This window comes from Dermacentor variabilis, chromosome 8, assembly GCF_050947875.1.
Source record: "Dermacentor variabilis isolate Ectoservices chromosome 8, ASM5094787v1, whole genome shotgun sequence".
NCBI lineage: Eukaryota > Metazoa > Arthropoda > Arachnida > Ixodida > Ixodidae > Dermacentor > Dermacentor variabilis.
The window spans coordinates 103,218,128-103,442,234 of record NC_134575.1 but is presented as its reverse complement, the minus strand read 5'-3'; the positions used below and the strand labels follow the sequence as shown (position 1 = coordinate 103,442,234).

Sequence of the window (224,107 nt, the reverse complement as noted above, 5' to 3'; positions counted from 1 at the left end):
GCCGTACTCAGGGTACCCTCGAGCGAGGTACAAAACTGTACCGAATTTTGCTGCGTCAACTTGTTCGCGTAATTCCTGGCTTCGTCTGTTATTTTCTCGATTCGCCTACGTAGCTTCCGGTTTAACCGCTGTCGCTTCCACCGTTTGAGGACACCCTCACGAGGTTTTCACAGTTGTAAGAACCGGCGGTCGACTTCGGGCGTCTCGACCGTGCGATGGATGATTTTAGTGGTTTGAATGTGGGCGTCCCGGAGGTGCTGTATCCATTCCGCTATGTTCGTTATACCGTTTTCGGGTAGGCGGTACTGCCTGAATGCCTCCCAGTTCGTGAGCGTAATGTCGTCAATTGTTCTCTTGAGTTTTGTAGCGGATACCGAGATGCTTAGGATGTAATGAGCGCTGCCCAGGGTTTTGCCCAGGTGCATCCATGAGTATTCCCTCACGTTTTTGACAAATGACAGGTCCGGAAACGTGCCTAGACTTACACTTTTGTTTACTCTGGTTGGTTGGAGGAGGTTGGTTATCAATTCGAGGCCCGTTTGGTCAACCGGATCAAGGAGTGACCTCCCCTTTTGCGTGTCTTGTTGGTGGCCCCATGTCATGTGTCCAGCGTTCATGTCTCGCACCACTACCACCTGGTTGCAGCCAGTGGCTCTCGCGTTGTCGCAAATGATATTTGCGAAAGTCGTCCTTCTGAGCCCTCGGCAGACTACAAATTCAGGATGAGAGTGCTACGTCTACCTCTCTTCTGTGGGAGGACTTCCACTAGCACGTGATTAATGTCACGTTGTTTACAATCTAGTCCCACGGCATTCACCGTTTTGTGAACTAAAACCCCGACCTTCGGCGATCCCGCGTGTTTAATTACGTAGTAACTCCGTAGCTTGATCGTCTGGTTTCCGACCTCTTGAAGGCAGATGACGTCGGGGGGGGGGCAGGTATGGGTGATTTGCGATGAAGAGCTGGAGTGAACTGGCCGTCTTGTTGAAAGAGCGACAATTCCACTGCCAGATCCTGAGGTGTTCGGGCGTGCTGCGTGTGGTGTTATCCATTGCTGACATTCATGCCACCGCCGTCGCAGTTGTCGGCATCCCTGACGTCACCCGTATTACTTATGCGCCTTTACGCCTTGATGCGTGGGTTGCTGCTCTCGTCGTCGACCCGCTTGCGCGAGCCAACCTCAACCTTGCCTATTCTTCTTTCCTGGTCTTCATGGCTTAGTGTGTTCTCCTTGACTTGATTGTTTAATTCACCCATCTGTTAAAGCCTTTGTTGCATCGTAGCATAAATGCTTTCGAGGGTGACTAGACTTGATTGGCCGGCCGCTGTCGAGACCGCACTGGGGAGCGAGGAGGGCGGGATGGTTCTTTAGGGGGGAGGAATGGAGAAGGCGGGCTGGTAGCCTATTGTTCCGCTTTGCTTCCCTGCCTGTGTGTTGTTGTTTGTTTTGCTCAGCAATGCTTCTAATCGTTCTATGCGTTGATTTGGGTCATTAACCTGAGCTTGGAGTGCTTATATTTTATTCCCTGGTGCGCGTACACTCTGGGGAGCATTTACTATTGCCACTGGTATATTCAGCGGAGAAGGTACGAGACTGATTCCGGCTCACCTTGTTGTTGTCGGCTGGGTTCTACTTGCCCGATTGGTTATTCTACTTCCACGTGTATGTCGAGGTAGAAACTGCCGCTGCGCTTGCTTCTCTCCTGGCTTTGGCCACTTCGAGTGGAATCAGTGCCTGGATCTGGACTGGGACCGGGATTACGACGGGGACCTTGTCCTGGATTTGACCTGGACTGGGCCCGAGGCATTGAGCGGCTCGCCGAGCACTCCAGGCTGAACCACCGCAGGCTGCTTCGCCTTCGCCTTCTTCCATCATTGTCGTCGTCTTCTTCCTCCTTCCGGGCGGAGGGAGCTTTTTCGAGGTAGTGCTGTTATTTTTGAGCTTTTGCTTGCACTCGCGAGATCCCGTGGCGTGGGCTTCGGCGCAGACGGCGCACTAGAGCGAGCACTCATGGTCGTCCGTCGGGTTGTGCGTCCCGCAAGCGAGGCAGATTTTGAGGTTCGGGGTAGGACAAACGTCCGATCGGTGTCCCATGCGCTGGCGCACGAAGTAGATTTGTTTTGTGGGCTTGTAGTGGTGCCACTCGGTCTCGCCTCCGCAGTAGTAGACGCATCGTGGAACTACGTGATGGTCGAACTACATCGTGAGACTACATCGTGGAACTACGTGAACTACAGCCGTCTAGGTCATTCCCAGCATGCGGGCCTGCGCGATTTCCAAGCTTTGGGTTCTCATCCTTAGGTGAGTCATCAGCTCCTCGCGTGGGGTATCCGGGTCAATTCCATGAATGACGCCCCCGGCCACTCCGTCCGGTGCCGCAACGTAAGAGTTGATTTCCTAAACATTGCCGCCCAACACAATCCGCGTGACCTTGGGCGCAATATTCACGACCTCCTTATCTGGGGTACTAACAATGATTATGTCGGAACCGGGCCTCAAGCGCACGAGGAAATGCGAATCGGGAACTTTCCCTCCGCAGACGGCCGAGACGGGTTGCGAGATTTGGTTGTTGGTGAAACTCTTCACCTGAAGCCCTTTCTTGGGTCTAATGATGATTTTGAAGTCACTACGTGGTAGGGGGGGGAGTCGTCGCCTCTTCTTAAAGGAAGGCTTCTTTGATGCCCAAGCGCCTGCTGCTGCGTAGGATGTTGGTGATAACGCGGTGGCGAAGGAGGGTGCTAGCGGCGAGATCACCTTGCCTGCCACGCACGCTTGCTCGCCTCTGCCGAGTTTTTTCTTCGTTGTTCACTTCAGGAGTAAATACCAATTGGAATGAGGACATTGCGATGGCGTCCCTTGCGAAAGGTCTTCGTCCACAATGTCAGAGTCGTCATGGCGATCTTCCGAGATGTTTTGGAAGTTAATGGCTATGGTTTCTTGCGACGAAGACCTGGCGGCAGTTGAACAATAGCACTGGGGGGTGGGTGGCACTGCAATAACAACTCCATCTTCACTCCCTCTGGTAGAAGTAGAAGCCGCCGGTTACGATCCAGCGATCTGCGCCATAGTGAGCGTCGAGAAACCGTAGCACGCGAGCGAGTGGTGGCAAAGGCGGTGGAGCGCCAAGCCTACCTCCGCGCTGCGACGTACGGCGGCGCCAGGCTTAACACGGCAGCGCCAACCCGGAGAACTTCAAAGTCCAAAAGCGCAAAAGAATGTGCACTCACGGTCTTCAAACTACTCATGGGGGCTCCGGATGACTTCGCGAAGGTCTTCCAACAAAGACACCGGTCCTCCGATGTGAATTTCTTACAGGAATAATGAAAATCTACAGGACCCATGCGAATCATGTCTACTCCGCTCGGCTTTTCTTCTTCTTCCGGTCTCTATGTTAGGAGGAGTACAAATACTATGTGTGAGGTAGTGGAAACATTCGGTTTGGAGGAGCAGAAGCACTCGGCTTGGGGGAGTAGAAATACTGTTCAGGGGAGTACTACTACTCTTGTGGGGAGAGAGTGTTAGTACTCGGCGGAATAGCGCAAACTGTCACGTGGTTTACCGACATTTAAGCTTCGAAGAACGACGACGAACGTCCATGGCGAGCGTTAACAAAAGGCGGGCGTCAGGCGACCAAAAATCAGGGAAGCTCAAGCTTGGGCCACGTGGTTACCACCAAAACTGTGGCTTGTTAGCTTGGCTGTTTCGTCGTCGTCTTCCCCCCTTCATTAACTGACCCCCAGAGAGCCGAGGAGCCCAAGGAGCCCAGGAGAAAAGCCCAGTATCCCTAGGAGGAATCCAAAGTCAAGCGAGGGTAGTGTTTGCTAACGTAGGCAGAGGTCGGTCGGTGTCGTGCCTTAGCTGCTGGTGACCGTGGTCCTCGGTTGTGAATGAACGGGCCAATTGTCGTCAATCTTCGGCATACCTGGCAACATAGAAAATGGAGTGATTTCAGAGGAGTCAGGTGTGTAGGGAAGCATAGTGTCCAGCCTGCATGATGGCTCGTATCCGCACAAGAGAAAGAACGGCGAGAAACCTGTGTTCGCGTGCGTACTAGTGTTGTGCGCAAATCTGACAAACAGAAGGACGGTGTCTAAATCGGTTTCGTCTGATGCGGTGTAGACTGTCAGCATATCATTGAGAGTGCGATTGAATTACTCAGCTAGCCCATTCGCTTGAGGATGGTATGCAGATGTCATGCGAGGAACGACCTTGCACTGAATGAGCAAGGCTTGGGTAGCAGCACTCAGGAAAACACGTCCTGTGTGGCTCAATAGTTCAAGGGGAGCACCATGGCGCAGGGCGAAGGTGCGTAAGATGAAAAACGCAACATTTCTCGTTCTGGCAGTGGATAAAGCTGCGGTCTCTGCGTAACGCGTGGGGTGGTCCACGTCGACAAATAATCACTCATTCCCAGAGGTGGTCGAGGAAAGCGGGCCGTATAAGATGATACTGACGCGGTCAAATGGACGGGCCGGGCAAGGGAGAGGTTGAAGTGTACTGGGAAGGCGTTAATTTGGAGCCTTGCGCACCTGACAGACAGTGCAAGCAACTATGTAATTGCGCACAAATGTATACAGTCCGCGCAAGTAGTATCGCTGACACAGCTGGTTGTAGGTCATGAGAAAGGCGGTGTGAGCGCTTTGCGGGTCCGTGTGGAAAGCAGCACAGATTTTCTTTCGCATGTGGCTGGGTACCACTAGCTGCCAGATCCGGCCATCAGACGCTAAATTTCACCGAGAGAGGAGATCGTCGCAAAAATTCAAATGGGCGGCTTGGCGACGGAGAGTTCTTCATGCTGCCTAAGCTGATAGAGCAATTAGAAAGTTAACGAGTTGACAAATCCATGCATCCTTGCGTTGCTCTGACGACATGTATGCGAGGTTAATAGGCGACAAGGAAGCCGAAGAAGCTGACGGACAAGCAGTATCAGAGGCTAGCGGCGAGCGGGACAGCGCATCAGCGTCCGAGTGCTTTTCGTCAGATCGGTTCACAACGTGAATGTCGTATTCTTGCAAGCGAAGCGCCGAACGAGAGATGCATCCCCAGAAATTTTTCAGCGATAGGAGCCAGCACAGAGCATGATGGTCCGGGGCGACGTCGAAAGAGTGGCCATAAAGGGGCGGACAAACCTTAGCCAAAGCCATATGATGGCGACGCACTCTTTCTCAGTGACGGCATAATCACACTCGGCTTTCTTGAAGGTTTGACTGGCGTACGCAACGACGTATTCTTGGTATCCTGATTTTCTCAGAGGCAATACTGCACCAAGGCCGACACGGCTAGCGTCAGTATGGGCCTCCGTAAGCGCGTTGAAGTCAATGTTACAAAGGGTTGGTGGCGACGTTAGCAAGCGCTATAGCGTCAGAAAAGATTCGTCGCGCGCTCGTGACGAAATAGGCAGGCCGCTAGAGCTTGTGAAAAGGTTGGTAAGATGCGCAATGATCGAAGCAAAGTCGCGCATAGATCGACGACAATACGAGCAGAACCCAATGAAAGTTCGCAGCGTTTTCATGGAATCGGGCTTGCGATATGCTTCGCAAGGAACGCCCTCCTTGCAGACGTCGTGACCTAGTATCGTTAGCTGGCGTGTAGCAAAATGGAACTCATTTATGCTGAGTTGAAGGCCAGCTGAGGTGAGGCATGTGAGAACCGCGCGAAGACGAACAGGGTGAGTTGGGAAATAATGAAAGCATCATCTTTGCGCGGCCACGGGTATATATGCTTGCGAGTTATCTTATTGAGGCGGCAAAAGCCTACAAAATATCTGATAAATTCATTCTTTTTCCGCAAAAGCACAGCAGGAGAAGAGAACACCAGGGGCTCTGGGACAGCTGAATGACGCCATGCTCAAGCATATCATCGACTTGTTTCTTGGTATCAAGTTCCAGCGCCATTCTGCCGCTGGAACTTGATATGGTCGTTGGCGTAAGGGCGCATGACGACCGGTGTCAATGGGGTGTGTGACGCTGGTTGTACGACCCAAATATGGCTGAGCGCAATGGAAGGACGAGCGGAAGGACCGAACAAGGGCCAGTAGTTCGCTGCGATGTGTTGACGATAGATCGGCGGCAATGGAAGGCTGGAAGCAGTCTGGAGCTGAAGGTTTGGGAACAGGCGCCTTCATGGCATTGGGTTGAAGATTGGTTGGTCCTCAGCAAACTCCAGGAAGCGCAGGATATCAGCTTCTTGTGTGTGGCCTAAAGAATCCCCACGATGTAAAGCAACGGAGGATGTCAGCCAGTTGGAAACGAACATGGTTGTAGCACCCGATTCAATGGAAAGTACGGGAAACGACATTGGTAGGCCGCGGTGGCGGAGATGCACTTCCGACGGGGTAAAAAGTACAGTTCCCTCTGGGACAGCCGTACAGGACAGGGGTCCAAGGGTTGATATTTTTGTCGCGACATCTGTGTGCGCAGCAATGACAAGTTTGTGAGCGTCGGAATGATGAGCCACAAGAAGAGAGCTTTGCTGTGGCGCACGGGCGCAGTCTATCATGGCGCTATGACGTGAAAGGAAGTCCCATTCGAGAATAACATTGTGGGAGCATGACGGCAAAACTAAAGCTCTGGGAGGTAAAGGTCACCTTCAATAACAACACGCGTGGGGCACCCAGCTGTAGGTGCAATATACTGTAGGCTAGCAGTGCGATACATTTGACCTGAGAGCAACGTGGTCACGTTTATTTAGGTTGCGGCATAGATTCTCGCAGATTACGTAAGCGACAGCCCCAGTGTCAATGAGTGCTTGTGCTGCGGTTCCTTCAACAGCGACGTCGATAACGCTTTGCGATGAAACAGATGGAGGCCTTGGGCAGTTCAAATCACATGCAGCTCTCGCCTCCGGAACTGGTGCAATCAGTTTCCCTCTTCTGTAATAGGTCGGCGAGGCATGGGTGACAGTGAGCTTCGTGGCCGAGACGGTGACCGGCGGTTGGCATTGGGTGGTTCATCGTCAGGGGTGTACCTTGGTGGCGTCCACGACGACGAAGGAACATGCCTACCAACGACGTCAAAGGGAGAAGGTGGATCGGCGTCAAAAGAAGGCGACATGTCCAGCGACACCACAGGTGAAGCAGATGAGCCTATTGTGCGGCGTTCGCTACGCGTATGGGTGGCGGAAAAACACAGTCGGAGGTCCCGTGAAAGGGGAGCGACGCCGGATGCGCAGTTGTTGGCAAGGCATGGGGCGGCATCGCAGGTTGAGAATATGGCACAGGCTGTTGAGGGGGCCGAACCGCAACGGACGCGTAGGAAACAAAGTAGTGAGGGATGGATGTGGAGGTATCGGTGGAAGGGCCTCAGCAACCTGGGTCCTAATGACGTGTTGAATGTGCGGAGCCAAAGACTGTCAGGTTCGTGGGTGAGAGGTAGTAATCAAAGCTGACGCGCTACCTATTCACGGATAAAGTCCTTAATTGTGGAGAGTAGCGGCTGTTGATTGGCAGGACGGGCAGCTAGCTGCAAGCTGGATAGCGTGTCGGGGGTCACGTGGGAGTACTCAGCGATCGTGCGCTGCCTACGCAACTCGTAAAAGCTCTGACGCAATGAGAGGAGCGCTGCGACCGTAGTGGATTTTCCGGCGAGCAGCAGCTGAAAAGGGTTTCCTCGATGCGCTTGATGATGCGCCTGATTTTCATCTCCTCAATCACGGTGGCGTTTTCGCGGTTAAAGAGCTTGAGGACATCATCGATGTAGACCGTGAAATTCTATGCGGAAGGCTGAGCACGTTGAAGCAAGCGCTGCTCAGCGCGAAGATGGAGGGCCATAGGCCAACCAAAGACGTCCGTAATGGAAGTCTTAAAAACTGACCAAGTGGGAATGTCAGTCTCTTGGCTGTGATGCCACAGCTGCGCGATGTGCGTAAAATCAAAGCATGCCGTGAGTCCATTTTGTTGGGTCGTCGTATTTGTTATTGGCGTTGACGCGTTCGTACGTCGACAATCAATCTTCAATTTCTGAATCACCTGAGCGGTTGGAAATTGGCGGATCCCGCTGATGGTAAACGGTGCCGCAGGTGGCATGGGCCGCCGAAGCATCAGTTTGAGTCGCGGTGTCCTTAGCCATAATGGGAACAGGAAAATAAGGGAGGGTCCTGGAACAAAGTTCGATGGTGGTCAGGAAACCCACACAATCTCCACCAAATGTCACCTAATTTATGAACATCCAGACGTCAAGGAACGCCGAGGGTCGTCAATGACGCGCGTGAAGAAACGGCGGGCGTCATGTGGCCAAAATTGGTTAGGTGAGATTGGGTAGGTGCTGCTCTTCAATGAACCTTTTTGATGCAACCTTGGGTTACATGGTAGACATAGAGAAAATTCATTCGAAGAAAGACAGAGATGTCGTCCTAAATTATATCATTCTGGCCTGTTACTCTGCACAGGGGAAAGGAAAAGGGGACAAAAAGAATTGCATCAGAACACATCTTATGATGGCTGTCGATGACATTGCGTTGAAAATGAAAACAATATAGCACCGCAACGTATTGCCAACGGCGAAACGAGTTATGTATGGGCATGTACCAGAGCGAGATTCCTTATTTGCTCTTTCTGAAGGAAAATTTGATGCACTATTGCGCTACCACCACGTAGCCGGCGCGTGGCCTCGGCAATCTAAGACGCGCTAGTGCGTCAGAACGCCGAGAAATGCGTCATTCGGCCTTCTGGCTTCTCTCTCGCGCTCCTTTCTAGACACTCTGCATCATCTAGTGGCACCGCAGAGAAGTCCGCGCGTGTCTTCGTGAGAAGAACGTGGTGCGCCGGTGTCTGCGAACACTGAGAATTGTTCCCTCGCTACCCGCACAGTCACTGGGACAAACTCAATTAGCCACGTTGGCTGGAGGTTCATGGAAGATGCCACCCATACCTAGTGCATGCACAGCGCAGCTCATTGAAGCGTCGGCATGAGAGGCGTGCATTGAAAAGCAGCCCATTCTCAGGTCATCGAAATCATGATGAAGACGGTATGATGACGATTGAACGACGACAGTCCAGCATGGAGACTGCATGACGAGCTGGCGTAACCTTAACAGAACAGCGATTGCGTCCGGACGATAGATTCACGACGAAGCAAAGATAGCCGAGGGAGTGAGGACGAGAAAGTGGCAGTGATGGAACGGTGACGAAAGCACAACAATCACGAGAGTAGAATTGAGGCAAAAAATACGGATTGTGTTATGAAGACGTCTAATGTAGGAGACGATCTGATGAAGATGGCGTGTTTTGGTCGGGCAGACGCGTGCGCTTAGTTTCATCAGCCGCCACCCGAGGGGCGCCTCGATTGGCATTATCTCCGCTACAGATTTGCCCATTGTACAGGAGAGTCAACAAAAAGTTAAAGAAGCAAATCAGCGTTCTTTTAGTAATTTTACCACTTATGAGTGATGTTTATGGCACTCTATATTTTCGAGCCATCTCGGCTACTTTCTCAAGGGTATAATGGCGGACCGAAACAATGCCATATCATATACATGTTAATTGTAGTACAGTCCATGTCACTGTGGCTGGTAAGCTCGTTTTCCGAAAAGGGTTGATGAACGCGGACTACGAACGAAACAGCAGAGCTTGTGCAATGCGGGTGAGCGTGAGGACTCAGCAGAGGTGCCTTGTCGTCCTCCATTGTCACAGCGCTCCTGTTTTGGAGCGCGGGCGGTTCGGTGCCGATTGATCATTGAATCTAGTGCAACATTCTTACCATCCTAGACTCTCCTCCTGTTATAGAGATATATAATGCCGCACACAACTACCAGCGCTTATTGAAACCAAGAAGGAAGATGCTTTTTGGCCTTTCATTGTTGGGCGCCAAAAATTCAAGTTTGATTTTAGCGGTTAGGACATGTGTAATGATTTAATTACAAGACCCATGCAGACCGGTAATTCTGAAAATGTTTCTAAAGCACTGTACAGCTACAAGGGCGTGCAAGTATCAAGATTCTCACTTTGTTTTTGTTTTTAAGCCTAAAAACATATCACAGAGTCTTTGCAATTATGTCGCCAAATTAGAGCTCTGCTGTTTTTGCGCATTCGGCGTAAGGTTGCGTGAATGATTGTTGCCGTACCTCCGAACGGTAAAATTTCTCTCCGATTGCGTCGAGTTTCTTTGTTTGGCCTACATTGTCAGGGGAAATTGATTTTTTTGACTTATGTACGTCCATTTAACGCAGCATCGTCGCAGCGCACTTTTTTCTCGCAAACGAAAAAAACAGGTTCACTGAACAAAAAGGTGACCTGAGTTGTGTCCTACTCCCAAAGGAAAGGTCAGTATGGATTGACGTGAACATATGATGGCATGAATGACTTGCCGTGGCACCACTGCTTTGTTAATGGTGCTCGCACTTTAACAGTATTTGTGTTTTTAATAACCTTACAATTAGGCATGATCTATTAGTCTTCAAGTTAAGATTTTTTCGAACAAATGAGAAATACGAGTATATATTTGTGAACTTTGCATGATGTCATACTTACGCCTTTAATTTGAACATCGCATTGACAACAGCGTTTTCCTTCATGCAATTGAGGATGCACAAGGGTTTCCTGTTTGAAGATGTAAACCTGTATACTCCAACGGACCATTCATTGTAACGCAAGATGTCTGAAATTATCTTTCGTTGCTCTTCTTCAGAAATAATTGATCGACTTTTACACTACACAAGGACAAGAGGCGACACAACTAGCTTAAGCATGATAGCAAGATGAGCAAGTTGGTTAGGATTCATTGTACGTTTGGTAACAGTGCAAAGGAACACTGACAAAAGCAAGAAGCAGGACAGTGCAGACGCTGACTCACAACTGATATTTTATTCATGAAGCAGTTCACACTCATATATCGGGACCTAAGCGCAAAAAAAAACCGGTACATGTTCTGTAGATTTGCGGTTTTCTGCGAAAAGGTAAGGTTGGATACATCTGTTCTAGAGCTGACAAAATGCAAACAAATAATCAGCAAAAGAGCAGATGTACAGTGAATCATGTGGAAAAATACACTGCATGGTCAATAGAAGTTGTGTGCTTCAATCCGCTGAAGTGCGGTAAGAAATGTGCAGTTTTGAGGAAATGTGTACCACCATGAAAGATATTCAGAAAGAAAACGCTGAAATCAAGGCTGAGAACGCTTGCCTCACTTCAGAGTGCACACTACTGAAGAAGCGTGTACGGGACGCTGAGCTCAGAATTGTACAACTAGACCAATATTCCAGAAATAAGAATCTGGAAATCAAAGGTGCTCCTATTTCGCAGGGCGGGAACCTTTCTGCCATTCTGAAAAAAGTCGGAGAAGTTGTAGGTGAGCCTATTAGTGAAAATGATGTTGAGATCTGTCACTCAGTTCCAACGAGGGATTTTGGGCAGTCTAACATTGTGGTACAGGTCCGCAGCCGATCAAAACGCGACGCTGCAGCGTCGCGTACATGTACGCTGCACAACATGTATTCAACAAAACTCGACAGAAGCGACTATCAGCCACTGATCTTGGCCCCACACAGTCTTGTGCTGTGTTTGTCAATGAACACCTGTGCTCTGAATTGAAAAACCTTTTGGGCATGACGATCACACGAAAAAGGGAAAAGAATTGGCGTTTCACTTGGACGCGGGACGGCAAGATTTTCGCTAGGAAAAGTGAATCCTCCCGGTCACTGCAAATAATGCATGTCTCTGATCTAGAAAAAATTGACTAACCTAGGTTTCATGGCTACTAATGATGACGTCATGTCTGGAGGCGCTACGCACGTATCATATTTTGCGCCGCATGAAGTTGGCAGGCTGTATACCGAAAATAAGAACTGCCTATCTTTTATCCATCTTAATGCGCAGTCTGCCCGAAATAAAGAGGAACAGATTCTTGCACTTATCGCTACGTTTGGTTTTGCTCCTGACATATTATTGGTGACAGAAACATGGTATCAATGTGAATCGGAAGTTCTAAAGTTGCCCGGCTACACAACATATTTTATGAATCGATCATGTCGAAGACGAGGTGGCGTTCTGTTAATGGCAAAAAGCACACTCCGTTGCGACATTGTGGCATCTTTTCCTCTTGTTACGTTGGATTATGAAGTGCTTACTGTTCAGTACAATGATAATGTTTTGTGCGTCCTATATCAACCACCAGGATCGAGCACGCAGAACTTTCGGTCTTTTATGGAAAAATGCTTCTGCTGGGTGACTGATAATGGTTACAAGTTAATTCTGGCAGGTGACCTAAACATTGATTTCTTAAAGGCTTCTACTTTTTGAGAAGAACTAAGCAAGACAATCGAATCAAATGGTTTTGAAAATGTTATAAATAGTCCGACTCGTATTTCAACAGATACATCGACATTAATTGACGTCTTCATAGCCAGCATCCACCATTCTAACATTTTATCTGGTGTTGTGAGTGCTCATATAAGTGATCACCTTCTAATACCGTATTTATTCGCGTATAACCCGCACCAAAATGTGAAAAACGCGTTTAAAAAGTGGGGGTGCGGGTTATCTGCGAATTTTTTCCTTGGGAGGGGGGGGGGGTCGGCTTCACCGCAATGTGCGGCGGCCTCCTCGTGTAGTCCGCCATCCCCATCGTCATCGACGCTTGTCAAGCCGATGAAGAGCCAACGAAAGGCCAGCATTGTTGAGCCTCGCGTTAGGCGCTGTTTAGTGTACTTACCCCAGTTTGCACTGTTTGCCTGCTTTGTTTTGGCATCATGAGTGCGACTCGACGGCAGTGTTTCACAGCGAAAGAGAAGCTAAAGATTATAGCCGCTGCCGAAGAAATCGGCAACAGAGCTGCTGCAAGACAGCATGACGTCGACGAGTCGTGCATTCGCGACTGGAGGAAGAAAAAAGAGAGTCTCGAAGCAACGAACCGGAACAGGCGAGCGTTTCGGGGTCCGAAGACTGGCGCGTACCCCCACCTCGAGACACAGCTTGCGAAGTTCATTGAGGAGCAGAGAAGCCGTGGCCACGCTGTTTCGACTGAGATGGCGCAAATGGAAGCCCTGAAGTTGGCCCGGGAATTGAACATTCCACGTGAGTTTCGTGCAAGCCGTGGATGGCTTCAGCGCTTCATGCGAAGACATGGATTTTCTATGCGGCGGCGAACAACCATGTGCCAGCGGCTTCCTGAAGCCTACGAGGAAAAGTTGAACTTTCAACGATATGTGATCGCACTTCGGAAGGAGCACAGCTATTTGCTGTCTCAGGTGGGAAATGCTGATCAAACACCTGTGTACTTTGAGATGCCGATGGACACGACCATGGAAAAAAAGGGCTCCAAATCAGTCAGCGTGCTGACCGGCGGAAATGCCAAGCTGCGCTGCACAGTCATGCTATGCGCTTTGGCTGACGGCACGAAACTGCGCCCGTATGTGATTTTCAAACGCAAGACGCTGCCTGGCATTCCACTGCCCCCAGGAATCGTTGTGCGTGCGGAAGAAAATTCGTGGATGAACAGTGGCCTAGTCGGTGACTGGCTTCGAGTAATCTGGGAGCGAAGACCAGGTGCCTTGCTGGCACGCCGGTCGATGCTCGTACTAGATTCCTTCAGAGGCCACTGCACTGATGCGGTGAAGACTCGCCTTCGCACACCGACGGGACGCGTGCGAAGGCCTGATATTCCATTGCTGTGCCAGTGGATCGTGGATGCGTGGAAAGCGATACCGGCCGATTTGGTGCGCAAAAGCTTTAAAAAATGTGCGATCAGTAATAGTCTGGATGGTTCCGAGGACGACTACGTCTTTGAGAGTGGCGATGAAGCCTCGGATGGCAGTAGTGAGAGCGGCGACGATTAAAATTCGGATAACCAGTGACGTGGTGGCGGTCGTTTGAATAAATGTTCTGAAAACGAAATGATCACTGAGTGTGAGTTGCATCTTTCTAGCGCTCATTTTTTTTTTTTTCAGGTAAACGTGCGGGTTATACGCGAGTTTTTTTTTTTTTTCCGCCGAGTTCAAAGTTAGGGGTGCGGGTTATACGCAGGGGCGGGTTATACGCGGGTAAATACGGTATTTCTTTTGATGACCCAGTGTTCACCTTCAACATCCAAACACCGTTTACCACAAATGCTTCGTGATATCAATATGCAAAGCTTGAAGTATTTTCGTGAGGCAATATCGCTAATAGATTGGTCAGAACTAATGCGTGCCAGTGATCCAGAAACTGCTTATGAATACTTTTGCGCTAGGTTTAAGGATACCTATGATAAATGCTTCAAATACAAAGTAGTTAAACCAGCACGTAAAGCCAAAAAGCCATGGATAAATAAAAACTGTATCCGTGAAATTCGTGCCAAAAACCGCCTCTACGAGTCTTTTATTCACACCCAGACTGAAAAAGCTTTGCATGAATTTAAGGTACAAAGGAACAAAGCAAATAGTCTTTTGCGTAGAGAGAAGAGGCAGTATTTGAATAGCTTGTTCAATAATGACGTAATGAAGAAATATAATGTTATCTCGACGCGTATTAATGGTTTTCCTGGGCGAGGAGATAAGAACAAGACTATAACAGAAATTACACTAGGTGATAAATTTTGAGGCGCTTGCAAATACATTTAATAACTATTTGACAACCTTAGTAAACAGAACTCATGATCCTAATTCTTTGAGTTATCTTCGCTGCAGAACTAAACAATCTGCATTTTTAGCGCCTACTACGGAAAATGAGGTATTTACTACATTTATGTCTATCAAAAACAGCCGATGTTGTGACGTCGAAGGATTCGAGATCATGCCAATGCAGCATGTCCTGGACTTGATTCTACCTGCATAAGTACACATAATCAACTTGATATTTTCCAGGGGCTCGTTCCCGAAAAGGCTTCAGGTTGCGAAGGTAGTAATTTTGTACAAAGGTGGTGATAAAAACGAGCTGACAAACTACCGTCCAATATCTGTGTTGCCCATTTTTGCTAAAGGTATAGAAAAACTAGTACATGCCCGCATGACATCGTTTCTGATCAAACACGGCCTTATAACTAGTATGCAGTATGGCTTTGTGAAAGGGCAGTCGACAGAAACTGGCTTACTTACTCAAAAGGAAATTATATTGCAGTCGTTTGAACAGCAATTATGTACTCTGGGCATCGTTGTTGATTATTCGAAGGCGTTTGATTGTATAAATCATTCCATTATGGATTTCGTGGCGTATTTCTTGAATTAGTACAGTCGTATCTGCAATACCGTATGCAACAAGTGATCATAGAACGATATGTGCCTAGCTTAAAGCCAGTTCACGCGAAGTGCCACAAGGAAGTATTCTGGGGCCCCTGCTTTTCTGCATTTATGTCAATGACTTAGTTACTATAGATAATAATGTGAAATTTATTATGTATGTGGACGACACAACTATTCTGGTTACCGCACCGAATTCCACAGAGGCTATCGGTATCGCAAATGAAGCACTAACAAAACTGTCCTCGTGGTCTACCGCAAATTCACTTAGTATAAATACTAAGAAAACAACAGCTGTTCTGTTCAGACCGAGAAATCGTAATGTCGCTACAGAGCTAACATTACAACTTAATAACTCTATTATTCCGATTGTGCCTACTGTTAAATGTCTCGGGGTTGTATTCGAACAACAAATGTCGTGGAATTTGCATGTGGATTTAGTCGCTGCGAAAATATCCCGTGTGAGTGGAATGTTATGCACGTTAAGATATTTTCTCCCTAAAAGCATCAAACTTCTCCTATACAAATCGTTGCTTTTCAGCCAAATTCAGTATTTCCATCTTGTTACTACGACACTTTCTAATATCACCACGTTACACAGAATACAAAAAAGGCCGTCCGTAGTATTCTGGACGTTCCCCACGACACACATACGCGCCCACTTTTCAAAAAACTGAATTTACTTCCTATGCCTGATATTTATGAGCAAACACTAATTCACCGATATAAGAAAGGTATTAAAAGAAATAATAACACGTTAAATACTGTATCGAACTTAAAACGTAGAGATGGGAAGCTAAATACGCGCAGTTGCGAACTCTGGGTGATGCCACGGGTAAGGACTAATTACACATACCAAATGTTGCGCTTTACATTACCATCTTGTCTAAATAAAATAAACACTGTATAAGTTTCATTATTGTGCTTTTTTTCTTGTCTTTTTTTTCTGCAAAAATTGAAGAAATTGTTTTTGTAACAGTGTATTTGGCGAATTCTGCATTGCAGCATGTTTTGTGTGACGCATTTGTTGATTTCATATATGTATGATGTGCATTAGTAATTAGCGTTCATTCTTTCTGTTTCAGTTGTACGTGAGTGCTATATGTACTACATATACACTCTGTTTCACTTGAATTCATTTTACACATATATGTATGTATATATTATATATATGCATTATGTCTGTCACTCGTATTATTGGGACTTAGGTATTCATAGCTTAATATGTAACACCTAACCCTATCCTCTGTCACTGCTTGTTAGAAGGGCCTGCAAACCTTGTTCAAGACATAAAAGGCTTTTGGTTCGCGGTCCTCAACATTGTGGTGCTGAAAAAAAAAGTGAATTGAAAATTGAAATATGCTGGACAAATGAAACGCTGCATTAATGTTCATCTTAGAGAGCATGAATTATCATTCCAAAAAAGTGCGTCGTTACGTCTACCTGTGGACTACGAATCATGTGGTTGTGTCCCTATCTTTAAAGAGACTTGAATTATATTCACACATACAAGTCATACGGCAAGAGAAATAGCAGAAGCATACGACTTAAAAATGAGGGAGGGGGCGGGGCCCTTGTATAAGTGAACCCTCGGTCATACTTCACGAGAAAGAGTTACGTTATTTTATCAGTAATGAAAATTACAACCAAGCGTACCAATTTCCTGCGCATGTACCAGTTTTTGTACTTCAGTTCCTATATACGTGTGCGAACTTCCTGATAAAATATCAGTTGTGATTCGGCGCTCATATCGTCGTACTGTGAGATTAAATTTTCTGACGACGGGAACGGCGGTGTCCGTTGTTTAAGGAACAGATATAATTTGCGAAAGCTTGTGCGAAAAAAATGTTCCACCCAGTCCTACGCGAATGTAGAGATTCACGAGCTCCTACGGAATCTGCTCTCCACTTCACTTGCTTACAAATTTGTACCCGCCACCAACGCCTAGTGGCTGTGCTGCAGCAGTGCTGAGCTCGAGGTCATGGGTTCCATCCCGTCGGCGATGGCCGCGTTTCGATGGGGACGAAGCACCGAAACGTTGGTGTTCGTGCAGGTATCGTGCAGGCTGCTGTGCTGAGCTTTTGGGACGGCCGGTAGTCAAAATTATTCCTGAGTTCCCCAACGACTTCACGGCTCAAAATACGACCTTTGCTTTGGCAAATAAAGTTCCTGTTCTGTTTTGTTGTTGATGACGAAATTTGTTAAAGTGTAGAAGACTAACGTCGGTGTCGTAAGGCCTTAGTTGCGTGGTAAAATGCAGATACGCAGGATTATCTTGAAATAAAAGGTTCATGGGCATGACGCGCATCGGCTAAATTTTAGGATGTTCAATTATGAATTCACAAAAGATCCTTTCTCTTCTGTGTAATGTAGAAAGAAAGGCGACGACCAACATTTTTAAAGTTTTGTTAGCAGAACTTGGGACGAAAAGTATAGATGCAGTCTCTGCCATATTTTTTTTTCTTAGTTTAAAAAGCGCAAAATATGTCCTTATTTTCGGTAACACTGAAAGAACGCTGAAAAAACATTCTGCTAAAGAATGTTATACTTGTATGAGAAATCCCATAACTAAATTTTTTACTATTTCATTATTTCGATTTTCCTGGGTTTCTTCTTATGTATTAGTAATTTTAATAAGTCACTAGTTTTTTCAAGCATCGAAACAACGATTTGAGCCTTTCTATTGTTCAAGTGCACAGCTAATTTGTCGTAGTTCGCTGTTTTTTTTCATTTCACAATGACATATTACCAGCTGCTGCAAGCATTTCTAAGTGCGCGGCTAGTGTCTGTCGATATCACAGGTTTCATTCTGGACCGAGGCAAGCTCTATTACGTCCCGTGGTTTTCAATAATGATACGTGTGACTACCCAGTAAGAGTTCTTGGACGACATCTCCTTTCTGACTGTCCGCAAGCCTTACGAATCCGTTTCAGCACCTGTCTCTCCACCGTGCGGGAATCAGAGCATTCTTGAATATCCGCTACTTTCATGACGTTGTTTCTAACAGGTTTTATTCTTACGATGATTTCGTAGCGGCGCTTCAAACCCTTTAGTTCTCAGCCTTGTTTTCTTTACAACATCTGCGCATGGATTGTCAGCATAGAGCGGTGCCCTCCCTGTAGAATTTATTTTACTTCAGTGCATGCGCACACGGTAACGTCATCAATATTCTTTAGCCAGCTGGCATTAGTGTCAAGCGTGGCGAGATCTGCTATGTTATCTGTTCTAGTAAGCAGTTTGTCATAACGACCATCGTGAAACACTTGAGTGCCAGAGAAAAGTGAGCATAAGTTCCGCTATGCAGAGTTTAACAATACAAGAATGTAATCTTGTTAACGGAGAATACTGTATCTGGCTCTAGCAAATGATTGTCGGTGATAATATGTTCTGCTAGTTTCTCTCAGTGTTGAATTTGTGCAGCGGCTCAGCAGACGTAGCAGCCCGTACAGCACATCCAAACAATTTTTCTAGCTCAATCTGGATGCGATCTGCTACCAGCAACGTATGCCTGCATGAACACTCATGACGGCAGTACCATATTCCTTTGTACAGTGAATAATAACAGCGACAATATGTGCTTCGATCGTAAGGCCCGAACATTTCCGAGCTATTTCAATTGTCCGAGTCGTCTCCAATGGAAATAGCCTCGCGGCATCCGAATGCATGCGATGGCCAATGGATGGTAGTCTTCTGATATGACTTCTACAACCCTCAGCACTTTTCCTAAAAATCGGGTCCCTCGTAATGCTCTAGTAGGCCACCGATTATTTTTTTTATGCAGTACATCCGTTCCAGAATCATATTTATTTATCTGATCTAGATTATTAAATGGCAGTGCTTCCTCGCTGATCTATATCTCTGTCTCGCAATCTCCTGAAGGGTAGCTACTCATATTTAGTTCTATCACTTCATGAACCATCCCCCAGTTTTCTTTTTTTTTACGTTCGCGCCATGTTGCAAGTGCTCGTTTGTATGGTTAAACGCATCCCGATCATCTAATAACAGTGCGTAGGACATGAACGCAGAAAAGACACACACATCTCTATGGTATGTTTGTGCTTCGTTTTGGGCGTTAGTATTAGATAATTATAAATAGGCAATAACGGGCCAAACTTCTCCCTCTTGTGGCAATATCATTACCTTAGCTTTCTTAAAAAGTACCACAACTATAGACTATTCGTTATCTCCTACCAGTGCCTCCGAACGTCGGCGTTCGTTTCTCTGCTACCAGCTCATTTCAAACGTATTCAGTCGTTTGCCGACGCCACCAAAAACGCCGTAGATGAACGCCAGCTTTGCCCGCCGCCCATCCAATGGCGACGACACGAACAGGTGACCCGAGCAAGCTTCTACAGGATTCCACTGCACTTATGCTTCTGCTTCCCGCTACGTCGCCTGTTTTTAGGATCCATTCATGTCTCCACTGTGCCCCATTTGCTACGGCTAACGCGGGCTCGAATGCCCACGCGTCTCTTCTACACGTCGCCCATAGTAGCTCAGCTTGTCTTTTCCGTTAACTGCTGAACAGCCTCGTACTCCCGACGCACGAGGAATCGCTATTGCCACATTGGCAATAGAAACCGCTCTCGAAAACTACAGTGCGCCACCCGGAGGAGTTCTGACGCCTTTGAGACCAACGCCTTTTCGCGTGAACGGACAGCAAGTCGTTCCGCCAATTTTCGCACCACCGCTGGTTATTACAGGTAGTGTACTTGAATTCCATCACTGAGATAACTGGAGCTGCTGTCGGTTTGATGTTTCAAGTGGGATCACGTGACTACGGTCGGCCCTTCCCCCTTCCGGTTGAACCGTACTAAACAAATACCCTGTCCTGAAGGCGCTATCGTGTTTGTCTTCCTTTGCGTTGCTAATAAAGATGATTTCTTTCTTTACACGTTTGCAGTACTACATTACCCAGTTGCATGTGACTAGATCCGCAATGCTACACTGAGATAATCGCTCATAGTCGAGTCTAGTCTAGACGCTTTCTCGGAGATCTGACTCTGATATGACTTACAGGTTCAAACAATCATCCTGCGTCGTATTTATTTTTGTGGCGCATCAGCTAGAGCACACAGCTGTATGTCGGTCTATTATGTGTGTACAGCGTGAAACATTTTCTGGTGTACTAAATAGTTAGGGCTAATAAACGCCCTATTACAGAGCCCATAAATGCCACAGAAATCCCATATACAATACTAGGATACTTACCGAAAAATACGTGATATGTATAGAGTCCCCAGAGTTTATATGAAATCATTTGAAGCAATTTGTTTTTCACTACAGCCTACGTCCATTTTCTTGATTATTTTCCTCCTAAGCATCCAACACAACGTTCTCCGGACAATCTGACGCTGCCTCGACGCTCATTCGGACGCCGAAGTGCTTTCATGAATATTCAATTGGAACACCTTACGATAGCGCACCTTCGTTTCTGATGTAAGAACACTAGTGCTGCGTGTATCACTACTGCTGCTTCTTCCCTCCGGCACTTCCGCTCCTATGCCCTTTATTCCGTGCACAAAAAAAAGCAACCACGTTGTCTATGTTGCCAAGTGTATTTACTTTTCTGTGCAAGATAGCAGTAAATACTTATGCTGTTCTGATAATAAAATGAAGAAGCCACGGAACGAAAATACATTTCGGAGCATTACATGCGCGACGGTCCGGTGAATTTTCCGGGCTGCTTCTCGCCTGTCATAACCCATCATGGTGGCTTTCCATCACGGTACGCCACCTCAATCTCGTGTCATGCCGCACGAGCGTTGCGATTTTTCTCGTTCAATGTTTTCAGAAGTATATGTTTCTGTTAATGTCACTGCTGGCAATAATTCTCTATGAGTCTTGGCGTTTTACGGAGAATTGAATTGCAGCTTGAAACTGGAACGATCCTGCACTGGCAACTTGGCTCAAATTATCCGCAGCTCAGGAGAGTAATGGTGGACTCGGAGGGATCCTATATTTGTTTTTCTCTCCATGATTGCGCTGTTAAATTCACAGAAATGCCTCCCCTGCCACCTGTGTTCGACAACGTGAATTACCGAAGCCTGCTATGCCCGACACCCTGACGTCATCCTGCTAGCCGGATATTGTATTGTATTGGGTATAAAAGACTACCGCTCCAGGGCAGCTCTTTCACAATTTACGCGCGCTTTATACAGCTAAGAACCGCAACAAGCTAAGCCGGAAGCTAAGTAATTGCGCACCAGTTTGCCGTCAACTAGAACAAGATCAGCGTTCGTTAGGGGTGTGATTACACTCGTTACATCTGGAGCTGCAGTTCTCTGAATGTGGACAAGCAATTGACAACTTCATCCAGGTAATTGGCTTTTCACCGAGGAAGCCGTCTTAGAGCAGCCTGATCACTGTGGAAATTGAAGAGGGACAGGGCAAATATCATGGTTCGTCCATTTCCGCGGAATGTGCACCCCGTGCACAATGTAGGGAGGCGGGTCGCGAGAGCTAGGGCTTTGTTGCGAGAGGCAAAGGATCAGGAGGAGGAGTCTGCGTTTGTTGACGCCACATGGATTAATGGTAAAAATGCTTATTCGGTGGTGGTAGTAGATGGCAAAGGGAGCGTTAGAAATGCTGCTTCCATTTATACCAATGACCCGGGGGTTGCTGAACAGGTGGCTATTGCTCTAGCACTAATTTATTCTAGAAGAGTTTTGGTGTTTAGCGACTCGCGATCTGCGATTACAGCCTTCTCGAGAGGACTTGTTGCGGAACCGGCTAACAGACTGCTGCAGTGTAGGGATATCACTTCGCATACCGTTACTTGGTTCCCGGCGCACATGGGGACAGTGGAGGGAGCCCCGCGTAACCTCAACGAGGTGGCGCACAGGGAGGCACGAGGATTAGTGTGCCGTGTACTCCCTGAAGGGGCTGGATCTCCTGCTCCTGAGTACAGGGACCAACTGTTAACCTACAACGAAATCGCCAAGCACTATTACTTAGGGCGCAGGGCATTCCCGTTGCCACATCCTAAATTAAGTAGGCCGCAGGCGGTTACATTAAGGCTTCTGCAGACACGGACGTACCCTAACCCGGTCATCATAAATAAAATTAATCCGGACTGCGGGGTTTCAGTCTATTGTAGTCAGTGTGGGGGTTTGCTCGATTTACAACACATGCTGTGGCGCTGCTTGGCGTTGGCCGGTGATGGTTCTCGAGGTGAACAGTGGTGGCAGCGAATGCTGCACAGTGAAGTGCTGGCGGACCAACTCAGGGCTGTCCAGAGGGCCCGTGTGCTGGCAGAGGGGCTCGGCCTCTCTGTACCGACGTGGGAGCGGCCCGCATCAGTCGCAGACTGATCCCTCAGGACCTAAATAAAGTTCTTCATACCATACCATACTGTAACAACTTAAGAAGTACTCAACCGCGTGGCCTATGTTGCTGATAGAAATTTTTTTAGCAAGCTTATTCATATTCTCGCAATATAGCTTGCAAGAAATTTATTTTCGCTGAATATAAGCTTTCATTGCTGAGCCTTGGGTCATGATTGGTGGCTATGTCTAGTGTATTCAGAGTGAAAGCGATCATGATTACTAAAGGCTTTGGTAATAGTTCAGAACCATACATATGCCTACGGACAATAGGCAAGAAAAGCATCGCCGATGTGAAAATTTTTTTGTATTGAAGTCCTTAATGAATACAAATGAAAATTAAATTTCTGGCCAAGTTGATACGCCTAATAGATAATAAATTGTATTTGGAGTATGTGTGATATCCTGTCTTTAGTGCACAATCTACTCACACTTCACGCGATTTCGTACTGTGGCGCGGAGGGTTAATTTCGCAATTTTGATGAATGTTTATTTCGCATACACAAGCGATACTCGTTGAGCTTAATTGTAAACGCAAAAGAATCCCACCGAATACATTCGTTCACTTTCCTTGAAGCCGGCTTCGCAGCAGAGCACGGATCACGATGTGCTTTCAGCTGACAGCGTGAATGATCTACGCACGCCCTATACCATCCTGAGCGGAGCGCATAGCAAAGGTCGAGTTAAGATTAAGCATAAATGCTCGCACCAGATTGTGCGATTGAGGTTTCTCTTGTATATTATATATGTTAACCTTAATAGAACGCCGCTGCTATTCTTACACCTTCAAACAATAAAGTCGAGGTGGTGCTTACAACTTCATCGAAAACCATGGCGGGATCTCAGGGTGACTCCCCTGTGTGGGGTGAATCCATTGCCCGAAGCTGAACTTCAGCATTTGTGATGTTGCATTGCTTTTACCTGAGGTGCAGCAGAATTAGGAGATGCTGTTGCAGCAGACTAAGCAGGCGAACTACATCCAGGAAAGTTCGCCCTGCCGGAAAGAAACCAAACGTTTTCTATTCAATGTGCAGAAAGCAATGTAGTTGAAACTTCAAAATGCTCTCCAGACCCTCCGAAATATCTAATGCTCCAGCACACTGAGCAAACACCTCTTTTATTTCCCGCCCTCTTCCCCTACCATCACTTCTCTATTCGTGTAATATGAGAAAAAGAAACAGCAGATCGAACCAATTGAAAACTACCTACAGCAAACATTTTGTTAGCGCAGAAATAGTCGAAACACGACTTTGTGTTTATTGACTTGCCGCGCAAAGTGACAGCCAAGTCTTCATTGAGGCACTGCAGAGAGTCTAACGCAATGTCTTGTAAGCGAAACACACCCGGACAATAGATCGCGGGGAGTCCTGGCTTTTTCTGTTTTTTTTTTATTTTCAAGCGAAGTTTCATTTCTTTTTTCGCCCGCTCCGCCGCGGCCTCTGCGGAATTGATATAATGAAGATAATGATAATTTGTTGGTATCCCCATTGAAACGGTACAGGTACTATCATCCCCTAGCCTGCTTGAGTTACACATGTAAGCTGTCATTGGTTTTCCTTCTAGCATTCTTGCACACATCTCTTCAAATTTCTCTATCTACCTTGTGCAGCTGTCTGTGTCTGCAATGAAGCCGGTCGTATCAGCCTCTTTCCTGCTTTTTTACCACCTGTATTCTAAACGTGTCCTGCTTATCTTTACTTATCTCGACTGCTGGCCGGTTGATACTTTCGCCTACATTAAGTTCGAGCGCTTCTGGAAGTTGCAGTTTACGTACCGCTCTCGCTGGGTGAACCTCTTCGCATTCCATTAAGATGTGCTGAGTTGCATCCGGATTTTCGCTCAAGCATACATATGTCTCATTTACTTGGGAATATTTGCTCCGGTACATTTTTGCCCTTAGGCAACCACCTCGAGCCTCAAATAGTAAGCCACTTCCTCTCGTGTTATTGTACACATCTTCTGTTCTAAATTCCTTTCTTTTTGTCATTCTTTTGAATCTCCGCCGTCTTTTTCGTTTACATTCTTTGCATACAATTCGCTGTCTCTGTTTCTCTCACTTTCTTTATGATCTTGGTTCTCTTCTTACACTTTCAATTACCCTGTACTCGGTTGCCAACATCCTTGACCTCTTCCTCCCTTCTGTGCGCATGCTTTTTAGGCACAGATATTTACACACTTTATCAGTTCATTTATTTTGATATATGTTCCCATGCCTTTCTCCAAAAGTATTGTTACTCTGTGCTTCTACGCCTTCTAACTTGTTGTTGAACCGATGCCACATATTTACTCGTCTCTTCACGAAAGGCCATAATTCCAGTCGTGCACGACCTCGGTAGGGATCGGGTGGCCTATTCAGCAAGAGAAAAGGTACCCCTCAGCACTCACGGTTGCGATAACCCGAAAAAGTTCACGAAAAATATGATTCGCTTTTAACACGGCCTGGAATTCCAAAGCCATTCAGACCGCTAAAGTTGGCATGCTAGGTAATCGTGGATGCAGCCACTTCGTTGTTTCTGCGGTTTCGAACAAAGAAATCAAACCATAGCACGTTGTCAGCAAAAAAAGTTTAGTTCAGCGGTAATGAAAAGTGCCATTTGTTATACGGCTAGAACAGGCACCAATTGTTGATCCGTACACCGAGGCAGTTAATGTTAACTGCAGCCTCCCTACGCCAGTCAGTATCCCACAAAATCGGAATACTTCTTTTTTTTATTTTTGGCGGGCGGAGTAGAGGCACCGCGAAGGGCTGTAGCATCTCCAGGTAAGCGTTTTATGCGGTCGTAAGAGCTGAACCGCACGAGCTGAGAGCGCTTCTCTGGTGATGAGGGACAACCGTAGGGGCTAGGGTCGCGGACAACGTAATAAAAATGGACTCCCTATCTGGAAACTAAGTCCACGAGTAGCGAACTCGCATGTCGAACTTCTCTATCCTGAACCTTCCCAAAGAGGTCGTAATCTCGCTCGATGGTTTTGCTCCTGGCCTCGTTCACATAAATGGATTTTGAATAGTTTACGCGTATGGTGGATATGACCAGTTAGGCTTGATAAAACGTGTCTCGGTGGGCAGGTAAGAACCCTTTGTTCCGTTTTGTATCAGTGGACCTGTCTTACACTATCGTTTATCACAGTTCGACATGAACAAACAGTGGAAACTTCATAGGGATAAATGGAGGAGCACTGTAAAAATAACAAGCGCGGGGAAACCTGCCATAATAAGTTGTTCAGAAAAAAAAAACTAATTAAATCCATGCATACATTGATCTCTCCGTCCATTAGTCCGTCCTTTCCTATTTGCTGTTACTTCGCTATAACGAAGAAGTACCTGATTGTATTTTTGGAGACCATGCTGACCCAGCCAAAACATTTAGTCTATTGGAAATCCGAATCATGACCCAATGTCTATGCACCATTTCGGATACAAGTAAGACATCAGCTGGATGCCAGTCTCGGGTATCCTATTACAAGTGTCCACAAGGGCCTTATACTGTTTTACATGCACGTGAATAGTTGTCCTCGAATTGAAGCTATGTCTCATGAGTGTCCTCGTAACAGAATTATGTTTTCTCGCATGTATTAATTACAATACGAAGCTATCATGCCTGCAGATCGTGTTCTCGTCGTACTATGAATTTTCCGACGCAATTTCCTTTCGCAACTGCGGTTGGTGCAAGGCCTAGAAGAATGAGGAGTATGCTGCTCTTAAGCACACGTGCGCGCGCCCTTATCGTGTGTACACAATCTATTTAATCTTGATGCGTGGGCACTCTGCCCATTCATCTATCATCGTGCGCTGCGAACGTAATTTGCATCATGGCGAACAGTATCCAAAAGGCCCTGGCATACGTCTGTAAAATGTACGCAGCATGTCCAAATATTGTCGCTCGTGGACATGCAACGGATGTCCGCAGGACGTGCAAAGTGTGACCAAATGATCATGTGGGGGATATTCGCAGGACGTATTCGATATACCACTAGGATATCAGTGTCCTAGCAGTGGATGCCGATAGAATATCCACAGGACGAAATTCTTGTAAGTGGTGATGTGGGTACAGCATTTCACAAATGACACACAATTCCATAGTGTGTGTAATCTGTATGCTCGCTATAAAGGCATCACAGAGTATCGGGAAACACACCACAGCCGGTAAGGCACCAAAGAATTACATCCGGAATAGTTTTGCACTCTAGTGCAATGGCAGCATTAACTGGTATGATAATGATCACAAGAACAAATAAACCGCATTACGAAAGTCCCACTGCTTGCTTTGCTTCAGCAAATCCTAGTCCCGGCAGTAACAATGAAAGTCTACTTGAAGCAGTTACGTTGTATGATTGTTTTCTCCTTGCCACACATTTCAACAACACATAAAATCACACCCTCTAAATAAGTACTGGAAAAACGCATAATGTCGCACAGTATCAAACGCCGGCCTCCTTGCTGTTGATGCGAGCTGTAATGGTCACGGATTTAAATGTAGCAGACATTCAAACAAAGCGGGCGAATCACTACTTATCAAGGGCTTTCGAAACACACAACAGGCACCGCATGCAAGAGTGAGCGATTGCAGCGCCGCCGTCCCTTTCGTCGCTGGCGGCGTCAGGTGTCCCTACGCGTCGCTGCTTCCGCGTGCTGCACGGCCATTTCTTATTAATTGTAGCGTAGGGGGCGTAGGGGTATAGTAGGGGCGCATTGCTGGCGCCAGCTTGTCTTGAAAGTGATCTGCGGCGTGGCCAAAGCGAGCGTCCGCGCCGGTCTCATCTTCAAAACAATGTGCGATGTTTGCAGAGTGCGCGTAGGGCCGGTAGCTTCGTATGCGCTATGCTTTCGACGTTTGTTTTGCTTTGAAGCGAGAGATGCACGAAAATCAATTCGATCGCTGCTGCCGTGATTTGCCTCCCCAGAAAAGTGACAGCGAGTTCGCACGCTCATCGAGCGATATGTTCTCATGCTTAACTGTGCGCGCGTGACGCCGTGCTTGTTAATTTAGTCAAAACACGTTGGCGGGCTACTTGGCTTGAATCCATAAAAGAGTGTGTAAGCGCGACTGAACAAGGCCATAGACAGAAGCAGACACACAAAGACAGCGTTGTCTCTGTATGTCTGTTTACTTCTACGTCCTCTTTCAGTCAAGCTTACACATTCTATTAATAATTAAGGGTAAATGAGACGTCTGCCCAATTGTAGCAATTGCTACAAAGGAAAACCACATGGGAAAGAAAGACCTCGCAGTCATGGTCGGGGACTCAAACCAGGGACCACCGGTTTTCAGGGACAGCCGCTCTACCACCTGAGCTAACCAGGCGGCTAGCAGATTTCAGGGCGAACTCAAACTTGTCCTCTCGAAGCAAAAGCAAGAGGTTGACTTCCTTTGCAGCATTTGCTGCGATTGGCGGCATGTCTCAGTTTCTGCTAATTGCTTCTCTCCACCTTGCGGGTTTCTGCAGAACTATTTCGTCACATTCTATCATTGTCAGTTAATAAGCGAATGTTTACAAGCGTATACGGCCGATAAAACTACTATCCTTAATTCGCACAGCTATCTACTAATTCGCTATCGCAATCTGTGCTTCGACATTCAGGCGGAACTGCGACTATTTATGCTTTTTGTTTGCTTCTTCTATAAAGTAGTGTCGCTTTATAAGCTGTGCCTTGGCATATCTCACTGTCTAATTTTTTGCGTTGTATTTCACACGGTAATAAGAAACACCGCCTAAAATATTGTCTATCATTCGCGAAATTCAACGCAGCTTTCAGTTGCATGTTCAAGACTTTTTCAAGCAAAAAAAAAAAAACATCTCGTTGGTTCCGTGTCAATAGGAATTTCGATTCAACCACTTTAAAACACGCTAGCAGGAATATTGAGTGTCGACATACGAAGTTCTTAAGGAAAACTTGTTCGCAGCTCAGAATGCGTATGTTGCAAGCTTCAAAGTTTGTATTGTAGAATTAGCCTTCATGACTTAACCAATACTTTTCGACATTTTTGGTGCTCTGATAAGGGAATGAAAAAGTGAATCACATTCGGAGGTGTGTAGTGTAACTGTGTTTCTCTCTCTCTTAGTTTTTCTTCCACGGCTACCATGGAGGGCGATGACATCGTTATCACCGGCTTCTCGGCCTACTTTCCCCAAGCGGATCACCTCGTCGAATTCAAGGAGAAGCTGTACGCAGGTGTCTGTATGGTCACCGAGGATGACTCGCGCTGGCCTCCAGGTGTGTGTGAGAAGTTCTTTCATATTAAATGAGCATAACGCGATAAGGAAAACCAGGGACTAGAGCGCCACGACAACTTCAAGACAAGCTTTCTTTTTTGAAAATAACTGTAATAATACATAGTGTTGTCTAAGCTTCATTTATCGAAAAAAATTCCGGAAGTACATATCGCAAGTATTTAAGTGTCTTCCCGCATACTTACTAGCTCTCCAAATAAAACTATTAATTGCATGACAGAATTCATTTCAGACGTTCTGCGTAACGCATCAATGTCCACTATTACGACACTAAGCATTTACTTTTCAGCTTTCCTCTGCGGTTTAATTCTCAACTATGTGGCCATCTGAAGAGATTCCAGTGTTATCGATTAGAATTTGCTGCTATATGTTAAAGACGCGTGATGTTGCATAATGTACGTCTACGCAAGATATGCCATTTCGAATGCACTGTGGGAATGGTGCGGTCCCTCAGTCCACGCCAGTAGGCACCAGTCCTGGCCGGCCGCGTCCCAAGAGCGCCCCAGCCGGGCCTCGATACTACGCTAGCGCTACGAGTCAGTTCGTCCTCTACTTCCTTGACTGCTGGCTTCAGCGCCGATGGTTCCAACAATGATGATGATGGTAGAGTTTCCATAGGACTTATGTTCTTTTTGTGCTGTTCATTTGACTTACTAGACCATGCACTTAGAGAGAGAGCAATGATTCTCACTCTGATCTCACCATGCTGGCGGAATACGAAAACTTACGAATACGAATACGAAAATTCATAATTTATTTGTCCATCTGCGTGCTTTAGAAGTTGGAGCTCTCATTGGTCACTTTGATAATAAAAAAAACTGCGAAAGAACTCATCTCACGATGACTCTCGAGAGTAATGTGATTAGAAGTCGAACAATATGTTGCGACACTGCTTATTTCTGAAGTCGCGTTCATTTAACATCTGCAGTGGACATTAGATTCTGACGTTGCTTCCTCTTATGTGGCCGACTTCGGTATCGTTAAACTTTGCTTTGGCACATGCTTGCCAAATCGCCTATGGGCATCGCGGCAGGACAACGATGGCATGAAGCCAACGCAGTAACGGCTAAGAGAAGACAATGAGTGAACGGCGTCGATGGAACAACAATGGCGGTATACTGCAGAACGGCATGACGACCATTAGATGACGATTCTTAAATGATGACGATGCTGTACCTACGATAGCTTGGCGACGGCGACTGGACGACACTGGGATGACCGCGAGTGACTGAGCATGGTGGCATGATGGAATGACATGATGAAATGACGACATTGGTACGACCACGATGACATCACGTTCGCGGTTTATCAACTGTGTGACGACGAGGCGATAACAATGGCATGGAAGTGACGGCATAATAACGAATGAATGATAGTAGCATGGTTACCACAGCATTAGGAAATAGGAATGTTGTCGTCAGATCGGACGAATGCGTTGTGATGACGACGGCATGCTGACAGTCGCATGACGTTGCTAACAACGGTATGTGGGCTGCGTACGTGAGGACGTAATGAAGACTATGGTGCAATGACGAGTGTGGGACGACAAGAGCGTCACGGCAAAGACCTGACAAGTGTCGGATGTTGGAGACAAAGCGATGACGATCTGACCAAGAAGCTGCAGTGACCAAAATGCCATTACCCGATGGCACTGCGACGATCATGCTGGTTTAATAAAGGACGCATGTTAGCGATTCAGTGAAAATGACACAATTTCGACGATGCCACGACACGATCACGATTGCATGGTGACAGCATATAACAAAAGAGTAACAAAGGATTCAAGTGGGTGGAAAGATGTAGGCGGAGTGACGACGACATCAGGGCGATACTGGAATGATGGTACTGAAGTGACGACAACGGTAAAACAACAGCGTGACGGCGAGGGCATGACGACAATTGCGTTACGAGAGTCGAATGATCAAGTAAGAATGACGACGATATGGAATGACGACGACAGTATGTATATATTTTTTTACATACCCTCAATCGCCGAGGCATTTCAGAAGGAAAAGATTAGAGTGAGAGGTGCAGCATTATACAATATTAGCGACAAATTTATAAATGTGAAATGAAATATAACACAGTGATACAAAAGAAAACTGAACTGAACAGAAATAAACACAGCCCGTTATATAATATTCGCGGCATAATATCAACGTAAACGAAATATTGGCAAGGGAGAAAAAGAAGAGAAAGAGGCTGCAAGCATCGCCAGAAATGTAAATAAGGAAATGAAAGGGATGGGGAGGAGAAATATATAAGATGATTAAGCAGGTTCGCCACAATGTAGGTGCGCAGATAGACAATGAAAGAAAGAGAATGATGGGAAATGGAACAATATCGTCAGCCAGGTAGTTCCAATCTTTGTATGGGTGCGGTATGAAGGAAAAATAAAATATGTTTGTTTTACCGAAAAATCTTTTCAACTTTGCGTTTATGGTCGATCCGCGATGAGCGATAAGTTGGTGGCGTGATACACTGGGTTTGTAAACAAAATAAATTACAGAGTTTTACGTGCCAAAACCACGACCTGATTATGAGGCACACCGTAGTTGGAGACTCCAGAAGTTTGGACCAGCTGGGTTTCTTTAACGTGGGCCTAATTGTAAGTTATTGTAATTGTAAGTAATTAAGGGTTACGGACTGGATCTCAAGGGAAGGGAAGCGTAGCAGGGGGCGGCAGAAAGTTAGGTGGGCGTATGAGATTAAGAAGTTTGCAGGCATGGCATGGCAACAATTAGTACATGACCGGCGTTGTTGGAGAAGTGTGGGAGAGGCATTTGCCCTGCAGTGGGCGTAACCAGGCTGATGGTGATGATGAATTGTAAGCACACGGGTCTTTTCGCCGCCGTCAAAATACGGCCGCCGTGGCCGGGATTCGACCCCGCGAACTCGTGCTTCGCAGCCCAACACCACAGCGACTAAGCAAACGCCGTTGGTTAGCGCGGTTTGTAGTGATGATTGATGGAAGACCTTATAAAAGAGGCCACGGCGGAAATACGACACAGTCCTAGAAATGGCATTGATAGAGTTTGCGTCATTCCTGTTATACTTGATGTACGATGGTAATTAGAAAGAAGGAAACGGGATCCCTAATTTACATTAATTCTACAGACAAAATAAATTTGCGTGTTGAGGGTTTCACGTTGCAGCGGCGTGTTCTAACTTCGAGCGCAAAAAGAGTTTTGTATCGAAGCACTTTGACGAATCCTTGATGACGGCGATACCTCAACGATGGCATATTAGGACAATGGTACGGCGAGTAAGAAAATGACAAAACGACGAATGTGTAATGAAACCTGTATGGAGATGACAGCAAGAGAGAAGTCGGACCGTGTAGGTAGAATTAGGACAATGCAACGACCACGACCGAACCACGAGGAGGAGCACGTAGCTAGTCGCTCAAGCTATTGGCAACTTGCGCCACTAGTTCGGCGTAAGGGAATTAGATTAGATAGATAGATAGATAGATAGATAGATAGATAGATAGATAGATAGATAGATAGATAGATAGATAGATAGATAGATAGATAGATAGATAGACAGACAGACAGACAGACAGACAGACAGACAGACAGACAGACAGACAGACAGACAGACAGACAGACAGACAGACAGACAGACAGACAGACAGACAGACAGACAGACAGACAGACAGACAGATAGATAGATAGAAATGTAGCCTTCTAAACACTCACACGACACCCAGCCTAGCGCGGCCGATTGATCAGCGTTCCGTGGTGGAATAGATTCTATGACTACGTTTGCGTTATGTCTACCTAATGGTCACGACACGCATTTATATGTATTATGCGTTTCCTCAATTATATAAATGCTAGGTAAGGGGAACCTTACAGCGCGTTTTGGTTTGAGCATCCTTTACCATTAGTGTGCTGCCACAGTGTTATTCACATTCATTCTAACTGCCCTGAAATCAACTTAATCTCCATGGTGGAGGCTTTCGTCCCAACCAATCATCGTAATAACACATCTGCATTTATGGACCATATCACCGTTGTAATATTTTCTTTTTTGTGATAGCTTATATGGACACTCCAAGCACATTTTGCGATCGCCGTTGCGCTGACGTGTCGATAAATTCCAAAGGCGACAACACAAACGCTGCGCATCGTATGCTCTATGTACGAGCGAAAGCACGCGAGACGAGCCAACAATGGCGGCTCAGTCTGGCGCGCGCGATCGAAGAAAGCGGAGAGCAAACGTGCCATTTTCTGTCGGAGAAAGGCTGTAAAGAGGGGATGGACCACCTCGCGCTCCGGTCTCAACTGCGCATTTCCCGACCAGCCACAAGTTGAACTGATTATCGCGGCTTAATCTCTCGAGTGGGGAGGCACGCGAGAGGCACGTGACAGGGGCTTCGGCTCGGTCACGGGCGTTTTGCCCGGCCGCATGCAGTCGCGCACGCCGTATCATGGCCATATCTTGAACATTATCTGCAGACAGCTCATACCTTTTTTTCATTTCATTTCATTTATTAATACTGTCAGCCCAACTTTGGGCTATTACAGGAGTGGTAGGTGACACTACAAGAAGCAATATATTTACAGGATAAAGAAAATAAAAGTACATTTTGGGGAATGCACTGATATTAATATTGTTACGTAGGAAGACACCGACGAAAAGCTATTTACAAGTATATTTACAAGGCTACAAGGCAATACGCTGCGCTTGGCCAAGAGGCAACAGCCCGCGCTAGCTTCTAATCGTCGTCGTCGTCTTCACACTGCTCGCCTTTCGTGATCGCACATATTGTGCCGTAGCACTACCCCCGGCTGCAAAAGCGCCGTCCCGGAGCGACTAAAGATCGGACTCGGAAGCAGTGTAGTAGGCCTTGAGCCTACTGACGTGTACGACATCACTAGATGCCAGAGGAGAGGACGAGGTTGAACCCACAGGAGCAATTTCGTAAGTCACAGGCGTCACCTGGCGCAGCACGCGGTAGGGCCCAGTGTATCGCGAAAGGAGCTTCTCGGAAAGTCCGACGTGACGAGTGGGCGACCACAGAAGCACGAGCGCCCCAGGCGAAAACTGTACGTCACGATGGCGGGCGTTGTACTGGCACTGCTGAGCGGTTTGTGAGGCCGTCAGTCGAGCACGGGCAAGCTGGCGTGCATGGTCGGCGAGGGCGATGGCGTCGCGCGCATACTCGCTTGTTGAGACCGCAGTAGGAGGAAGTGCCGTGTCTAAGGGCAAGGTAGGTTCGCGACCGTACAGTAGATAAAAGGGAGAAAATCCAGCGGTGTCGTGCCGGGAAGAATTGTACGCAAATGTTACGCAAGGAAGGGCAATGTCCCAGTCGTGGTGGTCCGTGGAAACGTACTTGGCCAGCATATCGGTAAGAGTACGGTTTAACCGCTCTGTCAGGCCACTGGTTTGAGGATGGTATGAGTAGTCAGTTTGTGTTGAATGGAGCAGGAACGCACAATGTCAGCGATAACTTTTGAGAGAAAGTTTCGACCACAGTCAGTAAGGAGCTGTCGCTGGGCGCCATGAAGCAAGATAATGTCACGCAAGAGAGAGTCCGCGACGTCAGTGGCGCAACTGGTAGGGAGAGCCCGAGTGATAGCGTATCGGGTGGCGTAATCAGTCGCGACGGCTACCCATTTGTTCCCAGAGGATGACGTGGGAAAGGGACCGAGGAGGTCTAATCCAACACGAAAGAACGGTTCCACGGGGATGGTGATCGGCTGGAGATGACCGGCAGGTGTCTGCAGCCTGAGGTGTTTTCCGACGCTGGCAGGGATCAATGGCAGCAACATAGCGTCGAACGGAGCGAGCGAGACCAGGCCAATAGAAGCGGCGGCGGACGCGGTCGTACGTGCGGGTTACCCCAAGATGTCCTGCAGTGGGTGCGTCATGCATCTCAAAGAGCACAGTCTGTCGTAGCTGTTTTGGCACGACAAGAAGAAGGTCAGAGCCGTCAGGGAGGAAGTTCCTTCGATACAGAATGCCGCCCTGGAGGACATATCGGCGAACGGATGCGTCGGTAGGTGTAGAGCGCAGACGCTCGATAAGTGCTCGCAGCGATAGGTCTCGGTACTGCTCATCGGCGATGTTAGCGAAGGCAGACACAGAGAAAATGCCGTTGGCGCTACTACTGTCGGCGTCGTCAGGCTCGTCGACCGGGTAGCGAGACAGGCAGTCAGCGTCCTTGTGTAGTCGGCCAGATTTATAGGTGACAGTATACGAATATTCTTGGAGGCGTAAGGCCCAGCGACCAAGTCTTCCTGTAGGATCTTTCAGTGAGCATAACCAGCAAAGCGCGTGAAGGTCGGTGACAACGGTGAAGGATCGGCCATATAAGTATGGGCGGAATTTCGCAACCGCCCAAACTAGGGCCAGACACTCACGCTCAGTGATGGAATAGTTGCGCTCCGCGGGTGAGAGGTGCCTGCTGGCGTAAGCGATAACCCGGTCGTGGCCACGCTGGCGTTGTGCCAGTACCGCGCCAATTCCGTGACCGCTGGCATCAGTACGGACTTCGGTAGGCGCAGAAGGATCGAAATGGGCCAGAACCGGAGGCGTTGTGAGAATGTCGATTAGATGTGAGAATGCAGAGGCCTCGTTATCGCCCCACTGGAAAGGGGCGTCCTTTTTCAAAAGCTCGGTTAGTGGTCGTGCTATGGCGGCGAAATTTCTCACGAAACGGCGGAAGTACGAGCAAAGGCCGATGAAGCTGCGCACATCCTTGACACACTTCGGAACAGGGAAGTGCGCAACAGCATGGATCTTGCCTGGGTCCGGTTGCACTCCGTTCGCGTCAACGAGATGTCCAAGGACGGTAATCTGGCGACGGCCGAATTGGCACTTGGATGCGTTGAGTTGCAGACCGGCTCGACGAAAAGCGTCCAGGACTGCTGAGAGGCGCTCGAGGTGCGTAGCGAACGTTGGGGAGAACACGATGACGTCGTCCAGGTAGCACAGGCACGTGGACCATTTGAATCCGTGAAGAAGGGAGTCCATCATGCGTTCAAAAGTGGCAGGGGCGTTACATAGACCGAACGGCATCACTTTGAATTGATAAAGACCGTCGGGTGTGACAAAAGCAGTCTTCTCGCGGTCGAGATCGTCCACAGGAATCTGCCAGTAGCCGGAGCGAAGGTCAATAGAGGAGAAATAGCGAGCACCGTGGAGGCAGTCAAGGGCGTCATCAGTCCGAGGTAGGGGATACACGTCCTTTTTGGTAACCCGATTAAGGTGCCGATAATCCACGCAAAAGCGCCATGAGCCATCCTTCTTTTTGACCAGTACTACAGGTGACGCCCATGGACTATATGATGGTTCAATAATGTTCTTGGCAAGCATTTTGCGAACTTCTGCGTGAATAACTTGACGCTCAGCTGGTGACACTCGATACGGGCGGCGATGAATAGGAGGGGCATCGCCGGTATTAATGCGATGTTTGACAGCTGTAGTTTGGGCCAAAGGACGATCGTTAAAGTCAAAAATATCGTGGTAGGAAACCAGAACGCGGTAGAGTTCACGAGCGTGCTCGGACGGCAAGTCGGGGGCAATCATTTTCTGGAAGTCGGCGATGGTACAATTTGCCGACTGCGATGGTAGAGGAGTATCGGATGAAGTGTCGTCAACTGCAATGGATGCTACTGAGTGATCTTCGAAGGAGCAAAGGTGGGCCAGAGACATCCCACGTGGCAGCACTTGTGTCGTCAAGCCAAAGTTGAGCACTGGCAGGCAGACGCAATTCTCCGTAACAGACAAAACTGTATGTGGTACTGTGATCCCGTGTGTAAGGAGGACGTCTTGCATAGGAGCCGCGATGTAGTGACCGTCGGGGACTGGTGGGGATGACACTAGGTCAACGTAGGTCAGTGCCGAAGGTGGCAAGCGAACGAAGTCGGCGGAACTGAGGCGACTGGGTTGAGGTTCAGCAGGATCGAGAACAGGCAGGTCAAGGCGGAGAGTACTGGCGGAACAATCGATGAGAGCAGAATGTGCGGAGAGGAAGTCTAAGCCGAGGATGATGTCGTGGGGACAGTGGGCGATGACTGTGAATAGCACGATTGTTGAGCGATCGGCGAAGGAGACGCGGGCGGTACACATACCAATAACGGGGGCTGTTCCGCCATCGGCGACACGGACAACAGGCGTCGTGGCGGGCGTGATAAGTTTCTTGAGCCGGTTACGAAGGTCAGCGCTCATTACGGACAAATGCGCCCCAGTGTCTATGAGTGCAGACACAGAAACACCGTCGACTCGCACGTCAAGAAGGTTCAGATGAGTGGGCAACGTCAGGAGAGGATTTGGCGGCGTAGGGAGCAATGCAGCGTCACCTCGAGGCGCTGCATCGTCTAGTTTTCCGGCTGGGAGCGGCGTCCGAAGGGAGTCGGCGAATAGGAGCGACGGGGCTGGGGAGAGCGAGATTGTCGTCGTTGGGGTGAAGGCGAACGAGAATAGGGGCGGCTCGTTGCAGGAGAATCAGTGGCGGCATTATCGGAGCGTGCGGCATAGGGACGAGAAGGGCCACCTGGGGAGCGAGAGTAGGCAGTGTAAGTAGACCGGATCGGGGAACTCCAGCGACTGCGACAGTGCCGAGAAATGTGCCCGATTCGATGGCAGTAGAAACAAATGGTCTTGTCGTCAGCAGTGCGCCACTCAGATGGGTTGCGGAAACGTGGTGGGTAAGAAGACGCGGGACGGGGCGGAATGGAAGAAGCCGGGCGGGTATCAGGGCGATGGGCCGAGCAGATGGTGTGAAGACCCATGTTTTCGAACTCCTGGCGGACAACTGCCTGGATCAGTGAGACCGTGACTGCAGATGTGTTAGTGGGACTGGAGTCGAAGGCAGCCGGATAGGCGGCCTCGATCTCACGCCGGACGATCCTGGTAACATCAGCAGTGTTGTTGGGACGGGGAGCGTCGGCACAGGAAGATGTCGCTGGGGTGTTGGGCAGACGGGCAAACTTCTGGTCAATACGTCGGCTTTTGGCGAGTTCCAGGCGGCGGCACTCTTTTATAACAGCATCCACCGTCGCTACGTTGTTGCACACGAGCAACTTGAAGGCGTCATCGGCAATGCCTTTGAGGATGTGGGAAACCTTGTCTGACTCAGTCATGTGGGTGTCAACTTTGCGGCACAGAGCCAAGACGTCCTGAATGTACGTGACATAGGGCTCTGTGGACGTCTGCACACGGCCGGAAAGCGCCTTCTGCGCGGCAAGTTGGTGACCGTAGGGGTTGCCGAACAAGTCGCGAAGCTGTGTCTTAAGGGAATCCCAACTGGTGAGCTCATCTTCGTGCGTGCGATACCAAACTCTAGGTGTGCCACCGAGGTAAAAGACTACGTTGGCGAGCATAATAGTAGGGTCCCACCGGTTATTGCGGCTGACGTGTTCATACAGGCTGATCCAGTCATCGACGTCTTCCCCATCTTTGCCTGAGAATACGCCAGGATCACGGGGAGCGGGGAGAGTGATGTAAGTCGTCGAAGTGGCAGCAGGTGTCGGAGCCGCCGGAGTCGGGTTGTCGTCGCCGGGAGCCATGAAGGAAGGCTCGACGTACCGTCCACTGCGAAGCTCCGTGACGAGGTACAGGGAACGTCCACCTCCACCAGATATGTTACGTAGGAAGACACCGACGAAAAGCTATTTACAAGTATATTTACAAAGCTACAAGGCAATACGCTGTGCTTGGCCAAGAGGCAACAGCCCGCGCTAGCTTCTAATCGTCGTCGTCGTCTTCACACTGCTCGCCTTTCGTGATCGATACACCACTTTCTTCTATCTTGTCGCCGCTTTACTGCGCTTAGAAAAAGATGGTTGGAAATACCTTTTCGAAGAATTGGCCTGGACTTGACAGAACCTGCAATTCTTTCGTTCGGAGCGTCCACTTTGGGATTCAGCCACACGGATGCATGCTTCGCTGTCCGAACATTCCTTATGGAATCTAAACGAATGCCCTGCTAATTTCCTTTATTTTTGTTTTTACTTTTAAGTTAATTATTACCAATTCAATATTACCTTCCTGATGTTATTTAACAGGCAATTATGCGCTATTCAATGCTATTTCAATAACTATTAGGAAATTTATGCTTCATAATAATTTCGAATAATCCACCCATCTCTTGGCCAATCCCCCATCGTGGGTAGGAGCCACACGCATCACAGGCCACAACAACAACAACAACGATCGCACATATTGTGCCGTAGCAATATCATGGAAAATACAGCATGTATTACAATACCAAGGTTATTACAGTATTAACATTTGGCCGAGTTATGGTATGCGTACACATGTGCTTTTGACATTTTCAAGAAAGTCGCGTATAGATGACATCGTTACGATTGTGTCTGCAATAGATTCTATTGTTCCACTGTGCGCGCCGTGCGTGCTTCGCTCTAGCGTTGAAGGAGTAGAGCGCACTAAAGGCTTGCTCGCTTACTGCTGCTGCCACGTTGCTCACACCAGCGTTTTGACAACCAGTGTCCGCGCTCATCTAGTATGACGTTTCCATGTTTGCTCGCGCGCGCTGGCACCATATGGATGTTAATTAAGTTAGTAAGCGAATTTTCCCTAGACTATACGCCCGATAAAGCTACTATCCTTACATTGCATGTCTGTGCGCTAATTTGCTATCCCAATTGATGCTTCACCTTCAGAACGTAGCTACAAGTCTTTTTCTCGTATAACTCACGCGGGAACGATCATCAACGCAGCCTCAGTCGAATGCGCCTCCTCAGCTGGGCCTAGCAAGTTGCCATAGCCATCGCCTTGCTTGACGGCAACGTCCAAACGTTTTTCAAGCTGCCGTTCGAGCTTTTGCCATCGGCTGCATCACCAAGGAAGTCCACTGTATTTCCAAAGGGAAAGTGATCACACCACATATGCTAACGTGGTTTTCAGCACACATGGGGTCCCTTGAAGACGGGCTCACCAACCTAAAGAAGCCGGCCCACCCCAAGGCAAGAAGTCCCACGTTCCGTGCCCATGAAGAATTCCCCCAGTCCACTACACCTTAGAATTCAGATTCTCCCATCACGTAGAACGAGGTCGAGCAACGTTTTTACCTTAGTAGGAGTGTCTATCCGCTCCCACACCAGGAACTTACCAAAGCGGAGACAATCACCCTCAGACTTTTGCAGATGGGTATATAGCCCAACCCATCTTATTACACTCGATTTATCCAGACACCTATACTAGCAATACCTCTCTTTAGTGCGGCAATTCATCTAAGTTAGAACATATGCTCTGGCGATTCCCCTCATTACAAGGCACAGATCAAGCAGACCAGTCAAGATGAAATACCTCACTATGAAACCCCGACCACGGGGACCAAATTTGGGCTGTCCAGAGAGCCCACGATGCGGCAGCCAGGGCCGCCCTGTGCGTCTCAACGTGGGAGCGGCGCGCTGCGCGATAGTAGTATATCTCAGGACTGTCAATAAAGCGTTTCCATTCGTCCGTAACACAGAGGGAACATCAAGGGTACACACAGATAACATTTTCATTGGCATAGGGATAACGACTATAGAAGACTGAACTGGTGCGGTAACAGGCCACTGTGAGTGTCAGGCGCTTCAAAGGTTCCTTTACAATTTGATCGCTAGAAGAAAGCTGGCCCTAATTAGAGAGACATCGCATTTAGGGGGGGGGGGGTATTGAACTTGTTATATAAGGTTAACATGCATTCTTGTGCAAATCGGTAATATGTTAACTGGAATTGAAATTATCGCGCCGCATAGACGGTGAATGCGCTTCCGAAAAATCAGCACGCACCGAATTCTTAGAAAATAACTGCCCTTCGTTTCCCTGAGACAGCCTTGTATAAATCCCCAACTAGCCCGAAACTCATGGCTTCTCCGCTTTATGAGACGGGCCTCTGCCAGAGGCAGTGTGGCCGGATTATCGGGCCATATGAACCACTAATGCGTAATGTTAAACCCGCAGGCGTATCTTATGTAATCAAGGTGTTGATGCTACCACTTAATACAAGCCCTCGCAGCGAAGTTCTAAGCATCCACGGTGAAAGGTCTAAAGGTTAAGGGTCGGAAAGTGGGAATGGTGGCGGTCGGGGAAATGGCCACCCCTCGGCCGACGGAGCATCCCTGTGCCGTGTAGGTGGCAGGATGCTGGACCTTGCTGAGTAATACAAGAGTGACTTTAATTCGACATGTTTAAGAATCCTTTAGGTTGTTCATCTTTTACGAGTAATTTACCTCCACCTCCCATACTAAGATGAAGCCTGGAAACAAGAATTCATCGAAGTAGTAAATATGTAAGCGCCAATCCGAAACCTCCAATCGTTGCCGTTTAACATTCAACAGGAGAGAAAAGTCACTATCCGAGAGATCATATTATTTGAAGAAATGCCTCGAGAGTGCCAAAGCTTGCGATTATTATGTGAAGAAGTTATCTTCGGATTACGTTGTCGTTAGTAGATACTGATGGCACAGTTGATGAGCCATCGTATTGATGAAGTTACGCAATTGAAATAGACAGTTTAATGCACGCATAAGAAAGGACATACAAAGCCGCCTCTGTATATTCTTTGTCATGTCAGCCTGACGTGTCTTTTTCAAGCTCACTGCTTTGCCACTATCGTGTGCTTCTCATTGATATCCGAAAAAAAGCCCAGAATGAAATTCTGCTGAAGGAAAACAAACTTGCAGGCACAAGCTTAACGACGATCTCTCACCATAGATTGATTAGTTTACAAAAACTTGCATCGGAGCTCATGAAAGAAATAGATTCCAATCTCCTGGATGGCTTGAAGAAACAAGGCGTAACAGCTTGGAGTCGCATCAGCAGTCGTCGAGGAAACATGGAAATAAAGGCCAGACACGTAATCTCCTCATTTAACTCAACACTTCCTCATTCTGCTGAAGGTGATTGTCACGAATGTCATGTCCACTCTAGCCTTCCTAGCGCGAGTGGCTGATTCAAATGCGAAAAGAATAGATAAGGCACACAGTCTTGTCGTGGCAAAGGCAGGTGTGCGGATTGTGCTGAATGTTATCCTTCGTCAGAACAGAGGAGGAATGACGACAACAAATGATGAAAGTGTCTTGAGTTACATGCATCATTTTTCAGCTTACGCAATACCGTTCAGAAGGAAAAGGAAAGTATTAAATTGATACTTGAAAAAATATCAGCTTTCCAGAAGCATGCATGAAAGAGGCTATGTTTATAGGAGCATCGTATGCCGTCGCACCCCGCAGCGTGGCGCAGCAGCATGTGGCTACTTGTTGCCAGTACATGTTGGCTAGTCTGGGAGAGTCCCTGCCCCTGACAAGCAGCGACGAGATGTTCTCACGGTCATCGCTGTTGAAGCGCGGCTTGAAGGCAAACAAATAGCAGAGACATTGATCGACAAGGGTCAAGAATTCTCTTGTCAGGTCATTGTGGCACCGTAGGCCATAGAGATTGTTCCATGTTCTGTCCAGCTGCCAGCATTGAAGGATCAGTTCGGCTCTCTTGGACGTTGCGTGCAGTAATGTAAAAACTTTCATGTGGTACCGCTCCTAATAGAGATGCGCTAACCTTAACTACATTTACATAGACATGAATTTAGGTTTACTATGACTAAACAAAATTTTGCTACGGAGTGATAAAAGAAGAGAGAGGAAGAAGAAGATCAATTGACATTCTTATTCTTCTGCTGATCTTCAGTGATCTTCGGTCTCGCCACTGGCAGGTAGGTATAAGTTGATGAAGTCGACCGTCAGAAGACGGCCTTTATCATGTCGGAGGGCTTATGTAAGTTCGAAGTCATGCCCTTTGGCCTATGTAATGCTCTCGAGACATCTGAGCGTATAATGAACTCAGTTCCCTGTCTTTTTTGTCCTTACGACGTTATTGTTTTTTCTCCCACGTTCGACGGCCACCTTACCCTACTCGCTGCAATTCTTGGGGTCTTCCGAAAAGCCGGCCTCCAATTGAACCCCACGAAATATCAATTCGGGCGCCTTCAGATTACCGTGTTGGGACACCTCGTTCCGGACACCACCTCCGGACACCACCTGATCCGGAAAAAGTTCGCGACGTTCGAAGTTTCCATGTGCCACGCTGTGCTTGTTACGTGCGCTGCTTCGTCGACCTATGTTCTTACTTTCGCCGTTTCGTAAAAAGCTTCGCCGACGTTGCTCGGCCTTTGACAGATCTTCTTAAGAATAACATACCGTTCGCATGGAGCCCTAGGCAAGCTCACGCGTTCGCAACTCTCATCAGGTTTCGGACCACCCCTCCTACAATTGTCCACTTTGATCCACCAGCACCGACCGAAGTCCACACTGACGGAAGCGGCCACGGCTTCGGCGCTGTTCTAGCCCAACAGCCGAATGGTACCGAATGCGTGATAGCTTACGCCAGCCGCTTGCTATCACCTCTCGAGAAAAATTAATCCATCACAGAGCGGAAGTGCTTGGCTTTAGTTTGGGCTGCCCCAAAGTTCCGGCCATATTTGTACGGCCGCGCATTTTCGGTTGTTACAGACCATCACTCCCTCTGCTGGCTGTCTTCCCTCCGGTACACCACAGGACGGCTTGGTCACTGGGCTTTGCGGCTCCATGAATTTTCCTTTGTTGTCAACTATAAGGCTGGACGTCTGCACAATGACGCTGACTGCCTCTCTCGTCACCCCGTAGATCCTTCCGATCCTGCTGCGCATGATGTGGGGACCTGCGTGGTGGCATTGACTGACATGACCGACATGCGCGCTTAACAACAACGCGTACCTCACTACAGTTCATCATCACCGGAGTCCAATCTGGCAGCATCGACAGCACGTGCCGCATGTGCGTTCTGCACGGCGGCATCTTCTACCGCCGCAATATCAACCCTGAGAGCCCTGAGTTGCTCCTTGTCGTTCCTCGTCATCTGCAATCCATCGTTCTCGAACAACTTCACGATGCACTGACGGCGGGACACCTTGGAGTTTTGCGTACATACGACCGCGTACGACGCTGTTCTTCTGGTCGGGTCTCTACCGATCTGTGCGTCGTAATGTCACAATTTGCGAATTGTGTCGCGACAGCAAGAAACCTCCTCTGCCACCTGTCAGAGAACTCCATCGTAATAAAGTTCCCTCTCAACCTTGTGTTCTTGCGTAGACCTTGACCTGCTTGGCGTTTTTCCGAGAACGACTAGAGGGAATAAGTGGATCGCGGCGCTACTGATTACGCGACACGCTACGTGATAACAAACACGTTGCCGACTAGATGCGCAACAGACGTCGCCGATTTTCTCCTCCACGACGTCATTCTGCACCACGGTGCACCTTGAGAGTTACTTACAGACCATGGCCGCTCGTTCTTGTCTCGAGTTGTCAACAAGCTGTCCACCGCCTACCACCCACAAAGAAACGTTCTTACGAAATGTTTCAACCGAACACTCATAGAGGTGCTGTCGATTTAGGTTTCCAACGATCAGCGCGACTGGGACGCCACGCTGGCTTACGTGACATTCGCGTACAACTCGTCCTAACATGACTGCGCAGGAGATTCGCCCTTTTATCTTTTGCAAGGTCGCGACCCCATTCTGCCCTTTGACTTCATCCTACCTTTTGTGCCACGTGGTACCTGTGAGTACACTCGTGAACTCATCGATCCCGCTCACATGGCCCGTCAAGTTGCCTATTCTCGTTTATTATCCTCGAAGCATATGGAAAAAGCGTTACGACTGGTGCGATCGCAATGTTCAGCTCGTCCCAGCTGCCCAGGTGCTCCTTTTGTCACATGTCGTTGGCTCGGCCTCTCCCAGAAACTCGGCCTCTCCCAGAGATCGCCCCGTTACAGTTTCATTCATCATCAAGTCCGCCGCCTATTGACATCATGCACGTTTCGCGGCTGAAGCCATACTTCGCTCACAGTTTTTGGCCTACCATGCACTGAGACGGCGCTTCAGGACCTGGGCGTCCTGTTAAGTAGGGATAAAAAAAGAGAGAGGAAGAATAAGATCTCGAGACGCTGGCTGCTGCGCGTTGTTGCTAGTCCGCCATCTGACCCTCATTGACTTAACGCCCATATTCATTGTAAATACAGCCTTTCTATACTCCCAACATCCCCGTAACAATGTACAGTGGCCTGATACATCAATATCACAGAGCACACACGACACAAATGAACTTCCTCTCGTATTTCAACCACAGTGTACTTGGAGCCCAGGAAACAAACTTAAACCCAGAAAACACGAACATTTTTCATAACTTCTCATTTCTCAAAACTCGCCTTAAGGTGGACACATACTAGCTGACGGTGTTGCTATTATTGCGCACGGATTTCTTCTCAGCCAGACGTTGCAACTTCAGGCCTATGTGGAGGTAGTGCTATTCGCTGTTAACTGCCTAAGAAACTGATAGCTATGCTTCCTATGCACTTCATTAGATAAAAATTTTGTTGCCACTGACTTAGAAAACCTATCTGACCAATTTTCGGGGCCCTAGATATCAATAGGTGCCACCAACGTTCACAACCCACCAGGGGCGACTCGCGTTGTGACGCGAGAGGCCGCCTCATTGAAAAATGTGACTTGACATGAGCTGCACGGGCATGTAATATGCACCCGACTGTTTATGCATATTTAGCCTATTTTTATGCCCACTGCAGAACGAAGGCCTGTTCCCCGCGATCTCCAATTACACTCCCATCCTGCGTTAGCTGATTCCAATTTGCGACTGCGAATTTCGAAATTTTCATCACCCCACCTAATATTCTGCCGCTTTCGACTACGCTTCATCTCCCTTGGTACACATTCTGTAATCCTAATGGTCCAGCTGTTACACACCCTACGCATTATAAGGCCTGCCCAACTTAATGTCCTCTTAATGTCACCTGGAATACCCGCGATCCTGTTTGCTCTCTGATCGACACAGCTCTCTTGCTACTTCTTTAGGTTACGCCTAACATTTTTCGTTCCATCGCTGTTTGCACGTTCCTTAACTTGTTCTCAGACTTGTTTGTTAACCTCCAGGATTTTGCTCCATATGTTAGCAGCGCTAGAATGCAATGAACTGCACTTTTCAACGACATTAGTAAGGCTCCCACTGAGGATTTGGTAATGCATGCCATATGCAATCAAATCTATGTTTATTCTTGTATTTCCTTTTCATGGTGAAGGTACCCTTTGTGTAATATGCTTAGATAAACTTACTCGTGTGCGGAATGTATAGGCTGACTGGTGATCATAAGTTATGATTTCCTTGCCAGGCATGTGAGCGTTACCTTTGTCTTCCTTAAATCAATCTTCGACCCCACACTTGCCCTTTCTCGGTTAAAGTACTCAACTATTTGTTGCAACTCATCTCCAGTGTTACTGAACAGGACGATGTCATCTGCAAACCGAAGTTTTTGTGAGATATTTATTTACTTATTTATATTTTGAAAATACCTCAAGGGCCCTCTAGACAGGGTTTTACATGAAGGGCGGTCGGACTGATGGTTGCAAAGTTTGTGTTCAGGAGAGACTAAACGGTGGCTTTTAACTGAACAGGGCTAACGCGAGGGACGATGTCAAAGGGAAGATTCTCCCAGTCGATGGCTTTTTTCATAAAAAGCGAATGAAGGCTCGTGAAGGGGCTGCCACGTGGAAGGGTGGGGCATGTATACAGCTTTAACATGACTGATGCGTTGACAGATGTGCTGAGCTGGATTGATGGAAGAGCAATGAGGCAAAGCATGGAAAACTTGTGGTACAGTAAGAACCTTGCGATTTATGGCGAACTTGAAGACTTGGTAGACGTGCTTTTTTATGTTACTTACGCTGGTAGTGTAAGAGTATTCAGAACATACAAACCTAATGGCGCAGTTTTGCATTGATTCAATTGGATTGGTTAGAGTGCGTTCGTGAGGACACCAAACAGAGCAAGCATACTCTAATTCCGGTCAAATTAGTGTTTTGTGAGCTAGTAAGACTACGGAAGGAGAAGCATGTGTTCGATTTCTAGTGAGATAACCTAAGGTACGGTTAGCGTCATTAGTAACCTTGGTTAAATGTGGCGCCCGAGTTAGGTCGTTAGAGAGAGCAATGCCTAGTTATTTGGCATAAGATTGTGAAGAAGTGTTGCCGTTAAGGAAGTGTTTAAATTCTGAGTACCCATGCCCCCTGTGAAAGAAAGACAAAGACGTTTTATTATTCACATGCATTAAACTATCATTGCACCATTTATCTAATTTTAGTAAGTCACTTTGGGGTGCCTGGTTATCGGTTATATCAAGGATCGGGCGATAAACGATGCAATTATCTGTGAAGAGGCTTATCTGTGAGGAAATGTTATAGGACAGGTCGTTAAAGTAAATGAGAAAAAGTAGTAGATCCAAAACAGTGCTCTGTGGCAAGCCACATAAAAGAAGAGGGAAATTTTATGGAGTATTATTTGCATGCACGAATTGTGGTCGGTTAGTAAGAAAATCTTCAATTCAGTCTAGGACGAGGAGATGTAGATTAAGTCGGCTGAGTTTTCATAGCAAATGCTTATGTAGGACTTCGTCAAATGCCTCTTCCAAATTAATGAAGAGGGCGTCAACGAATGTGTCTTGATTGATGTTAGTATGAATGTCGTGAAGACAAAGTGGCGATTGAGTTTCACACAACAAACGTTTTTGAAACCCATCGTGACTTGGATTAAAATTATGGAACGGAATTTAGAAAGTTTTGTAGTACGGGTGTAAATGACGTATTCCACAATTTTCGAGCAGACACTAGTAGAGAAATTACGCCGTAGTTAGAGAGAGGCGCCTTTCTTGGGAACTCTAACGATCTCACCCGACTTACAATCACGAGGCAGTGTGAGACAATATAACACTTGTTATACATTTCGTATTTTTCAAGGCTTTCGAATTGATAGCGTCCGCACCTCCAGATAAGGTCAGCTGAATCAATTATTTTTGCAATGCCTTCGGGGGAAAATGTAGTACCTGGCATAACTGGGTTACCAGAATGGAAAGTCAGAGAGGTCACTGTAAGGTTCTTTGGCAAAAACAGAAGAGACCATAGCATTTAGTGTTTCTGGTACTGCGATATCGGGAATGGTTTCACCAGTATCGCCTTTGAGATGCACGGACGCTTTACTTTTCTTCCTAGTGTTAACAGCGCAAAACGGAGACGGAACACAGCACGAGAAGACCGCACCACAGGAGCCGACTTTCAACAACGTTAATTTGAAAGAAAAATGGCTTCTTTGCCTTTGCCCACACGTGTCACGGACACGTAATTGCACATCATGTGAAACACGCAATTTATTTCACTCAAGATAATGATTGTACGTGCAAAAGCTCAAGTTATTTTTTGTTAGTAACAAAGACGGTATGTTAACACATCGGTCACGATGTCTGGCAACCTCGGCTGCCTCAATCATCTCCCGAACAATCTGGTCATTGTGTTTTTTCAGCCCTTCACAGCGTCTGAATTCCGCGGCATAAGCTTCAGACGGGCAATTCCTGACGTGGATACCTAGATTCCTGTTCGCCTGCTCGACGCTAAGTTTATGTTCCTTTAGTCTTTCGCTTGTGAATCTTGAAGTTTGCCCTATATACTTTTTTCCACATTTTAAAGGTATAGAATACACCGCGGCTTTTGTGCAATCCACAAAACGGCTCTGGTGATTTATCGTGCACCCTTGCTGCTTTATTGGCTCTTCTGCTTGACGCGTCGGCAGTCTTTGCGGTTTTCGGGGGAGTGAGCAAAACATAAACTCCAGTTTTGCGCCCTATATTTTTGAAGCGGTGAGATAAGTTATACACATATGGTAGGGCCACGGTCCTTCGCATTTCTTTCATTTTTGTGTCGTCGCCACCTAGCAATCTTGTAGCAATCTTGTCTATATTGCTCTTCTCAAGTCTTTGCGAAATGTCATTTAATGTGCCGGCATTTCTGGCCTGCTTTACTCGAATAAGTTTAACCTCCGAAAGAAGCTGCCCTTGACCAACCTTGGCATATTCTTGGCCTGTTAATAAATCAGACTCGGTAGGCTGATCGCCTGCTGGAGAGCGTTTAGGAGGTGCGGGATTTTGTTCGATATCAGCCGATTCATGTAACAATGGCGATAGGACCGAATGCAACCATAAAACGATTGCCGTTCCGTATGCGAAGTACGTGTATGCTTTCATCTTTTCTTTCACGCAAGCTTTCTTTGAGGCGTGAATAAATTGTACTAGTACATGTACCGCACGAAGCCAGCCAAAATTGCTCTTTGTCTTGCATTCCCAGAAAAGCGGATCATGCGGAGCCTTGAGCAGCGGGACCTGAATGTGTGTGTTGAACCATGTGTACCACCTTCCAATGAAAAAAATATTTTTAATGAGTATTGAATATTTAGCTGCGAACTTCCTAACCGGGGTATGCTAGACCGTTTTGCTCCTCTTCCATTGGAAGCTGAACCCTATAGGTTGAATAAGTCATCTTGACTAATTATGCTATTACGCAGAATACAGAACTACGACGGGCGGCGTAGTAGAGTGCACTAGTATAGTTATATTCGTGTAGTCTACTGGGGGTCCATTATTGTATTAAATTACAATCGTATGGTAAAAATTATGGAATACGGTGCCTACTACTACACTGTAATGAAGCATCTTTATAGCTCCGGTTTCTTTAGCTGCGATACGCCGCATACGCTTTGCATTCACTCACGCGAATAAACTGTAATAACGTACGCTAATGTATAAGGCTGTTGCAGTTTAATCTCCCACATTAAGATGACCTGATTGCGGCTGCCCAACGCTATAGTGAATTACACTTAGCATGGGCAAACGAGAGGGCGTGCCGAAGTGGTATTCATTCTGGGAATTCACAGGAAAATATAATTGAATACAACGATAGAAGGTGTGCTATTTACAAAGCCAACATCGCAGTTAATTTGTTCCAATTACGCAGGATTCAACGGTATGCCAAGGCTCCACGGGAAGATCCGAGACCTGACCCGCTTCGACGCGCAGTTCTTCAACACGCACCCGAAGCAGGCCCACGTGATGGACCCACAGTTGCGATTGTTGTTGGAAACGTCGTACGAGGCAATCGTGGACGCCGGCTACGACCCGGAGAAGCTGCGGAAGCGCAAGATCGGTGTCTTCATTGGCAATTCGGCCTCGGAGTCAAACGAGGCGTTCAAGATGAACCCGGCGAAAATGGATGGCTACGTCATACTGGGGTGCCATAGGGCCATGTTTTCCAACCGAATTTCATACTCGCTTGACCTACAGGGTAAGTAGACCTGGCCGTGAATGCTACGTGGTGATAAACTCTAAAAACAAAATATTCTTAAGTACACAGTAGGCAAGCCTAATACTGTTCCGAGAGCTGTGCAACTTAATGTTGCAGAAGAAATGATCTATCGTAGCGTAACTTGATGATGAAATTATACCAGGTTTGCACGTAACTCTAATTTTCTACTACCTATGGTTCGTTCCAACTATCGAAAAATGACATCATCATTCGATGTTATAAAACTGTGGAATGGTTTACCCGTTAGCATTAAATCTTCATCCTTTCCTACATTTAGTCATTCTCTTAAGCTGTTTTATATGTGTAACTAAGTTTACATCATTCATTACACTATATTTGTCATTTGTATGTACTCACAGTTTCTTTATGCACTACAGGCTTATATAAATACAATTTGCTTTCATTTACATTATATTTCTATGTTGTATTTTCGCGATTGTGTTCGTTTGTTTTAGTTAGTCTGCTCTTCAGTAATACATCTCTACATTGTTATAATTAACCGAGTGTCCTGTTGCAGTCTTGCACTTTGGGACCCTCGTCTGTATATTGCATCTTTCCAATGCATTGTATTTAACGAATAAATAACTGAAACTGAAAAAACAGACTTGCTTATCAAGACATTGGGCATCGATTCAGCTTTCTCAGGTTCGGCCATATTTTTAGCATTAAGGTGAGGAGAGATCATCTAAAAAGAAACAAAGGTAACCAGGGGATGCCTATCGAATAGTTCACCAGTTCCAATAGATCGATGAAAATGATGAATATCATTGAGAACGCCAGCTGTGAGAGCGTCACACGGAACTACACAAGAAAAAACTCGGGCATAATGAAGACAACCAAGTAGTGCTAGTGTTACAAGGCATCGTGTCCTATAGCCTTGCCGTAATCTTATCAGCTGTAAGCATTTTCTTCTTCGAGCACAAACTGAATTCAAAAGGCTTGTGGTATACCAGACAGTGAAAGATTGCTGAGCCTCGTTCACGACCCTAGTTCAAGTGTAGATTTTTTTAAAAAGTCAGAGACGTCCCACCAAGTCTTCCATCGATGATAACAGGGGCGCTATCATGGTCACCCTAAATTAAGTGCTTACCTACTTACCTAGACACTGAGGCGCAAAAAGCGGTAGCGTCTGTACTTTTTATAAAACATTGGCCCCTTCCACAGCATTGGACGAAGAAACATAAAAACGTATACGGTCACTTCTTGTGAACCGAGAGTTTTTCTCCGCACTTGCTTGTGCGGACAGAAAAGTGGCGCAGCCGACGAGAGAGACCGTTTCACTGAAGCCTCTCGCTTTAAGCGATGTTCATCAAACGGCAAAAGGCTAGTTCTTCCGACAATAAAAGTTTTGTACATTTGCGATAATTCTTGTTACGGAGAATCTCAGCAGCTACCTTTTTAATAATTATTCAATAGTATTACCTCGTCACACTTAAGTGCCTAGCTTAAAGTCAAACACTGCAATTGTGGACTGAAGCCTGGTTAATGAACAATCCTTGCCTATTCATCAGCAATCCTTAGAATTCCGGACGTTTGATGGTATAGATATCAAAAATATATATTTTAATACGTTCTCATTTCACACATTGCTTGGCAACGAAGGTTGAGAGCCGAAAACAGCTCTGAACGACTGGACGAAGAGAAGAACGCAGACCACAGCGTTGTGTTCTGCCCCGGTCTTCGTCTTCTTTAGCGCTGTTTTCTGCTCGCCATCATAAACCAACCAGCCCAAATGCACCCCCTTCTGCAACGACTATCAAATTAGGCGACAACGACAACTTATTGTAGCACACAGCTAGACGAGGCATAAAAAATGGTGCTAGCCTAGGGCTTTCATGGCAAACAACAAAGGCTCAAGAGTGATAAAACTAAATACTTTCAGTTTTGATCCAACTTTTACTAATATTTGCCGTTACTAACAACGCAGTTTCCAGAAAGGTGATTTCTACTTTGCTAACTTCATAAGAGTTAAAATTTTCGTTACAGGCTCACGCGTTAGCTAGAGTAAAGAACATGACAGTGCCGAAACGAGCCAGCAGTGCAACTCTTGAATGGTCAATGGGAAATAAGACATTTCGCTGGGTGAAACACGCCCAGAAAAAGTGCTGCAAAAGAATGGCCACTGAAAATCCTACGAATTGCCTGATTCATTATTTTCGACGCCGCAGGGCCGAGCATGACCATTGACACAGCCTGCTCGTCAACGTTGGTAGCCTTGAATGAAGCTGTGATGTCTATTCGTGCGGGACGCTGCGAGGCGGCCATCGTAGGAGGAGCAAGCATCACCCTCGATCCTCACGTCATGACGAACTTCAAGATGCTCGGAGTCCTGTCGGAAGACGGAAAATGCAGGCCCTTCGACTCAAGGGGTGAGATAAATATTAAATACAACGGTAGCGAGAAAAAATAAAAGCAGATGAAGAAGGATATTTGAATAAACGGCCGGTTGGCTGGTGAGCTCGTGATATTTTTTTTTAAATTGATACTTTTGGCAACTATTGTGCCACCAACTTCTCTACAAACAATAACTTGGCAACAATCCTTTATAGACGATTGCCAAGGTTAAGGCAATTCAAATGCATGTCATGCTAAATACCTAATTTAATCATAGGATATATATATATATATATATATATATATATATATGACTGATTATGTCTGTGGTATATAATGATGTAGTGTAGGTTGTCTTGTCCATTCTGGCACAAAAGCAGTGGCGCACGTTACCTGTACGACTAGACAGCAGTTAGTCAGTACCTATTGCACCAAGCAAGTAGAAAACGTGGACAGCTAGGAAGAGCGGCATAACGTGCACAGATAGATAGATAGATAGATAGATAGATAGATAGATAGATAGATAGATAGATAGATAGATAGATAGATAGATAGATAGATAGATAGATAGATAGATAGATAGATAGATAGATAGATAGATAGATAGATAGATAGATAGATTCCTGTTGCAGGGGGAATAGTCAGGAGAGGCACATGCAGAGAAGACAACGACCCATTTGGATTGGAATATACCAGTTCTTTTGTCTCAGTAAAGGTAATTTCGCTAAGTCACCACTGCAACTTCTACACGACGAAGCTCTGCATGCTTTATTTATAGAAATTGTGCCACATAACTTAAGCCAGAGTTTTAAAAACGAAAGACACTCCGGACGCAAGTTGAACTGAATGCGCAATATTTGCAGTGGCCTAGAGTTACTCAGGCTATATTTTTATATTTCCCCAATCAACTTTTTAAGTATTAGCTGCAGGCCCCAAGTGTGATACGCAAAGTTGTAGAGCACCGTAGAAACCTCTCGATAAATTGTTGCCAACACAATATATCCTACGTGCTCCTCTTTTTATACGTCCCAAAGAAAGCCCGCGAAATATGAAATATTAAAAGGGGACGGGGCGCTTCCGCATTCTTATTCGGCTGATTTCAAGCGTGTGATGGATAAGCAAGGTCGGCTGCAGCGAGACTAGCCCGCGATAGGGCCTTATGCCTGTTGTAGGTATCTCGGAATGCGGCTAGGATAGAATGACGTTGCGAATGCATGCTGCTAGCCGAGCATTGCCGAAGCGGTAAAACGTCTAAAGGAAGGAAAAAGAAGACGAAAACAGCATCGTGCTTCTGGTTGAAGAAAGAAAACGGCGAAGCGTGTCGGAACGATGAAAGGCGATGACGGCTTCTACAATTTTGCCTTTGTACAGAAATTATCTTGTAGTAGTTTTCGAATTGAACGATGATGCTACAACTTTAAACCTTAGAGCTCGAATAACAGCGGATAAGTCACGCGAGGACAAAACTAATGGTAAAAATAATCTTGGCTATATTCAAGGAAGATTACGCATGTCTTCTTCAGACGTTAACTTCTTTCGCACTGGCGCAGTTTTCTTTCTTTCTAACTCTTACGGTCTAGCAGACGTTCTTTTTTAATCTCGCACCCCGCACTTGCGCATCGCTTCGTGGTTGCGGTATCGGCTGGTCGCATCTGGCTGCACATTTGTGCACTGTGACCGGCGCGTCAGTCTCTCAGAGAGTGCACTGGCAGGCTGTTCCAGTTTACGCGATGTGGATCATATCTCATGTACCACGTTTGAACCAATCCCAGCGAACTTAAATATATCCAGTGCTCCTCAGGCACCCGTATTCCTGCGTGTTCTCCACAGAAACGATATTTGCTTGTGAACAACATTGAGCATCAGATATAGCTTACTCCAAGAAGAAACAGCGGATATGGTTTTGGCTCTAGGTGCGTCAAGTGGACATAGAAAGAACGCAGTTGAGCTATTTGAACGCTGGCATCCAGCTGCGCGTACGAGCTCAATGACGATTGTGCATGCATATGAAACAATGAGACAGACTGGGACGTTTACGAAGAAACGAAACAAATCTTCAATCCTGGGCGAGAACGTGGAGACAGATATTCTGTCAAGATTTTCTTCTGAACCACATGGAAGTGCTCGCAGTGTGGGTGCTGAAGCTTGAGTCTCAGTCTTCAGTGTAGAGAGTACTTAAAAAGAGGCAACATCGTCTGTACCACGTGCAGCTGCACCAGATGTTGGAGCCGGGCCATTTCCAAAATTGAAAGGACCTTGCAGACTGGATTATAATCAAGACGGAAGAGGACCCAGGTTTTGTCAACAAAAATACTGTGGACCGCTGAAGCTGCCTTATCACGCAATGCCCAAGTGAACATCCACAACGCTCACTATTTGAGCAACAAAAACCCTCACTAGGTTTTGAAGACACATCAGCAATATCAGGTTTCGGTTAATGTGCAGTTTACGGTGGCATTATCATTTGGTCACGTGTTTTTTGATAACAGGCTCATAGGGGAAAGATACGTACACGACGTTCTTGATGGGCCGCTTGAGGATATTCTTTGAGAAGTTCCATTGGCAAGGATCAAGGAAATTTGGTATTAGGATGAAGGTGCTGCTGCGCACGGCATCTGCAAAGCTTGCAAATGGCTGCAATGGATTGGACGGCATGTGCCCATTGGTTGGCCGGCACTGTCGCAAGATTTAACTTCCCTCGATTTCTTTCTCTGGGACTACGTCAAGGATCAAGTACACCGGACACCAACCGCAACATCAGAGAACCTAAAAGAAAAAAGTCTGCAACTCCATCCCTGATATCATGATCAAGATCGCCTCAGAAAATGTGCCTATGAGGTGCCAAATGTGCATTGCAGCAGATTGTGACCTCTTCGAACACGCATTATGATCAAAGGGCGCTTTTTGGATTGAAGGTTACTGGAAAATCATTCCGCCCCTCCCCCATAACGCCTTCTCCCAATCCAACCTCATTACACTCCGTCAACAGCTCTTGCCTATTTCAAGCATCAAAAAACAAAGCTATGTTCTGATTCTCTCTCGTCTCAGACGCTTTATCGCTTCGGCACTGCTCAGCCAGCCCCACGTATTTGCGCCGTGATGCGACAAAAGCGGCATGCCCGGATACCTACGCCAGAAATAACGCCCTGTCGTGGACCAGTATCAGTGCGCTCAACCTTGTTCATTCATCGACCGCTTGAGAGCAACACAGTAACACTGCACAATCACCTCCCCCATCACGTTTTTTATACATATTTCGCGGGCTTTCTTTGGAACACGGAAGATATACCAAGTCAGATATATCATGTTGGAAACAAATTATTGACAGATTTCTCAAGCTGCTATACAACTTTGCCTATTACACTTAGGGTCTGCAGTCAACACTTCAAAAGCTGAATAATTAAACATAACTAATCCTTTAATGAAGCGGAAAATAAAAAAAATTGCCTGAGTAACTCTAGACAAGTGCCAACATTATGCACTCGGTTCAATTCGCGTATGGAGTGCGTTTCAATTTTAAAGTACTTTGGCGGAAGGTATGTGGAACAACCTGTATAAACAACAAGGCTGCATGACTAGCTTTGTGAATTGAAGTATATTTAAGACTTCTATGTACCTGAATTCGCAGAGGCACGTAGTTATTGCGGAAGCAGGGGTCAGGAATGGGCACATCGGCTGTGCGCGAAATTACAGGTAGGTAAACATAAAAACTGTAAAAAAAAGGAACTGTTGAGCGTCATGCACTATTCCATGAAGGAATCTGTGTGCATTACAGATGCCTATAAAGCGACAGTATACATAGACATGTCTTATGTCGTCACTTACTGGTTACAAGGGAGTCGAACAGCGCTACAAAGAGGACGAAGTGGAAACTACAGATACAGTACTGGCTTACCAACCAGAGTTTCTTTCATAGCAGCTACATTGTATGGGAAGGAGGCGCTGCACGGTCAACATAAATACACCACATCAACAAAAGCTACTACTGCCGGCTGGCTGTCAAGCATTCGATAAATAGTGTGTTTCGCTACAGTGCAGACATGTACAGGGCACTTAAACAAAATAACCGTTGCGCTGGTATTTCACACAAGCTTCGCTATTCTCATGGACATGTTCCTTTCTAGTGCGTACTAAAAACTTGACGTTTTCAAGGATTGATTAAAATCACAATTTTTACAGTGTTCAGATAAATTACTTGCCCCTGAGTCCTTGAGCGACTACGCTGTCTGTATGGCTGTTCTATTCCTTTGTAAACATGCACCATCCGAAGCAGTTCATCACACTCTGCAGAATTATTGCTTGATTGACACAACAAGCATCCACTCATTGCCACTATGTTGAAGGTCGAGCTGCCATGCTTATTTAGACCGTATGGCTGGAGATTGTATCAAGTTCGGTGATGACGTTTATATACCACATATCTACACATATCTGCACAAAGCGCCCGTGTTGTCTTTACGTGTCTTCCTTTTGTATGTGTTCAATTGCGGCAAAAACCTGTCTTTTTGCAAGCACGAACTAGGCCAACAACCAGTTCTGTTTCTACACATATGTCGTGCGGGATACTGATCGGCCGGCGGACCTACCGACGGCCATGCTATTGTGGTGAACTAGACAAGGGAAGCACAGTCTTAATAATTGAGCCTTGTTCATTCGGGTACATGCTCACATGCGCACTTGTATTTTTGAATGCAGGCGTTGGCTACGTTCGCAGTGAAAGTGTCGGCGTGTTCTTTCTTCAACGGTTTTCTGACGCCCGACGTGTGTACGCGAAGGTCATCAACGTCAACGCGAATGCAGATGGTTTCAAAGAACAAGGTGAGCTGGTTTGAGCGAATTTGTCTTGACATCGTGTTGTATTCGCACACAAGCGCTGCTGGGAGACGCGTGCTCATAGTTGATAGGGAAACTCGCCTGTTTCGCTCTTAAAAAGGCTTCCCCGTTTATTTGTGAAAAAATATTACTGCGCGAGTTGTTTGAGCGAATTTAGTCAGCAATTTATGCTACAAACTAGCGCCTCCTCTCGTACATGGAAAGGTTTCACGCAGATGTATACCGATAACGGAAATGCTAGCTATCCCTGTCCTCCTTTTTAAGCGCCACACCGCACTGTAAGCAGCCGCAGACGCGAGTTCACCTCACATTTATGCAAAACTTTTTATTCCGGGAGCATCCGTTAGGAAATAATCATAGTTGCCGTAATAATAGGTACGTTCACACAACTTCTAATAGGTTACGAAGAAGTGTGCAGTCACATGTCCCCTGCGTAACCAGTGCTACTGCGTTAGCTAGTGAACTGCGGGCGTCGACACAATGCTTAGGATTTTGGCTGCGTTCGTGAACAGTGCCGGCAGTAAATTCCAAAGGAGGCCGTTCAGATTATAGAATATTCAAAACGAGCTCTTTCACAATTGCAATGACTGAACACGAGAGTCAAGTGGCGTGCGTGATTAGACAGTATTCGATGATTTTACGTGCAAATATCGCAACAGAGTTATGAGGCAGGCCGTAGTGGGTGACTAAAGATTAATTTTGAACACCTTGGGGTTCTTTATCGTGCACTCAATGCACGGCACACGGGCTTTTTTTTTCGTTTTGTCCCCACTGGAATGCGGCAGCCGCAGCCGTGATTTCATTCCGCACAGGACTCAGCAGCGCAACGCAAAGTCTACTGCGCTAATACGGCGTTCGTGTGCCATACAGCCAGCTCCATGGTCGGTGGGTGTAAATGGCAGTGTGCAGAACAAAATAATCGCGTAATCGCACAGTATTTTCTAGTATGCAATCATCACATCATTTCAGAAGCCATTGCTTCTGGATTATAAGAACGTGATGACAACATATTGTTTCACCAAGTCCCTTTCCAGATGGTGGCACTACACAGAAAGCAATAGTGGTGTCAAAACCGGCACGAAAAGAGGTGTTGAATGCGAGGTCAGAGACGCGGGTACGGTGTACTGGACAGGAGCCATAAAGACAAATCGCACTGTAAAAGCATGTCAAATAGTAAAGAACGACGAAATCGGAACGAACAGCATTCAAGAAATGACATGGTTGGTGGTTTCATAATGATAAAACGATATCAGGGTATCCCAGGACGCTATAAATAAAGCATTTCAGATAAAGACGACTGCTCGAACATTCAAAACGCTTTTGTGGAGACAAGTAGAAGATGACTTGTGTATCGGCGGCTGCATAAAAGCGATAACACGCAATAAATTGAGCCTTTCTGCACTGATTTGCATAGCCTTCAGCATAACGATAAGTTAAATGCTAAATGAAACAGCTTGCTGGAAAGCACTATTTCAAAGAGAACGACATCAAATCAACATCATTTTTAATCGTCATCATCGTCTCAGACACATAGTTTGTCGCTTTGGAGCGTCCGAAAAGCAAGGGTGGGGCTACAATGTACAAGAATGTCTTCACACGGCAGCATGTGATCGCCATACTGAACGAGTAAACCGTAGAGCTCGGAATGCGCACTTTAATGTACTGAGAAGAGAAGGGTAAATGTTAACGAAGCAGGGATGGGGACCGCGCCCAAGATCAGCGAGAGAATAACTGCACACGAAGCGCGAATGCAAATGCAACGGTGATTAAATAAAAGGTGCGTACGTATCTCACTTGATCATGTTATTCGCAGGTGTCCCATTTCCGTCGGCCGACGCGCAGGCGAAGCTTCTTCGGGATGCATACGCCGAAGTCAACGTAGACCCTAAGAAAGTGGTTTACGTCGAGGCACATGGAACCGGAACCAAGGCTGGCGGCATTAGTGAGCTGGAGGCCATCAGCAATGTGCTTTGTTCAGCAGCGCGCGAGAAGCCACTCAAGATTGGATCTGTCAAGAGCAACATGGGACACTCAGAAAGCGCATCAGGTGAGGAAGTGTGACTACGAAAATATGTGACTCTAGCAGCTCGTCAAACATTGTTAGCCGCCACTTTTGTCCATAAAAAGTATCCTCATAGGTAAGTTCAGTCATCTCTGATGATATTAGATCGTTACTTATAAGCTTCAAACTCCAGAGCTAACTCGTGACGTCACACGATGTGAACATCACCTAGATACTACATCATGAAGGAACAAATATCGCATTGCAAAACAGTCCAAAGAAACGAGACCAAGAAAGAAAGGAAATGATATTTTTGACGACGGGCAATTGAAATTGCCCGGCGTCAGCAGTGGCACTGCGTTTCGGCTGGCACAATTAAGAAGAGTTGTCTGCTCTCTACTGCGTTATTAAGCTTCTATTCAGCAGCTGAATGTATTTCTAGCCTTCAAATTTACTTCCACAAAACTGAATTGCCCTAATTGAGATTTTCAGCTGAAGTCAATGACGCCCAGGTTAGTGTCTATGCTGAGGCTGCTTTTTGGGCAAGAATGTGCGACTTCTGTTCACTGTCTGACTAAAACATATTCACTGAAATATCCAGACTGTCTAAAAGTTTGATTTCAGATTTTTTTATTTGTTTCTGCGTGCCTACCGTTTGATGTGCTGAGGGACTGTGTAGAGTGTCTTCAGCCACACAGTCGATATATATTGATGAGTCTGGGGCCCTATAACGTAAAACTATTCCAATATGTTTTCATTATAACCTTCTGACGTCAAATTTGCTCAAGCGCCGACGCAAGTATCGGGCAGTCACCCGAAGGGTTGTCTGAACAGACAAATGAAAAGCTCTCCTCGTTCGTAGGAGGTCAATTTTTTTGCTTGAAAAAGGAATAACCTTGCCTACACTGACCGGCTTGTCTTATCTAATTGGCCCACAAGAGGGGAGGAGCACGCTCAAGTGGTGAGTGATTTGATGGGGCCGACTCACTGCACTGAAAATCGATAACCCGATCAAGAGGTTGGTGCAGGAGTCTGTTATTGGTCCGCTTTCCCTTACTTCGCTTGCAGCGGGTTGTCGACAATTGCGGCGGCATGCAACGGAAGCTTAAGAATGACGCTAAAACCGATCCTCAGCAAAGAATGTTTGGTAGAACGAGGTCGTAAACGTGCCGAAAATGCTCGAAAGCTTTACAGGGCCAGGCAAAATGTCTTATTACACGGAAATAAACCCACGCTCTCCGGCAGATGAGAGTAGCCTGTGCCTGAGCGATCGGCGGCAGCCATCTTTCGGAAAGGGGCAGTCTGCGGCTATTCAGAAGAAAATTCAGTTTCGTTAGCATATCATAGCAAGCATATCAATGCATCCTGAAGGCGTACACGTCAGTTTGACGCGTAGAGATCTTGCGGTATTCTGACGTGGCGTGAGAGGCGGGTGAACTGGGTGCAGCTCGAAAACGTCTGACCAATAGCAGAGGGCTAATGGCGAAGAGACGTCGAATCAGAAATAACTTTTTCTTTTGTTCAGTCAAATCATGCCTAATGAGTGTGTACACGTGATATCAGATGGGAAGCTGTCGCGGTTTTTGTGACGTCGCGTGACACACAGGTGAAGTGAGGGTGGTCCAAAAAAGTTTTTGACTGATCGCGGAGGGCTGATTGTAAACTCGGAATAGAAAAGTTTGGAATAGCTTTACGTTATAGCGCCCCTGGTCTTGCAGTATATTGCCATGAGAGAATCAAACTATGATCAGAAATTTAAGTTTCATGCTCGGGTTATCGTAAAAAAAAGGGCATTAGCCTACTTTTACTGAAGTGCATTACCTCGGACTGAACGCGGGTGAATGTGGGTAGCTTTTTATGGTTTTGCTTGTTTTTCTCTTGCAAACAATCTTTTGCTGAGTATGTTCATGTGTTTGTGACATGTGTGTGCGCAACTATCAACTGAGTAATTGCGACAGCCGGTACTTATGCATCCTACCTTCCCTACGGCGCGCAGTTACAACATAACGAAACAGATTTTATTTTATATGTTCATCGCACACTTTTCGTTCATCTTCCGTTGCATAACCCGCACTTGGCAACATTGACTCGAAGCCAGTTTTACTTGCTCCATTTCGGCAACGTCGCTGCACTTATGAACACGTGGTTCTCGTTTGAATGCTCAGAAGAGCATGCACACAACATGCCGATTCTAAATTAGAAAAAAAAATCGAACTTTGACAGGATATGTCATTAAACATACTGGACAGCATTGAGAAAGTTAAACACAGGTTTAAGAAAATTATGATAATGCAAAACCCAACTCACATTGAAGTTTAAGTAGGTACACCGGAAGAAAGTCGCATTTTCAACACATTCCAATTAATTATTGTGCTTTCTGGTCTCTGTCAGTTTGAATGTTCTCGCGCTTTGCTTTAGCGCCTTTCACATTTCAAACCCTCTATCATGACCAGTGTCCTGGTTGCGAGCGGCGCGCATGAACTTGTGTCCTTGGTTTAAATCAAAGTGCGTGGTATGGGAAATAAAAGTGGCACCTCTACGAAGTTCTTAAACGCCGTATTTTCTTTTGCCGTATTGATAGGTTCAGCGAAGCTAATAATGAGGAAATAACTTCGCGATGGAAGAAAAAGGTCGCAGTTCCGCCGGAGAGGCGTAGCATCGATCGCGATAGCAAATTCGTGGACAGCCAGCAATATAATGTAAGGACAGCAGTTTGATCGGCCGTATAACCTTGTAAACATAGTCATGTTAAGTAAATTAACAAGCATGTTGTCACGCACGCAACAGCAGGCATAAACACAGGTCACTCGATGACCGCGGAAACTATCTGTCAACTTGCTAATGATGTGCGTCAACGACACGGCCAGTCATTATCGGCGCATTAAATTGGCGCACGCAACACGATTATCGAGAATTAGCTCGTGTGTGGAAAGCAGATCAGCAGCACAAGTGGCGCCTGCCAGGTTCATCCCACAAGCACTGCACATGCCCTGCCATCGTGCACTTGGTGGCTGGTTTCCCGGCCAATCGAATATATTTAGAGTGTGTCTACCTGTATTGAGTTTATTGGCTCGTTTACGATTAGCTGTAGTGTGCGTGCAAAAAAAAACATATTGCTCAAAAAGCGCAAAGCTGTCGTACAGCGCATCGTAGGGGCGCCACGGAGCAGAGTGGATAAGTGATAATTTTGTATTTTTTCACCCATGTCGCTATATTTGTGTAGGGCATGTGGGAAAAGCTAGAGGGCTGCGCTGGGCGCAAGCTTTCTTCGCATGCGCCTATTCTCTCCGATCGCGCCGCTTTGGGTGGTTATAAGGCTTTGACAAGCTGGCTTGTCCATGATGGCATGTACTGTAATATAATTGGAAGGTGCTACAATGTACAACTATCCAAGAAAGAAGTTTTACCAAAATCTAGATTTGCCTCCGAATACGGCAAAAATCTTTGGCTATGTTGAAGGTTTCCACACCAGCGTGCGATATAACTGAAAGACTTCACATGTGATTTCGTTTCATGCATTTGCGGAACTGTGAATTCTAATAGAAAGGGGTTTCTGGCTTATTCTTGCTGGCATTCCTTTTTTTACACTTGGGATACACTTTCCTCCAGGGGTCCCCGCTGTGGCGAAAGTGATCCTCGCCATGGAGACGGGAACCATAGCGCCCACTCTACACTTTGAGAGTCCCGACCCGGACATGCCCTCGTTGCACGATGGGCGCGTGGAGGTGGTTCACAGACCGACGCCGTTCGATGGCGGCATGGTAGGCCTGAGCTCCCAGGGCATTGGCGGTGCAAACGCGCACGCAATCTTAGAATCCAATCCAAGTCCACATGTGGACTCCCTTCCGCGCTTGAAGCCGGAGCTTCCGAGGCTTGTTCTTATGGCTGGAAGGAGCAACGACTCGTTAAAGGTGAGTTTTTTGACGGTGCGCCCTCTCTTTTCTCTAGAATGCGCATAGCTGTCCCGGGATCTTTAAAATACAGAGAAACGTTTTCACCCGTCTTATATGAAAGGGGGCGAGGGGCAGTGCACTGTTATGTCAATGAACTGGTTATTTGAATGCACATATGGTAGCTTACATAGTACTCTTCTGTTTTAGTCTATGACTTGTAAAATTTTAGTAACCGGATGTTTGGATTCAGTAACATACTCTGAGCAGTCTTGTTACTTTGTCTAGATTGCTCTCTATTTCAGATCAGTTGCGGGATCGCATACGTCTTCCACAGTATGTTTCCATTCCTACGTCTTTGTCATCCACGCTCTGCGCGTGTAAGTTCGCAATTTTCGGGGGGCAAGCTGCTCCCTGTCCTGTCACGAGGCCTACAGAGCCTTTCACAGAATCGTATGAACAGGCTACTGCAGCAGCGAGTTCTCCGATTAAACACTGCATCTCTCCTAAGAGTGGCGAGCTCCTTAGTGAAGCTGTTTGCTTTATGACATGGAGGCATGCAGTTCTGCAATGCTGTGTGATCAGATGACATCTCTGACAATGACCTCGAGGAAAAGGGGCACCTCGTACAGCAGCAGCGAGGACACAAGCTGTGCTCTGTCACACACAGTGATTTCTGAAAATCTGTCATGAGCACTTAGCTCAAAAGATCTATCGTCAAGGCGTGATTAGCAATTACAACGTCAACATTAAAGAAAAAAACTTGCAGGATACTTAAGCTTCACCTTTAACAGTGGAACGCACCAGCATTCAAAAGTTCCTGATGGCTTTTCAAGCTTCCCGGCAACTGCGGCTTACGTACTCTAATGTTTACCAGGAAACGCTGGCGGCTAAAACTATCCACGAAGGCCAACTCTCTGGTAGAAACGCGGCCTCTTGCGTGGGCTGATCACGGAGGTTGTGCACAGCTGTGCCACAAAAACTACATCATTTTCAAGTTTCTGTTATTGTTTCGCGCTTCTAATATTTAAGTCTGACAAGGCTTAACACGAAAAGTAATAATAATAATATTTGGGGTTTTACTTGCCAAAAGCACTTTCTGAATATGAGGCACGCCGTAGTGGAGGACTCCGGAAATTTTGACCACCTGTGGTTCTTTAACGTGCACCTAAATCTAAGCACACGGGTGTTTTCGCATTTCGCCCCCATCGAAATGCGGCCGCCGTGGCCGGGATTCGATCCCGCGACCTCTTGCTCAGCAGCCCAACACCAAACACGAAAAGTACGCGCTGTCGATGTTTTCTTTCATGGCAATTAGTTGTGTGCCGTCATTCGCAAAATTACGAGCAGTAATTTCGTCAAGAATGTAAGACAACGTATGGGAAGCTTTATTGATAGAATGGCGTGCCAATATAACCGGCATAATATGCCTGTGATATAGCAAGGCATGGCATATAGGAATACCGATATACATATATATATATATATATATATATATATATATATATATATATATATATATATATATATATATATATATATATATATTCCGAAATTGTCGCTCACTAACGACTCCGCGGACGCCGACACTGGGTTTTCTACCACATAGTGTCCTTAACGGTATCGCGCTAATATGTGTTTCCGCCTCTTCTACAGGTAATGTCCGCCTCACTGAAAAGTCCGTATAGCTCAGGACAAGAATTTTGCAATCTTCCGCCGGCGACATTTAAAATTGCCGTAAATCTCAAGAATGATCACCCTGTATATGTAGTGGGGAAAGGAACATAAAAATCATAGGGCCAAAAATTCACTTCTATAAGTCCTAGACACACGAATAGGCATAAATGACGAAGTCGCACAGCAATAATTTCCGAAACAGTGCCGCACACGCAAGCGGACACGATGCAGTCTGCGATGAGAAAGTTAACAGATGAGGAATACACACTTATAAAGTAATGCACGCACAGGAATAAGACAATGAAAAGTGAACTGAAAGTTACATAAGATGGTTAGGGTTTATCGTCAAATATTTTTCCCCACTTGAAATGACACGGACGAAGTTCGTATTTGCTTCTCTCTTAGCTTTGCTTTATTTGCGCTGAAAAAAAAATATTCGAATGTGAGCTTGCTCGACTCAATTGACTTAGGCAAATAACGTTAACACCGACGATTTCGTTAATTTTTTAGGTGTTTGTGCTTTCTTTCAGAGTTTTCTTTTTCACTTCTTGTCTTTTCTTTGCCTTCTCCACATGTGCAGTTAAAAAGGAGATGCTACTTTTCCTGTTATCCTACGTTCCTTTCTCATTTCATTCGCCTCTCTCAACATCGTTCAGGGCTCTGTGATCCTTGCTGCTCTTTCCATGGTATTGCCTCTGTGCAGCGTAGATCACTGCCCTCAGCTGGGACACAATGGTAATAGCTTTTACGCGATGGTTAAAGTGCTGAAATGCCTCGGCGATATGCATCGTACTTAAGTATAAACACGCCAGTTCCGAACGCCAAACATTGTGCCGGAACCGTTATAAACCAATCCCTGTGTGGCTATACGTGAATTACAAAGGCTGTCTTATGTTTTGTTGTAGCGCAAGCTTAACGACAGGGAGAAGTGAAAGGCGCATTTCACACACAGACACACAGCGCTGTGTGTGTGTGTATGTGTGCGTGCGTGCGTGCGTGCGTGTGTGTCTGTGTGTGGGTGTGTGCGTGCGTGCGTGCGTGTGTGTGTGTGTTTGTGTGTGTGTGTGTAAAATGTGGCTTTCTGTTGTCCCTATCATTCAGCTTGCGCTACAACGAAATAGAAGATGCCACGCCAACAAACACATATAGCTACCCTCATTTACAAAGCTTGTCCTCCGCGATGTCTGCCGTTGGGCCCGCTGCAGCCCCCATCTTGAGCTTCCTGATAGTTTTTTACATTGCATCACGCAGTCCGCGGATTGCAACTGCTAGTTATTGTCCGTGCAGTCTTGAAGAGTTCCCTAGATAAAGTTTGCGGCCCTGCTTATGAGACCGTATCCACAATGTTGGTTCACCGTTCTTCTTTTTTGATTTTTGTAGATTCGAGTGCAGGCCGCAGTGACGCGTGGTGCATGCAACAGCGCATAGTCGTTATGCAGCCACAAACTGCATGTTTCCGCAACAGGAGAATAACAAGAACACGAATGGTGGCGAAGAGATAACATATACCAACCTCGCTTCATGCAAATGGTAGTCACTAGAATTCCTGCTATAATATTTAAATATTGTAGTGCACATTTTTTAAATATCGCTTTTAAATTGACAAACTATTTCGATGATTTTTTACAAATGGGATGAGTCGTTAGGATAGTTCCTGCTGATCATTAACATTTAGGTACTCCGCGTAAAGTGTGTAACGTATTTTAAGGATTTAAAAATGCGCATCGCTACCGCTCGCAGTGCCACTGGTCCCCTGACCTTTCAGCCGCATCATCCAAATTGGCGCGTTTGGCCTAACCGACGTCACTTTGACAAGCTACCCGATTGGCTACCCAGGTCGCGTTATCAATGATTTTTTCCAACTTTATGATGAACATGTCTTTTTCGTAATAGCTGGAATCTTGGTTCACTTCTTTCTATATTTAACCAACAGGAAGAAAATACACAATGAGAATTTAATACCACAGTCGAGTACTTCCGGTACACGGCATGTGTCGTCTGCTTGTGCTTACAACGCACTCCGCGTTAGCGCGAGTGGCACGGTCAGTGTCGGTAAGTAAAGTAAGCACTCAAAGTCGGAGCGAAATGCTTTGCTGATGGAAATAGTACGTTTCTGGCACTTGCACGGATGAAGTGCAAAAAAATGGTGCGTGGAAGGCCGATCTGTTTCACCGCACATTTTGAATCTCTATTTCTCGAAATCTGTATTACGCACCTACATTCCACCCAAGGGTTACACCTTGATTACGGGCTAACTTTCTTCGTGCAGTTTAAACATGCACCTGAAGGTAAAAGAAATATGAAAGATTATTTAATAAATTTTGTGACAATTGCCCGTAGTAAATATTAGAAGACAATGCTCAAGAAAGGCGCAGTAAAAAGCTTGATAAGATTAAAGCATTACTTTATATCTAATCCGATTTATAAAACATCACAGTGCTGTCGCCGAAACACGCGGCTTACTTCAATGTCCTTTTCCCAACTATCAAAAGAAGCACCTATGAGCGGGATGACACGAAATAATTGTGTTATTAGGTAGTAATTGTGTTAAAGAGTAGAAATGTGTTTCGTAATCGTAGACGATTGCCGCACCCAGCCTCAAACATAGAAGGCTTAGGAAGAACATCTATTTGAATTTACATAATGAAATATTGTGTAGCGTATAGCTCATCTCATTAGAAAAACGGTTCAACGTACCCAAGTGCATGCAATTTGAAGGAATGAATGTGGCCGATTGTAGGAATCTAAATTTTGAAATAGAGCCTTCATTTCTGAGGAATGTCTCCAGAGATTGCCAGCTTTTTTAATAAAAAACCTAATCAAATTAAATCAAATCATTTTCATTTTCCAGAAAGAATAGATTCTGGAGAAGTTCAATTGGTTAAAAAATATGGACAGCGCGACTGGTCCAATGGAGTATTTGCGACGCAGTTGGCACTACAACAAATGATTTGTTGGACTACAACAAGTGAGACGAGGGTCCCGTTGCAGTCTTGTTGCATTCTGAATCTTCGGGCCCTCGTCTGTAAATTGCATCTTTACAATGCATTGTATTTGAAGAATAATAAACTGAAACTGAAGCATAATGCATAATATTGTCAATATGAAGTAATATTATTATGCATACACTTAAACAAATGAACTAATGAGTTACCTATGTAATTAGATCAGATGAAATTATATTTATATTGAAAAGCGCATGAAAACAAGAAAGTAAGCAATAAAATAAGAGATACAGCCATAAAAAGCCATAAAAACAACATTGAAAAGAATGAAATATCACAGCTGTAACATACAATGTCAATTTATCATATTTTCTATGATACCACGTAGAAGAAAAGGTAAAGTTAGAAGAGCACACAATAAGTCCAGTGTCATGACATTGACTCAAAGTTGGAAACTAATCCGAAAAGAGATATTGCATGAGTTAACTGCATCTGTTATTCATAAACGGCCATTTATGATCGCTGAGTTTGTGCTATACGTGAATATTTTCGATGGTTGTGCAAGTCATATTAAAGTGGTGTAAAATACATAAATTTTAGTTGGATATCTCTATAAGCGCTTTTCAAAAATTGTGGTGGCACTTTAGTTTTTTGATTCCGTAGTTAGAGTTGCCAAGGTTATACTTCCATGTACAAAAATTCTGCGCTCTTCTATTTTTTGCCATGGCCAATGACTTACAATATAAATCTACTTACTACGGTCGATGGAACGTTTATTTGAAATTCAAGAAAAATTGACCAAATGGGGTGCAGTGGATTCCGCGTAGAACTATTTCTCATTTCTGGTTGATTTATACATGAGCCACTCAGAAAAACATTCCTCTTAACAAAACATTTAGCTCGAGGCCAACGTCAATGGCACCTATTCAAATCCATGTCATCATCATCATCATCGTCATCGTCAGCCTGGTTACGCCCACTGCAAGGCAAAGGCCTCTCCCATACTTCTCCAACTACCCCGGTCATGTATTAATTGTTGTCATGTTGTCCGTGCAAACTGCATGTAAAACGTAAATAAGACACCCTTGAGCGATTGAAATCGAATTTCCTCCATTAGACACAGAACGTAAGTGCTAATAACCGTAGTCAGCAGTTTTAATATTCAATGGTTGAATGTTTTACTTACATTTCTTAAAGTCGGGAAGTTTCAAAATCGACGAACGAAGTTTACGGATGAGTGACTCTACGCTAAAAATAAATATCGAAGTTGTTTAGATGCTACCCCTTAAAGCATCCAAGGCGGAAAAATTCGATATAGGAATATTCAGTTTACGTGACTTTGTTACAGCGATTATGAGAAATTTCGCCGAAGTTTCGCTGAAATATTGTGGTGTGCTTCGGCGTGATGTATCGTGTATTAGTTTGGCCGGTTTGAATATATTTTATGTGTAGTGTAGAGAAGTGCGAAATCTGCGTTGTTGCTCAGTTACCGGGCGGTTAACTCGATGGTATCGTGTTTCAAGTTTTCGCAATTTTAGGATTCTTTATGGAAACATTGACTAACTAAATCAGAAGGTCTGCTGGCTACGCTGACTATATTTTATATATTTTTTTTTATTTTCAACCCAAAATAACCTTATCGAATTCTGTGCAGTGGTTGGCGAAATTTATGTTTTCTCCATTTTCATGCATTTAATAGGAGCGCCTCAACTAAGACTTCCTCGTAAGGTGATGCACAAAGGTGATTTAAACGTATGCTATAATACATATCTCAAGAAGCGTCTTTAGAACCTAAAGCTTGTATTTCAAGTTCTTTGGCTCTGTGGCACAGATTCAGTTACAGAAGTTGGCATCAAACATTTTTATTGAAGGGTGGCACATATATGCCCATTGGCACATACTCTGTGACCCAACTTGGCAACAAACATGTTCATTGAACAGTGTAGCGCATACACGAATTCATGATACCTTGTGTTCCAAGTTGGCATAAAGGAGATTTATTGCCGAGCAGCATATGCCCATTGTCACATAATGTGGTGACAAGTTGGTGTAAAATGTATTCATTCAAGATAGACGCATATATCTAGTGTTCCATAATCAGTGACCCATGATGGCCTGATGCTTCCCTTGGCACCCACGTGATCATAGGCTACCTGTTGACACAGGTTGGTGTGAAAGAGGATAGGCGCTGATCACATACCTCAAACACGCCAGTGCTAAAGAATGCTAGCCACATTTAAAAATCATATAAATTTTTTTCGTTGCTGGGCGAAATGAAAGCCGTGTCATAGATATTTAGGCAATATTGTGTGAGTCTGTATTCAGACATACGCCATGCGCAGACTTCGCGGGGGCACCGCCAGATGACACAGTCTCTCCAGAGAAAGGCACGAGAGAACCACAACTGCTGTGCACACGTTATACATGACGCATTGCGCCTCTAGCAACACAGTGTCTCAGTACATTTCTTTAATGGTAATTGCAATGACGCTGCACTGATTTTAAAACGGTTTCCGCCGCAGTTTTCCCTTTTTTTTTGAGTGATATGAGTATGTGGGATATCTCACTTATGCGGAGTTCTATGAAATCGTTCACACTCCTCCCCTCTAACATACGAAAACTGTATCGGCAGAGCCAGGTGGCACATTAGGGCAACAAGGACCCTGCAGGGAAGCGCAGTACGATTTTTTTGCATTGTGGTATAAAAGAATGGTAAAGTTTTTTTCATTCCCGCCGTCTTCGCAGCGCACACTGGATCGAGTCGAAGCCGAATCACCGTACCCAGACTCCGGGTATGCCCTCCTGAACCGTGTCGGGCAGCCAAGCGTGAAGCTGTTCCCGTATCGAGGCTTTGCAATTGTACCCGCGGACAACTCGGATAAGACGGTCGTTAAGGTAGCCGAGCGGGCTCCGTCCAAAAAGCGACCCCTCTGGTTTGTCTTCACTGGCGTTGGCTGCCAGTGGAAGGGTATGGCGCGCCAGATGATGCAGTTCGAAGTCTTTGCTGACTCTGTACGCAAGTCCCACGCATTACTGCAAGAGCAATACGGAGTCGACCTGATTGATCTGCTGACCGCTGATGAGCCCCGATGCAAGGCAATTGGGGGATCTTTTGCGTCAATTGTTTCAAGTCAGGTGAGTACAATAATTCGTATTAAAGTTCCTATAGGTCAATCTGAGTGATTGAGGGCCATGCAATCTCGCTATTCTCTTTGTTGCTTATGCTTTGTCGTATCAGTTGCTTCTAAAAGGTGCGGGAAACACATATACATACATACATACATACATACATAAATACATACATACATACATACATACATACATACATACATACATACATACATACATACATACATACATACATACATACATACATACATACATACATACATACATACATACATACATACATACATACATACATACATACATACATACATACATACATACATACATACATACATACATACATACATACATACAGCCAGCCAGCCAGCCAGCCAGCCAGCCCCGGTGATCAGAGGAAATGCACATGGCTAGAATATCTGTGAATGTTTGGTTTGGAAGTTCAGTATGGCAATTCGACTGCGTGCGGTGAGCAGTTACAAACTTATGTTTGTGTTAACACGAACAGAAGATGCCACCCACTATATGCGAAAATAATCAGCCGCGATTTGTCAGAAGCCGCCGCGGAGCTCTCTTATGCACCGACCTGTTCAATACGAAATAAATATTGTCACTTTCTACAGTTTTTATCCATAGAGAAGTAGTTCATCATCTCGTTGAACGTTCAAGTTGCATTAACAACGCCAAACGGCATGTCCTTCACTGCTAGCTACCATCTGGCATGAAGGCAATCTTCTCACTGTCGCCCTTATGCGCTGTAATCTCTCAACGGTGCCGTAAAGCAATGGGCGAGATTTGCACTTCCCGTCGTTTGTACATACCAAGGCATGTTGGGTTCGGCGCAAAAAAATAGATGTCTTTATGCTTGACCTTCCTCGGATTCCGGTAGTCCACGCAGAAATATAGGCTGCTATTATGTTGTTATCAACAATAACAGAGGAAGACGGCGGGCAGGAAAAGAGTTCTAAGCTGTACTTATTGAGTATTTTGGCCCTTTCGGTATGAATAATTCACACTATCAGTGTGAACCGTGACATGGTTATCACCGTACAGGGCTCGAGTCCCCGGCGTTGATACGGTGTGCATTCATGTGTGCGACAGAAGCAAAAGGACAATGGACAGTTTTCAGATTGCAAAACCCAAGACTTTGGGTACGCAAGCCGAGTTGGGTAGGTTGCTTTTGGGTTTAGTGGAGCAGCACAGATTGAGACAGGGTTCAAATTCAGACAGCGTAGTGTCGAACGCTCGACATGCCACAGTGGGGGAAATGAGATGGTGCTTGAAAGCAAAGGAGAAGAAAAGTTTTTGTAACAAGTGAAAACGAAGAAAATGCATTTTTGAGCAAAAATGGCGAATAATTAAATGTAATAAACGTAATCAAAGTGTTAGAGCTACTAATTAATTATGCCGTTTTAAGACCCACGACGGCTAGGGGACACACGCTAGTTTTGGATTTTTGGGTCTCGGGTAAAGGCGAACGTGATAATCCAAGACTGGCTTGGGTTTTGTGCATACGCATTTGCGGCCCGCAATTTCCTTCGATTCGTAAGCCGCTCGCGTCCCCATTTTCAAAACTAACTGGTTTCAAAAATAGCGCGGATGGAGGCAAGAACACGGGCGAACACTGCAGCTTCAGCCTGAGAAATGAGGTTGGATGTCATCTGCAGGCTAACTATTGTATTTTTACACAGTAGAAGTGAAACAGATGTTAGTAGCAAAGTCCACCGGTTGCATTCTTTGCAAGCGAACATCACGCCCAAAGGCCTGTGCTATGCGTTAACTTTAGTCAACATTCTCCGTTAAGAAACTCAACGAAGGCTACAGTGGCAGTTGCATACCTGCAATCTAGCGGATAGGAGGAGGTCAGATGGCACGTCTATGGTTTGCGCAACTGTCGTCCACGCTGCAGCTGTGCAAGAATTGTGCTGACAATCGCGGATCGTTCCCAGTTCTCCATTGAGCAGGGTCAAAACAACGTGGCGGATACAGTTGGTAGCAAATGAAGACAGGATATCACACATTTTGCAAAGGCCTTTCATGACAGCAAACAAAATTAATTCGCCATGGATGCAGGGTCGGCGCTTGTGTAAGACAAATCACACGCAGGCTCCATAGAGGCTGTATTCCAGCTGGCGGTAATTGAAATGAAATTGGAGGTGGCTAATGTCACCGGTGAGCGCAGTAATGGATAACGTAGCCAATGCAGCAGCAGTTGACAGAAATTGCAGTGTCATTGCAGTTATCTCTTGAGTTGGGCCAAGGTAACGCGACAGAGACAGATGGTAGGAATCAAACACAGCATATGCCACAGGTTTCTAGGACTTTCAGGGTAGCAAAGAATATGAATTCGAAAGTATGCCGCCCGGTGTATACGAATAAGAATGTGATACGTACGTGAGCAAGATTTTTTAAATAATTTAAACCTAGCGATGACATGTGAGGTGGCCCTTGTAACGAGGGAGCAGCCCGTACCGGAGGGCAGCCCGGCAAAACGCTGGCTGTGCTCAGGTACCTCGGACGCACTTGCGATAGTTCCGGACATTATCGCAGCTACTGTAACGGTTACTGCAATAATGAAGTTGGCGGAAAACCGGCATGATATGGCACGCTACTGCTGCGGCCCGATGTCCGACGCGGACGCCACCCATGTGCAGCTTTGTCAAAATCTCCGAAGGCTGTTCTCAGTGTTTGACTTCGCAAGATCCTGGTGTACAGTGAGCTATATTTGAAATGTTGCACTGGAGGCACAGGTTCTCTTTCGTAGCATCTGAAAAGCGCGGGACCTGTATGCGCCGCGCCAAGTCACAAAGCAAAGCTCAAAAAGCGTTCACCTAGGATATCAGAAAACGTAAGTCCTCCAAAACAATCCTTGAGCATCGAACTCGCGCCGCTGCAGCAATACCCAACTAGAAATCGAACACATTGTCTCCTAAGTGATCGCGCAACTTGCGCTCCTTAATGATTAACCAGATTGTGGACGCGGTCGCGGAGAGTGAATGATTTTGGGCGTATATTCCAAAAGAAAGCGCAGGCAATACATGCGCTGACATGCGAGCTGTCTAACAGTTGTGAATTCGATGGGACTGGTTCGATATGCAGCGGATGACCGGCGTTATGTAGTGGAAGAGATCGACGGCGGAGAAGCAAGGACGACCTAGAGCAAACGAATAGAACATGGCTGTCAATCAGATATACTCGTAAGTCTATAACATGCTTAACTATAACACGGCTGCAGTCATCGAGCGAAGATATGCCCTTCACTTTGCAGATATCATGCCATGAGTCAAAAATCTGGTGAACTTCCTTTTTTGAAAGAATAAAACCCGCCCATTATCTTGCTGATAACCTTGCCATGAAAACAAACGTATACGCAAGAATACAATACTCTTTGAGCCAGCTTTCCGGAACACACTGTAATATGCAGAATTATATTTCCATGGCGCCGGCAAGGCCACCTTGATATATGATGACTCAGCCGATGTGCATTTTCACACTCGGGATTAGTGCTTGTGAGGGCTGCTTATGAGAGATAATGCTGCGTATGACAGACGCTGATAATGAGCTGTTCTATCAAACGTTTAAATACTATCTTCTTTCGCCAATCAGGCAAAAATACCTCTACAAAACCATGGCAAACAGGACGAGCAGATCCATGAAGCACTTTTCTGTGCCTGTATGTCTTTACTTATTACCACAGTTTATCGGCATGGATTCACCACGGAGCAGAAAACTGGTTTTTATCCTTCGGTGGTTGTTTTTATTCGATGTTGTAAATCACACAACTGTAACTAAAATCTCCTTCATTGCGATTTCGGCGACGAATAATTGTACATATCAAACTAGAGCGCACGTCTCCCACAATTTTTATTCAATGACAGCATCTGTGTGCAGATGAACCAAACAGAATATCTCCTACTGAAAAGTGAACCGCAAACACTGTTTTGACTGTTCGCTTAACAAGAGAACTTTGAAGATTGAATTTGCGAAAACCAACCCTGATGTATTGAATCCAATTTTCAGGCATGGAAGTAGGACCCGGCCGGCCTATAATACACCAGACCTTTAGCTTGGGCCCTCCTAGCGGCGGCGAAGGTCAGCTGATTGTACGCGCTGGTACTCGCCTTTACGTTTAGCCACTCCAGTGTGTCGTCTGTATACTGGGTTTCTGCCTTCCTTTGGTATTATTTCCTGAAAAACATGCATGAAGCCCTTATCTTTGCCTAAATCTTTGCTGTTGGTAAATAAATTCTGTAATTTCCCATAAGCATTTTGAATTCAAAAGTCCAAGCTAAAAAGAAAAACAAACGAGCAGATGGCCGACCAAAGGAAGCGTGCGCAATGTAAATGAACAAGAACAGAAGGTGTTACGAAGCCCTTTCCTGAACATTTAAACTAATTCAGAAACACTAATGACCAGAAAAAACTCCTTCTTTACATACCTGTTATCTCCCAAATCCAGATTTGTCAAAGCGATACCCAGGTACATCAATCTTGTCGGTAACTTGTATGTTCATTTCCGTTTCAAATCGTCACGCAAGTGTTGGGAAAATCACCAAGTTTTGAACGGGCTAAAATAGAAATATAATTGTTTCTGCTGAGGAATTGTTACCAGAGACGCACTTTCAAAACTTGAAAGAAATATATAATGGCTACATTGAATTATCCCTTCAAATGAAGTCATATACCCTAATTGCTAATTTCTAATTTCATTGCATAATTCGTTTATATTGTCATGTAGTAGCAGCAAAAATTACGAGGAAGCAGCAAAACTATGATTAACAAAACTGGCGTTTTATTGGGCGCACTTGTACCCTCAAAAACAGGCTACACTCAAAGAACAATGATTGCGGCGAACACAGTCGGCGATCGTCAAAAATCTGATCAGCGAGTCAAGCGCGTCGGCTTTTATACATCAGTCGTCGAAGGTTCCATATTAATCGCTGGGACCTGCATGTCTTCCAGGAAGTTCTACATCATTCGCGATGAAAGTCATCAGTGCGATGAAATCAGATTACACAAGATTCGGTGAAAACATACAGTGGATAGAACCATCGATAACGTTCGATAACCTTCCGATACATGCAAGCGCGTCCTGCGCTATGCGATAACGTTTGCTAGGCGTTGAAAGGTGGTAACCCGATGAAGATCTCAAGCACACGTGTCAATACCCCCTCCTCAAAAGCATCGTGCTGATGCCAAAACATAAGAAAGCGAAACACAAGAGGACCATGAGTAAATAAAAGTAACAGAACAACGAAAAGAAACAAAGTCCAATGTAACACAGTCCAAAAAAAAGGAAGTGCAAAGGTCAGCTACGCAAACTAGGAAAGCGCATTAGCGCTGGTAAAACGGCTTAGGTCGCACAAAGTGGATTATTTCAGGTCGTGAGTGGGGCGCCGCTGTGACACCGAAATGCCATCTGGTAAGACCTCATAGTCCAGTGCAGGAATGCGTCGGATGACGTTGTAGGGTCGAAAATAGCGGCGTAAAAACTTCTTGCTAGGTCCTCGTCGGGGTATTGGGGTCCAAACACAAACGCGGTCGCCGGGCTGCTAATCGACGAAGAGCAGTCAATGGTGGTAGTATCGGCTGTCGGTCCTCTGCTGGTTTTTGATCCGCAGGCGGGCGAGCTGTCGGGCGTCTTCGGCCCGCTGGAAATAGGTGGAGACATGAATGTTCCCTTCGTCGGTGATGTGCGGCAGCATGGCCTCGAGAGTCGTTGTCAGGTTCTTGCCGTAAACCAGCTTGAACGGCGTGATCTGTGTTGTCCCTTGCACCGCCGTGCTGTAAGCGAAGGTTACGTACAGCAGGGCAGCATCGCAGGTCTTGTGTTCGACGTCGACGTACATTGCTAGCATGTCGGCGAGGGTCTTATTCAGGCGCTTCGCAAGACCATTCGTCTGCAGGTGGTAGCCCGTTGTCCTCCTGTGGCTTGTCTCGCTGTATTGCAGAATGGCACAGGTGAGATCCGCTGTAAAAGCCGTTCCTCTGTCGGTGATGAGGATTTCAAGGGCGCCATGTTGGAGCAGGATGATCTCGACGAAGAAATGCACCACTTTGGCTGCGCTGCCTTTCTACGGAGCTTTTGTTTCAGCGAAGTGGGTGAGGTAGTCTGTCACCACGACAATCTATTTATTTACGGTTGCTGACGTCGGAAAAGGCCCCAACAAGTCCATCCCGACCTGATTAAATTGTCTGCAAGCAGGCTCGATCGGTCGTAGTAATACCGCTGGCCTAGTTGGTGGTGTCTTGCGTGGCTGAGAGTCTCGGCATGTCTTGACGTAACGGGTGAAGTCGGCGGTCAGGCGCGGCGAGTAATACTTTTCCTGTATGCTTGGTAGCGTCCGAGAGAATCCGAGGTGCCCAGTGGTCGGATTGTCATGTAGGGTGTGCAATATTTCTGGACGCAGAGCTGAGGGAACAACAAGAAAGTATAGTCGGCGCGGGCAGGTTAAAAGTTCTTCTTTACGGGTGGGTTGTTTTAAAGGGAGGACGAAAACAATTTTCGCTTAAATGTGAAAGTGACAACGTCGGTGTGCCCTTCCAAATATTCGAAGAGACCTTTTAACTTCGGGTATGCTCGTCGCTGTTTAGCGAAGTCTTCCGAGTTTATTATTCAAGGAAGGCGTCGCCATCCTTGTCATCTCGGAGTGGCGGGTCAATGGCGGCGCGTGAAAAGCAGTCGGCATCAGCGTGTTTTCGTCCAGACTTGTAGGTTATAGTGACGTCGTATTCTTGTATGCTCAGGCTCCAGCGCGCCGGCCGTCCTTAAGGGTCATTTAAGTTCGCTAGCCAACACAACGCGTGATGGTCGCTAATGACTTTGGATGGCCTGCCATATAGGTAATGGCGGAATTTCGCTGTAGCCCAAATGATGGCGAGGTATTCTTTTACGGCCATAGAATAATTACCTTCCGCTTTTGACAGCGACCGGCTACCGTATGATATTACCCAATCAAGTCCGTCTTCTGGACTAGGACGGCACCGAGGCCTAGGCTACTGGCGTCAGTGTAGATTTCTATATCGGCGTCCTCGTCGAAGTGCGCAAGTACTGGAGGCGACTGCATGAGTCGTTTGAGTTCTTGAAATGAGTCGACCTGCGGCGTTTCTCACTTGAACTCCACATCGCATTCAGATGCGTCAGCGGCTCAGTGATGCTTGAGAAGCCATTGACAAAGCGCCTGTAGTAGGCACACATGCCACGGAATCGACGCACTGCCTTCTTGTCGATAGGCTGCGGGAACTTTGCGACGGCGTCTGTTTTCTGCGGGACAGGGCGGACTCCAGATTTGCTGATGACGTGGCCCAGGAACAGAAGCTCATTGTAAGGGAAGCGGCACTTTTCAGACTTCAGAGTGAGCCCTGATGACTTCATGTCCTCTAGTACTGTAGTAAGCCGCCTAAGGGGATAGTCGAAATTTCCGACGAAGACGGCAACGTCATCCAACTAAACAAGATAGGAGTGAGACTTCAATCTTGATAACACCGTGTCCATGAAGCGCTGGAAGGTTGCAGGCGCCGAGCATAGTAGGAATGCCATGATCTTCAACTCGTAGAGGCCGTCTGGCGTGTTGAAGGTGGTCTTGTTTTAATGCCTCTCGTCGAATTCTACTTGCCAGTAGCCAGTCTTGAGATCCATAGACGAGGAGTATTTAGCTTTGCAGAGCCGATCCAATGTATTGTCTATCTGCGGCAGGGCGTATACGTCCTTCTTCGTGATCTTGTTCAGTCGACGGTAATCGACGCTAAAACGCAGGCTTCTGTCCGTCCTTTTTCTTCAGCAAAGCTACAGGAGATGCCCACGAGCTTTTCGACGGCTGGATAATGGTCGCGCAGCGTTTCTTCGACTAGTTACCTTATATCTTCGCGTTCTCGCGTCGAAATTTGGGAAAGGCTCTGGTGGAGTGGTCGAGCGCGCTCTTCTGTTATTATGCGATGCTTTGCAACTGGCGTTCATCGACTCCTCGATGACGTCGGAGAGCAGTGCTTATATCGTTGGTGAAGACTTATCAGCTGTTTCTGCTCACTCATGGAGAGACTTAGATTCATGTCGAAGTCTGATTCGTTAACTGTGGTAGTCAGGGCAGATACGGTAGAATCCGACAGGACAAACGCATTGCCTGCTTCTTCAACTTCATCAATGTATGGGATGGTCGTGAGCTTGTTGATGTGCTTGAATTCCTGGCTGAAGTTTGTCAGCATCACTTTCTGTTTCCCTCCGTGCAGCAGAGCGATCACTCTTGCGATGAAAATTTCACGGTTAAGCACTAGGCGCTGGTCGCCTTCGATGACGCCTTCTACATCTGGAGGTGTTTCGGTAACGACGGAAATAACAATGCTAGAGCGATGCGGGATGCTCACTTGATGCTTCAGCACACTCAAGGCGTGGTGATTACGTCAGCTGTCTGGTGGTATCGCTTGATCTTCCGACAGCATTATCGACCTTGACTTTAGCTAAATGACTGCGCCATGTTGTTTCAGTAAGTGCATGCCGAGAATGACATCTCGTGAACACTGTTCAAGGATAACAAAAGTGGCAGGCTACGTCCGATCATGAACCGTAACTTTAGCCTTGCAGCTTCCAGTTGGCGTTATTAGGTGTCCTCCAGCGGTCCTGATTTGGGAGCCTTCCCACACAGTCTTAACTTTCTTGAACTGAACGACGAAGCGTCTACTCATGACGGAGTAGTCGGCTCTTGTGTATACAAATGCGATGACTGCGTGGCCATCGAGAAGAAGATCGAGGTCGGTGGTTATTTTTCTTGCATTGCAGTTAGCTCTCCCCGTCGAATGGCGGTGGCGTCGCGTTGATGTTTGGTTGGCACGTCGCGGCATCAGGTCCTTGGTCGGTGCATTCTTTGCTTCAGGCTTCGTTTTGATGGCGGTGTGTCGTTGTTATGTTGTCGAAGTAGTCTCTCCGGTGGCTTCGTCGGCGGTGGAGGATCTTCGTCATTTTGACTAACAGCAAACGCACACACATCAGTTGCTGCTTTTAGTTTTCCTCATGTGGGCTTGCAGAGCGGCCCCGGGCTTGGCCAGTGTATGGTCGGCTTTGCAGGGACAGGTAACGGCCAGGTGACGGTGAACGGGATGGTCGTCGAGGGCTCCACTGTATGGCAGCGAGATCGTCAGCGATGTCACGTGGGCATTCACCTTGCTTCGTCCGCGGTGCTTTGATGGCGAATCTTCGCAGTCCCATCCAGCGGTAAGGGCTTTGGCGATAGTTGTGCCCTGCTTCTCCACAGTGATAGGAAAGCGGACGGTGGTGAGGGGTGCACCAAACATCAGTCATCCTTTGAATGCTGCGCGAGGCGATGCGTTGGCGTGCTGGCGGCGACGGTGTTGGAAGACGGAATTGTGGCGTCAATGGGCCTTGCCGCGGGCGCGGAGAGGGCACGTGACTGCGGGCTATACAGAGGCGTACGTCATCACTTGCAGCTCACTCTGCAGCGATTCAGGGGCTGCTCCGAGTGATTGCTGGAGCATCTCGCCTACAACGTCGGCAATCGAAGCCACTTGAGTCTAGTCTACGACGAACGGAACAGCTTCGGAAGCTCCGCCCGCATGACCGCTCTGAGACTGTTGCGCAGACAGGTCGTCGGTGGCCAGCGATTGAACTCGGGCGTAGTTTGGTGAGCTCGTGTGGTGGCTGAATTTCTGGTTCCGCATTTCCGGTGTCTTCTGGATGCCGGTGACTTTTCGAAGAAACTCGTCGATGGTCTTCGGTGGGCTTCGTATCATTCCGCCGAAAACTTGTTCCTTCGCACCACGAATGAGCAGACGGGCTCTCTTATCCTCGGCCATGCCGGAGTGGCGGAACAGACGGCTCATTTCTTCCATAAAGAGGACAACGTTCTCATTAGGTAGCTGCACTCGGGTGTCTAGTTCATCTTGGGCTCGTTCTCTGCGTACGACGCTTGTGAATGTCTGCAGGAAGCCGCATCTGAGCAGGTACCGCGTCGTTATGGCGGCTTCCCTATTCTCGAACCACGTCCTGGCGGCTTTCTTATATGCCAAAAAGACATATCGCAGCTTGTAGTCCTAGTCCCAGTTGTCGAAAGCTGTGCTTCGTTCATAGGTCTCCAGCCAGGTGTCTTGGTCTTCAGATGAGGATCCATGGAAGATTGGTGGGTCCCGAGGTTGTTGCAGCAGAATGGGGTACGCTGGAACAGCCATTGGGGTTGCCGACTTGTGCTTGATCCCTCTGGTCTTCTCGGGAAGAGGTCCGTATTCCGGTAGCTGTCCTTGCTGCCTGCAGTTAGCTCGCTGGTTCTTGGCAACGTCTGTGTTGTCCCCGGGCTTCGGGCTTTGATCGCGGCTTTGCGAGGGCGCCCGATACATGAACGCACAAGCGCCTCCACCAGACGCAATGTAGTAGGGACGGTGTAGAAAGCAGCAAAACTATGATTACCGAAACTGGTGTTTTATTGGCAGAACGTGTGCCCTAAAAGCAGGCTACGCTCAAAGAACAACCATAGCGGCGAACACCTCTGGCGATCGTCGAAAATCTCATCAGCGTGTCAAGCGGGTCTGCTTTTGCACATCAGTCATCGAAGGTTCCAGAGTAATCCGCGTGCCTTCCAGAAAGTCCTACATGATTCGCGTCGCGCGATGAAATTAGTACACAAGGTTCGGTGAGAACAGACACCGAATAGAAGCATCGATAACTTTCGAAAACCTTCCTATACATGCAAGCGCGTCCTCCGCTGTGCGATAACATATGTTAGGCAGTGAAACGCAGTCACCCGGTAAATATAAACAAGTACACGTGTCAATATCAATCGTATAAACGAGTAAAGTGCTGCGGTGTTCCCTCCTTTGCTTCTGTCGCCTTAGCTTTCAGAAATAGTAATCACTTTAGCCAATCACGCACCCTTGCTTTAATTTTCTGCAATACAACGACAGTTATTCCATACTAGGGTGACTGTGGTTATTCAAATAAAGAATGTAGTTCTTCTTACGGGCCTCTGTTTTTTTTGCTAATGACTGTTGATGGGTCTTTAATTCGCAGGTAGCACTAGTGGACATGCTCCAAGCTTTGGGCATCCAACCGGACGGCATGGTGGGGCATTCTGCTGGTGAGGTTGGGTGTGCATATGCCGACGGAGGCCTTACCGCCAAGCAAGCTGTTCTTTCGGCCTACTGGCGGGGCCGCTGCATAGAACTGGGCTATGCGTTCGATGGGGCCATGGCTGCAGTAGGCAAGTATTGTCATGTTACTTGGCTCTCAAAGTTGTTACAGATGCTACAGGCGTGCATGGCGCCTCCTCTCTCCTTGCGGGTTGCGAAACGACAAAGCCACTGACCTATCACGGCGGCCCTCGGCACATTCCATTTCAGGAATTATGGCTGTGTCAACATGTTGCTTATATTGTGCATTTTATCTTCTTGTCATGGTCTCAATGAGCGTGGCGTTGGTCAGGAGTTGGATTGCCCACCGCAGCGATAGCATCCCCTTAAGCTGCAATTCAATGAACCCGCGTAGTTAGATTTCGGTGCAAATTAAAGCTGGACAAATGTGTTCGAAGCGATAGGCATAGTAACATGCCCTATTATGTACTGACCGCTGTATCGGCGGAGAGAAAAAGACGAAAGGTCATACTACGAGCATACGAAGTATTTCATAGACTATTTAGGAGTATCACGATGAGCCGACACAACTGTTCATGCAGCCTGCACAAAACAATGCTGAAGCCCGACGTTACATACTGTCGATGCCCTTGACAAGCGATGCAGTCTATCCTTGGGAATGATATAAGTATCGTGTGTGAAGCTGAGACCCAGGTGGAGTTCCTCTCCCGTGGGAAAATAGCGGATTTTGTAGCTACTTAAGATCCAATTTGAGTTGCTTCTCGGGCATTTTCGCAGGCAAGAGGTATGTCCATAGGCCCAAACACGTGCCCTTGAAAGAATGAGGTAAGTGGGTAGTGTGCTTTTACCTGGGGGTCACGCATGAATGGTCTAAATATGGCTTGATTCTGGTTGCGGGAAGAGAGAATAATTTTCAGTCTCCGTGCCCATACTCATTCAACGCAGTTTTGCGTGAGGAATTTCATCGTTTACTTTAAGCCTTGAACTCAGTTCTCGCAACAAGGTGGAGGGCGATATGGGAACACCAACAATTTAAACTTTTGGTCACCACAAAGAAAACTTCACCCAACACGGTGTCCAAAGAACAGCCACTTTATCCTCAACCAAGCAGCAAAAGTGAGCTTTGCAGATATGCTTGTACGAAGAGAGCAAGTGCATTATTTTCAACAAGATACAAGAATAAAACATTCAGTGTTAATTAACATTACCAAACATTTTGGCAGCTGTGTCTGCGGTGGTTATTGTGTTTTAAATAAATGAAAATGTAAATGCCAGCAACGTTATTGAAAAAAGTAAATTTTCAGGCTACTTATAAAAGTCGGCGAGTGGCAGGATTATAGCAGGTTTGGTACTAGCAAACGGGGTGCAGTTCTTCAAAAGTTTGAGAAAACTAGGCCAGCGGATAGAACGGCGTTGTATTTTATTTCCAACCATACACCTATTACGTGTTCATAACTTTTCACTTTGACTTGGTGGGCAGTTGCCTAGAAGAAACTGCAGTGAAGACCATGTAAAAGTAAGGCTTTCATTTTTCAGAACACCTATCGATACCTAACGATATTGTCACTTGGAAACTCTCAGAAGAATACTCAAGACTTGTTCGTTTTGCACGCCCATGTTGCCACACGTCTTATTTTAATTGTCTTCACTTTCTATTTGGGACTTTCCGGCATAGCGAACATATACAGATCAACGCACCTTCATTCGTTTAAACGACATTCGGATAACGTGCAAGAGTGCAAAAACACACGTATCTTTGTTTCATAAAAACTGACCTGAGATGTAATTTTAGCATTCGTGCTAATGGAAGATTCATGTGCGAAAACTTCTTAACGAAGCAACGAATCATTCATTACGGAAAGTTTTCTTTTAGGACTCACGTGGGAAGAGGCGAAAAGACGTTGCCCCCCTGGTGTGTCCCCAGCTTGCCACAACGCGGATGATTCTGTGACAGTGTCTGGTACCATCGAAGCCGTGGAGACGATGGTCGCACAACTCCAAGCCGAGAACATCTTTGCCCGCAAGATCGACAGCATGGGCGTGGCTTTCCACAGCAAACACGTCGAAAGCATCGGTCCTGCCTTCCGGGAAGTGCTAAACAAGGTAACGTAAGCTGGCAAGAGACGTGTTAGCGCTAAGGCTGCCAAATTTAGGGAGGATAGACATGGGACTGGTGAGCAGGAGGGGGAATTGTGACGAATGACTACGACAGAGCCAGGAGCCACCAGATTGTAGTTTCAACAACGTTAAGTATTTTTAGTCCTACCCGGTCGCGATTTACAAGAAATGTCCACTAAAGTCGCCTGGCCAGGGCCTGCGGGAAAACTGCAACTATGACGAAAGCGAAATCGACTTATAACACTGCAACAGAAGATCAAAGAGGAGACCTTGTTGCTGGTCTAGTTGACAAATGATTTGAATGAATTTTTTTCATTTGTTCTTCACTGAAAAAAGTCCAGTAAGAACATTGGGCCGTCACGAGAGGGTCAGTTCATAGTAAAATATTTTTGCGGGCACAATTCACAAGGACACAGTGAAGGGGCGACACACGAGCGCTTACGCTTGTGTGTCCCCCCTTTACTATTTTAATATGAATTCGTACCAACTCACCCAACTATCAGTTCTGCTGCGAGATGGTCAGTGATGGGCTCGGGAGTTACTCGAAGCTCAGGACTGTCTCGTAAAATTCCGGCTGGCTCGCCACACTTCCTTCTTGGCTTCGTATCGAGCCTGGAAAATCGTGAATTCACTATTATTTGATGGGCGCTGGAAAGTACGCTGCGCATTTGAAAATCAGGTGAACCTCTATAACGGGAAATTTAAGCGAGGTACCTTTTATTCTCGTCAAAATCAGGCTTCGCTTCTTCACTCTGCACCGCAAACGTGTTCGCTTCATATATTCGAAATGATGATGATACTTTGCTGGAGCTGGGCTCACACTCCTTTCTTCTTCAGCAGCACTTTCATTTTTATTTTTATGAGATCAGGTCGTCGTAATGTTCATGTGGTGCTAAGAACTACTCGCAATAGCTGGTCCATACCTGCTTGAAACATAGGCGGAGCACTTGACACGGCGTGTATCCACCCTTAGTTAACAGGAGCACCGGAGTGAGTTCACTGTTGAGAGCTTTTAGGCTTGCGTGTCAAGCCGATGTAGAGATGTAGATGTAGAGTAGGCCTATCCTACTATCCTGCCGTAGATTAGGCGCGTAATATTCCCCCTTTATTTACGGAATAACAGTAAATTTGAGATCCCCCGTGACTCTAACACAATCCCTTTTCTTTGTCTGCATTACCAGACGTGTTGCCTACTCACTGTACATCACTCGCTACTCGATGTCAGCCCTCTCCACGTGGTGTCATTTCTTTCCGACATACTCTAGAACAGAGAATAAAACTGATCTAGGCTTAGAAATGACAGACGACATTTTCACCCTCAGGACAATTCTTCCACTGAAGTCCGAGGTTGCCCCTACCATTCCTTAAAGCACTTCGTGTTGTTAGTTTCCTTTGTGTAGGAGTAATTTTAAGGTGACTTGAAGATTCCACAACATGTTTTACAAAGTATTTCAGTGCATTCAGCTTCAGATAGAGAATCATTAGCATCATTGCAAAACAATATTTTTAATAACTAGTAGCCAATTCCATCCTGAAATACGTTTCTCAATAAATATGTCTATCGAGCAGGCCATACCCCAGCCTAAGCCACGCAGCAAGCGGTGGATCAGCACATCGGTGCCAGAGAGTCGTTGGCATGAACCTGGCTCGCAGCTATGCTCGGCGGAGTACCACGCCAACAATTTCTTAAACCCCGTGCTTTTCCGAGATGCCCTCAAACATGTACCTGAGGACGCCATCTTGCTGGAGATTGGACCACACTGTCTTTTGCAGGTGAGTGGGATGCTCAAATGATTGCCGCTTTCATCGCGGTTTGTCGTTACGCCCAAACTGGGGGAGCGTACTTTGGTGAAACGGTCATGAGCTAGATCGTGCTATGCTACCTTCGAGGGTATCTATCTACAGTTTCGTACTTGCCACTTCGAATTTTCTTTCCGGTTTTTTATTGTGTGATTTTCCAGCGAGAACACTGGTGTCGGAGTGCATCCTGCCTTTTCATCAACCAGTCATCAGCACCTTGCCTTAGTCACGTTAATGTACAGGTAATGAAGTCCCGCTTGAATACGAGCAAAAATCCAACAGCTTTAATGCTACAGTGAAAAAAATAGAGAACCATTTTTGCGCTGCTAGTTTTCCGAAACGTTATCGTGCCGGGTAGACTACAACCAATCGAGGTTGATGAAGCGGCATCCTTGATAAACGACTGCTCCCTGCTTAGACATCTGCAACGGCGATGCGAGCAAAGTTTGCATCGAAAAGTAGTTTTGTGAATTAACCCCTCGGAGTACCGCTTTGCGGGCATTCTGAAGGTTAAAGCTATATAGCGGTCCACGCCGTAGGCGTAAGCAAGGGCTAATCTACTGGCAACAAACACGATGGACACTGGACAGTCATATATGTATGTGCCTGCCTGGGAAACAGCAGCATTCTTTTTTATAGGTGCAAAAACTTCCCACAGAATCAAGGCGTTTTTAATACTGCACTGGTATTTTTTTTAATGAGAATGAATGTAAAAGAGAGTTCGATGAAAAGAATGAGGATGCATCTCGGTGAGCAGCAAAACCCAAAAACCAAATACAGTTCACCACCTAGCCGGTGCTTTATCGTGGTCGTTTATTGTGAACTTTTGTTGTTGGAGCTAATTCTGTGTGTTGGCCTATTTCTATGAAATCCATTAGGGTTTTTAATCCGCCTTAAAGACTGTTAAAGCGCCCAAGTAGGGACCATTCCTATTCGAATGCGACGCCTCCTGCAAGACGTACATTCAATATAACAGTCTTTATCTTCAGATGCAGCTGCTGTTCGGCGAATTCTTATCTAAAGAGAATATCAGTGAAATAGACATTATTATTTGTTAGATATTCGATACGGGAATTCAGCATTGCAAATGATCATGTATTCGTTCGTGCTCAAGTAATATTTATGGACTATTTATCAGTCTCTAGTTTGCAGTGATTCTACTGCAGGAAAGACGCGGTTTGTCCACAGCGGCGCTATATATATATATATATATATATATATATATATATATATATATATATATATATATATATATATATATATATATATAGATATATATATATATATATATATAATAAATGAAATTAAGACCATATGTGATACCCCTCGCTGCTGACTCACTGAGGGAACGTATGGACCTTAGAACTTCTAAACCACCTTCCAATAATTCAACAACAATGTCTAAATTTTGGGAGCCCAGCGAATTGATTTGGTGTATTCATTTAGAACAGGATATTTTTATTTCGCTAGTTACTCGAATCATGTTTGCCCCCATCGCGCGATATTACATAACATCACACTCCATCGCCTTCAGTGAGCTCTACACTCAAGGTGGATATGGTGGCACATTTTCTTGTTTGACTGCTGTGATTTTTGAGGACCACAAAAATAATAAAGGGTAGTCATTTTGTATGGATAAACTCGTGACTTATGAATAGCATTACATATATATAGAATATTACAAAGCCAAATCAACTTGCCGTGACCTTTATGTTTCGCTTTGTTAAGGCCTGAGGGAATATCTGGTTTTCGAGTGTGCATTTGAGGCTCATAACTTTTAACATTCACAATCATTATCATTTAGAAATTTATCATTCAAACAACCGCTGTTTAAAAAGCATGCTGTGCGAAAATTCTTCTGTAATGCATCCTGCTGGACTTTCAGCGCCCTTCGTGGACCGTCAACCTCAGTGATAGATAATAATTAAATGAAAGCAGAGGTCATTTAAGACGTTTGATAACAATCGTTACTTTCGGCACTCATCGATATGCTGTTAGTTTCTTGTGTGTATTTCTTGTTAATAAAATAACTCTTTCCTAATAGTTTTCATATCTTCGAAATTCTAAGGACTAAGAGGCATTAAATTGTGGATTCCACAATCAACCTTCTTCGTACTGTTTATTAAAGACACCTTTTTGTATGCAGGTTCTAAAGTGCTGCCGATACTGCTTGCCAGAGGCTAACGAGTAGCAAACATTTATTACGCGTAAATACCCTTCAACTCACCACAGGCGATCCTCCGACGTGCTGTAGGCCCCGACGCTACTTGCCTGGGCCTCATGAAACGCCATGCTGACAATCTGCAGTATTTTCTGAACTCGCTGGGCCAACTTCACACTCTTGGGGTCGAGATGGACCTGTCCGTACTCTATCCTCCAGTGCCATGGCCCCTGCCCCGTGGTACGCCTAACATCGGCCACTTGGTCAGCTGGGACCACTCCCAAAGCTGGGATGTCGCTCATTGGAAAGATTTTCCTTCTCCAGAAAAGGTATTTGACTATTTCGCGCATTGGGACAGAGTGTCAGCTACAGGTTGTTGAATCCGCCTTGTTCCTGCCGCTTTCTTTCAGTTAAAAAATTGCCAGCTTTGTTAGTTTTTGTGACATATCATGGAGCTATCCAAATTTGATCGATTACACACCAGTTAGATGAATATCGGTATTCTTGGCAATGAAAATTACGATACATCATTAGTGAAAGCTAGCACTATTATTAAAATCAACGGCGTATCTTTCGCGAGGACTAAAAAAATTATGCAGCCGCCTGTCAGGCCATGGGCTGCCCAGCAGGGTATTAAGCGGGGCATGAATTATGTCCCTGATGTCGGTAGGTTTCAAAGGATGCCATGGCGACAGATCATCTGAATAAAAAAAATGCCGCCAATCATTCTAACGAGGCAGACAAGGAAACGTATAAAATAATCTTGGCTAGCGAGTTACTAACCTGCGAAGGCTTCTTTATCAATTTCGCTTAGAAACAACAGATGTTTGAAGAGAACGCATCGCGAGTGCCATCAATTTTTATGTCGATATCTCTCGCGTTGTTAGCTTTCAATGCAGCTTTGACCATGTTGACGCGATATTTGTTTGAGATAGTGATTATATGGGCGTCCAAGCGAATGCCCACCGTAGGCGTCCGCAACGCCGTGGGCCTCGGCAAATATTTAAGTATAATTACATTATATGCTTGTCCATCATGCATATGTGGGTGTATTCAGTCACTAAATTTGCGTTCTTGATTAAATTATTTCTCAGGATTTAGACAATGGCAGCACACATAAATATGTCATGAAATGTCGCATTCCCCGCGCCTGCATTTGATCTTAACTCTTCTCAGAATATACAATGTTAAAAGTCTAAAACGATACGAGTGCTCAAACAGAAAAACAAATTAGGTAATTTTACTGGCGGGGATCTTTGCGAAAAGCGTAATGGCACCCGTGCGATGTCACCAGAAGCCCTACAAGCATGCTAAATCAATTTAGGGTGCCATGAATTTTGGTGCACACGCGTGTGCCGTGACCGCGTTCTTCAGGCGCGCTTGAGGTTAGAACAAGGTCCGAGAATTTCAAGCGCAACGCTAAAACTTTGATCTGCCAATTTTAGTCTATGAGCCATCTTAACCCCGCTCACTTCAGTCCCACACATAGAGCTGGGCGAATATTACCTTTTCCGTAGAGAAGTCAATGACAATTGTGGGTGCAAAATATCCAAACGAATATTGAATAGTCAAACGCAGACACATATAACGCAGGAATGTTCATTTTATTGTAATGTAAAAACGCTGTCAGGAGAAAATGACTGTTTTTTACATAAAAGTGGCCATTTGCAATTAGCTAAACTGCATGGAAAGCCTGTCAAAAAGGTTCGAGCGTGGAAGCAAGCAAGCTCTCCGAGAAAGAATGGCTGCTCTATGATTGGCTTATATGAGAAGCTGTGGCAAATAAATAAGCTTCTAAAGGACAGACATATATCTGTCTTGTGCACATTTAAAAGACCTTGTTGCGAAGAAAACATCCGTGGTTGTAGCAAAACGTAAAACTGGTACATAGCTGGTGCTGTCAAAAACATGAAATCACAGCCTATAATAAAAATCACAGGTTGCCATGTAGGCTTCCATTTTATTTTTGTCTTTTTTTCACAAACTTTTGTGGTTGTCAAAGCTAAGATAAGAAACAATACTTTCTTTGGTAGACTGAGAACAGTAACCCCACTGGGAAAGGTTCGTGGGCCCAGAGGCTCAGCACCCAGCAAGAGATGCATTAGGAACGAAAATTGCCTCTATCTCTTTCGTGTATGATCTCATCACATTTAGGCACACAATGAAATCAAGAACATGAAGGGCACGCTACGTTCCTCTATCCTTACCGTCCATGAATACGCGGTGTAGTTCTCTATGCTACGTGTGTACGTTTTCACCTGGTAGCCGAGCATCCCAAGCGCAGTCTCGTGGCAGTGCACTCACGGTAGGCAGATTGTGTGCATATGCGTCGGCTTATGGAGCTGTTCGAGCAATGACACCGGAGAAGAAAGGCTGTCGGTCTGCGGCTGTAGGAGTCCGATGGGCCTGTTGTTGAAAAGCTCCGCTGGCTTCTGCCAGACTAACTGTGCTGGTAGCACTGCTGGCGGCCATGCAAACCGTGGCAGCGCTCGGTCTCGTCATCAGATGGGAGGAGGGGCCGCATGCACTTACGCCAAAGCGGACCCTCAGCCACCCGGCGTCGTCCCCTGCTCCCGAGTGCTCGAGGCGGGTGCCCGAGCGGACCGGTAGCGGATCGTGTGTTGGCTGGTCCTGCTGCGCTCCAGGAACAGGCGCCTAAGTGGACTGTTAGCCGCCTTAGTCGCCACCGGTACACGTCACTCCAGATTTTGCCGGCCGGCGGCTGTTCTTTGGACACGTCCAAGTAGAATCGTAGCGCGCGCCCTCCTCGTGTGCCACGCTGCCACGTACCACCGCCCACACTTAATCGTCTTTCACTCCGTCCGTCAAGAACAATTGTTTTGCACTCGTCACACCCACCTACACGGGCGGTTCTTGCAAAATATTTCTTGTAGTTTCAAATGGTTAAAATTATCGGACTGTTCCTGTTTAAATAGGGATAAAATACTACTCACTAAGTATTCGTATTCATATTCTAAACTTGTAATATTCGCCCACACCTAGAAGTTATACAAATATAAAAACGAATTTTGTATCACATACCCTTGTCCTACATTGTTATGGTAGGAGCAGGAAAAATGCTAATCCTAGATAATTGCGCGTTTAGTTGGTAGCCCTTTGAATGAGCAATTGGACGACTTAGTGTCCCTGTTAAGGTGGCTGCTCATCGCTCCTGTGAAAAATCTCGTCGTTCGCGCAAATACATTCTATACTTCAAGGGATTAGACCTCAAGCCATCCGAGGGCGCTCCGGACGCTCATGCGCAGTCTTGTTTCCAGCTAGTGTCGCTCCATGGGCCTTGCAGCTGAATTGTGCACCGGGAGTAAGTCCAGTGCCTCCGCTGACGAGCTGCGGCGGCAGATTCGTCGGCACCGCTCGTCACGACGGCATTACGGGCCGCACAATTGTCACCTGAGCCTGAATAGCAGCTCCTGGTTCCTGCTCCACATGCTTCGGCTAGAGTCCGCCCGCCGTCTTCCCAAACTGAACATCAGGGGCCCTCTAACGTAGAACTATTCCAATACATTTCTATTCCAATCTCCTGACGTAAAATTTGCGTAACCGCCGACGCAAGCAACGGGCGGTGACCTGAAGTGTTGTCTGAACCGAAATCAAATGCTCTCCTAGTTCATAGCAGGTTACTTTTATTTTAGTTAAAAACGGGTAACATTGCCTACACTGAGCGGCTTGTCTTATCTAACGAGCTGACAAGAGGCTTGAGGAGCACACTCAGGTGGAGAGGAACTCGATGTGGCCGAGCCAGTGCATTTATAATCGATAACCGAATGAAGAGGGTGGTGCCGGCGTCTACGATTGGTCTGCTTTACGTTACTTAGCTTGCGGTAGCTGGTTGAAAATAGTGGTGGCATGCAACGGATCGTTAAAAATGCATGTTGCTAAAACGCATTCTCGGGAAAGAAGAGTTGGCCGAGCGAGGTTGTAAGCGCGCCGAAAGTGCTCGGAAACGTTACACGGCCATGCGAAAATTTTTATTATACGCAAATAAACCAATGCTCTCCGGCAGGTTCGAGTAGCCACTGTCTGAGCGACCGGCGGCAGCCATCTTTTATTCCCTTCGGAACGGGGCAGTCTGCTGGTATTCATAAAAAAAATTCAGTTTTTTTCGGCATAATAATAAATCTTTAACGCGTAGACCTCACGTTGATGCGTGAGTTCTCGCGGTTTTGGGACATCGCGTGATAGGTAGGTCAAGTGGGCGCAGTCCAAAAATATCTCACCAATAGCCGAGGTGTAATCGTGAAAAGCCGTCGAATCGGAAATAAGTATTTTTCTTTTGTTCGGTCTAATAATGCGTAAACAGTGCGTAGAAGTCATATCAGATGGGCAGCTATCGCGGTTTTTCTGACACCGCTTGTCAGACAGATAAGGTGGGGCTGGTCCAAAACAGTTTTTGACTAAGCGCGGAGGGCTCATTGCAGAACTGGTATAGAAAAGTTTGGAATCGCTTTATGTTTTAGCGCCCCAGACTGCCCTCAGGGCGGAGCCCGGCGATGGCTTCCCAGTCATTATTTTGAATAGGAATGGGGCTCCATTGGTTGTGCACGACGAACCGAGTACCCCTATGGAGTTGCCTTCGTCACTACCATCTGTGCCGTTGGCGCCCCGTGGTTCTCAGAAGCGTCGTTCGGAACAATCTGTACCACATTCGTCTTCGACTAACAGCGGGTCCCATGGCAAGGGTTCCTGCCTAACGACTGACCACCCAGTTCTGTCGACACCGGGCTCGATTTGCTAGAAAGCAGCCATTAAAACTCTGGCCCCCACAAGCCTCACGGGGATTCCGAGCAGGATCATTCAGGCGAATCTAGACGCTTGTATTGGCAACACAGGCTTCCGCGCCCTCACGGCCAAGAAGAAGTCAAATGCCATCGCTGTGTGGCTCCCACCATTGGCTGCTATCGAGCGTTTGTAAACGCTTCAGCATCTCTAGATCATAAGAGAAGTCATGGTGTCGGTCCTCGTGTACCTGGTAGAGGGCTCGGACTTGGAGCGTTGTGTCGTTTACAACGATCACGTTGACGAGGACCAGACTTCTTTCCAGCGTGAACCCTACTATCCTACTCACCGTGTCATTCAAGCGCATTACATGGGGAGGGGCGGTCTTGCATCGTCACCTTGCAGGGTCCACCTAGTCCCCCAGCCCGCCTGTACTACTATGGCTGCATTTTACGACCTCGTCAATATGAACCCAGTGTCGTCTATTGTTACAACTGCTTCCGACCTTGCCACACGCGCGGATCCTGTCCAACTACAGCGCAAGATGATGTACTAGCTGGCACAGAGTCTTATCTATGTGCACTTTGCATATCTGACGACCACGAGATCACATCTCCAGCTTGTCCCATAAAGCAAAAGGCCACTCAGAAGGTTCGTCGCGGGATTCATAAGCAATGGCCTTAGCATGCTGCCACACAATAATTGCCGACATCTAACAGGTTTCCGGCGCTCCACTGCGGTGATGACGACTGGCCAGAGCATTCCGAGCCGAACATGCCTGCACCGCATTCCGAATAGACTTACGGTGACAAAGTTCGCAAAGAACGCCGTCACCCGCTGGCTACAATAAAGCAGAGAGTGCCGGAACATCCGCGTGGTGATATGGCAGCAGTTAGCAACCAGATTGCCGACTTTTTACTGGAGGTTTCCAAGCTCCGACAACACCGGAAACGATTTGCGCGCCGCCGACGTTCAGTGGAATCTCACACCACTACAAATATCAATTCCGCTGCATCATCGTCTATGTCACGCCCTGCTGTATTGTTCGGTGATTCTACCAGGCTTCCTGCTCCGCTGCCGGATAACTCTACAACATCCCTTCTGCGGCTCATGGTCAGCCAGTTATCCAGCCTGACGTCTGTAATTTTAAAACGCCTGGATTCGTGATAAAAATGGCGCCCACAGGTTTTTGCGATATGCTGCAGTGGAATTGTAGAAGCCTCTCCACGAAAGTAGCGAGCTGAAATCTCGTCTTCGCATGAACAAGCTACACGTGTGGGCCCTGTTACTGCAGGAGATCAATGCCTTGCCCGCCATTCCAAGCTTCAGTAGATACGTGTCTCCTGTCGCGTGCACACAGCTGCCCTTCCAGGAAAGGCGGGAGTGTATGTTGATACGAGCTATCCTCAGGTCTGCCTTTCTCTTCAAGACTGGTGTGACTCATATCAGGAGGCAGTGGCAGTGCTGTGTAGTTACCCAAGGCAACAGTTGTGGTAGTGTCATGCTACGTAAGACCAACCGGTGGCTCTTCTCCGCGCATGAATCTGAGCTGGTTATTGAATATCTGTCAACAATACCCAGCGTGTCCTATTTTAGTTGGGGGTCATTTCAGCGCCCCTCACTCAGATTGGGGGTACCCCACTACTAGCCCCCGAGGTAGGTGTGAGCGGGACGCCTTCGCGGATGCGTTTGTACTAGTGAACCATCCAGATTCAGCAATGCGGGCTGTGCCTCAAGCTCTACGTACAACATACGCACCACATCTGACGTGGCAGTCGGGTACCAGCACTCCCACTTGGCGCCTGGAATCCGACTGCTGGGGTAGTGACCACCACTCTTTATCCGTCACAGGCCTGCCGATTGCGCCGCAAAAGTACTGTGGTGAACTGCGACACCTTTCGCTCCATTCTCCAAGGCACCTCTTTGGATTCGGCACCACTACTTCGCGGCCGCATACAAAGGGCGCTCAATGAAACTGCAACTATGAGCTGGGTAGACGTCGATAAACCGGCACCGGATATCGGCCTGCTCAACTTCTGGACAGCTCGCAGACAAGCTCTACTGGCAGCATCCCGAGATCCCGCTTCTGCACAAGCACGTACAAGACTGAATTTCCTGATTGCTAAGGCCCGAAGATATGAACGCGACCTCTCGCGGTGGCACTGGCATACGTGGTGTGAGCGGTTTTCATCCAAGACGTCCAATGTTTCTTTCTGGCGAACGTTACGTGTCATGGAACACCGTTGCCGCCATCCAGACACGGCGAGCACAGCCTGCTTCGCTGCTAGTTTGCCGGCTGATGATTTCGCCAGAGAAGCAGCCCGGAAGTTTTTCTCCTAGTACGTTTTGCCTGAAAACACCAATGGTGCTTCCTTGGCCGGCCTTCCGGCACATATCGAGAAGTTACCATTTGCAGCAGATTCCGAGGGAATTGCAAGCTCTTTTAGCATGCCTGAATTGTTTGCAGCGATAGATGGTACGAGTCGCAAGACAGCACCCGGTCCAGACTTTATTACTTATGAGGCTTGGAGGAACCTGAGTTGATATGTGCTGCCTCAACTCCTCGGCACTATTAACAAGGTAGGGCTAGATGACTTTGTCCTTCCGGGCTGGAAATCGGCTGTTGTGATCCCGATTCCGAAACAAGGCAAGCCGTCGACCGACCTTAGGAACTTCTGACCCATTTCCCTAATGTCCACATTGTGCAAGCTTGCTGAGAAAATGCTAGCTAGGCGACTGCCGTGGTGGCTAGAACACTACGGTTGCTACAACCTTGCTCAACTTGGCTTCCGTCCATCCATAGGTACTGAAGATGGGCTGGCTGTCTTTACATCCTCAGTTTTATCGCCAACTCGCAGCCACACTTCCCGTACTGTCACCGCTATGGACGTCGAGAAGACGCATGATAACGTCCGTCATGCTGCCATCTTGGCTTGAATTTACATGCTGCATTTTCTCCCTAGAGTACGGAATTTTGTCAAATCTTTCGTTGAAGACCGACACTTTGCGATTTGTCTTACTGGTGAAGGCGTCGGCTCATTTGTTCCTTTTCGCGGCGTACCACAGGGATCAGTACTGGCACCCACATTATTCAATATTGCCTTCATCCCGCTTGCATGACGCTTACACGATGTACCCTTACATAAAGTTCTTGTTCTAGGCTGATGACATAACGGTGTGGAGCACTCATCGTGACCTGCAGACTCAAGCCGCAGCCCTTCAATCAGCTTTAGATATTACGTCGACTTAGGCTGCTTGGGCCGGACTTAAGGTTTCCATCAGCAAACCTGCTTACATGTCAGTCGCCAATCACTGGCGCCGGCGTAAGCTCTCTTCAACGCCCATTCGTCTTCATCTATCCGGAACCCAACTTCAACAATGTTCTGGGTCAGATCGTCCACGAGTCGCGAACCGTAACTGCTTGGCTCTCCAGCGCTAAACAGCAGGTGATTCAGACGTTGGGTCTGATTGGGCGCATTGCTCCTAAAACGGGCGGCGCCGCTCATATGTTACGTGACAGTTAGTGAAGCCTCTAGTGCAACAACGCCTTGTTTATCAAGCCCGATTCCTGCATTAGACGAGCGCACAATGGGATCGCCTTGAAGTTGGCTATCAGGAAGCAATCGGGGTCATCACGTGCCTTCCCCGCATCACTCCGATCGTGACTCTCCAAGAGAATGCGCAGCGTAACACACTAGATGAGCTAGTGCAGCAGCGACGTGGTGCTCGCAGGCTCAAAATCAGCGTTTCACACGCAACGTGGGCTCTCAGGGCTTACGCTTTCTCGTACTCCCTTCCACGACCACCATCGCCGGTTCTTCCTCCCTGGAGTTTTGCACAGCTTAGCGATAACAAGCCAACGGATATACATTGCCCGATATCAACTAACGCGGCGTCGCCGCTTTGCGACCAAATTATAGCTCAAGACGCCCACCTGTTTACGTTGATGCAATCATTCTGGACTGTGAAACGACCACTGCATCATAGAGAAAAAAAATTCAACAAGAGCGGACACTCCCATAGAGCCCAGCGGCCGAATTCACTATAGCACATCAAGCGGATGGTATGAACCCCTTCCGGTTTCTGTTTTGGACACGCGCATTTTGAACACCAATTGGTGCACGCCGCGCTGGCTCCGCTGATCGGCGCGGCATTTTTTTTCGCTTCTGCTGAACCGTGCGTGGCTTTGGTGTGGAATCGTTTCGTTATTAGTAAAAATGATTGCGAGCGACCTTTACAAGACTCCGCCGAATCCCTCAGGTGCAATTTCATAAAGAAAACGCACGACGTCTTCTGAAATGATGAAATGTTTATTTTGCTCTATATATATGCTCGTTACGGGCTTCTGCATTCATCCAAAGTTGTGGCACCAGGTAAGCAGCAGTCGTTGCCGTACGAACCTCCACCGGATGCCATCAGCTGAAAGAAAGTAAATCACATGCATGAATCATTTTGGTATATTGACCTAACAGGAGTATTGCGTGTAGAGGCGAAACGTGCGTAAGTGATGAATGAGCGGCATTACAGATAAACTAACTTTTACGTACATTTCGCAGCAAAAAATTCTTCCAAACAATGCCATAAAATCTGAAGAAAACATCCGATTTTCAAGCATCCCTCCCTTCCTGGGGATTATAAGAGCTCAAATACACGTGTGTCAGCGCGTTTCCAAAACAACTTTGCCTCAGTCGACGCGATGGTACGCCAAATACACAGAGGGAGCTACAACACAGGCTCAGCCAGACCATGTTACACGCTCGCAGAAAGTGTTCTAGTCGTACTCAAGACAGGTTCGTGGGTGCAAAGCCTGTTTTCAGTCGCTGAGAATACATAAATGTCAAGTTCTTGAGCTCCTCCGTGTTATCTTTTACTCGTCCTGCCGGCGCAAGCAGCACTCCCGTGTTATCACTCTCGACAATCGCTCGTCGCGTTTTCGACAAGCATGAGTACTTAAATAAGGTATATGTTGTTGCACGGCTATAAGATTCGTCAGAAACTTGTCCAACTAAAATTCAGTACACGCAAAACTAACTCACTATGGCCGGCTTGCTTCTTTTCTAACAGCTTCACAACCCCAGGCGCGGCGAGCATGCCTCAAATATCCCAAAAAGTGACCAAATGAATTAAAATACTTTTTCGGGTCAGAGAATGCGTCACGAACTTCTACCAGTAAGATTAAATACACGCGAAATTTACTGCGGCGCACAGCCGAGCTGCTTTTTGCTAACTGCGCCACTACGCCGAGCGCGGCCTCTGTGCTTGATAAGTACCCCAAAAAGTAGCGAAATTAGTTGCAAAAATGTCTGGGGTCAGAGAAAGTGTCAAAATTTCTCCCGGTAAGATTCAGTACACGCGAAGCTGCGTCACACGGCCAAGGTGCTTTTCGTCACAAAGCCAGGTCCGGCGAGCGTGCCCAAAAACTACCAAAATAAGTTATAATTATGCTTGGGCTCATAGAAAGCGTTGCAAACATCTCCTAGTACCAGTAATTAACTCAAGTTAACTAGGCTTCGGCGGCGGAGCTGTTTTTCCATAACTGCGTCACTAGGTTCATATGGGTTCACTTTTGTGCAGTAAGCCTAAATTTGCTTGAAGTGCGTCGCAGACTGCCAAACAAAATTCCTCACCTTGCTGTAGTACAGTAGTGCCGCAGTGCCGTGTCGAAATGCAGAGGGAACATAAAAGAACGCCGGGAGCCCAAAAAAACAGGCTACATCCGAAAGAGACGGGTCGCCGAGCACGCGAGCTTCACATGCGCAGCCGGCCCCGCTCACTCCTGCGGCTTGTCTGGCTCATGACGATGCGCGCGCGTCTGGCGTGCCGCTAGCTTGTTGCTAGGCAACGCAATAAAAATAAGTCCCAAAGTATAAGTTCATTTACACGCAATACTTTGTCACTTTTAGTGGGAAAGAATAAAAAAGAAACATTGTAAGTTTATTTCACATTCTTTTTTTCTGATGCTCGCGTCAACTAACGGATGAAGTTGAAACTAGGCGTGACGTGTTTCCTGTTGCCACTTTTTGAAGAGTGTCCCCTCTTGTTGAATTTCTTTCTCTATGACTGCACTTTTAGCTCTTGCGCACCTGCTCATCAAAGACGTCCCGATTTCAACTCCAAGAGCCTTCTTCCTCCTTTTGTGCTGAACTCCTTGCTGTTCGAGAAGCGTTGTGCTCAGTGAGCGCGGCCCGCATCGCCATACGCACTGATGCCCTCCGGGTGACGCGGCTCCTGCGACGCGTCAGTCTCAGCCCTGAAATATGTCAACACATCCATTTCTGGCGGCACGCATCCTGCTGCCTATATCTATCGATTGGATCCCACGCGACCTTCTGAGCTTCCAAAGCCGTGCGGATTCTGCGACCCGTCTAGCGACCTATACATCGGCACTGCCTCAGATCCTATAGCAAGCATGTGATGCCCCTTCAGGCATACTGTTTGTTCGCAGCTAGCCTCGGTGGCCTGCTAAGCTCGACAGACAACATTGGTCACCGCACCGCAATAAACACCGACGAGCACGGCTGCTCGGCGGTCAGTCATCGTTCAGCCCCACCACGCTGCGGAGCGTCCGTCTAACGGAGGGTGCCTCGAGCCCTCCCTTGTTTACGAACCCGGGTGGATCGTGACACTGGCGACGAAGATGGGATACTCGTGACACTGGCGATGAAGATGGGATACCCGTGACACTGGCGACGAGTACCCACGGATCGTCCCACGCCGACGCGAGCGGCGAAACACCACCCCCCCCGTTGCTGCCGCCATGCCGCTGTACGGAAGGCTCGAGCCGTTCGAGGGAGATGGGTCCGCTGGGCAAATTTACGAGGAGCAAGTCCACGTGTTCTTCCGGGCAAACCACACACCCGAGGCCGAACAACGGGACATTTTCCTGGCCAGCTGCGGGACCCGCGGCTCGGCCCTGTCAAGCCAGCCACGCCGCACGTTAAGACGCTGGGTGAGCTGCTCGCCATATTACGCCCGCATTTCAACCCAGCACCGTCCACAATAATGGAGCGTTTCCGCTTCAACAACCGGAGCCGCCGGGAAGGAGAGACCCTCGGGCAGTTTATTCGAGGGTTAGCGAGGGCCTGCGTTTTCGGGGACCAGCTGGACTCGCTGCTCTGGGACCGTTTCGTCTGCGGCATAAATAACCCCGCCATGCAGACTCGACTCCTGGAGCTTCCCGACCCCTCGCTGGACGACGCCGTGAAGACAGTGCTGGCAATTGAAGCTGCCGCCATGGATGCCGGCGAGATTTCCCGTGCGACTGGCTCACCGTCGGCGGAAGCGGAGGTCAATGAGTTGGCGACAAAGGGCAGTACCTGCGGTCACTGTGGTGGTGCCCACTCCCCCTCACAGTGCCAGTTCTCTCAAGCACAATGCTTTACGTGCGGGAAAACTGGGCACTCGGCACGTGGATGACGAAGGGAGAGGACGATCAGCAAACAGCAGCAGCAGCAGCCTGATCAAGCCCAGGTACCACACAAGCCCACGGCCACGGTAGCCGTCGCATGGCTATGCGGCGGGGGCGTGCGCTAGCAGGCTTAAGTTCTTCCGCGGCCAGGCTCCACGTCGTGGCCGAGGAGCCGCCGATTTTCGACATGTGGCACACAGGCTTTGTGCCGTCGTCTGTGCCGCCATACACGCTGACCGTCGAATTCTGCGGGCACCCCATTTCCATGGAGCTGGACAAAGGTGCCCACGTGTCCGTAATGGCCGGGGAACTTTCAAGCGTACGTTCCCCGGCGTGTCCGTCGAGGCTCCGGGTGTGATGCTGCGCAGCTACTCCGGGCAACTCTCCCAGGTAGAGGATCAGGCACAGGCCAGCGTTCGCTTGGGCGGCAGGGAGGCAACCCTTCCTCTTTACCTAACGAAGGGGTCGTCGCTGGCGCTGCTGGGCCGAAAGTGAATTCATGCACTGGGCGTTCGTCTGCCAGAGTACCCAGAAGCCAGCCTGCATGTTGTGCAGAGCTGGCAAATCTGCCAGGAGCATCAGCGAACCTTGCGTCATGTGGAAAGCACCCCCTTGCCGTTCCCACAGAGAACCTGGTCCCGCCTACATCTGTATGTTGGGGGACCCTTCAAGGGCCATTACTTCCTGGTGGTGGTGGACGCCTTTTCGAAGTGGAAGGAGGTTCTACCTGTCACCACTCCACCAGCAGGCGCAACCTATGCAGCGCTACGACAGGTCTTCGCCGCCCAAGGGCTGCCGGATGTCATCGTGTCCGACAATGGTCCTGCTTTCGCCAGCACAAAGTACCCGGCGTGGCTGACGAAGAACGAAATCCGGCGGATGATGGTTCCACCGTACCAACCTGCTGCAAATGGTGCAGCCGAGCGGGTGGCGTGAACCATCAAAGACAAGCTCAAGAAGAGCCAGACTGGGGATTTCCGGTCGCAGATTGCTCGGATACTATTTCAGTACCGGACCACGCCCCACGATGTCACTGGCCGTGCCCCCTGTCAGCTCCTGCTGGGTCGGATGGTCAAGACCCCCTTGGACGTCTTGCATCCGGACCTCCGATCCACAGTGCTTTTGAAGCAGTTGAAGCAGAAGCTGGCTGCTGACCAACGGTGCCGTTCCGGGCCTTTGCCGGAATATGGAGCTCCAGAACTCGCCAGGAACCTCCGTCCTGGCCTACCCTGGTCAACCGGACCTGTTGTGTTTCCTGCGAGCGCCTCAGCGCTGCTCGTCTGCATGCCAGTTGGGGCCATGTGGCACAGACACGCCGGCCATGCGAGGCCTCGCTTCGGGTCCTGGCTAGCACCCTCGACTGCCACTTCAGAGTTACAGCCCGCAGGAGGACTAGCGGCAACACCAGTCACTTCCAGCGGAGGACCAACCACCTCGGAGGCGGCAACCGTAGCCAGTGGTGCGGCACCCGTTGGACCGGTGTCGAGCCCGGCGCAACTACGGACCCTCCGGATGGATCGAGGCTGGCTCAGGCAGCACCCGGCGTTGCCACACCCAACCCATCAACACCGGTGCCCAGGCGGCGTACACGACGGCGGAGGCCACCGGACCGCTACTCGCCTGGATAGCAGGCAGCGTCCACCCAGCTAGGGAGGAGGCAGAGCCTCATATTTCGAACATGGACGTTTGTTTTTTATTTAATAAGCTGGGTGTAAGGGGTGTAAGAAGCATGTGACGCCCCTTCAGGCATAATGTTCGTTCGACGCTAGGCTCGGTGGCCTGCTAAGCTTGACTGGCAAGATTGGTCACCGCACCGCAATAAACACCGACGAGCACGGCTGCTTGGAGGTCAGTCATCGTTCAGCACCACCACGCTGCGGAGCATCCGTCTAACGGAGGGTGCCTCGAGCCCTTCCTTGTTCACGAACCCGTGTGGATCGTGGCAATCCTTATCCTAGATGACCTTTTAACAAGGAAGGAGCACCTTCGGCGCCGCAAACGTGCTCTCATACCTCCGTGGGCGGTAACCCTCCCCCGTGGTCTTACCCGTGAACAATAGGTTGCGCATCGGAGGATCCGGGTCGGGGTTGCCCTCACTCTTGCCATGATTCGGAAGTGGCCTTACTTTCGCCAGTTGTATCCTCTACGCGGGTGTCCTGTCTGCAAGTCACGAAATGCTGAAGCTGACATCTAGAACCTACTGTGGGTTTGCCCTGCATTGGAACCGACGAGGCTCTTTCTTTTACTCTGTCTATGAGAAGGTGCTGGAGGGCTTACTGCACGGTGTCCCTTAACCGCCTCCGCATGTCCCGTGCCAGCTTTGCAAAATATTTAACTGTGCAAAGTGGCCATTCTAGGTAATTGTCCGGAGGGGAGCACAACTTTATTCTCTAGCTAACTTCACGAGGCTGCAGCTCGTCGAACTGTTTACTACAGTTGGAGTATCGAAAGCAAGGTCTGGTATTGTTCAGTCCCAAGTCTTGTGCCGCAATTTGTGCGACGAGCAATGGTTTCACACTGCAATGCACGGTGCAATAAGGCTTGCTCTATGATGATACGTTAGCGTGCTTATGTGGCAAATTCTAATAACGTTACCGCTGTATGTGAACAATTTTGCTAATAGATGTGTGTTCATCATGAGGAGCGCCAGAAGCTAAACCTAGTGGACGTTCCAGCAAAGCACTCCGGGTGCTTCGGTTATGTCAACTTAAGTGAAATAGTTCAAACTAGATTGCCTTTATACACACAAATGCACGGGCCCTAAACAGGACGTAAGAGTTGCTAGAATTCTCCCTACCTCAAGGCTTCCGTTACCGGCAGGGATAACTTATTTAGGCGCAAAGTGAGATAAAGATAGAATGATGTCAGCGGCTCCAATCTGCTTTCGTAATGCGATTTCGATAGCCAGCATCGTTGCTGACAGCAATCCCCTTCTCAGTAGCAATGCGCAGACGGCCATAGCGCAGCGTGTCACACTCCCCTCAACGTCACTATTCAACACAGCATTTTAAGTTTTCTGTCCTGAGAAAAGGGCCGCTACAGCGCTATCCTGGTAGCACTTCATGAACGGCTACGTATATTCCATAATACTACCACGCAAAATGGGCTTCGATCTATGCTTCCAGCCTGGGCAGTACCGTGGAGACCAATATTTTTCTTCTGAGGTCATACCAGTCGGAGGCCCCATTGCTTGCCGTGTCTAATAATAAAAGGCATCGGCACTGAAAACACCTTGTTACAAATGTCATCACCATGTTGGGCGCTAAATAGCTTTTCTTAGTGACGGACGTAAATAAGTCGCACCTAAATGCGCTGTCGAAACTACATCAATCAACTCGGGTGCTACGTGGCTTTTAAAGAAAGTGGCGCGGGAGTTAGGAACGCCTACAGGTCTCGTTGCTCTCACTCTTATAAAAATACAGTCGCACCACTGCAGCGTATGTACCAATATTGCTATGTGCCTGTTAACACGGTACCTCGGAACGTTAAACAGAGAAAATGGCTGGAGATCAAATTAAACCACATCGTTGATGCCACGCAGAAACTTGTGAAACATCTAAACCACAAACAATATCCCCGTGCACATCTTAGGTTACGAAACAATTGCGTTTAAGACTCGTGAGTGCATGCCTCGCGAATGCTACCGAGAGCAGGAGAGATGAATATTTCCGCAAGGTGCATCTACAAGTCCCAAATCGCTGCAATCGGTCTGCTGTACGAATGGTTTACTAAGATGGGGAGGCTCAACAGCTGACTTAAATAAGGCGCCAAAATCACTGCTCACTTTGCCAGCACTTTTTTGGCCTTAACGAAGTAGATGGAGCTGCCCGTTTAAGGTGCGTGCAGTGTGGGATACATTATCATGTGAAAAGCAACCATAAGGCGAAAGCACCGCAAACCTTTCGCGTTTGGAGACGGGTGCGGAAGAGCGACAAACGCTTTTCCTGGTTCTCACTTTAGCGTGTCGTTCTACGCAACAAAACTCAAGAGACAGACTTTGCGGGTCTGAAGCAGCATGCTTTTCAGGGTGAACCGATAAGCCTGCGCTACGCATTTCCTCCAATACGATATACAAATCCTCAAGATATTATTCAAACAGGCTGTAAAAGGCTATAAATCTGGTGATACTGAAACTTGACGTAGATTAGCATAATGCTCATAAAACTGTGGCATTCACATGGGCTATGGGCGAGGCTAAAGGTGCGTTAAGAAGCCGGTAGTTGATGGTACCTTCGCTGGGTTAGGTTAGCCAGTCATTGTAGACTTAGCTTTATTATACGGAGGGTTTGATTCATATGCTAAATCTTATCGTAACACATCGCATGCTCACGGCACTTGCAGACGTTCGAAGATGTTATGGATGTAGACATCGAAGCACACAGCGAAGACAAGTATTTGGTCGGTCACCAGCCGGATGGACGCATCCTATTCCCTGGCACTGGCTACCTGGTTTTTGTTTGGAAGTTCCTGTCCAGCCGCTATGGAAGACCTATGAACGAGACGCCTGTAATCATCGAGGACGTGAGAATGCAGCGTTTCACGATCCTGCCTTTAACAGGTAAGCAAAAAATATTCTTGCTCACAGTCGGCGACTGTCTTAAATCTGATCAGCGGGCAGAGCGCGCCGGCTGTTACACATGAGTCGTCGAAGGTTCCAGCGTAATCGCTAGTGCTCGCATGTCTTCCAGAAACTGCTGCACAATTCTCGTGCCGCAAACAATCAGATTACACAAGGTTTCGTGACCTCAAACCATGGATAAAACCATCGTAACATTTGATAATCTTCCGATACATGCAGGCGCGTTCTATGCTGAACAATAACTTTTACCATTTGTTAACCGGTGAAAAGGGGAAATAAGGGAATGGTAAACAGGTACTCGTGTCAATGTGACCAGAAAACTTCAGGCACATCCAGCATTGTTACTTTTGCAGTTTGTCCATGATGCGGTGTTCGCATCTCAAGAACAGTTTACAGGACCTTCTTGGCTGATTTCGTTTAGTTCATCAGTGTCTCGGAGGCGATTCCTTCACTAAAGCGTATTTTCGATGGTTTCAAGACGTCACGCAGCAACTAGAAAGCTTTATTTTTTTTAGGGCAATGTCACGTCACATTTGTTTTTTTTTCACATTTGAGACTTCCGCTCCGTAGAAAGCTAACGCTGAGTAAGGTTTATACAGGCAATTAGGCTTTCTGAGCGATGAAAGTCAAGCCACGAAAATTCGTTTGGGGTATCCCCTAACATGCTCTTGCACGTCCAGGTCGTGTGCGCTTCCAGATCAGCATGATGCCTACATCTGGCGAGTTTGAAGTTTCCGAGGGCAGAGCCGTGGTTTGCAAAGGCCGCATCCGCATGGTCGAAGAAGGCGAGACGGTTCTCCTCAAGGACCCTCCGGGAGCGCCTGCAGAGACCGTTTCGTACGACATGGACTGTGCGGACGTTTACAAGGAGCTGAGACTGCGTGGATACCAGTACTACGGTGCCTTCCAGGGTACCCTCAAGGCTTCCTCACAGAGTAAGCCCGAACTAGGCTTTAAAGCGCAGCGTTGAAGCTAGATGTATGGTTATGGCAAGACCCCTTCCCATGTCGGTATACGTCGCGCAACTAATATGAGGCGTTTTCATATATATTTTATTGCAAAACCAGAGCATTCTGGAAAAGTGTGGTGTAATGTTAAACATAGGAACAGTATGTTTGCTGTTGTAGCAGTTTACACAGGCCTTCTGCTGCGACTGAACTTGCGGAACGTTTGAACATGTTTCTATGTGCTCATGTAAATGAAAATACTAGACTAATAATGCCTGGCGACTTCAACTACGCTCATAATAATTGGAAAGATGTTTCAATCGTTCGGTGATAAAAAGACTGCTAGGGACAAGAGGCCAATAGAAGGCAAGCTTTCGCAAAACTTGAGATAAATTGTAAAAGATTACGAAAGAGTTAGTGCTGCGTGACACACATTGTTGGACTTCGTTTTCATATCAAATAATATTTCTAATTGTGCCATATTATTCGGAGATGGCACATCTGGCCACCATGTGAGTTCTCTGGATGTGACCTGTCGCACCAGTGTACAAACCAAACTTTATATCTATGCTTATGCTAAGGACATATACCACGCAGCTGATACATCTAATCTCTGTTATGTAGGAATATAACCTGATACAGAGGGTTTGCCTGAACCAGAATCTGTTGAAGAACTGTGGGAATGTTTTAACGAAATTGTTCAACAATCCGTAGATTATGTGGTACCTAAACATTCTAGACGAAAAAAATGAAGCAACCGGTGGAGAAAGAAAACCATTAGTCACTCGAAACGTAAAGTAAAAAGATTTCTTTAAAATAATTACTCCGGCAACTGAAATTTCAAGTGCGAAAGGAAACCTTAAGGCACAGTTAACACAATTTAAGAAAACAACTTTCATAAAACCATCACCCGCGTTCTCAAGTGTTCACCAAGAAAATTTTGGCTTTTCTTTAAAGATCAGGATGTGGAACTTGAGGTGATGTTCGATGGAAGAGAAATCACAAGGGACGAGAGTGATATTGCAGTCAGGTGCAGTCAGCAGTATGAATCAGTGTTCACTAGTGACGCTGCTGATATAGAAGAATAACCGATTGCTTCTTATCGCAATGCTCAAGAGGGAATATTCGCATTGCCCAAGGAGGAATATTTAATAAACAATGGTTGTTAGACTCAAAATAAGTCGTCTGGACCAGATGGTACACCAACTGTATCCTTACGGCGGTATGCGAAATTATGTTATTATCTCCCTGCATTGCGTCAAAAAGTCTGAAGCTATTTGTTGTTGTCCCAGGGTTGGCGCAACGCATTTGGGGTTCAGATGTTCAGATGATGATGTTCATTTGGGGTTCAACTGTTCAGATGATGAACAGTTGCAGCCAAGTATTGCTGAATAACTTCAGAACAGTCCTGTATCTCCTACATCTGTGTGCTGTTAGATTTTTGGACACGTATTGGCAAAGCATACGCGTCCGTTTCTAGACAAAATGTTTGATTATACCCTTTTCAGCATGTAATCCGATCCAGTATTTGCACTACTACGCAATAGATTGTAACTGGTCATGATTTTCGTAATGCTCTGGATGTAACTCTAAACTGACAATTTATGTATTGTGTTCGAAAAGTCATTCGACAGTCTCCTACCAAAAATTGCTTTGTAAACATCCCTAGGCATGAATAAGTACAAATGTGCTTGGTTAAAGCAAATTTGTCGCATTGTAAACAAACATTTCGAGTAAAATATAGTGTTTAGCGCAATAGAGAAGTCTATTCAGGGGTACCGCAAGGATCCTTATGATTCCTATGCTTTTGCTATAGATCGATGACATTTCTTCATTTGTCCAAAAATCTGCTAAAATTAAGCTTCCTACCAACGATTTTATTTTATTGTCCTGCAACGGGGGTGTAGAGAAGACCAGAAAAAATCTCAGTGCCATTCCACTCTGCGAAGAAGGATGACCAGTGAAGCTGTGTATGTGGGCCCATGAATAGCGAACTGCACCTCCGCCGCGGGTCGGCCCAGCATTGCCCTATCTTTGGGATCAGCCCACGTGTGAGCAGTGCTTCACGCCTGCTCCACCTCGCCGCGGGTTGGCCCGCCCTTGCACTAGCTAAGCGATCGGCCCACGTATGGGGAGTGCTTAACGCCTGTTTCACCTCGCCGCGGGTGGGCCCGGCATTGCACTATCATCGAGATCAGCCCACGTATGGGGAGTGCTTGACGCCCGCTTCATCTCGCCGCCGGTCGGCCCGGCATTGCACAACTTTGGGATCGGCCCACGTGTGGGGAGTGCGTAACGCCTGCTTCACCTACACCGCGGGTCGGGCCTGTATTGCGCTATCTTCGGTATCGGCCCACGTATGGGGAGTGCTTAACGCCTTCTTCACCTCCGCCGTGGGTCGGCCCGGCATTGCACAACTTCGGGCTCGGCCCACGTGTAGGGCGTGCTTAACGCCTGCTTCGCCTTCTCCGCGGGCCGGGCCGGTATTGCATTTGCTTCGGGATCGGCCCAGGCATGAGGAGTGCTTAACGCTAGATTCACCTCCGCCGCGGGCCGCGCCCGTATTGCACTTTCTTCGGGATGAGCCCACGTAAGGGGAGTGCATAACGCTTGCTTCACCTCCGCCGCGGTTCGGCCTGGCATTGCACTATCTTCGGGATCGACCCACGTATGTGGTGTGCTTAGTGCCTGCTTCAATTCCGCCGTGGGTCGGGCCGGCATTGCACTGCCTTCGGGATCAGCCCACGTATGGGCAGTGCTTAACGCCTGCTTCACCTCCGCTGCAGGTCGGCCCGGCATTGCACTATCTTCGGTATCTGGCCACGTATGAGGAGTTTTATCTTACTACGCCAACAATGAGACGAAAATTTGCTTGGACAGTAGAGCTGTACAGCTTCGCCGTAATAAAATACCCAGTGCTTTCTGTCATTGAGACCATGGCGTAGCCAATGGGAGATGGAAATAAACTTAAAAAGATCTATTTACACTCGTATAACAAAAAAATGTGTTTTTTCTTAAATATATATTTCGGAAAAAAATGTTGCTTAAGGACACTTGTTTCAAGTGCTCACGCATAATGATGGATAAACTACCGTGGCGTCAGCACCAAGTAAATATTTGGAGGGCGCCTTAAGCTTCGCCTTTAAGAGAGGAACACAATAACATTCACATATTCCTGACTGCTTCTAACACTAATGTTTACCAGAAAACGCTGGCGGCGATCTCTATGCACGATGGCAGGCTTTCTGGTGGAAAGGCAGCCTCTTCAGTGGGCCGCGAAGCGGCGTATGCGAACGCCATCTTGGTGTGTTGCAAGGAACCGGGCGCTCCACTCTGTGGGCTCCAAGACTTTCACGCGCTGCCGCGCGCAAATGGCCGACGCCGTGGCCGGTCTATGTATGATAGAAACGCTTGAAAAGCTGTTTATGTTCTTGCGTAGCAGAATTACGTTTTCTCGTACATTCAAATTACAAGCCGACGCTATCACGTCTGTGGGTTATGCGTATGTCGTACTTTACGCGTTTTTCTGCGTATTCTAGCTTCAGAACTTCAATTAGTTCAGTAACTTACTTGCGCCACATGGTGGGCCTGGGCATGTGTTCGATAATATTTTGGCAAGACGTCCGACGCAGGGCGCCGACGCCAGATTTGCTGCGACACGGGACCCATAATGCTATCGCGTCGATATCTGTCAGCGTATGAGTAATTTTGTTTACAACTGGAAATTAGCCACATGATTAAAGAATTGGTTACAGGGTTACAGGAATTCGTCCGGTCCTAGAAGGCACTAGTGCCGTTTGGACTCCGCATCTGAAAGTTATGAAGGCGAAGTTGGAACATATAAAGCGAATCTCAGTATGTCCTGTATGCGCGAAATATAGGTGAATAAGAGCTTGTGATTTATAGGTGCTAGAATAAAGAAGGCCGAAGTGTACACTGAAGCCGTTTATTTTTTTTTCAATCATCGCAAGGAAAGTTAAAAATAATGAGAGATACATAAAGCAGCAGCTTCACAAAAGATGCCTGCGGACAACCGGCTCTCTTCTAGAGCAATCAATGCGAGGCCGCGCTGTTTTGTTTTGTCTTTCTCTTTTCTTGTGATTTCAAAACTATGGAATAGTTTACAGAATGATATTCTGTACAAATATGTATGGGATTTTCGACGCTGCCTAGGTAACCATTTCGACAAATGTGTTTTTTCTTGCTAGTTTATCATCATTAAAATATGCGTATTTATGTAAATTCTATTTATTGTGCCTTTCCTCTAACGACCCTATTCAGCGGGTTAACATTAAAGCAAAATAGAAATGAATTTGACAGGAAATTTGTGGTATTTGATTGAATTCGTGAAAGTAAAAAAATATGAAGGCCCAATCGACTCTGTAAAGAAGGACTGCCTGCGAAGCTGTCACCATCCGCTTAACCTATTACTGTCTATCAATGAAATGAGTACGCCGTAAAATGCAGTGTATTACCATTTATTGCACAACGACATTCACGACGGCTTCATGATCGCTGTGGTACAGACTCATGCTACATGTGTTCTTTTCGCTAAATCATCGATTTCCAGAAAGCCGGGTTTTCTGTAGACCGCCACTAAAGAATAGCTGCTTCGTAGAGGTAAACAGTTTCGCTGTAATATATAGCAAAAGCATGCAGCACGTTTGGGGCTTGACGACAATTGGATCCTTGAATTTCCTTAGGTACTTCTGGTAAGGATCACCTTCAGATGATGGTAATAAATAATGTCATTGTGATTCGTTCCTAGGCTGAATATTTGATTGGTCGTATTCATGGTCTACCTAGTAACTACACATACCCGTGCTTGGCTGTGGGCTTCATTTTAGAGCGCAGCTCTTTGGCGTCCGTTCCTGGGTTTCGCGTCGTCGTCGGCGTCGTCGTCGGCGTCGTCGTCGGCCTCGTAACCAGCTCCGCCCCCCTTTCATCCCCCCAGCGCTAGCAGCGACCGACTGATACCGCTGGATGCCGCTGACGCCGCTAGAGAGTCAAGATAACGTGACTGCATAGAACACCGTCGCCGCCATGCAGAAAGAGGAGGAAAGGGTCCCCCCCCCTGTTCTTGTGTGGCGGATAGCTGGGGTTGACTCACTATCGCCGTCAGCGGCATCAGTCAGTCGCTGCTATCTCTTCCCTCCTCCCTTTATCGTGTTGTCCGCTTGCTGCGCGCGCTTCTGCCCCCATCGTTTGCCGCTGGGTGTACACGCCGCCCCCCTCCGCTTCCGCTTACTGCTGGTTGCTCTCGACGGCGGCGATGAGCCTCCGCTTCGGCGGCGCGAACTGCAGGGTCTTCTCGGCGGCGGCGATGAGCTTCTGCTTCAGCCTCGCTTACTGCTGGTTGCTCTCGACGGCGGCGATGAGCCTCCGCTTCGGCGGCGCGAACGGCAGGGTCTTCTCGGCGGCGGCGCTTAGCCTCTGTTTCCCCCACGGCTGTGACAACCTCGCGAGGCACTTGTATAGATCTCGTCTTTGAGAATCAAGCATTGGTGTACCAAGTCGAACATATATCAGTCTATTTCTCCGACCACAAAGCTTCCTTCATGACTGTCAAGAACTGTTAGTGGAGTCTTTGTTAAAGGAATACGTGTGAAAAAAAAATTATGTGATAGCGCATACATGTGTTGCTCGATTTCTTTGCCTCAATCTATCCAAAAGGTGAAACAGCTTATTTGCTGCGCTCAAATTTCGCATTAGGAAGTAACGTAATCGTCGGTAATTTTTTTTCTGAACGCAGTAAAATAAGCGGGTTCTTCAGCTGATCATATATTTTGCAGAACCATACGCAAAGTTAAAATGGGAGGACAACTGGGTGGCCTTCCTCGATACGGCAGTGCACATGACCTTCATCTGGAAGCCGAAAAGAGGATTTGTCTTGCCTGTCAGGATACAGTCGATCCGCATCGACCCCAAGCTACACGCAAGGATCACCGAAACGGTCAGGGACGCAGGTGAGCGAGCTTCTTCTTACACTTATTTCTAAAATCATTCAAATACACACTTTCACGCGGAAGTGAATAGGGTGACTGGTTCGCTCATTGAAGGCTATTATATGCGAAGGAGTTAATGGCGTTAAACCCGAGTTGTTTCTTTGCTGGTCAGCACAGATGGCGTAGGCGGCATTTTACCGTAGGCAGTAATTGTGAGTTTAGGAATGCCTACATTGTGTCCTTTGATCGCGCTTTCAGTCAGACACAGCGTGGCGTAGCGTCACAAGGAATAGCGCCAGGCAGGTATACCTTGGAAATAACCAAACACTATACTGCTTCAAGCCTAGATTTTTCAATCCCGACACCATGAAAACTTTCACAAAGGAAGTAGTGTATGCTTGCGTCGGTAAAGCGCCTTTTCAAAACTTACAAAATAATCAAGAAGCAACATTTACAATCGCGCGCAGATCATACAGTATGAAAAATAGAGAGGCCCATGTTCGCAGCACTTTAATTGAGACACTTAAAGAAGCCATCTTCTCCACAGCTATCTCCGAAATTATTGCGCACAAGAGCCAGATTACCCAATATGCCATCATTTTTTTAGTGGGAAGAAGACATTGCCTTGCACCTGTATCGAGAAATGCGCCGTGTAATGCAGTGCTTCTTGAGAGGATATTCTCTATTGTGCACTTTAACAAGCGAAAACGTCAAGAGTAGCCGCGCATGTCACAGTGTGCATATGGCCAATAATTATCAAACCAGGTGGAAAATATAGACTTTATGACGTATTATCAAGTTCTAAATACTTGTAGAATTCGAATTTTTAATTGCAACAACCTCAAAATGCCAAAATGTGACTAGTTAATAACACAAATTCTGAAACGATAACCACTGTTTGCAATTACAACGCAAACTGCAATCAACTTCATTGCTGTCAAGGTTTCATGGAGATAGTTTGAACGTTGTGACTAGAACACCCTACCTATTCATATGCCAGTGCTTTCCTCGTCTTGGCTGATGAAATTTAAGCTTTCTTTGCCTCGGCTCTTCGCTATGGCATAGATGTTGGCTGCTTCTGTGTCAATCGGTATTTCGCTGAATATATTCGTGGATGTAGGGGTATATACGAAGGAGCTGTCTTGCACGATTGTCTGGTACAGTTATGGTGTGCACTCGCACCGCCTCTAGTATGAGCCAAGGTGGCGAGAACGTTAGCTCGAAGACAAACATGCCTTTGTCTTCGTGCCGTCGCTATCCTTTTGGCGTCGTCATTTCATCGCCATCATTTGGTTGTGATAAACCCTTCGCTCTCATGCCGTCGTCATCGTTCTACCGTCATCATTATCTTGTCATTGTTGCCGTGATCACGCCGCTGCTGACTCACCTCGATCGGTGCTTCATGGCCCTCAATCCATCATCGTTATTCCATGGCTATCATACGGCCTTCATCACGCTACCGTTTTCAAACCGTTGTTAGTCTGTCCGGTCCACGCCCTCACTGTGATTGCGTTATCATCATTGCGTCGTTGATTCGTATTCTTCTCATTAATATTCATGGTCTTACCCTCATTGTGCTGAAGTTGTGGTCATTTTGTTCTCGTTAATCAAGCTTCGTGAGCCGATTGTCGTCACCCTGCCATCGCCACGCTATTGTCTTCACACAGTCGTTGTCATGCCGTCGTCATCACTTCAGAATTGTCAGCCGAGTGCCGTCTTACCGCTGTTGCCTTTCTCTCGTCTTCATTTCTTCGTTAGTGCATTTATCGCGGATGCACCGTCGTCATTCTGTGATCGTCAAGCTCCTTGTAGTTGTTCAGTCATTCTCATTCATTCTTTTGTAGTCATTGCATCGTTGTGAAGCCGTCGCCGTCATATCATTTTGGTTATAGTGTCGTCGTGTTACAGTCGCCCCCGTAAATTCGTGCTTATATTGTCGTCATGCTGCCATCGTTAAGCCAAAGCCATCACACAGTTCTCGCAATCGCATCATCGTCACACTGTCGTAATAATTCGAGAATATTTATCCGATATGCCGTCACCTCGTGGTCGCTCCGTCGTTGCCATTCCTGTTATGTTGTTCAATCTTCATTGTAGCTTCGTCGTCATGACGTTGTCCTCCTATTGTCATCATTCTAGTGCCTTCGCCCTATATCATTTGTGATGCCATTCTATCGTCATTACTTCATCGCTACGCGTGGTTGAGCAAGCTAAGCAAGGCGTTTCCCGGTAAAAGTATGTCATAGTTGGTCGCATGTTCTATGCTTCCAATTGGTCATCAATAAGCATGTGGAATTATTCGAAATTCTGAATTCAAATACGAATTGTTAGTGTATTGTACTTCATTTGTATCTTCAAAGGAACTGTTGAGTATTTGGAATATATAAAACTAATCGCATATTTCGCCACCGCCGAATTGAGCGTGTTTTCTGCTCTGTCAGCTAAACAAAGTAATGCTAATTGTCAGAAGTTTGACAACGTCAAATATTCCCAAACCAGTGTATAAACACAATGCGCGGTTAAAACGTTGTTATAGGTTTGGGTTTTGGGGTTTGGACAACATGTGATTTTTCCTTGTAGTCTTTCATTTAGTATTTTTGGAAGCAAAGCTAAATAGTAGTTCTGCCTCTGCGCTGCAACCATGTCATGTTCCCCTCCATCGGGCCCTTTGACACGCGTCTACGGCAGCGAAATTTTTAGCAAGATTTTTGCGTTCGCAGCTTATCATTTTTCGTGGGCAACGATTTATCTAGCGCTTTTGTAAAGCTAGTCATAGAGCAGTGATTCTTTCTCGGAAAGCTTGCTTACAGCCAGGCTTGGATCTTGTTGACAGGCTGGTAATGCACTTTTTCTATTAACTTCTGTTCTTGTGTTTCAATGGTATCATATCTCCCTGAGAGGCAGTTGCTTTCCTTTTACTAGTCTGTATTGCGTGGTACCTAAGTATGCTTAAGTAAGCATACTCTTTACGCCTACCTAATTACTCATGTTCACTCTTTATTCTAATATTTGATATTCCCCATCTTTCGTCGGAGAACCAGAACATCGTTCCTAATAAACACTAATTTTACATCAACTTCTACGGATTGTGAGGTCTGCATTTTTTCCGCTTTCTTACTCACAGCTGGCATTCTCCTGCAAAAATCATTGTACTAACTCGCCACACTGGCCACTTTTATCAAGTAAGGGTGGTACTGCATTTTTCTCTTCTTTAACGAAGTATTCCGCAAAGCCCTAAATAGATAAAGCGGTGAATTTCTTCTAATGGTATGTTTTTATTCTTCATCTCTATTTTAATTAATTTCGATTCTTCAATCTTGTCTTATATTGGTTCAAAATCTTGAATCTACTAGTTTAGAATTGAAGCAGCTCCCCAAGGTGCAGCTATGGTGTTGAGCGGCGTATTCAATTTATTTGAAAAGGAGCGTGATATTAGGCTAGCCTCAGGTGAATGTGAAGAGCCGGAACCACGAAATCGTAAACGCCTTTCTTTTCCACGCTGCCACAGTGCTGGTGCCAAAAATATACCATGCAGGCCCAATTGACGGAACGCGAGTGTGCTATTGGTTGCCACATTTCTAGGCTTCTACATAGTTATTAGGCACAAGGCGCGTAGTTCCTCGTGATGCGTAGACTCGCTGGGACATGGCTGAAGTGAGGGCGTAAAGTGTGGGCCCTCGTAAATATATTCACCCAAAAACTGAGCCAGAATCAGCGATCCCATTGGCCCCACGTTGCTGTAAATCTGCTCCAACTGCGAACAGTTTGTCTGGAAATTTTTACTGTGTGTACAGTGTATTTTATAAAAGTTCTTTATGGTATCCATTAAAAGTATAATACTGCTAGTGTAATGCTCTGCTCACTGCTTGAGCAGCTATCTCTCCTAATCATGCTAGATAATATATGCCAATATCTACCTGACATCGTAAAATATAGAATTCATTTGATACGGCCGGTCTTGATCTCAACGGGTCGTGAGCACGTTTATCACGCTTTTATTCAAGACGCGACTAATAATTAATGCTTGAACAACCATGAGTTGACATCAAACGTTGGTCTCTGGCAAATATTAATGCGTTAAAATTATGTATGAAAGTAGTTATTCTTAAAGACGAGCCATTTTACAATGCTCCTACAGGATGTATATTTAATTCAAGACGTTTTTATGTATTTTAGCTTCCTGACTAATCAGTTTCCTAATTGATCAGATGAGGAACTTCGATTGTTGTACCTAAGTGATACACGAAATTGTTCTTCTGTGCAAATGTTGGTGGCAAATCAAACGTGTACATAGCGGAGTGTGGGTGTAAGGCACACTCTGTTGATTCGTGATTTTGGGAAATTACCCCAAAGAACACACGAGACTTCAAGAAAGGGACAACAGCAAGCAGTTCATGATGTACCTTTCTTGAAGCCTCGTTTGCTCATCGCAGTAACTTCCCGAAATCCTGCACGTAGCATTTGGAGCATGTTAGGGAACGTTGGGGCTCACATTCAAAACACGTGATTATTGATCAAATTCTTCATAGTAGCCGGCGCTACCCAACGTTTTATCGCCTTTATTTTAGCGAATACTATCGGTCAATAGCAAATATCACTTACTACAGTTTTCGCTAAGCTTGTGGCATCGGTAGGTTTAGAATATTCCCACGACCGAAGTACAGAATCTATTGCTGCCCTTGAGTTTCTTTGAGGCATTAAATGTCGTAAATCAATGACAGTAAACATGTTGTTTTTCTCAACCACGTTTTTTCATGTCCCTATATGCAGGAGTGGATCTCGTCTACAACTCTTACCAGAACATCCGCCGTGCTGGTGGCGTCGAAGTAAGAGGCGTGAAAGTCAACAGCATACAGCGCCGCCCAATGCTCCAGACGCCAGTCATAGAACAATACCGCTTTGTTCGTTACCTGGATAATGAGGTCATCAGTAGCGATCGTGAGAAATTTTTGCGAGAGTATGTTGACGTGTGTTCCTGCATGAGCCGACGCGTCATGGAGAAGATCGATGACAAGAAAAGTCACTCTAACAAAGCTTTGATGAACTTCATCGACGTACCAGAAGAAGTCCTCGACCGGTACATCGAGAACATTGCTCCAAATCAAGGCTTACTCCAGCTACTTGTTACCACCCACAAAGAAGCCAACGGGATTGCATCACTCGCTTCCGCAGTGAAATCGGCACTACTCTCCTCCAAGAAAGCCATCGAAGATGATATTCTAAACACCAGCATCCTAACAGAGGACCCACTCAGATATGTCCTTGATGTAGTGCTCGAAAATACAAGCTCCAAAAAACTACGTGTGCTAGAATTAGCAGACAAAGAGAGTGTCACAGCCATAGGTCCGTGGGTGTCTGCTCTTTTATGTCTGTACGATGTGCACCTCAAGAGTGAATATACTTTCGCACACCTCAACCCAGACAGACCCGCACCAGAAGAAATCCCCGAAGGCAAAGTAGTGATCACACGGGACCATCTTTCGGTCCCAGCCTCAGAAACCTTGCCTGATGCTGATTTGGTGATTGTTTTCTGCGGTGTCATGAGTATCTCTGTTGACCTGGACACTTTGGCTGAAAAAGCGCACTCGCAGTGCAAGGAACACGGATTCGTTCTTCTCTGCCATCGCAAAGCGCTGACCCCGGCAGAGGCGCTCCTGTCGCGAGTGAGCGGTGTCCCCTTTACAGTGTACTCCGAGAATGCAACGACTGCCGCTCTTGCGGCTTCTGGATTTCGGTTGGTGGCGCAAAAGTCGAATAACCTATCGACGCTTCTGCTGTTTAGGAAAGTTAGCGTGACCGTCGACGCTACCAAGCAGGTGGTTGTTGGCGTGCAGAATGCAAGCTTCGGATGGGTCGAGTCACTGAAGGAAAAAGCTGTGGAGCACGGCAGGAAGCCAACAGGAGAAAACATCTGGCTACTGGCAGAAGACTCCGGTAAAAGTGGCATCCTAGGTTTAACGAACTGCCTTAGAAAGGAGACCATTGGACGTCACATTCGGTATGTATAAATAACGACATCTCATACTATGCACTTTATTGCTTCTTTGATAAAAGGTCTGAGGAGTAAAAAAATGTTTCCCCTTGATATCGCAGTTTCTGCAGTCAGAGCGATAATGCCAGGAAGAGCCTCCGTGTATGAAATGTTTTGTGTATCTTGCAGATGCCTCGCATTCTGTGTAGATAAATGAACAAAAAGAGCAAGAATTCCTTTTGAAACTCTTCTGGAGAGGACGCTGCTAGAACAAACCAACCGGGCTTTTTGTAAAGGATGATTAATATGTTGTTGCCACATTTTTTACCACATTGACGCAGTAAAATAAACTCTCGCCTCAGCTACGAGGCTCACGTCCATTAGAAAAGCATCGCTCCTTTCCGAAAGGGCGTCCACATTTCAGCTCTTAAGCTTTACTGCACAACAGAATTATTCTAATGTCGTTTGTCCTAAGCGTAACGATAACAAAAACTTGAACAAGCAGGCAGCTCAAAAAGCAACCGTTGATGTTCTATTCGAAAGGAACTTCCATAAAAATTTATGGATAACATCTTTCTCCACATGCTCGTTCTGCATGTAGCAATATCCCCATTTTTTTCTGATCGCAAGCGAACCGTTTCTTGGAGGCAGGTTCACCTTCTACTTTGGCTCAACTATTTGGGAAACCAGACCGCGGTCTTTATTCATCTTGAATTTGAACTTGTACACATTCGCGTTTTTGTTTTGCGGTAAGAAGGCACATGCCTGCCACTGGAAAGCTGTCGCGAATAATAATGTAACTGTCAGTGTGATAAAGAGACATAAAAGCTTGAATGCACATGTCTAGGTGACGGGAATCGAAAATAACTTAAAAAGAAGCTTGAGAAATTAAGGAAACAAGAGAAAGTGGCGTTAGAAGAACTCAGCTCCATGATTCGTCAAACCCCTGCTAGCAGCCGTTCCCATTTACATTGAAGTTTTGTTTTCAACATCATTTTTACTCTAATTGTAGGAAAACGAAAACCATGGCACTGGCATTGAACTATTGAACTTTTAACTGAGAGTAAAGGGGCAATTGTTATTGTTGAACATAGAAACAGTGAGCTCTCAGCGCACGTATCGCCTTATATTGATTTGAAATCGATGCCTCTTACGAGGAAGCCTTAGATCGGAGGTCCTATCTAAATACATGGTAAAGGAGAAATATTTTTTTCGCGCAACCACTGCACCTGTTTTGTTAAGGTTTGCTGCTATTAAAAGTAAAAAAATTAAATCTAGTAACGTTTTGTAAGAAATTTCTCAATTTACGTAGGAATTTTTTATGAACATTGCTGAAAAATCGCAAATTTTCTGGAAATGAAACTATGAAGTTTACAACTGTATAACTCAGCAATGGATAGCGATAATACAATGCTATCAATTCCTTCCAATAGTTGGTCTAAGGCGTACAATATTGATGCATTATATATGGGTCTCTACAAAACCACTAATATCTGAGTAGGACTTTTGTAAAACCATTGAAACAATGTAAATAAATCATAAAAGTCAACAAATGACATAACGGGTTTGCCTGCTTTGAATACTCTAATGTGTGCAGTTTACAGAAGTTGGATAAATTTTCAAGGTGCAGGGCTACACATTTGTAAACTTAGTGCTTCAGTTTTTTTCAACCTTACGCATCTTTAAATGTTCCTTAAAGAGTCATGCCCTAAATGGGAATTCCGCTTCTAGCAGCCACTAGAATTTAAGTTTCCCTCGCCAATACAACAAGCTTCATTAAAACGGCCACGTCGTTATCTCAAACAAGCGTTTCTGTGTTTTACGTGTATTTGAATAAGTGGCATGGGAGTTGGTCCCGAGCAATACCTTTATCTTAATCCTGTCCAAGCAAAAGCGGCCGCCATTCCGGCATGCACTGTGTGCCTTCAGAAAGTGCGGGGCGACCGCTTTGTCGTGTACTCCAGAACGTCAGGCATCAGGCTCCGCACGCTCCGGCAAGCAGCCGCGCAGCGTAAATTTCGACGTTGAATTCTCGTAATTCTTTCACTCGCGCGATAAAAACAGCGCGCTCCCAGAAACCATCACAATGCGTTGGCGGGCTAGTTGGTGCGAATCCATGAATACTTTGTTAAGCGCAAAAAGACAGACACAAGAAAGACGACAGGACAAGGCGCTACTCTCAACTTGAGTTGAGAGTAGCGACTTGTCCTGTCGTCTTTCTTGTGTCTGTCTTTTTGCGCTTAACAAAGTATTCCCAGAAACCATCTTTATACTGCACATACTGTCTGGCGATGACCTCAGAAAGCCGCATCCGAAAACGAAAAGACACATGGCGGACGTAACGTCTTCAGTGCTCCTTCAATCTCTCTGGGCTCTTGCAGTGCAACTTGACACTCGGGACTGTCTTCCGTTACTCCGGGGGAGCCGTTGCTTTAGAAGCGATCTCCTTTCGCCACTGCTTGTGTAGTCAGACCGCTGTACGGTTAAACAAAGATACAAGCAAGTTCAGACACAAATTTTCAGGCGCACCGAGTGTGCTTCATTTTCGCCAGCTTGGTGTGGGACGCCTATGGCTTAAACTGCAAAATTTCTTTGAACATCAAACTTTGGCCTCATGGCCCCTTTGGGTTGTTCTCTCCTGCCACACTATGGTGGTCGCCAAGAAGTACAGCAAGCTTCAGACAAAACATGAAATTCAAATCCATTCAATGGCTTTCTAGCGTGAAAGTCGTGCGCCTATGGCACCTAACGTTTTTTTAAGCTGCAATATTCACACTACACGCTCACTAGCGACAATTGAATGTACTTATAATATAATTACATATAACTAATATATTATATATAAGTTATAATATCCAATTGAACAGTATTGCACGAGGCACATTAGTTTGGTACTCAGTGATATGAGCGATGAGAGTGAACGCTGACCTGACCCAGCGGCCACTTTAATTATTACAGCAATTTAGTTTCCTGTGTGGCATAGACCATGAGGCTTCAGTCGCTTCTGCCCATTATTAAGGTACCATCGTTGTTTAGATTCATTTAGGCGGGCTGGAATAGTTGATGAAAAACAAAATAGCAGACAGCCACCTCTTGTTTTACTAGACGGCGACTCAATATTGATTGAACAGACACTCGGACGGCGCAAGCCCAAATCTTCACTCATCTGAATCTGCAGGCGCCGACGCTGCACCTCTCAGCCATTACGCACTCAGGCTTGGGCAAGGAGCTTGTGCCAACCATTACGAGCGTTACTTTCATGCGTCTGGCTGTTTTCCACGGCCTCTGCTTTCACCTGCGGGTGGGCTTATCCTCACGCAATCCCTGCTCATCTCCTGGCCTTGCCATCAATCCGACAACTACGTACTACCGCGCCCTCCTCGCTCTCTACGGGCTGCGGAAGTGATTTCTGGTCACAGGCCTCGCCCAAGTCCGACTACTTTCAACCTTAATGATATTCAAACAAAAAATAAAAATAGCCCTAGTTATCCTCTACTACAATGACCGAGGCGTCGCTCGCGCGTTTTTCTCTGCGATACGATGGCCAAAGCATCGAGTAAGAACATACTGCGAAGTCTAGTGGCAGGCCGCGCAGTCAAACACTCCGGCTATCTAAATTCAAGAAGCTCCAGTGAAACCTAAATGGTAGCAACGCGCTGCAAGCACTAATTTGCTACTATTATCTTAATAAGCACGTAAAATTGCGTACACCAGCATTCCACTGGACATGTTATCGACAGTGAACGTTTGTTCACGTATATCATAGCCTTACCGCTCACGACCTGATTTCGCCTTCATGGTGGAGTGGACAGACGGTAGAATAGACCTTCAAACAATTTGAACTACTATTCTGAACTCTGCTTACAACCGCTGTGTTAGCGGTTTGATGTGCCTTGTTTCCATATGTGGAAAGAGCCAAAACATGCCTTATTCACATTTATCTCAGTAAGGAAGCACGAAATTAATAAATACCTACATTTTACGGACGTATTCATTGTATTTCGCACAGGTGCGTGTTTGACGCCAACGTGAAAGGTTCCAACAGCGCAGCGCACTTCAATCCCGCCAACCCTGCCTATAAGGACATAATAGAGAAGGACCTGGTCATGAACGTCTACCGCGACGGACAGTGGGGTTCCTACAGGCACCATGCTGTCCAGTGGTGTGAGTTGCTCTTTGTTGTTTGGCGTCCTGGTTCTTTTTTTATTGCCAAAGCCTTACGTGCCTATGTTAGCGGTTCATCTTCGCGAAACTGCGCCGTGAGGAAAAATGGCCGACACGGCAAAGAGTAAAACACCTCTAAAAATGCCCCTATTCAAGTAGGACTTCACAGGAAGGTTCCTGTAAACAAAGTAAATTAGTGGCTTTGGAACTTTAGTACATTTCCGTCTGGGTGAGAACCAATCAAAGCCTCCGGGGTGCGAAACAAGCACGCATCCCAGAAGCCGCGGCTGCGGAACGGTTCTGCCTTTCCGAAGGTGCGCCTAGCGCGTGCGCGATTGCACGCGTCATGTCGCAGCCATCTCGCTGACTAAAGGTGCGGCCCGGTGCGCGAGTCATTGTGCGGGCCACGGGACCATGCGGAGGCGGTGGCGCCATTTTGTAGTATAAAATGACCGCGTTGACGAAGTTCCAATGTCTAGAAACTGCATAATGCTTTCTCAATTCCCAAGTTTGAAATGTTTGCCGAATTTCAAGTTTAGTAATTGCTGACGAGCCAGGTTTAGTGGCGCAGAAATACGGGCGCGCGCGCTTTGTGCAGTAAAGTCACAGTCGGAGCTGCGGCGGTTGTAGGTGGCCAGTGCTGGCGACCTACAACTTTTCTTTTATCTAAAGAAATGAACATCATAATGGGACAAATGGGGGCGAAATCCAAACTGTGTGTGGGAGACGAAATTTTGCATCGCCAAGAAAGGTTAAAGCCGTTTTTACTCAAGCAGCTTTCCAATGCACGATGGGAGGCAAATTGGCCGTATATTTTCGATCGACAGGAGTTTTCCGGGCTTGAGCATGAAAGTGATCTCGGAACGTCACCATTCCAGAGGGAGAGTGCCGGCGTGCCAGTTCTGATTGAACAAAGCACAGAGCGTTTCCAGGTCCTCATACGGGAGATTTCGTAGTAGAGCATACCGTATCCCGTCCTCACCGGGTGCCGTGTTCCTATGAATGTCTGCGAGTGCGGCTTTGATTTCGTGGACAGTTATTTTAGTGCCTAGTGGGTCACGTTCTTCTCTATACAGATAGTCCGGATAGCTTGGCTTCGAGCCACGGGAGAGATACCTTTCTTCAAGGTCCTTCAGGAGCTGATCTCCGTCTCCTCCGTAATGGTGGAGCAATATTTGAAGCTGCCAATTTTTATGGAATTTCGTGTTTCTCGGATCTATTAGCGACCGAAGGATTGCCCAAATTCTCACGGTGCCCAGCGTACAATTTAGCTTACCACAAAACGTTTGCCAGTTAGCACTGGTTAGCTGGTCAGCGCATTCCTGGGTTGCTCTCGTGATTTGGGATATTCTGTAGCGCAATTTTCGATCGAACTTTTGCCGCTTCCATCTCTTCGTGATATATCGGCGCGGCTCCCACAGATGTAGGAGATGCGGGTCAACCTCGGGGGTCTCTGTCGTCATGGTTAAGCGGCTAGTCGTTTTGTTTAGATCGTTGAATAAATGACTCAGCCAACTGGCATAATTTTTGGGGCTTTGATCTCCTGTGGCTCGATCCCTACAGTTTTCGTGCAGCTTGGTCCAATTTGTAATGCAAGTTTTTTTTCAGAGCGTTTCTAACTGGTGCGATTGATGCGGATGATGAGATCGTGGCGATCGCCACCCAGCGTCTCGCCAGTGTTCAGCCACTCGCCCAGAACCCCTCTCGAAAAAGTGAGATCCGGGCAAGTGTCTCTCTTGACCCTATTTCCCTGGCGACTAGGCTCGACGATCTGCTATGAGGGTGAATCGATGATTATGTGTGAGGTCCCAAAGTGGGGTGCGCTTCGGTGTGTTGCTGCGATAGCCCCATGCCACGTGTGTGGCATTGAAGTCACCGAACACTACACACACTGGGCCCAACTTGACGAGTTCCAAGAGTAGGTGCTAAAAATCGTCTCACCAAGCACGAGGTGCACTATATAAATTTAAGATATACAGGCTAATTTGTCGCGTGTCCGCGACGACAATCTCAATGATTTGATGAGAGATGTCGGATGTGAGATTAGTATGGGTATAGGTGAGTTTCCTGGACACGAGCGTGCACACTTTCGCCTCATCGGAGCCCCTAACGGTCTCGTAGCCACTGATAGGAACAAGTGTGGTGCCTGGCTCTTGGAGAAGTATGATGTCCGGCGGTTCTGATGCGGTGGCAACGTACTGTTGCAGCGACCCCCGTTTAGATCGGCCCCCCAGCAATTCCATTGCCACAGCATCGGTCCCGCCGTTCTATTTTGCATTTGCATTGCAGGAGCCGTCATTCTGTAGCTGGGCTAGGCGAACGTACGGGTGAGCGTGCTCTCTTGTAGCTAGTGACGGCGCTGAGGTGCGACTAGTGAGGATCAGGAGAATGATGATTTAGGGGTAAGGGGTTGTGCCCGTGAGCTCTCTCAAGCTCTGCTTGAGTTCGTTGGTAATTTCATGTGGCATTGGTTTGAGCAGTGTGGTTTGGAAGTCTACAAAGGCGGTTCGGATCATTTCCTTGACCTCTGTGAGAATGCTTTCTCGCATCTTCGGCAGAGCTCGGTGCAATCCTCGACGAAGCTCATGCTGGAGGTCGCGGCACAATGCCGTTGTGAACTGGGGAGGGATCTTGGCACGAGGAGCCTGTGATTGGGATTGCGTTTGTGGTAGGGACTGAGGTTCGGATGAGTGTGAGGGAGATTTGCACAGTGGAGGTGGTGGTCCCTCCGCCCAGCTTACCCCTTTAGGTCCGGCTAGCCCTTCGGGCACTGCTAATGGTAGCTGTTGCGGTAGTGACGGCAGCTTCTTCATGGCCGGTGGTGGTGCCACTGGTGGTGTTGAAGACGGTAGTGATGAAGATGATGATGAAGATGATGGTGGTGCCCGCTCGCATTTCCTAAAACAGTCGCCAGAGCCTCGGCTCCGAGATCGGGACCGGAATCGGGACCGTAATCGGGACCGAGATCGGGACCGAGATCGGGGCTAAGATCGGGACCGCGATCGGCTTCGTCGCTCTCTAGATTGGGCCGGAGGACGATGCTTTGGTCGCTTTTCTTTCTCGAGTTCCTGGCACACTCGTTGCTTGTTGGGTGGCTTTCGTGCCCGGCCCGGATAGCTGGGATCGGTTGTCGGGTGATCCCCTTTGCACGTCAGGCACTGGGGCTGGCACGGGTGAGGTTCGGTGGTGGATGGGTTTTCAGTCCTACATGTGGTGCAGCGCTTGATGCTTGGCCTGGGGCAGACGTCCGCACAGTGAACAATTGTAAGGCGTATGCTGCACACCTGGGCCCTCGGGGTGTGTAATACCTCACGTTGCGCGGTACCTTGAGGCCAGCAAATATAATGATGGCCGTGTTTGTTTGCCCCATCATGCGAACATGGAGGATTGACACCCCAGGTGTAACAGCTGGTCTAAAAGTTTGGTTGGTGTAGTGCCATGTCGGGACCCGTGATAATCATTTTGCATGAATTATCGGGGGAGGCGATGTATGTTGAGATGGGGTAGCGATGCAGGCCGAGTGTAAGCGATGTCATCTTGTTAAGGCTGGTCGTCATTCTTTCGCTTGGCGTGTGATGAGGGCGAAGTTTTGAGCACGTTGAACACGTAGGTGAAGTTCGTCGACCTCTTCTTCCTTGAGACTCGCCTCGATGCTGAGGGCGCGAGTCAGAAAGTGGCGAGCCCACTCACTAAACGTGATACCGTTTCTCGGGCGCAGGATGACAATAAAGTCATCAATCGGCAGAGGTGGGAGCCTCTGGGGTCATCGTGGTACAGTTTGGTTCGAATGCTGCGTCTCTTGGTGGCGGACTGTATGGTCAGACTTAGCGTCTGCGCGGCCACCCCGCCGGCCACGAGCGATGAGCCATGATCCATCCGATGGATCTTCTGGATATCCTTCTGTTGCTGGATCGTCGCTGTTGGTAGCTTTCACATCCATGATCGCGTTCGATGGGCGTTGGCGGTGTTGGACAAGGTCAGTAGTCCCTGGACGCCGATCCTGACCACGCTGAGGCTTAGCTAGAGCACGGCCTACACGATGGCTCAGAGACGCCGCGAGCGTCCCTGCTGTATCGGTGCTGAGCTTGACGTCGCCGTGCAAGGTCGCAGGAAGCGTCCGTTGTCGTGATCAGAATCATATAGTTTCCTACAAAAATTACTAGAGGGAACTCTGGCGCTAGTGTCTACGGGAGCTGCAATGGGAGCGGTTGTCCCCGCATGGGAATTATGGGAAGTACATGGATTTGCCTAAACTTCATCTTTTTGGCTTCAAACGGCTTTGTGACTTTGTAAACTCGTCATTTTCAACAGTATATTGCGCAATAAATAATTAAATAAACATCATTAAAATTGCCCGATGGCAGGATTCGAACACAGGGACTCTAGTAAAGAAGCCTGATATTGAAACCATTAAGCCACGGACGCATGTATCGACAAGCGAATGAAACGCCCTTATGAATTTATCGCGGGCATGTCAGTGCCTTGAGACGGTTGGCCCGTTTCAATTTGGCCACCTGGACAAGCTCAATCGTTGCCAGTAATAGCAACTGTACGCGTTCCCGGCGTCTTCTGCACTTCGAATAATATAGATTGCGCTGAAATATACAATAAGATTTATATAGCGTAATATACAAAGCCACAAGAACGTTTGAATCCACAAACCCGAAGATCAGACAAATACATGTACTTCCCATCATTCCCATGGTAGGACGACTGCAGCGCCAGAGTTCCCTCTAGTAATTTTTGTAGGAATCTCTATGATCACCATAGGGCGAGGAAGAGCACGTGAGACGCTGTAGCGTCTGCTGCTGACGCAAGAGCTCCAAACCCCACGTCCGCACACGGTGGTAGCATAGGTGGTAGCTCCGAGTGGACTCCCAGAGTGGAGAGAACCACAGCGTCTATTACCGCGTTAGCCAAACAAATCGTGGACGCAGTAGTAGACACCTTTTGTGGACGCCATACGGTCACGTTGCCGGCCCTCGTGTGTCTTGAAAGCCAAAGTGCGCGACCGCGCGGTCCCCATCTTCAAAGCCTTCTGAAATGTTTCCACAGTGCGAGTAGCACCGCTAGCTTCATATGCGCTGTGCTTTAGACGTTTCGTTCGCGTTGAAGCGACAGATGTACGGAGGTCAATTGGCCCAGTGGCTGTGGCCGAGATTCCTAAATCGCGTTTTCACAGAGAGTTTCCGCTGTCATCGAGCGAGATGTATTCATGTTTACCTGTGCACGCATGACACCGTGCTGGTTGATTTAATTAAAACACGTTCAGGGGCTAGTTGGTTTTAATCCATCACAGAATGTGTAATCGTGACTGAACAAGGACGTAGAAAGAAGCAAACACACAAGGACAGCACTGTCTGTGTGTGTCTGTTTCTTTATACGTCCTCGTTGAGTCATGCTTACATATTATATGACTGTTAACTAAGCAAGTAAGCGAAAGTTTACAATTTTATACGGCCGATAAATCTATTATCCTTGCTTCGTACAGCTATCTACTAATTTGCTATCGTAATCAGTGCTTCGCATTTCAGGCGGAACTGCGAATTTTTATTTTTTTTCCACAATAGGGCAAGTTTTTGGTCTAATGGTCCGTCATTGACAGAAACGGCATAATCAGTAATCCTGCTTCCTCTAAACACAAGCTGGTGCACGGACTGAGTAGTTGATTGAATACTAGTTGCTTGATTATCAACATGGGTCAGTTCTCCCCTAAATACCATGTCAAATAAAGCATCGCAGTGTTTGAAGTCCTCTGAGCTAATCTCCAAACGCATTCCAAGGAACGTCTGCCAGGTTGAAATCACCAGCTATAATTATAAGCATGTTATAAGGCAAACTATAAGCTAAAAAGTCTTGAATTGGCTTTAGAAAGGCAAGACGGGCATTAGCAGGTCTATAAACTGCACCAATTACGCAAGGAGAGTCACCCAGGATAGACCTACACAAAATACTAACATCACAAGCTCAATATCCTCTTTACAAACAATCGCTACGCCACCACCACGAGTTGCAAGATCCTTAGGAATAATTTGATAAGAGGGGGTATTATTTCGCTGTTGGCTAGGTCCGAACGCAACCAGGTTTGTATGACAATGACAATAACAGACTTATAAAGAAAGAGAAGGTGCTCAAACTCAGTGGTTCGTTCGCTAGGCTGCATGCGTTAATATATTTAATATTATTATAAAAGTTAACACGCCTACCGCAGTTTCGTGGGACTGCGAGTAAATACACAGACCGCTAAGATAGCGAGTGAACGGCTATAAGAGAGTGTTAAGCCGAAACAACCAGTGCTGTACTTGAGGTTGCTTGCCTTCGAGAACTCGCGCAAAGATTACAGGAGTAAGCAATTGTGAGTAGAGTTTGTAACTCTGCATTTCGCGGCAATAGCAATTCCCTTTACTACAGTTTAGACCTAATATAAATTTGGAACACGAACGCTGTGCCTCTGGGAAAGTACCGGAAAAGAGCGTGTTGGTTGCGTTGCTCTGCTGCTCTCCAAAGTTTTTTGCGTGTCGTACATCGATAAGAGGGTCTATGGGGGTTACGGTTCGGTAAACCAATTACCTCACTCACCCCTCTCCTTCAATGTTTGGCAGGCGGACAGGCCAAGAAGACCACGCAGTACGCTTACCTCAACGTCCAGACACGCGGAGACCTGTCGAGCCTCCAGTGGTACGAGTCTACGCTGAACTACCTCTCCCCTTGCCAGCAAACCGGCTCCGAGGGACTGTTCGTCGACGTATACTACGCGGCTGTCAACTTCCGTGACGTCATGCTTGCCAGTGGAAAGGTAAACATGGACACGGCTCGCGGTGAGTGTTTCCTTTACCTTGACTGTGTTCACCCTCCTGCGGTGCGACGCGGATCACATAGGCAAACCCTTTCGCCTCAATGCCACTGCGCACTTCAGTGCTTTATAAAATTTCAAAACAACCTTACGGCAAATAGTAATCGCGTTTCATGCGGCACCGTTATGCACCGACTCCGCCAATCATGGGCGTCCATCCAATGAAATTTTACTACCATTGTCCTCCCGCAGTGCATGGAAATGCATCTAATAAGGAATAAATTTAGAAACGGGTGGACTGGATGACTGCTACCTCAATGAGCTTATATTCTGAGTGAAGGTAACGCTGACAAAATAGCAAAACATGTTACCGTCATGTAAACCAGCTTCCACTTTAATATGCACGCAGAGCACAGCATGAGTGCCACTGAACCGTTTCGTCTAAACATTGTAGCATGCAAAAGAAACAGCGACACATCGGCACTGTAAATATCAGAGCTTTATTTTAGAAAAGCATGAGTGACGCACCAATAAGTAGACATGGCGATAAACAGGACTTCGCTTCTTTCACAACTAAAATCTGTACTACAGCCGGAATCCGTACGCACCGGCCATTGCAGTGAATATAATTATAGACGCAACGACAATCTCTTCCGGCCGATTTTTGCAGCTGGGGGGCACGAAAAAAAATCCTTTATTGTTGATTTAGCAACACGAATAACTGAGGCCTAACCTTCCAAGGCAAAGCCAGAACAAGCCGGCAGCTGCTAAGTGTTTTTCTTTCTCTGGGTGAACGAGGCACTGATTTTGCGAGGTAGTGCTGGTCTGCCTCACTCCATTATGTGCGATCATGACAAGCCAACAGACCAAACAACCAATGACACTGAGGAAATATATTGGGTAAATTAGATGTTTTAATTCCCAACAGTATAAACTATAAAAAATAAATTGGACGGAAAAACAAATGGTACGCAGGTGGTATCCTAACTTCGGATAACGCGTGCGATTCTTCTACCAAGTGTGCTGCCGTGGCGCTTGCTTCCCATCTATTTTGGAGGGAATTATATGCGCGCCAGATTAAGCCGTGGGTGCATTATCCAAAGTCATCACTCACGGGTATCCACCGCGATGGGAAGCGAATTCTTAAAAGCATGCAATTTTAGCTCGCTGCACTCATTTGCACTGGCGCCGCCGTCAGCAGCGGTGCGCAAATCCGGGAGGTCCTCAAATAATGAGTCCATTGACGTCATTACTTGTTTGTCGTTCCATTGTAATCATGCTGTCATCATTCAATCGTGATTATGATGCCGTCGTCATGCCATCGTCATGATACAGTCAGCGTGATAAATTTGTTGTCATGTGGTGGGCGTGATACTGTCGCTGTTTTGCGCCTCCGTCATTAGAGCTCTCATTTGGGCTTCATCATGTGGTCGTCGCCATACATACATTTCTTCCTTGTCACATGGTCGTTGTCATACCAGCTTAGTCGCTCATTTTACTCACACCGTCGTCGTGACGCGATCTTTACCATATAGGATTCGCTATTACATCGTCGCCAGGCATTTGTCATTATAACCTCATCGTTTGTGAATGGCCATGGCACGTTCATCATGCTTCCATATTTATGCCGTCGTTGTGATGCAGTCGCTGTCGTTCCATCATCGTCATCTGACTATTGTCGTAGCGTCGTAGTCAAGCCTCGTCGTCTTGAATTCTTTACAAGGCATCGTCGTTATCCCATCATCACGCTGCCGTCATCGTGAGGCAGTCGTCGTTAGATCATCATTTCCGAGTTTTCATTTATTTGCAGTCATGCCATGGTCATCATAGCACCTTCGGATGCACGTGCGAAAACTCAAGCTCCGGAATGCACAAGTTAAGTGATGCGGGGCTAATGCAACCTTCTCCATTTTCATGCAGAATGCCTCAAATAATCCTCTCTCTTTTCAAGCCTTCAAACATCACCGTATACAAGTCTTTTTGCACAATGGGTTACACGGGTACACTTTGCGATGGTCAACCAAATGACCCTCCGCTAAAAAAGCCTGCAAATATGCCCGATGCTAAGACATTTGTATACTTGGAAGTTTCAAGGCTCAAAAAGACAGAATTGTTTGAGGCATTCTGCATAGAAAAGGTAGGAGAAAGTTGCATCAGTACCGCGTTACTTCATTTGTAAAGAACAGACGAGCTCTGTTTACAGAATAAGTTTCGAAGTTCAGTGTAATAAAGAGCTTAGAGTCATGTTACAACGTGGTTTCTGAACTTGTCTTCGATCATGCGCAGTTCAGGGCATTCAGTAGTGTTGTCGGATATGACAATCTGCAGGTGTGGTCCCGCTGGCAACCTGCGCGGTGGCAATGTTGTTTCCAATGTTTTTGCGCAGCAACTACTGCTCGTGTAATTTTTTTTTCCGCAGTAAAGCTCAGTTCAAGTTCGGCGATTGTCCTCTGTGCGTTTTTTCTGTGTCTCGTGCTCAAAACGCACCGTTATAACCAACTTCCTTCAAGCCAGCAAACAACACGGCCATCTATGTCTCCTAAAGGTTTTACTAATTCATTATGTCGTTATTTATTTGACCAACATGCCCCAATCGGGGAATTGAAGCAGAACTGTAATGCTTATTTATTCGTCTTTTAACAGAAATCCCTCGCTTAGTACCAGGATCTAAACATGCGTGCACAGAATCTGGGGCGAAACGCATTCATGTTCGACTTAATTTCTATAGAGATTGATAATTTCTATAGAGTCAAGGAAAGCTCGTATTTAGGAGAACGGAGCGCTGACACTAACGCACGGCAAAGTGTTGGTCGAAACAACACACTGTTATATTTTTCGCCATCGGTTTTGTTGCCACGAAAATGAAATTCTCGCGTATGTCTCGAAGTGGAAGGGCGAAGCTTCCACTTTGCAATCCGGATGTTTCGTTCAGGTGACAACGTCGCCCAGGAGGCCTTCCTCGGCATGGAGTATTCAGGCCGCGACTGGAATGGACGGCGTGTCATGGGAATGGTCAGCGGCAAGGGCATAGCAACCGCACTCGCGGCCGACCCAGTCATGATGTGGACTATTCCCGACAGCTGGACTATGGAAGAGGCTGCTACGGTCCCCGTGGTGTACTCCACTGCCTACTACGCTCTGGTGATACGCGCCGACATTCAACCTGGGCAGTCGCTCCTAGTCCACAGTGGCAGCGGAGGCGTCGGACAAGCCGCAATCGCAATTGCTCTTTCCATGGGATGCACTGTCTTTACCACTGTGGGTGAGTTGAATGCGCCAAGGGAAAAAAGAATTGCGAGTTTGCCATCGACTTGCTTAATGACCGATGCTAGAATTTGTAACACAAATAGACTCGAAAATGGTTGAATTCAATAGATAATAAGCTTGCCTCTGTTCCTCAGTCTACAGAAACTTAGTTGAAATATCATTGACCTAAATTTAATATTGTTGGTAATTATTGGGAAGTGGCCGCCGTAGAACCATTGTAACTTTATATAACAGATGTGTGGAGTTCATCTTGAATTTCCATGTAAAAACTATTCTATTTTAGTGAAATGTGAAGTAGAATGCAACATGAAAACTATGAATTTTAAAAGGAACTGCAACGTTAAATCAATGGATGTAGATACTTCACACTGACGCACTGGCAGGCGTTGGACACCATTAAGCTACCTTTTGCAGTTTTCTATTCTAAGGCTCCTTTTACTGCGTCGGGATGTGAAATAAACTGTCAACTAAGCAATAAAAAGTCGCAGTTTCGCCCGAGAAGAGAATCATCGATAGCGATAGCAAATTAGCAGACAGCTGTAGGAAGTAAGCGTATTAGTTTTATCGGCCGTATAGACATGCAAACATACGCTTACTAACTAAATAGCATGCACGGTGTCACGCGTGCAAAGTGAAACATGAGCACATCTCGCTCGATGACCACGGATAGTCGGTGTCAAAGCGCTGCAGTTAGTAAGCGTGGCAGCTGCAGCAGCGAGTGAACTTACCTTCCTGATCTATCTTGCTGCAGCACGAACTAAAGGCACGTTCACACCGAAGGCGGAGCGGACAAGCGGACAAGCGGATCCGGCCAAGCGGCCGCGGATTTTCCGCTTTGCGGAAAATATGCGGCCGCTTGGCCGGATCGCGCCCGGACCGATTTTTTCCGCGCGGATAAGTTGGCCGCTTTGGCCGCAGCCAATCAGAACCCGACACTGCGGAAGCGCTGGTGAAGGAATGTAAACGAATGTCTTTCTCTGGGCTTTTCGCTTCTGTTATTCAAAAGCGTCAAAATGACAAGTTGGGCCAGTTGGTTGGGATTCATAGTAAGGTTTGTTACAGCGCAACAAAATACAAGGGAAAAAGAAGAAACGACGACACGGCGCCGTGTCGTCGCTTTATACCTTCTTTTGTCCTTGTCTTGTGTTGCGCTGTAACAAATCTTGCAAATCGACTAGACAAGTGGCGAGTAAAATGCCAACGATCTCGTCTTCTTCGTTTGAGCCCATATAGCGGACGGGAGCGCGCCGACCCACGAAGAAAAAAATATCTAAAGTGCGCGCACAAACCCAAAGTGCCGCGAGATGGCGGCACGTCCCTGAAATTGCTAAAGAAATTGCGATATGCCCCGCCTTCCCGGCGGCGCGGATAGCCAGACAACGCAGCCGGTCTGAACAGGCGCGGGCACTGGCCGCCTCGCCGCTTTGAAAATCCGCTTGTCCGCTTAGACGCTCCGCTTTCGGTGTGAATGTGCCTTAAACGTCGAAAGGTCTGCGCACACGAGGCTACCGCCACCCCGCGTGCGCTTTGTCCACGTAGCAGATGGCTTGCAAGATACGGCGGCCGCGGCCGCGTCGTAAGCAGCACGAGTAGAACGAACCCCCCTCCCCGACCGCTCCCTCGGCTCGTCGCGTGGCTCGCGCGCGACAAAAGACGGCGCGCTTGCGCTACGCTTTCCTCCCTGGCGCGCGCGGGATTGAGCCGCAATCGTGCGCTGACATTCACAAGGTTTCACACGCATATGCAGCGTACAGCGCGAGGTGATGTTATTCTCTTTGCAGTTAACATAGAACATTACGGCGACGGCGGAAATGCACTTGTAGTGTCCATATAATTTCTATCGCAATAAGGAAAAAGAACATTTTAATAGTTTTTTGATCAAGGTCTTGATAACTGCATTTCTCCTTCATTTCGATGACGAGCATCGATAGCAGCCTTCTGGTAAGGCTGATACAGACAGCTCGATGGGATATTGTTACACAGCTGCTCTGGTAGGAAACACAAAATGCCATTACTCAAGCGTGTACAATTTTAAAAAGTGTATTGTTTATGACAGCGAACCCGCCGTGGTTGCTCAGTGGCTATGGTGTTGGGCTGCTGAGCACGAGGTCGCGGGATCGAATCCCGGCCACGGCGGCCGCATTTCGATGGGGTCGAAATGCGAAAACACCCGTGTACTTATATTTAGGTGCACGGTAAAGAACCCCAGGTGGTCGAAATTTCCGGAGTCCTCCACTACGGCGTGCCTCATAATCAGAAAGTGGTTTTGGCACGTAAAACCCCATAATTTATGACAGCGACTCCTTCAAAAGAATATCACCTTCAGCTCCTACGCATTGATAATTTTTACGTTTTCATTAGAATGTACTGAACTTGCGCGTCAGATATGTAGGTATGCGTACCTCCTTTACATTCACTAGCAAAAGGAGATGAAAATTAAAAGCAGTGAAGGGGATTATGAAGGGGATTATGTTGGGAAAAAAAACAGAATTATTCGGGGTGTTGCGAGCCAGTGATGTTGGGTTAGCGTGATGTTGGCGCGCAATAGTGGGAGGCTCTGGAATAATTTTAAGTACCCGAGGTTCTTGAACGTGAACCCAAATGCACGATACAAGAGCGTTTATGTATTCCACCGTCACAGGAACGCGACCGCCTCGATCGGGATCCAACCCAGTACGTCAAGCTCACCAGCGCATTGCTATAGGCACTGGGCTACCTTGGCCGGGCGGGAATTAAATGCTACTTTACTTGCTGTAATGCCAATTCTATGATGAAATGTCTTCTGTCACAAACACTACATTGGCAGAACTAAAAAAAACTTTGAAGGTTAAACTCGACATCATAAGAACTATGGAAAATATAAAACAGTAACAAAGCATTATGACCAAGGTTACAGCATGAAAGAAGCCAAACAGCATCTTCTGGAAACAGGTATACATATATATATATATATATATATATATATATATATATATATATATATATATATATATGTACGAAGCTTTAGCTCGGGGCGTCCTGTATAAATACATGGGGAACGAGACGTTGTTTTTCTCAGTAGCATCTGCACCAAAGGCGATGAAGCTTTTTGCATATGCAACACAAAAATTTAAATCGAGTGATTGTTGCTTGCGAATTTTTGATAACGGTCTTCAATTTTTTGTTATAAATTGGCGCAAATCACAAATTTTCAGAAAGTGAAACCATCATGTTTGCAACTCTGTTCCTCATAAATAAAACGTGATATCTCAATTCTGTAAATTCTTCTCACTAGTAAATCTAAAGCACAGAAAATTGATACCTTATGCATGGCTTTCTAGTGTGACATAAAATTATAAGTAGAAGTTTTGCAGAACTCTTGCAAACAATGTAACAAATTCGCGTAAGATATAAACTGACACGTCAAAATTGTCTTCTTTGGATGCTCTAATGGATGGAGTTTATCGAACTGCCATATCTGTTCTAGGTGCAGAGGTATGAATTTGTGAACTTTGTGCTTTTATTTTTTATAATATTAGCAATATTTGAAAATGTGCATAAATAATTGCGTCCCTAAATCAAAATGCGGCGTCCAACAGTCACTACAATTTAAATTTCTCTCTCAAGTGCAATATATTTCTTTGAAATCGACCCCATCCCTATCCCAGAGAAGGGTATCTCCGTTTTACATGTATTTCAGTAGGAGGCATTCAAGTTGGGCCCGAGGTAAAGTTTCCAGTACGATTAAGTTAGGATTACGCATGGCTAGACTAGAGCGAATCGTATGGCCCGTCTCATTTTGTTATTTATTTTTTTACCTTAGTCAAGATGCTTTGAAGTAACACATTGGCCTTTAACATATCAAGATGGCACACGTAATTTTGCAGAAATATTATGAAAATAACAATTATACGGACGGTTCAGGTGCATTTCTGCTGTCAGCGTTATGTTCCGTATAAATCGCAGGGCGATAACATCGTCGCCGAGCCCCGTACGCTGCACGTTAGAGTTAAAGCATGCGAGGGTGCGCCTACGACGCCGGGTTAATCTCGAGCACGCAATGGAAGAAAGTGGAGAGGAAGCACGCCATCAGTCTTCCGACACAGCCCCCCTACCTTGAAAGCTATCTACGATGGGTACAGAGTGCACAGAGGGCTGATACCTTCGCATGCACTGAGTTTTCGCCTCTTAGCGTACGTTGAAGCGAGAGACAGCACCAACGTACATTCGCTGGCTGCTACTGCGACCCTTGCTCACTGTAGTATTTTGACAACCGATTACCGCGCTCACAGAGCGAGGTGTTCACGTTTGCTCGTGGCACCATACTTGGTAATTTAGTTATTAAGCAAGTGTTGACAAGTTTATACGGCCGATGAAACTACTAACTTTACTTCGTATAGCTTTCTACTTATTGGAGCGATAGCTCTGCTACTCTAGGTACAAATCCCGAAAACGCCTCTTTCCTTAAACAAAGCCTTCAAGCTTAGTCAAGACCAAACTGGGACATAACCGACCACTACGGATTGCACCATACGCCACGTGGGCGCCCATACCTCGAAAGCAAACTGCGATGGACAAAGCGCACCGAGCGCTGGTAGCTTCGCATGTGCTGTGCTTTCGACGCTTAGTTCGCGCTGAAGAGAGACGCAGCATGAAGGTCAATTCGCTCGCTGCTGCTGCCACGTTGAGCAGCGTCTGTGTGTTGTGTTGTGGTACAATTGTAGATGCGGAAGTTACTGTTGGCGCCGAGCAGCGTATGTGTACTTTGCCAAAATCAGCGAAACCGTGCTATCGCTCGACAAACTTGGTTTAGCCACGTTCAACCACGGCAATCTTGTTTGCTATCGCAATCGATCCTTCGCCTTGCCGGCCAAACTGCGACCATTTTCTGCAACGTGAAAATGTATTCAAAGAAATTGAATTATGGTGTTTACGTGCCAAACCACGATCCGATTAGGTGGCACGCCGTAGTGGGGGACTCCGGAAATTTGGACCTACAGTATCTCTTTAAGCAGCATCTGCATCTAAGTACACGGGTGTTTTCGCATTTCGCCCCCATCGAAATGCGGCCGCGTAGCCGGGATTTGATCCCGCGACCTCGTGCTTTAGCAGCCCAAGACGAAACAATTGTTAGAGATAGGACAAAAAATCCTCGCACCGCTTACGGGCGGGAATGTGAAAGCATTATATTCCCTTTGGGGAAATGTTTTGGATTGATGTTTAAGGCATAAATTATATTTATATTCTGCTGATTCGATTAGTGTGTTTGCGCGTACATTCCAACAGCTTCGTGAGCTGCCGCTGAGGAAGATGCTTCACAGTCCATCGCATTATATACAACACCGGTGAGATCCGAACCGCTAGTGACACACGGGAAGCAGCGCACTTATTTTGTGCGATCATTACGTGGTCTCGAGATCTACCGCAGTAGACACAACAACGATGAAATCCAAAGAGCAAGTGATGCGCGGGAGACGGCGCGATCATTTGATACGCTCATGATGGGGCGCCATTTCCTCCCCATTGGCTCAGCCGTCACGTGGCCGATGACGCACGCACTAAGTCAGCCGGATGGCTGCGACGTGACGCGTTGAATGACGCGCGCACTAGGTGCGCCTTTCGTCAGCCAGAAGTGTGGAGCTGCCGCGGCGTTAGGGAAGCGTGCTCGTCTTAAAATGCAGGTTCGATTGCCCACAGACCGAAATACACATAATTCTCTTTTCAAAGAAATTAATTTACTTTGATTACAACAGTCTTCCTAAAAAATGTGGTGTAAATCTGAGCATTTTTTACATGTTCTTACTTTTGCGCCATCGGCCGTTTTCGGTACCATCGCTCGGTAACGCCGGCGACGACGACACGGGATTTTCGCGCAATGGAGAATATAATGCTTTAGCATTAGAAGTTGTGGCATCGATCCCATTCGCTATTAGCACCTATTTTTTACGCTTGTAAGAGGTGGGTGACGTTACAGCTGCATTTGGTTCACTACGTATATGCCGGCCTCTTTTGTTCCACGATCCGCACTTAACACACCGCCGGTGTTACATGTGTACTTTCGATGGTGATCGAATTTCTCGACCACGATTGACTCAATTTCGTGCCTCGCGCTGATTCACCAGTCACCAGCAAGCAATTTGATCATGAGTCTTCATGTCGCTTCTGCATGAAAATCTTATGCGATGCAACAAACGGACGGACGGGCCCTTTATGGTTATTAGAAAACGCTGTGGCAAGAGCTATGCGGCAACCACGCCACTTAAGAAGCATTAATTTTAAAAATAAATCTTGCAGTATTACGTGCAAAAATCGCAATCTAATTGCAGGAGACGCCGCAGTTGGGGACAGCTGCAATAATTTTCCTCACATGGGATTGAATCGATGGAATACCTTCCTCATAAAAGTGCACAAGCGTTTTTGCGTTTGGCACCCATCGAATGCGGCTGCCGCGGCGGCATTTGAAGCCGCGACATTGAGCTGTACCACGGAGGGTTGGCATGAGCATGAGAGTACAACAGCCGTCCCTATTTCAAGTGGTTTATTGCAGTTAAATGTATGTGGTTCAATAGTGATCAGCATGTCCGATTTGCTATCCTGATGATATTGGCTAGGTCGCTAACTGTTCAGCTTAAATCAACATGTACCTTACAATGGCGCTCGACTGATATAATGTGCAAGGCCTTACACATGCAGTCTGGGCCGCACCGGCGCAAGCAGTGGCACCGCACAAATTATTTTGGCTCTGGCGCCTTGCATCCACGTTTAAAATAAACGTTCAGCTGCGAGAGCCGTATGAAAACAAGGCGCTATGATGATGCTCACCGAAGACATGAACTATTGTCAGGACCACTGCCGTGGCGTTCTTTCTTTCGTGCACGCTTCCGTGCAATAGTCGGTCACAAACCTCCAAGTCAGCCAAGATTATTGTTATACGGAATGACTGAGGCGCTGACGGGACATAAGTACTTCGCACTTTGCGTCTTCTATCTTCTTGAAGAAAATGATTGTCATTATCGCACCATAGTAATCCCACACAAATACTTAAAAAAAAACACACGGCCAGTGCGCACGCGGAGGCGACAAAAATATACAAAATGCCGACGTAGCAAATGCCGAGAAAAACTGATGCCATTGTTAGCTGTTCCTCTCTAGACAAGTGTGCACTAAAACGTTAAAAAAAGGTTCCTTATATAGACCTCGCTAATTTGTTTTTTCAAAGCTGTAAGCTATGTGGAAAGGTTCGTACAACTAATTACACTTGCGCGAATGACTGTTTGCTGCAATGACGCAATGCTTTAGTATCTAAGGGAATGTAGAAGCTTTGCATCCGAGATTGCCACAGGTTGTTGGCGCACCTTAATCAGAGGCCCCTTAACAGTGACCTGTGGCGGAGCTCAATTCATTAATCTTGCATGTTACTAAAAAAAAGGCAAAAGAAAAGCAAACATGCAGCCCCTGACTTGCATTTTTCTTTTTTCTTTGTATTTCTGTTCTATTTTTTTCTGCGAGCCACAGCACGTACTTGTAATCACTATGATGACTGAATGAGCTTATTCTCGCCCACGTCGTCACAGCGAGTGAGAGAGAGAGAATGCAGTGGTCCCTGACAAGCACACCCTTCCTTCTTGCCCTTACTTTCAGCTCCTCGCATGCTTCCAATCTTGACCGGAACGTCCTCGCATTTGTTCAGTCGAGGGTGTATTTTCGACTCGTACTAACCAAGGCTTTCCTACCCCATGTGGATGCGTCACCCAAGATCCCCTTCGCACCAATAGCCGCGTCCTCTATTTAGGGGCATATACACGACGAGACCAAAGAAGTCGTTGAGCGCTTTGCAGCACTCGTATAAGTTGTACCACGCAACACAACAGTATAACTTATACTGAGTGATGGCCTTGCACTGACCCGGGCAGAGAGAGCAGGGGGGCACGAGGCTAGTGTGCAACATCCGTTTCCTGGCTACGCCTCTGAGGACAGCGGCCTGCAAAATGAAATATGTGAAACTTTCGTCTCTGACGAGCAAACACAAAACCTGATTTTCCCAGTAAGGCACGATGCCTTAACTTCATGTTGTAAAAAACTTGATGTAAAACCTTAACCTGATGTAAAAGAAAATAAAGGAGAAATTATCATAACGTCATCAACAGCACTAAGCAATGCACAACGGGAGTTATTTTCGTCATGCTGGCTCAAGGAGTTTTGAAATTCCATTTAATTTGACTTGAATCAATGATAGTACAACATAAGCACAACGAAAAGTCAATGCGCATTTCCTAAGGGAAAACAGTATTCACGCATTCACGCATCAGGTTTAAGGGACCTAACCACAATTTCGCCTACAGACGCCAGTGCCAGTCTTTCCACTGGCCGGACCTGCTGTGGTGGCATAATAGCTTTGGCTTTACGCTGCTCTACACGAGGTTGAGGGATCAAATCCCGTTCACAGTGGCCGCACATGCATGGGAGGCAAATTCAAGAACTGTGTACTACCCTGCACGTTAGAGAACCCCAGGTGGCCAAATATAATCATTAGTCTCCCATTACGGCGTTCGTCATGATCAAGTCGTCATTTTAGCACATAAAACTCAATAAATTCATTTCCCTCAGCGGAAAGCAGCGCCACCGTCTATCAGCTAGTCGGCACTGCCAGGTGATTCCGATGCTCGCAATCTTTGCAAACTTGCTATTTTTCTCGTTGTTGAGTCACGATGGCTCGATCGCCGGGTAGCTCAGAAGCCCGGTACTTTTACGTCATGAAGTGCCACAGCAGTGACAATAACACCTTGCACACGCAACTATGCGACAAGTTCTAGTTACCCAGGTACATTCTATAAACAGAAACACAAGTAGGCGTGGATAAACGCCGTCCGCAGAATCAAGCTAGTGAGAATTTGAAACGTTGATGTTTTCATCAGTGCTTGATATTATTCGCGGTAGCCTTCTTGCTTCGCGTTGTAGCACAGTCATAAAAGTATACTCTGGGGACGAGACTATCTCTGTAGCTCTAATTCGACGTGCTTACGCATAGAGCGCCGGCTGATTCGCACATGTGACGTACAATGTGTTTTCTTGTGTTAGCCTGACATCGTGCAAGGGTTGTATGGACATGCGAATTTATACGTAAAATTTCTGTAGCAGCAAGCTGGAGACAGTAGACAGCTTTATTGTAGGTGTATGACTCGGTAGCCTAATTGTCCAAATAATGTGGAGACAGTGCTATGTGGCCTATTGACTCTTCCAGTTGTGTTGGCTCGGCGAGGTGGAGACGTCGGTATAAACGAAGGTATGCTGCGTGCTTCAAGCAGACGGAATCTCCGAGGTCAGCAGCTGAAACCTTAACATCTGGGCGCCGAAAGATTCGGAAACCATAGAATTGGCTATACATTTCTCCACTCTCCGCTTCATGCGTAACATATTTTAGCCCAGCAGGTAGACACTGTTGTTGTGCTTGACACGCATTAAACATGCCTGCCTCATGAGCTATGGATTGCGCCCACCCGGCATGGGAAATCGACGAAGAACCGAACGATGGGGATTTCAATCACGAAAGAAATGCCTATTTCGTTATCTATATTCAGGGATACTTGGTAGCGATTTGCCATGCGCATTTAATTTGGCGGCTAGACAATTAGATCCACGTACTTACAGACTGCATAGGTTAGAAGTGGCGATTTAATAATAATTTGGTCACCTCTTAGCATGAGTACCGTGGCATCATATGACTTCTATTGACAACTAAGTAGACAGACCGGCCGATTTACTCATTTGTAAGCAATGTTCTTCAGATAGAATCGAACTCTTGAATTTAGCAACAGCTGGTTTATTTTCTTGGAAAACATGACTGTTACCATGGCTTCCGAATCTTTTTCAACCGTATTTTTCACTCTGCAGGGTCTGAGGAGAAGAAAGAATTTCTCAAGCGGCGCTTTCCAGTGTTAAATGATCGAAACTTTGCAAACTCTCGAGACCTGTCCTTCGAAGAACACATCATGTGCGAAACTAAAGGCCGGGGTAAGTACATTTCACGGTGAGGCGAAAGCCAATATTCGGCGCTCGCGGCATAACATAAAGACTCAACAGACCGTGTGTATGAGTAACTTCTATTCATATCGAGCCTTAAGGATGTAGATATCGGCCGACTAGATCAAGCGTTCCCTTTAGCAATTGCGGAATTCATTATTAGAGCGACTAATCAAACAGCGGGTTTAACTGTACTTCTATAAGATAATAAAGCGCCTGACGTTTACACATCAGCATCATTATTAAAATCGTCATAATTTCATTATATAGACTAACTGCATATTTCTTATAAGAACATATGAATGAAAGGAAAAATATATCACGTTTTCGTAAATCGGAGAACCGCTCGTCTGTGAACGAGACACAGGGTACAGGATGTCACTGAGAAAGCTAAAGCGCTAGATAAATCTGAGAAAGCCGGTAGAAGCGAGAAATTAGGAGCAAGGCCACAGAATGCAGTGGTCATATTCTCTTTAAAAGTGCTCTTGGCCACAAACCTAGAGAAGGGCAGAATGCCAGGAGAGCGCGTTTCTGCATACTACAGTTATATGCCGAAGCCTCCACCAAGGGATCTCACTTTTGCAGCCTGGTACTTAATGTTTTTGATACCGTGTTACAACCAATAATCACTCGTCGAAGAAGCCTGCATTCGCAGTTCGTACCTAAATAATAAAGCAGACCTTTTAGCTTGCCTGCAAAGCGCTGCGGCTCAGCAGCCTCTTGCCAACACGTTGGACACCAACTTCATTTCTGGAAAAGGATGTGGTAAAGAGGAATTTTAGTAGCTTCAGTAGCGGACTGTCGGTGCTACAATAACTTGCCTGCAAAATAGAGGTAGAAATTTTCAAAATTTGTGTATGCGTGGCGCACACAGTCTTTTTCTCTAGGATCGCTGATAGGCCGAAAAAAAAACTTTTCTGGGTGAGAAAGAGGATTCTGTACATGAAGCAAGCAAAATAAAAACATCTCCATTGAATTTGATCGTCTGAAGGAATCACCAAAATCTCGCTCATTCGAACTAATAAGCATGAAAAAATTTGGTACCATTGAACCGAATCCTGAAGGTAACATACAGAACTTAGCGGTACATTAAGGCAATCAATAGGTAATTTGCATAATGTGCTGAAAACGAACGAATGTGCTGCACATTGGGCAGATTAACAAGAAATTATTAATGTAGTGCAATTTGGAGTCCGCCCATGAGATAACGGAAGCAGTCAAAAAGCTCTTTGAAAACTAAAGGTGTTCTACAGTGAATCACTTCAAGAATACGGAAGATGATAGAGAAGGATTTTTTAAATCTATCTAAAGTCCCATAGAGCGTTTGTTTTAGCTAGCTTTTTTTATGGCCTACATAGCTGTTGATGTACACGTGTTCCTGAAATCAGCGACAGGTAAAAAAGAATACCTCTTTTTAGGAGGTGCAAAGTTCTAGAATCGTCGTGGTTTGAGCAGTGTGTATAGCAAAAGCATGCCGTACCATTGCAAAAAGGTAGGGAACTTGGGACGCTCATTTAGTCACCCGCTTGTCTGATTATTCCAATGAAATGATGACATGCGTCTTTGGTCATTTTTGCTGTATGCACGTGCTCGCATGCACAGAGCTCTAGAAGATAAGCTGACAGGTCTCTAGCATACATCGGCATTATCCTCACTCTTTCAGCAGTGGACGGCGCTAGAAGAAAGCTGCTTGTGAATTTCAACGCGCAAAAGCTCTAGTTTCGAATAGTTAGGATAATGTGGTCCTTTCTGAAGGACACTAAGTCCTTGCTTATCAGTGTCTGTCATTCTGCAGGAAATGCGCGGTGAAATGCATCGAAGAAGCATTTACAGAAATAGCAACTTAAGCCGTCCATTCAACATTGCGCACTTTACGTACTCCCCCTGCCCGTACGCAGAGAACCTTCACGTCATTTGCGACACCGTTATTAAAACGTTAGGTTGCCAGCTTTAATATAATCGTAAACATGGGTAACGTTTTCCCACGATTGCGTGTCTACTTTGGTGACACTAGAACTTCGCCACAGTGTTTTTCTATCTGATAGAAAAAGGCCATTGTCGCATAGCGATTTTATAAGCACTCCTTTTACCCTTCAGAATTTTCTCGCCGTACAAATGATTCTGAATAAGCTTGTCAAGTGTTCAAGGGATGTCGAGTGCCTGCAAACACGTTCGCTTTTCTCGATGCATCCGTTGGGTGTTGAAATGCAGTCATCACCTTCTCTATATCACCATTGATTTCCAGCTCCTTCCACCTGGCTGTATTCGTAGATGCACTGCCACAAACATTATTGATGGCATCGCCGGCCATAATAAATGCACAGTGCACTGAATCGGCAGTTGAGCTCTAGCGTCCCCTTTGCTGGTACATTCCAGTCAAATACCCATAGTGTCTCAAAGTATTTACCCCGAAAAACTGAAAAAGCAAGGATAAGATTGTCATCTGCTATTGCGTTGCTCCAACAAAGCTGTTTCGCGTGATGAAACAGACCAGAACATCAAATCGTTCTCGAGTTTACAGTTGTCAGATGTGAGACTAACCCAGTTGGTCGAACCAAGGTATCAGAATAATTCGCCTTCTTTCTATTCGTGCACTTATTAATAGAGACGCATTTTTCGAAGAAAAGCATCTATGTTGGGAGAACGGCAAGCCTGTACAGCTTGCCTTAAACCCCTTCGTCCTGCAGCTTCATTATTTTCTTTCTGCTGTCCTGGAGTTGTTTCGCACTTAGATTTTTTTTGCACTTTAACAGTCATGTGCCTGACTGCTAAGGCGTTTCCCTAGCTTGACACAAAGTAGCAACCTCTTGTTGCTCAGATGGCCGTACGGAGACTCTTATTAACTTCAGATGTTGCCTCTTCCTAGGTCTTGAAATTTACTGGTCCCAATAGACCCTCAAAGTGTCTGCTAATCCACTGCATGACCGACAAATGGCTCCTACAGATGACAACAATGCCCATTTGATGTGCCTCTACATCGCTTCACAGTAAGCGTAGTCCAATGCGGGGCGTCATAGCAAAGTACTCCTTCAAACCTTGTCCTACATAAAAAAAAGATCAAAATTGGTGACTGTTTGAATCATGTCCAGTTTTTCGGCTAATCGCGATGCAAGCGAAGTGATTCCGACAGCCCCAGAAGCCAGTTCGTTTTTTACATGCAAGTATTTCCTATTGAACAGTACACGGTGTTTGTCGGGGCTGCTATGAAGGACACAAGTGTCATGAAACGTAATCACCCTAAGCCCAGACTTGAGGTCCTTCGACGAGATATTTAGCGTTGCAGAGCCGATCCAATGCGTCGTCTATCCATGGGAGGGGGTATACGTCCTGTGTGATATTGTTAAGTCGGCGGTAATCGACGCAGAAACGTAACGTTCTGTCCTTTTTCTTCACCAAGACAACAGGAGTTGCCCATGGGCTTGTCGACGGTTGACTGATGTCGTCGTGCAGCATTTAGTCGACTTGCTCCGGAATAGCTTCACTTTCTCGCGTCGAAGCTCACTAAGCGCTCCGGCGCAGTGGTCGAGCGCACTCTTCGGTCATTACGCGATGCTTTGAGACTGGTGTTTGTCGAATCATCGATGACGTCGAAAAGCAGTCTTTGTATGATCGAAGCAGACTTCTGTGCTGTTGCTTCTTAATCATGCGGAGACTTGGATTTATGTCGATGTCTGGTTCGGGAACTATGGTTGTCGGGGTAGGTGCGGCAGAATCCAGGAGGACAAACGCATTGGCGGTTTCCCAAATTTTTTCGATGTGTGCGATCGTCGTGCCCTTGTTGATGTGCTTGAACTCCTGGCTGAAGTTTGTGAGCAACACTTTCCTTTTTCCTCCGTGCATTCGAGCGATCCTTCTTTCGACGCAAATTTCAAGGCACAGTAGTAGACGTTGGTCACCCTCGATGACGCCTTCTACGTCAGCGGGCGCTTTGGTGCTGACGGAAATGATAGTGCTGGAGCGCGGCGGGTTGCTCACTTGATCTTCGAGCACACTTAAGGCGTTGTGACTACAAGAGCTCTCCTGCGGTATCGCTTGATCTTCCGACTGTGTTATCGATTTCGTCTTCAGATCGATGATTGCGCCTTGTTGGTTCAGGAAGTCCATGCCGAGAATGACGTCTCGTGAACACTTTTGCAGGATAACGAAGTTGGCAGGGTAAGTCCGGTCACGAACGGTTATTCTTTCCGTACAGATTCCAGTCAGCGTATTGAGGTGTCCTCCAGCGGTACGAATTTAAGGGCCTTCCCATGCAGTTTTAACTTTCTTCAACTGGGCGGCGATGTGCCCACTCATGATGGAGTAATCGGCCCCTCTGTCGACTAAGGCAGTGAATGCGTGGCCGTCGAGAAACACGTCGTGATCGGTGGTTCTTTGTCTTGCGTTACAGTTAGGTCTTGGCATTGGATCACGGCTGCGTCTCGTTGACCTGTGGCTGGTACGTGGCATCGTCAGGTCGTCTTTCATCGGCGTATTGTTTGTTTCCAGACTTCGTCGGGACGGCGCTGTGTCGCTGTTATGTCGTCGAGAGTCTCATCGGCGTCTTCGTCGGCAGCGGACAACCTTCGTCAGTTCGACGAACAGCAACCGCACCTCCATCGGCTGCTGGTTTAAGATTTGCACATATGGGCTCGCAGAGCGGCCCCAGGCTGGGCTAGTGTATGGACGGCGCTGTGGCGAGAGGTAGCGGCCTGGTGACGGCGAACGGGACGGTCGTCGAGAGCTCCACTGAGTAGCGGCGAGGTCGCGAGGTCGTTCACCAAGCTGATGCGGCGCGTTAACGGCGAACCCTCACCGTCCCTTCTACCGGTAAGGGCATCGTCGGTAAACGTGACATGCTTCTCCGCAGTGGTAGCAGAGCGGGCGGTGGTCAGGAGCGCGCCAGACGTCTCTCTTCCTCGGCTAGCTGCGCTGGCGGACGGAAGGGCGTGCTGGTGGCGGCGGGGGACGACGGAATTGCGGCGTTACAGGGCCCTGGGTCGGTGGTAGAGGGGGACCTTGACGGTGGGTGACAGCGGCATAGGTTATCGCTTCCGGCTGGGGCTGCGTTGATTGCGGTTGCACCTCGGGAACTCCAAGCGATAGCTGGACCTCTTCTTTAAAGATTTCGGTGATTGAGGCCACTTGGGGCTCCGATGAAGGGAAGAGATTCTGAAGCTCCTCTCGTACGACTGCCCTGATAGTCTCGCGCTGGTCATTGGTGGCCAGTCATTGAACTCCGCCGTAGTTCGTTGAGTTGGTGCGGTGGTCGAATTGCAGGTTCTGCATGTCGAGTGTCTTCTCGAGGCTCGTGGCCTCGCGAAGAAACTCGTCCACGGTATTCCGTGGGCTTCATAGCATTACGGCGAAAAGTTCCTCTTTCACACTACTCATGAGTGCGTGGACTTTCTTCTCTTCAGACATTTCTGGGTCGGCGTGGCAGAATAGACGGGCCATCTCCGCCGTGAAGATCGCGATCGTCTGATTGGGCAGCTGCGCTCTGGTTTCTAGTAGAGCTTGGGCTCGCTCTTTTCGCACGACGCTTGTAAATGTTTGCAGGAAGCCGCTTCGGAACAGGTCCTACTTCGGTAATATGGCTTCTCGATTCTGAAACCACATCCTGGCCGCGTCTTCCGATGCGCAATAGACATGTCGCAGCTTGTGGTCGCTGTCCGAGCTGTTAAACATATCGACCCTCTCATACGTCTCCAGCCAGCTTTCCGGGTCTTCGAATGTGGAACCGCGGAACGTCGGTGACCCTCTGGGCTGCTGCAAAACTATTGGGGCCGCTGCGGCTGCCATTGGGGCTGTCTTGGCCACGACCTTCTTGGTCGTCTCTGATAGAAGTTCGTGTTCCGGGGCAGCTGATTTAACCGGCGGCTTGCTCGATGTTGCGGGACGATGTTAGTGTTGTCTTTGTGGTGCGGGCTTCGATCTCGCCTTGTCAGGGGCGTCCGGTACATGAGCGTAAAGCACTTCTACCACATGTCACGTGGTAGTCGCTTATAAAAAAACACAGTAGCAATACTGTGAAAGAAGAAACTAACGTTTATTGGCCGAACCTGTGCCCAGAAAAACAGGCTGCACTTAAAGCACGGCGACAACAGCGAACACAATCGGCGAGCGTCGAAATCTGATCAGCGGGTCAAGCGCGTCGGCTTTTATTGATCAGTCGTCGAATGTTCCAGAGCAATCGCTGGCACCCGTGTGTCTTCCACAAAATTCTAGACTATTCGAGCCTTGCATACATGCAATCAGATTACGCAAGGTTTGGTGACATACTGCGAATAACACCATCGACAACATTACAGAAACTTCTGACACATGCGGGCACGTCCTTTGACCTGCGATAACATTTGTGGGGCGGTGAAACATGGTATTCGTACAATACACGCCATTCGTATCATGTCACGCGCATTACAATAGCAGCGGATGAGCCCCGGGGAAGCAGTTTGGATCCCTGGGGCTCGTTGGTTCATTTGTCGCCTATTTAGACCACGCATTGGCGCACGAGGAGTATCGGCATGGCATATAATCATCACACGCCGCGTCATTCATTCCACGCATGTATGTATTGTCATGTTTGTAAGCCATGACCTGAATATGATTTCATGTGGGCAGATTTTGTCTGGATGTCATGTTTTGCATCTAATGTCATTCTTTTTATCCCAAGCGTGTCAGGTGATGCTACTACGTTATATGTGATGAATGCCATTCATGATATCATGTCAATCGTGTCATGTCCTTTATGTCATGATATGTTATGCGTTGATATTTTTTACGTCACATCATGCTATTCATACATTACCTTAATTCGTATCATGCTATTCGCGTTACAACAGTAGATGATTGAATTAATTTTGGCATTGAAGGTAGTGAGGTATCCGCGTGGTGTCCGTGAAGTATGCCTCTGTGCGGCTCAGTGATCGATTTGGCGTTTTAGAACAAGTTATGGCACACTGGAATCATGAGCGCTAGCATCGGAAGAAAAAGACGCAGTTTTTTCGAAAAGGCGAAGCATCGATTGTTATATAAAATTAGTAGACAGTTATACAAAGTACGAAAAATTGTTTTATCGGCCGCACAAAATTGATCAACATTCGCTTACACAAGCTGACATGAACACACCTCACTCCATGACCACACACACTCGCTGTCGCAATGTTGGTGGGGGAAAGCGCGGCATCAGCTGCAAGCGAAATTACCCGCGGCTGCTTCACGGTTCAGCACGAAGTGAACGACAAGACCACCGCACACACGAAGCTATCGGCACTCCGCGTGGTCTGTTCCCATCGCAGATCGCTTTCAAGATAGGATCACGTGGCCTCGCTATACGCAGTGCCGCCGGAGCAGAATTCCACCCTCCTCCCCTCGCCTGGGTGCCTTGCGCGCATCCTCCCCGCTTTCATTCCTTGCGCGCGCGACATTGAGCCACCATCATCGGCCCAGCCTCGCACGGTTTCATTATTATATTCAGGATATGGCAAGCAGCGACGGAACACCACGGCTACTAGAATCGCTGTGATGTTCCATGAACAGCGTCATCAATGCACCAATAGCGTCCATACAATTGCTGTAGGCGAAACTCTGCGCACTTGGTTACGATATACAGGGACACTAGCGCTTTTAAATTGCACGCGCCATCATATGGCGTGCTTCTTAAAATGAAGTGCAGCCGCATATGCCGGCAGAGCGCCTCGTCAGCGTCATTTACTCACCCCCACCTATTCTTACTTCGTTGCTTGGCTGGAGTAACTACAGTATCTACAATCTCATACGCATCGCCGAGCCACCACTTCAATCCCGGAGGCCACGGGATCTTGGAAGACAAGAATACAATTCAAAGCCGGGCGCCACAATAGTGCAGCGCATCCAAAGGGAAGCGCGAGACAGCAGTGCGGCTGCAGGTTACGCCTATCACTCTAAGAACAGTTTACACCCTTTGGCGTGCCCCTTCTGCCACACAACGATAATCGTCACCTGCCTTGATGCGTTTCCTTTCTTTAACGCTGCGAGCCCGGAACTTTCCAGTAACCAACGGCACGCGCGTCATCAGAAGGGGCACTCCAAAGGGTGTAAAGTGTTCTATGCTGATAACGCGAGTGCCATTCGGTACTGGAAAGTTCCGAGCTCGAAGCGTTAAAGAAAGGAAACGCATCAAGGCAGATGACGATTATCGTTGTGTGGCAGAAGGGGCACGCCAAAGGGTGTAAACTGTTCTTAGAGAGCATAACATTACGCGTTGCGGCGGTGGCAACAAGGTGTTGTCACATTCCTTCACTTCTGTCGCTTTAATATCGGCATCGATCGTGAGAAAAATTCGGCCTTAATGTTTTCTACGCGTTCCACCTTGTCTCTGAGCATGCGCACTGCAAAATCTGCTAGGTGATATATTTGGAGGCGAAGGACGCATCAAGCTCTGATTGCATATAGGTACGTCCTGACTTGCGAAAATAAGCGCGCAAGGCAGCGCGCTTAAAAACGCGCGCCGCGAAAGGAGCTTTCGCGGCAAGAATTCTCTAGAATAGCAGCTTGGGCTTGCTTGTTTTCCATCCCGGTGTTAACAACGAAAAATGTAGACGGCACACGAGACGACAAGGCGACAGCACAAGCGCTGCCGAAATAATCGCGCCGCCTTGCGCGCGCTTATTTTCGCAAGTGAGGACGTACATTATCGGTGTTCGTGCTGTCCAAGTAAATTTAGAAATTTGTTTGGCGTGTGTTTCAATCTTGTTCTTTTGTATGTTTGGTCGATATTTTGTCTTTGTTTTCTTGAATGACGGGCTTCGTATGCATGAATTTTTATTTAGATACGGTCAGAGCAACAAAACATTGCAATTCGTACTCAGCACTCCGTCCATGTCGTCCTTCTTTGTCCCGTTCCTTCTGCGCTATCTTATGAATTATGTTCTATCAAAGCTCAACGTAGCAACATGTCATCCGACGATCGCTCATAGGTAGCGCTCTCTCTAGACGTGATACCAATGCGCGCATCAAAACTAATGTGACAAAGTTCTTATCGAAGCCTTTGTATATTTATCGTCTTCAACTTAGGTGTGGACTTGGTGCTCAACTCGTTGTCTGAAGAGAAGCTGCAGTCCAGCGTGCGCTGCTTGGCAACTCACGGCCGCTTCGTGGAGATCGGCAAGTTCGACCTATTCGAGAACAATAATTTGGGCATGTCCGTGTTCCTCCAAGACACCAACTTCCACGGGGTCATGTTGGACAGCTTGCTGCTCCCTGATACGACTGCTCTGGCTCAGAAGCACCGTGTCGGAGAGCTTCTCGACGAGGGAATAAAATCCGGCGTCGTGCAGCCACTGGATGTCACCGTGTTCGCCCGAGAAGACAGCGAGCAGGCGTTCCGTTATATGGCCTCTGGAAAACAAATTGGCAAGGTCTTGATCCAGGTGCGTTATGCACTAAGGGAAGCTTGTTTTCACTTAACGAAGGGTGTGGTGGTGTAAGTAGATTAAGTTACCACCGACACAAACATATATAGTAGCGTGACTGCGTGATTCCCACAGGGATGAAACTTGCATGTTTTATGCCGCCCTATATAGAACCCGAACCCTACTTGTCAAAGGTGGGGGAGTCACAGTTTCAAATTGAATCCTACATTTTTCTTTGCAGTTTCGAAAAAGGCATGTGGCTGCGACTCGCCAGTGATCGCAACTATTTAGTTCTGATACTGTTGGCGTGAACGTAAATTTCTAATCGAACAATAGTTAGAATATTGGAGACATCCGTAAAGGCAAAGTCTTGAAAGCACCAGTTGTAGCTAAAAGACGCGAATTCGGGTCTAGCACTCGTTTCTGCGAAGGCATATAAGGATTTCAGAAAATTACATTGCTGAACAAAGCAGCTTTTTCTTTGTTCGCGGCCTAACCGCCCCGTCGCCTCTGGTTTTTCGCGACCATCTGCTCTTGGCCAGAACACTTCATTGAGACGACACTGATGCAGAGTGCTTACAGATGCGGACTGAAGAGAGCGAGCACACGACTCGCGCGCCTCCGCTGACAGTGGAAGCAGTGGCGCGTCCCAGCTTCTACCGGCACAAGTCTTACGTCATTGTCGGTGGCCTTGGTGGCTTCGGCCTGGAGCTCGCCGAGTGGATGGTGTCACGTGGCTGCCGCAAGCTGCTTCTGGTCTCAAGGAGCGGTGTGCGTACGGGCTACCAGAGGCTGTGTCTTCAGCGGTGGAGCGACCTGGGGGCCACAGTGCTCGTAAGCAACGAGGATGTCTGTACGGTGGAAGGTGCTCGCAAAATTGTCGACAACGCAGCAACCATGGGTCCTGTGGGCGGAATTTTCAACTTGGCCATGGTAAGTCAGCCGAGCGGCGCATCAGCATCATTATCTAACTTTCCTTAAGGATAACATTCCTCCTGCGTCTTTATCAGCGCCGCCATCATGCTCATGACATACTTCTGGTAAAATGCGTTCCTTGACATCATGTAGTCCCAGAGTATCCAGTTTAATTCGAAATAAATTTATATTCGAATAAAATAGGTTGGCATGTGGTGGGGAACTCAGCAATTCTTTAAAAAAGATCAAGCAATCTTTCAACGCATTCTGCGAAATGCTGACCTATCAGTCAGAATTACGACTTTGAGTGAATACATGTTAGAAGAGTATTATAAGAAAAAATTCTTATCGTTCCTTGAAATGTCGACAGAATGGTGGTATATGGAGTGATCTCCTGAAAATTTCACAGGATTTCTAAATATTGTACGCAGCACCTAACATATCTCCAGTCCATGAGTTGGATTATGAAGATATTTGGCATTACTTGCGCAAGAAATTGAACTACATATAATACAGTAAGAAAATCAATAATTTCCTTCTTTTTCTTACGGCACCAAAATTTTTGGGCTCAAAGACATTCAGGAGGCATACGTGCTATTTCCATATTGTTGCATTTTAGCCCCATGATCACTTATCATGCGTACTATACCGGTAGCCCGCTACACGTCTCACTGTCATAATTTTATACTATATGTTATTTTACGCTTCTACGATAGTGGTTCATTTTAGGCCACTTTACAGCCATGTTGCATCCCAACATCGCAAATCAGCAATCAGCGTTTAACACAACATTATCAGTCATGGCGCTCATGGACATACGTGGCCCCTTGCGCCACTAAACAACACACATTCGTTCATTTTGATGTGGTGGAATCATACGTGAGCTCTACCGAGTTGGGACTCGTGAATTTCTATCGAACTTCTACTGCTGATACGGTCCGCTACCATTAGCTTCTTGTCTTTGATGTCTCTATATTTCTTAGTAATGCTCACGCAAAAGCATTATGGGAAGTCACTGAAATCTGTAGCAATGAGTAGTTTATGAAAAACTTTGGGAATAGCGGTGCACTTTTACTCATGTGCTTGAAAGTTCGGCTTCTTCATTTTATATTTACAGGTTCTTCGCGACGCCTTAATTGAGAACCAGTCGCCCGGGATGTACGTTGATGTGTGCAAGCCAAAGGTTCTGGGAACTCAGTGTCTCGACGAAGTGTCGCGAAAAGCTTGTCCTGAGCTCGACCACTTCGTCGTCTTCTCCTCCTTGGCTTGTGGTCGCGGAAACATTGGCCAGACAAGCTACGGCTTCGCAAACTCCGTCATGGAACGCCTTTGCGAGCTTCGGGTTGCGGACGTACTGCCTGGTGAGTTGAATTGCTTTAGTGTCCAGTGCCCTGTTCAAAGCAGCGTTAGTTATGATGGTTCGAAGGTAAAAAGGCAACATCACTGCGTCACCTTTTCAGGGACTTCCTGGCCCAGAATCCCTAGAAGGAAAATTTCGCCGGTCCAATGAACTTCTGCAGTACGCACAGATAACTGAACTGCATTATAATTCTGATTTTCGCCGTTCCAATGAACTTCTGCAGTACGCACAGATAACTGAACTGCATTATAATTCTGATCGCATTTACTGGTGCATTTGATATGGTTGGAGAAACTGTAGGTTTTGTTATGCCACTGCAAAAACACACAATTCGAGGCTCATATTTCTGCTGCAAGCGTAGGAAACAAAGAAATTATCAAAGTATGTCACTTGTCACCAGGGGGTAACAACTGACTCGTAGTAACTGGTTGAGAAATAAGACAAGTCGAATAACTATTTTATAATTTTTTTAGCGTGCTCGTCGCAATGGGAATATTGAAGCAAGCTCCTCATACTGGCCCACTTAACTATTGTATATTGAAAATTGCGATTACCCGCGGAACATTTACACGATAAATTTCGGCTATCAGCGTTCGGAAACGACACCGCGATACGGCGGCGAGCTCAGTGGGGCGGCCCACGAGGCGACGTTCTGCTTACGTCACACCACAGGGCGCAGCCAGCGCTCTGCAACGGCGAGGAGACCAGCGCCACCGCGCGAAAGCAGACTTATGTATGAAAGTGTGAAACTTAAAAGAGATGAGATATAATTCGTCGAACTGCCAAAACTTCGCATCAAGAAGAAAGTAAGGGATGTTCGATATTATAACGTAGGAAAGATTCAGCAAGCACTAAAATATGGCCACAGAATGCAATCAGGCAATAGGCAATAGGCACAGAAGGCAATCAGGCTCACCCTGTTTTCCGCTCCCTTTGATTACCCCTACCTCTTTCCTTTTTTGCTCGTCCTGAGCTGCGCTAATAGCCTTAAACAGTTATGACATACCAACTCGCCCAAACTGCCACGCTTTTGACCAGGCAATAGAGGACTTCGAATACAAGATATGCGCACTAGAAAATAAGCAGGGTAATGTCATCAGCAATGTCAGCGATATAACAACAGTAACACAATATTTTTACACTGACCTGCTCAGTACGCAGAGCAGCTACTTCCATTCGAAGGAGTAATGAACACGATGTTGCGGATCCTTTTGTAACTAGCAATGAACTTAGGAGGGCTTTGCACAGCGTAACCCGGGGAAAACCGGCAGTTGAATCTGGAATAACAACCGATTTAATCAAAGATGGAAGAGATATCATGCTTGAAGAAACAGGAGACAGCTGATAAAGATGTTGATTAAATGCTAAAAGTCTGCGTCACATACGCTTGTCACGTATGCCTGGTCTTCCCCTCAAAGGAAGCTTGGCTATCATTTTCGATCACCTACTGCGTTGCCAGGATGTGTGGTACATAGCTAGACTAAGAAAATCGATATGCGTCGAAGCGCCACAGAATAGCTACTAATAAAAATTGTGCTTTCAACACCTTATTCGGTGTCTGACGCTCGCTTCAGCTATAACACCACAAGTAGTAGACCTCAATTTTTTTCAACTAGAAAGCACCGTTGTACAGCTGTTGCCCTCAGCAACCATCTGTCGGGGGGCTGGCCTATTGAAGAACATGCTACTTATAAATGTTCCGTGATAACTGAGTGGCACATTGTATCCCAACATGACCTTGATTTACTATAAGTGCTTATTGTTACCGCGAACTGCATACGCGCTCGTGAATCGCGCTGTACCACAGCGTTAGCACCCATGTCCGGTTTCTCGCACTGTTGTTACTTGTTTATCCAGCCTGCTTCACTGCTGTTACCGCTTCACGATTTAGGGAGACTAAACTCTGAGTAACATCGTGCCCTTCACCAATCATTAAAAATAAATACAATATTTTTTAACCTTTACAATAACAGAGGAAGCGAACGTGCTTCTACGGCACTAAGCGTGACGTATTTGACTGAATCGTGACATTTTAGCTGCGATAACGTAATACAGCGAAGGGTTTTGGCGAACCTATCGGACTTTTCCAGGCTGCAGCCGCTGGTTATTTGGGGTTCTCTGGGGACTTGCCGAATGCTTCACACTTATAAAAGATTGAATTCGTGCCCAATGCAGGGCTCAAACGCCGACCCGCAGCAAAGCAGCCCAACGCTCAAACCCTTAGGCCACAATCGCACAAACACTTCAATCGTGACAGAGCCAACCAGCTCTTTGAAATCAGTGTGGCGTGCTGACACTGATGCTGATTTCCATACTACGGCACATATCCAAACTGGGGAACTGACCGAGAAGCGGGCGTTACATTTAAAATGACTGAGAGAAAAAACTGTTCAATACTGCCTAGTGTAAGTGTTGTCACATTCCGTGACATGGGTGCTCGCATACGCATAGCGTTTGCGCCAAAGGCGCAGGAATGAAATTCGCAGCATTAAAGCATGTTATTAACGCGAGTTGTGAATCAACGGTTATTGTCTCAAATAAATGCATATGTGGGAGGCATTGATGTGCTCGAAAAGCTTGCGACTGACACATGGTAATAACTATCGCCGTAGTTTTTACGCGAATGTCGGTTAGCATAATTAAATGTAGTGTAAGGAAGAAGAAGTGCGCCGTGCCGAGCTCCGCAGCCGGATCGCCAGCGCTACTGAAGTGGGGCTCGGGCTAGACGCTGTTCCTGGTTTTGACTGGCTAAGCCTGCGCTGTTGCGTCTTCCGTGTCCGTGTCCGCGTCCTTCGTCAGAACTTTCTGTTGGATCGTCAGAGGTCAACACCCTCTACTGTAGTCCCGTTCCTGCCATATCGCCTGACGACGTTTTCAGCCACGTCATCGACAACGCCTTAAGCCCCACGCAACGCCATCACCTTCTCCGTCTCCTCGAGAAATTTCGCCCTGCTTTTGACAGCCATAGCACTTCTCTGGGCCGAACGACGACTGTATGTCACCGTATTGACTCCGGTTCTCACCCACCGCTACGGCAGCGACCCTACCGCGTCTCGTCGACAGAACGACGCGTCATTGATGAGCAAGTAGGTGACATGCTAAAGCGTGGTGTCATTGAACCGTCCGACAGCCCATGGGCATCGCCAGTTGTTTTAGTTAAAAAGAAGGATGGCTCGATCCGCTTTTGCGTGGATTACCGTCGCCTAAACAAAATAACCAGAAAGGATGTTTATCCATTGCCGCGGATCGACGACGCCCTCGACAGCTTACAAGGTGCAGAGTTCTTTTCCTCCCTCGATCTACGCTCTGGTTATTGGCAGGTGCCTATGGCTGCAGAAGATAAGCCTAAAACTGCTTTCATCACACCAGATGGCTTATAAGAATTTCGTGTGATGCCATTCGGACTTTGCAACGCGCCCGCGACTTTTCAGCGCATGATGGACACTATTCTTCGAGGTCTCAAATGGAACACGTGCTTGTGTTATTTGGATGATGTAGTAGTGTTCGCGCCAGATTTTTCTACTCACCTGCATCGCTTGGAGCAGGTTTTACGCTGCCTCAGTGACGCTGGCCTCCAACTGAATCTGAAAAAATGTCACTTTGGGGCACGCAAGCTGACAATTCTCGGACATGTCGTGTCGAAGGACGGCGTTCTCCCTGATGCCGCTAAGCTCCGTGCTGTTAAAGAATTCCCGAAGCCAACGTCTCTAAAAGACTTGCGCAGTTTCATTGGCCTCTGCTCGTACTTCCGCCGCTTTATTCGCAATTTCGCTTCGATTATGGCACCTCTGACAGAGCTTCTTCGGGGAGACCCCAATCTTTCTGCGTGGTCCCCGACTTGCGATGATGCCTTCGCGACGCTACGTCACCTGCTCACAACACCACCGATACTGCGCCATTTCGATCCAACTGCTCCCACGGAAATCCATACGGATGCTAGTGGTGTTGGTCTTGGCGCTGTGCTCGCGCAGCGCAAGCCCGGCTGCCAAGAATATGTTGTTGCTTACGCAAGCCGTACTCTGACGAAAGCTGAAGCGAACTATTCCGTCACGGAAAAAGAATGTCTCGCGATCATCTGGGCCATCACAAAATTTCGCCCATACCTGTACGGCCGGTCCTTCGATGTCGTTACCGATCACCACGCACTTTGCTGGTTGTCGTCTCTCAAGGATCCCTGCGGCCGCCTAGCCCGGTGGGCACTGAGGCTCCAAGAGTACGATATCCGGGTTGTCTACCGCTCAGGCAAGCAGCACGCCGATGCCGATGCTCTTTCGCGCTCGCCTGTCCACGCCGACATTGTCAGTGTGTCTGTCCTAGACGACCCACTTCTCCCATTCGCTTCTGTCGACATGGCTTTGGAGCAGCGCAAGGACTCCTGGATTTCATCTTTGATAGATTCCATCTCTAATTCACCTGCACGCCCACCATCCCGAGCGTTGCGCCGACAAGCTTCGCACTTCGCCATCCGCGACGGAATTGTCTATCGCCGTAACTACGGTTCCGACGGCCGCAAATGGCTGCTTGTAATACCTCGGCAGCTCCGCACTGATGTATGCGCCGCTTTCCACGCCGACCCTCAGTGCGCACACGCTGGTCTCTTCAAGACCTACACCAGACTACGCCACAGGTTTTATTGGCGTGGTATGTACACATTTGTGCAAAAGTATATTCGCTCTTGCACAGAATGTCAACGCCGCAAGCCTGATCCTTGCCGCCCTTCTGGACCAATGCAACCTCTGCCATGCCCTTCGCGGCCCTTTGACCGGGTTGGGATCGACTTATACGGACCTCTGCCATACACAGCTGCTGGTAATCGCTGGGTCATTGTAGCTGTAGACCACCTCACGATGTATGCAGAAACGGCCGCTCTACCAGCCGCGACGGCTCGTGACGTTGCTTCCTTCCTGCTTCACCGCTTCGTTCTACGTCACGGCGCTCCCCGTGAACTCCTGAGCGACCGAGGTCGCGTCGTTCTCGCCGACGTGATTCAAGAACTTCTCGCTGAATGCTGCGTCATTCATCACTGTACCACCGCATATCACCCGCAAACAAACGGATTGACAGAGCGCTTTAACCGAACTCTTGGCGACATGCTTTCGATGTATGTCGCCTCCAACCACACCAAATGGGACCTCATCCTTCCCTATGTCACGTACGCCTACAACACGGCACCCCAGTCAACGACGGGTTTTTCTCCCTTCTTTCTTCTATATGGCCGCGAACCATCATTTCCCATTGACACTATTCTCCCTTACCGTCCCGACTTATCAGAGGGTACACCGGCTTCCGAAGCCGCCCGGTATGCAGAGGAATGTCGGCAACTAGCTCGCGCCCTTACAACGCAAGAACAAGCGCTACAGAAATTTCGTCATGACGACGGGCACCCCCACCACCAGTTTTCGCCTGACGCTCTTGTTTGGTTGTGGGTGCCTCCTACTTCGACACAAGGTGTCTCCTCCAAGTTTGTATCCCGATATCATGGACCTTACCGGGTTCTACGCCAAACTTCTCCGGTGAACTACGTTATCGAACCTCTGACGCCCCCTACGGACCTGCGCCGCCGAGGCAGGGAAATTGTGCGCGTAGATCGGCTCAAGCTGTATCACGAGCCCTTCGTCCTCACGACACCTTAGGCCTCCTGTGCGGCTTCGTCTTCAGCGAGGGGGGAAGTTGTAAGGAAGAAGAAGTGCGGCGTGCCGAGCTCCGCAGCCGGATCGCCAGCGCTACTGAAGTGGGGCTCGGGCTAGACGCTGTTCCTGGTTTTGACTGGCTAAGCCTACGCTGTTGCGTCTTTCGTGTCCGTGTCCGCGTCCTTCGTGTCGTCCACAACCGTGTCGGACTTCTTTACCATAGTAGGATTACCTTTGCTTTATCCCCCTCAGTGGGCAGTCGATTAGTTACAAAGACTGCTGAGAAATATGGTACTATATTTCGCGGGACAAAGCAGACGTGTTTTTAATATTTCAGAATTATTGTTATCAATACCCGATGATATAAACAACTTTAAATCTTGTATACGTTTTCATGCCCTTCAAACGCCCACATCCATAGAGACAAAGGGACAGTCGAGGTCGGAAACACAGGGAACAGTAGAACAGCCTTTTCACTCCTAAGGGTACAATCCAGAGAGTTCATTAGCCTAGGTTAATTGTTTGGCGGAATTGTCCTGTACATTTTCTTGCTAGTAATTTTTGCACAGCTGCATAGCCAGTCAGGAGAAATGGCAGAGGTGATATACAAGCCTTTTCTAAAGCGTTCTGCTTAAAGCGAAACACCTGGTATATTCTTATGTGGAACCGAAAACGCGCTGCGCAATTTTCTATGCTACGAACGAAAAAGACACCTGCTAAAATCTGTTGCGAAGTATTTCAATTATATTGAGGATTAAAAGATTTCAAAATCCATATCACGCTGTATGGCTGTTTTGAAAACGTGCAAGCATGTTCATGTACACATATTCGCCTAGGCTATGTGGGCGAGAGAAAAAGTAGGTCGCCGCTAGTTCTCTCACAGATACCAAGGCAGCTTGCACGCAGCTTCGCCTACGCTGGGCTAATAGTTAGTAAAGCTGCTTAGAAGCATCCATCCCGCTCCGTTTGACAATGACTAGCAATTGCAAAACGCCCTTTTTCTTGTATAATATAACAAAACTGCTTTATGAAATGTAGGCATGGTTTTGTTCGAAATCCGTGATTCTGTCTTCAATGGAAGAGCTCTGTAGTGTAAACATTCTTATGCAAGCGATAACGTGTCAATAGTACACAGCTACAGCGTATAGAAAAATGGTTATGAAAATTTCAATGCTTGAAAAATGAATGAAATTTTATTATTGCTTGTATTTTTAGGCTTGGCCATACAGTGGGGCCCTATCGGAGACGTTGGCGTAGTCCACGATGTCTTCGGCGATGACGCGACAGTTGCTGGACTTTTGCCACAGCCAGTAAATTCTTGTTTGGAGGTGTTGGACTACTTCCTGAGCCAAAGTCACCCCGTCGTGTCGTGCTTTGTCAAGAAAAGCCAGTCTTCAGCTTCAGACAGCGTGGACAAGCGAGATCTCGTTCAGAGCGTGGTTCATATACTTGGTGAGTGCTGATGGCTTTCTACCTAAATATATGGTAATTGTAGTTCTTTTTTTTTAGCGCATTTTCAAATTCCTAACACACCTGAGAAAGTATTATGTAAGAGGTGAGTTTGTATACAAGAAAGCATAATTGTCGCAATGATTCCACGAGAAAGCACACATCTTACGCTCAGCATGAAGCTTAAACAGCACGTGATAGTAGCGATGTTGTGGAAAAGGCCGCCCCAGTCTTGCTGCTCTGGGGAAAAGAATCAAGCACTATGTTTTTAAGCGCACACACGAGCGAGTAAATTTTAATGCATTGCCAGTGTGATTAGATATTTCGAATTGTAGAGATAATGTAAGGCGGGTGATGAAGAACGAAATAACTTATGAAAGACAGAGTTCCAATGCGCCAGCTAAAATACGGTTACCGAAGAATAAAAGAAGAGAGTGAAAGAGAAGATCACGAGACCTGGCTTTTGCGTGTTCCTACTAGTCAGCCATTTTGACCCCATTGACTATAATTGTATGTACATTCCAAATACAGTTTTATACTCCCAACATCCCCGTAACATATTGGTGGAGGTGTGGGGTACCACGGCTGGAAGGCCAGCTCCGCAGTGGACGTCGCATCAACATCGCCACCATGAGTGACGGTGAGCACTCGGGATCAACGTCGTTGCCGCCTCCAACGTCACGATCCCCCTCTACGTCGCTCTACCCTTCGGCTGTGGCTGCGCAACCCTAGGATACCGGAACTTTCTGTGGGACTGATGGCGCCGACGTTGAAGAGTGGGTGGCTATGCACGAACGTGTGAGTAAAATCAACAGATGGGACCCTACCTTTATGGTAGCTAACCTGTTGCTCTACTTAAGAGGCACGGTAAAGGTGCGGTTCGAAAACCATGAAGAGGATCTGACCAGCCGGTACCAATGCAAAGAGAAGTTAACAGAGTTTGGTAAACCAGCCGGCCGTAAAATTCAGCAGGAACAGGCCTCTTGTGCCCTATGTTTTATGTTTCGTATATCCAGGAGATGCTGGCGCTTTCTCGTAAAGCCGATCACGACAAGACAGAAGCTGAGAAGGTAGGGCGTGTGCTCAAGGGATCTGCTGACGACGCCTTTATTATTCATATGTAAAAACTGCTCTACAGCTAATGCTATCATTAAACAGTGCCGACAATTCGAGCAGGCCAAAAGCCGACGCGTCCTGCACCCATTCACCAGACTACCCGATACTGCCGCGACGTTGACGTGTGAAGATCAGCCCGCACAGCAGCATGCGTCGCCACCAGAGGACGTGGTGCGAATCGTTCGACGCGAACTGGACGCGATGACGCCCGCAGCTTTCTGTTCGCGTAGCCTTGATGCTACCCTTTTTCAGTTCCTCTCGTGCAAGCCATAGTTCGACAGGAACATGAAAACTTTCGCCTACATTGTGTCTGTGCTGTAACGAACCCCAGAGCCAACGAACGCCCTTCTACTACTTTCGCTCCACCCTGACGCTTCTCTCCGCGTTATCGCGGAGAGCAGAGAGATCCGCTCTCCGCGATAACGGGGATATCGGCTGGTCGTCCGCGGATAACCGTGGACGACCAGCCAATATGTTTCACCTGTCGCCGCATTAGTCATATCGCCCGATACTGTCGCAACTCGTGGCCCTCAACACCTCGCAGGGAGACCAACCTTAGCTGTTTTAATGGAAATGCCCGCAATTTTTCGCCCACCACCGTTTCTAACATCGCCGACGACTCTGCTAGGAACACGTGGTACAGTCGCTCGCCATCGCCGCGTGGAAACCAGTCTCCCTCATCGCAAACACCTCGCCCATCTTCCCGTTCGCCGCAACCACGTCGCCTTTCGTCCCTTGTGGCTTTTGGCCGCAGCCTTGTGGAAACATAAGAAATACAGCCCCCGAAGGTGGTGCTGCATTGCCCACTACTGCAGCCAATCCTCTGTCTGTGCCCACAAAAAGAAGTGTAATTGACATTAAAATAGACGGCTTACCTGTACATGCACTCATCGACAGAGGAGGCCACATATCTGTGAGGAGTGCTAGCCTACGTAGACGTCTAAAGAAGGTCCTCACCCCAGCAGCTGCCCGAGGGCTTCGTGTGGCCGACGGCGGCGTGCTCGTTGTACTTGGAATGTGTAGTAGGCGTATAAGTATAGCCGGCCACCCTACTTCTGTTTTTTAGCTGTGATTGACAACTGCCTTCACGACATTATCCTTGGATTGGACTTTTTATCCACCCATTCCGCTATCATCACTTGCGCAACCGGCGTTCTTCAGTTGGAACTGCCTCAAGTCGCCGATGCTCCGAGCACCGCTCCACCACACTTGTGTTCGCTTCAAGATGTGCGTCTGTCAACTGAGGCAGTCGCTTACGTCGCTTTGACCGCACAGCCACAGATTCCCGACAGTGAATAGGTCCTTCGCCCCATCATCGATGTGCTTTATCACCGGAATGTCGTTCATCCGCTTCTGAATTTTCACCTGTGCCCTCAAGTGCTTCCAGCCGGCATGTTCTTGGCCAGCGTTTCTAAAAGTTCCGAATTTGACATTGAAACTCTGAATGCCGAGAGCGGTTTCTAAGCACCAATCGCAGCTCACAGCTCTTGATTCATAACGGATGACTTGGCAAAAATGATTGCACCTGACCTCACCTCTGCACAGGCCACCGATATAATTCTCATCCTCGAATCGTACCTTGACATCTTTTTATTTCGGCGACAAGCCTTTGGGACAAACATCTGTTGTTCACCACCGTATCAACACTGGAGACACGAATCCTATTCGTCGGCCTCAATACCAGGTATCGCATGCTGAACGTCGAGTCAACCAATCAGAAGTGGACAAAATGCTCCGTAAAGGGGTCATCGAACCATCAGCCAGCCCTTGGGCTTCACCTGTCGTCCTTGTGAAAAAAAAGGTACCTGGCATTTTTGCGTCGTTTATCACTATTTAAACAAGATCACTCGAGAAGACGCCTACCCACTACCATGCTTCGATGACGCCTTGGACTGCTTGCATGGAGCTAGATACTCCTCGTCCATCGATCTTCGATCCAGCCACTGGCCGATTTCATTTGATGAAATGGACCGCGAGAAGACGGCCTTCATCATGCCGGATGTCTTATATCAGTTCAAAGTCATGCCCTTTGGCCTATGCAATGCTCCCGCGATAATTGAACGTATGATGGACTCTCTTCTACGAGGCTGCAAATGAAACACCTGTCTCTGTTACCTTGACGTCGTTATTGTTTTCTTCCACGTTCGGCAGCCACCTTACCCGACTCGCTGCCATTCTTGCGGTCTTCCGGAAAGCCGGTCTCCAACTTAACTCCACGACATGTCAATTCAGGCATCTTCATATTACCGTGTTGGGACACCTCGTTGACACATCGGGTGTCCAAGCAGATCCAGAATAAATCCGCGCGGCACGCAGTTTTCCTGTGCCACGTTCTGCTTCTGATGTGCGCTGCTTCATCGGCTGTGTTCTTCAACGGGTTTCTGACCACCCCTCCTATACTTGCCCACTTTGATCCATCGGCACCGACTCAAGACCACACTGAAGCAATCGGCCACGGTATCGGCGCTGTTCTCGCCCAACATCAGAATGGTACCGAGGCGTACTAGCTTACGCGAGCCGCCTGCTGTCACACGCTGAGAGCAATTATTCAATCACCGAGCTAGAGTACTTGGCTTGAGTTGGGCTGTCGCCAAGGTCCGGTCATATTTGTAGGGCCACACGTTTTCGGTCGTTACAGACCACCACGCCCTCTGCTGGCTGTCCTCTCTCCGGGACCCCACATGCCGGCTTGGTTGCTGGGCTTTGCAACTACAGGAATTTTCATTTGTTTTCAACTATAAGTCTGGACGCCTGCACATGGCCGCTGTGTGCCGCTCACGTCCCCCCGTGGATCCTCCCGATCCTGGTGCGCATTATCCGGTAACGTGCGTGATGGCTTTGACTGGCATGACCGACATGCGCGCTGAACAACGCGACCTTCATCCTTACTGTATATCATCGCCGCAGTGCAATCTCGCAGCACCAACGGCTCGTACGGCATGTACGTGCTGCAATGCGGCATCCTCTACTGCCGCAGTATCAATCCGGACGGCCCTGAGGTGCTCCTTGTCCTTCCTCGTCATCTGCGACCCGTCGTTCTCGAACAACTTCACGATGAAGCGATGGCGGGACACCTTGGAGTTTTGCGTACACACGACCACGTACGACGCCGGTTCTTCTGGCCGGGTCTCTACCACTCTGTGCGTCGTTTTGTCGCAATTGCGAATTGTGCCAGCCCCGGAAGAGACCTCCCTTGACACCTGTCGGCCGACTCCCTCCAATTGAAGTTCCCTCTGAACCATTCTTTCGCGTAGGCCTTGGCCTGCTTGGCGCTTTTCCGACGACGACTAGAGGGAATAAGTGGATCGCTGTCGCTACTCATTAGGCGACACGCTACGCGATAAGAAAGGTGTTGCCGAATCATCTGACGTGGCCGATTTTCTCCTTCACGACGTCATTCTCCAGCACGGTGCACCTCGACAGTTACTTGCTGCCCGCGGCCGCTCGTTCTTGTGTCGAGTTGTGGACGACCTCCTCCGCTCTTGTGACACTGAGCACAAGCTGTCCACCGCCTACCACCCACAAACGAATGGTCTCACGGAACGTCTCAACCGAACACTCACAGAGAGGCTGTCTATGTACGTTTCCAACGATCACCGTGACTGAGACGCCACACTGGCCTACGTGACATTCGCGTATAACTCATCCCGATATGACACCGCAGGATATTCACCCTTTTATCTTTTGTGTGGTCACGACCCCACTTCGCCCTTTGACACCATCCTACCTTCCGTGCCCTGCGTTGCCTCTGAGTACGCGCGTGAAGTCATTGATCGCGCTCACACGGCTCGTCAAGTAGCCCGATCTCGCTTATTAGCCTCACAGCATCTGGAAAAAGAGCGTTACAACCGATGCCATCGCGATGTTAATTTCGCCCCAGGTGCTTAGGTGCTGCTTTGGTCACCATGTCGTCGGGTTGGCCTCTCCCAGAAGCTTCTCTCTCGCTACACACATTCTTACGCAAAGTTACACCCTTTGTGGTGTATCTTTCCCACACAACAACAATCGTCATTTGCCTTGCTTGTGTTTCCTTTCCTGAAAACGCTACGCCCGCTACTTTCCTGTCGGGAATGCTATGTCATGCTGATAACGCGCATGCCGTTCGGTACTGGGAAGTACCCGGCTCGACGCGTTAAGGAAATGAAATGCTGACAGGACAGATGACGATTATCGTTGTGTGGCAAAAGGGTGTAATTTTGCTTAAGAGTGCAGCACTTTATGGAGTCCTACGTCAAGTTAACAACGTTAATAACGAGATCGCGCCGTTACAATGTCATCCATCCTCAAGCCCGCTGCCTGCCGACGTCGTGCACGTTTCGCGGCTGGAGCCATACTTCGCTCGCAGTTCTTCGCCTACCATGCGCCGAGAGACGGCGCTTCACCACCCGGGGTCGTGTTACCAAAGAATGAAAGAAGAGAGAGAAGAAGAAGGAGATCGCGAGAAGCTTGCAGCTGCGTGTTGTCACAAGTCGCCCATTCTAACCCCATTGTATCTGCTTGTATATACATTGTAAATACAGTCTTATACTCCCAACATACCCGTATCAATACAAAGGTGATTAGTTACACTCGGCTTTGGGAGATGGAATGATGATGCCACATGAATATGAAGCAGTAATTGTTGTGGCGGCACGAAGTTAAAATGGATTCAAGGATTTTTGTGAGGCTTCGGTTGTGTTCCAGATGGGAGTTGCATACTTCAATATATACCTGAGTAATGATTTGTAAGGTAGATTTAATTGTTTCGGGACGTTACCAAAATGGCGCTTTAGAAAGCCCAATGTTTTGTTCGTTGATGACGCGAGGTTATTAAGGCCCTAATCAATCTTCCTAGGCTGCTGTCTACAAAAGCTATTCTTAATCAAGACCAAATGTTCGCCAGTGTCGACATGGGCCATTCTACTTTTCTATATCTTAATCCAACAGGTATAACTGAATAAAATGTTTCTAACTTGAAGTCAGATGCATGCAGAAACAATGTTCGACGTTAGAATAAAGTTTTAATGTCAAGAGTGTAGGAAAACGGATATTATATTTAGCGATACTTTCTATGACCTTTCACGACAAAAAACGCGGCCAAAGTAAGGCACTTCTCAAGCAATGACACTGCTCTGTTATCCAGAAGGAACAACTGTCACATTGAACGAGAATGGGACTACCTTACGTATACGTTTAGTAAACATAGTAGACTTAACTTGAACAAACTTAAGACGTGCTTATTAGTCGATATGCACGGAAATGCTATTGTAAGCATGCACGCGTTCCATTTTACCGAACAGTGTATTTCTAGGTTTCGTGACAGGCCACTAGCCGGTAATAATAATGTAGAAGATTTCTCGCTCAACTGTACTTTTTTAGGGGACTTAGAAGGCTGACCATTTAAAAGAGGTAAAATTACAGAATAGACTAAGCTGCAGAATGCTTGCAAATAAAGACTTCCGAAAAAGTCATATTACCACTATCTAAGTGCAGCTTACGACACCGATAGGTGAGTAGGAGCTCCCCCTATAGGGGAGGTAAGGAGAAATACTGGACGCTGATTCACAGACGAAAGCACTGAAGCTGCGCTCTATGGACACTTCAAAACTTTTCTTGCTACATCTCGAGCAGGGATCAAAGACCCATCGAAGATGAGCCCGACCGTGAGCCTCGGTGAGCTGGGCATCGACTCCTTGATGGGCATCGAGGTGAAACAGCTGCTGGAGCGAGACTACGACGTTGCCCTGACTGCGCAAGAAATCCGGCAGCTTACAGTCAATCAGTTAAAAGAGATCGGCAAAGCCTGCAGCGACAATTCACCAGTGCCTGATACTTAGTTTGCGGCGGAAGGACAAGGTACGCCGCCCTCGACAGGATATACATTTAGCTGGGCACGCTGGCGTTCCGCTTTGGTTATGTGTTACGTAATCACGCACTGCACAGCGTCGCCCCGATGTCCCGGAGCCAATGTTGCATGCGCAGCCCGTGAACTGAGGGTTCCATATGATCTGATCCTCTGTAAACGATAGGGAGGGCAAGTACCTATGTGGAAATGAGAGAGATAGTTGGTACGTGTTCGTTCAATATGATACGGTGCGAGAAATGCCAGGACGTACAGCCGTTCTGCACAATGCACACAAGCGTTCGTGTTGCGTAGCACCAGAACAGACACTAAACGTTAGGCTGCCGCTATCTGTACATTTACTGCGCGCTGACAAACAGGGCCGGTTTCCTCTAGGTTTTCTGTATTTAGATCATCGATCTTCATCGCCGGCAGGGCAAGCCACGTGAGAATTTTTAGACGCCTGGTATATGCCAGGCCGCTGTTTTCGGTACACATCAGTAGTTACCTCGCATGCTGCGCCGAGCCAAAATGCTGCCTCTGCGTATTGAACTGTTAAGATGATGGTCCGAGGAGCTCGCTCGCCACGGTCAACCTTCCTTTTAATGCAAGGTCGGGAGAAACTATCCTTCGGGAGAAACTAACAATTTTTTGAGATACCAAGTACATGTGCGAAGAACTAAACGTTGAGCTAGTCGGTATATATGCGTTGTGGCCGAAGATTGCAACGAAACAACTATACTGGAAAGAAGAGAGAAGACGCGGCGCTAACTTTCAACTATATCTTTGGCACGTGCACGAATAAATAGGTAGAATGTCACAATGTCCCAGAAAAACATGACAAGAAAATAAAAACGCTTGTTTTGTCCCTTCTTCCCTGTGTCCGTGTTTCCTTTAACTCTTTATCCACAGTATATCTGCGCGTATGTATTAAGACGACATAAATATGTCGTTAGTGAGACCGTCGTTTGTTGCAGAGCCAGCGCGCTGAAAAGCTAGTGGGATTTCGAGTAGCTTACCTCAAGCAACGCAGTGGAAGATATGCACAGGATATGAGTTTTACGTATGGTGAATTATGTGAATACTACCTTTACAGTTATAAGGAAGATGTCCGGACCACGAACAGAGTGGTTTAATATATATTGATGTTTCGGCTCCCCCAAGGGAGCCTCGTTCACAATCTCCCGCGGGGTTCCCGTGTGGAGCCAAAGGTAAATGTACATTTTAAACCATTTTGGTCGGTGTCAGGACCTCTTCCTTTTAAATATCCGTCACACGCCTAGAACGGCCTTCCGTCGTACTCTCGACTTAATACTGCCTATAGTTTGTTCATTGAAAAAATATGTGCACTTTCTTTGACTGCGTAGACTAAGCTAAGGAGCCAAATATTTTTTTTTTTGCTGCGCATGTTCACGTAGCCCGTGAATTTAGTTAAGTGGAAACTACGTAGCGTAAAAATAAGTTCAGGTTACTGTACTTATTCTATTGCGATAACAATTACATCGACAATCTAGGCACAATCCTGCCGTCACTTTCGCCTTCGCCGTGAGGTTCCGCATAGATTCCAAGGGTGATGAAAGCGTCGTCGCGCGCCGTACCGTGTTTGTGTCAGTGAAAGCGGGCGAGGGTGAGCCGGCGATCGCGGGTCATGCTCGCGGACGCAACGGCGGAAAGCGGGGAAGAAGCGCGCCGCCTTCCGTCGCAAGCCAGGCTTCGGGGGATGGGTAGGGACGGGGTGGGGGGCCCGTTCTACTCCGGGCGGCCCGGGTGGCTCCGCGCTCCCGGCCGGGCAGCTATTTCTCGAAAGTGACCTGCGGCGGGTACAGGATGCGCCCTGCGGTTTCTTTTGGCGGCGTACTTTGCTTTCGCTACGGCTGGCGCATTTCGTCACTGCAGCATTTTCACAGCAAGTTTCCGCGCTCATCGAGTGAGATGGGTTCTGGTTGGCTTGTCACACCATGCTTGTAAGTTTAGTTAGAGTGCCTAGTGTTACAAGTTTATACTACCGACAAAACTACTATCCATACTTTGTGTAGCTGTCCACTAATTTGCAACCGCAGTCAATGCTTCGCCTTTCAGACGATACTGAAACTTTTTTGGGTTCAAAATTTATTTCATAGCAAAAAGGAGAAAGCTTGCTTAGGAAAGGATTGCGGTTGCAAGTTCCTCCTTCTGTTTGGGCTTTCTGGTGTCCATCTCCGCGTTTCGTGGCCCTGTAAGCTAAGAGTTCATCGCTGGATTGTAGCAAGTGTGAGTGGCTCTAAAAAAAGCTGATATGAACTCATCGAAGCAAATGAAAACTGTGCGGTGTTGGTTAGTGTTTTGTTTTCTGCATGCGATTACGAAGAAAGGACCTGCGTTTTGAGATGCTGGCACCGCTAGGACAAGTGTGTCGCTTGTCTGATGAGCAGATGCTGTCTCGACACCAGAAACCAATCCCAGTAGGCGATTCCGTCAGATGCGAAAGTAAAACTGGCGAATCAGAAGCAGTGTGTAAGGTAAACGGGCATTTCTTTAATTCCATGGCACACTTGATCGGTATTCTAGGTGGTTCGCTGGTGCCGATATTTCGCTAGGGTAGATTTCGCGAGTAGCATTGTAGCACCGGAGGGGTCAGCGTCTATGGTTGAAAGCGCGCTCCTCTCATGACGCGATGACAGCTTTCAACTACGTGGATATATGTACCCTCGCGAATTTCCACCTGTAGCAACAGGCATGCCCACGTCTGTTTTACGCTCGACAGCGTTCCTTCCAGTTAGCGAAAGCAGTGCTCTAGGCAGGCTCCAGACGCTCACGTGTTTCCTGCCCGTCGTGTGAAATCTCCTAAATAAACAACAGAGAACACAAATGTAGTAATATGGCATGGAATTTGTTAAATGCATTGTTTCCTCTACGTAGGCTTTTTTGGCCCAGTTCCCGAATTGTCTTGATATTTCTGCGGTAAAAAATTTGGAGGACGCTTAAGCTTCGCCTTGAAGAGCGGAACGCCATAGCATCCAGAGGTCCCTGCCGAAAGTAGTCGAATTTAATACGGAGTTCCCCACTACGGCGTGTTTCATAATGATATCGTGGTTTCGGTGCGTAAAAGTCCACAATTTAATTTAAACGTAAAGAAGCTTTACTGCATTTAACGCTTCCCGGCAACTGCAGCTTGTGTAACTGAATGTTTACTGGGAAATGCTGGCGTTGAACGCTTTCTGGTAGAAACGCGGCTTCTTGCCAGGGCCGATCCTTGAAGCAGGGCACAGCACCACCAAAAACATTTTCAGGTTTCTGTTATTTTTTGGCACTTTAATATTTACTTCTGAGAGCATTTATCCTAAGAGGCCTGTATTATTAGTGTTTTCTTTCATGACATTTGTTTCTGGGCTGTCATTCTCCAAATTCCTAGAAATAACATTGTCAAGAATGTAAGCCAAGGTATGACCAACTTTACTTATGGAATGATTTAGCAATATAACTGGCATATAATGTATGTGACTATGCCTAAGTCTATATGGAAATTTTCGCTCACGGGCCACTATGCCGGGACCCACACCGAATTTTTCGGCGACGTATACAGGGGACCTGACAATAAAAAATGATTTGCTCAATAAAAGTTCTAACCATGCTCTTTCAGAATACTCAGTATTGCATCCCCTGCCGTTTAACTTTATCACAGTGCATTTCGCGTGTATGGAGATGTAGCAGAAGTGTCCGCGGCGTAACTTTAATAATAGCCAACCTAGAGGTAATGTGTTTTTAGAAAACGCCTCAGCTATTTCTGCCTTCGGTGCAGCACTCACCAGAGACAAGCAGAGCTGGACGAAGCCCAGCAAAGTTGTACTAAGTGTGCGGTTTGACACTACCATGACTGGCCTTCTCCCAAGTCTGCTGGTCTCTGGTGTTTGCGACAGCACAGTCACGCATAATTTTTTCATCTTTGGCTGTGCTCATTCGCTCGGTTACGCCAACGCTTGCCGCAGGAAAGAGCGTCTAAAGCTGCGCTCTAATAAATGATTGTATTCGGAACACACTGGTAAACCTGAAACTGGAAGCGCCAGAAAAACGACTGGCCCTATTTGGCATAGTAGCATGTAATGAGAAGTTGCGCATGTGCGTAGGCGTAGCTTTGGCTGGGGTGCTAACGAAAGTTGTTGACGGGTAGAGTACAAGGTATTTTTTCGCCGTTTATGTAATTGAAGGTGTATGTTCCCGCGTTCTTGCTGAAGTCATTGTCTGTTTAGTTTTTTTCTAGTGTGCTGCCACGATTACTAAGTTTCACTTGGAAAGGAAAAAAGGCAGAAAGCAAAGGTAGGGGGGTCAACCAGACGCACGACCTGTTGGCTACCCTTCACAGGGCAAGAGGTTTAAGGGAAGAAAAGAAAGAACTTCTCCCGTATTTCTACCATATTCAATGAGGATGATAATGTTAGCTGAATGCGAATATAACCTTGCGACATTGAGCCGAACGAACTTGGTATTTCAGCGTTGCTTTTGTAGAGTAATACGATCACAATTACGCGTCTTAATGCATTGGTTACGTTGTTGCGCCAGAAAGCTGATATCTGGCCCTTTATTAATCTCAATTGTATTTTCCTTATGTGATGCCAGATCTAGAACCGAAAGATTGGACTCAAGGGAGTTGATGGCTTTTACGAAGACCCACACAGTAAGTGTGAGCACCAACGTGCAGATACCATTACTCGCCCAGTACATAAACAGAGGGCAGGTGGGGTGCATCGATTAGGTTCAATAAATTAATTATTGAAATATTGTTGACGTAATTTTTTTCTAGAAGGCAAGAAGAAATACACCAAATTATACTGGCCGCCATCATTTCCAAAAACTTGGGCAATTTCGTTTACTAAAGCAAGTCCTCAAGCAGCGCGGCCCTTCGGCTTTCCTCCTGAAAGAAGGCAACACATGGAATGCAGTGCGGATATGCAATGTATGCGAGCCTGGCACGACGCGCTTTTGACTTTAGCCTTGGGCAATCAGGCGGCCTGCTGGTCTTGGTGTGAGTCGCTTTTACCTTGCCAGCCCATTGTTCCTGCGCAGCCACTCGATGTAGGCATGAATGTTGCATTCAGGCACCAATGAACAACTACGACTGGTTCGGTTCTGCTAGAGTAAGACTACTTTTGAGTCTTTTCTTGGCATTTACATTTATTTTAGGCATGAATTTAGCTATCTTTTCCCTAGTCATCAGGGTTTTCTATATATTGTAACGAAAGTCCTGCGCCTTGAATGTGCTCCAAGAGAAACACGTCAAGCCCAAATCTCAGTCGTTCCCATAACCAACTAATCCCTTGACCCACTACTACTTTATCCTTCTGCTTACCCCTCTATTCCTCTTCTTTCACTTGCGCAGTTTTTTGTTACCGTTATACTCGCCGGCACCTCTACCCTTCAGTACGCGCAGGAGTAAGACAGTTTAGTACCAGTTTTACGGTGAATGTTAAGCTTCATCTCGCTGGCATGAGTACGAAAAGTTTGTTTGCGACGGTTGTCATGAATTTCGGGAATCGCAGCTAAACGAAGCATCGAATGACCAAAGCTTCCACTACAAGGCTGGGGCAAGAGAAACGAGGTGAGAATTTTGTGCAGCACCGAGATAAACGCAGTGCTCGTGGAACTATGGCTAAATCGTCTAGTCGGAAAGAGTCAGCAGGACGTTGCTTAGAAGGCGAACTTTTGTTGCTCTCGATGCTGCAATATAGCTAGCCGAGCTCGGAGGCGAGGCTCGCGCAGGGCCTCGCCAGAGTCCACTTATGAGGGGCGTTCTTACAGACACGTGTAGAAGCCAATAAAATGTTCCTACGGTAACTATGGCGTCCTCCTGTAGAGCTGTTGAAACGGTGTGCAAGAGTGACATCCTCATGGGCCGTGTTTAGAGCGAAAACCGCAGCAGCGACGTAGTCATCTCAGTCTTCGTGTGTGGGCAAGACGTGGGAAGAAATAATGTATTTTAAGGTTGCAGTTGGTCCGCTCGCCTGTCCACTCGTTTTTGGATATTGAGAGGGCGCTACAGCGTGTCGTATTGCGTGTTCAGACAAAAAGTTTTCAAGACACGCGACATAAATGCCGCGCCACGGTCGGAAATGAGCAACTTTCGTGTGTCATAAGGAAATATGAGGCCCGCGTTAAAAAAGTTCATGGCAAGAGCAGCTGCAGATTAAGGGACGGCTGGAATTGCTACCCACTCAGCAAGGTAATGTGTGGTCACAACAAAAAATTTGTTACCATGCTTGCTACAAGCAAATGGGCCATTTAATCAATGTACAGGATATCGAAGGGATCGTTAGGATGATCGATTGGTTGTAAATGCGCAAGTTGTAGGTGTGTGACGACTCCAGGAGCTTGACAAATAGTGCAGGATGGCACGTACAGGCACACATCAGCGCGCATACTCGACAATCAGAACCGTTCCACAGCGCGAGCCAGAGCCTTCTGCTGCCCCAAGTGGTCAGCACAGCGGGTGTCGTGACACATTGAAAATAAGGGTGGTCGCATGGCCAACCCCTGGAATGTGAGTGCCAGATTTGGTTTGAAGGAATATGCGCGCTTCTAGCGGTTGCCGGACATCCTCATTTTTCACTTCTCTTTTACTAAGCTTTAAATCGGGCGAAGTTCGGGAAATGGTTCTCTTCTTGAGCATCCGCTGAGCCTACCTATTAGTCCATGAATATCCTCTGGACATCCCGATTAGGTCCGAACTTCCGAATCCCGCTTAGGACGTCCAGTGGGTAACATGAGGAGACTAACTGCAGCATGTCCTATATGAGACATCCTTGGGACATCCACACCATTGAACTTCTTGGGTGTACAAAAAATCGCGACTATTTGTTATGGATATCCGAAGAATTTTTTCAGCGGGACGTCCCATACCGATCATATACGGCCAACAGGCACATTCCAAGACGTACTATGTGATCATATCGCGGAATGTTAAGTGTCTTCTATGGCTGGCTTCAGCGCATGCTCTTCCGAAAAGACATATCAGCCAGTAACGGGAAGCTACTGCCCTCAGGATAAAATTTCTAATACAGACGATAAGTGTAGAAGTTGCAATGAGTGACCGAAACTGCAGAAGCATATCGGGATAAAATGTCACAAAGCGGTAAGCACACCGCCAGAACAGCTGCTCATTTCCACCTACCGCAAGGTGTAACCGAATCATTCGTGTCCTACGGTCGCTCTCTGGACATCTCGAGGAACCCAAGTACTGCAACCTCTGCGACGGCTGCAACCACTGCTATAGAACGCTACTGCCTTTACCTAGTCGAATCGCCACTGTCTATTGCAAGCACGGTTTGCGCTGATTTGCTTGTAGTCGGTCACATGACCTTACGCCGCCCTTTTATTCGATCTCTTCGACCTTCTTTGTAGGCTCAGAATGCCTGAAGGTGTTGGATTGGTGCGCATATATAGGTGTTCTAAGGACGCGCATGGGTGCGCTCCGCGCTCTCACAAGCTGAGTTCGTCCGTTTTATCTGAACGTGGTGGTTGTTTGATGTGCTTATGAGATCCAGCGAGAATGTTTGTCAGTTCCAGGTGAACGCTTTCGTCGTGCGCTTTGGAGTTCCATTTCTGCGGCACCTGTACGTCATACTCCTATCACGAGGTGATTGAAAGTTCATGAAGCCAGTGTTTTTCTATCAGTAGCCCTACAATCTTTTCGACTAAAATGTCGCCGTTTCCGCGCGCAAGCGAATGGCGGGCATTGTACATCCCCATGGTTTGCGGCGACGGCAGCATCAATCGGCGATTGACCATCCGTTGTGCTGCGTTTGGTCGCATAGTACTGCATTTCTGTAAATTTGTGAGCTTACTCTGTCCTATACTACTGCGCCGCGCTGAGATTCACCAAAAAGAAATTTCTGAATGTGAAACTTTAGAGCTGCTAACTCCTCCCATGTACTACAGCACACAGGATGGCTCCGCGAGAGTTATCGTTGTATCTTTCTTGAACAGCGGCAAATAACAACAAAATGAAAATTATTTAGAGTAACTATTTCCAACACAGTGTCTGGAATAGCCTCGCGTCAGCTTCGTTTAAATTTTCTTTGCGTAACCACGATTGCGAGAACAATCGTTACAACTGCGTAAGGTTGAAATAGCTGAAAGTTTTTACGCATTCATGTCACTGTCGGGACACTGGCTGCACATTCTGGCCGGCAACGCCGCTGAATTTTAACACGCCTGCTTTAGGGCTACTATACTGTATCAACGTTGAGTCATGATCATCACCATCATAATTATTATTATCATCAGAAGTAGCCCGTTTTATGTCCCCTGCAGGACGAAATCCTCTCCCTGCAATCTCCAATTACCCCTGTCCTGTGTCAACCGATTCCAACTAGCGCCCGCGAATTTCCTAATTTCATCGCTCCACCTAGTCTTCTGGCGTCCTCGACTGCGTTTCCCTTCTCTTGGTACCCATTCTGTAACCCTCATGGTCCAGCGGTTATCTAACCGGTGAATTACATGACCTGCCCAGCTCCATTTTTTTTCGCCTTAATGTCAATTAGAATATCCGCTATACCCGTTTGTTCTGTGATCCAAACCGTTATCTTTCTGTCTCTCAACGTTATAGCTAGCATTCTTTGTTCAATCGCACTTTGTGTGGTCCTTAACTTGTTCTCAAGCTTCTTTGTCAATCTCCAAGTCTTTGCCCCATATGTCAGCACCGGTAAAATGCATTGTTAGTAGACCTTCCTTTTCAATGATAATGTTAAGATTCCAGTCCTGAGTTGACAATGTCTGCCGTATGCGATCCAAGCCATTTTTATTTATCCATGAATTTGCTTCTCATGATGAGGGTTTCCTGTGATTAAGATTAGTTGACCTAGGTAAACTTACTGCTTCACAGACACTAGAGGCTGACTGGCGATCCTGAATTCGTGTTGCCTTGCCCCCGTGCTATTCATCATGATCTTTTTCTTCTGCATATTAATCGTCAACCTCACTCTTACACTCTTTCTGTTAAGGTCCTCAATCATTTGTTGGAGCTCGTCTGCAGTGTCACTGAACAGAACAATGTCATCGGCAAACCGAAGTTTGCTGAGATATTCACCGTCGATGCTTAATCCTAAGCCTTCCCAGTTTATTAGCTTGAACACTTCTTCCAAGCGCGAAGTGAATTAGAAAGATTGGAAATTGAAAAGATTGTGTCTCTCTGTGTGACCCATTTCTTTCTAGGTATCTTCCTGCTTTTCTTACGTAGAACTAAGGTAGCTGTGGAATTTTTGTAGATATTTTCTAAGGTGTTTAAGTAAGCGGTCTGTACTCTGTAGTATGTATTACATGATTATGTAATACCTCTATGAGTGCTGGTAACTCTACTAAATCAAATGCCTTTTCGCAATATGTGAAAGCCACACAGAGAGGCTCATTGTACTCTGCGGATTTATCGATTACCTGATTAATGACATGAATGTGGTGCATTGAAGGGTATCCCTTCCTGAGCCAGTAAGCCAGCCTGTTCCTTGGTTGACTAAAGTCCAGTGTTTCCCTTATTCTATTGGAGATAATTTTGGCGAGTATTTTATATAATAGCTCTGTGCATTCATCCACAGCTCTGTGCATTCATTCAGCACCCATAGCATGCAATGCGAACCAACACATCGTTCTGTGGGCAGTTCATATGTACAGCATCCATGCACCATCAAACGGCTTGCAAGTTGAGCAAATAACAGAAACGCGGATCGCGGATAAGGCGAGCACAACTGCATCCTCGGAAACACAAAACACACTTTCTTGGCCGGGCGAGTCTTCAAAGACCACGGTTGTAACACTCTCGCTCACACTGAATGCGCCAGTTCGGCAGTCAAAATTGGCACCACAGAATTTCAAAAAGACGATACCTGAAAAGACATCGTGAGTGGTACGAGGAAGAACAGTAAACTCAGTGTTAAAAACTCGGCCGCTCAAGGACACATCCACATTGCAAATGCCAACCGGGTATAACGAGTCACCGCTCACTCCATGAAAACTAGTGCTCTGGTTCCAGCGAAACAACATTGCGTCCCAAAAGGCTGTTAAACAGCAGACTCATGACGGGCACAGTTGCGCCAGCGTCGACTAAAGCCATGGTGGAGACACCGTCAATAAGTACAAGAACTCTATTCTTCAGCATAAAAATGGTTGAAGGCATGTAAGTCGGCAGCAAAGGTTGGGAGGTTTGCAGCAATATTGACGTGATGCACCGCCGGGAGATGGTGATTGGTACGCTCGGAATGCTGGTGGTGTAGAGAGAGTGCGATCAGAAGTAGGTGAACGGCGCTGGTTCTTTCTTCTCCCAAGTAGCTTCCTAGAGTGGAATTACGTGGCCTGTCGTCTTCGAATTGGCCTCCTAGAGCGCAGTTCCCTGGCCGCTCGTTGTCCAAGTTGCGACCACTGTACCACGTAGACGGCATCGATTGCCCATAGCCCCATGGCCGGCATTGGTTACAGTATCTGGCTATGTGACCTGGTTTGCCACAGCTGTAGCACACTGGCATGAGGCGAACTTCGGAATGCTGATGACAATGTTCTGCAGCAGCCGCGCACGGAGGGTATCGAATATTCTCGCCTTGCAAATCACAGGCAGGAGCTGGTCATCGCGAACAAACGTAGCTTGGGCACTGATCAAGGCTTCTGTCGAAAGAATCGTTATAAGATGGTTCGCTCCGGTCACAATGCGGGCCGTCTCTATATAGCTGCCGAAATCCGGAGTGTTTATTGAGAGCTGCCAAGGAGTCGAAGGGTTGCACCAACAGCGTCCAGGAAAGCTCAGGAGTTGTAATATGGCGCCACACAACCTGCTATTTCGTCGTGTCGAAGGAGCTCCTCACGGGCAATTTGACGAATGCTGGACGATAGGTCTGCGGAGAACTCGTGTCCACACTGACCACAGTCGTCACGTTAGCTAGCCGCCAAATTTCGGTGTAATTCGACGAGTGTTGACTGTTTAGAATGTACGGCAGTGCCGCATCATGTCTTATACGGTTTCAAAGATGTATATTCAAATGAGAAAGTTATATACGTATTCCGCGATTCCCTTTAAAAGGGGCCCGACCTCATATTCTCCTGACATTCGACGGTTTACGGTCTTGCACAGTTTCAGAACTTCCTCGATGAATGTGGTGCATATCCCTCCGAGGACCTGAGCCCTCTGTGCTAACGATAATTCCGCTCGTTTCTTCTTAGCATGCGACTAGCCAAAACACTTCTCGATCTCCTCAACGAAACAGTCCCAGGTAGATAGTGCGTCCGCATGGTTATCATACCAAACCATCGCTGTGTGAGTCAAAAAGAAAACAACGTTGCTCAGTTCGGAAGCAGCGTCCCAGTGACTGTACTAGTTTACCGGCTAATAATGGGTGGCCCACGCATCTGCATCTTTCCCTGCCTTCGCGCAGAGCGTACGTGGCTCACGGTAGTGCTGATTCGGAGCTGGTCCTGCCGATGCATTACTGGGAGCATCTTCGTCTCGAGGCATGATGGTAGCCGAGGGCAAATGTCCGCCAATGTGGCGGCTTCTACCGACGTCTTGTACTGTTGGCTCGGTTTTTGGTAGTGCGAGTTACCCAGCACAGCTCCACCAAATTTACGCTCGAACCGTTTACTTAAAATTGCAGGGTAGGTCAACGGAAAGGGTTAGCATTTTCCCGGAGCGATACAAAGGTAGCCCGCCGAACGTCGTCGTTCTCTTTCTCCACCCTCCATCCTTGTTTGTCATTCGCGCTCCTTGTGCCCTTTATTTCGAGAGCTCGTGAGAATATTGATGGATAATCATTAAGACGGGTTAAATCGTACTTAGGTATCCACTTGACTTCTGACTTGTCCTGGGATACTTATATCAATTATATCGTAAAGAATACTAAGAAAATTCTGGGTTACATAAAAGGGAACTTCTCTAGGGAACCGTGACCACTAAAACTGCTGCTATAAGAAACGTTTAAGTGGCGCAAATTTGAATATGGGTCCAGTGTATGTATTGCAATCCTCGAATATCTTGTTAACAGGTTAGATTAAGTATAAAATAATAGCTTACGGTTTCTTCAAAGGAATTGTATTCGTACCTCCAGTGTGCGACACATGAAGGTAAACCTAGGCCTCCCATAGCTATGAACTAGGCGAAAGGTAGCGCGACTGATTCTTTTTCATAAAATTACCATCCTAATGAGCATCTCAGACGTAACTTTTTCTCAGGACCATCTTTCATTTTGTTATAATGAGGTGCGTTTATTTAAGGACGAATTGATGAAAAGGGGAGAAGGGTTGCCGTGGCGACATCGTAAAAGGATACGATATCCTTTTACGATGGCGCGTACGTAGTGCGGGAGATCGGCGAAGATTTTGATGGTATTAGTACAATGCTGTTATTACAAAAATTCGCTAACCTTCCACGTGGAAATGGATAAAAAGAATGTTTGATGAATTTAGGAGTATTGCCTTCAAACAACTGATGAATCTTCCACCGCTGAGCAAACATACATATGGTAGTTTCCAAGACGCAAACCTCCTAGAGAAAGAATAAGCCTAATGGAAAAAATTAAACCAAGTTGCCTGCATGTTAGTTTTATATTATTCTTCCTTAAAAAGAAAAGCGCCGACAACTTAAGAAAAAAAAATGATCTGTGGCTTAACCTTCTCCACAGATTGGTCACAGAGGGGAGGGTGGCAGAGCAGCCCTGTAAAGATGAAGCTTAATGTTGGTGTTCGACAGCGTAATCGGGTAAAAATTCAGTTTTTCTTGTGTGAAATAAGTTCTTGGGTCAAGAGAACAGGAGCTGTCGACATTCTGAAAAAGTTGCTGTAGCTGGGTTCAAAAAGACTCCTGAATCTAGCTGTAGTTACGTAAGCTAATGTAGGAATTAGTGATAGTACATGGTCATTGAGGGCCGCTCTTGCAAGACTGTGATCTATTTCGTTTATATATAATCTCCCATTCCCAGGCGCCCAAAGTAATTTATATAAATTTACATAGGTAGGCACTAGAAAATGAAATGCACGTAAAAGGTTAGTTCCAATACTTGTTTATAGGGAGTATTTAAATATAAAGAACCGATTATTATGACTACCGTCTATATTGATAAATTAAGCTTACCAAGGCTAATTTAACAGCTATACTCACGCACAACTTTCTTTAGCAACAAGGAATAGCTACGGGCGCGCGGCTGCTCCACGTGTATTACGGCGCCAAGTAGTTCGCCAGCGTTTGAAAGCGCTTTTGGTTGCTCGGAACAGACTGAATCGACGTAGCTTCACCTGCGGGGGTTTCGCGTTTGTCCACACGCGCAAGGGAAAAGCTGCAAGATAAGAAAACTTCTACATTCAGTGGTGTCTTCTATCTTAATTACCTGTTGCTAATAAGATGCATACGTTTTCTTTTCCCCAGCCTAAACTGGCATGGGTGAAAACATGGGACTCTTTTCAGAAGCTCTCTAAGTTGTGCGCGCTTTTCCTCCGTAGCTATCCCTTCATTGTCAAAGAAAGTTGCCAGCGAGTACAGAAATTCAGCCAGAAATATGCATAAGTAGTCTGGAATCCTCATTGAGAATGAGCAGTGTAGACCAGGAGTGAAAATACCGTTTTCAGATTTTTCTGCAGAGTGTGAGGCGTCTGTTACAATGACCGTATTCAACCTCGTGGGCTCGGTTGCTGTACCACAATGCAGACAACTAAACCGTTGCTCCTCGCGAAACACGTGCTCGCAGCTATCGTCACCCACGAGCAGCTGTCATCACGGATAACTCCGGTTATCAAGACGCCAGTGGAATGTGCGCTGCTTCCCCTCATCAATGAGACCAGCACGTGGTCACCTTGTACGCCATCTGGCGTCTACGCCATTGGAATCGACTGCGCAACCTCATCTGTGTCAACGCCACCATGCGACATCTGGATGCTGGATTCCCTGTGGAAGGCCCCATCGGCGCCGACGCTTGGGCTCCCGCCAAGTATAAAGCTGCCGCGATTGTCGACACCGCTCTGTGGGCTCGGTTGCTGTACCACAATGCAGACAACTAACCCGTTGCTCTTCGCTACGCAGGTTGGTAACAAGTATTCTCTTTTTGCAAAGAAGTCTAGCAATTACCTTCTGGTGCAGCTGCCGAGCCTCCGGCGCTGTGTCGCTATTGCTGTTGAGAGTGTTTGGGCCATTCGGTCCTTGCTTCTCTTGCCAGGAGACATCGAGTTAAAGTTGAAGTTGAAGTTTATTTACATCGCCAAAAAATCAACGATGCGGGTAGGCCCGGGCAAAAAGTGAACACAATCACTTGAGGGACGCCCGAGCCCCCCTGTACAAGGCAAACAGCGAAAACGCAAAGTGTAAAAGTCATAGTAACACTCTGGCTATTTAGCAAGGGCAAAAATATCTCGTATATGCATGAGTTCGTGAACAAAGCATAAACAGAAAAAACACAGCATAATAGTAAAAAAACACAGAAATGCATAGCAGCAAGATAAAATTACACAGGATACATCGCAGCAAGATACGAAAAAAATACATGAACGCGGCTTTCAAAAAGAAGATAGTAGTGAATTAATGCACTTCTCATGTCAACAAGTCAACATGTGTCAGGAATTATACCCCTTGACAATAATTTATTCAAAACAGTGGGCAGGTTATGTCGGAGCATCTGTTACCCGTACATTGTACGGGAAAAGGGAATGTGCCAAATTTCTTTTTTGCGAAAGGAGTATTCTGAAAGATTTTGTCTGAGACAGGGTAATTCAAGAAAACTAAGCTGGTTATTTTGGATACAACGCTTATATTTTAATGCTAAGTAATATTCGTACACGGTATTAATCGGCAAAATTTGGCAACGAGCAAACAGTTCCTGAGTGTGAGCAAGGTAGTCTACGTTTGCAATGTAGCGTACAGCTTTCTTTTGAAGCATGTATATTTTATTAATATTTGTTTTATTGGTAGTACCCCAAACCAAGAAACAATAATTTAGGCGGGATACAAACAGCGCATCGTGAGCAATTAATTTTATGCCTTCGGGCAGAAAATGCCGAAATTTTGCGAGAATTCCGATGCACGTTGCCAGTTTACTCATATCGAACTGAACTTCAGTGTCCCAGCTCATGGTCTTGCTAAAAATTACCCCTATAATCTTGACAGTGTCTACAAACTGGACACGTGAATCGCCTATGTATATATGTATATCGGTTTGAGTGGGAAACTGTCTTGCAATGAATAGAACCGCATTAGTTTCTTTCGTGTTTATGAGTAAAGAGTTTGCTTCAGACCATTCCTTAAGTTTATCAAGAGCATTGTTAGTAACAGAAACCAGAGATCGTATGGAACCACCTGTGAAAAATAAACTTGCATCGTCAGCATAAATTACAAATTTCGGCTGGCTAACAGTCAAAACAAGGTCATTTATATATAAAATGAAAAGTAGAGGTCCTAAAATACTGCCCTGTCGGACACCAGCAGTGATAGTTTGAAATGCAGATATATGTGGCCCTATTTTACGCATTGTAGACGATGACGCAAGTACGATTTCAGTAGTTCAAGTGGAGTGCCACGTATGCCATAAAGGTCTAATTTTTTAAGTAAGGTATTATGATTAAGGCGATCGAAAGCCTTTGAGAAATCTATGAAGATGCCGATGCACAATTCTTTATTTTGAAAAGCGTTAAGAATAATTTCTTTTGGAGACAATAAAGCTGATTCGGTAGATTTACCTCGGCAAAAAGCCATGTTGTGCTCTTGATAACAATTTAAACCTATTGCAAAATGTCATTAACCGTTTTTCAATACTTTTCTCCAACCCTTTCGAAAAAAGCGGTAAAATGGAAATCGGTCGGTAACTTCACATGCTATTTTTATCACCGCTTTTATATAATACTATTGCTTAAGATTTCTGCATCTGCTTCTAACCTTCTAAGTCTAACCCGGGTCCCGATAGTGCTGACCTTCTAGTAAAAGAGTTGCAAAAACCATCAGCCGGCAAAAAAGAAATAATCACAGAAATGAAAGACATTAAGAACCAACTACTGGCAACGAATAAGATGGTGTCCGATTTGACTTCCCGAGTGACATTAGTCGAAAAGCTTTGCCAAAGTATAATCCCGTTGCGAAATGAAATTGAAGCCGTAAAAGCAGAAGCTGCTAAAATTACTGACCTGGCCGCTTGCTTGAACGGCGTATGGATGATGCCGAAAACCAATCACGTTGAAAGAACCTAATCTTTTATGGTGTTCCTGATGCTAATCCCTCGGAAACATTAGCCTAGTCTGAAGAAGCCGTAACCCAGCTATGCTCTCAGCACCTTAACATTATAATAGATACAAAGGAGATTTAACGAGCACATCGTCTCTGTCGGTATACCACTGGGTGCCGTCGCCCTATAATAGCTAAATTTGCGTACTTTAAGACAAAAGAGACTGTGCTATCAAATGGCCGTAAGTTCAAAGGCACTGAGCACAGCGTCGACGAAGATTTTTCTGAGGCTGTGCAGAACGCCCGCAGGCACCTTGTTACTTTTGCGAAAGCAAATATGCTCGCTTTTCGTTGCGTTACAAAATATTTCACAATGCTACTAAACGCTACATATTTGACGAGACATCACAGACCGACAAAGAAACAGCATAACAATCGCATTATCCCACGAATGTAAGACCTCGCCCTCCCATCCCACGTAATAATCTCTTCTTCAGTAGTTTTCACGAACATACGCAGCTTTCTGCCGAAGCGTGAACACGTATGAAATCTTATGACATTATCCGCCAGTAACTTACTGATACCAACAGAAACATGGCTTACAAAAGAAATCAGTGACGCAGAAGTACTGGCCCATCTTCCCAACTTCGACGTTTATCGATGCGATCGGAGAGATGCACCGGGGTGGAGGTGTTCTGATTGCCGTGAACCTACGATTGCCGCGCACACGAGTTAACATTGACAGCCACTTGGAAACACTGTGGTTAAAATGTCAATGTTCCCCACAAACAGTACTGCTAGGTGTTTGTTATCGCCTCCCTCACCATCAACCGAACTTTTCTAATCTCCTAAATAACATATTAAATTAAATTACTTCAAAGTATCCGAATGCTATTATTCTCCTTATTGGAGACTTTAATTTTCCCGACATTAACTGGCACAATAGCACTGCTTTACTAACAAATCAAACTCAAGCGAGCGACTTTATAGAAATATGTTTAAATTACAATTTAACACAGCTAGTACTGGAGCCAACCCGTGTGTCGGGGACATCTGCCAATATTTTAGATCTAATACTAACCAGTCACCCTTAAAGCTTAACATCCCTTACATATCTTCGTCAGATTAGAGATCACAAAGTCATTCATGCTGCTTTCACTTTCGCTCCCCCACCCCGCGACATGCACGAGAAGACAATTTGTTTATTTGAGAAAGGTAACTATGGGGCTATAAATACTGAATTAAACGCATTATTTTCTAACTTTGCAGATGAATATAACAACCGTGCGATTTATGATACCTGGCTGTTGTTTAAAAACAAACTATGTGAACTAAAGAACCAATTTATTCCCAGGATAACCATTCGATCCAATCGAGAAAAACCATGGTTTACGAGATCCTTAACACGACAAGAAACAAGAAGAAGTGCTTTATCGCCACGCTAAAGTTGCCTGGGAGATATATTATGCTGCTGAAGCTGTGTACATAATCAGAATTCGCGATGCCAAGCGAGCCTTTTTTCACTATGACCTGCCAAACATTTGACTTAGTAATCCAAGAAAATTCTGACAGGTGATAAATCCCCAAAGAAGCGCGTATCAATAATCTTACTAACGAGCTGGGTGAATCGGTGACAGATTTAACCTGCGCTAATATATATGTTCAACAACGCGTTTTCTTCAGGCTTCACTAATGAAATGGACATACTTCCTCCCCCGCCAACCAGAAATATACAACGCAACATGTGAGCCATCATATTCACAAAACGCGTGCTCTTATCTGTGATAGAAAATATTAAGTTGTCTTCATCATCTGGCATCGATGACATTAACTCTAAACTACTAAAAACAACAAAGACATTTCTGCAGAGTTTCTTCATTTATTATTTTCGCAGTCGCTTCCCGCAGGCACCATGCCAGACGAGTGGAAGATGGGGAAGGTTACTCCAGTCTGCAAATCGGGCAACGAAAATTCTCCCCTAAATTACCGCTCCATCTCATTGACAAGTGTTCCCTGTAAGATCATGGAGCATGTAATCTACTCTCATATTATGAACTTTCTAGACGCTAACAACTTCTTTCATCCTTCACAGCACGCGTTCCGCAGGGGCCATTGTTGCGAGACCCAGCTTGCACCATTTCTTCATGACGTTCACGCTAATCTTGACCGTAACATACAAACAGACGCCATATTTTTGGACTACGCGAAAGCGTTTGACAAAATAGCTCATCAATGCATATTACTAAAACTTTCTGATATGCATTTGCATTCTGCTATCCTAAAATGGCTTGAGTAATTTTTCTCTAACCGCTCACAGTATGTTTCATTTAATAACCACGCTTCAAACATTACACTCGTCACATCAGGCGTACCACAGGCGTCCGTCCTTGGCCCCCTTCTTTTCTTAATTTACATTAACTACTTACTCTTGCATGTGTCCTGCCATATCCATATGTTTGCCGATGACTGCGTTATTTACCGCGCAGTCAATGCCATCACTGACTAAATAACTCTTCAATCAGACCTTAACATGGTAGAAGAATTGTGTGATGTTTGGCTGGTGACACTCAACTCTAATAAATGCAAACTTGTCTAATTTACCCGTCGTCATCACCCTCTTCACTTTTCTTATCGGATTGGTGAGGTCACCGTGGAATCAGCGGAATACTACAAGTACCTAGGTATCACCTTGACTAATGATCTAACCTGGAATGCGCATGTTACTAATGTTGTTTCATCGGCTAACAAAACATCAGGATTTCTAAAACGTTGCCTTCACCTCGCTCCATTGTATGTAAAACTGTTACCCTATAGGCAATTGGTAAGAACGAAACTCGACTACGCATCTGCCATCTGGGATTCGCATCAAGCATACCTCGCCAATGCCCTCGAGGCAGTTCAAAATCGCGCCACCAGGTATATTCATTCCACATATTCCTACCAAAGTCAGCTTATCATCTTTAAAAAAAGAATCTTCCTTATTGCTTCAACCCCTTCGTCGCCGCATCGCCACCCTATCCCTCCTCCACTGGTTCTACTCTTCGACGCTCATTCGATCACCGTACATTGTTCTTCCAACGCAACCGTCACGACGCATTTTCCATCCCCAGCAGTAGCACAACCACAATGACGCACAAATACATATTCAGCCTCATTTTTCTACCGAGCATGTGCAGACTGCAATGGCCTTCCTCATCAAATCGCTGCCATCACCTGGTCTTCACAATTTTTTCAAGATGTAACTACTTTTATCTACAGAATTAAATGCATTATAACACTACTTTGTATATGATATATTCTCACCCCTTATGTAATACCTCTACTACGGGGTCTTAATGGAAATAAAATGAAATTAAATGAAATTAAGAATATATGGTCTTCTAGTGTTCCATTTAGTATATTATGAGACAGAAGTTTTCATTTATTTGGGTAGATGTCATCAGAGATTATTTGTAGACTCTCTTGCAGATCAAAAACAGGTGGCACGTCGCGAATAAGTACATGTATGGTTTAATCAATATTTGTACAAAGACCACCTGTGGTGTATGAAACCGGGGCTAGTCTACTGCGAAGAATAATGCGGGCTGCGAATTGACTATGTTTTCCAATCTCCAAATAGCGGTTCTGTACATATTGTCGCGAGAGGAAAAGGCAAGCAGTCAGTTCCAAGCGAACGGACGTCTACTGATCGGTGCTGTAGCAGCTACCACGCACACCTCTTCATCCTCGGCTTCTAGCATAACTAGCGCGTTCCATTACCCCTTCCTCCAAAAAAGAACAAAAAGAAGAGAGAGAGAAAGAGAGAGAGAGACAACTTTATTTATCCCATCTTAAAGGGAAAGGAAGTGCGGGAAGAAGGCGAGGGAGGTTATGCTACTCGCGGTAGGCCTCCTCTACCACCTCAGCACACCTCAGGATAGCTTCCTGAAGTTCGGGGTTGTAGCTGCGCATGGCAGCCTCCCACAGCTCCCTACTACTTAAAGCTCTACAAAGGTTAGGGGGAGGGGAGTGGTTCTTGCATTGCCACATAATGTGGTTAAGGTCCGCTCTGCTGGCAGGACAAAACTTGCAGGCTGAAGTAGGGTATATTCCCGGGTGAATTTTGTGACGTAAGGCAGGAGATAGAAAAGTGCGAGTCTGTAGTTTACGCCATAGTACCTCGTGTATGCGTGACGACCGAATCATTAAAGGAGGGAGGGTTAGGCGACCTAGGCGGTAATGCCCGCAAATGTCGTGGTAAGTAAGTAATCTGTCTTTGGTGGTGAATGCTGGAGGGAGATTATTGGCGTCTGAAGCGTCCCCTGCTTGTACTCGGTTCCTGAAAGCTCGAGCACTTAGGTGGGCCGCTTCATTGCCGATTAGGCCTGCGTGAGCAGGTGTCCAGATTAAACTCAGAAGTTGGGCTGGCGGATTGTGAGATAGAATTGCCAGGGCTGTCCTGCAAACCCTACCCGCCCCAAAGTTGTGTATGGCAGTTTTGGAGTCACTTACTATGACAGAGTAATTGGGTATTGTCGCGGCGAGTGCCACCGCCGCCTCCTCTGCCTCCTCCGAGGAAGAGGCTATAATGGATGCTCCCGTCGCAATACTGCCAGTGGAGTCAACAACTGATATGGCGAATTTATGTCCACACGGATACTCTGCGGCATCGACATCGAGCACGTCTTTGTAGTTAAATAACTTTTTGTGCAGGGCTTTAGCTCGTTGTTGCCTTCTATGTTCGTGATGAACAGGGTGCATATTCTTAGGTAGAGGAGGGATATGAAAGTGCTCATGTATCGAGTGGGGAATATTGAATTTCTCATTGGTCATAGGTGCTGGGGCAATACTTAGGGAGTTTAGGATGTGCCTACCAGTGTGGGTGTTCGATAAGCGCCGGTATTGAGCGGACAGGTGGGCTTCTGCGAGCTCACTAAAAGTATTCAAGGTACCTGTAGCCAAAAGTGTCTCAGTAGAAGCTCTACTTGGCACTCCAAGACAAATTTGTAGAGTGTGCGTATCAATGAGTTAACTTTATCTTCCTCGGCCCTAGTTAAGGGGAGATAGGGTAGGGAGAATGTGATTTTACTGACAGAAAACGCCTGTACCAGTCTTAGCAATTCTGCCTCGCGGACACCTCCGTGCTTATTGCACACCCTTCCTATTAGCCGTGTGGTATAGACCTACGCTGGCAGCAACCGTTTGAAGTGTATACGTATTGAGTCTGTTAGATTGATGTGCATGCCAAGTACACGGATTTTGTCTACTACGGGAACTTCTTAATGTTAATCTGAATGTTCGGCGTAACACGTTTATTTGCGGATAGAATTAACAGCTCAGATTTGGTGGGCGAGCACTCGAGGTTCATGAACCCGGCACTCGTAGCCACTGCGTCTGCAGCCTCTCGTAAGGTATCTTGAATGTAGCCATCCGAGCCACCCTTAATCCATAGGGTAATGTCGTCTGCATATAAGGAATATTGGAGATCCGGTATTTGTGCTAGCTTCCCAGCAATAGACCTCATAGCTAGGTTAAATAGAAACGGCGAGAGCACAGATCCCTGAGGAGTGCCAAAGCTACCTAGGGTGATTGGGGGCGAAGTTTGATCATTGAGACTTATGATAGCTGTGCGATTGGTAAGAAATTCGCGGATGTAGTCATGCATTTTTCTACCGCAGTTAATAACATTCAACTCACGTAAGATAGATCCATGATCTATGTTGTTGAATGCACCGCGAAGGTCGATTCCTAAGATGGGTTGGGTGTCTTTACTAAGCGTAGGAGTGAGAAGGTCATGCTTGAGCCTTAGCATGGCGTCCTGGCAAGAAAGCGACTGGCGAAAGCCAATCATCTCCGGCGGGAATAACTGATTGTCTTCCGCGTATTTATTGACGCGATTAAGCATGACATGTTCGAGCGTTTTGCCCAAGCATGACGTGAGGGAAATAGGTCTAAGATTAGCTATGTCAGAGGGTTTATTGGGTTTGGGAATAAAGATTACTTTAGCAGTTTTCCATGAGCTCGGAAGAGAGCTGTTATCGAAGCGATGGTTATAGTATTCTGTGAGGGCAGATATTGATTTGTCGTCCAGATATCGGAGTAATTTATTATTTACATTATCTATACCGGGAGCAGATGTAGTTTTAAGGGAAGCTAAGGCATGTCGCACTTCTGCCTCCGTTATTGGGGCTTCGAGAAGTTCGTTAACATCGCCTGTATAATCTGAATTCTCATGAGTTGTGGTAGGAGGGAGGTGTAATCGTGCAAGCTCCTGAAAAAGATGGGGAATATTATCCTTGTGTTTGTGCAATAATTGAATGATGTAGTGACTGTATTGCGCGCGCGAGGTCGAGGGATCAAGCAAATGTCTCAGCAGTTGCCAAGTCTTTTTACTACTGAGATTACCATGCATGCTCTCACATACTTGGCTCCATTGTTGATTAACTAGTTGGGTCGCATATGCTTGTATGTCATCGTCAAGTCTAGCTACACGTATGCGAAGCCTGCGGTTATGGCGGCGTCTTTTCCACCGCTTTAGTAGTGATTCCTTCGCTTGCCACATGTGTAATAGTTTGGCATCAGCTGTTTGAAAAGGAGCGTCAGGTGGCATAGTTGTAGTATGATTGTCAACGTCCGTTTGGAGTTAACTAATCCATTGCTGTAGATCAAGAATGGAATTGGGAGCATTATTTGCGCGAGTTTTCCGAAATTTGTCCCAATCCGTAAGTTTGGGAGGCAGAGTGTGAAAGGGCTTGTGAGAGAAGGTAGCAGAAATATGTATGACGTAGTGATCGCTACCAAAATTGATTTGAAGGTTTTCCCATTTAGTGAAGTTAACCCGAGAGGTGCGGGTAAGATATGGTGATGTATCTATGGAGACACTATTTCCTAAGCGAGTGGGTGTGTCGAAGTCATTGTGGAGGGTGAGTTGATGATCCTGAAAGTGGGTCGATAAAGCTCGACCTTTAGGTGTGGAAGTGCTGTGACCCCATAGTTGATTTGCAGAGTTAAAATCGCCAACAATGAGGAGCGGGTTTCTTCGAGCTTCCTGTTTAGCACGCGCAAAAACGGCAGTAAAACGGTGGTGTTTAGAGCTGGGAGTGCTGTAAACGTTAAGGATGTAAATAGGAGCTGACCTGGTCTTTTTAGAAAGTATTTCTACGAAGTCGTGATCAATGTCGATATTCTCAAAATGAGAGCAAGTAACAGTCAAATGTTTTTGTGCTAGGATCGCGGTATTGGGACGTTCGCATCTTTTGCATTGGAATGTGTTGTATCCGGGGAATTTAGCGTAACCGTTCGTTTCTTGTAAAGCAATGACTGCGGGTGGTTGCGTGAGATTGGCTATGTATTGTTGCAGACTTGCCTTCTTTTTCGAAAAGCCCCTACAATTCCACTGCCAAACAACTAGGTTGGAGCGCTTAGGGGATGCGGCCATGCAGTCGATCGAGTCTTTCGATAATTTGATTGAATCGCTCATCAATCTGGCTAAGTCGCGCGTCATCCTGGTTAAATTTAGCATTCATATGGGCACAGAGGCTATGAACGTTAGTAGTGAGGGACTCAAGCTTGGCTTCTACGGCATCCACGCGTTTTTCAAGGGCCTCAAAGCGATTGTTAGAGTTTCTAATGTGTGCGGTGAGTTTACGACTTAGCTTATCGTGTTCCTCCCAAGTATCTCTCCCATCATCAATAGATTTGCGCTTTGTGGCGTTTATGGTAGTGGGAGGAGGAGAAGTGTTCATGGTTAGAGATTGATCGCCATTCTCACTGACAGGGGGAGGAGTCACAGTGGTTTGCTCATGAGTGGAGGGTTGAGATCGAGTGGTAGTAGTCGTACATGGAGAAGGGGTTTGGAGGTCGAGAATTTGTTTACGCAGAAGACGATTTTCGTCCTGATAGTGCTGTAGGAGGGCATAGATTGGGGCATCAGGTTGCTTAGGTTTAGGTAAGCCGTGGGAAGCTACCGATGCCCAGCTTACCTGAGGAGAGCTTGATTTGTTCTTAGATGGAGCAGCGGATAGAAAAGGCCAATCTTCGTCTTGTTTTTTCTTAGGAAGAGGTCTCTGCTTCTTGGGCAAAGGAGAAGACTTGGTCTTGGATTGAGGAGGAGTCTTGTCAGCCTTGAGGAGTGAGATTTTGGGCTTATATCGTAGTGGACACTGAATGGATCCAGTCTCATGACTTCCACTACATAGTACACACTTAGGAATGCACACATGATCAGTCGGAGGATGCACAGTTCCGCATTTATGGCAAGTATCCTCAGTATGCGTAGGGCACAAGTCCGGTCGATGTCCAACTTTCCAACAGTGTGTGCAGGCCTCCATTTTTTGCCGAAAAGGCTTGCACCGGAGCATCGCCATTTCATATTTGACCCAAAAAGGAACTTTCGTTCCCAAGAAAGTCACGAGGACTGCATCGGAAGTTTTTCCCATTCGTCTGGTTTCTAAAAAGTGCATTTGTGGGTTGCACTCACGAAGCAAGGGTAGAATGTCTTTTTCATAGATAACTTCTCCCAGGCATACTCTGTCGATGTAGATAATGCCTTTGCACGTCTCGGAGTTTGGAACGCTGTAGGAGGTGACTTCGTGCTCTTGGCCGTCGGCTGTGAGCGACTTGATGGCGAGGTATTTCTTCAAGCGATCGCAGCTTTCCGTGCTGAGGGTAACTGTGTTGGTGGTGGGGTTGATGGTAACGATGTCTTGGCGCAGCTCCGCAGTGGCTGGAAAGCCGGCTGCCGTAGAGAGAATCTTGGTGAGTTGGAAGTGGCTGAAGCGGGAGGCGTCGAAGCCTCCGCTAATGCGAAAAAGGGCCTTGTATGAGCCTTCGGGTAACTTGGGAGGCCTCACTTTGTTATTCCTTGAGATCATCTGTTTCCATACAGCAGCCTTGGCCGAGGCAGTGATGGTGTCCTTGCGGAGTGAGTCTTGATATGCGGCGTCGTATATGTGCATTTGTCGCCACTTGAGCATCTCCTCCGGGGAAAGATCTTCCCCTTCTACTACCTCAACCGGGTTCATGACGCCCGCACGAGGCGTGTCAACGCCTACGGCGTCGGAGAGCCACGAAGCTCTCGTAGGCGAGGAACCACAAAAGTCACAATAACAAGCGTTATAATGCACAGACCTCTTCAAAAATAGTCTCAAAACGTCGCGGAAATCTTCACACATGTCGGGTGAAAGAGCCACTAGGATATAGCAAAAAGAACGGGCGCTACACCCAAAAACTCACGGAGCCGATGAGACACGTTCACACGCGGCGACGCCACCTCGCGTCTCGACGAAGAGAGACTATTTCTACGTGCGAGTAGACGAAAGTTAGCCCCTCCCCCCAAAAAGGAAAAAAAGTTCGGGAGATGTGAAATGCCACAAGGAGAAAATAAAGGAAATGAGAAAGACAACGGACGTGACGACAGGGGCCGCACCTCAAAGTTCGTAGATGGCAGTGAGCGCGAGTGGTAAGACTTCATCCTGGTAACGGGAACAATGTCAGAAGAACGTGGTCTTTGGGAGTGGTGCGAAGTTTCGGCCGAAATAACTTTGTAGTTGACAGGACTTAGACTATGCAAAACTATGTTGGGTCCGAAGTATCGGCGCAATAATTTTTCTGAGCGGCCTCGTTCACGTATAGGGGCCCAAACCCATACGAGACCTCCCGGGTTGTATGTGACGTCTTGATGACGTATGCTGTATCGACAAGCATCTTGACTTTGTCGGGATTGAATTCGCTGCCGTGCAAGGTGCCGCACTGCTCCGGCACGCTGTACAACGGCGTCTTTATCTGGTGTGGTTGAGACGAAGTTGGTAGCAGCATCCCGTCGAGCATATTGGTGATGTCGCGTCCGTAGACCAGGAGACAAGGAGGAAACCCGGTGGTTTCTTGAAGCGCAGTGTTATACGCGAATCTCACATGCGCAAGCCGTTCGTCCCAATTTTTATTATCCGTGGCGACCTACATAGAAAGCATATCCGCAATAGTTTTGTTCAGACGCTCAGTTAACCCGTTAGTCTGCGGGTGATACGCAGTTGCCGTGCGGTGCATTATTTCACTCAGCTGCAGAATATCGTGGACGAACTGGATGGTGAAAGACGTACCATGGTCTGCGATGACGAATGCGGGAGCACCATGTTGAAGGACCATATTTTTGACAAAGATGTTGGCTATATCTGAAGCAGTAGCTCGCTGTAACGGCTTGTGTTTCGCAGTATCGAGTGAGATAATTGGTGGCGACAACGACCCAGCGCTTATGAACCAAAGACTTGGGAAATGGGCTAAGTAAATCCATCCCGACTTGTTCAAAAGGTGCACAAGGAGGTCGTAAAGGTTGAAGCAGACCGGTTGGTCCCAGTGTTGCAACTTTGCGGCGCTGGCAATCTTTACAAATTCTGACGTACTGCTTCATGGTTTTTGTGAGTTCTCGCCAGTAGTACTTCTGCTTGATCCTTGCCAGAGTACGCGTAAAACCAAGATGCCCGGACGTCGGTTCATCTTGGCATGCACGTAGGACGTCGTCGCGAAGAGGAGCAGGAACAAGCAGGAAAATGATTGCCGTAGGGTGAAAGTTCTGCTCGTATAGGGCGTCGCCGCGTAGACAGAAAGAGGACAAGTGACGCGCGAACTGCCGCGGAGGTTGTGGGCGGCGTCCATCAAAGTATTCTATCAAACTTCTAGAACTCGTTATCTTGGCGTTGCTGTTGAGCTAGGTTTAACGACTGATGAATACAAAGAAACCGGGAGTCATCATCATTATCTAGGGGGGCGGATTCGACGGGGGAGTCGGGAGAGACAGTCGGCATCCGTGTGTTTGTGGCCAGACTTATAGACGATTGTCACATCAAATTCCTGCAACCGAAGGCTCCATCTTGCGAGACGGCCTGAAGGATCCTTGCGATTAGCCAGCCAGCAGGGAGAGTTGTGGTCGCTGACGACGCGGAAGGGGCGTCCGTATAAGTATGGCCGGAACTTTTCGAGAGCGCATACGACTGCCAGACATTACTTTTCAGCTGCTGAGTAGTTTTTTTCAGCAGCAGACAACATTCGGCTGGCATGCACAATAACGCGTCCAATACCAGCTTAAAACGGTACGAGTGTCGCTCCGAGACTAACGTTACTAGCATCAGTATGGACTTCTGTATCGACCTCGGTGTCAAAGTGACCAAGGATCGGTGGTGTCTGTAGGCGTCACTGAAAGTCGTGGAAGAAGTCGGATTGTGCCGGTCTCCAAACGAATATGATGTCGTTATTGATGAATCGTTGCGAAAGTTCAGCAATCTCACAAACACTGAGCACAAGAGGCGGTAATACGCACAAAGCCCTAAAAATCGGCGGACTTCGTGCTTCGTCTTCGATATCGGGAACAGAGTAACTGCCATGGCTTTGTCAGGGTCAGGGCGCACACCAGTGCGGCTGAAAATATGACTTAGAAATTTAAACTTCTCGTAGCCAAAGTGACATTTTTAGGGCTTCAGAGACAGGCCGGCGGTGCGGATGGCTTGAAGAACCGCCTCAAGCGCTAGATATGTTGCTCAAACGTGGTGTAAAAACAACTACATTGTCTAAGTAAACTAAACACGAGTGCCACTTGAGGTCACATAAAACTGTTTCCATCCTGCTCTGAAATATGGCCAGAGCGGAACACAATTCAAAAGGGAGGACCTTAAATTGATAGAGAACATCGGGTGTTAAAAACGCTGTTTGTTCCTGGTCCCGTTCGCCAACTTCAATCTGTCGGTACCTACTACGCAGATCCATTGAAGAAAAGTAACGGGTATGTCGTAGGCGATCCAAAGAGTCGTCAATCCGAGGAAGGGGGTAAACGTCTTTTTTCGTGATCTTCAGTTTGCGATAATCGACACAGAATCGTAGTGAACCGTCTTTCTTCTCAACTAATTCAACACGTGAAGCCCGAGGACTTGTCGATAGTTGAATGACATCGTCTAGCATTTGTTTAACTTGATGACGAATAGCATCCTGTTCTCTCTGCGACACGCGATAAGCGTGATGGCGAACAGGTTGGACGGTCGGTTCAGTCATGAATCTGTTTGGTTAAAGGAGTCTGCTTGACCTTCGAAGTGGTGGCGAAACGGTCGCTAAATGACGAGAGCAGAGTGAGGAGCTTTTCCTTTTCGGGTTGGTCTAGCTGTGGGTTGACGTTGGTGTGACAGGTCAAGTCCAGATCGTTTGGTTCCGGAATCGAGATTGTCGTTACCGAAGCACAGGCATTGGACATGGTCACTGTGTCAAAGTATGCCATGGTGGTATGCCTCGCAAAGTGCTTGTATTCACCACTGAAGTTATTAACTAGGATCGAGGTGTGCCAATTTTGATGCTCTACGAGACCTCGTGCGACGCCGACTTCTCGATCCAGCAAAATGGTGAAGTTAACTTCGGTGATACCTATTCCTAGTTGGTCTTGTGGGCATTCATCGAGGACAAGAACAAGTCAAGAATAAGTCACGCATGTTAATGATCGCCCCATATTCCTGAAGAAAATCCATGCCCAGTATAACCAGGTGAGAACACTTGGGCAGCACAAGGAAACAGACTACGAAAGTCGAAGTACAAACTGCAAGTCCGGCGGTGCATTGTCTGATGGGTGACACGAAGTTTCCTCCAACCGTAATCAGATGTGGGCTGTCCTACGCTGTCACAACACTCAACCGAGTAATCAGATCCCATATCGAGAAGTGCAGTTACCGGATAACCGTCGACGGAAACAGTAATAGCAACGGAAGTTCTTTTCGTAGGTTCGAATGAAGGCGTCAGTGGTACGTCGTGAGAGGATGGCGTCGGCGGAGGATGTTTGACGGTTCGCATGACAGCGGCCTCACCCCCGGAGGTCGCCGTTTTCAGTTTCCCTGGCGCAGGCTTCCACCGTTGACTCCAGCGGAAGCAAAGGTGGCTCGAGCGCGGGTTGGTGACGCGTACTGACGAGGTGATGGCGACCGTGACTGTCTTCGCGGCGGGGCAGGAAAAAGCCGGTTACTTTCCAAGTATTCCTCGATCTCATGCCTGCGTTCGCCATAGCGCAGGCAACGACCGTCCAGGTGGTATTCCCGCAGACCAGTCCGTCAGTACTGGCAGTCGCGATACAAGCGACCAGCCTCCCCACAGTGGTAGCACAACAGACTGTTGTCCGGAGCGCGCCATACTGTAGACTTGCGCGAACCAGCATGAAAGGCTACTTGGAGATTCCTGCGGGGGATTTAACTTGGGAATCGTCAACGAATCCCAGCCGGTGGCTGCGAGAAACGGCCCGTCGACGGCGCGCAAACCCGAAGAGCATCCGGGTACAAGAACAACGGGGGTTCAGTACGTGTATGTTGCGAAAGGTAAACCACTTTGCAGATTTCCTCGCGAATGACGTCCGTAAGAGCCGCGGCACTCTGAAGTGCCGGAGCTAATGCATAAGACTTCTGCAGATCTCGAACAATCTGCCGTATTACTTCGGTAAGGAACTGTCTGTCATCCTTCGCAGGTACAAGAGAGCTTGCAGCAGCCATGGTGGTCTGGCGTTCATACTGCGAGGCCCGCTGCCGAAGTATACGTTTCATGAATGTTGCCTCACGAACGAACTGAGGCGCTATTGCAGGAGGATTGCGCACAAGGCCCGCGAAAAGCTGTTCTTTTACACCTCGCATTAACAGACGCACCTTCATGTCGTCTGGCATTAGTGGGTCGGCCTGACGGAACAATCGCGTCATGTCTTCGACGAAAATGGCAAAGCTTTCGTTCGGCATATGGAAACTAGAAGACAGTGCCTATTCGGCTTTTTCTTTCCTTTCCGGGGTGCTGAAGGTGTCGCGAGGGAGTCAATAAAACTCCTGCCAGCTGGTAAATGACGCTTCGTGGTTCTCGTGCCATACTCTTGCCGCGTCTAAAAGAGAGAAGTAGACGTTCTTCAACTTACGGCAATCATCCCAGTCGTTAAAGGCAGCGACCGGGTCGAAATGGTCAAACCAGTCTTCAACGTCCTCAAAGGCGTCGCCGTGGAACGGGTTAGCTGTGCGAGGCGCATTGGCAATGCATACTGTATTGCGGCAAAAGACCTTGGAGGCGACGGCTGCTTCGATGGATGTCTGCCGTTCCCGAGGTACTGACGTCGGTAGCTTCTGGTTCAGGACGGGTAGGCATAGGGTGGATGCGCAACCGGCGTCTTCACCAGTGTGTCGTGAGAAGAAAAGGCAAGCAGACAGTTCCAAGCGAATGGCCGTTTACTGATCGTTCCTGCAGCAGCTACCACGCACACTTCTTCATCCTCGGCTTCTAGCGTGACTAGTGCGTGCAAATATTTAAGAACGTTTTTACAGTCTGCATGCGAAATTCGGACCTGGATTTTTGATGTCACACGTAATTAGCAACAAATTGCGGTAATCCGTAGCACAATCGCTGGGATTCCCGCTTAAGCAGAAGGAGGTGCAATTTATAAGCTGGACCATCAGAAAATTACACACATCCAAATTATAAAATGGGCCACACATACATTTTATAGACCAATATTAGTGGCTCTCTCCGCATCTCCGACCGACTGTTGCATAGCTGACGCAGCATGCCAACTGCTCTCACTCCTTTTTAACAATATGGCCAATATGGCCAAGCAAATTGAGGTAACCGTCATAGACTACACCGAAGTAATTCATCGACTGAACTTGAGGTATGGTCTCGAGACGGTATGATAGCGATACATTAAAGGGATCATTAAGACGAGAAAAAAAACAATATTGAGCACTTTCTCATGTTCAGTGAAAGGCGAATCTTTCTTAACCAGGTTTTTATGGCGTAGAGGTACTTCTGTAGTCGATAATATAGGGGGTGAATATCACTGTCTGATGCACAGAATGCAATACAGTCTGCATATAGATAGGTTTGTACATCTGGACGCCGAAGAATGGAACTCATCGGAGCGTTAAATAATAATGGCGACAGCTCCTTTTGCCCCACCTCGTGAATAATGATGCACAATCAAAAAAAAGCCTCTTAGCTAGCAGTAGAATTCCTTCCCAGTTAAAAATTCACATATCCAGTTTGCAAGATGCTTCGGAAACTCTATACGTTCTAATATATATAATAGGATTGCGTAAGCTACACTATCATAGGCGTTGGAGATGTCTAGTGTCACACCAGCACCTATCTACCTTTGGCACCGTGCTAATTTTATTCTACTTTCTAAGTCCACGTTAGCATCCCAGATTAAACATGATGGTCGGAATCCAATTTGGCTGGGATTGAGCTTCTTTATTCTTTACAAATTTAAGCATACAAGCATATAGGACTGGTTCAATTAATTTACCAAACGTGAGCTTAGCGCGATTGGTCTAATGTTATCTATTATATATCCTTCCCCATGATTTTAAGAAGACAAGCGCACCTCGTTTTCTTCTTATTTCGTGTTTGCTGCCGCTTTAGCGTAACACTCCTCATTCACAAAACCCGCTGGCTAATAACTGTTACGTGCACTCTGAGTGACGGGGATGACTGCGCTTCAGGCGGGTGACGTGAACACGCCGTGTCTTCTTAGAACGGTAGCCATGAGAAGGGATATGAACGATGGAGTAGGTCTCGTAACTTAGGCGATAGGTGATGGCGAAAGGCCCGGTGTAACGAGCCAGAAAGTTCTGACACAGGCCGGGCTTGCGAAGTTGTGACCAAAGTCATACCACGTCTCCCTTTGTCCTACCTCGCATTCTTACGCCGTGAATAGTAGCTGATCGAGGAGCGGTCCTGGGACACCAGCGTACGGAGTTTGGCTATGTGACGTGCTACCTCAGCGTGGCAGGTCGTCTGGGCGATAGAAGAGTCCACATGAGGAGTAAAAGGCAGAGTGGTGTAAAGGAAGCTGTTGGGTCGTCTTACATAAAGGATGATAGAAAGGGCTGAAGTCGGAGGTTTTATGCTTTGCAGCATTGTAGGCGTATGTCATAAAAAGCAACATGGCATTCCAATTGTTGAGCCTGGAATTGACAAACACCAAATGCAGGTTGGTCAAAGTTCTCTTGGCGCGCTAGACGAGGCGATTTTCAACGGTTGATACGGGGCCACGTGGCGAAACCGGCAACAGCTCTTCGACTACATCGGCCACGAACTGACGCCCACGATCGCTCACAATAATATGAGGGGTTCCATGACGCAGTAAAACGGAGGACAGGAGGGAGCTCGAAACATATATAGCCGTTGGCATCGCTGCAGTTACAGCATAATGCGTCAGATGGTCGACGCAGACTATATTCGAACGGTTGTCGTTTGTTGAACGCGGGAACGGGCCAATAAGATCTGCTCTTATTCGAAAGCAGATGATTGTGGTGCTACAGGGTGAACGAGTCCTACCAGTGCAGTATTAGGGCGCTTGAATTGCTAGCACTTTTCACCACTGACCACATACTTTCCTATATTCCGTGCAGTGGCTTTCAATGGTCCCATTAGGTTTTTGCTGAGACGGTTCGTATTTATTAGCACAGGCGTTACAATTTTCAGGCATATTTTCGTATTATTGAAATCACGCGTGCATCAACACCCTTGAGCCCATACATTCGCGGTGCATAAATAAATCTCACACACGCATGCAACGAAATCAGCCAACCTGCAATCGTTTTAGCTCTTTCCATGCTTGTAAACTCTGGAATATCACTAGTTGTTCAGTAAGAATACTGGTAGATACTGAAAAAGAATTGTTTGTGAGCAATCAATGACAAAGAGCACCGTCTAAATTAAAGACAAGCACCTTCTTCGCGCACAGTCTCACTGGACGAAGTTGCTTCGAAACAGCGGGGTGGCGTCATTACAAGAGGCAATGCGCCAGAAAATTGCTTAATGATGCTGAGGCAGAATTCTGATCAGCGCGACCTTGCACCTTTCTCCAAACTTCTATGAGTGGGGTATTTTCCTCCTCCAAAGCTTGGTTTAGCGAAGGGTATAGACAAAGATACGGTGAGATATCTGAATTGTATCCCAGAAGACAGCTCCGACATGTTCAGAGAAATTTCGCCTGTACATGTACATTCCTATTTTCTCTCTTTTACCGCATGTACGAGTACCGGTGGTTGCGTTTAACCTTTACCCGAAGGGCAGTCATATTTTCGATCTGGAGAGAACGAGCTCCGAGCATCCTCGCTATTCTGCCGGCGTCGACCATGAACCCATCGTGACCAGCGAAGGTCTCTTTCATGTCAACAAGTGCAGACTAACGTCAGTAGCCGCAAAGCGTAGGTGTACCGAACATTCCCCGCCAGCCATGTGCATAATGCATGCGCCGAATGCGCTGCACGTGGCCATACGGGTTCTTGCTGCACCTGTGCGCTAGGAATTTCGCCCTCTCGCAGCAATACAATCCGCATACTCCGGTTTTTAATTAACATGTAACTCTGTAAACGCTACTAAAGAAGCACGGTCGTACAAGCCTCACTCTGCACGTACCGCAGTACAGTTGTTTTTGATCTGCGATGCTTTCAGGGAATAAAAAAAGTTAATATCGTAGGACTACAACATGTGGGAGTAAGGTTACGTCAGATTACGCATTGCTTGCGCACCCTCGTGCTTTGAACAGGCAAGCGAGTATATATTGGTCACGAGCGCTTGCGATAGTCGCATAATTGTGCGCCTCCGCTCATTAGGTGCTAAATACGCTCATACGTGCGACACCTACCATATTGTCACCAAGTACGCTGTAAGAAAAATCCCGGGAAAAACGTGATTAACTGGGCAGTTAGTCCTAGAAAGGGCGCTTTCGTCCCTCAAGTGACTAGCTGCATGGATGGGCTTGCCGTGTGCAAATTTGGTAGAGTAAGGGTTTAGTCCCTGGTCGGAAAGAGAGCAACGGGAGGACGAACGACAACAGTTACTCCTCATGCGCTCCGCTGTTTTCGTCCGTGTCTGGAGTGATGCGGCAAAAACGGTATTGTTTATAAATCGTGTATAGTTCGATGTTCGTGCACTGTCTATTGAAGTACATGCGAAGCAGCACTATGCCTCTTCGCGAGAAGAATGCGTGAAATTTAAAAGCTGGAATGTGAAGAGCCATGCCCTTCGTGCGCACACCATAAGTGAGCGATACACACTACAGGCTCAAGTAATTGATAGACTGCCAGATTTTGCTGGTCAATAGTGCCTAAGTCCCTGCCGTTCCAAGAAGATTACGAACTTTACTGAAGCGATGTGTTTCTCAAACGGGACACGCTAACCGACAGAGAAATTGTCCTTCTCCGTCGTGTTGGGTGCCCCGTTTCAGCTCGCTACACGTATACATTGGGTATTCCCTCAGTTTAAGTCACCCTAAGAATACGCGGGCAAATTTTTTTCGCACTCTCTTATGGTTGCAACTACACTCAACGCTGCACTCTCCCCGCACAGCATACACAAAATGCTAAGCCACTTTCATATTGCCGCACCTGCGTTCCGATGCTTAACCTGTCTCAATATCCTGACCCGTCCACTGAACTGCAGTGGTGCAGAGGGGGGGGGGGGGGAGTCAAAAGTCCCAAAACTCAAAAAACACTTGCCTGTCACATATTATGGTATCCGGTTCCTTCCTTTCAAAAAGACCGCTAGTAATGCACCATATGATTTGTTTATGTTATTAGGACTTTATTCGTTATGGAGAAGTCGAGTGATCGACACACATGCCGAGCCACCTCACTCGACAAGGTCTATCTTCCGAGAAGAGACTGCGCAAGTGCGTGGTGTGGTTGCTACCTTTGATCCCGTACCTGAATGGATTTCGCGTCTGGACGCTTGTGATTGTTTGGCAGAATTTTCAACTTTCATTGGACTGCATACCACGTCAGCATTTGTTTCTCAAATATGTTGAAATGTAACAATACTGGTGTGACATTTCTTTTTTGTATGGAATTACGAGCAAAAAAAAAATCTGCCGTGGTGTAGTGGTTAGACAACCTGACTTGAGAGCGCGGGGACGTGAGTTCAAATCCTACTTACGGACACCTTTCTTTCCTATTCTTCACCTCAGTTATTTTGTTATCAGGGTATAAATGCCTAATTTCGTGAATTCCACCCTTGCGGAGCATCGGAAATAATGACTGTTACTCTCTTGAGGAGCATCGGAAAAGACAAACTGTTAGTCTTTGAAGGAGTAACAGCTTGGGGAGTAACAGTTCATCAACTCGCACTTGCCCCCTAAAGGGAGGAATGGTTGCGGCAGATCAGTTCCTCCCCTAAAGGAGTGCCCTAAATACCCCATTTCCTCCTTTTCTTCTTAGAGTGTAGTGACGGTGAATAATACCGCGGCAGATCTGTCAATGACAAAACTAACTTTTTGTTGGGCAAACTTGCGCACACAAAAGCAAGTTACACGATAGTGGCAAACACGGTCGGCGACGATCAAAATCTCATCTGCCGGTCAAGCGCGTCGGCTTTTATATATGAGCCATTCAAAAGTCCAGAGTAATCGCTGAGGCCAGCGTGTCATCCATAATGTTCTACATAATTCGCGCTGGGCATGCAATCAGATTACACAAGGTTCAGGGACATTCGACAGCAGAGAGAACCATCGGCAACATTCGATAAACTTCCTATACAAGCGGGTGCATCCCGCGCTGAGTGATAACATTCGTGAGGCGGTGAAAAGCGGCCACCCGGAAAAGATAAACAAGTACACGTGTAAATGCCCCCCTCTAGAAAAGTAATGTGCCATTTCTACAAGCATAACAGGAGAGTGAAAAAGGAAAGGACACCTAATAAGCAGAAGTATTAAAACGACAAGAAACGACTTCAACAGTGGCACAGTACTAAAACAAAAGAAAGCCCGAAGTTCAGCTATTGAAAGTCCCTGAGTTCGTTAGCGCTGCTAAAACGGCTTAAGTCGCACATTGACTATTTCAGGTCGTGAGCGGCGCTGCGGTGATAGCGAAATGCCGTCTGAATGGACCTCACACTCGAGTCCTGCAATGCGTCCGATGATCTTGTAGAGTCAGAAATTGCGGCGTAAAAGGTTCTAGATAAAGGCACTAGATTAACTCGAAAAATAACGCCATTGCATCCGCGAATAATACGAATGAAAAATTCTGCCTGCGTCTATGCGGCATAGTTGCAGACGTATCGATTTGTTATGGATGATGTATGGGGTTTTGCGGCGCACGAGCCAATGATGGCTAAAGAGGTCCTTCATATGGTAGATTTACCTATGATACGGTGATTGCCAAATGGTATAATGTAATTGAGTTATTACTGGTTAGAACCAGTATCGTGGCAGCCGAAATATGGCACATGCCCAGCATCAATGAAAAAGCTTAGACACCACGCAAGCACAATAGTAGTCCGTACACTTTCATGGATCCTATTGCTGAGTGTTTGTTCTCCGTCAGCAGTATTTTGTGGTAATTCTCGCTTTCTTCCGGGGAACGCTGTTCCCTGCCCGACGGGAATGGAAGTGGAACCACCCGCACTCCCACCTGATGTAGCGACGCCCGCGTCGGCAACCTCAAGGAAGCGGAACAGCCTCTCGAGCGACAGCGAGGCTACCCTGATAGACTCGACCGAGAGCTACGAGAGCTCCGACGACGACTACGTGACTGTCCTGAGTCAGAAAGCAAAGCGGCGGATGCTTAGGGCCTCTGTGGACACATCTACTATGAGGACTCCGCAGAGTTCGCCGAAGTACACCATCCTTTTCTTACCTGTGCTACCCTCCGACAATATGAGGTTCCTCAACAGGCAAGTTGCATCGGTTGAACTCGAGAGACTGTTGCCAAATGGCATTGAGGACGTACGAGTCAACCCTCGGAAGAATATTGTCGCGGTAGACGTCGCCCAAGCGTCGGCGTTAGATTCTCTGCGAGCTGTCACTGTTCTCGGTAGCATGAACGTCCGTACCATCATCCCGATGGGAAAAGAAACTACTACAGGCGTCATATATGACATTGATGCGGCCATCTCAGGCGAGGATTTACCACTTTTGATAAAGCCTGCCAATCATGGGACCCACATACTACAGGTGGCCCGTCTCGGAACTTCCAGATGCGTGAAAATTGTCTTTAAAGGTGACTGCCTTCCATCGCATGTGAAGGTAGGTCATTTTCGACATGCTGTCCGGCTCTTTGTTCCCAAGCCGCTTCAGCGCAGAAACTGTCAGAAATTCGGCCACGTGAGCGCCGTCTGTGGAAAGTCTGCTATATGTTCCCGCTGTGCAGCACAACACTCTGCAGGCAACTGCCAGGCAAAAACTTATAAGTGTCCGAACTGTCAAGGGCCCCACGATGCCTCATCAAAGGAATGTCCTAGAGTTAAGCGAGAACTCTCCATCTTGAAGAAAATGATGAGGGACCGGTCGACACATCGTGAAGCAGCTGCTGACGTCAGGCGACGTCGTTCTCGTCGCAGACGCTCATCAAGGAATTCTGCTCTCCGCACAAAGAGTAGGCGTGCCGCACAGCCTCTTGCTGTTGAATCTGCTCCAACCTCAGTGCAGAATGTTTCCAAACCATGTATAGACAACGGAGCATCTGAAAAGAGTGCCATGGATGAAGAATGGCCACCACTGCCAAGGATAAGCCCTGTGGAAAAACCCCAACAAGGAAAGACACCACAATGCTCACCCCTCACCCCTCACCCAGATGAGCTGACAGAGCATGACCGCCGAATTGCAACAATGCTCACGTCTTTGATAAATACGATTCGCACGCTTGTGGGCAACTCGAATACGCCAACAGCTCGAAGCGCACTGCAAGTGTTGGATGCCCTGAGCCCAGTGCTTGCAAATCTTGCATAAGCACAATGGCTCTTCCACTGCCTTCACTCCGTGATGAAGTGCGCAGCGCGACGATTTTCCAGTGGAATGCCAGAGGACTTAAATCACGGATTTCATGTTTCCGCCAATACGTTTTCACGAACCGATTTCCTGTAGTGGTAATATGTGAACCGAACATGTCAAAAGCGCTAAGACTCTCTGGATACGAAGCCTTTATGGCGTCGACGTGCGGGCAATCCAGCAAAGTAATTGTTTACATCCGTACAGAACTGACTTACATTCCCCACTCGGTGCAGCCTCATGATGGAAACCAATACGTGTGTCTCCGCATTACAAAGAATAAAGTGGCCTTCACCCTTATCGGCGCCTACATATCCCCATATAGTCGGTTCGACGGCGACCGATTGCGAGACATCCTGACGGCGACTACTGGACCCTGGATTATCACGGGAGACTTTAATGCTCATCACTTGGCTTGGGGAAGCTCCAGAATAGATTCCAGGGGCCGGAAACTTGTGGAATTTGCTTCCGACCATGAACTCAGCATTATGAACGATGGCAGTCCGACGTACTTGCGTGGTTCGAACTATAGCAGTTGCTTAGACTTGACCTTGGTGTCACGGCAACTTGGTCAAAATGTTCGATGTTTCTCTGACATCGAGACTCATGGTAGTGACCATATTCCCACCTACTTAAGTATCACTGGATTTGGAAGCTTCTCCTCTTGTACTTCCCGACAAGCATATATAAGGTGGTCAACGTATAAGAGAAAGGTGGAAGAGGCATGCAAAGAAGGATTTACCGGCACCATTGAGAACCTTATTACAAGTGTACTGGAATCGTCTAAGTACACATTTACATCCGCTAAAAAACGTACGGATTTTGACATGGAACTTGAGCGACTTCGAACTATTCGCAGAAGAGCCGAGAGGCGATACAGGCGCACGAAGTCATTTCATGACCTTAGAGTCGCTCGACGTATACAGAAGAAAATCCAACGTCGTATGGACAGTCTGGAGGCACAACGGTGGAAGACGTTCTGCGAATCACTTGACCCCCGCAAGCCACTGTCTATCATATGGAGGACGGTGCGCGGCCTTGGCTCGTCTCCACAGCAACGACACCCATTCTCAGCCCTAGCCCTCCATCAAGGCCGCTCACAGGTCGATATAGCCGAAGACTTCTGTGTGAAGATTGCGGGCAGTGTCGTCACCATCAATAGCGAAATTCTGGGTGAGGTTCCTGCGACACGCTTCCCAGACTTGAATGTGTCACTCTCACTTGAGGAATTGGACGCTGCTCTGGCCTCATGCAGGCGCTCATCGTCGCCAGGACCAGACGGCATCACCTACGCTGCTTTATGCCACCTAGGTGAAGATGGCCGAAGCAGACTTCTGGAATGTTATAACCAGTCATGGAATGATGGCGTCGTTCCTGAGCGGTGGAAGTCCAGCCGCTTGATACCACTCCTGAAGCCTGGAAAGTCGCCACTTGACCTAGCATCCTACCGACCCATTGCGCTGTCCAGCTGTGTTGGGAAGGTCATGGAAAGAATGATTCTCAGCCGCCTAGAATGGTATCTTGAGCACCAAAACGTATACCCCGATGCCATGGCTGGTTTTAGAAGAGGCAGTTCCTCTATTGACAACGTCATCGACCTAGTCACGTCTGTACAACAAGAAAAACACCACAAGCGTATATCGGTTGCACTATTCCTCGACGTGAAAAGCGCCTATGATAATGTAACGCATGAAGCCATCCTTGATGCCCTGGAAAATAATGGAATTGGTGGACGCATGTTTCGGTGGATTCGGAGCTATCTATTCAAAAGATCCTTCTTTGTGCACAGTGCAGATGGCCGAACTGCTGACCATTACACTAACCGTGGCGTCCCTCAGGGTGGGGTTCTTAGCCCCACTTTGTTCAACCTTGCAATCCTTGGCCTTGCCGACGTTCTACCACATACAGTAAACCTTTCCATATATGCTGACGACATATGCATATGGGCCTCGGCAGTTACACGCCTCCAGGTGCGTGCACGGCTCCAAAAAGCAGTGACCCTAACATCATCGTACCTGCGTGCGCAAGGCCTCAGCATTTCGACCAAGAAGTGCGCCTTAGTCGCCTTTACCCACAAGCCCATGACCTGGTACCCCATTTCTATTGACCACCAACCAATTTCCTACGCAAAAATTCACCGATTCCTAGGCGTTATTATAGACAGAGACCTTTCATGGAGCCCCCACATCACATACTTGAAGAAGAGGCTTACTTCTATCTCCCATATATTAAGGTTTCTTGCCGGTAAAACGTGGAGCACATCCGTGGCATCTATGCTTCAACTATACAGGACGCTCTTCCTAGGATACTTGCGATACAGCACACCAGTGCTGTCGAATGCTAGCAAAACCAACATCCATGTCCTACAGAGCATTCAAGGCCAAGCCCTACGAACATGTCTGGGGCTACCTCGAAATGCTTCAACCGTGGCAACAATTGCCACCGCGAGAGACTACCCAATAAGGACCTATATAGATATCGACGCACTCCGGGTGCATGTTGGCCATATATCCAGAGTCCCTGACCACCATCTCGCTCGCTTGCCTGAGAAAAGACCCAAGGCAGCGTTCTCCAGATCAGTTGCGGCTAACCGGCACTCTTTGTCTTTGAGGCACTCACCCGCAACAAGAACGCCATCCCCTATGTGGTGCTTGAAGAAGCCTCCAGTGTACCTTGCTGTTCCAGGAATAGTGAAGAAAGCTAGCCTGACCACCGCGGCTCTCAAGCAGATCACATTGGAACTTCTGCATTCTTCATACGCTAACCGGATTCATGTTTACACGGATGGTTCCGTCTCGGAAAATTCTACAGGCGCCGTTGTTCTACCATCTCAATCGGTCGTCATCAAGTTTAAGACTTCCCATGTAACGACATCTACAGGTTCTGAACTGGCCGCCCTTCGCGCTGCTGTCGAATACATTGAAAAAGCACCGCCCAACAAATGGGCAATATTTTGTGACTCGAAAGCAGCCCTCCAGAGCTTGCGAAGTTTACGACGTGGCAATTATGAACAGCTGGTGTCACAAATCAACGAAACCTGCCATTGTGCATCTGAAAGAGGACATTATATCATATTTCAGTGGCTGCCGGGACACTGTGGCATCGTTGGTAATCACCTCGCCGATGACGCTGCCCGACGTGCCCAGGCTGGCTCACCGACACTCCTTATACCTTTATTCAGAGTCGACGCTGCAAGAGAGCTTCGCACTCTCGCTCGTAAATCACGTTAGGTTGCTGGCATACACCACAGAACTCTAAGTGTCGTTTACACAGCCTCGACATATATATATATATATATATATATATATATATATATATATGTAGTTCCCCACCTTCGGCAAGCAGTTTTTCCATCCACTTTTAATGCCCTTACATTATCATTTCCTTAATTTATAATACGTAAAAATAACTTCTCTATGTTTTCTTTGGCGTCTTTTGTTGGCTTCTCATGACATGATTAATGAAAATCGGGCCCCTCGGTTAACCCCCCTCGTTCTCCTTTATTACATAACGAAGGTCTCGAATCTAGCAACATTTATGCCATTAGGTAGCATGTGTGGGTTTTATTGACCAGTTGCCTTCACCCAAAAAGATCACGCACTCGTGACGCCTGTGCCAGAAAGAATGTTCCACATCCGCTTCCAATGATTCGGAGTGAGGGCGCTGGCTAAGACTCCCAAGGTTAGTTCTAGTAGTAAAACAAATACCGAAGAAAGTGGATGGGCAAACAGCGCCCCGGTAGCTCAATTGGCTAGAACATCGCACGCGTAATGCGAAGACGTGGGAATCGTTTCCCACCGGCCGCAAGTAGTTTCTTCATCCCCTTTCATTCGCATTATGTTAGGGTTTTTTTATCTACCGTACGTAGAAGTAATTTTCCCTATGTTGCCCTATATACATACATACATACATACATACATACATACATACACACACACACACACACATATATATATATATATATATATATATATATATATATATATATATATATATATATATATATATATATATATATATAGTTGCTGAAGCAATGTTTCTGGGCCGTAGAAATCGAAATAGCGTTTTTTAAATGCGTAAGCATTTTTGTGTCCACTCACTGAGGAAAAGTGTCACAGAAAACGGACGCTCAGAAGCAGAATGTCTTATACCCGTCTACCACGGCACCCAGAAGCTCTTTTGGCGCGAGGCTTCCTAAAGGAGTTCCACCTCAAGGAAGTTGTGGTCGTGTCGGTCGTGTCGCACGGCTAAAAACTAATCTTTAAAAGAAGTCGCTGCAGGCGCATTTGCCAAATTTACCGCTGTTTGGTTTTTGTAGCTGTAGAAGTATGTAACTTCTCGTTATACTTGTAGCTATTGTAATTAATCGCCTTCCATAAAAGAAAAGTCGCAGTTCCGGCAGAAAGGCAAAGCATCAATTGCGATAGGAAAAAACGGACAGCTATGGAAACGAAGTATAGTAGTTTTATTGCCTCAATAAACTAGTAAATATGGGCATACTAACTAAATTAGCGAGCATGGGTCCACGCGCGCGCGATCAAAGGTGAACGCATCTCACTTGATGAGCGCGGAAACTCGCTGTCAAAACGCAGGAGTAAGGAAGCGCTGCAACGGCAGCGACCGAATTGACCTTCGTGTTAACCCTCGCATCAACAGGAACTAAACTGCGACAACAAACTGTCGCCGTCGCTGACGGCTCTCTAAATGCAACAACACGGGTGGGCGAGTGCGGTTGCCCTGGCTGCCCGCAGTAGAACAAACCCCCGCCTTTCCTACCCCCCCCCCCTTTTTCGGAGGCATAGACGCGAGGGAGACGGCGCTCTTGCTCTCCAATTTCCTCACCGGCGTGCGCGAGATTCAGCCGCGATCAACGGCTCACCCTCGCACGCTTTCATTCTCACGTACAGCACACGGCGCGCGGCAACGCTGTTATCGCCCTTGGAATTTATAGAGAGCTTGCCGAAGGCAGAAATGCGTGTGGCACTAGTGTCGATATGACTGCTATTGCAATAGACATACTGGATCTATTTGATGCGCGAAACATACACCCGGTTAAAAATCAAGGTCTGCTCTCTAAAGATAGCAGTGCTGACAGCTACGTGTGCGACCCCTTGCTTATCTGCGTTCTCCACTGCGGCGCGCCGAGTAGGTTCTGCGTTCTGTGGTCCAAGTAAACTGTACTAAACGCGCAACGTTTTGAGCACGGTGAACTCGTGAGCTTGCCTTTTATTTCGTGTGCTGTGCCAGCGTTAGTCATCATCAGTGGACACACAGACCAATGCACGAGTGGCACGACAAAGGCTACGCTCACGTGAACTCCACGCGAGCGGGTCGAGCCAGAAATCTTCTTGACCGAGGCTGACGTGACCACATTTGCATGAAGTCGCATCTGAAGAGACGAGACAACGACGGCACATTACATCGATCCAGACGCAAACGCGTTCGAACTACGCTTGCGGTTCCCGCTGCCGTTTACAGCAGCTCTATTTCGTGAGTCCTATTGCTACGATGATGTTGCATGGCAGAGTGCTTGTGTTTGACTTGTCTTGATGTTAATCCTGCTGTCGGCGCCTAAATAGCGACGTCAGAGTGATCCCGCCCAAGTCTCGGCGCTGGCGGCCCGACCCGTGCGCGTTTACGTGCGCAGTGGAAACGTGTCGGGCTGGGTCAACCTACGCCATGCAGCCCGGCTTATTGAGCCCGACTCGACGCTTGTGCGACCTAACCGGCTAGTGTTTACATGAATTTGACATGCCTATTCCAGCCTGACAAGCCGAATCGACTCGCTTCTGTCGGACTCGTGTAAACGCCCTCAAAGACGATAAGCACAATGCGCCAAGCGGCCTAGGCCGAGTCTATTGTGCAGCAGCAAGCTAAACTATTTCTGAATTGTGCTTCAGCTTTTATTTAATTCAGTCTAAATGTTCTGGAGACACGCAACTAATCACCCGCGATTATTAATCTGAACCCTGATGCATATTGCCCACTGTATTCATGCAACCGGCGCGTATTGTCGAGGCCCGGAGAAGGACTGTGATAGACGCTGCTTACGACTATAGTGTGGGATACGAAGCGCAGTTTACAAAAGATTGCCTCGATTCCCTAAACATCCGGTAACACTAACTGGATTTCTTTTTCACTAGAGTGGCCACGCTGGCGCATTGTGTTGTCCGGTCTTTCCGGATGATAGAGTAGTTGGCAGGGGCTATCTCAACATCTTTAATATCAGCTGTTAGCCAAGTTTCTGTTAGCGTCAGAAGGTCAGGTTCTTATGCAAGAATCAGGGTTGAAATGTAGCAGGTAAACGCGCTGCTTTCTACACAAAATAACATATGGTGCTGCTGTAATAACTTCTAATAAGCGCATTTGAACATCTGCTGTCACACTGCAATGCTTGGCAGCTAATACAGATGCGGCATCGTGAAAAATATGGCTCACAAGTAACAAAAATATTTCTATAAAGTTTCAATTAGCGATCTTAGAGGCACTATTGCAATTTCGAAATTGAAGCCCGACAGCCATGTGTCGCCCAATAACTTCACAAAAATCGTCGTGGGTACTACGGCGTGCGGTATTTTGGCTGTGGTAAGCCCTGTACCCAAACGAAAAGAAATAGCGTGTCAGTGTCGCCGATCAACCCACACTATTAGAAAACACCACCTGCTTCCCTGCTGCGCGGGCGCCAATGCTATGACAATTACGAGTTCACTTCATTCTGATCCATAAACGTTTCTTTATTTTTACTGCTATTGGCAAACGCGATTATCCGAACTGCGATACGGCCAGAAGATTGGGAGCTGAAAAGAGCCCGTTTCCCGTCGATTACTGGCGCCACCATGCAAAAAGAAAAAAAGAGGACAGCGTGATAAAATCTGTGCCAGCGGATGTTTGCGCAGCTGTTGGTGTGCAGTCGTAATATCGAGTATGGAGATATCGACATCATCATCATGATCATAATTATAATCATCATCAGCCTGATTACGCCCACTGCAGGCCAAAGGCCTCTCCCGTACTTCTCCAACTGCCCTGGTCAGTGCTAATTGTGGTCATGTTGTCCCTGAAAACTTCTTAATCTCATCCGCCCACCTTACATTCTGCCGCCCCCTGCTACGCTTCCCTTCCCTTGGAATCCAGTCCGTAACCCTTAATGGCCATCGGTTATCTTCCCTCCTCATTACATGTCCTGCCCATGCCCAATATATCGACGTCACTGGTGCGCTATTTCATATTTCTTTTGGTACGGCCATACTGGGCCGCACGCAGTGCCAAAGGACTGCAGGCTCCAGCACCCAAGAAAATATTGTTAAGGGAAAAAGTTTTTGTTTGAACTAATAACACGAACTTGGGCCAATTAACGACTTGCAAGCTTTCCTCTGTAATTAGTAATTAAGCAGTTATATCAGGTATTCTGATTCATTATCTGTCACATTTTGCGCGATATCGAGTTTCAGGTCACACATACCTCACAATCATCTCACAAAATTTACATTTTTATAAAATTCTGTGCAGCTGAGACGACAAACCGTATTTGTGACACGAAGCCGTACAACAACAAGATGGTAAAGAGACGGTGAGCTAGGACTAGGAGACAGTGCTTTTATTCAACACCTCGAAAGCGTTAAATGTACTATAAAGGGCACAAAACTGATCAATGGAAAACTGACACAAAAACATTTCGCGAATTAAATTTTTTAGCCCACACATTCACGCAATTATTACGTAGTATTTTGATAAAGCTACATCCGACAATTCTGCGGACTCTATTCGTCGGGTACATGAGCTCAGGCTGCTGGTTACCGGAGCATTCTTTACAATTTCGAGGCGGCGGAATGAGGGGCGTCTTCAGACATATGTGACATTCCCCCCTTCCGAATGGGCACCGGCGGGCCACGGCCCCCCACCACCGCCCACCCCCGTTACTACGCCACTGCATATGCAGTGTAGTCGAGGTAGGTCACCGATCTCCGTTGAACAAATGGTAGATTAAACTACCTAAGCAGAAGGGTGACCCTGTGACGCCGAGTGCCACTCCCTCGAGATAGAGGACGGAGTTAAAATGAGTTTTCTGGTACCCGTCTCACTGTGTGTGTGCGTGGGGTATTAGCCACCTCGCTAATCACCCAGCCTTGCAGAAGGCGAATATATCTCAACTATATGAATGTGTTGTACCGCGTTGTCTGTGTTGTCGCGCAGCACCGACGCAGAAGCAGCCAGTGAGTTGACAAGCATAGTAAGGAGTCTTGAGGTGTTATATGCGTTCGATGGTGGATAATAATCATTCGACGCAGATGAATAAAGCGTTAAAGAGATATAAGAGCTTATAATGGTTGGGGCAATTTTCATAGGGTTGATAAGGATCGGATCTATTTCGGTAATGCTTGTAGAAAGAACCATTGAGGTTCCGATGATATTCAAGAAAATTGATAAGGACAGGTGAAGGTTTATAAGTGTCAGGTCAATTCTGATAAGGTTGTAAGCCACCTATAGAACTTGGTAAGGATCGGACCGAGTCCGATAAGGTAGATAACGACCAATAAGGGTGGATAAAGGTCGGACCCAGTCAACTCAGGTTCCTAAGAACCCGTAAGCCATGATAAGGGTTTACACTGTTAGGATTAAGAGCCAAAAGAAATTACAAGACAAATAAAGGATAGATTTAATTAATCATCTGCTGCTTCGACAATCACGGAAACCAACATACGTCGCGTCGCGTCGCATGCGCGCAGATGAGCAATTGGAACAACGCTTGAGGGTCATTCTCATCGGCGACTGACAGCGGTCGTGCCACCAAGTTGGGCCTCGCTGCTCGATTTTGAGTCCTGCAACCGTGGTCGCAAACCTGCTAAACCGAAGGTATATTAGCAGGTGTTTTCATCTGGCGTCCACCTGCGTCATACAAAATACAAATCCCGCCCGACCATGGCGCACTACAGGAAAGTAATTACAATGTCCACGCCACCATGGAATGCTACAGGGATATAATTAGAAAGTGAACGCCACCACGGCAGACTTCAGGAATTTGAATGGTCTCTTGCCTCGTGATGCCGGGGCACAGTAGTTGCAGCAACGTGTCGAATTTGCGTGGTAGCATTCGCAGGAAGCTAAACACAAGCAAGAGAATGGACAAAAATAATGCGCCGATTCCTAACCAGCGCGAATTAGAGATTACGACCTACTCTCGATAATACTCCTCGTCATCGGCGCGGAGAGTGGGAAGGAGGCGGCATGGCACATCACCACCGTCCCGACGACTCCCTCTTCACTCAAATCAAAGTTCATGGCTGTTGCCGGAACGCGAAAGAAGCGAACTGCGCACTAACTGCGTAGATCCATAGAGTTCTCGCAGAGAACGATTATCTCGGGGACTGCGACCCGCAGGTCACGCTCAGCCCGGCTTGCCGGTGACAGCATCGCTCGGCTTCAGTCGCTTTCTGGCTGCCGCGTGCAAATGGTCGCTTTATCTCCTCAAGTTGTAGTGTGATTGAGCCTTTACGCATACTTAGAAAACACCGGTGGAATTTCTGCCTAATTTTATTACTAGAGTGCGATAGATAACTGTAATGTTTGCTGCTATAATTTTCTTTCGCTCTGTCAACTGTCTGCCTGAATGTGGCTGTTACATATCCAGGCTGCTTCTATGTTCGCGTTCACAGTCACCATTCCACGAGGGTGAATAGGTACCACCTTTAGCTGACTGCACGCTGGATCTATTTTTTCACAAGTGCCACTTATCAAATGACACAAATTAAGTGCATTTGCTTGATCAACTAGCCCTACCTGTTCATTAATGCGAAAGCTTCAAAGGGCTCATTGAGCGGGGAAGCCATAGTGTGCCGTGTGGAGCATAGAAGCGGCACCTAAATTCCCATTGCCTGCAAAACCACGTCACGAGCTATTACTCAAGGACGCAGAGCAAAGAGCATACCGTTTTGCTTGTAAGAGAACAGCCAGCTACACTAGAAACGGAAGCGGTGTTACTACTCAACTTTTTCACTCGGAGTTTCCTCACCGGATGCGCGCCCAACATAGCGGAACAGCACAGCACCGGAGAAAGAGAATCCGTTCAGTGTGCAGGAAACACGGCCATCTAAGGGAGAGCATGTGTCATCCATCTTGCACCTCCGCGAAAACAAGACAGTCGTTCATGATTCGTTGGGCATAACAATAAATCCCCCACGGTAAGTGAAATCTAACTTACGTGCACATTGTGCGTATTTGACGCGCTATCGGCAGGCCGTCGTCGCGCCGTTTAACCCCCGCGATGGACAACGTCTCTCGGTGTCAATCGAAAAAGGCAGTTGCCGCCTTTCCTGCATGTGATAGTACCACTTGCCACTATCCGCAAGAGCTTTTAAAATCGCAAACACTGCCTGAACTTTGAAATGTTCAATAAGACCAGAGACGCGAGGACGCGTAAAAAGGTTTGTTAACCAGTTAATGATTTTGAACCTATGCCGGTTGCATTGAGCATGCGTTTTGTGTGTTTGAATTTGTTGGGTTTCGCAGTCTACTGTGCACAGAACGTTGTTGAAAGACGGAGTCAGACAACATAAGGCGTCATTTTGCTGGCGGCAATACTTTCATTATAATAAGGCGCGCGCTTGACAGTGTTTTTCGCGGTAATCTGCGACCACTGAAGTTACGTGCAGCACCAGTGTCAGTTAGAAACTTGCCGCAGGCATTCAGCTGCATGCTGTGTGAGGTCAGTTTGGCGCGTAATATTAAAACTACCGAAAACACACTAGGAATTCATATTTTGCGTTGAATATGATCGAGCTGTCCTTGCTCATGTATTTCTAATGGTGGGATTATATGTCAGATGTTATGTCTGTTGTTGCGGTTTTCGAGAACGGTGCGAACGTGAAAGGGTGCTCATGTGTACAAACTCGTTGACTTGTCAAGAGGCGAGCTATGCAATTGAATTGAACGGCTATTTTTAGAGATCATAGAAGCAGTAGCGTTTCGCATACGTTTACTGTTTTGGACATGCCTGTGGATTTGCTAATATGCGTTGTCACTTCAGATTCAAGTCTTACGGCCAATTATTTCACCGTTCCTCTGCGGTTCACAAGCTTAATCTGTGCACTTTGTTATTGCGTGGCAGATGAAAATGTGTTTAACGTTAGAATATTTTGAGGGGAGAAATAGAGTGTCAAAATAAAACGTTGTCTTCCGTGTTACCAGTCGTCGGTCACACAGAAAACAATGGTCTAACTGCAATTTTTACATGCCTTCAAGAATATAAAATGCTAGATTTCAAATTGGAGCTTGAGTCGTGTCTGGCAAGAATGAACTCCATTGCGTACCTCATAAGTGAATAAAAGTTCATGTCTTTTAGTAAGCTTAGATAAAGGCTGCAGTGAACTATTTCTTGTTAGTCTTGAAAAGTGCGTAAGCTTGCCATAACAAGCCTTCTTGACAATACTTATATGCACACACAGTAATATTCATTGAAGTGGAGGACTGTATTTTAATCTCTCTTGAGCATCATGTTTGCAGATATGATCCTCAACCTATGGCTTGCGCAATGATGCGACCAGTGATGGTGTGGCGGGCACACTGCCAACGTGCGTACGATACGTCACAAGCGGTGTGCGTAATATCATAGGAAGCCAACAAACAGTGACACCAAGGGCAACATAAGGGAAATTACTTGTGCTTAATAAATGAAATAAAGAAACCATAAATTAATGGAAATTAAGATCGATGAAATAACAACTTGCCCTAGGTGGGAACAGAACCCACACCCTTCGCAATTCGCGTTCCATGCTCTACCAATTGAGCTACCGCGGCGCCGTTTCTCCATCCACTTTCTTGTGTATTTTTGTTTCCTAGTAGAATTCTGGGAGTGTTAGCCAGCACCACAACTCACAGACGTTGGCGGCGGATGTGGAACATCCATTCTGGCGCAAGCGTCACGAGAACGTGATCTTTTTGGGTGAAGACAACTGGTCAATAAACCCACAAATGCTACCTGAAAGCATCAACGTTGCCGGATTCGAGACCCTCGTTTAATAAACAAAAAGAAAGGGGGTTAACCGAGAGGCTCGATTTTTATTAGTCATACCGTAAGAAGCCAACAAACACTGACACCAAGGACAACGTAGGGGAAATTACTTATGTTTAATAAACGAAATAAAGAAACGATACATTAGTGGATATCAAAGTGGATGAAAAAACTACTTGCCGCAGAAGGGGAACGATCGCAGAATCTTTCCATGCCACAGTTATAGGATCGTTCGCCACCTGCGGCATATGCCTTTGTACGCATTTGTACCGCTTTAAGACTGGGCAGGATATTGCTGCACAACCACGACATGACACGCGCTTAGAAACAAGACGTTTCAGCCCATGCATGAATGACTTTATGTGAAATATTATAACCTAAACTAGACCTGCGATCTCAATTGAGAATAGAAGCCTTTCTAAATGCGCTATACCATCAGTCACAAACATGAATACCTTGTACAGAACGTCATAAAATGAGGTATGCTTTAGAATATGACATGAAAAAAAAGGTTTTTTGGACAATTTATCTACGTTACGAACTTCATGCATAGCAGCTCATATCGTAGCCCCTGCCATATAAGCTTATGCCTTTTGTGTTAGAAATACGTTTGCTGACCAGTGATGTGGTGCACACTTCTCTTCGATCGTAGTGCCATTACCTTGGGAGTTTACGAATGGTTTTGTCCTGTGTAAGTTAGCATTGTATACTTTATATTTTAAGAGATAGAGCCAATGGAAAATATGAGATATTTATACACTGCATTAGTGATGGAACTTTATAGAATATAGGTAAGTTTTATTACAAGATATGTTGTAATGTTCTTGGGCATCATTGTAATATGATTTTGGGTGTGTGTCAGTGTGTTTCTTGAAAAATTATTCAGTTTGTCTTGTTACTGGTCAATAAAGATTTTGATCTTTAAAGAAATGAAATGTTTCATTTGAGTTACACGGCGACTACAGAATAAGTCCAATTCGCCAAACACAAGTGCAGGAACTGACTGTTCTGAAAGTGGCCTTTCGTCAAGGCATGCCAATGCGGTCGCTAGTGACAGCCGGTGCGCGCTGTATTTACCACAGTGGCAAAGCACGTGTTCGATAGTCTCCTCGCCGCCGCAGTGACTGCAAGCCACGCTGTCGCCCATACCGATTCGGAAGGCGAAAGATCTTGTGTAGGCGACATCAAGCCACAGTCGGCAAAGTACTGCTGTTTCGAGTCGAGAGAGTCCAGATAGGGTTTGAAGTCGAAGGGATGGGTCCAGTCGGTGTAGGGAGGTTCATTGAAGATATGGCCCATACCTAGTCCATTCATGGCGCAGCTCGTTGAAGCGTTGGCATGAGAGGCGTTCATTAAAAAGCATCACATACCCATTGCATTGGTGGCGCAGCCTCTTACCACGACGACAGGACGATAAGAGAAGAACGACAGCATCAGGAAGACGGCATGATGCCGCTTGAATGACGAAGGTGCAGCATGTAGCCTGCATGAAGAGCCGGTGTGACCCTAACGGAACAACGGTTGTGTCAGGACGATTAATCCACCACGACGCAAAGGTAGTCGAGATAGTGAGGATAAGAACCTCGCAGTGATGGAGCGACGAAGAAAGCACCACAAGGAACAGAGTAGAATTGAGGCAACAGAACGAGGGTCGCGTTGCGACGACATCAGAATGTAGGAGAATAACTGGCCACAATGGCGTATTTCAGGTTGGGCATACGCCTGCGCTTAGGTGCGTTGTCGTCCGCCAAGGCCACAGCGCTCCTTTTTTGGAGCTCAGGCAGTTGAGTGCCCTTCCATCAATAAATATGGTGCAATATTCTTGCCATCCCAGACTTACCCTCCTTTTATCAAGACGTATAATATCGCACTTACTACCAGCGCTTATTGAAACTACGAGGAAAGGCACTTGTTGGCCTTTCATTGTAGGGCGCAACAAACTCAAGTTTGATTCTAGCGGTTAGAGGGTGTTTAGTGATATAATTATTAGGCCCAAGCAGACAGGTAATTCTGACAAAGTTTCTAGCAAGCTGTATAGCTGCAGGGGCATAGAATTACACACATTCCCACTTTTTTCTTGTTTTTGAACCTGCAGACACATCCTATATTCTTTGCAATTACGGCGCTGTTTTTGCGCAATTGGTGTGAGGTTGTGTGACTGATTGTTGCCGTAACTCTGCGTGGTGAAATTTCTTTCCGATTACCTCGGGTTTCTTTTTCTTTGAACCTAGAGCGTGATGGAAAAATGGACTTTTGAATTAGTGCACTTCCATGTAACGCAGTATTGTCAGAGCGTAGTTTTTTTTTATCGCACAGGAAAGAAAATGTTTGACTCAATAAAAACGCGACATTAGTTATGGCCTACTCCCAAACGAAAAGTCGGTACGGATTGAAGTGAACATACGATGACATGATTGATTTCTGTGGCGACAATGTTGTTTTAAGGGTGCTCACGCTTCTACAGTATTCGTTCTTTATTATTTTTCCTATTACACATTATATAATAGTCTTCAAGTTAAGATTATGTCAAATATATGACACATATATATTTGTAACTTTGGAATAGCTCTTACTTACACCTTTAATTTCAACATCGCATTGACAACAGCGTTTTTCTTGAAGCTATTGAGGATGCACAAGGGTTTGCTGTTTAAAAATGTAACTCCATAAACTCCACCCGAAATTTCATCATAATGCAAACTACCTGAAATTGTCACTTTGTGTTCTTGCTTAAGAAATTATCGATAGACTTTTAGACTACACAGACACAAGAGGCGACACAAGTAGCGTAAGCAAGATAGCATGTTGGGCAAGTTGGTTAGGATTCATCTGCATTTGCTAACAGCGCAGAGGGACACCGACAAAAGTAAGAAGCACGACGACGCGGACGCTGACTCACAAATGATATATTATTCATGAAGCAGTTCATACATGTTTATCAGAACCTAAGCCCAAAAACACCGGTACATATACTGTAGATGTACTGCAAAAACGTAAGGTAGGACATCTGTTCTAGAACTGACAAAATGCAAACAAATAATCAGGCAAAGGGCAGATGTACAGTGAATCATGTGAAAAAAACATTGCATGGGCGAAAGAAGTTTTGTGTTTTAATCCGCTGAATTGCGGTAAGGAATATGCTGGACAAACGAAATGCTTCATTAATTTTCATCTTAGAGAGCATGAATTATCATTCCAGAAAAACTGCACCGCTACGTCTACCTGCGCCCTACCAATCATACGCTTCTGCCTTATCTTTAAAGAAACTTGAATTATATTCAAATACACAAGGCTTATGGCAAACGAAATAGCAGAAGCATACAACATAATGATTACGGAGGGGGGGGGGGATGCGCATGTATAAGTGAACGGTCGGTCATTCTTCAAGAGAAATAATTTCATTATTTATATCAATAATGATAATTACAAGGAAGCGTGTCTATGTCCTGTGAATGTAAAGCTTTTTGCACTTCGGTCCCTATATATATGTGTGAACATCCTGAATAAAATATCATTCATAAGTCAGTACCCGTGTTTTCATGTTAGGAGCGTTAACTTTCGTGACAATGAGAGGGAAGGCCTCAGTTGTTTCTGGGACACATATATTTGGCGAAAGTTTTTGTGAGAAACTGTACAGAATCACGAGAGAGCTTCTACGTGACTTCAGTTGCTTAAAAATTTCTACCCGCTACCGATGCCTATTGCCTACGGTGCAGTACTGCTGAGCTCGAAGTCACGTGTTCCATACCGTATGCGATGGAAGCCTTTAGTTGGGGACGAAATGTCAAAAGGCTGCTATGCTCAGTTTTCAAGCAGGTATTGTGCAGGCTGATGTGCTTAGCTTTTGGGAAGGCAAGTGGTCAAAATTATTCCGGAGTCCACCACGATTACACGCCTTAGAATAGGGCATTTGCTTTGGCGAATGAAGTTCCTGATCTTTTTTGTTGTTGATGAAATTTGTTAGAGTCCAGAAGACTGACGTCATGCCTTAGTTGCGTGGGAAAATGCAGATACGCAGAATTATTCTGAAATAGAAGGCTCACGGCATTCAGTAGTAATCGCGCATTAGATAAGTTTGAGGGTGTTTAATTATGAGTTCACGCAAGGTCTTTTCTCTTCTGTGCACTTAAGAAAAACAAGCGACAACCAACATTTTCAAAGTTTTGTTAGCAGAACATGGCACGAAAATTATGGAATGGGTTATGACATTGCTGTGTTGTCATTTGTCTGCGTAAAAGAAGTCATAAAATATCTCCTCATTTCTGATAACACTAAACGAACATTGTACTGCAGAATATTCTTCTTGTATCTGAAATCCCAGAAAGCCAAGTTTCTTTTCCTTTCATTACATCAGCTTCCTTGTGTTTCTTCTCTTGTCTTAGCCAATTTGAATCAGTGACCAGTTATTTGCAAGCATTGAAATCACGTTTTGAGCCTTTATACTCTTCAAGTGAACAGCTAACTTGTTGCTGTTCAATATGTTTTCCATTTCACAATGACATATTACCAGCTGCTGCAAGTATTTCTAAGTTCGTGACAGCTGGCATATGTGCTGCCGATGTCACTGGTCTCATTCAGGACCGAGGCAAGCTGTATTGCGTTGCGCAATTTCGGCTAACGATATGCGTGCTTTGCCAGTAAGATTTCTTGGATGACATCTATTGTCTGACCTTCCGCACGGCGGACAAATTCGTTTCAGCAACTCTTTGCGTCAACCGTGCGACCAGTAGGTTCAGTAAAGTGTTTCTGAATCTCCGTTACTTTCGTGACGTTGTTTCTAACCGGTTTTATTCTTACAATGGTTTACTATGGGCGTTTCAAACCCCATAAGTTCGCGCTCCAATTTTCTTTACAAAACCTTCACAATAATTGTCATGACAGAGCGGCGCTGTCTCTATAGAATTTTCTTTGACGTCTTCAGAGCATGCATGCGTGGTAATTCCATCAATATTTTTTATTTAGTTGGCATTAGTGTATAATGTTGGGAGGTCCACTATGTATTCTATTCTAGTAAGGAGTTCGGCATAACAATCATTCTAAAACTCTTGAGTATCGGAGAAAAGGGTGCATAAGTTCTGCTCTAAAGAGTATAATACACAAATGCAAGCTTGTTCACTGAGAACACTATGTCTGACTCTAGCAACCAAGGCGTTCCACTACTTTCTCTCGAAGTTCAACTTGTGCGGTGAGCCAGCACCTGTAGCAGTCTGTACAGCACATCGAGGTCTTTTTTTAACCTCAATCGGCATAAGATGTGCTGCCATTAAATTTTGCCTGCACGAAACCTCATGACAGCAATACCATATTCCTGTATACAGTGAAAAACAATAGCGACAATATGTGCTTCAATTTTAATGCCTGAACATTTCCGAGTTATCTCCGATCGGCATAGTCTAGCGGCATCCGATTGCATGCCATGACCAATGAATGGTAGTCTTGTGATATGACTTCCACAACCCCAATCCTGTTTCCCTGCCGACTGCGTTCATTGTATTGATCTGGTAGGCCACCCATTATTTCATCTACGCAGTACACGCGTTTTATAAGGTAATTTATTTATCTCAACTACATTATCCAATGTCGATGTTTCCTCGCTAATCCGCATTCCTGCCTCGCTGTCTCCGAAAGTGGAGCTACGCAATTTTGGGTGCATCCCATCAAGGAGCATTGCGGAGCTTTTTCTTTATTACTTTTCTCGCCGCGTTGCAAATGCTCGTCTCTATGGATAAACACATCCGGATCCTCTAATAACAGTGCCCATGATAAGAGATGAACACAGAACAGACATACTTATCTCTCGGATATGTTCGTAATTCGTTTTCCGCATTGGTATTACATAATCATATTAAGCAATCGGCCACAATTTTCGCTCTAGTGACAACGCCTTTTTTATAGTTTTTTCAAAGATTACCACAACTATACACAATTCATCCACTACCTATAGACTATTCATTCTCTCCTAGCAGTACCCTGAGCCTCGGCGTTCATTTCTCCGCTGCCAGCTCATTTCGCACTTAGCCAGTTTGCCGACGCCACTGAAAACGCCAAAGACGAACGCCAGCTTCGCAGGCCGCCCATCCATTGACGACGACGCCAATAGGTTAACCCAAGCAGGCATCTACAGGCCTTCCAAAGACCGTCACTGCACTTCTACTCCCGCTTCCCACTACATCGTCTGTTTCTGAAATGCTTTCTTGTCGGCACTGTGAATAATTTGCCGCGACTAACGCTGACTCGACGGCCCATGTGTGTCTTCTGCATGTCACAACGAACAGCCTCTTCGCGCGACACACGAGGAATCCCTATTGCCACATTGACAATATAAATCGCTCTCGAAAACTACAGTGCGGCAGCCGGAGGAGTTCTTACGCTTTGGGACCAACGTCTTTTCATTACTACTGGCGTGAACCGACAGGAAGCCGTTGCGCCAATTTTCGCACCGCCGCTGGTTGTTGCAGGTCCTGTACTCGAAATCAATCAGTGAGGCAACTGGAGCAGCTGCCGGTCTGGTGTCCCAAGTGGGATCACGTGACTACATGTCGCCCCCTCCCCACCCCATCTTCCGGCAGAAACGTGCCGGAACGAAATATCCAGTCCTAAAGTGGCTACAGTGTTTGCCTTCATATACGTGGCTAATAAAAGTAACATTTCTTTACACTTTTGTACTACTACATTAACAAATGGCATTCGAGTAGATCAGCAATGCTACATTGAAAAACTTGTTCATAGTGGAGTCTAGTCTACTAAATTTCTACGGGACCTGAATTCAATGTGACCCACAGGTTGAAGCAAACATCTTGCGTCGTATTTCTTTTCGTGGCAGATCAGCTAGAGCACACACTTGCAAGTAGGTGTAATATGAACGTAGGGCGGGAAACATT

At 46.8% G+C, this 224,107-nt stretch overlaps 1 pseudogene; it reads left to right on the top strand.

Moving 5' to 3' along the window:
• The first annotated feature begins 28,551 nt into the window (after positions 1-28,551).
• Positions 28,552-167,626, top strand: LOC142591508 (fatty acid synthase-like; annotated as a pseudogene).
• The last annotated feature ends 56,481 nt before the right edge of the window (positions 167,627-224,107 follow it).